We start from the raw sequence: 288,358 nt of genomic DNA, 5'->3' as shown, positions 1-288,358 counted from the left end.
CGGTCCCTACTTTAAATACTCCTCCACTCATCACCAGCTGCCTGCCCGTGTATCCATGTAACCGCTGTAAAACTGCCATGAGCCTATTGTTTGTTATTTTAGGCCTTTGAAGCCTTTCTGCGCTCCCTCCTTCCACTAGTCCTCCACTGACCAGACCACTGCTGCCCGTGTACCCCTGGAACCAATTTTAAAGTGCCTACAGCCAGCCCATTTTATTGTGTTAGGCCTTCGAAGCCTGTCTGCGGTCCATACTTCCACTAGGCCTCCACTGACCAGACCACTGCTGCCCGTGTACCCCTGGAACCAATTTTAAAGTGCCTACAGCCAGCCCATTTTATTGTGTTAGGCCTTCGAAGCCTGTCTGCGGTCCATACTTCCACTAGGCCTCCACTGACCAGACCACTGCTGCCCGTGTACCCCTGGAACCAATTTTAAAGTGCCTACAGCCAGCCCATTTTATTGTGTTAGGCCTTCGAAGCCTGTCTGCGGTCCCTCCTTCCACTAGGCCTCCACTGACCAGACCACTGCTGCCCGTGTACCCCTGGAACCAATTTTAAAGTGCCTACAGCCAGCCCATTTTATTGTGTTAGGCCTTCGAAGCCTGTCTGCGGTCCATACTTTAAATACTCCTCCACTCACCACCAAGCTGCCTGCCCGTGTATCCATGTAACCGCTGTAAAACTGCCATGAGCCTATTGTTTGTTATGTTAGGCCTTTGATAGCCTGTCTGCGGTCCCTACTTTAAATACTCCTCCACTCACCACCACCAAGCTGCCTGCCCGTGTATCCATGTAACCGCTGTAAAACTGCCATGAGCCTATTGTTTGTTATGTTAGGCCTTTGATAGCCTGTCTGCGGTCCTTACTTTAAATACTCCTCCACTCACCACCTAGCTGCCTGTGTATCCATGTAACCGATGTAAAACTGCCATGACTGCCTACTGTTTGTTATTTTAGGCCTTTGATAGCCTGTCTGCGGCCCCTACTTGCAATACTCCTCCACTGACCACAATGCTGCCTGGAGTGCCTGCCTGTGTATCCATGTAACCGATGTAAAACTGCCATGACTGCCTACTGTTTGTTATTTTAGGCCTTTGATAGCCTGTCTGCGGCCCCTACTTGCAATACTCCTCCACTGAGCACAATGCTGCCTGGAGTGCCTGCCTGTGTATCCATGTAACCGATGTAAAACTGCCATGACTGCCTACTGTTTGTTATTTTAGGCCTTTGATAGCCTGTCTGCAGCCCCTACTTGCAATACTCCTCCACTGACCACACCAATGCTGCCCGTGTACCCCTGGAACCTATTTAAAAGTTCATAGAGCCTAGTTATATATTTTATTTACTATTAATAAGGCCATGATGGACTACGCTGTACCACGCTACAAGCTAACCAGTCGACACTTCTTTTGCGAGAAAAGCCATCCCAACCCTCCACCAGCATGTAGAAGACCGCATTGTCCATGCACTCTGGCAATCTGTGAGTACAAAGGTGCACCTGACAACAGACGCATGGACCTGTAGGCATGGCCACGGAAGATTACGTGTCCATTACGGCGCAATGGGTTAATGTGGTGGATGCATGGTCCACAGGGGACAGCCTACTAAGTCTGTCTGCAGTCCCTAATTCAAATTGTCCTCCACTGTCTAAATCGGAACTTCCACCTTCTGGCTTTCGGCCTATAGTATCAGAAATTAAACTGCATTTGGCCTTCAACTTTGGTTAGGGCCTACTAACGGCTTCTGCCCCTCCCTGGTGTTGTCCTCAACTAAATAAAGCTGAGCTTCAACCTTCCGGCTCTCATTAAGTGGTTTTAAAAAAAAAAAAAATGGTGGTTAGGGCCTACTAACGGCTTCTGCCCCTCCCTGGTGTTGTCCTCAACTAAATAAAGCTGAGCTTCAACCTTCCGGCTCTCATTATGTGGTTTAAAAAAAAAAAATGGTGGTTAGGGCCTACTAACGGCTTCTGCCCCTCCCTGGTGTTGTCCTCAACTAAATAAAGCTGAGCTTCAACCTTCCGGCTCTCATTAAGTGGTTTTAAAAAAAAAATGGTGGTTAGGGCCTACTAACGGCTTCTGCCCCTCCCTGGTGTTGTCCTCAACTAAATAAAGCTGAGCTTCAACCTTCCGGCTCTCATTAAGTGGTTTTAAAAAAAAAAAAAATGGTGGTTAGGGCCTACTAACGGCTTCTGCCCCTCCCTGGTGTTGTCCTCAACTAAATAAAGCTGAGCTTCAACCTTCCGGCTCTCATTAAGTGGTTTTAAAAAAAAAAAAAATGGTGGTTAGGGCCTACTAACGGCTTCTGCCCCTCCCTGGTGTTGTCCTCAACTAAATAAAGCTGAGCTTCAACCTTCCGGCTCTCATTATGTGGTTTAAAAAAAAAAAATGGTGGTTAGGGCCTACTAACGGCTTCTGCCCCTCCCTGGTGTTGTCCTCAACTAAATAAAGCTGAGCTTCAACCTTCCGGCTCTCATTAAGTGGTTTTAAAAAAAAAATGGTGGTTAGGGCCTACTAACGGCTTCTGCCCCTCCCTGGTGTTGTCCTCAACTAAATAAAGCTGAGCTTCAACCTTCCGGCTCTCATTAAGTGGTTTTAAAAAAAAAAAAAATGGTGGTTAGGGCCTACTAACGGCTTCTGCCCCTCCCTGGTGTTGCCCTCAACTAAATAAAGCTGAGCTTCAACCTTCTGCTCCAAATTACCATTTTAAAAAATGCAATAGGCTTTTCCGGCCTACTAAAGGTGTCTGCCCCTCCCTGGTGTTGTCCTCAACTGAACAAAGCTGAGCTTCCACATTCTGGCTTTCGCCCTATACTATCAGATATTAAACTGCATTTGGCCTACTAGTGTGGTTAGGCCCTTGAAACAGTGTCTGCTGCTCTTGGGTTTGCTACTCCACTGAACAAAGCAATGCCGCCTGTTTAGTCCTGTTACCAATTTTGAACTGCATGTAGCCTACTTTATTCTTTGGCCCTATATCTGTTTCCTCCTCATCCTGCCCATTGCCCAGCCACTGCTAAATGAGTCTGCTGGTACATTGACCTAGACCACTACATTCCCCTTGTACTCTACACAGCCAGAATCTGTCCCTGCTGAAAGTAAGGTTCCCCTTCCCGCATGTTATACCACCTTACACAGGGACAAAGAGGAAGGTGCAGATGAAAGTGCAGGTTCCTTCATCAGGTGGGGGGGCATACTCGTTGGCGACGTCACTGGCACAGGGCCCCTCAGAGTACGCAAAAGTGTCGCTGCTGGTGGGAGGCGCCCCCGCCATGCAAACACACCGCCGTACTTTGAGGGGCCCTGTGCCAGTGGCAATGCGAACGAGTGGGCCCCCCCTGCTTGCTCAGGATCACAGCACTTGCAACTTTTAAATACTTACCTTTCCCTGCAACACCGCCGTGACGTAGTCCGCATTTCCTGGGCCCACGAAAAACTTGAGCCAGCCCTACTCCCCCCACAACTTTCCCCCAATTCCCTATGCCCAACTATTATTATACAGTTAATTAAGATTGGCAAGCTTCAGAAACAAGAATGGATGTTTTTGGCATTAAAATGGGCACTGTAGGTGTTTTCCTGGCCTCCACTCACTGCCGACTATGCTTCCCCATTGACTTGCATTGGGTTTCGTGTTTCGGTCGATCCCCGATTTTTAGCGATAATCGGCCGACTGCACTCGACTCGACTCTGGACAAAATCGGGTTTCCCAAAACCCTACTCGATCTTAAAAAAATGAAAGTCGCTCAACCCTAGTGGCCAGGTCTTTTTGGTGGCCTTCCTTGTCTAGGGATGTGCGTACCTTTGTGCAGTCTTGTGAAGTGTGTGCTCGAGCTAAGCCTTGCTGTTCTCGGGCCAGTGGGTTGTTGTTATCCTTGCCCATCCCGAAGAGGCCTTGGACGCACATTTCCATGGATTTTATTTCTGATCTCCCGGTTTCACAGAAAATGTCCGTTATCTGGGTTGTGTGTGACCGCTTTTCTAAGATGGTTCATTTGGTGCCCTTGCCTAAGTTGCCCTCCTCCTCTGAGTTGGTCCCTTTATTTTTTCAGAACGTGGTTCGTTTGCATGGGATTCCGGAAAATATCGTTTCTGACAGGGGATCCCAGTTTGTGTCTAGATTTTGGCGGACGTTTTGTGCCAAGATGGGCATTGATTTGTCTTTCTCGTCTGCATTCCATCCTCAGACGAATGGCCAGACGGAGCGAACTAATCAGACCTTGGAAACTTATTTGAGGTGTTTTGTTTCTGCTGATCAAGATGACTGGGTTGCTTTTTTGCCACTGGCCGAATTTGCTCTTAATAATCGGGCTAGTTCTGCCACGTTGGTCTCTCCTTTTTTTTGTAATTCGGGGTTTCATCCTCGTTTTTCCTCTGGTCAGGTGGAGTCTTCGGATTGTCCTGGAGTGGACGTGGTGGTGGACAGGCTACATCAGATTTGGAATCAGGTGGTGGACAATTTGAAGTTATCTCAGGAGAAGACTCAGCAGTTTGCTAATCGCCGTCGCCGCGTGGGTCCCCGACTTCTTGTTGGGGATTTGGTGTGGTTGTCTTCTCGTTTTGTCCCTATGAAGGTCTCTTCTCCTAAGTTCAAGCCTCGGTTCATCGGTCCTTATAGGATCTCGGAGATTCTTAACCCTGCATCTTTTCGTTTGGATCTCCCAGCATCGTTTGCTATTCATAATGTGTTCCATCGGTCGTTTTTGCGGAGGTATGAGGTGCCCGTTGTTCCTTCGGTTGAGCCTCCTGCTCCGGTGCTGGTGGAGGTAGAATTGGAGTATGTTGTTGAGAAGATCTTGGATTCTCGTGTTTCCAGACGCAAACTCCAGTATTTGGTTAAGTGGAAGGGTTATGGTCAGGAGGATAATTCCTGGGTGGTCGCCTCCGATGTTCATGCGACTGATTTGGTCCGCGCCTTCCATAGAGCTCACCCTGATCGCCCTGGGGGTTCTCGTGAGGGTTCGGTGACCCCTCCTCAAGGGGGGGGTACTGTTGTGGATTCTGTTTGTGGGCTCCCTCTGGTGGTTACTGCTGGTACTGGGTGACTTTGGTGGGTTGCGGCCTTTGGTTTCCACCTGTCCATCAGAGGCTGGGTGTTTCCTATTTTACCTGGCCTTTCTGTCATTCCCTTGCCGGCTATCAATGTATTCAGATGTGCTCTGTTTGGTTCCTGCCTACCTGCTCCCAGATCTTTCAGGATAAGCTAAGTGCTGATTTTCAGTTGTTTGGTTTTTTGTCCAGCTTGCTTATTATGTCTCTATGCTAGCTGGTAGCTCTAGTGGACTGAGGTTCTCCCCATGTGCCATGAGTTGGCACATGGGTTCTTGTAATCTCAGGATGGTTTTTTGATTAGGGTTTTTTGCTGACCGCTCAGTCCCCTTTTGTATCTTTCTGCTTTCTAGTTTACAGCGGGCCTCAATTTGCTAAAGCTATATATATCATCTCTATGTGTGTGCCTTCCTCTCATTTCACCGTCAATACATGTGAGGGGGCAACTATATCTTTTGGGGTTCATTCCTCTGGAGGCAAGTGAGGTCTTATTTTCTCTGCAGTACTAGTTAGCTCTTAGGCTGGTGCGTGGCGTCTAGAACCAACGTAGGCACGCTCCCTGGCTATCTCTAGTTGCGTTTGTCAGGCGTAGGGCAGCGGTCAGCCCAGGTTCCATCACCCTAGAGCTCGTCCGTTATTTATTTGTACTTTGCTTGTCCTGTGCTATCCCTAGCCATTGGGGATTCATGACATTAACTAAATTGAAAACTTGTGGAAGGAGCTCAAGATTAAAGTCCACATGAGACACCCAAAGAACCTAGATAACTTGGAGAAGATCTGCATGAAGGAGTGGGCCAAGATAACTCCAGAGACCTGTGCCGGCCTGATCAGGTCTTATAAAAGACGATTATTAGCTGTAATTGCAAACAAAGGTTATTCCAGAAAATATTAAACCTAGGGGTTGAATAATAATTGACTCACACTTTTATGTTTAAAATTTATAAAAATTTAACTGAGCAACAAAACTTTTTGGTTTGTAAGATTTATGCATCTGTTAATAAATCCTGCTCTTGTCTGAAGTTTGAAGGCTCTAACTTATTTGCATCTTATTAAACCTGCTAAATCTGCAGGGGGTTGAATACTACTTGTAGGCACTGTATATATATACAGAAAGTATTCAGACCCCTTTAAATTGTTCACTCTTTGTTTCAATTCAGCCATTTGGTAAATTAAAAAAAGTAAACACAAAATGTTTGTTTTTAAATAAAGGTCCCTATTATTAAGGGAAAAGAAATCCATGTTTATAGGGCTCTGTGTGAAAAAGTGATTGTGGCCACTCATCTTAAATCATAAATTAACTGTGGTTTATCACATCTTTCGGAAGCTGAGTTCAAATACCCAAGCCACACGCAGGTCTGATCACTGTCACAACTGTTCTCAATCAAGAAATCACTTAAATAGAACCTGCTTGACAAAGTGAAGACCAAAGTTCCTCAAAAGCTAGACATCATGCTGCGATCCAAAGAAATTCTGGAACAAATGAGAAAGAAAGAAATTAAGACCTTTCAGTCTAGAAAAGGTTATACAGCTATTTCTGAAGCTTTGAGACTCCAGAGGACCACCATGAGAGCCATTATCCACAAATGAAAAAAACAAGGAGCAGGGGTAAACTTTCCAGTATTTTTCAGCCAACCAAAAATACCCCAGTGCAGCGATGAGTCAATCAAGAGGTCACAAAAGACCCCACAACAACATCCAAAGAACTGCAGGCCTCACTTGCCTCAGTTAAAGTCAGTGTCCATAACTTGACCATAAGAAAAAAACTGGACAAATCATTTAAAAACTGCATTTTGTGTTACCTTTGTCTAATGTTTATATTTACAAATATATTTACAAATATATGGGACAAACGTGCAAAAGAATAGGAAATCACGATGGGAGCAAACACTTATTCACACCACTGTATATAAACAGCACAGCAGCTTCAACAACAGCAGCAGCAGCGACAGCAGCAGGAGGCGCTAAAACGGCAAATGAAGCTCTACGCAGAGGCAGTTCATGTAAGTTCGGCAGTGTCCTCCCCATCTCCAGGTGATGATGTTTATGTCAGGAAAACGGTAAAATGAGCCATGCAGAAAAATGATCCTGAGGATGATGTGGAAGCCTTTTTGACTGTTTTCGAGTGGGTGGCTGAACAGATGAAACTTCTGCCGGAGCAGTGGGAGGAGGTACTGGCGCCACACAGTTGTGCTCAAAAGTTCAAATACCCTGGCAGAATTTTTGCATTCTTGGCCTTTTTTCAGAGAAAATGAATGATAACCCCAAACATTTTCTCCACTTATGGTTAGTGGTTGGGTGAAGTCATTTATTGTCAAACTACTGTGTTTTCTCTTTTTAAATCATAATAACAACCCAAAACATCCAAATGACCCTGATCAGACTTCCAGAGTCCAAAAGTCCCATAACCGTTATCCCTTTGATGGACATGGCACATGACTGCGGTCCCTCACTGGTTTGACAGTCCACACTGCAGGCCAGATAGTCATTTTAGCAGCAGCGCCTGCCTAGGATGCAGTCCATGGGCTCAGGTGACATTTGACGCCAGGTGGCAATGCGTCCAGGATTGTGACACCACCAACAGACCACATCCTTCATAACAGCCTTAGGGGACCCCTCAGAAGGATTAGGATGCCCCTCATTTGTGTGTTTAGCCACCCTTCGTGATGAGCCCAAACTCTTTGGGTATCTCAGAACAAGGATGTAGTGACATCTGGTTTCCCAAGGGATTTCTCAACAACCTGGTATCTCTCAACCAGGCGCACCAGGTAATCTGGAAGTCTGGTGACCCTAATCAGTGCCAGCCCCACCAGTTAATCCCTAACAAGTTTGTGGGCGTCTGCTGCATAGACGAAGACACCAAGGACTACTCCGTAGCCAGAGTAATCATGGGAACAGACTGTGGTAATAATGAGGTTGGGGGTAGTAAAAGACTTAATTCATCCTGTCATACTGGGATGGGATTTTTCTCTGTTTTGGAAATTGTGGCAAAAGGGGGTTGTACAGAGTGTCCCGGTCAAAAGCCAGGCCCCTCTGAAGGCTTCACTGGAGAGGATGACTAGATGGTCACAGAGGATCCTAGATTTCCTGCCTTAGAGGTGCCCAAAGAAAATTTTGGGGTGGCTCAACTTGGAGACCTTACATTAAAGGGAGCATTTGAAAAGTGACTGTATGTAATGGGGTTGCTCAAGAGCAGAGGGCTGACACCAGGGTCCTTCACTTTGCAGTCAATGGTTAGTAGTTGTATTGGGTGACCAAACTGAAGGAAGGAGAGTTAATAAAGCAGCTGTTAATTCCAGGACTCTACTGGCGGATGGTTTTAGACATAGCCCATTTGCATGTTTGAGTGGACATCTAGGGGTAGAGAAAATTCAGGAGAGTGTGTTACAGAGGTTCTATTGGCTAGGGTGTTACCAAAAGATCCTAAATTATTGCAGATCTTGCCTCATCTGTCAGATAACTGCTCCTACTTCTCACTCCTGAAGCCTCTTAGTCCCATTGCCTGTGATAGAATCCCCTTTGAGAGGATTGCTATGGACCTGGTAGGTCCCCTTGGTAAATCTGCAGGCTGCCTGGTACCCAGAAGTGGTGCCACTGAGGAACTTTTCAACTAAGAGTGTCGCCTGGGAGCTTGTTCATATCTTTGCCAGGACCGGTTTGCTGAAGGAGATCTTGATGTACCAGGGTACCCCGTTTATGAGCAAAGTGATGTAGGAGCTGTGTAGAGTCCTCCAGATCGCCCAGCTGCAAACCTCCATTTATCACCCACAGACTGATGGCCTAGTGGAGCGCTATCTGCTCCAGTACCTGCTCTTTTCTGTCAGAGAAGTCCCAAAGGCCTCCACTGGCTTCTCACCAAGAAAACCTGGCAAGCTGAGGCCACGCCGCACAGTAGTGTGATTAATAGTGTTGAGCGATACCGTCCGATACTTGAAAGTATCGTTATCGGAAAGTATCGGCCGATACCGGCAAAGTATCGGATCCAATCCGATACCGATACCCGATACCAATACAAGTCAATGGGACTCAAGTATCGGACGGTATTCCTGATGGTTCCCAGGGTCTGAAGGAGAGGAAACTCTCCTTCAGGCCCTGGGATCCATATAAATGTGTAAAAGAAAGAATTAAAATAAAAAATATCACTATACTCACCTCTCCGACGCAGCCTGGACCTCAGCGAGGGAACCGGCAGCGTTGTTTGTTTAAAATTCGCGCTTTTACTTGGTTACGTGAAGTCCCGGCTTGTGATTGGTCAGGGCGGCCATGTTGCCGGGACGCGGACCAATCACAGCAAGCCGTGACGAAATTACGTCACGGCTTGCTGTGATTGGTCCGCGTCCCGGCAACATGGCCGCCATTAACCAATCACAAGCCGTGACGTCACGGGAGGCTGGACACGCGCGCTTTTTAAAAAGCGCGCGTGTCCAGCCTCCAGTGATGTCCCGGCTTATGATTGGTCACGGCGCCATGTTGCCGGGACGCGGACCAATCACAGCAAGCCGTGACGAAATTACGTCACGGCTTGCTGTGATTGGTCCGCGTCCCGGCAACATGGCCGCCATTAACCAATCACAAGCCGTGACGTCACGGGAGGCTGGACACGCGCGCTTTTTAAAATGGGCGCGTGTCCAGCCTCCCGTGACGTCCCGGCTTGTGATTGGTTGCGCCGCGGTCAACCAATCACAAGCCGGGAGGCTTGTATAATACATCAGCTGAGAGGTGATACATGGGAATGTGAGACACATCCTGCAAATTCGACCAAACTTATTATGCAACAATTGATGTTTTGACAACATTGGCAGTTTCCCCTTGTTTGGTTTAGTTCATCCTCACTCATTTTGTGCGCCGCGGTCAACCAATCACAAGCCGAGAGGCTGGACACGCGCGCATTTTAAAATTTTAAAATGGGCGCGTGTCCAGCCTCCCGTGACGTCCCGGCTTGTGATTGGTTGCGCCGCGGTCAACCAATCACAAGCCGGGAGGCTGGACACGCGCGCATTTTAAAATTTTAAAATGCGCGCGTGTCCAGCCCCCCGGCTTGTGATTGGTTGATCGCGGCGCAACCAATCACAAGCCGGGACATCACGGGAGGCTGGACACGCGCCCATTTTAAAATGCGCGCGTGTCCAGCCTCCCGTGACGTCACGGCTTGTGATTGGTTGCGTCTCCCATGTGACTGCGACGCAACCAATCACAAAGCCGGGACGTAATTTTAAAATCCTTAAGGACCTGAAATTACGTCACGGCTTGCTGTGATTGGTTGCGTCGCCCATGTGACTGCGACGCAACCAATCACAACGCCGGAACGTAATTTTAAAATCCTGAAGGACCTGAAATTACGTCACGGCTTGCTGTGATTGGTTGCGTCCCGGTCACATGGGCGGCACGCAACCAATCACAAGCCGGGACTCACGTAAAGGAAAGAAAAGCGCAAATTTTAAACAAAGAACGCTGCCGCTTCCCTCGGTAAGGTGCAGGCTGCGTCGGAGAGGTGAGTATAGCAATATTTTTTATTTTAATTCTCTCTTTTACACATTTTTACATTAATGTTGTTTCGATACCGATACCCGATATCACAAAAATATCGGATCTCGGTATCGGAATTCCGATACAGCAAGTATCGGCCGATACCCGATACTTGCAGTATCGGAATGCTCAACACTAGTGATTAAGCATGTCACCCAATTGCAGGAGAGGATGGCACAAGTAATGCCTATCTTAAAATAACATCTTCTAAAGGCACAAGAGGCCCAGGCAAGAGTATAATACCAATCAGCGAGGCTAAGGCAATTCTAGCCCGAAGACCGCATGCTAGTACTCCTTTCCTCAGTGGGGAGCAAGTTCTTGGCCAAGTGGCAAGGCCCGTATGAGGTCGTGGAAAAACTCAGGGATGTGAATTCTGTATCTGGATAAGTTGGAAACTTGGGCCGAGAGGTGGTAGATGCAGTTTAACTGTAATAAATGTAAGGTTATACACATGGGAAGAAGGAATCAATATCACCATTACACACTGAACGGGAAACCACTGGGTAAAACTGACATAGAGAAGGACTTGGGGATCCTAGTTAATGATAAACTTACTTGGAGCAGCCACTGCCAGGCAGTGGCTGCCAAGGCAAACATGATCATGGGGTGCATTAAAAGAGGTCTGGGTACACATGATGAGAGCATTATACTGCCTCTGTACAAATCCCTAGTTAGACCGCACATGGAGTATTGTGTACAGATTTGGGCATCGGTGCTCAGGAATGATATAATGGAACTAGAGCGAGTACACTAGTAGCGAGGGCAAAAAAATTAATAAAGGGGATGGGGGAACTACGATACCCAGAGAGATTAGCAAAATTAGGATTATTTAATCTAGAAAAAAGGCGACTGAGGGGTGATCTAATAACCATGTATAAGTATATAAGTGGAAAATACAAATATCTCTCCGAGGATCTGTTTATACCAAGGAAGGTGATGGTCACAAGGGGACATTCCCTGCGTCTGGAGGAGAGAAGGTTTTTCCATCAACATAGAAGAGGATTCCTTACTGTTAGGGCATTGAGAATCTGGAATTCCTTGCCTGAGGAGGTGGTGATGTCGAACTCAGTCTAGAGGTTCAAGAGAGATCTGGATGTCTTCACGGAGCATAACAATATTGTACTGTATCTTACAGTTATTAGGTTGTTTAGAAGGATGTAGATCTGGGGATTTATTCTGACGGAATATTGGCTGGACTGGATGGACAAATGTCTTTTTTCGGCCTTGCTAACATTGTTACTATGCTACTATGTTACTGAATTACAAGGTACACCATCCCGGTTGTGAACTTGATCAAACCATGGCAGGACCGTGAACCACTGGAAGCTCCTTGTCTGAGGTCCTGTCCTGTAGCCAAGGTGGAGGAGGTCATGATTGCTGAGATGCTAATGCTGACCAAGAAGCAACAATGTCGAGAACTGCTGCAGCTGAACCACGACCTGTTATTGGAGTTGCCAGGGCGCACAATGGTCATTGAACATGACGTGCTAATACATCCACATGTAAGGGTAAACCTGAAGCGCTACAGAATCCCAAAAGGATGTGGGGAGATAATCTCAAATGAGGTGAAGAGAATGCTGGTCCTCTGGGTGATAGAGGAAGAAGACGGCCTTCTCAATGCCAGGTGGGTGTTTTCAGTACACCAGAATGCCATTCAGACTGCAGGGGGCCCCAGCTACCTTCCAGAGGGCGATCGATCGAATCTTGGCTCCACATAAGAAGTATGCACCAGCCTACTTGAATGACATTGTCATCTTCAGCCCTTACTGGAGTTCTTACCTGCCAAAGGTACAGGCGATCCTCAATGCATTGAGGAAAGTGGTATTCACTAGAGTTGAGCGACTTTTACTTTTTTAGGATCGAGTCGGGTTTCGTGAAACCCGACTTTCTCAAAAGTCGGGTCAGGTGAAATCGGCCGATTATTGCGAAAAGTCGGGGGCCGACTGAAACACGAAACCCAATGCAAGTCATTGGCGAATCAAAGTCGGCAGTGAGTGGAGGACAGGATAACACCTACAGTTCCCATTTTAATGCCAAAAACATCAATTCTTATTACTTAAGCTTGTCAATCTTAATTTACTTTATAATAATAGTTATGCATTGAAAACAGGGGGTCATTTGGCTAAAGTTGTGGGGGGGGGTAGGGCTGGCTCAAGATTTTCTTGGGCCCAGGAAATGCGGAATACGTCACGGCGGTGGAGCAGGGAGAGGTAAGTATTTCAACTTTGCAAGTGCTGTGATCCTGAGCAAGCAAGGGGGGCCCACTAGTTGGCACTGGCACAGGGCCCCTCATAGTACGGCGGTGTGTTTGACGGCAGGTGGCACCTCCCACTGCTAGAGACACTTTTGCATACTATGAGGGGCCCTGTGCCAGTGCCAACGAGTATGCCCCCCCACCTGATGAAGAAACCTGCACTTTTATCTGCACCTTCCTCTTTGTCCCCGTGTAAGGTGGTATAGTACGCGGGAAGGGGAACCTGACTTTCAGCAGGGTCAGATTCTGGCTGTGTAGAGTGCAAGGGGAATGTAGTGGTCTGGGTCAATGTACCAGCAGACTCATCTAGCAGTGTCTGGGCAATGGGCAGGATGAGGAGGAAACACAGATATAGGCCCAAAATAAGAAAGTAGGCTAAAAGCAGTTAAAAATTGGTAACAGGAGTACACAGGTGGCATAACTTTGTTCAGCGGAGGACAACTGTAAGGACTGGCTGACACAGTTACTAGGTCCAAATAAGTAAGTAGGCTAAGTGCAGTTAAAAATTGGTAACAGGAGTACACAGGCGGCATAGCTTTGTTCAGTGGAGGACAACTGTAAGGAGTGGCGCAGACAGACACAGGTAGTAGGCCTAAAATAAAAAGGTAGGCTAAATGCAGTTCAAAACTGGTAACAGGAGTACACAGGCAGCATAGCTTTGTTCAGTGGAGGACAAAAGTAAGGACTGGCTGACACAGTTACTAGGCCCAAATAAGTAAGTAGGCTAAAAAAGATCATAAATAAACAGGTGGCATAGCTAGGTACAGGGGTGGGCTCCTCTGCTGAGTAGCAGACAGTGGTAGTTGGCGCAAAGTATTAACTGGTCTAAATGGAGGCCAGGGCCCCTGTATACTTTTACTATCATGTATCATTTCAACAAATTTGTATTGGCAGTGCCATTGAAGGATTTAACTGCACAGACTGCACAGTGGTGGAGCAGGGAGAGGTAAGTTTTGCAAGTGATAGAGCACTGTTCGAGCTGGGGGGGAACACTCTCTCGTGGGCGGCGGTACTGGCACAGGGCCCCTCATATTACGACGGTGTGTCTGACGTTGGTTGTGCACCACCACCGTCAGAGACACGTCATTGTACTATGAGGGACCCTGTGCCAGTGCCATTGCCCAAGAGTGGGGACACCCAACTGTCCAGGCAAAGATGGTGGGGACCGAGACCTATGTCATCACGCTGCCCACACTTTGCGTCCTCCTTCATTGGCTGAGAAATGGCGTTGAATGCATCATACAAAACGCGACTTTGGCGCAAAGATCGCCGACCGCATGGCCGATCCCACACTAGGATTGGTTCGGGTTTCATGAAACCCGACTTTGCCAAAAGTCGGTGATTTTTGAATTTGTCTGATCCGTTTCGCTCAACCCTAGTATTCACCATAAATCCAAAGAAGTGTGCCATAGGTAAAGAAGAGGCCAGGTATTTAGGCTACATCCTTGGGAGAGGTGAAATCAAGCCTCAGTTAAATAATATAGAGGCAATTCAGAAGTGACCTCAATCGCTCTCCAAGAATCAAGTGAGGGCGTTTCTTGGCATTGTGGGGTATTACAGGCGATTTATTTGCCAAAATTGCTGCACCATTAATGGATCTCCTTATGGGCACCGAGTCGATGATGGTGAAGTGGACTCCTGACACAGATGGCGTTTCAAGAACTTAAGCTTGCTCTGTGCGAGCATCTGGTTCAAGTTGCACCAGACTTTTAAAGCAAAGATTTTGTGGTCCAGACCGATGCTTCAAAAATTGCGTTGGGATCTGTGCTGTCATAGGAAATAAATGGACAAGAGCATACCATCCTGTATCTGAGCCAGAAACTCTCTTCTTGCAAGAAGAACTATGCAATTGTTGAGAAGGAATGCTTAGCCATAAAGTTTGCCATAGACACACTGAAGTATTACATTCTAGGCTGCAGGTTTAAGCTAGTGTCAGACAATGCGCCTCCGAGATGGTTGATTAAGAAGAAAGGTAAGAACGCCATGGTGACTAGGTATTTCTTAGCCCTTCAAGAGTTTTCATGTAGAGCATAGGCCATGGAAGTTATATAGTAATGTGGATGCTTTCTCCCGAATTCCCTGTTTAATGTCTGAAGGTGCCAAAACCCCCTGGCTTTAGGCATGGGGGGGAATTTGTGACAGAGTCACTGGTACAGTGTATGAAGGGAGATATGGGTCACTGCGCTTACTACAATCAGTGATGCAAAACCAGAATATTTTTCCTCCAGCACGCTACGTGCTGAAAGGGTTAATTTAAAGTGGTATACATGGCCTGGTTTTACGTGGGCATCCATAGAGTGGGAGGGTGCTCCCCATGTCTCCACTTGCAGAAATGACACCAGCATGTGTATGGACAGGACCTGCGATGATGTGACGGTCATTTGATCATCACATGGTTTTATGGTTTTAGTTAAATACCTGGACATGGGTGTCAGTCTGGGTTTTGACTTGGGAGATGAAGGACTGCAACCCTCAGCTGTTAGCTTCAGCAAGGTTGGTTATCAAGAAAAGAGGAGTCCCCATGCTATTTTTTTTTATTATTTCAATAAACAATTTAAAAAAACAGCATGGGGTCCTCCCATTTTTGACAACCAGCCTTGCTAAAGCTGACAGGGGGCTGGTATTCTCAGGCTGCTAAGGGGCCATGGATATAGGCAACCCCAGCCTAAAATAGCAGTCCGCAGCTTCCTAGAAAATGCGCATCTATTGGATGCGCCAATTCTGTCACTGCACCCGGCTCTTCTCAGTTGCATTGTAGCGGTGGCAAGTGAGGTTCATATTTGTGGGGTTGATGTCACCTTTGTATTGTCAGTAGTGTTGAGCATTCCGATACCGCAAGTATCGGGTATCGGCCGATATTTGCAGTATCGGAATTCCTATACCGAGTTCCGATATTTTCCATATATCGGATACCGGAATCGGAAGTTCCCAGAATTCAAAGTGTCCGAATTCAGCCAATGAGGAATGATTAGAAGTGTGGGCACATCCTGTTCTGCATAGTGGGCATGTAACTACTGGCATGGCAGTGATTGGCTGCTGAAATGATGTCATGATGCACTATAAAAGTCGCTGACGCCATTTTGGGCTCACTCTGCTGTGAATTCAGTTAGGGACAGGACGCTATGTTCTGACTGAGGGCCAGTTTAGAGATAGCGATTTGCTTCATTGTGCTTTACCCAGGCTAATTTAGCAACCGCTGTGTGAGAACCTTGCTTTTGCCTTGCAGCGCTGTTAACAGCTGTCTGCAAGGTCTCTGTGTGTGTGAGTGCAGCTCACTCTGTAGTCTGTCCGCAGCCACAGCCGGTTGTAGTCAGCTCAGGGGAGCATCACTGCCTCATACTGTTCTATCCATTGTCCTTTTTTGCAATTAGTGCAGCCTGCTGCACATTTTTTCAAATATTTCCTATTAGTGGCTTTCCATCCGTATCCAGCTAAATTGTGGAAAAACACTACATAGGATAACATAGAGGAGTTTTTTTGGCCTTGCAGCACCATTTATGGCTGTCTGCACGGTCTCTGTGTGAGTGCACATCGCTCTGTAGTCTGTCCGCAGCCACAGCCGGTTGTAGTCAGCTCAGGGTGCGTCACTGCCTCATACCATTAAATCCATTGTCCTTTTTTGCAATTAGTGCAGCCTGCTGCACAATTTTTCAAATATTTCCTATTAGTGGCTTTCCATCCGTATCCAGCTAAATTTTGGAAAAACACTACATAGGATTACATAGAGGAGCTTGTTTTGGCCTTGCAGTGCCGTTCACGGCTGTCTGCACGGTCTGTGTGTGAGTGGAGCTCACTCGTAGTCAGTTCTGCAAAAAAAATAAATAAATAATAAAGTTCACCAAACACACCACTTTACAGTTGTGTAGGCCACATTAGCTCATATTAAAGTCTAGTCCACACTTTAGAAAATTAGTTGTTTCTTATACCTGTTAGGAGCTTTTCCGGAATAAGCATACTAAGCCCTTAGTACTTTTCTGCTTATCTTTATCAGTCAACCAAGTTGAAGAAGGCAGGGAGTAAGGCACGTGGGCATGGGCGTGGAGCAGGGAGAGGACGTGGGGATTCTGTGCCTGCTGCGGGCACCGGTGACTCATCATCACCCAGTTTCAGCAGGGAACTGTCCTTCATGCACAGCTTTGTAGGAGATTGCCGTACAGCGCTGCTGCGTGAAGAACAAATTGAAGCCGTTGTCGGATGGATGGCAGCTAACACATCAACTTCAATTAGTGCCACATCCTCTCAGGCACAGAGCACTAGAGAGCACCCATCTATCTCTTCACCATCTGCCAAATTACCCAGGCAGTCAGAGAGCCCAGGACAGGAGCCATCTCTACTTCTGTTCTCTGAATCTCTTGGCTAGGAAACAGGGGGCCAGCCAAGCAGCATTGGAGAAATGGATGAAGAGGCAGTATGCAGTTATGCCCAACAGCTTTGTCTCTCTGACTCTGAAGAGACAGGTGGGCCAGTGCCTCAGGTCAGCACACCTCAGTATGCATCTGATGATGAGACTCAGGTGCCACTTTCAGATGCGTACTGTGCTGCCGAGACTACTCAGGAGAAGCAGTTGGAGGAAGAGGGGAGTGTAGATGATGAGGTCCTTCACCTATCTGTCATGATTCCCAATGGCAGGGAAACATCAGAACACAAAAATAACGGACGAGCTCTGGGTGATGGAATCTCGGGCTGACCGTGAGCTAAATCTACCACACAACTAATAGTAGCCAGGGAGCATACCTACGACTTCCTAAATGCCACGCGCCAGCCGGAGGACTAACTACGCCTGGTAGAGGAAGGAACAGACCTGGCTTACCTCTAGGGAAATACCCCAAAAGATGAAAGCAGCCCCCCACATGTAATAACGGTGAGTCAAGAGGAAAAGACATACACAGTATGAACGTAGATTTAGCAAAGAGAGGTCCACTTACTAGATAGCAGAAGGATACAAAAGAGGACTTCACGGTCAACTGAAAACCCTTTCAAAAAACCATCCTGAAATTACTTTAAGACTCCTGTGTCAACTCATGACACAGGAGTGGCAATTTCAGCCCGCAAGAGCTTCCAGCTACAGAGAATAAAAAAAACTGCAAACTGGACAAAAGATACAAAACAAAAGGACAAAGTCCACTTAGCTGATCAGCAGACTAGTAGCAGGAACATGCAACCGAAGGCTCTGGTTACAAAGATGACCGGCAAGGAAATGACTGGAGAGCAAGGCTAAATAGGAAACTCCCAAACACTGATGGGAGCAGGTGAACTGAGACAGCAAAGCACACACAAGTCACCAGTACCACCAGCAACCACCAGGGGAGCCCAAAAAGCGGATTCACAACACCTATCATGGCGTGAGGTACAGGAAGGTGGTGGGAGCAGCTCTGAGGAAGTGATTCCCCGAACGGCCCAAAGAGGGAGAGGGAAGGGGAAGACTGCAAAGCCTGTAGCCTCCACTTTGGCACCCGTTAGGAGCATGCATCTTCCAAAAGCCAAAACGGGCGCTCCCAAGACTCGCAGTGCCTGGTCTTTTTTTGACACAGTTGCAGATGACATTTACTTTGTCAAATGCAAGGTGTGTCATCAGAAAGTCAAAAGAGGGAGAAATGTCAGCAACCTCAATACCACAAATATGTGGAAACATGTGCGGACCAGGCACGCGGTGGAGTTACAAAAACACACTGAAGACCTAGGCCAACCTACATCGGCACATACCACCTCTTCAGCTTGTGTTGTTGCCTCTTCCTCCAGCTCCCACACAGCTGGTTTGGCTTCCTCACAGGATCGCCATGGAAGAACCTCTGGCACTGTTGTCCACAGACCCAGTGTAATTCCATCCACAGCACCACGTTCCCAGTCATCCTCACACTCCCTGCCCAGTCTACAGCCATCGGTAGCACAGGCATGGGAGAAAAGGCGGCCATTCTTGGCAAACCACCCCCGAACACAGGCTCTGAAGGCAGGCATTGCAAAACTACTGTCCCTTGAAATGCTGTCATTCAGGCAGGTCGAGACTGACAGCTTCCGTAACTTGATGGCATTGGCAGTCCCACAATACAATGTGCCCAGCCGCTTTTATTTCAGCAGGCAAGCCGTCCCTGCCCTGCACAAGCATGTGGAGGGACACATAAAACACGCGCTACTGAACGCCGTCAGTAGCAAGGTCCACCTCACCACCGATGCGTGGACCAGTTACCATGGACAGCGGAGATACCTTTCCCTCACTGGCCATTGGGTTAATGTTGTTGAGCAGGGTACAGATCGTGCGAGTGGCGCAGGACGTGTTCTGCCAACTCCAAGGATTGCAGGAATCCAGTCTGTACGCATTGACTCCTCCTCATACACAAGTTCCTCAGAATCATCGCTGCAGGAGCCGTCACAGTCCACCTCCACATGGACCCGTGAACGTTTACCTGTTACGACCGATATGAGCACAGCCGTGGCCAAACGTCAACAGGCCGTCTTGAAATTAATTTCTTTGGGGAATCGAAGCCACACAGCGCAGGAGCTCTGGAATGCCATCAAGCAGGAGAGCGACGTGTGGTTTGTGCCAGCGAATCTCCAGCCAGGCATGGTAGTGTGTGACAATGGCCGAAATCTGGTGGCAGCTCTGGGCCCAGGCAACCTCACTCACATCCCATGTCTGGCACATGTGCTCAACTTGGTCGTGCAGAGTTTTTGAGGGACTTTCCGGATCTTGATGCACTGCTGCACAAGTTCTGCCTAGAGTGTGCTTACTTGCGGCGTTCCAGCATGGCAAGATCGTGCATTGCAGCTCTGCAGCACCGATTCCGCCTTCTGGAACATCGCATCATATGTGACCTACTCACCAGGTGGAATTCCACGTTACATATGTTGGAGCGGTTGTGTAAGCAGCAGCAAGCAGTAATGGAGTACCAGCTGCATCAGGCACAAAGGAGTCACACTGCGCGCCGTTCAGACTTCACAACCACAGAGTGGGCCACTATGAAGGATGTCTGCCAGGTTTTGCATTCTTTCGATGATTCCACGCGGATGGCGAGTTCAGATTATGCACTAGTCAGCATGACTGTCCCCCTTATCTGCCTGCTTCAACAAACACTGCAAGCGCTAAGGGATGATGTTGTGGAAGAGGTGGAGGATGAGGAGTCACCAATTCCATCAGCTTCTGGACAGTCAGCACTACGTGGTTCCTCACAAAGGCCTAAGCAGGGGACACTTTGTGAGGAGGATGAGGAGGATTCAATGGAGGAGGAAGACATCGGTCCAGAGGAGGCAGTTACACAATTCTCCAATAGTCAATGTGTAGAGTGTTGTGGATTCTGTTTGTGGGCTCCCTCTGGTGGTTACTGCTGGTACTGGGTGACTTTGGTGGGTTGCGGCCTTTGGTTTCCACCTGTCCATCAGAGGCTGGGTGTTTCCTATTTTACCTGGCCTTTCTGTCATTCCCTTGCCGGCTATCAATGTATTCAGATGTGCTCTGTTTGGTTCCTGCCTACCTGCTCCCAGATCTTTCAGGATAAGCTAAGTGCTGATTTTCAGTTGTTTGTTTTTTTGTCCAGCTTGCTTATTATGTCTCTATGCTAGCTGGTAGCTCTAGTGGACTGAGGTTCTCCCCATGTGCCATGAGTTGGCACATGGGTTCTTGTAATCTCAGGATGGTTTTTTTGATTAGGGTTTTTTGCTGACCGCTCAGTCCCCTTTTGTATCGCTCTGCTTTCTAGTTTACAGCGGGCCTCAATTTGCTAAAACTATATATATCATCTCTATGTGTGTGCCTTCCTCTCATTTCACCGTCAATACATGTGAGGGGGCAACTATATCTTTTGGGGTTCATTCCTCTGGAGGCAAGTAAGGTCTTTATTTTCTCTGCAGTACTAGTTAGCTCTTAGGCTGGTGCGTGGCGTCTAGAACCAACGTAGGCACGCTCCCTGGCTATCTCTAGTTGCGTTTGTCAGGCGTAGGGCAGCGGTCAGCCCAGGTTCCATCACCCTAGAGCTCGTCCGTTATTTATTTGTACTCTGCTTGTCCTGTGCTATCCCTAGCCATTGGGGATTCATGACAGTATAGCCGGCCCACAAAGTGTTAATTGTTTGGGCTGAAGCAGGAGAAAAAGAAGTGTTTAAGGGAAATTTTTTTTTTTTTTCCCTTCAGAGTTTTGCTGCCTAGCCCTTAATTGCTGTCTAGCTGCTTCTTACCTCCTCTTAACCCTTGAATGGCTCTGATCTTAGCTGTTTAACATGGATGTCCAGAGTTTGGCTTCCAGCCTGAGTAATCTCGCGGCAAAAGTTCAAAACATACAGGATTTTGTTGTTCACACTCCCATGTCTGAACCTAGAATTCCTATTCCAGAGTTCTTTTCTGGAGATAGATCTACCTTCCTGAATTTCAGGAACAATTGTAAATTGTTTCTTTCTTTAAAATCTCGCTCCTCTGGAGACCCTGCTCAACAGGTCAAGATTGTAATATCTTTCCTGCGGGGCGACCCTCAGAATTGGGCATTTGCATTGGCACCAGGGGATCCTGCATTGCTCAGTGTGGATGCGTTTTTTCTGGCATTGGGATTGCTCTATGAGGAACCTAACCTGGAGATTCAGGCTGAAAAGGCGTTATTAGCCCTCTCTCAGGGGCATGATGAAGCAGAAATATATTGTCAAAAATTTCGGAAATGGTCGGTGCTTACTCAGTGGAATGAGTGCCCCCTGGCTGCAAACTTCAGAAATGGTCTTTCTGAGGCCATTAAGGATATTATGGTGGGGTTCCCTACGCCTACAGGTCTGAATGAGTCTATGGCTATGGCCATTCAGATTGATCGGCGTTTACGGGAGCGCAAACCCGTGCACCAGTTGGCGGTGTCTTCTGAACAGGCACCTGAGACTATGCAATGTGATAGAATTCAGTCCAGAAGTGAACGGCAAAATTATAGGCGGAAAAATGGATTGTGTTTTTATTGTGGTGATTCAGCTCATGTTATATCAGCATGCTCTAAACACACAAAAAGGGTTGATAAATCTTTTGCCATTGGTACTCTGCAGCCTAAGTTCATTTTGTCTGTGACTCTGATTTTTTCACTGTCTTCCATTTCCGTCGATGCCTATGTGGATTCGGGCGCTGCCCTGAGTCTTATGGATTGGTCATTTGCTAAACGCTGCGGTTTTAGTCTGGAGCCTCTGGAAGTTCCTATTCCTCTGAAGGGAATTGACTCTACACCATTGGCTATGAATAAACCGCAGTACTGGACACAAGTGACCATGCGCATGACTCCCGTTCATCAGGAGGTGATTCGCTTCCTTGTACTGTATAATTTACATGATGTACTAGTGCTTGGTCTGCCATGGTTACAAACTCATAATCCTGTCCTGGACTGGAAAACAATGTCTGTGTTAAGCTGGGGATGTCAGGGGGTTCATGATGATGCACCTCCGATTTCAATTGCTTCATCTACTCCTTCTGAGATCCCTGCGTTTTTGTCTGACTATAGGGATGTTTTTGAGGAGCCTAAGCTCAATTCGCTCCCTCCTCATAGAGAGTGTGACTGTGCTATAGAATTGATTCCTGGCAGTAAGTTCCCTAAGGGTCGTTTATTTAATCTGTCACTGCCAGAGCATACTGCTATGCGGAATTATATTAAGGAGTCCTTGGAAAAGGGACATATTCGTCCATCTTCGTCCCCTCTGGGAGCAGGTTTTTTTTTCGTGGCAAAAAAAGATGGTTCCCTGAGGCCTTGTATAGACTATCGCCTTCTGAATAAGATTACAGTCAAATATCAGTATCCATTGCCATTATTAACTGATTTGTTTGCTCGCATTAAGGGGGCTAGGTGGTTCACTAAAATAGATCTTCGCGGTGCGTATAATCTGGTGCGGATAAAACAGGGTGATGGGTGGAAAACCGCATTTAATACGCCTGAGGGCCATTTTGAGTATTTGGTAATGCCTTTTGGACTCTCCAATGCTCCGTCAGTCTTTCAGTCCTTTATGCACAATATTTTCCGTGAATATCTGGATAAGTTTATGATTGTGTATTTGGATGATATTTTGGTGTTTTCTGATGACTGGGAGTCTCATGTTCTACAGGTCAGGAAGGTGTTTCAGGTTCTGCGGGCCAATTCTCTGTTTGTGAAGGGCTCAAAGTGTCTCTTCGGAGTCCAGAAGATTTCTTTTTTGGGGTACATTTTTTCTCCTTCTACTATTGAGATGGATCCCATCAAGGTTCAGGCTATTTGTGACTGGACACAACCTACATCTGTTAAGAGCCTTCAGAAGTTCTTGGGGTTTGCTAATTTTTATCGTCGGTTCATTGCTAATTTTTCCAGTATTGTTAAACCTTTGACTGATTTGACTAAAAAGGGTGCTGATGTTGCTGATTGGTCTCCTGCGGCCGTGGAGGCCTTTCAGGAACTTAAGCGCCGGTTTTCTTCTGCTCCTGTGTTGTGTCAACCAGATGTTTCACTTCCTTTTCAGGTTGAGGTTGATGCTTCCGAGATTGGAGTGGGGGCGGTTTTGTCACAGAGAAGTTCTAATGGCTCGGTGATGAAGCCATGTGCATTCTTCTCTAGAAAATTCTCGCCCGCCGAGCGCAATTATGATGTGGGTAATCGGGAGCTTTTGGCCATGAAGTGGGCATTTGAGGAGTGGCGTCATTGGCTTGAGGGTGCTAAACATCGTGTGGTGGTCTTGACTGATCACAAGAATCTCATTTACCTTGAGTCTGCCAGGCGTTTGAATCCTAGACAGGCTCGTTGGTCGTTGTTTTTTTCTCGTTTCAATTTTGTGGTTTCATACCTGCCAGGTTCAAAGAATATGAAGGCAGATGCTCTTTCCAGGAGTTTTGTGCCTGACTCTCCTGGAGACTCTGGGCCTACTGGTATCCTTAGGGATGGGGTAATATTGTCCGCCGTATCCCCAGACTTGCGACGTGCATTGCAGGAGTTTCAGGTGGATAAACCGGATCGTTGTCCACCAGAAAGACTGTTTGTCCCGGATGATTGGACCAGTAGAGTCATCTCCGAGGTCCATTCTTCTGTGTTGGCTGGTCATCCTGGAATATTTGGTACTAGAGACTTGGTGGCCAGGTTTTTTTGGTGGCATTCCTTGTCTAGGGATGTGCGTACCTTTGTGCAGTCTTGTGAAGTGTGTGCTCGAGCTAAGCCTTGCTGTTCTCGGGCCAGTGGGTTGTTGTTATCCTTGCCCATCCCGAAGAGGCCTTGGACGCACATTTCCATGGATTTTATTTCTGATCTCCCGGTTTCACAGAAAATGTCCGTTATCTGGGTTGTGTGTGACCGCTTTTCTAAGATGGTTCATTTGGTGCCCTTGCCTAAGTTGCCCTCCTCCTCTGAGTTGGTCCCTTTATTTTTTCAGAACGTGGTTCGTTTGCATGGGATTCCGGAAAATATCGTTTCTGACAGGGGATCCCAGTTTGTGTCTAGATTTTGGCGGACGTTTTGTGCCAAGATGGGCATTGATTTGTCTTTCTCGTCTGCATTCCATCCTCAGACGAATGGCCAGACGGAGCGAACTAATCAGACCTTGGAAACTTATTTGAGGTGTTTTGTTTCTGCTGATCAAGATGACTGGGTTGCTTTTTTGCCACTGGCCGAATTTGCTCTTAATAATCGGGCTAGTTCTGCCACGTTGGTCTCTCCTTTTTTTTGTAATTCGGGGTTTCATCCTCGTTTTTCCTCTGGTCAGGTGGAGTCTTCGGATTGTCCTGGAGTGGACGTGGTGGTGGACAGGCTACATCAGATTTGGAATCAGGTGGTGGACAATTTGAAGTTATCTCAGGAGAAGACTCAGCAGTTTGCTAATCGCCGTCGCCGCGTGGGTCCCCGACTTCTTGTTGAGGATTTGGTGTGGTTGTCTTCTCGTTTTGTCCCTATGAAGGTCTCTTCTCCTAAGTTCAAGCCTCGGTTCATCGGTCCTTATAGGATCTCGGAGATTCTTAACCCTGTATCTTTTCGTTTGGATCTCCCAGCATCGTTTGCTATTCATAATGTGTTCCATCGGTCGTTGTTGCGGAGGTATGAGGTGCCCGTTGTTCCTTCGGTTGAGCCTCCTGCTCCGGTGCTGGTGGAGGGAGAATTGGAGTATGTTGTTGAGAAGATCTTGGATTCTCGTGTTTCCAGACGCAAACTCCAGTATTTGGTTAAGTGGAAGGGTTATGGTCAGGAGGATAATTCCTGGGTGGTCGCCTCCGATGTTCATGCGACTGATTTGGTCCGCGCCTTCCATAGAGCTCACCCTGATCACCCTGGGGGTTCTCGTGAGGGTTCGGTGACCCCTCCTCAAGGGGGGGGGTACTGTTGTGGATTCTGTTTGTGGGCTCCCTCTGGTGGTTACTGCTGGTACTGGGTGACTTTGGTGGGTTGCGGCCTTTGGTTTCCACCTGTCCATCAGAGGCTGGGTGTTTCCTATTTTACCTGGCCTTTCTGTCATTCCCTTGCCGGCTATCAATGTATTCAGATGTGCTCTGTTTGGTTCCTGCCTACCTGCTCCCAGATCTTTCAGGATAAGCTAAGTGCTGATTTTCAGTTGTTTGGTTTTTTGTCCAGCTTGCTTATTATGTCTCTATGCTAGCTGGTAGCTCTAGTGGACTGAGGTTCTCCCCATGTGCCATGAGTTGGCACATGGGTTCTTGTAATCTCAGGATGGTTTTTTTGATTAGGGTTTTTTGCTGACCGCTCAGTCCCCTTTTGTATTGCTCTGCTTTCTAGTTTACAGCGGGCCTCAATTTGCTAAAACTATATATATCATCTCTATGTGTGTGCCTTCCTCTCATTTCACCGTCAATACATGTGAGGGGGCAACTATATCTTTTGGGGTTCATTCCTCTGGAGGCAAGTGAGGTCTTTATTTTCTCTGCAGTACTAGTTAGCTCTTAGGCTGGTGCGTGGCGTCTAGAACCAACGTAGGCACGCTCCCTGGCTATCTCTAGTTGCGTTTGTCAGGCGTAGGGCAGCGGTCAGCCCAGGTTCCATCACCCTAGAGCTCGTCCGTTATTTATTTGTACTCTGCTTGTCCTGTGCTATCCCTAGCCATTGGGGATTCATGACAGTAGAGCGAGGGTGGGGTGATGCAGAGCAGGCATAGATCACGCCTCAAGCAGGGGACAGCGTTTCTTGGCCAGTTGGCAGTCTGCAGCACATGGTTGATTACATGTTGCAGTGCCTGAGAAACGACCGCCGCATCGCCCACATTCTCAACACGGCTGATTATTGGGTGTACACCCTCCTAGATCCTCGCTACCGGGACAACTTGCAAAGCCTCATAACCCCATTGAACCGAGAGCGTAAAATGCGGGAGTACCAAGACACACTGGTGAATTCCATCATCTTCTCCAGTCCAACTGAGAGCAGTGCTGCTAGTGCTTTACAAAGCAGCTCAGTGCGTTGAGGCAGTGGAGGAGGCTCTGCACAAAGAGGGAGCAGAAGCAGTGCCTCAGCACAAGGCAAGACCAGTATGGCCCAACTGTGGCAAAGTTTTGTGTGCCTGCCACAAATGTCTACACCATCACAGGCGGCTCCAGTCAGCAGGAGGCAACGTTTCCGTCAGATGGTGACAGACTACATGTCTTGCCCTCTTACTGTACTCCCAGACGGCTCTTCCCCCTTCAGGTTTTGGGTCTCTAAGCTGGATACATGGCCAGAGCTAAGCCAGTATGCATTGGAGGTGCTGGCTTACCCTACTGCTAGTGTATTATTGGAACGTGTCTTTAGTGCTGCAGGTGGTGTACTAACAGACCGTCGCATGCGACTATCCTCCGATAATGTTGACCGGCTTACTTTTCTGAAAATGAACCAGGCCTGGATCTCGCAGGAATTTGCCACTCCTCTTCCAGATTAAATAATTGGTTGTCTACAGTATCCAGGTCTCCTGTTGCGTTCATGTTTCTACCACCTGAACTGTAATCCCTGGGCTCCAACACCGCCAGTTGATGCTCAGAAGTGCCTTCTGCACAGTCAAAACACATGACCCAGTGTTATTGGGTTTCAGTAACGTCAGATGATCCCCAGCTGTGTATCCGGCAATGTGTCCTGCGACCGCCACGCTGACACAACTGAAATTTAAGGGAACCTGTCCCCCCCAGGCGTTTGTTACTGAAAGAGCCACCTTGTGCAGCAGTAATGCTGCACAAGGAAAAGGTAGCTCTTTTAGTTTTGCTCCTTGAACATGCTGAACTTAACACTTATAAAATGTGTCCCCTGGTCCCGTAAACCGTCCCAGAGGTGGGACTTTCCTTCATAATGGAACGCAGCACAGCCGTCATCCCTACCCCCTTGGCACCATGCGCCGCCTCCTTATGGTTGTTTGAATCTGTCCCGTAGCCTGCACTGTTATGTTCAACCTTGGCCATGCGCTGTTTGAGCTGCCCGTCTTCTGACATCATTTGGTGTCAGGCGGACTGGGCCTGTGCGGCCGCGCTGCCCGAGATCTCGCCTCGCAGTCTCTTCTGATTTAATCATACTGCGGGCCTGGGATCCATGGGCATGCGCAGTGCATATCTTCACCTCAGGCTCTCACTCATCTCCCTCTGCCTTCTTCAGACTGGGTGCCGTCAGCTGATCCCTAATAGCATGCCACGGCCGTGACGCCATGAAGAAGCCGAAAGGAGGTGAGTGAGAGGCAAAGATATGCACTACGCATGCCCATGGATCCCAGGCCCGCAGTGTGATTACATTAGATGACACTGCGAGGTGGGATCTCGGGCAGCGCAGCCGCACTGGCACAGCCCGCCTGACACCAAATGATGTCAGAAGACGGTCAGCACTAACTGCGCAAGGCCAAGGTTGAACATAGCAGTGCAGGCTCGGTTGCAGATTCAAACAATGCTGAGGAGGCGGCGCACGCCGCCAAGGGGATAGGAATAACGGCTGTGCTGCGTCCCATCACGAAGGAAAGTTCCACCTCCGGGACGATTTCACGGTATCAGGGGACACATTTTTAGTGTTTAGTTCTGCGTTTGCAAGGAGCATAATTAAAAGAGCCACCTTTTCCTTTTGCAGCATTAGTGCTGCACAAGTTAGCTCTTTCAGCTACTAATGCCTGCGTGGGGGGTTAAAGGTTCCATTTCAACTTGCTCCAATTAGGCCTCAGCCTACACTCTGCTCCTCCTGCTTTCCCTGGACTTCAACACCGCCAGCTGCTGCCCGGAAGTGCTGTCTGCCCAGTTAACAGTTGCTCCTCTGTTTTTGGGGTTCAGTAACGCCAGCTTCTCCCCTGCTGTGTTGCGGCAATAACTCTAGCCTGCTCCTCCTGCTATCCCTGGGCTTCAACACTGCCAGTTGTTGCCTGGAGTGCTGTCTGCACAGTTAACAGTTGCTCCTCTGTTTTTGGGGTTCAGTAATGCCAGCTGGTCCCCTGCTGTGTAGCCGGCAATGTGTCCAACGACCACCACATGGACACTCCATCAGATATAAAACTGCCTCGAGTGAAGGCTTCGGCCTACACTCTGCTCCTCCTGCTGACCCTGGGTTCCAACACCGCCAGTTGGTGCTCGGAAGTGCTGTTTGCACAGAGAAAAACACTTGTTCCTGTGTTAGTGGGGTTCAGTAACATCAGCTGCTCCCCCGCTGTGTATCCGGCAATGTGTCCAGCGACCGCCACGCGGACACTCCATCAGTTATAAACTGCCTTGAGTGCAGGCTTCGGCCTACACTCTACTCCTCCTGCTGACCCTGGGTTCCAACACCGCCAGTTGGTGCTCGGAAGTGCTGTTTGCACATAGAAAAACACTTGCTCCTGTGTTAGTGGAGTTCAGTAATGTCAGCTGCTCCCCTGCTGTGTATCCGGCAATGTGTCCAGCGACCGCCACGCGGACACTCCATCAGATATAAAACTGCCTCGAGTGCAGACTTCGGCCTACACTCTGCTCCTCCTGCTGACCCTGGGTTCCAACACCGCCAGTTGGTGCTCGGAAGTGCTGTTTGCACAGAGAAAAACACTTGTTCCTGTGTTATTGGGGTTCAGTAACGTCAGCTGATCCCCTGCTTTGTATCCGGCAATGTGTCCTGCGACCGCCACGCTGACACCACAACACAAATTAGAGGGAACCTGCCCCCCTAGGCATTTGTAACTAGAAGAGCCACCTTGTACAGCAGTAATGCTGCATTTTTACAAGGTGGCTCATATAGTTATTCTCCTTGCACATGTCGAACTAAACACATATAAAATGTGTCCCCTGATACCGTTAAACCGTCCTTGAGGTTTGACTTTCCTTTGTAATGACATGCAGCAACCCCCTTTGCGCCATGCACCGCCTCCTCAGCGTAGTTTGAATCTGCCCCGGAGCCTGCGCTGTTATGTTCAACCTTGGCCATAAGCAGTTAGCGCTGCCCGTCTTCTGACATTCTGACATTCTGATTCATGGCCATGCGCAGTGCATATCTTCGCCTCTCACTCATCTCCCTCCGCCATCTTCAAACTGTGTGGCTTCACGGCCGTGGCATGCGATAAGGGATCAGCTGACGCCGCACAGTCTGAAGCAGGTGTAAGGAGATGAGTGAGAGGCAAACATATTTACTGTGCAAGGCCATGAATCCCAGCCCCGCAGTGTGAATAAATCAGAAGACACTGCGGGGCTGGGATTCATGGGCAGCGTGACTGCACCGGCTGACATCAAATGATCTCAGAAGATGGGCAGCGCTAACAGCCCATGCCCAAGGGATAACACAACAGCGCAGACTCCGGTACACCAAAAAACAACGCTCAGGAGGCTGCGCCCAGCACCAAGGGGGTATTTTTGACAGCTGTGCTGCGGCTCATTAAGAATGAAAGTCCCGCCTCTGAGACGGTTTGACGGTATAAGGGGCAAGATTTTATAAGCGTTTCATTCAGCGTGTGCAAGGAACATAATTAATACAGCCACCTTTTCCTTGTGCAGCATTACTGCTGCACAAGGTGGCTCTTCGAGTTAGTAACGCCTGGGGGGGTTTAAAGGTTCCCTTTCAATTTGCTCCTATTAGGCTTCGGCCTACACTCTGCTCCCCCTGCTGACCCTGGGCTCCAACACCGCCAGTTGGTGCTCGGAAGTGCTGGCTGCGCAGAGAAAAACACTCACCACTGTGTCAGTGGGGTTCAGTAATGCCAGCTGTTCCCCTGCTGTGTAGCCGGCAATGTGTCCTGCGACCACCACACAGACACAACAACAGATATTAAACTGCCTCGAGTGCAGGCTTCAGCCTACACTCTGCTCCTCCTGCTGACCCTGGACTCCAACATAGCTAGTTGCTGCTCGGAAGTGCTGTTTGCACAGTCAACACTTGCTACCGTGTTATTGTGTTTCAGTAACTTCAGCTGATCCCCTGCTGTGTATCAGGCAATGTGTCCTGCGACCGCCACGATGACACTCCAACAGATGTTTAACTGTCACGAGTGCAGGCTTCGGCCTACACTCTGCTCCCCCTGCTGACCCTGGGCTCCAACACCGCTAGTTGGGGCTGTAGGAAGACAATCTTGATTCGGTCCCCCTGGTTCCAGTACCGTCAGCTGGTTCCATGCAGAGCCTTTGGCTTAGGTGCCTCCTTCTGGGTATCCGAGTTCCACCAACGTCAGGTGGTCCTTGGTAGTGCTTTCTGGCATGGGTACCTCCTGCTTAGTAACCGGGTTCCAGTAACATCAGCTGGTCCTCGACAGTTCCATTGGCTCTTGTACCTTCGGCTACCTGTTGTGAATTCCGCTCTTGGGCTCCCTCCGATGGTTATAAGTAGTATTTTTGTGAGTTCTGCTCTTGGGCTCCCTCCTGTGGTTTTGAGTGGTATGGCTGCTTCTTGGATTTAGAATCAGCAGCTGTTTTCACTGATCGTCTTTCTGGCTCTGCTATATTAGTCTGGCCTTTTCCCTAATTCAATGCCAGTTGTCAATTGTTGAGCTTGGAGTCATGGCTCTCTGAGGATTTCCCTGTCACTCTGACCATTTCAGCAAAGCTAAGTCCTTGCTTGTCTTTTTGCAGTTCACTTGTTGTGGACTTTGTTGTTTAGCACTTTCTATGTTTTGCTCATTTGTACAGCTTATCAGTATGTATCTAGTCAGCTAAGCTGGAAGCTCTGGGCAGCAGAGTTTGCCCTCCACACCTTTAGTCAGGTGTGGAGATTTTTGCATTTCTCTGCGGTGGACTTTTTGTAGTTTTTATTACTAACTGCACAGTGTTCTGTCCTGTACTAATTCTTTCTAGCTAGTAGTGGCCTCCTTTGCTAAATCTTGTTTCATACTACGTATGTCATTTCCTTCTCCTCTCACAGTCATTATTTGTGGGGGGCTGTCCTATCCTTTGGGGATTTTCTCTGAGGCAAGATAGCTTTCCTGCTTCTACCTTTAGGGGTAGCTAGATCTCTGGCTGTGACGAGGTTTCCAGGGAGTGACAGGAACATCCCACGGCTACTGCTAGTGTCTGTGTTAAGATCAGGAACTGCGGTCGGTATAGTTACCACCTGCCCAGAGCTAGTCGCATGTCGCTCCTTAATCACCAGACCATAACAGTACAACTGGCCAAAAATGAGCTGAATGCATCTCAAAAGAAGGAAAAGAAAAAGAGTTCTGAGCCATTTTTTTTTCTTTAGTCTGTTTTGTCTTTTTCCTGCGGGCATGGATGTTCAGGGGTTGTTTTCTCGTGTGGATCAGCTTGCTGCAAGAGTACAGAGTATTCAAGATTATGTTGTTCAGACTCCGGCCTTAGAGCCTTGAATTCCTACTCCAGATTTGTTTTACGGGGATAGATCTAAGTTTTTGAACTTTAAAAATAACTGCAAATAGTTTTTTGCTCTGAAACCCAGTTCCTCTGGTGACCCCATTCAGCAAATAAAAATAGTTATTTCTCTGCTGCGTGGTGACCCTCAGGACTGGGCATTCTCCCTTGAGTCAGGGGATCCGGCATTGCTTAATGTAGATGCATTTTTTCAATCGCTTGGATTATTGTATGACGAACCTAACTCTGTAGAGCATGCTGAGAAAACACTGTTGGCCCTGTGTCAGGGTCAGGAAGCGGCAGAATTATACTGCCAGAAATTTAGAAAATGGTCTGTGCTCACTAAATGGAATGAGGACGCTCTGGCAGCAATTTTCAGAAAGGGTCAATCTGAAGCCCTTAAAGATGTTATGATGGGGCTTCCCACGCCTGTTGGTTTGAGCGAATCTATGTCTCTGGCCATTCAGATTGATCGGCGCCTGCGCGAACGCAAAGTGGTGCACCATATGGCAGCGTCCTCAGAGCAGAGTCCTGAGCCCATGCAATGTGATAGGATTTTGACTAGAGCGGAACAAAGGGGATACAGACGTCAGAATGGGCTGTGTTTTTACTGTGGGGATTCTGCTCATGCTATTTCTGATTGCCCTAAGCGTATTAAGAGGGTCGCTAGATCTGTTACCAATAGTACTGTGCAACCTAAGTTTCTCCTGTCTGTGACCCTGATTTGCTCATTGTCATCTTTTTCTGTCATGGCATTTGTGGATTTGGGTGCTGCTCTGAACTTAATGGACTTAGAATTCACTAGGCGCTGTGGTTTTTCTTTGCAGCCTTTGCAGAGTCCCATACCCTTAAGGGGTATTGATGCTACACCGTTGGCCAAGAATAAACCTCAGTATTGAACTCAGCTGACTATGTGCATGGCTCCAGCACATCAGGAAGATTGCCGTTTTCTGGTGTTGCATAATTTACATGATGTTGTTGTACTGGGTTTTCCATGGTTACAAGTACACAATCCAGTGCTGGATTGGAAATCAATGTCTGTGACTAGTTGGGGTTGTCAAGGGGTACATAGTGACGTTCCTTTAATGTCAATTTCCTCTTCCCCCTCTTCTGATGTTCCTGAATTTTTGTCAGATTTCCAGGATGTATTTGATGAGCCCAAGTCCAGTTCCCTTCCTCCACATAGGGACTGAGATTGTGCTATTGACTTGATTCCTGGCTGTAAGTTCCCTAAGGGCCGACTTTTCAACCTGTCTGTGCCTGAACATACCGCCATGCGGAGCTATGTAAAGGAGTCTTTAGAGAAGGGGCATATTCGGCCGTCTTCGTCACCATTGGGAGCGGGATTCTTTTTTGTTGCCAAGAAGGATGGCTCCTTGAGACCCTGTATTGATTATCGCCTTATTAATAAGATTACGGTCAAATTCCAATACCCTTTACCTTTGCTCTCTGATTTGTTTGCTCGGATTAAGGGGGCTAGTTGGTTTACCAAGATTGACCTTCGAGGGGCATATAATCTTGTTCGTATTAAACAGGGTGACGAATGGAAAACTGCATTTAATACGCCCGAAGGCCATTTTGAATACCTGGTGATGCCTTTCGGGCTTTCTAATGCTCCTTCTGTATTTCAGTCCTTTATGCATGATATTTTCCGCAATTATCTTGACAAATTCTTGATTGTGTATTTGATGATATTTTGATTTTTTCCAATGATTGGGAGTCTCATGTGAAGCAGGTCAGGATGGTATTCCAGATCCTTCGTGATAATGCTCTATTTGTGAAGGGGTCTAAGTGCCTATTTGGAGTTCAGAAGGTCTCTTTTTTGGGGTTTATTTTTTCTCCTTCGTCTATAGAAATGGATCCTGTTAAGGTCCAAGCCATTCATGACTGGATTCAACCCACATCTGTGAAGAGCCTTCTGAAATTTTTGGGCTTTGCTTATTTTTATCGCCGTTTCATTGCCAACTTCTCTAGTGTGGTTAAACCCCTGACCGATTTGAACAAGAAAGGCGCTGATGTGACTAATTGGTCCTCTGAGGCTGTTGAGGCCTTTCAGGAGCTTAAACGCCGATTTACTTCTGCCCCTGTCTTGCGTCAGCCGGATGTTTCTCTTCCTTTTCAGGTGGAGGTTGACGCTTCTGAGATTGGGGCAGGGGCCGTTTTGTCACAGAGGAATTCTGATGGTTCCTTGATGAAGCCATGTGCCTTCTTTTCCCGAAAGTTTTCGCCTGCGGAACGCAATTATGATGTCGGCAATCGTGAGTTGTTGGCTATGAAGTGGGCATTTGAGGAGTGGCGACATTGGCTTGAGGGAGCCAAGCACCGCATTGTGGTCTTAACCGATCATAAGAATCTGATTTACCTCGAGTCGGCCAAGCGGCTGAACCCTAGACAGGCTCGGTGGTCCCTGTTTTTCTCCCGTTTTGATTTTGTGGTCTCATATGTTCCAGGATCTAAGAATGTTAAAGCGGATGCCCTCTTTAGGAGTTTTTTGCCTGATTCTCCTGGAGTCCTTGAGCCGGTTGGCATTCTTAGGGAAGGGGTGATTCTGTCTGCCATCTCCCCTGATTTGCGGCGGGCGCTTCAGGAATTTCAGGCTGATAAACCTGACCGCTGTCCTGTGGGGAAGCTGTTTGTTCCTGATAGATGGACAAGTAAGGTAATTTCTGAGGTCCATTGTTCTGTGTTGGCCGGTCATCCTGGGATTTTTGGTACCAGAGATTTGGTTGCTAGGTCCTTTTGGTGGCCTTCCTTGTCGCGGGATGAGCGTTCTTTTGTGCAGTCCTTTGGGACTTGTGCCCGGGCTAAGCCTTGCTGTTCCCACGCTAGTGGGTTGCTTTTGCCTTTGCCTGTCCCGGAGAGGCCTTGGACGCATATTTCCATGGATTTTATTTCGGATCTACCTGTGTCCCAGAGGATGTCTGTTATCTGGGTGGTTTGTGACCGGTTCTCTAAAATGGTCCATTTGGTACCTTTGCCTAAATTGCCTTCCTCCTCTGATTTGGTTCCATTATTTTTTCAGCATGTGGTTCGTTTGCATGGCATTCCAGAGAATATTGTGTCTGACAGAGGTTCCCAGTTTGTTTCCAGGTTTTGGCGGGCCTTTTGTGCTAAGATGGGCATTAATTTGTCTTTTTCTTCGGCGTTCCATCCTCAGACAAATGGCCAAACTGAGCGAACTAACCAAACCTTGGAAACCTATTTGAGATGCTTTGTGTCTGCTGATCAGGATGATTGGGTGGCTTTCTTGCCTTTGGCCGAGTTTGCCCTTAATAATCGGGCCAGTTCGGCTACTTTGGTTTCGCCTTTCTTTTGTAATTTTGGTTTCCATCCTCGTTTTTCTTCAGGGCAGGTTGAGCCTTCTGATTGTCCTGGTGTGGATTCTGTGATGGACAGGTTGCAGCAGATTTGGACTCATGTGGTAGACAATTTGACGTTGTCTCAGGAAAAGGCTCAGCGTTTTGCTAACCGCCGTTGGTGTGTTGGTCCTCGGCTTCGTGTGGGGGATTTGGTCTGGTTATCCTCTCGTCATGTTCCTATGAAGGTTTCTTCCCCTAAGTTCAAGCCTCGGTTTATTGGTCCTTATAAGATTTCTGAGATTATCAATCCAGTGTCTTTTCGTTTGGCCCTTCCAGCCTCTTTTGCCATCCACAATGTTTTCCATAGATCTTTGTTGCAGAGATATGTGGTACCCATTGTTCCATCTGTTGATCCTCCTGCCCCGGTGTTGGTTGAGGGGGAGTAGGAATATGTGGTTGAGAAAATTTTGGATTCTCGTTTTTCGAGGCGGAGGCTTCAGTATCTTGTCAAGTGGAAGGGTTATGGCCAGGAGGATAATTCTTGGGTGGTTGCCTCCGATCTCCATGCCGCCGATTTGGTTTGTGCTTTTCATTTGGCTCTTCCTGATCGCCCTGGGGGCTCTGGTGAGGGTTCGGTGACCCCTCCTCAAGGGGGGGGTACTGTTGTGAATTCCGCTCTTGGGCTCCCTCCGGTGGTTATAAGTAGTATTTTTGTGAGTTCTGCTCTTGGGCTCCCTCCTGTGGTTTTGAGTGGTATGGCTACTTCTTGGATTTAGAATCAGCAGCTGTTTTCACTGATCGTCTTTCTGGCTCTGCTATATTAGTCTGGCCTTTTCCCTAATTCAATACCAGTTGTCAATTGTTGAGCTTGGAGTCATGGCTCTCTGAGGGTTTCCCTGTCACTCTGACCATTTCAGCAAACCTAAGTCCTTGCTTGTCTTTTTGCAGTTCACTTGTTGTGGACTTTGTTGTTTAGCACTTTCTATGTTTTGCTCATTTGTACAGCTTATCAGTATGTATCTAGTCAGCTAAGCTGGAAGCTCTGGGCAGCAGAGTTTGCCCTCCACACCTTTAGTCAGGTGTGGAGATTTTTGCATTTCTCTGCGGTGGACTTTTTCTAGTTTTTATTACTGACCGCACAGTGTTCTGTCCTGTACTAATTCTTTCTAGCTAATAGTGGCCTCCTTTGCTAAATCTTGTTTCATACTACGTATGTCATTTCCTTCTCCTCTCACAGTCATTATTTGTGGGGGGCTGTCCTATCCTTTGGGGATTTTCTCTGAGGCAAGATAGCTTTCCTGCTTCTACCTTTAGGGGTAGCTAGATCTCTGGCTGTGACGAGGTGTCCAGGGAGTGACAGGAACATCCCACGGCTACTGCTAGTGTCTGTGTTAAGATCAGGAACTGTGGTCGGTATAGTTACCACCTGCCCAGAGCTAGTCGCATGTCGCTCCTTAATGACCAGACCATAACAGCTACCCATCCGGGTTCCAGTACCGTCAGCTGGTTCTCGGCAGTGTCTTTTGCTCTTCTACCTTCTGCTCCCCATCCTGGTTCCAGTACCGTCAGCTGGTTCCGGGCAGAGCCTTTGGCTTAGGTGCCTCCTTCTGGGTATCCGAGTTCCACCAATGACAGGTGGTCCTTGTTAGTGCTTTCTGGCACGGGTACCTGCTGCTTAGTAACTGGGTTCCAGTAACGTCAGCTGGTCCTAGGTAGTTCCATTGGCTCTTGGACCTTCGGGTAGCCATCTGGATTCCAGTTCCATCAGCTGGTTCTCAGCATACCTTCTGCTACATTTTCAAGTTCAAGACCCTAAAGACGACGACCCTGAAGACCACCCCTAAGATGACGACGACACCAGAGACGACAACCCCTGAGATGACGACCCTGGAGACAACGACCCTGAAGACCACCCCGATGACAACGATGACCCTGAAGACCACCCCGATGATGACGATGACCCCGGAGACGACGACCCTGGAGACGACGACCCGGAAGACCGAGAAGCAGAAGAACTAGAAGCTGCAGAACAAAGAGCAGAAGAACATTAAGCATAAGACTAAACATCAGAGCAAAAGATATTATCTAAATTATAAGCAGAAGAAGACTAAGCAGTGTATGGGGGTGAGTCTGTTCCTCCTCGTGGTGCCCCTGGATAAAGCCTGCTGCTGCAGGCCTAACTGAACGCGGACAAATCCTGTTGTAACTCTTTTGTGATAGGCAGAACGGAAGGTGTAATCTTCAAACTTTTATAGCTAACAACTACAGGAATGCCTGTCACAAATAAGAATATGATGAAGAAGTAGAATATGAAGAAGAATAATAGTTGACTAAAAAGAATATGAAGAATGTAGCAAAAAAGAATAATGGGAAGAAGGTGAAGAAGAAAATGAATAAGGTGAAGAAGAAGTTGATGTAAAAGATGCTGCTGCTGAGGATGATGAAGAAGAAAGTGTCGGAGAAGTAAAAAAGAAGGTGAAGGGCATGCAATTAGTGAAACATCAATATCTGACAAAATATAAAAAATCTTAACATAGTCAATGTCTTTGTAACTCTGAATGTCTTAAAAAAAAAAATAATTCCTGCTATTCCATTTGATTGGGCTAAACCTCTATGCCTTTAATGTCTCCTCCACGTCCCCAAATACATCCTACATTATTCTTAGCTGTTTTCCTTCATGTAGAATGAACCTACAAGGAAAGAAAGGGTTTATTTTAATTCCGATATTTTTAGTCCCATTGACTTGCATTGGTATCGGGTATCGGTATCAGCGATATCCGATATTTTTCGAATATCGGCCTATCCAATCCGATGCCGATATTTTCAAATATCGGAAGGTATCGCTCAACACTAATTGTCAGGTGACGTCAAGCCCATGGCTTAGTAATGGAGAAGCGTCTATGAGACACCTACCCATTACTAATCCTATAGTTACATGGTAAATAAAGACACAGCCAGAATAAAGTCTTTTATTAGAAATAAAACAAAACACACTTCATTTTTTATTTAAAAATAACAAACACAGTTATACTCACCTAACACCTATTCCATCGAAGCCCTCGATCTCCTGTAATAAAACAGAAACAAAAAAACAATAATATATCATACCTGTCAGTCGTTCTGTCCCAAACCGTAATCCATGTCTGGGGGATAATTAGTTTTCAACCTGGACAGTGCCAAGATGCGACTGTCCAGGTTGAGACCCATGGGTGAATGAGATGCTGTGAGCAGCCTCAGTGACTTATCTAAACTAATGTTTCTAACTGTATGTATAAAGTTTATGTTTTATTTTAACTCTCATATTATCCTGGACACCCTATACTATATTAAAAAGAACTGCCCAAAAAAACCTACAACCACCATAGACTTATTGTACTGCAAAAGAGAATGATCTGTCTTTGGGTTATTAAAAATGTTGAAACCACAAAATTCCAACAAAGTACATTAAAGGCAATGGGGCTTCTCAGTGTCAGTTTGGATCTATTCAGAAACGGATCTTCAAAATGTCACAGCCTTACAAATTAATCTAAAGTTCATAAAATGAGAATTTTAAGACTAAGTAAAAAAAAAAGTTTTTAAAACACAAAAAAGAATTGTCTATTTTTAGTTGAAGAAAAATGAGATTTGCTAATGTTTTGAAAAATTAGAATTCACTTTCATATATTTTAGTAATCCCATGATTAAGTCACAAGATTTGGTGGGCATTTCAAATAAACCAGGAGAGTGTGTAATGCATGTTTGTAGATCATACACATGAGTCATTTATTTGGACAGCTATAGCAACGTGATATAACAGCCATAGTTTCAATAACTTTGGCATGTTGGTTTTCAATCCAAATAAAAGTTCAAGTATTTTTGGCTTATCATATTTTTTTTTAATTATTTGATTATTTCCATAGTTATAGTTAAGATTTTAAAATTGCATGTGCCAATTTAAAGCCTACCTAAATATCTTTGCTATTTTATATTTTGGCAAACACTTGTTGAACTGCATTACCCATTTAGAAGGGAGATGAGATGTTCACTATGAGACCATTTTACTAGCTCATAACTCGTTAATGTAATTATAGCTATATACGTAACACAGATACACGGATGCAGTGACACAGACACACAGAGTAATGATTAACCCCTTCTTCCCAAAGCCTGTTTTCAACTTCCTGACCAGGCCATTTTTTTTAATTCTGACCACTGTCATTTTATGAAGTCATAAATCTGAAACACTTCAACGAATCCTGGTGATTCTTGGATTGTTTTCTCTGGACATATTGTACTTTGTGATACTGGTAACATTTCTTCAAAATGACATACATTTATTTGTGAAAAAAAATGGAAATTTGGCGAAAATTTTGAAAATTTGGCAATTTTTCAACATTGAATTTTTATGCCCTTACATCAGAGAGATACTGTATGTCACAAAAAATTAGTTCATAAATAACATTTCCCACAAGTGTACAATACAACAGCACAATTTTGGAACCAAAATATTTTTTTATCAGGAAGTCATAAGGGTTAAAATTTGTCCAGCGATTTTTCATTTTTTCAATAAAATTTCCAAAACCATTTTTTGGGACCCCTTTGAGGGGTCTATATGACAGAAAATACCCAAAAGTGACAGCATTCCAAAAACTGCACCACTAAAGGTACTGAAAACCACATTGAAGAAGCTTATTAACCCTTAAGGTGCTTCACAGGAGCTGAAGCAATGTGGAAGGAAAAAATAAACATTTAACTTTTTAGTCACAAAAATGATCTTTCGCCAACAATTTGTTTATTTTCACAAGGGTAAAAAGAGAAAATTATTGAAAAAAGTTGTTGGGAAATTTCTCCTGAGCATGCAGATACCCTAAATGTGGGGAAAAACCACTGTTTGGGCGCACGGCAGGGCTCGGAAGGGAAGGACCAACTTTTTAACGCAAAATTGGCTGGAATTGAGAATGAACGCCGTGTCGCATTTGAAGAGCCCCGATGTGCCTAAACATTGGAAAACCCCCACAAGAGACCCAATTTTGGAAACTAGACCCTTTAACGAACTTATTTAGCTGTGTGGTGAGCAGTTTGAACCCCCAGGCTCTCAACAGAAGTTTATAGCGTAGAGCTGTGAACAAAAATCACATTTTTTCCACAAAAATGACCTTTTGGCAATGATTTTTTAATTTTACAAGTGAAAAAGGAGAAAGCAGTCCATGAAAATTGTTGACCAATTTCTCCTGAGTATGTCGATTCCCCATATGTGGGGAAAAACCACTGTTTGGGCGCACGGCAGGGCTCGGAAGGAAAGGAGCACCTTTTGACTTTTTGAATGCAAAATTGGCTGAAATTGAGAGAGGACGCCATGTCGTATTTGAAGAGCCCCTGATGTGCCTTAACATTGGAAACCCCCCCAAGTGACTCCATTTTGGAAACTAGACCCTTTAACAAATTTATTTAGCTGTGTGGTGTGTAGTTTGAACCCTCAGGCTCTTCACAGAATTTTATAGCGTAGAGCTGTGAAAAAAAAAATCTAATTTTTTCCACAAGAATGACCTTTTGGCAATGATTTTTTCATTTTCACAAGTGTTAAAGGAGAAAACGGTCCATGAAAATTGTTGACCAATTTCTCCTGAGTATGCCAATACCCCATATGTGGGGGAAAACCACTGTTTGGGCGCATGGCAGGACTCGGAAGGGAAGGAGCGCCTTTTGACTTTTTGAATGCAAAATTGAATGGAATTGAGAGCGGACGCCAAGTCACATTTGAAGAGCCCCTGATATGCCTTAACATTGGAAAACCCCCACAAGTGACTCCATTTTGGAAACTAGACCCTTTAATAAACTTAATTAGATGTGTGGTGAGCAGTTTGAACCCCCAGGCTCTTCACAGAAGTTTATTTCTTAGAGCCGTGAAAAAAAAATCTTTTTTCCACAAAAATGATATTTTGGCAACAATTTTTTCATTTTCACAAGTGTAAAAGGAGAAAACTGTCCTTTAAAATTCTTATGCAATTTCTTCTGAGTAAGCCGATACCCCATATGTGGGAGAAAACCACTGATTGGGTGCACGGCAGGGCTCGGAAGGGAGGAGCGCCTTTTGACTTTTTGAACGCCAAATTGGCTGGAATTGAGAGCGGACGCCATGTCGCGTTTGAAGAGCCCCTGATGTGTCTAAACATTGGACGACCCCCACACGTGACCCAATTTTGGAAACTAGACCCTTTAATAAACTTATTAAGCTTTGTGGTGAGCAGTTTGACCCCCCAGTCTCTTCACAGAAGTTTTAAGCGTAGAGCCATGAAAAAAAAAGCACATTTTTTCCACAAAAATTATGTTTTGGCAATAATTTTTTCATTTTCACAATCATAAAAGGAGAAAAATGTCCATGAGAATTGTTGAGCAATTTCTCCTGAGTACTCCAATACTCTATATGTGGGGGAAAACCACTGTTTGGGCGCACGGCAGGGCTTGGAATGTAAGGAGCATCTTTTGACTTTTTGAACGCAAAATTGGCTGGAATTGAGTGCGGACGCCATGTCACATTTGAAGAGCCCCTTATGTGCCCAAACATTGGTAAACCCCAACAAGTGACTCCATTTTGGACACTAGACCCTTTAACAAACTTATTTAGCTGTGTGGTGAGCAGTTTGAACCCCCAGGCTCTTCACAGAAGTTTATAGCGTAGAGCTGTGAAAAAAAATCACATTTTTTCCACAAAAATGATCTTTTGGCAACAATTTTTTTATTTTTACAAGTGTAAAAGGAAAAAACGGTCCATGAAAATTGATGAGCAATTTCTCCTGAGTACTCTGATACCCCATATGTGGGGAAAAACCACTGTTTGGGCGCACGGCAGTGCTCAGAATGGAAGGAGTAACATTTTGGATTGCAGACTTTGATGGAATCTTGTGCGTGCGTCATGTTGCAATTGCAGAGCCCTTGATGTGCCTAAACAGTGGAAATCTCCCACAAGTGACCCTCCCAAGGAATTTATTTAGAAATGTGGTGAGCACCGTAAACCTCCAAGTGCCTCACAGAAAATTATAACGTCGAGTAGTGAAATAAAAAAAATCTAATTTTTTCCACAAAAATGATCTTTTAGCCCCAATATTTTTATTTTCGCAAAGGTAACAGGAGAAAATTGACCACTAAAGTTGTTGCACATTTTCTCCTGAGTACGCCCATACCCTCATATGTGGGGGAAAACCACTGTTTGTGTGTACGGAAGGGCTCAGAATGGAAAGAGTGACATTTTGGATTGCAGACTTTGATTTGCATTTGCAGAGCCCCTGATGTGCCTTAACAGTCGAAATCCTCCACAACTGACCCCATTTTGGAAACTATACCTCTGAAGCAATTTATATAGAGACATAGTTTTATAGTAATAATTACAATGCTTTAGGTTTTTCTGGTGTGTGAATTTATAATGTGGTGTTATGTGTAAGATGTGCGGGGTACATCAAATTATAAAAGTGTGTTGTGTCAACAGGGTATAAACTAATTTTAGTAATTTGTAGACAAGTGGTATGCTTTGAAACAATCCTTAATGCAAAGGCAGGTTTCTCAGGGCAGGTTTCACAATGGTAAGTTGTGTCCTTTCGGATTCACATCTTGGAGCATACTCTGCATCGTTTTTGTGATTGGCCTGTCCTCGCTGTTTGGGGAACCTGTCCTGGGAAATTTTGACCTGGGACAATACGGGCACTATCAGATTCAGAAGTACTGGGGCCCTCACCTTCCCGATTAACAAACATTAGGGCCTTGATGACTTCCTCCTGGAACTGGAGGAAGGTCCCCGTATTGCATGCAGATCGGAACAGCACAAAAGCATTGTACAGTGCCATCTGTACAATGTGCATGGCCAATTTTTTGTACCATACTTTGACTTTTTGCATGGCACTGTATAGTTGGAGGACCTGATCTGAAAGATCCATACACCCCATGTACCGATTGTAATCCAAGATACAATCTGGCTTTCGGACTTGTGCTGTGGTCCCACGAACAGTGACAAGGGTGCTGTTTTCACGGTGTATGGTGGTCAAACAAGGACATCACTTTTATCCTTATACTTGACCACCAGCATGTTGTTGCTGCATTGAGCTCTGCTTTCCCCTTTTCTCAGCGTTTGCCCAATTAGCGGCTTAGGGAGGCCTCGCTGATTTTTTCGCATGGTGCCACATGCAGCTGTACCTCTGGCAGAGAGGGCCTTGAAGAGTGGGACGCTGGTGTAAAAGTTATCAATGTAGTGGGTGCCGCAATACCCACACAATTTTCCCACTCACCCCCAGGACGGGGGGCATTCAGGGGGGTTAATTTGGGTGTCCTTCCCCTTGTAGACCCTAAATCTTTGGGTGTACCCTGAGGTACTCTCGCACAGTTTGTACAGCTTTATTCCATACCTGGACCTCTTACTGGGCAGGTATTGTCAGAATTGTTAGCCTCCCTTTGAAGTGAACAAGAGATTCATCAATAGCGATGTCCCTCTGGTGTGTGTACACCTCAGCAAATTTTCTGTTGAAGTGGACAACCACTGGCCGAATTTTATAATTTTATATAGACGATCAAAGTTTGGATCGTCTCGGGAAGGACACTGTGCATTATCACTACAATGCAAAAAGCTTTGGATCCCTTCAAATCATGTCCTTGTCATGGCCATGCAGAATACCGGTGTACTGTAGAGAATATCAGTACTGCAGCATTGCCGAAGCTCTGGTTTTTTTTATTATGCCCATATGCAGCACAATTCCCCAAAATGTCATCATCTCTGCTGCATTTACGGGGGTCCATCTGGAGTGACATGGGATTTTGGGTGAAAAATTGTTGGGCATACATGTTTGTCTGGGCCACCATAAGATTTATTATTTCATCACTGAAAAAGAATTTGAAGAAGACAATTTCAGTGAGGCCACTGGTGTCAAACTGGATTCCTGAGCTGCTGCTGAAATCCGGAATGATGACGGGCTGATAATTTTCGGGGGGGTGCAATCCGTATGGGATCGATTGCTGCAGGAGTTGCCTGGGTCCTTGTTGGGGGTCCTACCTCACCAGATGAGGAGGAGGAAGATTATGAGGAATAGAGGAATGTGAGATCTTCCTCATTGGCAGAATCCGTGTCAGACGCAATGATGGCATAAGCCTCCTCTAGTGAATAGTGCCTTTTTGACGAATGTGCCATTTTTTTTTCCAAACCTCGGGGATGTGTATGTAAGTGGTGCTTTTATTCGTGTAATGTGTGGGGCTTGTGTAATAGGGTTCTCTTTATTATAACAAAACAGAGAGAAAAAAATGTAGAGAGATAAAATGTAGAGGAAAAAATGGAAAGAAAAATCAGATGTAATAAAAAAGTTTGTAAAAAAAACAGACGTTCACTACACTAATGCCCTCCCTATAAATTTACCTGACGCAAATTCTTTTTTACAAAAGAAAAATGGACGTCACCAACTATGTGATGTACGCTCCCCTAATGCACTTTTTATGGAAGAAAAGAAAAGCTTCCTCCCTACCTATGAAACTACGCTGTACAATTTTTTTTTCTTTAAAAGAAGACTGGTCGCCACTAACGATGCAACGCCAGCTCCGCTACCTTGCTACTAGGGTTGAGCGACTTTTATTTTTATAGGATCGGGTCGGGTTTCACGAAACCCGACTTTCTCAAAAGTCGGGTCGAGTGAAATCGTCCGATCCTATAAAAAAGTCGGGGTCATCCGAAACACGAAACCCAATGCAGTGCAATGGGATACTATGGTTCCCAGGGTCTGAAGGAGAGGAAACTCTCCTTCAGGCCTTGGGATCCATATTAATGTGTAAAATAAAGAATTAAAATAAAAAATATTGATATACTCACCTCTCCGACGCAGCCTGGACCTTACCGCTGGTAACCGGCAGCCTTCTTTGCTTAAAATGAGCGCGTTCAGGGCCTTCCATGACGTCACGGCTTCTGATTGGTCGCGGCCGCCCATGTGACCGCCACGCGACCAATCACAAGCCGTGACGTAATTCTCAGGTCCTAAATTCCTAATACTAAAAATGGCACGACTTCCTCCGACATGAGAGAAGGAAATTTCTCCATCTATGATGGGTCAAGAAAGGTGTACAGCCAGTACATGTTAGACAAAATGTGTTTCACGCAAGAGTCTTGGAAAAGGCATCTGGACACAAACTGTGCCATGTGTGGAAGACAACAAAGAGCCAAATGTTCAGTGTCCTCACCAGGAAGAACACTAACCATCCTTTCCTCCTCACGATGCATAGCCTCCTCCTTCTCCTCTTCAGGCCATCCATGCTGGAAAGGCATGAAGCTGGGATTGGGAGTCCCCTTTGGCAGTCCAAAAACTCCTGTTCCGCCTCATCCTCAAGTTCCCTTAAGGCAATATAACATTTCCAGGGATACTAATCTGGCTATGCGGGTGTTTAGAATTTTGGCATGTGGGTGATTGGCTGAATATTTCTGCTTTCTGTTAAACGACTGGGGCAGGAATAAGTTAACGCTGTGCTGGGACAATGAACTGGAGATGGTTGCTGACTGTTGTGTGTGTGCAACTGCAGGTTTTGGGCAGAAGGCATCAGCGCCTGCTTCATGGACAGAAGATTGGGAAGGCCGTAACACAGGGGAAGTGGCAGTGGGTTCACCATCAGACAAATATTTTGTACCCAGGCCTACCGTCCAGCTACTGGGGTGCTTGGCTTGCCATGTGCTTTTGCATGCTGGTGGAGCTCAGGTTGGCAGGGTTCTTGCCTCTTCTTAGCTTGGTTTGGCAGATGATGCAACTTACAGTTTTGTCTGAAGGAATCTCAGAAAAAAACTGCCATACAGGGGAACAACACACCCATGATATCTAGCCAAGTGCGGGGGGCTCTGTTGGACAGTCGACTGAGTTCTCAATCTGGTCAAGCCACTACCTCTTCTTGCCTGTATTTGTTCTATGGACCAATCCCTCTCTGTGCTCGCTAGGTGTGACACCATGCCAGATTGGAAAAGTGGCCTCATCATTGACCACGTCATCTTCCAATTCCTCAATTTGATCCTCCTTCTGAATTGCGATCTAAGGCTGACCTGATGGCAACTGTGCATCATGATTATCCTCCACCTCTTCAAACATGAATTGACCTTCCGCAACATGGCTTTCTCCTGGCCTTGGGTGCTCAAATATTTGGGCATCACTGCACTTCACTTCATGACCCTCTTTATTGGTGCATATAGATGGAAGACTTCATGGTGCTGCTTGTCAATGCATTGGAGCCTTTCTCTGCCATCCAACCCCACATCACCCTGGCAATTGCCTGGGTTAGTTAGTGGTGTACCACGCTGACCAAATTTTGACAGGATGCTAGAATGAGATCCAGTCACCTTGTGATCTGTAACAAGGCCTTGGCCGGGACCACCACATCCCTTAACATAACCCTTACTCATATTGAATGCTTTATGCTTATGAGAAAAAAAAATTCCTGGCTTTATTTTGACAAGTACCCAATCAGATGAGATATGTACAAATTCAGGATATATTTAGCAATGTGTGACAATTTTTTTTAAGTTATCAGCTTTATTACAGCTTTATTACACAAGGCAACAGCAGACTTATGGAAATTAGAGATAAATAGTAATGTTTGTGTATCTCTGCAGGTTTTGTACCAGTCACACAACTGCTAGATAAAGATGAAATATTTATTAAACCAAAAGAAAATGCGTAGGCTTGTGCAGATCGGTCAATGGCACACCTGTCTCTTTCCTTGAGGAGGCTGCTTCCAAGTAAAATAAGGATTGTATATGTTCCTGACATGGGTTTCAGGCCTGACAGACTGACCATAATACAGGCCCTCGCTTGCATGTACTGTATTCAGAATTTAATTCTAATGCTTTTGGTGTCTGGTAGAATCCAATTTACTGACATTGATCATACAGCCACCCCAACTCCTGTATTATATTCACCTTACAGTGGCTTCACTCGCTATGATAGTTGTTCTGTTGGGATCCGGTGGTAAAAATGAACTGTGGAGCTTACAGAACGCAGGTTTCACAGCACCTGCTGGCACTCCGCTGATCGTCAGCAAGGGCCGCATATTGGGCATGCTTGAACTGACATTGTAAAGGGATGGGGAATATGTATTCCACTATCTGGCCAACTATTTGGTATGAGGGAGGGACCCTCCGAAAGTAGGAGTGACAGCCATCCCAAATGTATGATACAGGGTCATCTGAGGGCCCTTACCAAAATCAGGTTTCATGGCACCTGCTGACACTCTTCTAATTGTCAGCGAGAGCTGCATAATTACATGGCGGTGGACATGATGGTGGTGTTGGGCAATGCACAAAATTCAAATTGGCATATTTGAAATGGCATTGTAAAGGGATGGGGGATATGTATTCCACTATCTTGCTATTTGGCATGAGGAAGGGTCTTCCCAAATGTAGGAGTGAGAGCCCTCACAAATGTTAAAGTAAAAAATAAAGCCAAATGCTCCGTGTGAACATTTGCTAAAGGGGAGGTATAATTTTATTTATTATTTTTAAATTTTGTGTTATATACATATATTTATGAAAGAAATAATGTTTCTTAGCATTTTTCTCTTGAAAAAAAAGTTGGTTTGATAGGTCTTTTTAAAAATTTGTAAAACTGGCACAATAGTCTGAAAACAAAAGGCATGCAGGCATCTTCTTCATGCTGTTCCCATTTAGTTTTAGCTCTTTCCCATCCCTTTCAGCTTTTTTCTCATGCCCTCAGACCTGTTTGTTGGGTCCAGCAGAAAAATATTTGGCTTTCTCATTGACTTGCATTGGATTTGTTATTCGGTACAACTACATGGATATTAGAAATTATTCGTTCTGATTTTCCCGAATCTGAATATTTCAGTATTCGATCATCACTACTGATAACATTAACCTTTGTTAAAATCAGTTAAAGTGAACAAGCCTTTTAACTCCCTCCTGAGTATCAAAAGATGGCTACTGGGTCACCCAGGTACAGTAGCCTGCAAGTTCCTGCTCAGAGCAGTAGCTGACATGCCTACTGTAATGGAAAAGCATTGCAGAGTATTAGATCAGTGATCAGAGCAGGGGAAGTTGCTTATATATTCTAAGACAAGGTAAAATAGTAAAAAAAAAAGTTTTTAAAAATTGTAAAAAAATAAAAATAAAAAAAAATCACAAAAAAAGTAAAAATGTATACCAATAAATACACATAGTAATGTAAAGACAAAAAAATATATAAGTAAACATTTTTGGTATCACTGTATCTAGAACGGCCCAATCTATAAAATTGTCCCAGTATTCTCCTTCAGTGAACACTGTAATAAAATAAATAAAATAAGTGTCAAAAGCGATGCTTTTTCATCATAATGCCAAACAAAAAGTGGAATAAAAGGCGATCAAAAAGGCAAATGTAAATAAAAATGGCATAGCTGAAAATTAGCGGAAAATTAAAAAAGTTATAGCTCTCACAATATAGTGATGCAAAAACAATTCTTCTTTCTTACAAATATGTTTTTTTTGTCTAAAAGCGGCAAAACATGAAAAAGTACACATATTTGATATTGCTCTGTGGAGAATAACTCAATCTATAAAACGGTCACACTAGTCAACCCTTAAAGTTAACTCCGTAAAAAAGAACGTGGCATAAAACAATGCTTTTTAATCATAATTGCTGAATAAAAAGTGGAATAAAACAATCAAAGAGTAGAATGTAAATAAAAATGGTATTTTTGTGGGGCATGGCCTGAGATTAAAGGAGAATGGTTGTACTCTGCTAAAACTCTGCTGTTACCAAGCCTGGAATGGCTTCTTATAGCGACAAAAGAAGACCCGGATCTGCCACTTTGTATCTAAGACCTTCAAGATCCTCCCAGGATCCTATTAGGAAAATCTAAAATCATTTGGAAATTCCTGGACATAAATATGCTGATCAACAGGAAGAAGGAAAACAAGCCTGCTTCATTGCCAATCCATCCTACCAGCTGAAATCAATCACCTCAGTGAGTATCTCCTCTCCACCCAAGATACTGACATCCAAAAGATGTACTACGGACCTTCAACCTACTCCTGGACCCATCGCTGGATCCCCCCATAAAGATCCAATGGGACGACCACCTCTACCTGCAGTGGAGCACTGCACACTTCACTAATGACTTGGAGTGCCGTACCATCAATAGAGCGGGCAGCTCCGATGCCATTCAAATGCCGGACTACTTTCCAGCTGAGCAAAAGTCCCTGGACTTGGGGAATCCCCTCTTGACATACACTAGCAATCACACTGTTTAATAGCCGAGGCTTTAAATACTGAGCATACAGTGCAGCTCCAAGGGAAAATTATGACAGGCCAAAATAAGGATCTGTCTGATAATATTGTTACATATAGGCTGGGGGTGTGAAGCAAGAAACTCGTGCGAGTCTCTCTGATCAATAACCGGCACTGCCGCCAGCATTCGGAACCATAGTGTGCAGCTGCATGTATTTCTATGCAACCGCACGCTCCGGTCCCGAGTGCCGGCGGCAGTGCCGGGTATTGATGCGAGAGACTTGGGAGAGTTTCTTGCATCACACTCGCAAGTGTGACCCCGGCCATACTTCCTGTATTACCCCTATTCATATGGGCACCTTGCTCACTTTAAGTGGATTTCAAACAAGGAATAAAAGAAAGAAGCTGGCAAATGGCATAAAGGGAAACATAGCTAACACAAAGGACTTGCACTCATCTGAATCAGATGATGCTTGAGAGGACCTAATCATCCAACTTCACCCCCTCTAACCAAAGACTTATAGGAGCTTACGGCTTCTCCTTATACGTCTCCTATTTTGATACACATAGTGAAAACTCTGACATCATTTTAATAAAATAGAAACCTGTTAATCTTTCTCCATCAGAAAAATACTTGCTAAACCTCCTCTTGCGTCCCCCATTCACTAACTGAACATAAATATGATCAATGGATTTCAAAGTCTAAATACAACACTGAAAGATTTTCATCAGAAAATCGACAACACAAATAAAAAAGTAAAATTCATATCTGACAAGCATTCACCTTTGGAGAAGGATATTTTATGCTTAAGACATTAAAACACTAAAATTAAAACTTAGAAGATGGCGATCGCTGATAAATGCTACTGATCAGGTGCCAGCAGCTCCATCTTGCTATAGTAAAAAAAAAATTGTCTCCACAGCGCAGTAGCATCTATAAGTGATCTGATACTGAAATTAACAGTTGGGTGAGGGACCGGTGTAGGCATGCTGTGCTGGGAGCCCTGACAAATTCAGGCACCACACATGAAGGAGAGGAACCTTGGAGCAAAAACATTTCCAAAAAATAGGGAAGACACCAGAAATAGTGGCATCAATTGACCCACTGTAGAAATCTTATAACGGTGCAGCAGTCAGGCACGGGCCGTGCAGGAGACAGAGTCTGTGTAAGGAGGAGGAGAACCAGGCTGCAAGTACATGTATTAAGCCGGGTCTGGAACTGTTGAGGCTGCATCATCTGTTGCCTGGGAGAAGCTGGAGTGAGGGAGAACTTCCTCCTGACTGAGCGGGGTGGAGATATAAAAGGGAAAAGCGTGCACAGCAGAGCAGTATGGCGACAACCCAGGGCAGCACACACGAAGGTGAGCGGCATGCTCCGCTTCCCCTCCCCACCACAGAGTACTGGCGCTGTGGCAGGGCCCAACCATCTGAAGAGGACTGCTGAGGGAAGCAGTGTACCCAGAAGTAATAAAGAGTGAGAGATCACTGCAGAAAGTGCAGAGCCAAGTGTGCGCAGCAGCAGCCAGGGAGAGAAGTGCTCCATCCTGGGAGCACCAGCCACGCGTAGGTCAGTGTCCGTTGTCTCCCACCACCAGCCGTAGGTACCAGTGAGTGCAGCAGTCTTGGAGCATCCATACAGCGCAGGCCCGTGCCAAAGTATCACCACTGCCACTGCTGACAGAGACTGTGTGGAGAGACGTGCAGGGTGCCCGTTGATCACCACGGAGCAAGGTGCTGAACTTTCCGGGCTAGTGAGTACTCTGTGCATGCTGCCAGATTGAGATCGGGTGCAGTACCTTGCCAGAAAAGCAGTGCGCCAGTGGTTATCGGCGCTTCAGTCTTGGCAGGAGCAGGCAGCACGCAGCATACAGAGAAGAGTGCAGCGCGCCTGGTAGCTGACAGAGATCGAGGTGCCATGTGCTTCATGACACTGAGTACAGCGCACGTACCGCAAAGAGATAACCGAGCACTGTATAGACTTGTGTAACATACCTTACCAGCTCATACTTTCCCGCTCACAGGAGACCCTAATTTTGCCAGTTTATATTTGCTGAGCCACGATGGGCTTGTACCGTACTGTGGCTGTACCCTTATCAGTCACTGTAGCATATGGACTAGGCCCAGCAGAAGGTACTGGACACCGATCGCTGCCACCAGTAGACGGGGCACTGTTGCCCATAGGACCCCAAAGGAAAAGATACCGCGTCAGCCGTTGCTGGCGCCATTGACTTCCCAGCAGGAGTCACAGTTTGAGGAACTTCTGGTATAAGGGTACCGTCACACAGTGCAATTTTGATCGCTACAACGGCACGATTCGTGACGTTCCAGCGATGCATTTACGATATCGCTGTGTCTGACACGCTACTGCGATCCGGATCCCCGCTGAGAATCGTACGTCGTAGCAGATCGTTTGAAACTTTCTTTCGTCGTCTAGTGTCCCGCTGTGGCGGCATGATTGCATTGTGTGACACAGGTTGTATACGATGTGCGCACAGTAACCAACGGCTTCTACATCGCAAATACGTCATGAAATTATCGCTCCAGCGCCGTGTATTGCAACGTGTGACCGCAGTATACGACGCTGGAGCGATACTTATACGACGCTGCAACGTCACGAATCGTGCCGTCGTACCGATGAAAATGGCACTGTGTGACGGTACCCTTAGTGTTTCACAATAACTGATCCTTTATTTCTGAACTCTGCATCTCCTTTGCAAACTGAACCATTCATTCCCCTGCTTAACCCATTGTCACACTAAGTGGAGTATTCCCCTGTTATTAAACTTATTAACCTTTGCTCTGCCTCCGGTCCTTTACTGCATCCCGCAACCTGCTTACATCTGGGCCAGCATTTACAGCTTTGAATTTAAGATAAAAGTAAGAGGTGGGTGAGGGACTGGTGTAAGCCTGCTGTGCTGGAAACCCTGATTCCTCATGCAACAGCTCAAACTGCTTTTCTGCTCAGCCACAGTGGTGGCACAAATATCAGCTTCATAGACTACTCTTGTTGGAAACATTTAAAAACATTCAAGGATAGTTTAGGGTTTTTTCTCAATCGGCTGCACAGGATGCACTTTCATAAAAATGTCCAGTCAGGTATAGTAACTCCATAAACTTGCTTAAGTCTAAGCAAAACAAAAGATAGCCTTCTCTGGCAAAAAGTAAAAACAAACAGAAAATAACCAGTACATATACAGTAGTCCTGCAGGTAAGCCCATTCTGGTCTGTATCTTTAGGAAAACCACGGGAGGCCTCCTCACCTCCAGTCACAGACACTGAATGAGTCAGTTGGTCTCCATTTTATCTGCCAAATCACACCCCTGGGGTGGCGGCATTCCCACCCATCGCTTATTATTGCCCGTAAAATCCAGTCTTGGAATGCCCTAATAACTCTCTGAGCCCTATATGTGCTGGAGCATGCTTTCCGAGCTCACATCACTAAAGCTACCAACCTCGATGATACACATCTCCCCTCAAGGACCTGTTTGGTGGCCATATTACAATAGTAACCAGGGCCGCCATCAGGGCATTACTGCCCTGACTGGCGTATGGGGCCCAGTGGGCAGAGGGGGCCCGCATCAGGCCCCATCTCATCTGCTCACCGGCCCCTACCGGCGCTGCGGCAGTGTAACGCTATTGACGTGTGGGCACATCAATAGTTAACAGCCGCCAGCCAATCGGAGGCTGGCAGCTGACGTCAGCCACAGTGCTCACGTCGCCGGCGTCTGACGTCATTGTCAGTCGCTGGTGAGTGCATGCTTCAGCTGCGTGGAGGGAGCTTCGCCGCTGGAGCGCCGCCAGGTAAGAAGAACTGGGTTGGTTTTTTTTAGAGCGGCGATCTGGGGGGCCCGAGGCAGAATGCTGGACACAGTGGGGCAGAATCCTGGACACAGTGGGGGTAGAATGCTGGACACAGTGGGGGTAGAATGCTGGACACAGTGGGGGCAGAATGCTGGACACAGTGGGGGCAGAATTCTGGACACACTGGGGGCAGAATTCTGGACACACTGGGGCAGAATGCTGGACACACTGGGGCAGAATGATGGACACAGTGGGGGCAGATTGCTGGTCACAGTGGGGGCAGAATTCCGGACACAGTGGGGGCAGAATGCTGGAGACAGTAGGGGCAGAATGTTGGAGACAGTGGGGGCAGAATGATGGAGACAGTGGGGCAGAATGCTGGAGACAGTAGGGCAGAATGATGGAGACAGTGGGGGCAAAATGCTTGAGACAGTGGGGCAGAATGCTGGAGACAGAGGAGGCAGAATGCTGGACACACTGGGGGCAGAATGCTGGACACATTGGGGGCAAAATGTTGGGCACACTGGCGGCAGGATGCTGGAGACACTGGGGCAGAATGCTGGAGACACTGGGGGCAGAATGTTGAAGACACTGAAGGCAGAATGCTGAAGACAGTAGGGGCAGAATGTTGAAGACACTGGGGGCATAATCCTGGAGACACTGGGGGCAGAATGTTAGATACACTGGGGGCAGAATGCTGGAGACACTGGGGACATAATGCTGGAGACACTTGGGGCAGAATGTTGGAGATACTGGGGGCAGAATGCTGGACATACTGGGGGCAGAATGCTGGACACACTGGGGGCAGAATGGAGATACGGGCATGATTGGAGACACGGGGCAGAATGAAAGACATGGGGGCCTGTTTTGAGATACTGGGGGCAGGATTGGAGACAGACCGTGCTGGATCATGGGGCAGGTGAATAAGATGGAGACAGGTGGGGCATGATGGGGAGATCATATGGGGCAGAATGGATACTCATGAGAGCAGGATGCGAGAACATATGGCTGAAGCCAGGAATGAGATACATGGGGCCAGGATGGGGAATATTATTACTAGTGTTGAGCGATACCGTCCGATATCGGTATCGGAAAGTATCGGCCGATACCGGCAAAGTATCGGATCTAATCCGATACCGATACCCGATACCAATACAAGTCAATGGGACTCAAGTATCGGACGGTATTCCTGATGGTTCCCAGATACTCTCCTTCAGGCCCTGGGATCCATATTAATGTGTAAAATAAAGAATTTAAATAAAAAATATTGCTATACTCACCTCTCCGACGCAGCCTGGACCTTATCGAGGGAACCGGGAGCCTTCTTTGCTTAAAATGCGCGCTTTTACTTCCTTCCTTCACGGCTTGTGATTGGTCGCGTGCCGCCCATGTGGCCGCGACGCGACCAATCACAGCAAGCCGTGACGTAATTTTCAGGTCCTCAATGCCTAATTCTAGGCATTCAGGATTTTAAAATTACGTTCCGGCTTGTGATTGGTCGCGTCACGGTCACATGGGCGACGCGACCAATCACAAGCCGTGACGTCACGGGAGGCAGGAAACGCGCGCATTTTTAAAATTACGTCACGGCTTGTGATTGGTTGCGTGCCGCCCATGTGACCGCGACGCGACCAATCACAGCAAGCCGTGACGTAATTTCAGGTCCTGAATGCAGAAACAGGCATCAGGACCTGAAATTACGTCACGGCTTGCTGTGATTGGTCGCGTCGCGGCCACATGGGCGGCACGCGACCAATCACAAGCCGTGACGTCACGGAAGGAAGTAAAAGCGCGCATTTTAAGCAAAGAAGGCTCCCGGTCCCTCGGTAAGGTCCAGGCTGCGTCGGAGAGGTGAGTATAGCAATATTTTTTATTTTATTTCTTTGTTTTACACATTAATGTGGTTTCGATAACGATACCCGATACCACAAAAGTATCGGATCTCGGTATCGGATTTCCGATACCTGCAAGTATCGGCCGATACCCGATACTTGCGGTATCGGAATGCTCAACACTAATTATTACCATTGGGGCTAATTAAGGCATAGTATTACTGCAGTAATGTATTTATTTTATTTTTTGAGTATACTGTTTTAAATGGGGGGGTGTTGTTACTGTGCAGAGCGACACTATGTCGCTTTTTTTCTTCATGTGGTGTAGTGTAGAAATTGTATAACTGTGTTATTTCCTGCAGAGACGAGCCCTGGCTGTATGAAGTGATGGCGGTCTGTGCTGGATGAAAGATGAAAAACAAAGATGAAGGACTTCACCTAGAGACGTCACTGGTGAGTCAGTATGTTACCTATACACTGACACTATACACTGTATACTATATAGAGAGGTCCTGTGTATAATGTCACCAGTGATCAATGTATTACCTGTACACAGACACTGCATACTAAGTACAGATCTCCTGTGTATAATGGCACTTATGGTGATAGTTTTGTGTTTTTTTAAATTACTGATCAGTATTGTAGTATTCAGTCACTATGTGGTGTAATATGTTGTCTGGACATGGTGAAGCGGTATTTGTTCCTTGAATGTGATATTGTAGATATTATTGGTCATTTTAAAAATTGAAAAATAAATAAAAATATGCCTAAATTGTATTGCATATTTTAACAAATGTATTTAATAGGTTACAGCAGAGTGGGGCCCGGCCAGAAGTGTCTACCATATTATGGTGGCAGCTTAAAAAATCTTTTGGCCCAAAAAAAAGCTGCCGGCTATATGTGTGATCTGGTGATGGGAACTGTTAATGTGTGATAGGTGAGAAGTGGAGTTTTTCCAAGAGAGAACGGAGGGACTGTGGACAGTTCGAGGGGTGGAGCGTGGAGGCGGGGCTGGGGTGGAGCCTGGGGGGAGTCTCAAGGGGGCCCTGAAAATTTTGCCAGTATGGGGCCCCAAAATTTATAGTGGCAGCCCTGATAGTAACACAGGTGGTTGACTGAAAGTAAGTGCAGGCCTTCTGGTCTGGGAGCCCTACTGCTACAGGCAGCACACATAAAGGAGACTCAACTTGGAGTCAAAACCTTTCCAAAAATTAGGGGCAGACACCAGTAAAAGCGGCATCAATTGACCCAGAGTAGACATTTTTTAATGGTGAATCATGGATGGATGGGACAAGGCCTGGCCCAGTGTTTCTAGCTTATACATTGATCAGTAAGAGGTGAATGAATGACAGGTGTAGGCCTGGTGCTCTGAGATTCCTTCCACTACAGGCAACCCACCAGATGGAGACCCAACTTGGAGTCTCCACATTTAAAAAAATTATTGGCACACACCACTAAACTGGCATCAATTTCAACAGAGTAGAAATAGTATAATGGTGTTCTGAGACCCCTTCCACTACAAGCAACACACCAGATGCCAACCTAACTTGGAATCGCCACATTTTAAAAAATTATCTATAAGGCATACTACTGTGCGGCTGCCAAAGAGAGGGAGTCGAGGAGCCCATCCAGTAACAGAAGTTGTCAGTTTTCTTTGGATAGGATGAGCCAGTGTTTGTTCGGTAAAGCTTTCAGTAACATTACCACCTACCCCTTTGTACATCTCGAACACTCAGCCTATTCCCCCTTCCACCATGACCTCCCTTTTTCAAAATCATGTTGGATGTACCCTTCCCCTCTTTTAACTTGCTGTTTCACAACCTTAGGCCCAGACACATGTCGCACACCAGTCACCTGTCACTTAATTAACAATCAGTGTTTATTTGCTGAAATAATGTGGCTGGGCCACAGAATTACCAGCAAAAATGTGGACTGGTGGCTGAACCACATAATTAGCACAAAGGATTTATATGATGAAATGTGGACAGGTGGCTGGACCACACAATTAGCACAAAGTATTTAGATGTTGAAATGTGGACTGGTGGCTGGACCACACAATTAGCACAAAGGATTAGAGATACTGAAATGTGGATTGGTAGCAGAACCACACAAATAGCACAAAAGATTTAGATGCTGAAATGTGTACCAGTAGATGGACAGCACAACCAGCACAAAAGATTTGGATGCTGAAGTGGCGACTGGTAGCTGTAGAACAGAATCAGCAGCACTATGGAATTTATATGTTGAAGTGGTGACTTGTGGCTGCATACAGAATTAACACTCCAGATTTATATGCTGGAAGGTCAATTTGCCACAGGATCTTAAATATCTGAAATAGCTGAGAATAAACCACCGAGCTAACCATCTGACTACTAGCAGCAGCAGCAGCCTCACTACGCTGTTATACTTGGAGCGCCCTACCAGGGCAGTGGGGTACTCGGCACCGGGTCCAGTCTCTCTTAAAGGGGATGTAACGGCGGCTGCGACCCAGTCCATGGCCCTGGGACTCCAATAAAAGGGGAAAGGTCTTTTAAGGGGAATTGTGGTAAAGACTGCCATGACGCCACCTGAAGTGTTCGGTCAGTAGGGGGACCGACGCTGCATTAACCCCTTAAGCCCCGAGGGTGGTTTGCACGTTAATGACGGGCCAATTTTTACAATTCTGACCACTGTCCCTTTATGAGGTTATAACTCTGGAACGCTTCAACAGATCTTGGCAATTCTGACACTGTTTTCTCATGACATATTGTACTTCATGATAGTGGTACAATTTATTCGATATAACTTGCGTTTATTTGTGAAAAAAATGAAAATTTGGCAAAAATGTTGAAAATTTTGCAATTTTCCAACTTTGAATTTTTATGCCCTTAAATCACAGAGATATGTCATGCAACATACTTAATAAGTAACATTTCCCACATGTCTACTTTACATGAGCACAATTTTAGAACCAAAAATTTTTTTGTTAGGGAGTTATAAAGGTTAAAAGTTGACCAGCAATTTCTCATTTTTACAACACCATTTTTAGGGACCACATCTCATTTGAAGTCATTTTGAGGGGTCTATATGATAGAAAATACCCAAGTGTGACACTATTCTAAAAACTGCACCCCTCAAGGTGCTCAAAACCACATTCAAGAAGTTTATTAACCCTTCAGGTGTTTCACAGGAATTTTTGGAATGTTTAAATAAAAAATGAACATTTAACTTTTTTTCACACAAAATTTATTTCAGCTCCAATTTGTTTTATTTTACCAAGAGTAACAGGAGAAAATGGACCCCAAAAGTTCTTGTACAATTTGTCCTGAGTACGCTGATACCCCATATGTGGGGGTAAACCACTGTTTGGGCACATGGCAGAGCTCGGAAGGAAAGGAGCGCCATTTTACTTTTCAATGCAAAATTGACTGGAATTGAGGTGGGACGCCATGTTGCGATTGGAGAGCCCCTGATGTGCCTAAACATTGAAACCCCCCGCAAGTGACACCATTTTGGAAAGTATACCCCCTAAGGAACTAATCTAGATGTGTGCTGAGCACTTTGACCCCACAAGTGCTTCACAGAAGTTTATAAAGCAGAGCCGTAAAAATAAAAAATCATATTTTTTCACAAAAATGATCTTTGCACCCCCAATTTTTTATTTTCCCAAGGGTAAGAGAAGAAATTAGACCACAAAACTTGTTGTGCAATTTGTCCTGAGTACGACGATACCCCATATGTGGGGGTAAACCACTGTTTGGGCGCATAGCAGAGCTCAGAAGGGAAGGAGCGCCATTTTACTTTTCAATGCAAAATTGACTGGAATTAAGATGGGATGCCATGTTGCGTTTGGAGAGCCCCTGATGTGCTTAAACAGTGGAAACTCCCCAATTCTACCTGAAACCCTAATCCAAACACACCCCTAACCCTAATCCCAATGGTAACCCTAACCACACCCTTAACCCTGACACACCCCTAACTCTAATCCCAACCCTAATCCCAACTGTAAATGTAATCCAAACCCTAACCCTAACTTTAGCCCCAACGCTAATCCTAACTTTAGCCCCAACCCTAACCCTAACTTTAGCCCCAACTAGTGTTGAGCGATACCGTCCGATACTTGAAAGTATCGGTATCGGATAGTATCGGCCGATACCCGAAAAGTATCGGATATCGCCGATACCGATACCAATACAAGTCAATGGGACACCAAGTATCGGAAGGTATCCTGATGGTTCCTAGGGTCTGAAGGAGAGGAAACTCTCCTTCAGGCCCTGGGATCCATATTACTGTGTAAAATAAAGAATTAAAATAAAAAATATTGATATACTCACCTCTCCGGAGGCCCCTGGACATCACCGCTGGTAACCGGCAGCCTTCTTTGCTTAAAATGAGCGCGTTTAGGGCCTTCCATGACGTCACGGCTTCTGATTGGTTGCGTGCCGCTCATGTGACCGCCACGTGACCAATCACAAGCCGTGACGTCATTCTCAGGTCCTAAATTCTGAATTCTAGGAAATTAGGACCTGAGAATTACGTCACGGCTTGTGATTGGTCGCGTGGCGGTCACATGAGCGGCACGCGACCAATCAGAAGCCGTGACGTCATGGAAGGTGCTGAACGCACTCATTTTAAGCAAAGCAGGCTGCCGGTTACCAGCGGTGATGTCCAGTGGCCTCCGGAGAGGTGAGTATATCAATATTTTTTATTTTAATTCTTTATTTTTTACATGGATATGGATCCCAGGGCCTGAAGGAGAGTTTCCTCTCCTTCAGACCCTGGGAACCATACACTGGGAACTTCCGATTCCGATTCCCGATACCACAAAAGTATCGGATCTCGGTATCGGAATTCCGATACCGCAAGTATCGGCCGATACCCGATACTTGCGGTATCGGAATGCTCAACACTAGCCCCAACCCTAACCCTAACTTTAGCTCCAACCCTAGCCCCAACCCTAACCCTAGCCCTAACCCTAGCCCTAACCCTAACCCTAGCCCCAGCCCTAACCCTAGCCCTAACCCTAGCCCTAACCCTAGCCCTAACCCTAGCCCTAACCCTAACCCTAGCCTTAACCCTAGCCCTAACCCTAGCACTAACCCTAGCCCTAACCCTAGCCCTAACCCTAGCCCTAACCCTAGCCCTAGCCCTAATCCTAATGGGAAAATGGAAATAAATACATTTTTTTAATTTTATTATTTTTCCCTAACTAAGGGGGTGATGAAGGGGGGTTTGATTTACTTTTATAGCGTTTTTTATATGGGAATTTTATGATTGGCAGCTGTCAGACACTAAAAGACGCTTTTTCATAGCAAAAAAGTTTTTGCGTCTCCACATTTTGAGAGCTATAATTTTTCCATATTTTAGTCCACAGAGTCATGTGAGGTCTTGTTTTTTGCGGGACGAGTTGACGTTTTTATTGGCAACATTTTTGGACATAGTATGACTCTGGAGAAAAAAGAGCAACCCGGTTTTTTATAAAAATATACAAAGAATTTTATTAATAAATTTGTAACACCATAGCAAACAATTATTAATATATAGTAAGTAGCAGGGGAAGACCCCAAGAGAGGAAACACAGGACTCCCAAACAGTCATGCCCGGTTACTAGACGCTAAGCACATCAAAATTTCACAGCATGGCATAAAGTGCACAGTGCTAAGTCAGAGCTGCATCCAGGCAGCATGTCAATATATAACCTCATACGTCGCCGCGCAATGCTGTAGTAATAGATGACCCCTTAGGGTAAAATGCTTACCGGGCAGTCCAAGTTAGGAAGTCCTGGGTCAGGTGTGCGAACCCCGATGCGCGTTTCGTGGGTGACAAGCCCCGCTTTCTCAAGGGAATATCAAGTTTAGCCCAGGCAGGACCTTATATTAACCTTTGAACCGGCATGTGACATCAGCCGGCCAATCACAGGTGGGATTATTGGCGCATGCGCACCGCGATTACAACACCCCCGGCCAGAAAAGCAGGGCGTCATCGTCATCACATGGAAGAGGGGAGGAGGAGCAATCCCCCGTCCCATGGATGAGGATGAAGACGCGCCGCTGCACAGCCGAGGGTCAGCACCGCGGCACGCACGCGCACACCCACTGTGTCACCAATGGTAAATTTCATGAAATAAACAAACATAAGATAAGTGACATTTACAAAAATAAGAGCTCATAGAAAAAGATATACACATTGGACATAAAAATAGCAGTAATATAAGGGATATACAGTCCAAATCGATATATAACGCTGCATGGTGGTCCCATCTTTGTAGCTTGTAATCAGACGTTTTGAGGACCGTGGTATTGAAATTGCTGGCAGAACAATGGTGGATGGACAGAATCCAATAAGGATATCATGCCTGGGATAGCAAGAAAGGTAATGAAGGATAAAAGGAGAAGTTAAAAACAACGAATTAAAAACAAAAACACACACCCAAACCCCAGGGGGAGGACAGGAAATTGGAAAGCATATTTTTTCTTTTTTCAAAGAAAATATAATAGCAAATATCAATGTCTGCGATATACATTTAGAGAAATGAGGAAAAAGAAAGTGACTCATTTAATCCTCTTGGGGTCATGGTATCTAAAACCACAATCCACTTGGCCTCTACCTGTGCGAGTGTTCTTTTATAATTCCCCCCTCTAATCCCCAAGTGGACTACATCAATGCCCCGCACCATAAATGATGTGGGGTCACAGCCATGAAATTGCTTAAAATGGCGCGGGATGGTTTTGAGGAGAGAAAGATCAGTCACTGTCCTGGCCGCGTCAATGTCCCGCACATGCTCACGCACACGTTTTCTAAGTTCTCTTGAAGTCAAACCGACGTAAATTTTGGAGCAGCCACAAGTGGCATAATAAATAATATTAGTACTCCCGCACGAGATACGGTGCCTTATACTAAACTCCCTTTTACCGTCGGATGATTTAAATGTGGTGCATCGCAGGACATTCGCGCAGGCCAGGCAGTGACCGCAAGGTATAGATCCAACAGTAGGCCCCCTCGACCCAAATGGGTTAACTCGAGATGGGACATAATGGCTTTTCGCCAGAAGGTCTTTTAAATTTTTAGATCTCCTGGCAGTCATGAGAGGGCCTACCCCTACCGAGGCATGTAAGGAGGGTTCAGCCCCCAGAATAAACCAGTGCTTTTTAAAAATGTTACGCATCTCCTCCCATTCATGATTGTATGTTGAAATATACCTAATAGGGCCATTGTCACGGGTCACATTTCTCGTCCTTGAGGGCTGTAGTAGGTCATTGCGTGAGGTGGCTCTAGCCCGTTGGTATCCACGCTTGATGCATCTATTCGAGTAGCCACGTGCGGAGAAACGTTTTTTAAGGTCCGCACTCTGGTTCTCAAATTTTGCATCAGACGAGCAGATCCGCCTCATCCTCAGGAACTGACCGACCGGGACGGCCCTGATCGTGGATGGATTATGGGCTGAGGATGCATGGATAAGTGCATTAACCGATGTTGGTTTGCGATAAACATCCGTCTGGATGCGGCCACTATTGTCCACCTCAAAAGTGACATCCAAGAAATTAACTCTCTTGGTGTCATAGGTATAAGTTAGAAGGATGTTTAAAGCATTTTGGTTAAGTGTCCCCATAAATTCCCCGAGCTGTTGCACCGTCCCGTCCCACAAAAAGAATACATCGTCTATATAACGATGCCAGCACAGCACATGGGAGGCGGCCCGTGGGCCCTCGTCGCCAAACAGGGATCTCTCCCAGGAGCCCAGGAAGAGATTTGCGTACGAGGGCGCACAGGCCGCGCCCATGGCTGTGCCGCGTGTCTGAAGGTAAAAACAATCTTTAAAGACGAAAAAATTGTGGGTAAGGACAAAGTGCAACAGCTCGAGGATGAACTCACAAAAAGGGCTGGCCCGGTCAGATGCCCCGAGGAAGAGGCGGACAGCCTCAATACCATGATGATGGTTAATACACGTATATAGGCTTTCTATGTCTGCTGTCACTAGAAGCGTGTCATGATCCACAAGAATGCCATCGACCCTTGCCAGGGCGTCTGTCGTATCACGAACATACGATGGAAGTGTTTCCACCAACGGTTTTAAATAAAAATCTATGAATTGGCATATTGGATCGCATAGGCTGCCAATTCCTGACACTATAGGACGCCCAGGGGGGTCGAGGGCATTCTTGTGGATCTTAGGCAATAAGTAAAAGGTAGAAATTTTAGGAAACCTAACCGTCAATCCCTCAAGGATTTGTTTGGAAATAAGGCCATCATCCAGAGCCCTAATTAGGATTTTTTGGAGATCCAATGAGAACGAGGATACAGGGTTAAAGGACAATCTACAGTAGGTGTCTCGGTCCCTGAGTTGGCGAAATGCTTCGCGTTCATATTTATCCTGAGGCCAGATGACTATATTACCCCCCTTGTCAGCAGCCTTGAAAACAATGTTGGATAGTTTTTGAAGATCAGAAATGGCCGTCCTTTCATTTTTAGTAAGGTTATCAAAGTGCCGTCTGGTGGACAGCTGTTTGAATTCCTCTGTTACCAATCTGGTAAAGATGTCGATGGCAGGACTAAGTGACAAGGGGGGAAACTTAGTCGATCTGGCCGCAGCAGAGGGTGGGAACCTACTTGTACTGGGGCCCTCCTGCTCCTCCAGGAGGTCCTCCAAGTCATGAAGGGTCTCTCTCTCGATCTCAGACATCAGCTCACATGATTCTTTCTTGTGATGTAGCTTTCTGAGAAGTAGTTTCCGAGAGAATAAATTGAGGTCCTTCATGGCTGTAAAAAAATTAAACGAATTAGTTGGGGCAAAAGAAAATCCCTTACTCAGTACCCTCAACTGAGTCTCAGTCAGTGTATACTGGGAAAGATTCACTACCTGTAATCCACCCTGCTGGTTAGAGTTCACTCCATTTTGTTTTGTTTTAGTTGCCTGTCTTGTGGTGCGTCTCATGGTGGATATATTTGCTGCCGAGGGACCTTGTGAGGGACCCCTCACCACTGGTTCATCTTCACCCGACATATTGGATCTCCTAGAATTTGATCGAGATCTAGAATAGGAGGAGTTTCTCGACTGCGGTCTTGACCGGCTATACGCAGTTCGCCACCTGTAGACGCGTTGGAGTTTCTTGTCCTCCACGTCTCTTTGAAATTTCTTAGTTTTAAACGACTGTACCTCTTGTACCCATTTTTGAGAAAGGATGTCAATTTCCTCATAAAATTTTTTTAGAGCATCATTACTCAGTCCGCGATGCAGTCACCTGAATATCCTCGATTTCTTTTTCGAGGGAGGTTAAAGTTGCAGAGTTCATATCTCTGAGGAGTTCAAGAAATCCTCTAGAACAAATGTTTGCGTGGTTCTCCCACTTATTCTTAAAATCCTCGTCCTGAATGGGAAACGACGGGAAAACCTGCACTCTGAGCCCTCTCGGTATTAAATCTTTTTGAATATACTTCTCTAGGAACGCATGGTTCCACCAGACACAAATTCTTTTTCTATATAAATCTTTAAATTTATTAATGTCATCCTGCACGTTCCTGTCAATTCCCCCAGCATACCCCTCGGGGTCGTCCTGCATCACATCATTAATTATAGTGCGCCACGCATGGTCGCGTGCGTGGAAGTCCATCTCGGATTTAAGGTTAACTGTGAGGAACACAGAAAAAATTAGTAGATAACACAACCTAAATGGCATAATATCAATGCCAAACATGTCATTAAAAAATATGACAAAGCAACAGAGAAAAAAGGAAACCACTCAATATAATATAGTATGACTCTGGAGAAAAAAGAGCAACCCGGTTTTTTATAAAAATATACAAAGAATTTTATTAATAAATTTGTAACACCATAGCAAACAATTATTAATATATAGTAAGTAGCAGGGGAAGACCCCAAGAGAGGAAACACAGGACTCCCAAACAGTCATGCCCGGTTACTAGACGCTAAGCACATCAAAATTTCACAGCATGGCATAAAGTGCACAGTGCTAAGTCAGAGCCGCATCCAGGCAGCATGTCAATATATAACCTCATACGTCGCCGCGCAATGCTGTAGTAATAGATGACCCCTTAGGGTAAAATGCTTACCGGGCAGTCCAAGTTAGGAAGTCCTGGGTCAGGTGTGCGAACCCCGACGCGCGTTTCGCGGGTGACAAGCCCCGCTTTCTCAAGGGAATATCAAGTTTAGCCCAGGCAGGACCTTATATTAACCTTTGAACCGGCATGTGACATCAGCCGGCCAATCACAGGTGGGATTGGCCGGCTTTATGCCATGCTGTGAAATTTTGATGTGCTTAGCGTCTAGTAACCAGGCATGACTGTTTGGGAGTCCTGTGTTTCCTCTCTTGGGGTCTTCCCCTGCTACTTACTATATATTAATAATTGTTTGCTATGGTGTTAAAAATTTATTAATAAAATTCTTTGTATATTTTTATAAAAAACCGGGTTGCTCTTTTTTCTCCAGAGTCATACTATATTATATTGAGTGGTTTCCTTTTTTATCTGTTGCTTTGTCATATTTTTTAATGACATGTTTGGCATTGATATTATGCCATTTAGGTTGTGTTATCTACCAACATTTTTTGGACATGTGACAGTTTTCGATCACTTTTTATTCCGATTTTTGTGAGGCAGAATGACCAAAAACCAGCTATTCATGAATTTCTTTTGGGGGAGGCATTTATACTGTTCCACGTTTGGTAAAATGGATAAAGCAGTTTTATTCGTCGGGTCAGTACGATTACAGCGATATCTCATTTATATCTTTTTTTATGTTTTTGCGCTTTTATACGATAAAAGCTGTTTTATAGAAAAAATAATTATTTTGGCATCGCTTTATTCTGAGGACTATAACTTTTTATTTTTTTGATTATGATGCTGTTTGGCAGCTTGTTTTTGCGGGACAAGATGACGTTTTCAGCGGTACCATGGTTATTTATATCCGTCTTTTTGATTGCATGTTATTCCACTTTTTGTTCGGCGGTATGATAATAAAGCGTTGTTTTTTGGCTGTTTTTTTTTTTCTTACGATGTTCACTCAAGGGGTTAACTAGTGGGACATTTTTATATGTTGGGTCGATATAGACGCGGTGATACTAAATATGTGTACTGTTATTGTTTTTTTATTATTATTTAGGTAAAGAAATTTATTTATGGGAATAATATTTTTTTTTCTTTTTTTAGGAATTATTATTTTTTTTACACATGTGGATTTTTTTTATTTAACATTTTTACTTTGTCCCAGGGGGGGAATCACAGATCGCTGATCTGACAGTTTGCACAGCACTCTGTCAGATCGGTGATCTGACTTAGAGCGCTGCAGGCTTACCAGAGCCTGGTCAGCACACGGAAGTAATCCCTGCAGGACCCGGATGCAGCCCCGTGGCCATTTTGGATCCGGGGCCTGCAGGGATAGGAGGTAAGAGACCCTCGCAGCAATGCGATCACATCGCATTGCTCCGGGGGTCTCAGGGAAGCTTGCAGGGAGCCCCCTCCCTGCGCGATGCTTCCTTATACCGCCGGAACACTGCGATCATGTTTGATCGCAGTGTGCCGGGGGTTAATGTGCCGGGGGCGGTCCGTGACCAGTCCTGGCACATAGTGCCGGATGTCAGCTGTGATAATAAGCTGACACCCGGCCGCGATCGGCCGCGCTCCCCCCGTGAGCGCTGCCGATCGCGCTGGATGTACTATCCCGTCACTGGGAATTAAGTCCCAGGTCACCTTGACTGGATAGTACGTCCAATGGGATTAAGGAGTTAGCGGGGTCCTCTGGGGATGTTGTTGCAGCAATGATGGTAACACTCCCCACAGGTGAGGAGAGGTCCCCAGTAGGGTTGAGCGACTTTCATTTTTTTAAGATCGAGTAGGGTTTTGGGAAACCCGATTTTGTCCAGAGTCGAGTCGAGTGCAGTCGGCCGATTATCGCTAAAAATCGGGGATCGACCGAAACACGAAACCCAATGCAAGTCAATGGGGAAGCATAGTCGGCAGTGAGTGGAGGCCAGGAAAACACCTACAGTGCCCATTTTAATGCCAAAAACATCCATTCTTGTTTCTGAAGCTTGCCAATCTTAATTAACTGTATAATAATAGTTGGGCATAGGGAATTGGGGGAAAGTTGTGGGGGGAGTAGGGCTGGCTCAAGTTTTTCGTGGGCCCAGGAAATGCGGACTACGTCACGGCGGTGTTGCAGGGAAAGGTAAGTATTTAAAAGTTGCAAGTGCTGTGATCCTGAGCAAGCAGGGGGGGCCCACTCGTTCGCATTGCCACTGGCACAGGGCCCCTCAAAGTACGGCGGTGTGTTTGCATGGCGGGGGCGCCTCCCACCAGCAGCGACACTTTTGCGTACTCTGAGGGGCCCTGTGCCAGTGACGTCGCCAACGAGTATGCCCCCCCACCTGATGAAGGAACCTGCACTTTCATCTGCACCTTCCTCTTTGTCCCTGTGTAAGGTGGTATAACATGCGGGAAGGGGAACCTTACTTTCAGCAGGGACAGATTCTGGCTGTGTAGAGTACAAGGGGAATGTAGTGGTCTAGGTCAATGTACCAGCAGACTCATTTAGCAGTGGCTGGGCAATGGGCAGGATGAGGAGGAAACAGATATAGGGCCAAAGAATAAAGTAGGCTACATGCAGTTCAAAATTGGTAACAGGACTAAACAGGCGGCATTGCTTTGTTCAGTGGAGTAGCAAACCCAAGAGCAGCAGACACTGTTTCAAGGGCCTAACCACACTAGTAGGCCAAATGCAGTTTAATATCTGATAGTATAGGGCGAAAGCCAGAATGTGGAAGCTCAGCTTTGTTCAGTTGAGGACAACACCAGGGAGGGGCAGACACCTTTAGTAGGCCGGAAAAGCCTATTGCATTTTTTAAAATGGTAATTTGGAGCAGAAGGTTGAAGCTCAGCTTTATTTAGTTGAGGGCAACACCAGGGAGGGGCAGAAGCCGTTAGTAGGCCCTAACCACCATTTTTTTTTTTTTAAAACCACTTAATGAGAGCCGGAAGGTTGAAGCTCAGCTTTATTTAGTTGAGGACAACACCAGGGAGGGGCAGAAGCCGTTAGTAGGCCCTAACCACCATTTTTTTTTTAAAACCACTTAATGAGAGCCGGAAGGTTGAAGCTCAGCTTTATTTAGTTGAGGACAACACCAGGGAGGGGCAGAAGCCGTTAGTAGGCCCTAACCACCATTTTTTTTTTTTAAACCACATAATGAGAGCCGGAAGGTTGAAGCTCAGCTTTATTTAGTTGAGGACAACACCAGGGAGGGGCAGAAGCCGTTAGTAGGCCCTAACCACCATTTTTTTTTTTTTTAAAACCACTTAATGAGAGCCGGAAGGTTGAAGCTCAGCTTTATTTAGTTGAGGACAACACCAGGGAGGGGCAGAAGCCGTTAGTAGGCCCTAACCACCATTTTTTTTTTTTTTAAAACCACTTAATGAGAGCCGGAAGGTTGAAGCTCAGCTTTATTTAGTTGAGGACAACACCAGGGAGGGGCAGAAGCCGTTAGTAGGCCCTAACCACCATTTTTTTTTTAAAACCACTTAATGAGAGCCGGAAGGTTGAAGCTCAGCTTTATTTAGTTGAGGACAACACCAGGGAGGGGCAGAAGCCGTTAGTAGGCCCTAACCACCATTTTTTTTTTTTAAACCACATAATGAGAGCCGGAAGGTTGAAGCTCAGCTTTATTTAGTTGAGGACAACACCAGGGAGGGGCAGAAGCCGTTAGTAGGCCCTAACCACCATTTTTTTTTTTTTTAAAACCACTTAATGAGAGCCGGAAGGTTGAAGCTCAGCTTTATTTAGTTGAGGACAACACCAGGGAGGGGCAGAAGCCGTTAGTAGGCCCTAACCAAAGTTGAAGGCCAAATGCAGTTTAATTTCTGATACTATAGGCCGAAAGCCAGAAGGTGGAAGTTCCGATTTAGACAGTGGAGGACAATTTGAATTAGGGACTGCAGACAGACTTAGTAGGCTGTCCCCTGTGGACCATGCATCCACCACATTAACCCATTGCGCCGTAATGGACACGTAATCTTCCGTGGCCATGCCTACAGGTCCATGCGTCTGTTGTCAGGTGCACCTTTGTACTCACAGATTGCCAGAGTGCATGGACAATGCGGTCTTCTACATGCTGGTGGAGGGTTGGGATGGCTTTTCTCGCAAAAGAAGTGTCGACTGGTTAGCTTGTAGCGTGGTACAGCGTAGTCCATCATGGCCTTATTAATAGTAAATAAAATATATAACTAGGCTCTATGAACTTTTAAATAGGTTCCAGGGGTACACGGGCAGCATTGGTGTGGTCAGTGGAGGAGTATTGCAAGTAGGGGCTGCAGACAGGCTATCAAAGGCCTAAAATAACAAACAGTAGGCAGTCATGGCAGTTTTACATCGGTTACATGGATACACAGGCAGGCACTCCAGGCAGCATTGTGCTCAGTGGAGGAGTATTGCAAGTAGGGGCCGCAGACAGGCTATCAAAGGCCTAAAATAACAAACAGTAGGCAGTCATGGCAGTTTTACATCGGTTACATGGATACACAGGCAGGCACTCCAGGCAGCATTGTGGTCAGTGGAGGAGTATTGCAAGTAGGGGCCGCAGACAGGCTATCAAAGGCCTAAAATAACAAACAGTAGGCAGTCATGGCAGTTTTACATCGGTTACATGGATACACAGGCAGCTAGGTGGTGAGTGGAGGAGTATTTAAAGTAAGGACCGCAGACAGGCTATCAAAGGCCTAACATAACAAACAATAGGCTCATGGCAGTTTTACAGCGGTTACATGGATACACGGGCAGGCAGCTTGGTGGTGGTGAGTGGAGGAGTATTTAAAGTAGGGACCGCAGACAGGCTATCAAAGGCCTAACATAACAAACAATAGGCTCATGGCAGTTTTACAGCGGTTACATGGATACACGGGCAGGCAGCTTGGTGGTGAGTGGAGGAGTATTTAAAGTATGGACCGCAAACAGGCTTCGAAGGCCTAACACAATAAAATGGGCTGGCTGTAGGCACTTTAAAATTGGTTCCAGGGGTACACGGGCAGCAGTGGTCTGGTCAGTGGAGGCCTAGTGGAAGGAGGGACCGCAGACAGGCTTCGAAGGCCTAACACAATAAAATGGGCTGGCTGTAGGCACTTTAAAATTGGTTCCAGGGGTACACGGGCAGCAGTGGTCTGGTCAGTGGAGGCCTAGTGGAAGTATGGACCGCAGACAGGCTTCGAAGGCCTAACACAATAAAATGGGCTGGCTGTAGGCACTTTAAAATTGGTTCCAGGGGTACACGGGCAGCAGTGGTCTGGTCAGTGGAGGCCTAGTGGAAGTATGGACCGCAGACAGGCTTCGAAGGCCTAACACAATAAAATGGGCTGGCTGTAGGCACTTTAAAATTGGTTCCAGGGGTACACGGGCAGCAGTGGTCTGGTCAGTGGAGGACTAGTGGAAGGAGGGAGCGCAGAAAGGCTTCAAAGGCCTAAAATAACAAACAATAGGCTCATGGCAGTTTTACAGCGGTTACATGGATACACGGGCAGGCAGCTGGTGATGAGTGGAGGAGTATTTAAAGTAGGGACCGCAGACAGGCTATCAAAGGCCTAAAATAACAAACAATAGGCTCATGGCAGTTTTACAGCGGTTACATGGATACACAGGCAGCTTGGTGGTGAGTGGAGGAGTATTTAAAGTAGGGACCGCAGACAGGCTATCAAAGGCCTAAAATAACAAACAATAGGCTCATGGCAGTTTTACAGCGGTTACATGGATACACAGGCAGCTTGGTGGTGAGTGGAGGAGTATTTAAAGTAGGGACCGCAGACAGGCTATCAAAGGCCTAAAATAACAAACAATAGGCTCATGGCAGTTTTACAGCGGTTACATGGATACACAGGCAGCTTGGTGGTGAGTGGAGGAGTATTTAAAGTAGGGACCACAGACAGGCTATCAAAGGCCTAAAATAACAAACAATAGGCTCATGGCAGTTTTACAGCGGTTACATGGATACACGGGCAGGCAGCTGGTGATGAGTGGAGGAGTATTTAAAGTAGGGACCGCAGACAGGCTATCAAAGGCCTAAAATAACAAACAGTAGGCTCATGGCAGTTTTACAGCGGTTACATGGATACACAGGCAGCTTGGTGGTGAGTGGAGGAGTATTTAAAGTAGGGACCGCAGACAGGCTATCAAAGGCCTAAAATAACAAACAATAGGCTCATGGCAGTTTTACAGCGGTTACATGGATACACGGGCAGGCAGCTTGGTGGTGGTGAGTGGAGGAGTATTTAAAGTAGGGACCGCAGACAGGCTATCAAAGGCCTAACATAAAAAAACAATAGGCTCATGGCAGTTTCACAGCGGTTACATGGATACACGGGCAGGCAGCTTGGTGGTGGTGAGTGGAGGAGTATTTAAAGTAGGGACCGCAGACAGGCTATCAAAGGCCTAACATAACAAACAATAGGCTCATGGCAGTTTTACAGCGGTTACATGGATACACGGGCAGGCAGCTGGTGATGAGTGGAGGAGTATTTAAAGTAGGGACCGCAGACAGGCTATCAAAGGCCTAAAATAACAAACAATAGGCTCATGGCAGTTTTACAGCGGTTACATGGATACACAGGCAGCTTGGTGGTGAGTGGAGGAGTATTTAAAGTAGGGACCGCAGACAGGCTATCAAAGGCCTAAAATAACAAACAATAGGCTCATGGCAGTTTTACAGCGGTTACATGGATACACAGGCAGCTTGGTGGTGAGTGGAGGAGTATTTAAAGTAGGGACCGCAGACAGGCTATCAAAGGCCTAAAATAACAAACAATAGGCTCATGGCAGTTTTACAGCGGTTACATGGATACACAGGCAGCTTGGTGGTGAGTGGAGGAGTATTTAAAGTAGGGACCACAGACAGGCTATCAAAGGCCTAAAATAACAAACAATAGGCTCATGGCAGTTTTACAGCGGTTACATGGATACACGGGCAGGCAGCTGGTGATGAGTGGAGGAGTATTTAAAGTAGGGACCGCAGACAGGCTATCAAAGGCCTAAAATAACAAACAGTAGGCTCATGGCAGTTTTACAGCGGTTACATGGATACACAGGCAGCTTGGTGGTGAGTGGAGGAGTATTTAAAGTAGGGACCGCAGACAGGCTATCAAAGGCCTAAAATAACAAACAATAGGCTCATGGCAGTTTTACAGCGGTTACATGGATACACGGGCAGGCAGCTTGGTGGTGGTGAGTGGAGGAGTATTTAAAGTAGGGACCGCAGACAGGCTATCAAAGGCCTAACATAAAAAAACAATAGGCTCATGGCAGTTTCACAGCGGTTACATGGATACACGGGCAGGCAGCTTGGTGGTGGTGAGTGGAGGAGTATTTAAAGTAGGGACCGCAGACAGGCTATCAAAGGCCTAACATAACAAACAATAGGCTCATGGCAGTTTTACAGCGGTTACATGGATACACGGGCAGGCAGCTTGGTGGTGAGTGGAGGAGTATTTAAAGTATGGACCGCAGACAGGCTTCGAAGGCCTAACACAATAAAATGGGCTGGCTGTAGGCACTTTAAAATTGGTTCCAGGGGTACACGGGCAGCAGTGGTCTGGTCAGTGGAGGACTAGTGGAAGTATGGACCGCAGACAGGCTTCGAAGGCCTAACACAATAAAATGGGCTGGCTGTAGGCACTTTAAAATTGGTTCCAGGGGTACACGGGCAGCAGTGGTCTGGTCAGTGGAGGACTAGTGGAAGGAGGGAGCGCAGAAAGGCTTCAAAGGCCTAAAATAACAAACAATAGGCTCATGGCAGTTTTACAGCGGTTACATGGATACACGGGCAGGCAGCTTGGTGGTCAGTGGAGGAGTAGGGACCGCAGACAGGCTATCAAAGGCCTAAAATAACAAACAATAGGCTCATGGCAGTTTTACAGCGGTTACATGGATACACGGGCAGGCAGCTTGGTGCTGAGTGGAGGAGTAGTGCAAGGAGTGTCTGTCCCAGTACTCCCAAAATATAAATAGATGTTAATGTCTCGCAAAACAACCAAAACAAAAAAAAAGATGGCATACTTAGGTACAGGGGTGGGCTCATCTGCTGTGTTTCTGACATAGTAATTTGGCAGTAACTATTTAATGGTGCCAATATAGGACACAGACACAGACTACTTTAAGTTGCATCATAGATGTCTACAAATTTGTATTGTCAGTGCCAGACATTGAATGATGTCAGCGAATAGACTAAAGATTGGTGGAGCTGTGCGACATAATTTTGCACGTAGTAGAGCCCAGTTTGAGCTGGGGTAGGGGGGAACTCTCTTGAGGCCGGCGGGACCGCCCCAGGGCCACTCATGTTACAACGGTGTGTCTGACGTTGGGTGCGCACCACCACCGCCAGAGACACTACATTGTACTATGAGGGACCCAGTAGCAATGCCGTCAACCAAAAGCGAGCACACCCACCTCTTCAGACAAACAGCAGTCTCACGGGTGCTTGCGCCAAGTCGCGATACCACGGCCCCGTGTGGGGAGTTTGGCCATTTAGGGAGGTGTAAACATGTCGTATGCTGTACAATCTGCAGCAGCAAATTAGACATTAGAAAAGTAATTCACAGGCAAGAGCTTTTCATAGGAAAGCTAGGTGTCGGCCGGGCAAGGTGGGGCAAAAGATTTTGAAATCCAGTTGTGGTTCATTTTAATGAATGTTAGATCGTCAACATTTTGGGTAGCCAGACGAGTCCTTTTTTCGGTTAATATTGACCCTGCAGCACTGAATACTCTTTCTGATAGGACACTTGCTGCCGGGCAAGCAAGCTCCTGCAATGCATATTCTGCCAATTCTGGCCAGGTGTCTAATTTGGAGGCCCAGTAATCAAATGGGAATGACGGTTGAGGGAGAACATCGATAAGGGATGAAAAATAGTTAGTAACCATACTGGACAAATGTTGTCTCCTGTCACTTTCAATTGATGCAGCAGTACCTGTCCTGTCTGCGGTCATAGCAAAATCACTCCACAACCTGGTCAGAAAACCCCTCTGTCCAACGCCACTTCTGATGTGTGCACCCCTAACACTCCTAGTCTGCTGCCCCCTGGAGCTCGTGTGAGAACGATCACGTGCGCTGTGTGCTGGGAATGCCTGAAGCAAACGGTCAACAAGAGTTGATTGTTTGGTTGCTAATATTAGTTCCAAGTTCTCATGTGGCATAATATTTTGCAATTTGCCTTTATAGCGTGGATCAAGGAGGCAGGCCAACCAGTAATCGTCATCGTTCATCATTTTCGTAATGCGTGTGTCCCTTTTTAGGATACGTAAGGCATAATCCGCCATGTGGGCCAAAGTTCCAGTTGTCAAATCTCCGGTTGTGATTGGTTGAGGGGCAGTTGCAGGCAAATCTACGTCACTTGTGTCCCTCAAAAAACCAGAACCCGGCCGTGACACGCAACCAATTTCCTGTGCCCCCGTGAAAGTTTCCGCATTAAAAATATACTCATCCCCATCATCCTCCTCGTCCTCCACCTCCTCTTCGCCCGCTACCTCGTCCTGTACACTGCCCTGACCAGACAATGGCTGACTGTCATCAAGGCTTCCCTCTTCCTCTGGTGCAGACGCCTGCTCCTTTATGTGCGTCAAACTTTGCATCAGCAGACGCATTAGGGGGATGCTCATGCTTATTACGGCGTTGTCTGCACTAACCAGCCGTGTGCATTCCTCAAAACACTGAAGGACTTGACACATGTCTTGTATCTTCGACCACTGCACACCTGACAACTCCATGTCTGCCATCCTACTGCCTGCCCGTGTATCCTCCCACAAATAAATAACAGCACGCCTCTGTTCGCACAGTCTCTGAAGCATGTGCAGTGTTGAGTTCCACCTTGTTGCAACGTCTATGATTAGGCGATGCTGGGGAAGGTTCAAAGACCGCTGATAGGTTTGCATACGGCTGGCGTGTACAGGCGAACGTCGGATATGTGAGCAAAGTGCACGCACTTTGAGGAGCAGGTCGGAGAACCCAGGATAAGTTTTCAATAAGCACTGCACCACCAGGTTTAAGGTGTGAGCCAGGCAAGGAATGTGTTTCAGTTGGGAAAGGGAGATGGCAGCCATGAAATTCCTTCCGTTATCACTCACTACCTTGCCTGCCTCAAGATCTACTGTGCCCAGCCACGACTGCGTTTCTTGTTGCAAGAACTCGGACAGAACTTCCGCGGTGTGTCTGTTGTCGCCCAAACACTTCATAGCCAATACAGCCTGCTGACGCTTGGCAGTAGCTGGCCCATAATGGGACAACTGGTGTGCAACAGTGTCATCTGCCGATGGAGTGGTTGGCCGACTGCGTTCTGTGGAAGAGCTGTAGCTTCTGCAGGAGGACGAGGAGGAGGAGGAGGGGGTGCGAACGCCTACAGCCAACTGTTTCCTAGACCGTGGGCTAGGCACAACTGTCCCTAAATTGATGTCGCCTGTGGACCCTGCATCCACCACATTCACCCAGTGTGCCGTGATGGACACATAACGTCCCTGGCCATGCCTACTGGTCCATGCATCTGTAGTCAGGTGCACCTTTGTACTCACAGATTGCCTGAGTGCATGGACGATGCGCTGTTTAACATGCTGGTGCAGGGCTGGGATGGCTTTTCTGGAAAAAAAGTGTCGACTGGGTAGCTCGTATCGTGGTTCAGCGTACTCCATCAGGGCTTTGAAAGCTTCGCTTTCAACTAACCGGTAGGGCATCATCTCTAACGAGATTAGTCTAGCTATGTGGGCGTTAAAACCCTGTGTACGCGGATGCGAGGATAAGTACTTCCTTTTTCTAACCAGAGTCTCATGTAGGGTGAGCTGGACTGGAGAGCTGTAGATCGTGGAACTTTCGGGTGTGCCGGTGGACATGGCAGACTGAGAGACGGTTGGAGACGGTATTGTTTCCGCCGGTGCCCTACATGCAATATTTCCTCCTACAAAACTGGTGATTCCCTGACCCTGACTGCTTTTGGCTGGCAAAGAAACCTGCACAGATACTGCCGGTGGTGCGGAAAATGGTGGCCTTACAGTGACGGAAGGGATGTTGCGTTGCTGACTAGCTTCATTGGCCGAGGGTGCTACAACCTTGAGGGACGTTTGGTAGTTAGTCCAGGCTTGAGAATGCATGGTGGTTAAGTGTCTATGCATGCAACTAGTATTTAGACTTTTCAGATTCTGACCTCTGCTTAAGCTAGTTGAACATTTTTGACAGATGACTTTGCGCTGATCAGTTGGATGTTGTTTAAAAAAATGCCAGACTGCACTCTTCCTAGACTCTGATCCCTTTTCAGGGATTGCAGACTGAGCTTTAACCGGATGGCAACGCTGTGCTCCAACAGGTTTTGGCTTTGACACGCGTTTTGGTCCAGATACGGGCCCGGCAGATGGAACCTGTTGCGATGTTGATGCCTGCTGCGGCCCCTCCTCCACCTCCGCTTCTGAACTACTGCCGCCTGCACCCTGTTCCCCCAATGGCTGCCAATCGGGGTCAATAACTGGGTCATCTATTACCTCCTCTTCGAGCTCGTGTGCAACTTCGTCTGTGTCACTGTGTCGGTCGGTGGTATAGCGTTCGTGGCGGGGCAACATAGTCTCATCAGGGTCTGATTGTGGATCTGTACCCTGAGAGGGCAATGTGGTGGTCTGAGTCAAAGGAGCAGCATAGTACTCTGGCTGTGGCTGTGCATCAGTGCACTCCATGTCAGAATATACTTGTAATGGGCATGGCCTGTTAAATGTTTCACTTTCTAAGCCAGGGACGGTATGTGTAAAGAGCTCCATGGAGTGACCCGTTGTGTCGCCTGCTGCATCCTTCTCTCTTGTTGTAGTTTTTGCTGAGGAGGACAAGGAAGCGACTTGTCCCTGACCGTGAACATCCACAAGCGACGCGCTGCTTTTACATTTACCAGTTTCGGAAGAGGAGGCAAAAGAGCTAGAGGCTGAGTCTGCAATGTAAGCCAAAACTTGCTGTTGCTGCTCCGCCTTTAAAAGCGGTTTTCCTACTCCCAGAAAAGAGAGCGTTCGAGGCCTTGTGTAGCCTGACGACGAAACTGGCTCCACAGCTCCAGACTTAGGTGGAATATTTTTATCCCCACGACCACCTGATGCTCCACTACCACTACCATCATTACCAGCTGACAATGAACGCCCACGACGACCTCTTGCACCAGACTTCCTCATTGTTTTAAAATCTTAACCAAAGTAACTTTATTTGTTGCTATCAAACAACTTACACGGTGAGCTATAACTTCAGTATGATTTCAATATCCCTTAACAGGTTGGTGAGACCACAAGGAAAATCAGGCACAATGTTACACACTCTGTTTTCTGTGGCACAAAATCACAGAGATGACACACACGCAGGACTGTCACTCAAGCACTAATGTCAATATTAATCTCCCACCTAATTTATTTATTTTTTTTTCTCAGGGAGACTTTAGAAACCAAATAATATTAAAAAAAAAAAAAAAAAAGGCTTTCTATGGCCCACAATTAGAGAGAGAGAGGTGGCACAACCAGGAGTCAAGACTGGCGCACAAGCTGAAAGGGCAATATTACTCTCCCACTGTTTTTTATGTTTTTTTTGTTTTTTTCAGGGAGACTTTAGAAACCAAATAATATTAAAAAAACCAAAAAAAAAAAAGGCTTTCTATGGCCCACTGAATGAGAGGGAGAGAGGTGGCACACCCAGGAGTCAAGACTGGCACACAAGCTGAAAGGGCAATATTACTCTCCCACTGTTTTTTTAGGTTTTTTTTTTTTTTTCAGGGAGAATTAGAAACCAAATAATATTAAAAAAAAAAAAAATAGGCTTTCTATGGCCCACTGAATGAAAGGGAGAGAGGTGGCACACCCAGGAGTCAAGACTGGCACACAAGCTGAAAGGGCAATATTACTCTCCCACTGTTTTTTTATGTTTTTTTTGTTTTTTTCAGGGAGACTTTAGAAACCAAATAATATTAAAAAAACCAAAAAAAAAAAAGGCTTTCTATGGCCCACTGAATGAGAGGGAGAGAGGTGGCACACCCAGGAGTCAAGACTGGCACACAAGCTGAAAGGGCAATATTACTCTCCCACTGTTTTTTTAGGTTTTTTTTTTTTTTTCAGGGAGAATTAGAAACCAAATAATATTAAAAAAAAAAAAAATAGGCTTTCTATGGCCCACTGAATGAAAGGGAGAGAGGTGGCACACCCAGGAGTCAAGACTGGCACACAAGCTGAAAGGGCAATATTACTCTCCCACTGTTTTTTTATGTATTTTTTGTTTTTTCAGGGAGACTTTAGAAACCCAATAATATTTAAAAAAAAAAATAAATAGGCTTTCTATGGCCCACTGAATGAGAGGGAGAGAGGTGGCACACCCAGGAGTCAAGACTGGCACACAAGCTGAAAGGGCAATATTACTCTCCCACTGTTTTTTTAGGTTTTTTTTTTTTTTTCAGGGAGAATTAGAAACCAAATAATATTAAAAAAAAAAAAAATAGGCTTTCTATGGCCCACTGAATGAAAGGGAGAGAGGTGGCACACCCAGGAGTCAAGACTGGCACACAAGCTGAAAGGGCAATATTACTCTCCCACTGTTTTTTTATGTATTTTTTGTTTTTTCAGGGAGACTTTAGAAACCCAATAATATTTAAAAAAAAAAATAAATAGGCTTTCTATGGCCCACTGAATGAGAGGGAGAGAGGTGGCACACCCAGGAGTCAAGACTGGCACACAAGCTGAAAGGGCAATATTACTCTCCCACTGTTTTTTTAGGTTTTTTTTTTTTTTCAGGGAGACTTTAGAAACCAAATAATATTAAAAAAAAAAAAAAAAAAAAAAAAATAGGCTTGCTATAGCCCACTGAATGAGAGATAGCACACACAGCAGTGGCACACAAGCCCTGACTGAGGCCAATATTTTTCTCCCACTGATTGATGTAGTGTTTTTGTGTTGAGGTAGAATTTAGAACACAAATCACGGAAAAAATAAATAGGCTTTCTATGGCCCACTGAATGAAAGGGAGAGAGGTGGCACACCCAGGAGTCAAGACTGGCACACAAGCTGAAAGGGCAATATTACTCTCCCACTGTTTTTTTATGTATTTTTTGTTTTTTTCAGGGAGACTTTAGAAACCCAATAATATTTAAAAAAAAAAATAAATAGGCTTTCTATGGCCCACTGAATGAGAGGGAGAGAGGTGGCACACCCAGGAGTCAAGACTGGCACACAAGCTGAAAGGGCAATATTACTCTCCCACTGTTTTTTTAGGTTTTTTTTTTTTTTCAGGGAGACTTTAGAAACCAAATAATATTAAAAAAAAAAAAAAATAGGCTTGCTATAGCCCACTGAATGAGAGATAGCACACACAGCAGTGGCACACAAGCCCTGACTGAGGCCAATATTTTTCTCCCACTGATTGATGTAGTGTTTTTGTGTTGAGGTAGAATTTAGAACACAAATCACGGAAAAAATAAATAGGCTTTCTATGGCCCACTGAATGAAAGGGAGAGAGGTGGCACACCCAGGAGTCAAGACTGGCACACAAGCTGAAAGGGCAATATTACTCTCCCACTGTTTTTTTATGTATTTTTTGTTTTTTTCAGGGAGACTTTAGAAACCCAATAATATTTAAAAAAAAAAATAAATAGGCTTTCTATGGCCCACTGAATGAGAGGGAGAGAGGTGGCACACCCAGGAGTCAAGACTGGCACACAAGCTGAAAGGGCAATATTACTCTCCCACTGTTTTTTTAGGTTTTTTTTTTTTTTCAGGGAGACTTTTGAAACCAAATAATATTAAAAAAAAAAAAAAAAAAAAAATATAGGCTTGCTATAGCCCACTGAATGAGAGATAGCGCACACACAGCAGTGGCACACAAGCCCTGACTGAGGCCAATATTTTTCTCCCACTGATTGATGTAGTGTTTCTGTGTTGAGGTAGATTTTAGAACACAAATCACGGAAAAAATAAATAGGCTTTCTATGGCCCACTCAGTGAGAGATGGCACACACAGGGATGGCACTGTAGCAGAAATGCCAATCTTAATCTCCCACAAAAAAAAAAAAAAAAAAAAAAAAAAACTGTCCTACAATTACTATCTCCCTGCAGTAATGTAAGCCAGGTATGGCAGGCAGCAATAGGAGTGGACTGATGCACAAATTAAATAAAAAGTGTGGACAAACAAAAAAGATAGCTGTGCAGAAAGGAAGGAACAAGAGGATATGTGCTTTGAAAAAAGCAGTTGGTTTCCACAGTGGCGTACACACAGCAATACAGCTATCACGGAGCCTTCTAGGGCAGCCCAATGAGCTACAGCGCTGAGGGGAAAAAAAAAAAAAAATAGCTTCCACTGTTCCTGCACACCGAAGGTGGTGTTGGACAGTGGAAATCGCTGCAGCACAAGCGGTTTGGTGGTTAGTGGACCCTGCCTAACGCTCTCCCTGCTTCTGATGAAGCGGCAGCAACCTGTCCCTAAGCTCAGATCAGCAGCAGTAAGATGGCGGTCGGCGGGAACGCCCCTTTATAGCCCCTGTGACGCCGCAGACAGCAAGCCAATCACTGCAATGCCCTTCTCTAAGATGGTGGGGACCAGGATCTATGTCATCACGCTGCCCACACTCTGCGTTCACCTTCATTGGCTGAGAAATGGCGCTTTTCGCGTCATTGAAACGCGACTTTGGCGCGAAAGTCGCGTACCGCATGGCCGACAAGCACAGGGGTCGGATCGGGTTTCATGAGACGCCGACTTAGCCAAAAGTCGGCGACTTTTGAAAATGATCGACCCGTTTCGCTCAACCCTAGTCCCCAGAGGTCCTGAAGTGTATGGCAATGATGGTGTAGGCCGGTAAAATGAGTAAAGGTCACAAGTTGTATGTCTTTACCTGGTTTACTGTAGTTGGCAGGCAACAGTCCAGGGTACCAGGCACGGGTGATGGTATGGCTCGGCCGGCTCGGAGGCAATGGAAGATTCCCTTTTTCCAGTCGAGGTCTGTGAGCCTTTCCAACTAGCGCCTGCTGTGTATGAAGTCCCTGCTGCCTGAAGCTTTCTGCAAAGTCCTCTATTCCCCCTGACCTGAGACAGGTACCTGCATGACGGGCAGTTTGAGCCTTTTTATAGGGACTCTATCATGCCCTGGGCTCCTCAGGTGCATCTGCGTCTCAGGTGTGGTGTGGGCCAATCCCATAAAGTTCTCCACCCTCCGGTTCTGCCAAGTGTCCTACAGTTTCACTAAGACCTCGGGCTCCCAGTACCCGGTTTCTGCTCTTCGGCTCTGAGGGTGCCCGGTCACAGTTCCCCTCTGAGCCCTGTTCCTCTCCTTTGCTCCTTTCCTCTGAAGCTCCACCACATACAACCCCTCAGGTTATCTGTCCTTTCAGAGGCTGCAGCTCCCTCATGGCTGCCAGGCCTCTCTGTCTGCTCTCTCAGACCTCCATCTCCTTCAATGTCTCTATCAGACTAACTAGCGCCTCCTCCAGTTCAGGATACCTAAAGCCTAGGGGTTGCTTCCCTGATTCTGAGTCCTGAGCTCCCCCTCCTGGACTGGATTTGGAATATGTTGCATGTGGGTGCCTTACCTGGTGAAGAGAACTCCATTGCCTCTGAGCATGATATCAACCTCCCCGAAAGGAAGGCAACATCACTGTAGCAACCGGTTACCTGGGGTGCTACATACTCATAAAATGGCACCGAAGCCACATGTCCACTTTTTATATGGAGAGCGACATGTGAGTTTTGGCAGCCAATGACACAAGCCCTTACGTCTGGACGTTGTGAATGTTTTTTGTGCCCTGATTGGCTGCTGGTACCTCCACACTTTAAGTTAATAAAGAAAAAAATAATAGCAGTCAGCTGCTCTTCAGACCTCTCTCCACCCCCTCCCCTTATCAACAAATGCCCTGCTCATCATACAGTGCCAATATCCTTAAAAACGCATTAGTGAAAACTCGATCACTTACCAAACTTTGGCCAAATTTTGCCAATTTTGAGAAAATGCTCTGGAAGGTTCGTGCCGAATTTGAGATTGGTGAACATTTTCCAAATACGTTTGCTCGTCTTTAGTAGGGATAGGATGCAGTTGGATTGAGGGACCCATTCTGATTGCGCACTGTGCAAAAAAAATGCTGTGTGTACTCTGCAACCCATGTCTGTGCTTCTACTGTGATAAAAGCCGCTGAGTGTACTCTGCAAAGCAGTTTGTGAGAATACTGTCATAAAAGCTGCTGAGTGTACTTTGCACCCCACTGCCTGTGGGAGTACTGTCCTTTATGCTACTGAGAGTACTTTGTACCCCACCTACCTGTGGGAGTACTTTCATTGAAGCCACTGCATGTACTCTGCATGCTCCTCCCCGGACTGTGGTTGTACTGTCCTTTTTGCCACTGTGTGTACTCTGCACCCCCTGCCTGTGGGAGCACTATTCTTTAAGCTGCTTTGTCTTTTATAGCAGTCTGAGAAATAATTGACTTCAGCCGTCTCATTGCCATTAGTAGGATAAAGATTGAATTTTTAAGTACCGCTGTGTGTTTTGTAGTAGTTTTTGCAAAGAAATACATTCACTGGCCACTTTATTAGGTACACCTGTCCAACTTCTTGTTAACACTTAATTTCTAATCAGCCAATCACATGGCGGCAACTCAGTGCATTTAGGCATGTAGACATGGTCAAGACAATCTCCTGCAGTTCAAACCGAGCATCAGTATGGGGAAGAAAGGTGATTTGAGTGCCTTTGAACGTGGCATGGTTGTTGGTGCCAGAAGGGCTGGTCTGAGTATTTCAGAAACTGCTGATCTACTGGGATTTTCACGCACAACCATCTCTAGGGTTTACAGAGAATGGTCCGAAAAAGAAAAAAAATCCAGTGAGCGGCAGTTCTGTGGGCGGAAATGCCTTGTTGATGCCAGAGGTCAGAGGAGAATGGGCAGACTGGTTCGAGCTGATAGAAAGGCAACAGTGACTCAAATCCCACCCGTTACAACCAAGGTAGGCCTAAGAGCATCTCTGAACGCACAGTGCATCGAACTTTGAGGCAGATGGGCTACAGCAGCAGAAGACCACACCGGGTACCACTCCTTTCAGCTAAGAACAGGAAACTGAGGCTACAATTTGTACAAGCTCATCGAAATTGGACAGTAGAAGATTGGAAAAACGTTGCTTGGTCTGATGAGTCTCGATTTCTGCTGCGACATTCGGATGGTAGGGTCAGAATTTGGCGTAAACAACATGAAAGCATGGATCCATCCTGCCTTGTATGGAGCATCTTTGGGATGTGCAGCCGACAAATCTGCGGCAACTGTGTGATGCCATCATGTCAATATGGACCAAAATCTCTGAGGAATGCTTCCAGCACCTTGTTGAATCTATGCCACGAAGAATTGAGGCAGTTCTGAAGGCAAAAGGGGGTCCAACCCGTTACTAGCATGGTGTACCTAATAAAGTGGCCGGTGAGTGTATATCGCATGAGCTGTCTTGTTGCTATTTCTAGGCCCAAAAAATAATTTTACTGGATAGGTGTGAGTTTTTTAGCGGTCTGTGAAATAAATAATTGGCATCATCTGTCTAGTTGCCATTTTTAGGCACCAAAAATATTTTTTATGGATTGGTGTGTTTTTTAGTAGTCAGTTAAATAATAATTGGCATCAGCTGTATAGTTGCCATTTCTAGGGCCAAAAAATATTTTTTCTGGTCCTGCGTGTGTTTTTTAGTGGTCTAGGAAAAAATAATTGCCATCAGTTATCTCTTTGCCATTTCTAGGTCAAAATTTTTTTTTACTGTACCGCTGTGTCTATGCGAGTAGAGTATGTAAAAAATAAGTGTACTCTGTATCAGTTTTTTGCAAGTAGTATGTCTAAAAAATCAGAGTACTCTGCAGCATTTTTTTGCAAGTAGTGTGTGTAAAAATTATTGTACTCTGCATTTTTTTGCATGTGTATCTAAAAATGAGTGTACACTGCATGGGTTTTTTGTGAGTAATGTGTCTAAAAATAAGTGTACTCTGTAGCATTTTTTGCAAGTAGTGCGTGTACAAAATTATTGCACTCTACGTCATTTTTATGCAAGTAGTGTGTCAAAAAATTAAGTGCACTCTGCATCTTTTTTTGTGTGTAGTTGGTCTAAAAAATCAGTCTATCCTGCAGCATTTTTTTTTGCAAGTACCGTGTCTGTAAAATAAGTGTAATCTACCGCGGGTTTTTGCATGGTGTGTGTCTAAAAAATCAATGTACTCGGCAGCGTTTTTTTGGGATTAGTGTGCATAAAAAAAATTGTATATTTTGCATCATTTTTTTTTAGAGTAGTGTGTCTAAAAAACCAGTGTGCTCTGCAGCGATTTCTTGCAAGTAATGTGTCTAAAAATTGTTGTCCCTGTTAATGACCATCAAATTGGCTGAATTGTTATCACTGCTGTTTACAGGTTGGTGTGATGCAGTGACCCGTTATAGGTTGGGGGAGCTGCATGGTCTCCCCAGAATACGCATGGAGATATATTGAGGCCATAGGAATGCATTGCAATAGCAGGCGTAACTGTGGTGATGAGACAAAGTCTGGCATTATTGTGAATGGCCGGTATGTGTGTCGCAGACGAAGATACTCTGCGCTGTCAGCCTGATGTTAGGCTGCTCTGAGACCTGTAGTCCCACAAGTAACTGTGTTGTTTTAGAGAGAGGCTGGCAGGGCTAGTTTGAGAGCTGGGCGAGTCGAACTAGCCACACACATGCCACCCATTTATGGGAGTGTTTACAGGTATATAATGTGGCCAGGGTGTGGGTCACATGGTTCCTGTGTATGGACCTGAATGATTCTTGGCAGGAAGGTCCTGTGAGAGGAAAGACCTGAGTGTTGGGAGGTCCAGAGTGTGGACCGGATCCCTGAAGAGCTCCTGGTGAGGCCGTGATCCTGGGTGGCCTCTGTGTTGGGAGGTCCTGCTTGTGGACCGGATCCCTGAAGAGCACAAGGTGAGGCCAGGGATCTGCAGAGCCGGTGACGACTACTGTGTGGGGGAAGCTACCATCCGTCAATGGGTCTGGAACTGACATGTGTGCCTGCCAGGCAAGTTGGTGATCCCCGTAGGCAGCTTCTCCGGAGGAGAGGACCCGTGTGATGCCAGCCAGTGAAAACCTGCAATGCTGACAAGCAGGTAATCCAGACTGTGTGTGTTTGGCTCCAGAGCGAGCCTGAATATTGGACTCTACCAAGAGTGTATGGTCACAGTCTTGATGGAGCAGAGCCATACTAAGAACACTGTTACTTTGTTTTGCCATGCTATGAAGGCAGTTACTTTGTGTTTTGTGCAACTGGAGTTTATGGAGCAATAAAAACTCAGTTGAACTATTGAAGAAAATACAGTCTTGCTGTGTGTTATATTGCTGCCAAGCGAGTATTCCCCAACCCGTTGGCGAGTGCTATCTCATGTATGGTGGAGAATGTGGGCAACGGTCCAGGAAGCACGTGTGGAGGTAATTGCTGTGGATCAGCAGGGCCTCGAAGATTGCAAGCGTCTGGCTGTAACTCGGCAGGGTTATGAAGTTTGCTGTGGATTGGCGGGTCCACGAAGCTTGCAAGCATCTCGCTGTAAGTCGATGTGGTTATGACGTTTGCTGTGGATCGGCGGGCCATAAAATCTTCAGTGGGGAGCCATGCAGAGCCTTGTGGAGTGTAGCTGCAGTTGCAGCAAGACGTTCTTAAGCAGCTGGAGCTGCAGTGGCAGCAGCAGCGGCTTGTGATAGGCAGCCAGAGGTGAGCTGGTGAGGTGCAGTAAGGACATTGGTGGTCCAGGTCGTACAAACTCTTAAAGGGTCAGTGCAAGCCCAGAGACTTAGTGGTGTACTGTGCGAACTGATGCCTTGGAGTACTGTGGGGAGTCCACGGGGTGTACCCCAGGGAAGGGTTGGTGTCCCTAAAAGGGTGGTGTTCCTAAAAGGGGTGGTGTCCCTAAAAGTGGGTGGTGACCCAAACAGGGATGGTTGCCCAAAAAACGGTGGAGTCCTAAAAGGGCGCAGTAACTCAAACAGGGATAGTTGACAATAAAGGGGTGGAGTCCCAAAGGGGTGCCGCAGACAAACTGTTGCCCAGGGCAAATTAATTACGTGTGTCCAGTCTGCTATGCAAGCTATCCCCCGGCGAGAGTTTACGGGAGTGTGCCCTGCTTATGCATGAGAAAGAAATGTGCGGACTGGTCGATTCTGGGAGCCCGGGGACGCTAATGAGGGTTGCACCCAAGGCATTTGAAATACCCAATAGGACGGTCAGTTACCTGCATCCATGTGCACACTAAGGAATATGCAGTGGCCATGGTGGTTCTTGAGGTGACAAGGGACAGTGCAATCCATGATGTCGTCATAGTCTCAAACTTACCCTGTGATAATTATTCGGGACTCTGGGCTGTTGACAGACTTGTAGGAGAGGGGAGCTTATCTACAGCAAGAGAGTGGAGGGCTCTCGGCTGATGAGGATGGATGCCTTAAGGTGGTAATACCTCCCAAAATTGATGGGTCAGACGTAAGGTTGTCTGGAGGAAAGGCTGTGCCTGCCCAAATTACTCACCTGACGTCTCCTGAGGTTACCACAATGTGACCAATAAGGATGTGGTTGTTAAACAGAGTGGAGCTGACACCCAGATAGAGTGTGACTTGGGGGTTCACCATACTGTGGGGTGTGACACAGACTCCAGGGGTGACTCTGAGGAAGTAAGGGAGTACAGTAAAAAATGAGCCCCACAAGAAGGGCAAGTCCTCCAGTCGCCGGAGACATAAAAGAAGCAAAGGGATTGAAAAAATTGCACCCTCTGAGAGAGATGATGAAGAACAGTCAGGGTCAGGTACAGATCAGGTTACTGTCCTTGATAAGGAGGTCACTTTATCTATGACAATTCCCAGCACAGAGGTAGGGCTGGAATTAAAACAGAACTGTAGTAGACCCACATCTGCAGTGCCCAGAAAGGGTGAAATGGCTCAGTATAATAAAGGCTCCAGAGTACCTGATGCTGAAGAGATGGAGTTCTCTGAAGTTTCCGGGAGTCAAGAGACAGTTGAACCTGCGGATGGAGGAACAGGCGGGTAGGAACAGGCGGAACTCTGAAGAGGCAAACTGTGGGTAGGCAAGAGAGCCCATCTGAAAATCTAATTAAAGAACTGGTGGTGCAACATGTGCTGGCCAAAAGAGAGCAGGACCATGAGATAGAGCTGCTTAAAGACAGTGAAAGAGCATGTTAAGCAAAAAAGGGTCCTGAGACAAGCAATTGAGCATAGAGTGGATGAGCTGGAGAAGGAAGTCTCTGAGCTCAGACGTCACTAGTGTTGAGCATTCCGATACCGCAAGTATCGGGTATCGGCCGATACTTGCGGTATCGGAATTCCGATACCGAGATCCGATACTTTTGTGGTATCGGGAATCGGAATCGGAAGTTCCCAGTGTATGGTACCCAGGGTCTGAAGGAGAGGAAACTCTCCTTCAGGCCCTGGGATCCATATCCATGTAAAAAATAAAGAACTAAAATAAAAAATAGGGATATACTCACCCTCTGACGCGCCTTGGCAGTAACCGGCAGCCTACTTTGCTTAAAATGAGCGCGTTCAGCACCTTCCATGACGTCACGGCTTCTGATTGGTCGTGTGCCGCTCATGTGACCGCCACGCGACCAATCACAAGCCGCGACGTCATCCCTCAGGTCCTAAATTCCCTTCTAGGAATTTAGGACCTGAGGGATGACGTCACGGCTTCTGATTGGTCGTGTGGCGGTCACATGAGCGGCACGCGACCAATCAGAAGCCGTGACGTCATGGAAGGTACTGAACGCGCTCATTTTAAGCAAAGAAGGCTGCCGGTTCACAGCGGTAAGGTCCAGGCTGCGTCGGAGAGGTGAGTATATCAATATTTTTTATTTTAATTCTTTATTTTACACATTCATATGGATCCCAGGGCCTGAAGGAGAGTTTCCTCTCCTTCAGACCCTGGGAACCATCAGGGATACCTTCCAATACTTGAGTCCCATTGACTTGTATTGGTATCGGGTATCGGTATCGGCGAGATCCGATACTTTGCCGGTATCGGCCGATACTTTCCGATACCGATACTTTCAAGTATCGGACGGTATCGCTCAACACTAGACGTCACCTATCAGCGTGTCAAATAATGAACAAGCCCATGTTTAAAGATACGGAGGTGCTCAGAGAGGCCCAAGAGAAGCATCATCAGGAGCTTCTCCGGAGAGAGGATGAGCGTTGCTGCCTGGCAGAAGAGCGGGAGAAAGTTCTCCGAGAGCTCAAGATTGAGAAGGAGGTTAATGCCCAGCTCCAGAAACACATGGATGACCAGGAAATTGAACTGTCACATTCTCCCGATCTGATCACAATGAAGGAGAGTGAGCTGGAAAGGCTGACTAAAGAAGGGGCCTCCACGAAGGAAGAAATCCAGCAGGGGAGGTGCCACGCAGAATGCCAGGCAAGGGTGGTCGACGTGAAAAACTGTGCTGACGCTCAGGACGTGGCGGTCCAACAGTATGTCCAAGAGGGTTAGACTTCAGTAGTCAAGAGCATAATAGAGGTACCCAAAGACATGCGAGAAGCGTGTGCCAGTGAGGATGTGCATGAGGACTTTAGAAAGGCAATAGAGGCGTGTAGAGTGTACTGGGCACCTGAGAGTCAGTAATTGGATATACTGTCGACTAGGGAAGTCACAGTGAAGCAAGTGGCTATCCTGAGGAATATGCATCTACAATGCCTCCACAGGAAACAAATGATCATGTGGAGGAATAAGGAAGCCGCTCGACATCTGGAGCTTGTGAGAGAAGCTCAAAATCGGCTGGGCTTTGTGGAAGACATCGTCCTGGTACCTGGAAAGTTGGTGGGGAAAGTCATCAGAAGACTTGGGAGAGTGATGCAGGAGATGGTGAATAATCCCTGTGAGAGGAAAGACCTTAGTGTTGGGAGGTCCAGAGTGTGGACCGGATCCCTGAAGAGCTCCTGGTGAGGCCGTGATCCTGGGTGGCCTCTGTGTGGGGAGGTCCTGTGTGTGGACCGGATCCCTGAAAAGCACAAGGCGAGGCCAGAGATCTGCAGAGCCGGTGACGACTACTGTGTGGGGGAAGCTACCATCCTTCAGTGGGTCTGGAACTGACTAATGTGTGCCTGCCAGGCAAGTTGGTGATCCCCGTAGGCAGCTTCTCCGGAGGACAGGACCCATGTGATGCCAGCCAGTGAAAACCTGCAACGCTGACAAGCAGGTAATCCAGACTGAATATTGGACTCTACCAAGAGTGTATGGTCACAGTCCTGATGGAGCAGAGCCATGCTATGAACACTGTTACTTTGTTTTGCCATGCTATGAAGGCTGTTACTTTGTGTTTTGTGCTACTGGGGTTTATGGAGTAATAAAAACCCAGTTGAACTTTAGAAGAAAATATGGTCTTGCTGTGTGTTATATTGCTGCCAAGCGAATATTCCCCAACCCATTAGTGAGTGCTATCTCACAGTGGCCACTCTGCTGGATCCCCTCTACAAGAACAATGTAACATCATTAATTCTGTCACTGAAGTGGGATTGCAAAATGCATGAATACAAGTGGAAGAACAAGGCAGAGGAGGAAGTTTCCAACACAACTGAGACACCGTCAGCAACTTGTAAGGAAGGGTTAGCATGGTCGAAATGTAGCAAAATTTTATGAGCATGCCACAACATCCGACCCCACCTTGTCATACAGTCCCCATTATCAAAAGGCAGTGTTACAACAACATGGCTGATGAGTACCTGTCCCCATGTCTCCACTTACTAAATCATGGATCTGCCCGATTTAACTGCTGGGTCTCCAAATTGAACACATTGCCTAAGCTTGAACTTTATGCCTTGAAGATTCTGTCCTTCCCAGCGGCAAGTGTACTGTCAGAACATGTAATTAGAACATGCAATGTGGGGAAGCTAACATTCCTTATTAAACTAGGCATGGATCTCACACGGTTTGCTCATTTATTTTTTATATGGGATGGACCCCACTCTATCTTAAAACCACCATAACTACTGTAAACCTAGGCACTAAAATAAATGCACAAAACACATTATTTTGGTTGTCAAAATGGCCACAGCTTTTAATTAAATCACAGGATTAAATAATCACAGTAGGAGTCAGGTGAAGTGCTAGTACATTGGGATTCACAAGTACTGTGATACGCTCAGCTGTCTGACATACAGCACCAGGATAGACAGCCATAAAGGGGCAGCTCGGACTGGCATGCCATTCAAGCAGAGCCAGTAAACTTTCAGGGCACCATTATCCCTTTTATCCTCACTCCTGTGCTTAACCACTGTGCCCACCCCTGATTGACGTTACCATTACAATGTCCTTGAGGCTGGTCACCAAAGCCAAGCAAAGAAAGAGGGAGAGAGCCAGAGTTACCTCCACTATATAAGCCCCACCCTCCTCACAGTAATACACCAGGCACAAACAAACTAAGCTCCTTCATCTTAAAGACACATCACTAGTGTTGAGCATTCCGATACCGCAAGTATCGGGTATCGGCCGATATTTGCTGTATCGGAATTCCGATACCGAGATCCGATACTTTTGTGGTATCGGGTATCGGTATCGAAACAACATTAATGTAAAAATGTGTAAAAGAGAGAATTAAAATAAAAAATATTGCTATACTCACCTCTCCGACGCAGCCTGCACCTTACCGAGGGAAGCGGCAGCGTTCTTTGTTTAAAATTCGCGCTTTTCTTTCCTTACGTGAAGTCCCGGCTTTGTGATTGGTTGCGTCGCATTCACATGGGCGACGCAACCAATCACAGCAAGCCGTGACGTAATTTCAGGTCCTTAAGGATTTTAAAATTACGTCCCGGCTTTGTGATTGGTTGCGTCGCAGTCACATGGGCGACGCAACCAATCACAAGCCGTGACGTCACGGGAGGCTGGACACGCGCGCATTTTAAAATGCGCGCTTGTCCAGCCTCCCGTGACGTCCCGGCTTGTGATTGGTTGCGTCGCGATCAACCAATCACAAGCCGGGAGGCTGGACAAGCGTCCATTGTCAAGTATCGGACGGTATCGCTCAACACTACACATCACTCTTGTTTAAAATCTACACCGTAATACAAATAAAGCTGCAGGAGTTAAAGGTCTACCCATCCCCAAGTCATGTCCACCTCCATCTAGTCTTCGGTGGTTTCTTACCTTTGGATAACTAGACAACTATACCAGCCACATTCAGCCAGTATTCAACTCTATTTGGCATTCATTTAATTTGGATTCCTACTCAGAAAATCTTAAAACCCCCAAAACTGTTCTTCCATTTTGACCTATTCCTCCTGGTTCAAGATTATTTTTTTTTTTGTTTCTACTCTGTATAGTGTAAGGACAAGACACAGCTGTAGTGTAGGACAGCATTAGATTTTTTGTGTGCAATTTTCCAAATGCACTCTTTTCCTGTACTCTCCATCTGTGTCTGTGATAGTACTGCGCATACCCAAAAGATGTTCTAAGCTGCAACCATGTCAGTGAGAGTCATGTGGGTCCAAGCACATTTTCTATTAACCCCTTCACCCCCAAGGGTGGTTTGCACGTTAATGACCGGGCCAATTTTTACAATTCTGACCACTGTCCCTTTATGAGGCTATAACTCTGGAACGCTTTGACGGATCTTGGCGATTCTGACATTGTTTTCTCGTGACATATTGTACTTCATGTTAGTGGTAAAATTTATTCGATATAACTTGCGTTTATTTGTGAAAAAAATGGAAATTTGGCGAAAATTTTGAAAATTTTGCAATTTTCCAACTTTGAATTTTTATGCCCTTAAATCACAGACATATGTCACGCAAAATACTTAATAAGTAACATTTCCCACATGTCTACTTTACATCAGTACAATTTTGGAACCAAAATTTTTTTTTGTGACGGAGTTATAAGGGTTAAAAGTTGACCAGCAATTTCTCATTTTTACAACACCATTTTTTTTTAGGGACCACATCTCATTTGAAGTCATTTTGAGGGGTCTATATGATAGAAAATACCCAAGTGTGACACCATTCTAAAAACGGCACCCCTCAAGGTGCTCAAAACCACATTCAAGAAGTTTATTAACCCTTCAGGTGTTTCACAGGAATTTTTGGAATGTTTAAATAAAAATGAACATTTAACTTTTTTTCACACAAAATTTATTTCAGCTCCAATTTGTTTTATTTTACCAAGGGTAACAGGAGAAAATGGACCACCAAAGTTGTTGTACAATTTGTCCTGAGTACGCTGATACCCCATATGTGGGGGTAAACCACTGTTTGGGCGTATGGCAGAGCTCGGAAGGAAAGGAGCGCCATTTGACTTTTCAATGCAAAATTGACTGGAATTGAGATGGGACGCCATGTTGCGTTTGGAGAGCCCCTGATGTGCCTAAACACTGAAACCCCCTACAAGTGACACCATTTTGGAAAGTAGACCCCCTAAGGAACTTATCTTGATGTGTGGTGAGCACTTTGACCCACCAAGTGCTACACAGAAGTTTATAATGCAGAGCCGTAAAAATAAAAAATCATATTGTTTCACAAAAATGATCTTTTCGCCCCCAATTTTTTATTTTCCCAAGGGTAAGAGAAGAAATTGGACCCCAAAAAATGTTGTGCAATTTGTCCTGAGTACGATGATACCCCATATGTGGGTGTAAACCATTGTTTGGGCGCATGGCAGAGCTTGGAAGGGAAGGAGCGCCATTTGACTTTTCAATGCAAAATTGACTGGAATTGAGATGGGACGCCATGTTGCGTTTGGAGAGCCCCTGATGTGCCTAAACATTGAAACTCCCTACAAGTGACACCATTTTGGAAAGTAGACCCCCTAAGGAACTTATCTAGATGTGTGGTGAGCACTTTGACTCACCAAGTGCTTCACAGAAGTTTATAATGCAGAGCCGTAAAAATAAAAAATCATATTTTTTCACAAAAATGATTTTTCGCCCCCAATTTTTTATTTTCCCAAGGGTAAGAGAAGAAATTGGACCCCAAAAAATGTTGGCCAATTTGTCCTGAGTACGATGATACCCCATATGTGGGTGTAAACCATTGTTTGGGCGCATGGCAGAGCTTGGAAGGGAAGGAGCGCCATTTGACTTTTCAATGCAAAATTGACTGGAATTGAGATGGGACGCCATGTTGCGTTTGGAGAGCCCCTGATGTGCCTAAACATTGAAACTCCCTACAAGTGACACCATTTTGGAAAGTAGACCCCCTAAGGAACTTATCTAGATGTGTGGTGAGCACTTTGACCCACCAAGTGCTTCACAGAAGTTTATAATGCAGAGCCGTAAAAATAAAAAATCATATTTTTTCACAAAAATGATATTTTCGCCCCCAATTTTTTATTTTCCCAAGGGTAAGAGAAGAAATTGGACCGCAAAAAATGTTGGCCAATTTGTCCTGAGTACGCTGATACCCCATATGTGGGTGTAAACCATTGTTTGGGCGCATGGCAGAGCTTGGAAGGGAAGGAGCGCCATTTGACTTTTCAATGCAAAATTGACTGGAATTGAGATGGGACGCCATGTTGCGTTTGGAGAGCCCCTGATGTGCCTAAACATTGAAACTCCCTACAAGTGACACCATTTTGGAAAGTAGACCCCCTAAGGAACTTATCTAGATGTGTGGTGAGCACTTTGACCCACCAAGTGCTTCACAGAAGTTTATAATGCAGAGCCGTAAAAATAAAAAATCATATTTTTTCACAAAAATGATCTTTTCGCCCCCAATTTTTTATTTTCCCAAGGGTAAGAGAAGAAATTGGACCCCAAAAAATGTTGGCCAATTTGTCCTGAGTACGCTGATACCCCATATGTGGGTGTAAACCATTGTTTGGGCGCATGGCAGAGCTTGGAAGGGAAGGAGCGCCATTTGACTTTTCAATGCAAAATTGACTGGAATTGAGATGGGACGCCATGTTGCGTTTGGAGAGCCCCTGATGTGCCTAAACATTGAAACTCCCTACAAGTGACACCATTTTGGAAAGTAGACCCCCTAAGGATCTTATCTAGATGTGTTTTGAGAGCTTTGAACCCCCAAGTGTTTCACTACAGATTATAACGCAGAGCCGTGAAAATAATTTTTATTTTTTTTCTCAAAAATGATTTTTTAGCACCCAGCTTTGTATTTTTACAAGGGTAACAGAATAAATTGGACCCCAAAATTTGTTTTCCAATTTGTCCTGAGTACGCTGATACCCCATATGTGGGGGGGAACCACTGTTTGGGCGCATGACAGAGCTCGGAAGGGAAGGAGCGCCATTTGGAATGCAGACTTAAATGGATTGGTCAGCAGCCGTCACGTTGCATTTGCAGAGCCCCTGATGTACCCAAACAGTACAAACCCCCCACAAGTGACCCCATATTGGAAACTAGACCTCCCAAGGAACTTATCTAGATGTGTTTTGAGAACTTTGAACCCCCAAGTGTTTCACTAAAGTTTATAGCGCAAAGCCGTGAAAATAAAAATTCTTTTTTTTTTTCACAAAAATGATTTTTTAGCCCCCAGTTTTGTATTTTTACAAGGGTAACAGGATAAATTAGACCCCAAAAGTTGTTGTCCAATTTGTCCTGAGTACGCTGATACCCCATATGTGGGGGGGAACCACTGTTTGGGTGCATGACAGAGCTCGGAAGGGAAGGAGCGCCATTTGGAATGCAGCCTTAAATGGATTGGTCTGCAGGCGTCACGTTGCATTTGCAGAGCCCCTGATGTACCCAAACAGTACAAACCCCCCACAAGTGACCCCATATTGGAAACTAGACCTCCCAAGGAACTTATCTAGATGTGTTGTGAGAACTTTGAACCCCCAAGTGTTTCACTACAGTTTATAACGCAGAGCCGTGAAAATAAAACATCTTTTTTTTCCCACAAAAATGATTTTTAGCCCCCCAAATTTTTATTTTCCTAAGGATAACAAGAGAACTTGGACCCCAGAAGTTGTTGTTCAATTTGTCCCGAGTACGCTGATAACACATATGTTGGGGTAAACCCCTTTTTGGGCGCACGGGAGAGCTCGGAAGGGAAGGAGCACTGTTTTACTTTTTCAACGCAGAATTGGCTGGAATTGAGATTGGACGCCATGTCGCGCTTGGAGAGCCCCTGATGTGCCTGGACAGTGGAAACTCCCCAATTCTACCTGAAACCCTAACCCAAACACACCCCTAACCCTAATCCCAACGGTAACCCTAACCACACCCCTAGCCCTGACACACCCATAATTCTAATCCCAACCCTAATCCAAACGTAAATGTAATCCAAACCCTAACCCTAACTTTACCTCCAACCCTAGCCCTAACCCTAACCCTACCCCTCACCCTAACCCTAAACGTGACTGAAATACGTGTCACTAAAATACGTGTCACTAAAATACGTGGCACTGAAATACGTGGCACTGAAATACGTGGCACTGAAATACGTGGCACTGAAATACGTGGCACTGAAATACGTGATACGTGGCACTTAAATACGTGGCACTGAAACACGTGGCACTGAAATACGTGATACGTGGCACTGAAATACGTGGCACTGAAATACGTGGCACTGAAATACGTGGCACTTAAATACGTGGCACTTAAATACGTGGCACTGAAACACGTGGCACTGAAACACGTGGCACTGAAACACGTGGCACTGAAATACGTGGCACTGAAATACGTGGCCCTAAAATACGTGGCACTGAAATACGTGGCACTGAAATATGTGGCACTGAAATACGTGGCACTGAAATACGTGGCACTGAAACACGTGGCACTGAAATACGTGATACGTGGCACTGAAATATGTGGCACTGAAATACGTGGCACTTAAATACGTGGCACTGAAATATGTGATACGTGGCACTGAAATACGTGGCACTGAAATACGTGGCACTGAAATACGTGGCACTTAAATACGTGGCACTGAAATACGTGGCACTGAAATATGTGGCACTGAAATATGTGATACGTGGCACTTAAATACGTGGCACTGAAACACGTGGCACTGAAACACGTGGCACTGAAATACGTGGCACTGAAATACGTGGCACTGAAATACGTGGCACTATGACTGTCAGAAAATGTTCATTAAACGGTTAGGGGTGAGGTTAGGGGTAGAGTTAGGGTTAGGGTTTGGATCCCTTTATCACCTTGATGGTGGTGGGTGGCTTTTCAGTGTGTTTTCTGTTTTTTTTCGATAAAAATGCATGCGTTTTTAACGCAAACAAACGCATGTGCTTAAAAACGCAAGAAAATACTGCAGGTTGTATTTCTGAAAATGAACGCATGCAGAAAAAAACCGCATGCGTTTGAAAACGCGACCAAACGCGTACAAAAAAACCGCATGCGTTTTCAATGTCAAATATAGGGAAAAAACGCATGCGTTTTTTTGTGCAAAAAACGCTGCAGACAAAAACGCAAGTGTGAAACCAGCGACGCTTTTTATAGCAAAAAAGTTTTTGCGTCTCCACATTTTGAGACCTATAATTTTTCCACATTTTGCTCCACAGAGTCATGTGAGGTCTTGTTTTTTGCGGGACGAGTTGACGTTTTTATTGGTAACATTTTCGGACACGTGACCATTTTTGATCGCTTTTTATTCTGATTTTTGTGAGGCAGAATGACCAAAAACCTGCTATTCATGAATTTCTTTTGGGAGAGGCGTTTATACCGTTCCGCGTTTGGTAAAATTGATAAAGCAGTTTTATTCGTCGGGTCAGTACGATTACAGCGATATCTCATTTATATCATTTTTTTATGTTTTGGCGCTTTTATACGATAAAAACTAAAATATAGAAAAAATAATTATTTTGGTATCGCTTTATTCTCAGGACTATAACTTTTTTATTTTTTTGCTGATGATGCTGTATGGCGGCTTTTTTTTTGCGGGACAAGATGACGTTTTCAGCGGTACCATGGATATTTATATCAGTCTTTTTGATCGTGTGTTATTCCACTTTTTGTTCGGCGGTATGGTAATAAAGCGTTGTTTTTTGCCTCGTTTTTTTTTTTTTTTTTCTTACGGTGTTTACTGAAGGGGTTAACTAGTGGGGCAGTTTTATAGGTTGGGTCGTTACGGACGCGGCGATACTAAATATGTGTACTTTTATTGTTTTGTTTTTTTTATTTAGATAAAGAAATGTATTTATGGGAATAATATATTTTTTTTATTATTATTTATTTAGGAATTTTTTTTTTATTTTTTTTTACACATGTGGAAAAATTTTTTTTTTACTTTTTTACTTTGTCCCAGGGGGGGACATTACAGATCATTGATCTGGCAGTGTGCACAGCACTCTGCCAGATCGACGATCTGCTGTGCAGGGCTGCAGGCTTTCCAAGTGTCTGCTCTGAGCAGACACTCGGTAAGCCACCTCCCTCCCTGCAGGACCCGGATGCCGCGGCCATCTTGGATCCGGGACCTGCGGCGAGGAGGGAGGTAGGAGACCCTCAGAGCAACGCGATCACATCGCGTTGCTCCGGGGGTCTCAGGGAAGCCCGCAGGGAGCCCCCTCCCTGCGCGATGCTTCCCTATACCGCCGGTACACTGCGATCATGTTTGATCGCGGTGTGCCGGGGGTTAATGTGCCGGGGGCGGTCCGTGACCGCTCCTGGCACATAGTGCCGGATGTCAGCTGCGATATGCAGCTGACACCCGGCCGCGATCGGCCGCGCTCCCCCCGTGAGCGCCGCTGATCGATGATGACGTACTATCCCGTCGGCGGTCATACGGGCCCACCCCACCTCGACGGGATAGTACGTCAAATGTCGGGAAGGGGTTAATATGCACCCATGTCTGTGATAGCACTGTGTGTACAAACAATTTTTTCTACTCTTATGCACCTACGTCTGATAGTATTGTGTGCCGAAATAAATTTTTCTAATCTTATGCGTGTCTGTGATAATACTGTGTCAAAAATCCCCTTTAACCCTTTAACGAGCCTTGTCACATGACTTAAGATAATAGCCAAACCAGAATCTCAATTTGCAGACACTATGTTTTGGGGTACTGCCCCTCGTCAGTGCAAAGCGGAGATCTGGTTTGGCTGTGTGAGAGGCGTCAGACAGTTATCCAAGACTTGACTTGTAGAATTGCTACCTTCCAAGAGGTGGCACTAGAGTTCTAGCTCTCTTCCTCTCTGAAGAGACAATTTGCTTAATTAGCATATTACCTAGAGGAGCATTGTGGCTTTAAGTCTCCTCATCTCGGCCTGCTTAGCATGTCAATATCCGCAAGGAGAAACAATACTTCCTGGATATCAGTGATGCCTATGACATCATATCTCTCTTCCTGTGTTAGCTACTCCAATTCTCCTTGTTTGTATCCCATGCTCTGTGCATTGGTACAGACACATTTTAGTTTGTAGTCGGTTTCTCTTGCTACATATTTATATCTATCTATTCTATGTGTCTATATCTATTCTATTTTGTCGGGTCACGCTGTAATTTTATTGTTTGCTACAGATGAATTGGTGTCTTTTTTAAGTACATGGTGTGAAAATATCGGACTGCACTCGCATGGTTCGAGTGCTGTGCGACTTTTGTCTCCCACCCATTGACTTCTATTGGCGAATGCGATCCTATTTCCGATTACAATCACAGCATGCTGCAATTTTTTTCCCAGTCCGATCTTGATCCGATGTGAGTTGGAAAAAAAATCGCACATAAACACGCAATGATAGAATAACATTGTTCCGGATGCAATCTGTTTTTTATTGGATTGCATTTGTTCAATTTCATTGCAAGTGGGAATGAGCCATAACTATTCTCATATTTTTCTAACATTAGTGGTCTCTCAAACTGATAATTGTACCACCTGAGTGTTTATGAGCAAAAAAGCAGTTTCAGCTGTTGCATGAGGTATCAGGACTCCCAGTGTCGGGGTCGTAACGACAAATACCCTTCCTTCACCAGTCATTCCAAATTAAAGTATGAGCCGAGCATCTGGTACCGGGTAAGAATGACTCAGACAAGGTGCTGATTCAATCTCAATTGAATGCCCGTGCATCTACTCATGTCTACAACGGTCACAACAACTGACTTTATTCTAAAATACACAATACTAAAAGGGAATGCAATAGGCGGGGTTTCAGCAGCATACGTCCAGTGCTCAATCTCCTCCTGATTCGCTGGACGTCTTCTGGTGGATTCCTCCTCTTCTTTACTTCTCTAAGTTTCGATATCCAAAGAAATGAATCTTAACCCTTCGGTCACTAAACTGAAACGAAACTGAACACTGGCAGCCATCTTTAAATACAATTACATTTGCATTAGCAAGGGAAAACTTATTGTTTTACAGTATAAGATATAAAAGTACAAAAAGTATATAAAGAAATATATTTTCACCTTGACACCAGCACAGCAGGTTTACACTTGTTCCTCACCCACCTCATCTTAATTTAAACTTAAATTCAAAGCTCTAAATGCTGGCCCAGATCCTGACATCTCATGCATCAATGGCTGACTGCTGTGCCATTATCAAATTTCTACTGTGGTTCAATTGGTCAGTCAACTGCCTGTGTTACTGTCCTTAAATTTTTCAACCAATAATAGCCTACGAAACTAATGTTTGTGTCAATTTGCTAATTTTTATTGTGAGTCAGCTATTGCCACTTTTCCTGGTATCTGCCCCTAATTTTTGGAAATGCTTGGACTCCAAGATGGGTCTCCTTCATGTGTGTTGCCTCAATTTGGCTGGGCTCTCCGCACACCAGGCCTACACTTGTCACTCATCCACCTGTTACTGATCAATGTTTAAGCTAGAATGCTGGTCCAAGTCCTGTCCCACATCCTGTCCCATGCATACATGCTGTGCAATTATATTATTTGTACTCTGAGTCAGTTTATGCCACATTTCCTTATGTCTGCCCCTAATTTGAGCTGTTTTGGCTGCTTTTTGGCTCCACTGAAGGTGTTTCTCATGCGTTTGGTTTTGCATCCTATTGAATTTAATGGGGTTCAGATATGTTTGACTAACTGTTCGGCGAACATCAGGACGTTCGCCAATCTAAACCTTGAAAGGTTTGTTCATCTCTAATTACCACAACACATTATACAAGATACACATTACTTATTCACATTACATGTAAAGCTGCATGACACTTTACACATAGCACGATTGTTGTCTTCAGGGGCAGGAACAGGGTAAGAAAGTCCACATCCCTACAATGACACCAACAGAAATCTATCAGAAATTAGAAATCAATCCTGTCACTTAGTGAAAAATATTATCACCTGATTCAACTGATGGCCTATAAAAAGATGACTCATTACCAAGGTGTCACACAAGAAAAATCTCATGATAGATAAAACCGGCGAGCTGTATCAAGACCTTCTCAACCTTATTGTTACAATTTCTAAACTACTAAAGGTTCCAGTGAGCACTTTTGGGGCCATAATCTTGAAGTGGAAATAAACAAATTCCCCTTAAACTGGCCATGATAAGGTCCTTCACACAAGATTTCAGAAAAAGCAATGAAAATAATTATTAGCAGAGCTGTGCAGGAATCAATGACCTCCTGTGGAGAGCTACATAAAGACTTGGAATCAGCAGGTACAATAGTTTCAAAGAAAACTAATCATGCCAAGATGAACACGTCGCTCCCCACAAGGAGAAACAATACTTCTTGGATCCAGGTCAGACTCCAGTCACACAGCCAAATCATATCTCACACTTTGCACTGACATGTGACAAGGCTCGTTAAAAAGTCGACATTGACTATTATGATAGCTACTTCCAACAGTTTGTACTAGAGTTCCAGTCCTCTTCCTCTCTGAAGAGACTAATGTAATTCACTAAACCTCCATGGTCTGTGCACTCGCTCACCATGCAAGGTTTCATTGCTGAATAAGAGCATATTCAAGCATGGTTAAATTTTGATCAGCAATATTCAGAAAAGCCAGTGAAATACTGTGAGAATATAGTATGGTCAGATGAGTCAAAAATTGAACACTTTGGATGCCATATTTCACACAATGCTTCAATCTTGAAGCTTTCCTCACCAACAAAGGCTTTTGTATGAAGTATTAATTAAATTTCAGTAAGCCTGTTCAATACTTTTTCCTTTTGTCATCTATGGTTTGATTTATTTATTTTAAATTAGTGATGTGTTCAACACTTATTTTACCCGCTGTGTGACATGTGAGCTCTATTTTGGTACATATATAAATGTAACATTTTGATTATTCAATTCTGAAAGCAACATCTTGTATAATGATACTGTAAAGAGATGACTAATGTGAGTAAATCTTTCCTGTGTCTATTATTCCGCAAGTAAGATTAAACTGTTCTGTTATTAGAAGTCACATAGTCTTTGTCACTGATGAAATAATTGGCTATTTATTTATCAATTGTTTTCTTTAAAGAGCAGAGGACCTTTATATTTTGTAGCTGCCTCTAAGGTATTTTAGAGCCCCAGAAGTTCATGTTTTTTCCGGTATTCTAAATTCTGCTTATGGCTTTTCCTGTATATGACACTTAACACCACCTCTGTGGTCTTGAAGGCCATTCTCTTCTTTACTTTCTTTAGTCACAAATCATTCTGAGGCATCCCTTAAGTGCATTTGTATTGTTAAGTGCACTGGCTTGATTTGGTGTTAATTCAATTGGAGTGCCCTTAATAACTTGTGGGACTGATGCAATGCATTCAGCCTTCACCTTGTTAAAGCAGGTTTCTGGTCTGCAGGAGAGCAAAGCACCTTTCCCACAGCAATTTACAAAAGTTGCTGATAAAATTTTCATAAGAGAACCTTTTTAGATTTGACCCTATTGTGTTACCTTCCCATTAAAAACATAGCTTCTGAGGCTGGCTTATGGTGACACAAGTACCGTACACAAACACCTTTCTGATTTCTTCCTTTAAATGTTGTACAATATAACATGAGGTCAATGTCGCTACAATTTTTGTAAATAATTCAATGAGTGTTATGTACAATATTTGATAAATAACAGTTACAAATATTAATATATGAATGGAAATACTTTATCCTAGGCGTTTCAATTAAGTCCAATAAAAACTGATGATATATAACATCACTAGATGGTAGCCCGATTCTAACGTATCGGGTATTCTAGAATATGTATGTAGTTTATTTATGAAGATTTTAGAATAATACATTGAATACACAGGATTCGGCCAACCGCGACCAATTAGCGAAGCGTGGTTCAAATCCCGCGCCAATTCACGGCTGGACTGCGCCTGTCGCTGATTGTTCGCGGCCGGCCACGTAGTATATAGCACAGCCACGTAGTATATAACAGCCCACATAGTAAATAGCACAGCCACGTAGTACATAGCACAGCCACGTAGTATATAGCACAGCCACGTAGTATATAACAGCCCACGTAGTAAATAGCACAGCCACGTAGTACATAGCACAGCCACACAGTATATTGCAAAGCCTCGTAGTATATAGCACAGCCCACGGAGTATATAGCACAGCCACGTAGTATATAACACAGCCCACGGAGTATATAGCACAGCCCATGGAGTGTATAACAGCCCACATAGCATATAACACAGCCACATAGTTTATAACAGCCCACGTAGCATATAGCACAGCTCACACAGTATATAACAGCCCACGCACGCAGTATATAACACAGCCCATGTAGTGTACAGCACAGCCCACGTAGTGTATAACACAGCCCACGTAGTGTATAGCACAGCCCATGTAGTATATTGCACAGCTCATGTAGTATATTGCACAGCCCACGTAGTATATAGCACAGCCCACGTAGTATATAGCAATGTGGGCATCATATCTCTGTTAAAAAAAATAATTAAAATAAAAAATAGTTATATACTCACCTTCCATTGGCCCCCGGATCCAGGCGAAGCCTTTACTGATGCTCCTCGTGATGCTCCGTTCCCAGTAATGCCTTGCGGCAATAACCCTTGATGATGTAGCGGTCTTGCGAGACCGCCATGTCATCTGGGGTCATTGCCGCAATACATTCTTGGGACTGGTGCGTCGCAAGGAGTGGGAAAGATCTGCGCTAGATCTCTCCTCCAATTACCACCTCTTTGATCTATGTGTACCCTGTCAATCCCTATAACTTTCAGAAGCCCGCCATCACAGTTGTGGAACTGTCTAAAGTGCCTGGGTATAGGTTTCAGGGTAGTTATATCTTCAATATCTTTAGCATTAATAATATCCCTGTAGTGTTCCCTTACTCGATTTTTTAAAAATCTAGAGGTCAAACCTACATAGATCTTTTTGCAGGGGCAGATTGCATAATAAACTACCCCTATACTGCTACAGGTGATGTGTTGGGTGATAGTAAATGTTTTAGTCCCCATGCTTGACTCAAAAGTAAATGCTTTCATCATGTTAGGGCATGCTATACATCCTTTACATGGGAAGAATCCCCATTTTTGCCACTTGGAACCAAACGCTTTCTCTGGGGTTGGTCCCTTGTAGTAGCTGTGGACCAATTGATCCCTGAGATTGCTAGATCGCTTGTAAGTTATTGAGGGCCGATCGCTGATATGTTTGCCCAAAGTTCTATCGGTCAATAATAAAGGCCAATATTTTTCCAGAGCAGCCCTTACCTCAGACCACTTCTCATTATATGTTGAGATAAATCTCACTTTTGCTTCAGTTTGTTCCTTGTTCTGCAAAAAGATCTATGTAGGTTTGACCTCTAGATTTTTAAAAAATCGAGTAAGGGAACACTACAGGGATATTATTAATGCTAAAGATATTGAAGATATAACTACCCTGAAACCTATACCCAGGAACTTTAGACAGTTCCACAACTGTGATGGCGGGCTTCTGAAAGTTATAGGGATTGACAGGGTACACATAGATCAAAGAGGTGGTAATTGGAGGAGAGATCTAGCGCAATTGGAGGCGAGATGGATCGCCAAAATTGACTGTATCCAGCCTAAGGGACTAAATGAAGTCTTAAGTTTTGCCCCCTTCTTGTGAATATAGGTTCCTTTCACTTTGCTGTGTTTTTCCATTGTGTTTTTAATTTCATGTATATTATGTATTTTATCCTTGTTTTTATTTCTCTTTTAGTTACATTACCTTCGTGCCTTTTCCCCTTTAAGTGGCTTATATGCCTTCTTACACGCTGATGACTCTGGAAACCGGCTGGGTAACAAGATGTTATGTCTTCATGTTGGATCAGATGATCTCAGGATGGAGGATAGTCCAGATCCAGTTATGAAATTGACTTACCAGATGGAATTCTGGGTGGATCATGCTATTTGAATTCATGTTTATGTATTTTCTATATGCTATATCTATAGGCTATTTCTATAGGCTATTAAAATCTTATATATCTGATTATCTATTAAAATAGTATAGGTAGTTGGTAATTTTTCAGTTAGAATTTATGTTTGCATCTTTCACTTAACATTGCTGGTTGGTGGTTTATGGGAGATCAGTTTAAATTGAATCTGGTCCCCCACTTTGGTGATATTATATACATATTTACACAATAGGAACTTTTGGTTAAAGTTATTTTTGTTTGGGTTTATTTACTTTTCTTCACTTCCTTTTCTCCCATTGGAGTGAGATTAATATGGTATTATTGCCATTCACATACTTACACTGTCAGCTGTAGATACGCTGCACGGGTTATAGAAGATATTATACACTGTTGCACACATATCTTTTACATTTATACACATATACACCTTATCAAAACACTTTGAGATGGGTTATGAAGGGACTCGTTTAGCATTAATCCACTTGGACCGATTTTAGTATAGGCATACATTAAGTGATACATCGATCCAGCGTTCGGCAGTGGTGAGCGCTTCTGCAGACTTCCGGGTATGCGCGGTCCTGGAGACGCATCTGCACTGCGGTGGGCACCGCCCCTCCATCCTGACGCGTTGGATGGGGGTGTGTGTGCCGGCGGCACGTGACGCCGACAGGGGCTGACGTCATGCCCGGCATGTAGGCGGAAGCGCCGTTACAAACCACTGCCACCATTGATTTAGGGGTGGATAAAGGCACGCTGGTTGAGCTCACACACACTACGAATCCCCCAGGAAGAAGCGGAATGCGAAACGCGTGTCGGGGACCCACGCTGCCTAATTAGGTTGTATGCCCTCTTACATTCACACTTATGTTTATTTAGACTGTTCTCCCATTATTGCTGGTGCCGGTAACACTGCCATATTATATGCATATGTTTTTATTGTCTGATATACACTCACCGGCCACTTTATTAGGTACACCTGTCCAACTTCTTGTTAACACTTAATTTCTAGTCAGCCAATCACATGGCGGCAACTCAGTGCATTTAGGCATGTAGACATGGTCAAGACAATCTCCTGCAGTTCAAACCGAGCATCAGTATGGGGAAGAAAGGTGATTTGAGTGCCTTTGAACGTGGCATGGTTGTTGGTGCCAGAAGGGCTGGTCTGAGTATTTCAGAAACTGCTGATCTACTGGGATTTTCACGCACAACCATCTCTAGGGTTTACAGAGAATGGTCCGAAAAAGAAAAAAAATCCAGTGAGCGGCAGTTCTGTGGGCGGAAATGCCTTGTTGATGCCAGAGGTCAGAGGAGAATGGGCAGACTGGTTCGAGCTGATAGAAAGGCAACAGTGACTCAAATCGCCACCCGTTACAACCAAGGTAGGCCTAAGAGCATCTCTGAACGCACAGTGCGTCGAACTTTGAGGCAGATGGGCTACAGCAGCAGAAGACCACACCGGGTACCACTCCTTTCAGCTAAGAACAGGAAACTGAGGCTACAATTTGTACAAGCTCATCGAAATTGGACAGTAGAAGATTGGAAAAACGTTGCTTGGTCTGATGAGTCTCGATTTCTGCTGCGACATTCGGATGGTAGGGTCAGAATTTCGCGTAAACAACATGAAAGCATGGATCCATCCTGCCTTGTATGGAGCATCTTTGGGATGTGCAGCCGACAAATCTGCGGCAACTGTGTGATGCCATCATGTCAATATGGACCAAAATCTCTGAGGAATGCTTCCAGCACCTTGTTGAATCTATGCCACGAAGAATTGAGGCAGTTCTGAAGGCAAAAGGGGGTCCAACCCGTTACTAGCATGGTGTACCTAAAAAAGTGGCCGGTGAGTGTATGCTATATTCCATTTAGCACGGTGCACTTTTTCCTTTGCTGTTATAATTGCATCATATATGGGACGTAACAACGTCTACTACCTTATTAATATATTGAGGCATCTCTGCCCTGTTAATATTATATTTGTATTATATGTGAGGGATTGCTAATCTAGCACTATGCACTTTATTATATGCCATCAGTCTTGGTAAACAGTTTACTTTATGTATATATTATGGCAATTGCATATTCTGACAGTTTTTTCAGGCCTGAGAGATTGTTAATTAGCACTATGCACCTTAATATGTGCCACCTGGTTTGGTAAATAGCCTATTCTCTATATATATGCTACGGCAATTACTTTGACAGTTTTTTTTAGGCTTATTAACCTCATATCCCTTATATCCCTACGATATTGGCCTCACCGGGGCAGTAGACCAGGATCAGCTACATTAGGTAAAGGGAAATTAGTGGGGCATGATTTGCATCTATAGGAGCTTTCTTTACCCTTATGATATGTAGCTATATGGATGGCAATCTCTTGGTGGGAGAGTCAAGATATGCGGGGGTGTACTACCTAGTAGGGCAGTTACATTGTGCACTTGTATCTTCATTTTTAAATGTATGTGTTAAAAAACTTTTTAAACTTGTTTTGAATAAAGCATTTATCTTTTTACATAGTGGCATTTGCTTCCGTTTTGTTCAGGTTGGATTGAATATATATATATAATTTATGCTAGTGCATAGCCAAAAAAAGTCGAATACAAAATAGACCAATGGCCGCACTCATCTGTGCTAAAAATAAGGAAATGTGAAATATGTGGAATGTGAATAGCATAATGGCTTATGAACTTTATGAAAAAACACATGAGATTTTTAGCACAAGATTTGCAAACGTTGTGAGCCCATTCACCAAAACGTCAAGGTAATCTCAGATCGAATGGGTAACTACACTGACTGCCTGGTGTGAACACTTACCTATGGTATCTGAGCTGACTGCCTAATGTGAACACTTACCTATGGCTAATAACAGGATAAAGCCTACTTATATAGGAGGCTCAGAACCAACTGTGTTGAGATGTAATTAAAATCACAGCATGGAGAAGGGCGGGACGTTCAAGTCAGAAAATAGTATATAATAAAATAGATCAACTGACCGAACAATATATATATATAATTTATACTAGTGCATAGCCAAAAAAAGTCAAATACAAAATAGATTATGGCCGCACTCATCTGTGCTAAAAATAAGGAAATGTGAAATATGTGGAATGTGAATAGCATAATGGCTTATGAACTTTATGAAAAAACACATGAGATTTTTAGCACAAGATTTGCAAACGTTGTGAGCCCATTCACCAAAACGTCAAGGTAATCTCAGATCGAATGGGTAACTACACTGACTGCCTGGTGTGAACACTTACCTATGGTATCTGAGCTGACTGCCTAATGTGAACACTTACCTATGGCTAATAACAGGATAAAGCCTACTTATATAGGAGGCTCAGAACCAACTGTGTTGAGATGTAATTGTCACAACCACATGCCTGATCATGTGATGGGTTCTGGGTGTGGTTAGACCTATAAAAGAAAGCCTAATACTTAACACAGTGGATATGTGTGGAGCTGCTAGCTTCCAGAGTGTGTTAAAGTTCCAGGTCTGAGCCTGGTGGACTGGACACTTTGTTTTTCCTTTTCCTGAACTAATGGCTATTTGTTTGCTGTTATTTTGCCACATGGTTTATGATGTAATAAACCTATGAACTCTTTAAAGGAACGTGCCTCCTGAAGTGTCAGCCATCGCACCTGAGTGAGTGAAATCCCTACAATATTTTTACTATTGATGCTGCAGAGGCAGCATCAATAGTAAAAAGTTGGTCACACAGGTTTAATAGCAGCGCTAACGGAGTGCGTTACACCGCGGCATAATGCGGTCCGCTAACGCTGCCATTAATCCTGTGTGCGCGATGACTGGTGGGGATTATGGAGCGGGTACTGACTGCGGGGAGTAAGGAGCGGCCATTTTGCCACTGGACGGTGCCCGTCACTGATTGGTCGTGGCTGTTTTGCCGCGACCAATCAGCGACTTGGGATTTCCATTACAGACAGACAGAAAGACAGACAGACAGACAGAAAGGCGGAAGTGACCCTTAGACAATTATATAGTAGATTTTTAGGGATGAGCGAATATACTCTTTACTCGAGATTTATTGAGCATGCTCGGGGGACCTCCGAGTATTTTTTTAGTGCTCGGAGATTTAGTTTTTCTTACCGCAGCTGAGTGATTTACATCTGTTAGCCAGCTTAAGTACATGTGGGGATTCCTTAGCAACCAGGCAACCCCCACATGTACTTATGCTGGCTATCAGATGTAAATCATTCAGCTGCGGCAACAAAAAAACTAAATCTCCGAGCACTAAAAAACCTACTCGGAGAAATCTCAACTAACGAGTATATTCGCTCATCAGTAATCATTCTATTTACACCTGGGCAACGCTGTTGCTTTTTGTAGGGCTACTGATTGATTTGAACTATTTAGCTACAGTTGCATCCAAAGCAATACACTGAGTAGTATGCAACTGGGTGGACTGTAGCAGCCACTTAAGGGTATATTCACGTTGCATTTTGCCTCATTTTTTACGCTTTATTATTTCTGTGCTTTTGGCATGAAAAAAATTAGAAATTTGTTCCGCAAAATCAATGAGATTTCTGAAATCTCATGCACATGTTGGTTAGTTTTTATTTGTAAATTTGAAGTAGTTTCAAATTTGCAGCATTTTTAGGCTATGTGCACACGTTGCGGATTTTGCTGCGGATCTGCAGCTGTGGGAAAAAAACGAGTGGAAACGTTGCGGATTACATTCCGCAGCATGTCAATTCTTTGTGCGGATTCCGCAGCGGTTTACACCTGCTCCATAATAGGAATCTGCAGGTGTAAAACCGCAGGTGGAATCTGCACAAAATCCGAATAAAATCTGCAGTAATTCCGCAGTAAATCTGCAGCTAAAACGCAGTGCCTTTTACCTGCAGATTTATCAAATCCGCAGAGCTAAAAAATACATGTGCACATACCCTAATTGTTTCAGCATTTTTAAAATCATAATGGATTGGAAAAAAAAACATAAAACAAGCATCAAAAACACCCACAAAAAAGTGGAAAAAACATGTATATCTTAGGCCGGTTTCACACGTCCAGATAATTCCGGTACCGGAGAAATCGGTACCGGAGTTATCCGTGTCCATGTGCTCACGTGGCACATCAGTGTGGCACACGTGTGGCAGCCGTGTGCTGCCTGAGGACTACACGGACCGTGCAGGAGAGACAACGCTACAGTAAGCGCTGTCCCCCTGCGTGTGGTGCTGAAGGCGGCATTCATCTCTTCTCCCTTGCAGGAGAGAAGAGATGAAAGATCAAGTTTTTGTTCTTTTTTTGTTAAAAATAAAGTTTGCTGGTGACCTCCTGCCTCCCATCCCCAGTGCACCGCCCGGCGCTTGCAGAGAAATACTCACCCAGCTCCTGCGATGTCTCCACTCTCCTCTTAGCGCTGGCAGCTTGTCCTGTGTGAGCGGTCACGTGGGACCGCTCATTACAGTGATGAATATGCGCATATTCATCACTGTAGTGAGCGGTCCCACGTGACCGCTCACACAGGACAAGCTGCTAGAGCTGAGAGGAGAGTGGAGACATCGCGGGAGCTGGGTGAGTATTTCTCTGCAAGTGGCCAGGTGGCGCACTGGGGATGGGAGGCGGGAGGTCACCAGCAAACTTTATTTTTAACAAAAAAAGAACAAAAACTTGATCTTTCATCTCTTCTCTCCTGCAGGGGAGAAGAGATGAATGCTGTCTTCAGCAGCACATGTGGGGGGACTGTAGTGCTGTCTCTCCTGCAGGCGGTACGTGCACACGGAGGAGAGTGCACACTTTTCTCCGTGTGCACATGTGCAGGACATATTGCTGTACGGGCTGCCGGAGAAAAATGGACATGTGTCCATGTTTTCAACATGGACACACGGTCCGTGAAAACACGGAGACATGTGCATAGACCCATTCATTTGAATAGGTCTACGTGTGTTAGTGTCTCCGGTATGTGAGAAAACTGTCAGTACACGTACCGGAGACACTGACGTGTGAAAGAGGCCTTAACCAGTATTTTCCTGCCAATGTTCAGACGAGCGTATTTTTGGTCCAAATGCAATCAGGCAAAACAACAAATCATACTCAGACCAATTTTAATCTACGGGGCCATGCATGTTAGATTTTTTCCTCAGACCAAGGTAGTCAGAGGAAAAAAAAATCACTGCATGTTCAAGTTTGGTCTAATATTTGGATCGTACTTGGCCATGCAATTCATTGAGTGCATGGAAATCATTGGTCTGCACTCGAATGACATCCGACTGCAGTCCGATTTCTACACACTGACCCAATGGAGAAGATGGAGACATTTTTTCCTGATCTTCTTTGCTTCCTTGAGAATCCGATCACGCAATGATCACACGCTGACCGAACTCTGACCAGAGTTTGATCAGTGTGATTTGCATGATCAACCCTTTTTAGGATTAGGGTTTAGAACTCGTCTGCACCTGCCCTAAGGGACACATTTTTGTTGCAGAAATGACTGATACTTACTGTGTGCACATACCCTAATAGTAAAAATCAATCAGTGGTGATATAAAAATTAGCAAAGTGGCCCAGGTCTTCTACATATTCATGAAGCAAACATAATAATTCAGTAATAATGTGAAGTAAAAAAAATACCATAATGCTCAGAAACATAATACATTTTTAGAATAGTCAAACTGACACAGTAATAATTTGAATTCATTGTTATCTAGTTGTCCATAATTATTATATAGTATGTGACTTTGAACATGTAAAATAACTTCATTTAATGATATAATGTACTGTATATAAACAGTAAAGAACCATTTTAAAGGGCAAACTATGTCCTTTAAATGACTACCAAGTTGAAACAAGCTAATTGTTCTGGTCACACAGAACACTGGCAGACACAGACAAGGAGAGAGCCTTGGTGCGAAAACAATATACTGTATGCGCCCTTTGCAGTTCAATAGCTCATCATGATGCACAATTTTACTTACTTTGGAGCTATAAATGGGCCCACTTACCTCTTGGACCCCTGTTGCATCAATGGTAAGTCCACCCTGTATGACGCAGAATACAATTGTGATCAGCAGCACGTCTCATGTTTACACAGGACAATGTGCTGCTAAGAGAGATCATTTTAATGCTGGAATAAATGATCCAACCATTTGACAAACAAGCAGTTTGGGTCTTTGATGAATAAGCGTTAAAAGTGACCAGTATATCTAACTGTTAGAACATCACTGTTCCTTAGAGTGTGATCAGGCTAAGTGGGATAATTAGCTGAAGGTACTGTATGTTATTGCTTTCACATCTTACATATATTATAAATCTTTACAAGGAATGAGAGCCAAGTATATAAGAGCCGGTTATTGGTAAACTCACAGTAAGTGTATGGTATGCACATCCTATATCAACTCATGGAATATATTTATATATATATATATATATATATATATATATATATATATATATATATATATATATACACATACACCCTGGTACAGTTAAAACTAACTCCACAGCAACAAAAAAACTACTAGTTACCACCACCGATCTTTTATACAGGCCTATTGGACACCCATTACAAGTAGCATATTACTTCAGGGGTGCGGTTTACAGAGCAAGAGGAACAGAGCTATTACATTTTATATACTTAATCTGGAAATATAGGCTACGCCCTCCCCTTGGTGAGTTCATATGGGGGCTGGTTGTGGGTTGTGTTATGTCTGTTAAAATTTTATGAGATTTCTAACTTTTAGGACATCCCAAATGTTATCATGTTTCTTATTGTGGTTTTATCTGTTTATAGAGCTGAAACATAGCATGGATAACACCATGGCCCGATGTTAAGTTGGAGGAATTAGAATGGCCTTACGGTGATGTGTGTGAAGGCATGTGCATCCCTTGGCTATGACTTGAAAATATATCTCTCATAAATATCATATCAATGCAAACTCCAATATTCATCATTGATCATTGTCTCCAAAGAATCTCAGACAGTACTGTCCCATCTCTGTGTAGATAAATTTCAGCCTTGGTGTCCATTTCCCAGAACAAATCTCCAGTGGTCATTAGCCATTCACTGCAGGAGGACTCTATTACAATGGAGACTGAAGTGTCAGCTCTCTCTCACTTACCTAGTTATAATTATTTTTCTCTTCTCCCCAGCTATAATTATTCCATTATATTCAATGTAGAGTCCTACTTTAATGGAGGTTGAAGTATTGGGTCTTTCTCTCTTTTACCCAGCTATAAGTAATCCATTATGTTCAATGTGAGGGTGCTATGTCCCCTCTCCCGAGATGTATTATGGATTTAATTTTTTTCCATGACAGTTAACCCTTTCTTGACCTTGGTTGTACCCAGTAAGTCATGATTGGTAAATACTTACAGACCTTGGACGTACTGGGTACATCATGTCTTGTTATGGGAGACTTTAACTACCCGGTAACTACCCGGATATTAACTGGGAAACAGAGACCTACAAAAACCATAAAGGCAACAGGTTTATGCTAATAACCAAGAAAAATTATCTTTCACAATTGGTGCAGAATCCAACCAGGGAAGCAGCACTTTTAGACTTAACACTAATAGACCTGACAGGTCGTCGGGCATCTATGAAATAGCGACCACAATATTGTACAGTTTCACTTGTCTTTCGCTAGGGGGACTTGTCAGGGAGTCACAAAAACACTGAACTTTAGGAAGGAAAAGTTTGACTGGTTGACTGGGACAATGTCCTCAGAAAAAAGGAAAACTGATAAGAAATATGAAATGTTTAAGAACATCCTAAATAGGCACTGTAAGATGTTTATACCTTATGGGAATAAAAGGAAAAGAAATAGGAAAAACCTAATGTGGCTAAACAAAGAAGTAAGAGGGGCAATTAACAGTAAAATGAAAGCATTTAAACTACTAAAGCAGGATGGCACCGTTGAAGCTCTAAAAAACTATAGGGAGAAAAATACTTTATCTAAAAAACTAATTAAAGCAGCCAAAAAGGAAACAGAGAAGCACATTGCTAAGGAGAATAAAACTAATCCCAAACTGTTCTTCAACTATATCAATAGTAAACGAATCATAAGTGAAAATGTAGGCCCTTTAAAAATTGTGAGGAAAGAATGGTTGAAGATGACGAGGAAAAAGCTAATATATTAAACACCTTCTTCTCCACGGTACTCACAGTGGAAAATGAAATGTTAGGTAAAATGATGAGAGAAAAAGAAAACCCTATATTAAGGGTCACCAACCTAACCCAAGAAGAGGTGCGAAACCGGCTAAATAAGATTAAAATAGATAAATCTCTGGGTCTGGATGGCAAACATCCACGAGTACTAAGAGAACTAAGTAATATAATAAACAAGCCATTATTTCTTATATTTAGGGAGTCTATAGCGATGGAGTCTGCTCCACAAGATTGGCGCACAGCTAATGTGGTACCAATATTCAAAAAGGGCTTTAAAAGTTAACCTGGAAATTATAGGTCAGTAAGTCTAACCCCTATTGTTGGTAAAATATTTGAAGGGTTTCTGGGGGATGCTATTCTGGATTAGCTCAATGAGAATAACTGTTTAACTCCATATCAGCATGGGTTTATGAGGAATCGCTCCTGTCAAACCAATCTAATCAGTTTTTATGAAGAGGCAAGCTATAGACTAGACCAAGGTGAGTCATTGGATGTGGTATATCTTGATTTTTCCAAAGTGTTTGATACTGTGCCACACAATAGGTTGGTACACAAAATGAGAATGCTGGGTCTGGGGGGAAATGCGTGTAAATGGGTAAGTAACTAGCTTAGTGATAGAAAGTAGAGGGTGGTTATAAATGGTATATTCTCTAACTGGGTCACTGTGACCAGTGGGGTACCGCAGAGGTCCGTGTTGGGACCTGTTCTCTTCACCATAATTATTAACGATCTGATAGAAGGTTTACACAGTAAAATATGGATATTTGCAGAAGATACTAAATTATGTAAAGCAGTTAATACAAGAGAAGATAGTATTCTACTACAGATGGATCTGGATAAGTTGGAAACTTGGGCCAAAAGGTGGCAGATGCGGTTTAACAATGATAAATGTAAGGTTATACACATGGGAAGAAGGAATCAATATCACCATTACATACTGAACGGGAAACCACTGGGTAAATCTGACATGGGGAAGGACTTGGGGCTCCTAGTTAATGATAAACTTACCTGGAGCAGCCAGTGACAGGCAGCGGCTGCCAAAGCAAACAGGATCATGGGGTGCATTAAAAGAGGTCTGGATACACATGATGAGAACATTATACTTACTCTGTACAAATCCCTGGTTAGAACGCACATGGAGCACTGTGTACAGTTTTGGGCACCAGGGCTCAGGAAGCATATAATGGAACTAGAGCGAGTTCAAAGGAGGGCAACAAAATTAATAAAGAGGATGGGGGAACTACAATACCCAGAGAGATTAGCAAAATTAGGATTATTTAGTTTAGAAAAAAGACGACTTAGGGGTGATCTAATAACTATGTATAAGTATATAAGGGGACAATACAAATATCTCTCTGAGGATCTGTTTATACCAAGGAATGTGACGATCACAAGGGGGTATTCTCTGCGTCTGGAGGACAGAAAGTTTTTCCACCAACATAGAAGAGGATTCTTAACTGTTAGGGCAGTGAGAATCTGGAATTCCTTGCCCAAGGAGGTGGTGGTGGCGAACTCAGTCGAGGGGTTCAAGAGAGTTCTGGATGTCTTCCTGGAGTGTAACAATATTGTATCTTATGGTTATTAGGTTATTTAGAAGGACGTAGATCTGGGTATTTATTCTGACAGAATATAGACTGAACTGGATGGACAAATGTCTTTTTTGGGCCTTGCTAACTATATTACTATATATATATTACTATACTAGCTGAAGAGCCCGGCGTTGCCTGGGCATAGTAAATATCTGTGGTTAGTTATAGCACCTCACTTCTCTTATTTTCCCATCACGCCTCTCATTTTCCCCCTCACATCTCTCATTTTCTCCCTTACTCCTCTCGTTTCCCCCTCACTCCTCTTATTTTCCCACTCACTCCTCTCATTCCCCCCTCACTCCTCTCATTCTCCCCTAACACTTGTCAATTTGACCTCACATCTGTCATTTTCCGATCACTCCACTATTTTCCCTCACTCCTCTCATTTTGCACTCACACCTTTTCATTTTCACCTCACACCCCCATTTTCACCTCACACCTCTCATTTTCCCCTCAGTATATACATGTTTGTCATCTCCCTTATATATAGTATACACCTGTATGTCATCTCCTGTATATAGTTTATACCTGTATGTCATCTCCCCTGTAAATAGTATATACCTGCTGTATGTCATCTTCTCCTGTATATTGTATATACCTATGTGTCATCTCCTCCTGTATATAGTATATACCTGTATGTCATCTCTTCTGTATATACTGTATACCTGTATGTCATCTCCTCCTATATATAGTATATACCTGTATGTCATCTCCTGTATATAGTATATACCTGTATGTCATCTCCCCTGTATATAGTATATACCTGCTGTATGTCATCTCCTCCTCTATATAATATACCTATGTGTCATCTCCTCTCTTATATAGTATATACCTGTATGTCATCTCCTCCTGTATATAGTATATACGTGTGTCATCTCCTCCTGTATATAGTATATACCTATAAGTCATCTCCTCCTGTATATAGTGTATACCTGTGTGTCATCTGATCCTGTATATTGTATATACCTGTGTGTCATCTCCTCCTGTATATAGTAGGTACCTGTATGTCATCTCCTCCTATATGTAGTATATACCTGTGTGTCATCTCCTCTTGTATATATGGCGGCCTCGACCAATCAGAGATGCGGGATTTCCATTATGACATCATCGTCGCCATGCTGTGTCCGTCGCTGATTGGTCGAGGCCGCCAGGCCTCGACCAATCAGAGACGTGGGATTTCCAGGACAGACAGACAGACAGACAGACAGACGGAAAAACCCTTAGACAATCTATATATATAATTGTCTAAGGGTTTTTCCGTCTGTCTGTCTGTCTGTCTGTCTTTCTGTCTGTCTGTCTGTCTGCCCTGGAAATCCCGCGTCTCTGATTGGTCGAGGCCTGGCGGCCTCGACCAATCAGCGACGGGCACAGTATCGACGTAGATGTCATAATGGTTGCCATGGCGACGATGATGTCATAAAGGTTGCCTCGACCAATCAGCGACGGGCACAGTCTGCCGCGAATTCTGGAATCATCATTGTCCATATACTACGGGGACATGCATATTCTAGAATAATCTAGTTATATATATAGATACCTGTGTGTCATCTCCCCTGTATATAGTATGTACCTGTATGTCATCTCCCCTGTATATAGTATATGCCAGTGTGTCATCTCCTCCTGTATATAGTATACTAGATTGTGGCCCGATTCTAACGCATCGGGTATTCTAGAATATGCATGTCCGCAGTGAAAAAACTAAGCCCAATTTAATTTAGCGGGTCTCGCAGACTTGGAATGCCCATACACTAAGTGCATGGGCTGACAAAAAAATTGTTTAAGGGCAGCATAAAAACACCTTGCAAAACTGGAAAGTGGTTTCCTAATCAGTTGCTGCTGTGAAGGTGCTGGTTTTTAGTAAAAATATGGTGGACAAATCCTTGGATGAAGTGATCAGGAAAGGGGTCATGGTGATGACAGGAATCTTAACGTACATGACTAATAACGGCGGTGGCTATGGGAGGTATGAGAGCCAGGATACAGGCTACAATGATTAGTCGTTTACCCACCACCAATTACCAGAATGTGTTTCATGCCCGTCAGAAGATCGGTGTAATAGATGCGCGTGTGAGACTCGACCTAAAAAATGCCCATCAAAAATATGCTGCTAAAGACACACGTGTCTATCTAAAGGGCAAAGTGCATCATGTTCGTGAGATGCTGAATTAGAGAAAGCAGATCATTTTTGGAGAAAAACCAAGCAAACTGATGGATCCTTGTAAAAAACTAAGTTTAAAGAGGAGTGCACCATCTGTAACAAGGGTTGAGCGAAACGGATCGGACAAATTCAAATATCGCCGACTTTCGGCAAAGTCGGGTTTCATGAAACCCGATCCTAGTGTAGGATCGGCCATGAGGTTGCCGATCTGCACACAAAAGTCGCGTTTCACATGACGCTTTCAGCGCCATTTTTCAGCCAATGAAGAAGGACGCAGAATGTGGGCAGCGTGATGACATAGGTCTCGGTCCCCACCATCTTAGAGAAGGGCATGACAGTGATTGGCTTGCTTTCTGCGGCATCACAGGGACATGCACGCCGACCGCCATCTTACTTCTGCCGATCTTAGCATAGGGAGAGGTTGCTGCAGCTTCATCAGAAGAAGGGATATAGTTAGGGAGGGAAGATTAACCCCCAAACTGCTTGTGCTGTAGCGGTTTCCACTGTCCAACACCACCATTTTTTTGCAGGGACAGTGGAGGCTATATTTTTGTGCATCAACTCTGCAGCTTATTAGGCTGCCTTATAAGCTCCCTGATAGCTGCATTGCTGGTTGCACGCTGCTGTGCAAACCAACTGCTTTTTTAAAAGCAAAAATCCTGTTGCTCCTTTCTGCACAGTTATCTTGTTTATTTGTCCACACTTTTGTGTGCAGCAGTCCTTTTTATTGCTGCCATACTTGTCCTGAGATCATTGTAGGGAGATTGAAATTATACTACAGTCCTTGTATTTTTTCATATATCTTCCAGCCACTTTCTGCCACTTACATTGTGTTGTTTTATACCCTGGGCCTGAGTTTGGGTTCAGTCTCCCCAAAAAAAAGTGAGATTCAAATTCTCACAAAGTGGATATACTTCAGTCCTGTTAGTTTGTCGTATGTCAGCCAGCCACTTTCTGCCACTTAGATTGCGTTGTTATATACACTGCGCCGGAGTTTTGGTTCAGTCTCCCCACAAAAAAGTGAGATTCAAATTCTCACAAAGTGGGTATACTTCAGTCCTGTTAGTTTGTCGTTTATAAGCCAGCCACTTTCTGCCACTTACATTGTGTTGTTTTATGCACAGGGCCAGAGTTTTGGTTTAGTCTCTCCCCAAAAAAGGGAGATTTAAATTCTCAACAAGTTTATATACACCTTTTACCTTGTTTTACAGTACCATATAACGGTTGTTATTTTGGTTAGATTTTCCAAAAAATTAGGAAGTCTGGTGGAAGAGCCTGTGGGCGGTGGATGCCAGCTGGTACTGATGGTCGTGGTGGTGCATCTGGTGGTAGTGGCAAAAGCACAATAAAACCTAAGGCTGGAGGTGTTGAGCCAGCGTCATCGTCTGGCTACACAAGGCCTCGAAGGCTCCCTTATCTGGGAGTAGGAAAACAGCTTTTAAAGCCGGAGCAGCAGGAAAAAGTTTTGGCTTTCCTTGCTGACTCAGCCTCTAGCTCTTTCGCCTCCTTTTCAGAAAGTTCCAAATATAAAAGCAGCAAGTCGTCAGTGGATGCTCCTGGTCAGGAACAAGACGTTTCCTTGTGTCCTTCACCCAAACCAAAAGAGAAGCATGCATCAGGCGACACTACAGGTTACTCCATGGAGCTCTTTACACGTACCGTGCCTGGGTTAGAAAGAGAAATTGTTAACTGCCCATTACAAGATGAATCGGACATGGAGTGCACTGACGCACAGCTGATGCACAGCTAGATTATTATGCTGTTCCATTGACTCAGATCACTACATTGCCCTCGCAGTGTACTGAGCCAGAATCTAACCCTGATGAGACTATGGTGCCCCGTCCTGAACGCTATAGCACCTTACATGGTGACACAGAGGAAGGTACACATGACATTGAAGAGGAGGTGATAGATGACCCAGCTGTTGACCCAGATTGGCAGCCATTGGGGGAAGAGGGTGCCGCTGCCAGTAGCTCAGAAGCAGAGGAGGATGATCCGCAGCAGCCATCTACATCGCAACAGCTGTCATCTGGCAGGCCTGTATCAGGCCAAAAACGTTTGTCAAAAACAAAAACAGTTTTAGGACAGCATGGCCATCCGGTGAAAGTAGCACACCGTGCAATGCCTGAAAAGGTATTCCATAGTAGGAAGAGTGTAGTGTGGCAATTTTTTAACCAAGATCCAAATGATCAGTCAAAAGTTATCTGTAAGAAATGCTCAAAGACCTTTAGCAGAGGGAAGAATCTTCAAAATTTAAATACAACGTGCATGCTTAGACATTTAACCAGCATGCACTTGCAGGCCTGGACTAACTACCAAACGTCCCGTACTGTTGGTGCACCTGCTCAGAATGAAGGTAGTCAGCAACGCTACATTGCTTCCCTCACTGCAAGCCCACCGGTTAGGACACCACCAGCAGCAAATGTGGAGGTATCGTCGCAAGGCGAAAGCAGTCAGGGAATCACAAGGTTATTGGTAGGAAACACTGTATGTATTCCAACATCAAGAATACCATCACCAACCCTCTCTCAATCCGCCATGTCCACCACCACCCTCGCTAGTTCCACCATATGCAGCTCTCCAGTCCAGCTCACTCTACAAAGACTCTCGTTAGGAAAAGAAAGTACTCATCCGCTCATCCACGTACAAAGGGTTTGAACGCCCATATTGCTATACTAGTCTCGTTAGAGATGATGCCCTACCGGTTGGTTGAAAGCGAAGCTTTTAAAGACCTGATGACCTACGCAGTACCATGCTATGACCTACCCAGTCAGCACTTCTTTGTGAGAAAAGCCATCCCAGCCCTCCACCAGCATGTCAAAAACCACATTGTCCATGGACTGAGGCAATCAGTCAGTGGAAAGGTGCACCTCACAATAGATGCATGGACCAGTAGGCAAGGCCAGGGATGTTACGTGTCCATTACGGCGCACTGGGTTAATGTGGTGGATGCAGGGTCCAGAGGGGACAGCCATAGTGGGACAGTTCTGCCTAGCCCACGGTCTAGGAAACAGTTGGCTGTAGGCGTTCACCACCCCTCCTCCTCCTCCAGAAGCGAAAGCTCGTCCACAGAGCACAGTCGCAGGACCACTCCATCCGCAGCTGCCAGTGTTGCACACAAGGTGTCCCATTATCGAAGAACTAGTAGTAAGCGTCAGCAGGCTGTGTTACAAATGAAGTGTTTGGGCGACAACAGACACACTGCGGAAGTACTGGCCGAGTACTTGCAGCAACAAACTCAGTCATGGCTGGGCAGTGTACATCTTCAGGCAGGCAAGGTAGTCAGTGATAACGGAAGGAATTTTATGGCTGCCATAGCCCTTTCAGAACTGAAACACATACCTTGCCTGGCTCACACCTTGAACTCGGTGGTGCAGTGCTTCCTCAAAAATTATCCGGAGTTACCAGCCCTGCTCCTGAAGGTGTGAAGACTTTGCTCGCACATCCGCCGGTCGCCCATACACTCCAGCCGAATGCTGAAACATCAGCGATCGCTGAATCTTCCCCAGCACCGCCTAATAATCGACGTTTCAACAAGGTGGAACTCCACACTGCACATGGTTCAGAGGCTGTGTGAACAGAGGCATGCTGTAATTAATTTTTTGGAGGATACACATACACGGGCAGGCAGTTGGATGGCAGACATGGAGTTGTCTGGTGTGCAGTGTTCGAAGCTACAAGACCTATGTCAAGTCCTTCAGTGTTTTGAGGAATGCACATGGCAGGTAAGTGCGTACGACGCCATCATAAGCATGACCATCCCACTAATGCGTCTACTGATGCAAAGTTTGACGCACATTAAGGAGCAGGCGTCTGCAGCTGAGGATGAGGGAAGCCTTGATGACAGTCAGCCATTGTCTGCTCAGGGAACTCTCCTGGATGAGGTGGCGGACGAAGAGGAGGAGGAGGATGATGGGGATGAATATTTATGGGAGGAGGATGCTTCTCAGGAGGCAATAGAAACTGGTGGCGTTGCAAGGTCAGGTACAGGGTTTTTGCGGAATACAAGTGATGTTGATTCGCAATAAAGTGCTCCTCAACCCAGCACAAGCAGTGAATTGACAACTGGAACATTGGCCCACATGGCTGAGTATGCCTTGCGTATCCAAAAAAGGGACCCCCACATTATCAAAATGATGACCGATGATGATTACTGGTTGGCCTGCCTCCTGGATCCACGATATAAAGGAAAATTACAAAATATCATGCCACATGAGAACCTTGAGCAAATATTGGCTACCAAACAAGCAACTCTTGTAGACTGTTTGGGTCAGGCATTCCCAGCACACAGTGGCGGTGATGGTTCTCACACGAGCCGTAGGGGGCAACATGGCAGAGGTGTTAGATGTGCACAAATCCGAAGTGGCGTTGGACCGAGGGGTTTTATGACCAGGTTGTGGAGTGATTTCGCAATGACCGCTGACACGACAGGTACTGCTGCATCGATTCAAAGTGACAGGAGACAGCATTTGTCCAGTATGGTTACAAACTACTTTTCCTCCCTTATCGATGTTCTCCCTCACAAGTCATTCCCCTTTGATTACTGGGCATCTAACATAGACACCTGGCCTGAATTGGCAGAATATGCATTACAGGAGCTCGCTTGCCCTGCTGCTAGTGTACTATCAGAAAGAGTCTTCAGTGCTGCTGGTTCAGTATTGACCGAAAAAAGGACACGTCTGGCTACCCAAAATGTTGATGATCTAACCTTCATTAAAATGAACCAATCATAGACTTCAAATTATTTTGCCCCACCTTCCCCTGCTGACACGTAGTTTGCCTGAAAAATGTTTTGCTTTTGGCCTCCTCTTACTGACTTCTCCAATTCCTCCATTTGCAGCTGCTGAATTTCCACCATAGGCCATTTTTATACCTCCCTAAATGGGCTGACTCCCCCCACAGGGCCGTGGTCACCACCTGGTGCAAGCACCCGTGCGAGTGCCGTTAGCCTGGACAGGTGGGTGGGCCCACTCTTGGGCGACGGCACTGGCACAGGGTCCCTCATAGTACAATGAAGTGTCTCTGACCGGTGGTGGTGCACAACCAACGTCAGACACACCGTCGTAATATGAGGGGCCCTGTGCCAGTACCGCCGCCCACGAGAGAGTGTTCCCCCCAGCTCGTACAGTGCTCTACCGCCTTGCAATACTTACCTCTCCCTGCTCCACCACTGTGTAGTCTGTGCTGTTAAATCCTTTAATGGCACTGCCAATACAAATTTGTTGAAGTGATAGATGATAGTTAAAATATACAGGGGCCCTGGCCTTCATTTAGACCAGTTAATACTTTGCGCCTACTACCACTGTCTGCTACTCAGCAGAGGAGGCCACCCCTGTACCTAGCTATGCCACCTGTTTATTTATGAACAATTTTTTGGCAGACATTTAGCCCACTTTATTATTTGGGCCTAATAACTGTGTCTGCCACTCATTACAGTTTTAATCCACTGAACAAAGCAATGCCGCCTGTTTAGTCCTGTTACCACATTTGAACTGCATTTAGCCTACTTTATTATTTGGGACTATTAACTGTGTCTGCCACTCATTACAGTTTTCCTCCACTGAACAAAGCAATGCCGCCTGTTTAGTCCTGTTACCACATTTGAACTGCATTTAGCCTACTTTATTATTTGGGCCTACTAACTGTGTCTGCCACTCATTATAGTTTTCCTCCACTGATCAAAGCAATGCCGCCTGTTTAGTCCTGTTACCAATTTTGAACTGCATTTAGCCTACTTTATTATTTGGGCCTATATCTGTGTTTCCTCCTCATCCTGCCCATTGCCCAGCCACTGCTAGATGAGTCTGCCGGTACATTGACCCAGACCACTACATTCCCCTTGCATGCTACACAACCAGAATCTGACCCTGCTGAAAGTCAGGTTCCCCTTTTCGCATACTATACCAACTTACACGGGGACAAAGAGGAAGGTGCAGATGAAAGTGCAGGTTTCTTCATCAGGTGGGGGGCATACTCATTGGCGACTGTTATGGTTCTCAATGGCAAGAGAACATAGCCCAGCAAACATAAGTACTAGCTCTTGGAAGGATGGAAACTAAACTGACCATGAACTAAACCTGCCGCACAACTAACAGTAGCCGGGTAGCGTTGCCTACGTTTTTTATCCCTAGACGCCCAGCGCCGGCCGGAGGACTAACTAATCCTGGCAGAGGAAAATATAGTCCTGGCTCACCTCTAGAGAAATTTCCCCGATAGGCAGACAGAGGCCCCCACATATATTGGCGGTGATTTTAGATGAAATGACAAACGTAGTATGAAAATAGGTTTAGCAAAATTGAGGTCCGCTTACTAGATAGCAGGAAGACAGAAAGGGCACTTTCATGGTCAGCTGAAAAACCCTATCAAAATACCATCCTGAAATTACTTTAAGACTCTAGTATTAACTCATAACATCAGAGTGGCAATTTCAGATCACAAGAGCTTTCCAGACACAGAAACGAAACTACAGCTGTGAACTGGAACAAAATGCAAAAACAAACGAGGACTAAAGTCCAACTTATCTGGGAGTTGTCTAGCAGCAGGAACATGCACAGAAGGACTTCTGATTACAATGTTGACCGGCAAGGAAGTGACAGAGGAGCAAGGTTAAATAGCGACTCCCACATCCTGATGGAAGCAGGTGAACAGAGGGGATGATGCACACCAGTTCAATTCCACCAGTGGCCACCGGGGGAGCCCAAAATCCAATTTCACAACAGTACCCCCCCCTCAAGGAGGGGGCACCGAACCCTCACCAGGACCACCAGGGCGATCAGGATGAGCCCTATGAAAGGCACGGACCAGATCGGAGGCATGAACATCAGAGGCAGTTACCCAAGAATTATCCTCCTGACCGTATCCCTTCCATTTGACCAGATACTGGAGTTTCCGTCTGGAAACACGGGAGTCCAAGATTTTTTCCACCACGTACTCCAACTCGCCCTCAACCAACACCGGAGCAGGAGGCTCAACGGAAGGCACAACCGGTACCTCGTACCTGCGCAACAATGACCGATGAAAAACATTATGAATAGAAAAAGATGCAGGGAGGTCCAAACGGAAGGACACAGGGTTAAGAATCTCCAATATCCTGTACGGGCCGATGAACCGAGGCTTAAACTTAGGAGAAGAAACCCTCATAGGGACAAAACGAGAAGACAACCACACCAAGTCCCCAACACAAAGCCGGGGACCAACCCGACGCCGGCGGTTGGCAAAAAGCTGAGTCTTCTCCTGGGACAACTTCAAATTGTCCACTACCTGCCCCCAAATCTGATGCAACCTCTCCACCACAGCATCCACTCCAGGACAATCCGAAGATTCCACCTGACCAGAAGAAAATCGAGGATGAAACCCCGAATTACAGAAAAAAGGAGACACCAAGGTGGCAGAGCTGGCCCGATTATTGAGGGCAAACTCCGCTAAAGGCAAAAAAGCAACCCAATCATCCTGATCTGCAGACACAAAACACCTCAAATATGTCTCCAAGGTCTGATTCGTCCGCTCGGTCTGGCCATTAGTCTGAGGATGGAAAGCAGACGAGAAAGACAAATCTATGCCCATCCTAGCACAGAATGCTCGCCAAAATCTAGACACGAATTGGGTTCCTCTGTCAGAAACGATATTCTCCGGAATACCATGCAAACGGACCACATTTTGAAAAAACAGAGGAACCAACTCAGAAGAAGAAGGCAACTTAGGCAGGGGAACCAAATGGACCATCTTAGAGAAACGGTCACACACCACCCAGATGACAGACATCTTCTGAGAAACAGGAAGATCCGAAATAAAATCCATCGAGATGTGCGTCCAGGGCCTCTTCGGGATGGGCAAGGGCAACAACAATCCACTAGCCCGAGAACAACAAGGCTTGGCCCGAGCACAAACGTCACAAGACTGCACAAAGCCTCGCACATCTCGAGACAGGGAAGGCCACCAGAAGGACCTTGCCACCAAATCCCTGGTACCAAAGATTCCAGGATGACCTGTCAACGCAGAAGAATGAACCTCAGAAATGACTCTACTGGTCCAATCATCAGGAACAAACAGTCTACCAGGTGGGCAACGATCAGGTCTATCCGCCTGAAACTCCTGCAAGGCCCGCCGCAGGTCTGGAGAAACGGCAGACAATATCACTCCATCCTTAAGGATACCTGTAGGTTCAGAGTTACCAGGGGAGTCAGGCTCAAAACTCCTAGAAAGGGCATCCGCCTTAACATTCTTAGAACCCGGCAGGTAGGACACCACAAAATTAAACCGAGAGAAAAACAACGACCAGCGCGCCTGTCTAGGATTCAGGCGTCTGGCGGACTCAAGATAAATTAGATTTTTGTGGTCAGTCAATACCACCACCTGATGTCTAGCCCCCTCAAGCCAATGACGCCACTCCTCAAAAGCCCACTTCATGGCCAAAAGCTCCCGATTCCCAACATCATAATTCCGCTCGGCGGGCGAAAATTTACGCGAGAAAAAGGCACAAGGTCTCATCACGGAACAATCGGAACTTCTCTGCGACAAAACTGCCCCAGCTCCGATTTCAGAAGCGTCGACCTCAACCTGAAAAGGAAGAGCAACATCAGGCTGACGCAACACAGGGGCGGAAGAAAAGCGGCGCTTAAGCTCCCGAAAGGCCTCCACAGCAGCAGGGGACCAATCAGCAACATCAGCACCCTTCTTAGTCAAATCAGTCAATGGTTTAACAACATCAGAAAAACCAGCAATAAATCGACGATAAAAGTTAGCAAAGCCCAAAAATTTCTGAAGACTCTTAAGAGAAGAGGGTTGCGTCCAATCACAAATAGCCTGAACCTTGACAGGATCCATCTCGATGGAAGAGGGGGAAAAAATATATCCCAAAAAGGAAATCTTTTGAACCCCAAAAATGCACTTAGAAACCTTCACACACAAGGAATTAGACCGCAAAACCTGAAAAACCCTCCTGACCTGCTGGACATGAGAGTCCCAGTCATCCGAAAAAATCAAAATATCATCCAGATACACAATCATAAATTTATCCAAATAATCACGAAAAATGTCATGCATAAAGGACTGAAAGACTGAAGGGGCATTTGAAAGACCAAAAGGCATCACCAAATACTCAAAGTGGCCCTCGGGCGTATTAAATGCGGTCTTCCACTCATCCCCCTGCTTAATTCGCACCAAATTATACGCCCCACGGAGATCTATCTTAGAGAACCACTTGGCCCCCTTTATGCGAGCAAACAAATCAGTCAGCAGTGGCAACGGATATTGATATTTAACCGTGATTTTATTCAAAAGCCGATAATCAATACACGGTCTCAAAGAGCCATCTTTCTTAGCCACAAAGAAAAAACCGGCTCCTAAGGGAGATGACGAAGGACGAATATGTCCCTTTTCCAAGGACTCCTTTACATATTCTCGCATAGCAGCATGTTCAGGCACAGACAGATTAAATAAACGACCCTTAGGGTATTTACTACCCGGAATCAAATCTATGGCACAATCGCACTCCCGGTGCGGAGGTAATGAACCAAGCTTAGGTTCTTCAAAAACGTCACGATATTCAGTCAAGAATTCAGGAATCTCAGAGGGAATAGATGATGAAATGGAAACCACAGGTACGTCCCCATGCGTCCCCTTACATCCCCAGCTTAACACAGACATAGCTTTCCAGTCAAGGACTGGGTTATGAGATTGCAGCCATGGCAATCCAAGCACCAACACATCATGTAGGTTATACAGCACAAGAAAGCGAATAATCTCCTGATGATCCGGATTAATCCGCATAGTTACTTGTGTCCAGTATTGTGGTTTATTACTAGCCAATGGGGTGGAGTCAATCCCCTTCAGGGGTATAGGAGTTTCAAGAGGCTCCAAATCATACCCACAGCGTTTGGCAAAGGACCAATCCATAAGACTCAAAGCGGCGCCAGAGTCGACATAGGCATCCGCGGTAATAGATGACAAAGAACAAATCAGGGTCACAGATAGAATAAACTTAGACTGTAAAGTGCCAATTGAAACAGACTTATCAAGCTTCTTAGTACGCTTAGAGCATGCTGATATAACATGAGTTGAATCACCGCAATAGAAGCACAACCCATTTTTTCGTCTTAAATTCTGCCGTTCACTTCTGGACAGAATTCTATCACATTGCATATTTTCTGGCGTCTTCTCAGTAGACACCGCCAAATGGTGCACAGGTTTGCGCTCCCGCAGACGCCTGTCGATCTGGATAGCCATTGTCATGGACTCATTCAGACCCGCAGGCACAGGGAACCCCACCATAACATCCTTAATGGCATCAGAGAGACCCTCTCTGAAATTCGCCGCCAGGGCGCACTCATTCCACTGAGTAAGCACAGCCCATTTACGGAATTTCTGGCAGTATATTTCAGCTTCGTCTTGCCCCTGAGATAGGGACATCAAGGCCTTTTCCGCCTGAAGCTCTAACTGAGGTTCCTCATAAAGCAACCCCAAGGCCAGAAAAAACGCATCCACATTGAGCAACGCAGGATCCCCTGGAGCCAATGCAAAAGCCCAATCCTGAGGGTCGCCCCGGAGCAAGGAAATCACAATCCTGACCTGCTGAGCAGGATCTCCAGCAGAGCGAGATTTCAGGGACAAAAACAACTTGCAATTATTTTTGAAATTTTGAAAGCAAGATCTATTCCCCGAGAAAAATTCAGGCAAAGGAATTCTAGGTTCAGATATAGGAACATGAACAACAAAATCTTGTAAATTTTGAACTTTCGTGGTGAGATTATTCAAACCTGCAGCTAAACTCTGAATATCCATTTTAAACAGGTGAACACAGAGCCATTCCAGGATTAGAAGGAGAGAGAGAGAGAGAAAGGCTGCAATATAGGCAGACTTGCAAGAGATTCAATTACAAGCACACTCAGAACTGAAGGGAAAAAAAAAAAAAAAAATCTTCAGCAGACTTCTCTTTTCTCTCCTTTCTCTGTCAATTAATTTAACCCTTTTTGGGCCGGTCAAACTGTTATGGTTCTCAATGGCAAGAGAACATAGCCCAGCAAACATAAGTACTAGCTCTTGGAAGGATGGAAACTAAACTGACCATGAACTAAACCTGCCGCACAACTAACAGTAGCCGGGTAGCGTTGCCTACGTTTTTTATCCCTAGACGCCCAGCGCCGGCCGGAGGACTAACTAATCCTGGCAGAGGAAAATATAGTCCTGGCTCACCTCTAGAGAAATTTCCCCGATAGGCAGACAGAGGCCCCCACATATATTGGCGGTGATTTTAGATGAAATGACAAACGTAGTATGAAAATAGGTTTAGCAAAATTGAGGTCCGCTTACTAGATAGCAGGAAGACAGAAAGGGCACTTTCATGGTCAGCTGAAAAACCCTATCAAAATACCATCCTGAAATTACTTTAAGACTCTAGTATTAACTCATAACATCAGAGTGGCAATTTCAGATCACAAGAGCTTTCCAGAAACAGAAACGAAACTACAGCTGTGAACTGGAACAAAATGCAAAAACAAACGAGGACTAAAGTCCAACTTATCTGGGAGTTGTCTAGCAGCAGGAACATGCACAGAAGGACTTCTGATTACAATGTTGACCGGCAAGGAAGTGACAGAGAAGCAAGGTTAAATAGCGACTCCCACATCCTGATGGAAGCAGGTGAACAGAGGGGATGATGCACACCAGTTCAATTCCACCAGTGGCCACCGGGGGAGCCCAAAATCCAATTTCACAACAGGCGACGTCACTGGCACAGGGCCCCTCATAGTACGCAAAAGTGTCTCTGCCAGTGGGAGGCGCCACCCGCCATCAAACACACCGCCATACTATGAGGGGCCCTGTGCCATTGCCAACGAGTTGGCCCCCCCTGCTTGCTCAGGATCACAGCACTTGCAAAGTTGAAATACTTACCTCTCCCTGCTCCACCGCCATGACGTATTCCGCATTTCCTGGGCCCACGAAAATCTTGACACAGCCCTACCCCCCCACAACTTTAGCCAAATGACCCCCAGTTTTCAATGCCTAACTATTATTATAAAGTAAATTAAGATTGACAAGCTTAAGTAATAAGAATTGATGTTTTTGGCATTAAAATGGGCACTGTAGGTGTTTTCCTGTCCTCCACTCACTGCCGACTTTGATTCCCCATTGACTTGCATTGGGTTTCGTGTTTCAGTCGGCCCCTGACTTTTCGCAATAATGGGCCGATTTCGTGATTTCGCAACCTGGGACAATGTTATCAAGTAAAAAAAAAATAGAATGTATAAAAATATTTTTTTTTTTAAATCCCCAAATAAAGAAAAAATAAATCTATATATATAATTGTCTAAGTTCCACTTCCGTTTGTCTGTCACGGAAATCCCGGGTCGCTGATTGGTTGCGGCTGGCTGGGCGTGACTAATCAGCGACAGGCACAGTCCGGCGGCGAATTGGCCCCTCCCTACTCCCCTCCCATCAGTGCCCCTCCATAGCGTTTTAGCAGTCCGTTAAATGGACTGTGTTACACCGCGGCATAACGCGGTGTAACGCAGTCCGTTAACTCTGCCATTAACCCTGTAAGTCTGACCAACTTTTTACTATTGACTATGCAGCATAAATAGTAAAAACATATAATGTTAAAAATAATTTAAAAAAAATTCATTATATTCTCTCCTTCCGGCGTCCACGGCAGCCTTTCCCACTCCTTGCAACGCTCCAGTCCCAAGAATGTATTGCGGCAATGACCCCAGATGACATGGCGGTCTCGCAAGACCGCTACATCATCAAGGGTTATTGCCGCAAGGCATTACTGGGAACGGAGCATCACGAGGAGCATCGCTAAAGGTCTGGGCTGGATCCGGGGGCCACGGAAATGTGTATATAACTATTTTTTATTTTAATTCTTTTTTAACAGGGATATGGTGCCCACATTGCTATACACTATGTGGGCTGTGTTATATACTACATGGGCTGTGTTTTATACTGAATGGGCTGTGCTATATACTATGTGGCTGTGCTATATACTATGTGGCTTTGTTATATACTACGTGGGCTGTGTTATATACTGCGTCAGCTGTGTTATATACTGCATGGGCTGTGTTATATACTACGTGGGATGTGTTATATACTGCATGGGCTGTGTTAGATACTGCGTGGGCTGTGTTATATACTGCGTGGGCTGTGTTATATACTATGTCGCTTTTGCTATATACTACGTGGCTGTGTTATATACTACATGGGCTGTGCTATATACTACGTGGGCTGTGCTATATACTACGTGGGCTGTGTTATATACTGCGCGGGCTGTGCTATATACTATGTGGCTGTGCTATATACTACGTGGCTGTGCAATATACTACGTGGCTGTGCAATATACTACGTGGCTGTGAGACTCTTTCGCCCGGGGCCCTCAAAAACCTGGAGCTGGCCGTGGCTTCACTGATTGATCGTGGCCAGCCGGGCGCGACCAATCAGTGACAGTCGCAATCCGGCCACAAATTGGCATGGGATTTGAACCACGCTTCACTAATTGGTCATGCCCGGCCGGCCAAATCCTGTGTATTCATTGCATTATTCTGAAATCTTCATAAATAAACTACATACATATTCTAGAATACCTGATGCGTTAGAATCGGCAACCATCTAGTATAAATATATTTTTCCAATAAATTCATTTATTTATGTAAATAAAAAAAAATAAAAGTACACATATTTGGTATCATCACTTCCATAATGACCCGCTCTATTAAATTATCCCACTAGTTAACACCTTCAGTGAACAGGGGTAAAAAAAAAATGAGGCAAAAAACAGTCCTTTATCATCATACCGCCAAACAAAAAGTGCAAAAAAATGTGATAAAAAAGACGGATATAAAAAAGGTACAGTTGAAAACGTCATCTTGTCCCGCAAAAAACAAGCTGCCATATAGTTCCATCAGCAAAAAAATAAAAAAGTTATAGCTCTCAGAATAAAGTGATACAAACACAATTATTTTTTATAAAAAATAATTTTTATTGTGTAAAAGCACCAAAACATAAACAAATTATATAAATGAGGTATTGCTGTAATCATACTGACTCAAAGAATAAAACTGTCTTATCATTTTTACCACACACGGAACGGTATAAATGCCCCCCCAAATAAAATGCAGGAATTGCTGGTTTTTGTTCACTGGGCCTCCCAAAAATTGGAATAAAAAGGGATCAAAAAATGTAATGTGCCCGAAAATGGTACCACTAAAAACGTCAACTCGTCCTGCAAAAAACAAGACCTCACGTGACTCTATGGGCCAAAATATGGATAAATTATAGCTCTCAAAATGTGGCAATGCAAAAACTACTGTATTTTTTGCAAAAAAAGTGTCTTTTAGTGTGTAACAGCAGCCAAGCATAAAAATCAGCTATAAAAACCCACTATAAATAGTAAATCAAACCACCCTTTATCACCCCCTTAGTTAGGGAAAATTAATAAAATTAAAAAACGTATTTATTTCCATTTTCCCATTAGTGTTAGGGTTAGGGTTGGGGCTAAAGTTAGGGTTAGGGTTTAGATTATATTTACGGTTGGTGGTTAGGGTTGGAATTAGGGTAAAGGGTGTGTCAGGGTTAGGGGTGTGGTTAGGGTTACGGTTAGAGTTGGGATTAGGGTTACGGGTGTGTTGGGGTGGGAGTTTGTTGGGGCTAGGGGTGTGATGGGGTTAGGGTTGGAGTTAGAATTGAGGGGTTTCCACTGTTTGGGCACATCAGGGGCCCTCCAAACGCGACATGGTGTCCGATCTCAATTCCAGCAAATTTTGCATTGAAAAGTCAAACAGCGCTCTTTCCCTTCCGAGCTCTGCCATGTGCCCAAACAGTGGTTTACCTCTACATATTGGGTATCGGCATACTCAGGACAAATTGTACAACAAATTTTTAGGTCTAATTTCTCCTTTTACCCTTGGTTAAAAAAACAAATTGGATCTGATTTAAACATTTTATGAAAAAAAGTTAAATGTTCATTTTTTTAAACATTCCAAAAATTCCTGTAAAGCACCTGAAGGGTTAATAAACTTCTTGAAAGAGATTTTGAGTACCTTCAGGGGTGCAGTTTTTAGAATAGTGTCACATTTGGGCATTTTCTGTCATATAGGCCCCTCAAATTCACTTTAAGTGTGAGATGGTCCCTAAAAAAATGGTTTTGCAAATTTTGTTGTAAAAATGAGAAATCGCTGGTAAACTTTTAACCCTAATAACTTCCTAACAAAATTAAACTCTGTTTCCAAAAATTGTGCTCATGTAAAGCAGCTATGTGGGAAATGTTGTTTATTAATTATTTTGTGTGACAACTCTCTGATTTAAAACATAAAAATTAAAAGTTTGAAAATATCAACATTTTCCAATTTTTGCCATTTTTTTTTCCACAAATTAACTGAAGTCATATCAAACAGATTTCACCACTATCATGAAGTACAATATGTCACAAAAAAACAGTCTCAGAATCATTGTAATTCTTTGAAGCTTTCCAGAGTTATTACCACATAAAATGACATTGGTCAGAATTGCAAAATGAGCAAATTACTAGCTTTGGCAAATTATGAGACTTTCTGATACCGTTTTTCTGCATAAAGTGATGATAAACGTCTCATCAATTATTCTAAATACAATTTTCATAAGTGTAACTAAGGGTAAATTGAAGTGAAACACCTCTTTAAGATAAAAGAGAAGTAAATGTATGTTTATGATGAGGTTAAAACACTAAAAGTTAAGAAAAATATAATGCGACAAACAGTTTTTAGGACAAAGTTTAATTATCTAACAGCAGCTTTCATCTGAAATCTTCCTATAGACAAAAGACGGAGAATGTTGTTTTCTGACAGCCTTTAAAATCTGCTTGAGAATATGGCAAGATAATCAATTAAATAATCAATTTAAAGCTATATTGATTCTTTGAGGGAGAAAGTCAGTCTACTAGCTAAAAATGAGAATTTAAATGAGTAATTTTTTGTAAAGTAAATTAGTTGTATGCAATGAGCTATGAAGTCGTAAGCAATCAGCCATGGAAATCACTAAATTATTGTCACAATGAAAGTAAGGGAAATTGGAAAAAAAAGAAAATAGTTCTTGTCATGGCGTCTGTTATTAACAATACTCTTCAGCACACTAAACTGAGACCTGCTTCTAGACCTATGTGTATATTTTTTTCCACACTGTATTCTGTACTCTTCATTGGAAATAAATGATTTTCAGTAATTAATATATAACACATTTCATAATTCAATTCTACATATTTCACATAGAAAAGTATGCAACCATTTGCACTTATGCAGTGGGGGAAATAAGTATTTGATCCCTTGCTGATTTTGTAAGTTTTGCCCACTGACAAAGACATGTCAGAGATAGAATATCAAAAATAGAATCCAGAAAATCACATTGTATAAATTATATAAATTTATTTGCACTTTGCAGTGAGAAATAAGTATTTGATCCCCTTCCAACCATCTGGCTCCTACAGACCAGTTAGGCGTTCCTAATCAACTCATTACCTGCATATAGATACAGGAAAGATATATATCTTGGTACCATGTTAGCCAGTGGATTGAAAAATATTTAGAATTGAGAGTCCTCAGTGGTTGATACCTTTTAATGGCTAACTGAAAAGATGGTAACAAATTGCAAGCTTTCGAGACTACTCAGGTCTCCTCATCAGGCATAGACTAATAGAAATTCTGAAGAATCACATATTTATGCACAACACATCACAGAAAAATGCCATGGATAAGACTGGTGATGTGAAGCAGAATTACCATTATGTGAGTGATAAACAGTTATGTCCATAAATATTGGAACAGTTCAAAGATAAGGAATGTGAATGTTTTATTGTCCTCTGATTGGGGTCTGGTTCTATGTTATGTGACCCCACATGGTCTTAGGAGAAAATTCCTTAGTTCATGTAAAAATACATAAATCCATGCGACACATTCATTCCCGCACTGAGAGTGTCAAAGGTCATCATCAGCTTATATTCTCAGATCCTTCTGTCTCGCTGAGATTTGAAGTTACCTTTTAATACATGTAATTTCATGTCCATAATGCTATGATCGGGGAGACAAAAATGTATTGCCATAGGTAGATCAATTTTTTTTTCTCTTATTGTATGGCAATGAGAGTTCATCCTTGTTCTCAATTTCTGCCCTGTCTCCCCTACATACAGACCACCAGTTGGACATTTAGTACAAATAATTAAGTACTCCACATTAGAAGTGACGCAGCTGAAATTTCCTGGTATCTTTTAGTCCTGATGTGAATTGGGGAACTTTATCTTGTCCGTGGTCATTATAAATGGACAGGTTTTACATTTTTTCTGGTTGCAAGGAAAGGTTCCTGCAGCTGTTGGAGAGGACAGTGAGCTTCTGACAATGATGCTTCTTAGATTTGGGGGCTGCCTGAAACACAGTAGTGGGGGGTCTGGAAAAATGAATTGTAAGAGGGCATCTTTTTGTAGTAAAGATTGTAGTTTCTGTGCAGCTCCCCTTAGCACATCCACATTTGGATTGTAGGTGTCTACTAGAGGCACCTAACTATTTTCTTCTTTAGCTTTGTAATGTAGCAGGTGATTCCTTGATATTCTAGTTGCTCTTGTAATTTGGTTTTGAATTCTTCTTGGATGGTAGCCCTGATTCAAAAAGGTCTTTCTGAGGTGACCAAGGTGTTCATCCCTATCCATGGGGTTGGAACATATACGATTGTATCTGATGGCTTGGCTGTAGACAATAGAAATTTTTATGTGTTTTGGATGCAAACTGTAGTGGTAGTAGGCCAGAGGCCTGATGGGACGTGAGGACAAAAAGTCGCTTTCAAGCTTGGCCATGAAAAGATTTGCATACTGTGAGGCCAATTTACTTCCCATTGCTGTGCCAGTCTACCGTAGATGTATCTTGTTGTCAAATTCAAAGTAAATTGGGGTGTGGATGAATTTTATAAGTTTCACCACAGACCCAGCATCAGTCCCTGTGTTTTCCAGGAAGAATTTGCAAGCATTTAATCCATCCTGGTGTGGGATATTAGAGTACAAAGATTCCACTTCCATGGTGGCCAGGATGGTACCTCCTGGTAGAGGACCTATTGCTGATAGTTTAATCAATAGGTCAGGTGTGTCGTCTTGAATGCAGCTGGTTGTATCCTTTACCAGTGATTTAAGAATACCCTCTACCCATCCAGATACCTGCTCAGTAAGGGTGCCCACACATTAAATAATTGGTCTTCCTGGATTTCCAGATTTGTGGATTTTGGGAAGCATGTAGAATGTCCCTGTTCTTGGACTTTCTGGTATCAGGTCATCGGCTCTTATGGATTCGTCGGGCAGACACAATACCAACTTGTTTAGTTCCTTGTAATAGTCCTGTGTATGATTCGACTCCAATTTTTTGTAGCAGCATGTGTCCATAAGTTGTCTGTTTGCTTCCTTCATATAGTCTGATGTGTTCATCATGACTATTGCACCACCAATGTTAGCAGGTTTAATGATGATTTTTTTTGTTGGTTTTCAAAGATTGTATTGCCTTTCTCTCCTGGGCACTGATGTTGGATGCTTGTCTCCTGTTAGTATCTTTGATGGTGCATTTTATCAAATGTCTGAAGGAGTCTATATGTTTACCCAAATGAGTGTTGTGTCCAGGTTGAGGTGTCCAGTCTGACCTCTCCTTGGTTGTTAGGATCCCTTTTACTTCATTCCGAGTGTTTTCTGAATCTTCTGTATCATTGAAATATCCCCGCCCCGCAGTGTCTTCCTATTTATTCACATTGCGGGGCTGGGATTCACAGGCAGGGCGGCCGCACAGGCGCAGTCAGCCGGACTGCATATGAGGACAGATGGGCAGTGCTCACTGCACTTGCCCAAGGCAGGAGAAAAGAGCGCAGGCACCGGATCATTACAAAACAGCGGTGAGGAGCCCGGCGCCAAGAAGACTTGAGTGATGGCTGTGTGGCGTCTGCAGCAGGGGGGAGATGTTAAGCCTGGTGATCTAGTGGTGGAGAATGAGGAGACATAGAGATAAATCATACTAAAATCAAAAAAAGAAAAGGATGTGAATCCACCCATGAAAGTAAATAGCAAAAGGGAGGGATGAACACAGGTTCATATACAGTGGGGCAAAAAAGTATTTAGTCAGTCAGCAATAGTGCAAGTTCCACCACTTAAAAAGATGAGAGGCGTCTGTAATTTACATCATAGGTAGACCTCAACTATGGGAGACAAACTGAGAAAAAAAAATCCAGAAAATCACATTGTCTGTTTTTTTATCATTTTATTTGCATATTATGGTGGAAAATAAGTATTTGGTCAGAAACAAACAATCAAGATTTCTGGCTCTCACAGACCTGTAACTTCTTCTTTAAGAGTCTCCTCTTTCCTCCACTCATTACCTGTAGTAATGGCACCTGTTTAAACTTGTTATCAGTATAAAAAGACACCTGTGCACACCCTCAAACAGTCTGACTCCAAACTCCACTATGGTGAAGACCAAAGAGCTGTCAAAGGACACCAGAAACAAAATTGTAGCCCTGCACCAGGCTGGGAAGACTGAATCTGCAATAGCCAACCAGCTTGGAGTGAAGAAATCAACAGTGGGAGCAATAATTAGAAAATGGAAGACATACAAGACCACTGATAATCTCCCTCGATCTGGGGCTCCACGCAAAATCCCACCCCGTGGGGTCAGAATGATCACAAGAACGGTGAGCAAAAATCCCAGAACCACGCGGGGGGACCTAGTGAATGAACTGCAGAGAGCTGGGACCAATGTAACAAGGCCTACCATAAGTAACACACTACGCCACCATGGACTCAGATCCTGCAGTGCCAGACGTGTCCCACTGCTTAAGCCAGTACATGTCCGGGCCCGTCTGAAGTTTGCTAGAGAGCATTTGGATGATCCAGAGGAGTTTGGGGAGAATGTCCTATGGTCTGATGAAACAAAACTGGAACTGTTTGGTAGAAACACAACTTGTCGTGTTTGGAGGAAAAAGAATACTGAGTTGCATCCATCAAACACCATACCTACTGTGAAGCATGGTGGTGGAAACATCATGCTTTGGGGCTGTTTCTCTGCAAAGGGGCCAGGATGACTGATCCGGGTACATGAAAGAATGAATGGGGCCATGTATCGTGAGATTTTGAGTGCAAACCTCCTTCCATCAGCAAGGGCATTGAAGATGAAACGTGGCTGGGTCTTTCAACATGACAATGATCCAAAGCACACCGCCAGGGCAACGAAGGAGTGGCTTCGTAAGAAGCATTTCAAGGTCCTGGAGTGGCCTAACCAGTCTCCAGATCTCAACCCTATAGAAAACCTTTGGAGGGAGTTGAAAGTCCGTGTTGCCAAGCGAAAAGCCAAAAACATCACTGCTCTAGAGGAGATCTGCATGGAGGAATGGGCCAACATACCAACAACAGTGTGTGGCAACCTTGTGAAGACTTACAGAAAACGTTTGACCTCTGTCATTGCCAACAAAGGATATATTACAAAGTATTGAGATGAAATTTTGTTTCTGACCAAATACTTATTTTCCACCATAACATGCAAATAAAATGATAAAAAAACAGACAATGTGATTTTCTGGGTTTTTTTTTCTCAGTTTGTCTCCCATAGTTGAGGTCTACCTATGATGTAAATTACAGACGCCTCTCATCTTTTTAAGTGGTGGAACTTGCACTATTGCTGACTGACTAAATACTTTTTTGCCCCACTGTATATGATGTCAGATTGTGTCTAACGAGATATGTTTGTCCATAGCAACAGCTCAGAGACACGGACATACAAAAAATATATAGTAATATTTCAATATTTTCATATTGCAGAGGTATACACTGGGTCATAAAAGGATGGTACAGAGATATTAAAACTGGAATATATAAGGAAATAGGAAAAATATGCGTACATCTCATTTTTATGAAGTTCCCCCTGCAGGAAGTTTATTTTTGTTTCTAATTAGTAACGGGCATCAGAAAACACCCTTGCACAAAAATTGAGTGAGTATGTTCACCCTGGTGTTGTACTGGTTGTGGATGATGAGGATGAGGATAAGGAGGAGGACAACACCAAACAGACAAAATCAGTAAGTGAATAGCCATGTGTGGTTGGAGAGAGGTGCATGACAATACACCTCCACAAAAAAGGACAATACAGTATATTAGAGGTTAGGTTTCACTGTTTTCACTTGGCGATGTACATACATCTTGTCCAATCCAGCCCTTGTTCATTTTTATAAGAGTCAGCCAGTCAGCATTTTCAGTTGACAGGTGGATGCGCTTATCTGTTATAATTCCACCAGCGGCACTAAAAACCTGCTCTGTCAGAAAGCTAGCAGCAGGGCAGGCCAGGACCTCAAAGGCGTAGAGAGCCAGTTCATTCCACATGTCCACCTTGGATACCCAATAATTAAAAGCCACAGAGGAATCACGGAGTATGTTTGTACGATCTGCAAGGTACTCCCTCAACATCTTTCCAAACATTGCACTTCTTGTGACAGCACCCCTTGCCTCTGTGCCGGCACGGTGGAAGGGTCTGAGAAAACTGTTGCAGAACTTTGCCATTGCTCCCCTGCCTGAGCTGGATTGTACTTCTGTCTCTCTCGTTTGGACTCCTTGGTTGTACAACAAACTCTGATATCTGCGGCCAGCATTCTAACATGAGAATTTTTTAAGTAATTCCCCTTCAAGGGCCCTCTGGAACTGCAACATTTTAGTACACTTCTCTGCCTCTGGCAGAAGAGACTGAAAGTTCTCCCTGTAGTGTGGGTGTAGAAGTGTCACCAACCAGTAATGAGTGTCACCAAAAATTGTTATAATGTGAGGGTCACGTGAAACTCAGGGCAACATTAAGTCAGCTATGTGTACCAGAATGCTAACAGGCAAGACTTCCATGTCCTCAACAACGGACATATGCAGCCTAGAGTTCCAATGTGTGGGGACATCACACACCAGTCGGTGAGACGGACGCTGGAAACACTGATGAAGCACGGCAAGGGCGGCTGTAGCTGACTTTCTAAAATGGACAGACAGATGGTGTACTTTCACTAGCAGATTCAGCAGCTCCAGGTAGCTTTTCAGAAAACGTTGAACCAGGAGGTTAAGCACATGGGCCAGGCAAGGTACGTGTGTGAGCTCACCTTGCCTCAGAGCTGCCATTAGGTCCCGGCCATTGTCACACACGACCATGCCTGGCTGTAGGTCTAGCAGTGTCATCCAAATATCTGACTGCTCTTTCAGCGCTGTCCACAACTCTTCTGCATTGTGCGTTTTTTTCACCTATGCAGATTAGCTTCAGCACAGCCTGTTGCCGCTTGGCTGAGGCAGTGATGCAGTGCTTCCAGCTTCTGACTGATGTGTTGATTTCAGAGATGGAGGCTGAAGAGGAGAAGGTGCAGGAGCTGTAGACTGTGGGGACAACCATGATTGACGTAGGGTGTGCAATCCTCGGCATGGGGAGGATGTGTTCCATTTCAAGGTTCGACTGGGTCCCAGCTTCCAAGATGTTAACCCAGTGTGCCATCAGTGAGATGTACCTTCCCTGCACACAAGCACTTGTCCACATGTCCATGGTTAGGTGGACTTTCCCAGTAACAGCATTGTTGAGGGCATGGGTAATGTTGTGGGACACATGCTGTTGTTATACCGATACGGCACACCGGGAGAAATAGTGGCGACTGGGAACCGAGTACATTGGGATGGCCGCCACCATCAGGTTGCAGAAAGCTTCCATCTCAATGAGCCTAAAAGGCAATATTTCGAGCGCAGAAGAGAAATGTTAGAATTTAGTACTGTGGCCTTTGGGATGTTGGCTGGGTATTTCCACTTGCGTTCCAATGACTGGGATATAGACAACTGAAGGCTGTGCTGGGACAAGGATGTGGATGGGCCTGATGATGGTGCTGCTTAATTGTGGGCAACAACAGGTGCACGGCTGCAGGCATCTTCATATGCATGGTGTACTGGAGATTGGCTTCTATGCAAAACAGTGGAAGAAGCAGGGGTGTCACCTGCAGACAGTGTTCCTGGAGCCTGGGGTTCGGCCCACCATGTGGGGTGCTTTTCTGCCATGTGCCTGATCATGCTGGTGGTGGTCAGGCTTGTAGTTTTGCTACCGCTGCTGCTGCGGGCATGGCAGTTGCTGCAAATGGCCTGTTTGGGGTTATCGGCAGAGTCTTTAAAAAATAACCAGACTTGGGAAGATCTAACAGTTGGAATGGCAACTTCCCTCATGTTGGTGTTACAGGGAACGTATGCATGCCATCTGTCCGTAGCCACCACACTGCTTCTTCATGCCTGTTGGGGTGATATGCCTCCTTCCCCATGTGTGCTGCTGTCCTCGCTCTGCATGTCCTCCTGCCAGGTTGGGTCAGTCACTATGCCATCCACCACCTCATCTTCCACATCCGCACCCTGCTCCTCCTCCTGACTTTCTGGCAATTGTGTCTCATCATCGTGCTCCTCTTGTGACACTTTCCCACCATTGCCTTATTGTGACCGTGGCTGGTCAAAGCTTTGAGCAACGCTACATGCTCATCTCATCTGGCCCCACTTCAAGTTGACCAGCCGAGAGTCCGGAATCTTGAAAGGGAAAACTGAACAGCTCTTTGGAGTGTCCAAGTATGGGATCAGTTGTCTCAGGGCACTCGGCATGGCTGGAGGAAGGAGGATCAGGGTGAAGAATATCCTGTTCACACTCACGGCTACTCAGACTTGACCGTGTGGAAGACATGGTGGTGGTGGTGGCTAAGTGACTGGAAGCAATATCTGCTGTCCAACCAACAATCATTTCACACTGTTCTGGCTTCAATAGTGGTGTGCTGCAATCCCCTATAAACTGGGACAGGAAGGTCGAGAGAAGATGTGGGTCTATGTTGTTGCCCACTTTCACCTTGGCCGTGGCCTCGTCCTCTGCATGCACCATCATCATCACGTCCACTTCCCCGTCCCTTGCCCCTTACCTTGCCCATTTTAAATGGACTACTGCACTATTTCAAATGCTCAACACAAATATATTTATTTAGAGCAAAATTATATCTGATCAGTATGCCTTCAAAGCTACAATTTTTCCACCACAGATATAACTGGCTGCAGCCACAGATAACAGACTGTATAATTATTTTTTCTGTTGTATGTGAAATTTGGAAAAAAAAGAGTAGAACAAGGCTAGCACACAGAACTATGCTATGCATGCCTGCGAGACTACGATTTTTCCACCACAGATACACCAGGCCTCAGCCTGACATAACAGACTATTTAATTTTTTTTTTGGGTGACTATTTCAAGAAAAAAAAAAGAGCAGAACAAGACTAGCACAAAGAACTATGCCACGTATGCCTGCAAGACTACGATTTTTCCACAATGGATACACCAGGCCTCAGCCTGACATAACAGACTGTATAACATTTTTTTTTTGCTTTTGGTGAATTTTTGAAAAAAAAAAGTATGGAACAAGGCCAGCACACAGAACTATGCTACCTATGCCTGAAAAACTACAATTTTTCCACCACAGATACACCAGGCCACAGCCACAGATAACAGACTGTATAAAATATTTTTTTGTTTTTTGATGATTTTTTAATAAAAAAAAATGAGTGGAACTAGGCTAGCAGGCAGAACTATGCAACTTATGCCTGCAAAGCTACGATTTTTTCCACCACAGATACAACAGGCCTCAGCCTGACATAACAGACTGTATAAAATATATTTTTTTACTGAATATTTGGATAGCAGACAGAACTATGAAACTTAACAACAAGTTGGCTATGACACACACACACAAAAAAAGATTTTTTGGCGCACTCACATCTGGTGCCTGGGACAAAAAAAATTGTTGATTTTCACATTCTTCGATTACAATAACCTGGCTGTAGTAGGCAGCGTGACCAAGCAAATAAATGTTGAAATAAGAGGGCTATTGATGGTTTTAGAATAAAAGGAGCAGGTATAAGGTGAAGAAACAAAAAAGCCACAGAATACTGCAGCTAGGTATATATTACATAAGCAGCGGCAGACAGTAATGGAACCTATATATGTATGCAGTGAGAGCTATGTACTTACATACAGTGCCTGCAGGCCTTGCACTGATGTGGATATGTGCACATAGACTTCCCTGCTTACCTAGCACTGCAATCTCTGGGCCTCCGAATTAGCCCTAAAAAGGACTGGTGGTTTCTCAGAAGTTGTGGACTGACCAGTTGCAGACCTACACTAACTATTAAAAGGATGATTCTGACCCTATCTCAGCAGCAGCTCTCCCTACACTCGCTAAGTCCGGAGCTGAATGCGGTGAGCAGGACAGCACCAGGTCTTTTAGGCTGCCGTCACACTAGCAGTATTTGGTCAGTATTTTACATCAGTATTTGTAAGCCAAAACCAGGAGTGGGTGATAAAAACAGAAGTGGTGCATATGTTTCTATTATACTTTTTCCTCTATTTGTTCCACTCCTGGTTTTGGCTGACAAATACTGATATAAAATACTGACCAAATACTGCTAGTGTGACGGAAACCTTATAGACCTGATGACGCTGTGTGGCCAGCCAATCACTGTAATACCACAACAAAGATGGCTGCGGCATTACAGTGCATGGGTGACAATCCCTGCACTGTCATTGGCGCTCTAAAGAGCGCCAGAATTGCAGGGCGGAGACCCAAGCTCCCGCCGAATAATCCTGGAAATACCCGGTGATCCCCGAGTATACCGGGCATAGTGATACTTGGGCGAGTAACGAGTAGTGGCAAGCACGTTCGCTCATCACTAGTATCAACCACTGAGGACTCTCAATTCTAAATATCTTTCTACCTTCATATAGACAGCTTTCTTACATAGTCACCATTTTAAAAGACTCCTGTCCACAGACTCAATTAATTAGTCAGACTCTAACCTCTACAACATGGGCAAGACCAAAGAGCTTTATAAGGATGTCAGGGACAAGATCATAGATCTGCACAAAGCTGGAATGGGCTAAAAAACTATACGTAAGACACTGGGTGAGAAGGAGACAACTGTTGGTGCAATAGTAAGAAAATGGAAGAAATTCAAAACGACTGTCAATCGACATCAATCTGGGGCACCATACAAAATTTCACCTCGTGGGGTATCCTTAATCATGAGGAAGGTGAGAGATCAGCCTAAAACTACAAGGAGGAGCTTGATAATGATCCCAAGGCAGCTGGGACCACAGTCACCAAGAAAACCATTGCTGACACATTACACCATACGTAAAGGTTTAAAATCTTGCAGTGCCTGCAAGGTCCCCCTGCTCAAGAAGGCACATGTGCAGGTCCATCTGAAGTTTGCCAATGAACACCTGGATGATTCTTTGAGTGATTGAGGATAAGGTGCTGTGGTTAGATGAGACAAAAATTGAGGTCTTTGGCATTAACTCAACTCACTGTGTTTGAAGGAAGAGAAATGCTGCCTATGACCCAAAGAACACCGTCCCCACTGTCAAGCATGGAGGTGGAAACATTATGTTTTGGGGGTGTTTCTCTGCTAAGGGCACAGGACTACTTCATTGCATCAATGGGAGAATGGAAGGAGCCATGTACTGTAAAATCCTGAGTGACAACCTCCTTCCCTCAGAAATGACATTAAAAATGGGTCCAGCAAGACAATGACTGTTGTGAACTCCGTTTTCAGGCTCCCTCTTGTGGTCACAGATGGTATTGTATGACTTTGGTTTTTTTGCTCCCCCTGGTGGCTTGGTTTATTATCCTGCGGGTCTGCTGGATCAGCTGCCTCGTTATTCACCAGGGAGGCTCCTATTTAGCTCTGCTTCACTTCCACTTGTTGCCGGCTGTCAATGTATTCAGTGCTATTCTGATTACTCCTGATTATCTCGCTTTCTGCCTCTTCAGGATAAGCTAAGTTCTGTTTGAATATTTTTTGCTCATCTGCCTGCAATATGATTTCTGTGTATGATGAGTCTAGTCCAGCTTGCTAACATGTGATTTCTTTTTGCTGGTTAGCTCTGGGGTACGGAGTTGCTTCCCCCGCACCGTTAGTTGGTGCGGGGGCTCGAGCAATCTCTGCGCGGACAGTTTCCTTCCTATTTTCTGCTATCTAGTATTAGCGGGCCTCATTTGCTAAATCTGATTTCATCTCTGCGTCTGTGCTTTCCCCTTAACTCACCGTTAATATTTGTGGGGGGCTATTCTATATCTTTGGGGTCTTCCACTGAGGCAAGTGAGGACTTACTTTCCCTCCAGGAATAGTCAGTTTCTCAGGCCGTGACGAGACGTCTAGGATTTTTAGGTAACGTTCCACGGCTGCCTATAGTTGTTTGCGGATAGGATCAGGTTGCGGTCAATCTAGTTACCACTTCCCCAGAGCTAGTAGTCTGTTCAGTTACTTAGCTAGTCCGACCTGCGATCCTTGCCACTAGGATCATAACAGTACAGCCGGCCTATAAAGTGTTAATTGCATGGCAGAAGCAGGAGAAAAGAAGCTTGGAGATATTTTTTATTTTTTTTTGCTGCCGTGTGTCTAGCTGCTGTGTGTCTGGCTTCTCTCCTCCTCTTAATCTTGGTGTGGCTCTGAGTTCAGCTGCTGATATGGATATCCAGAGTTTAGCCTCCAGTGTAGATCATCTTGCTGCAAGGGTACAAAGTATTCAGGATTTTGTTGTGCACAGTCCTTTGTCAGAGCCTAGAATACCTATTCCGGAGTTGTTTTCTGGAGATAGATCTAGGTTCCTGAATTTTAAGAACAATTGCAAGTTGTTTCTTTCTTTGAAACCTCGTTCCTCTGGGGATTCTGTTCAGCAAGTTAGGATTATTATTTCTTTCTTGCGTGGTGATCCTCAAGATTGGGCTTTCGTATTGGCTCCAGGGGATCCTGCATTGCTCAGTGTGGATGCGTTTTTTCTGGCCCTTGGATTGCTCTATGAGGAACCTAATCTTGAGAACCAGGCTGAAAAAGCGTTGTTGGCCCACTCTCAGGGGCAAGATGATGCAGAGGTGTACTGCCAGAAATTTCGGAAATGGTCGGTGCTTACTCAATGGAATGAGTGTGCCCTGGCTGCAAATTTCAGAAAAGGTCTTTCTGAAGCCATTAAGAATGTCATGGTGGGGTTCCTACACCTGCAGGTCTGAATGAGTCAATGACTCTGGCCATTCAGATTGATCGGCGTTTGCGGGTGCGCAAACCTGCGCACCATTTGGCGGTGTCTTCTGAACAGACACCTGAGTCTATGCAATGTGATAGAATTCTGACCAGAAGTGAACGGCAAAATTATAGACGGCAAAATGGGTTGTGCTTTTACTGTGGTGACTCAGCTCATGTTATCTCAGCATGCTCTAAGCGCACAAAAAAGATTGATAAATCTGTCACCATCGGTACTTTACAGCCTAAGTTTATTTTGTTTGTTACCCTGATTTGTTCCCTGTCATCTTACCCGGTTATGGCTTTTGTGGATTCAGGTGCTGCCCTGAGTCTGATGGATTTGTCATTTGCCAGGCGCTGTGGTTTTGTTTTGGAGCCTTTAAAATTCCCTATTCCACTAAGGGGAATTGATGCTACACCATTGGCTACGAATAAACCTCAGTACTGGACACAAGTGACCATGTGTATGACTCCTGTTCATCAGGAGGTGATTCGCTTTCTTGTGTTGCATAATTTGCATGATGTTGTCGTGTTGGGCCTGCCATGGTTGCAGACTCATAATCCAGTCCTGGATTGGAAAGCAATGTCTGTGTCAAGTTGGGGTTGTCAGGGAATTCATGGCGACGCTCCTGTGGTGTCAAATGCTTCATCCACTCCTTCTGAGGTCCCTGCGTTTTTGTCAGATTACCAGGATGTATTTGATGAGCCCAAACTCAGTTCTCTACCTCCTCATAGGGATTGTGATTGTTCTATAAATTTGATTCCTGGTAGTAAGTTTCCTAAGGGACGACTTTTCAATTTGTCAGTGCCGGAGCATGCTGCTATGCGGAGTTATATAAAGGAGTCTTTGGAGAAAGGACTTATTCGCCCCTCCTCCTCCCCTCTTGGTGCGGGGTTCTTTTTTGTGGCTAAGAAGGATGGTTCCTTGAGACCTTGTATTGATTATCGCCTTCTAAACAAAATCACGGTCAAATTTCAGTATCCTTTGCCATTGTTATCTGATATGTTTGCTTGCATTAGGGGGTCTAGTTGGTTCACCAAGATAGATCTTCGTGGTGCGTATAACCTTGTGCGTATTAAGCAGGGTGATGAATGGAAAACTGCATTTAATACGCCCGAAGGCCATTTTGAGTACTTGGTGATGCCTTTTGGACTTTCTAACGCTCCTTCTGTCTTTCAGTCCTTTATGCACGACATCTTCCGCGAATATCTGGATAAATTTATGATTGTGTATCTGGATGATATTCTGTTTTTTTCGGATGATTGGGAGTCCCATGTTAAGCAGGTCAGGATGGTGTTTCAGGTCCTGCGTGCCAATGCTTTATTTGTGAAGGGCTCAAAATGTCTTTTTGGAGTCCAGAAGGTCTCTTTTTTGGGTTTCATTTTTTCTCATTCTGCTATTGAGATGGACCCAGTCAAGGTTCAGGCTATTCATGACTGGACTCAGCCTACATCTGTTAAGAGTCTTCAGAAGTTCTTGGGTTTTGCTAATTTTTACCGTCGCTTCATCGCTAATTTTTCTGGTGTTGTTAAGCCAATGACGGATTTGACCAAGAAGGGTTCTGATGTTACTAATTGGTCTCCTGCGGCTGTGGAGGCCTTTCGGGAGCTGAAGCGCCGGTTTTCTTCGGCTCCGGTCTTATGTCAGCCAGACGTCTCCCTTCCTTTCCAGGTCGAGGTTGATGCTTCTGAGATTGGAGCGGGGGCTGTTTTGTCGCAAAGAAGCTCTGATGGCTCTGTGATGAAGCCATGTGCTTTCTTTTCAAGAAAGTTTTCGCCTGCCGAGCGGAATTATGATGTTGGTAATCGGGAGTTGTTGGCTATGAAGTGGGCATTTGAGGAGTGGCGACATTGGCTCGAGGGAGCTAAGCATCATGTGGTGGTCTTGACTGATCACAAGAATTTGATTTATCTCGAGTCGGCCAATCGGCTGAATCCTAGACAGGCTCGTTGGTCATTGTTTTTCTCTCGTTTTGATTTCGTGGTCTCATACCTGCCTGGTTCGAAGAATGTGAAGGCTGATGCTCTTTCTAGGAGTTTTGTGCCTGACTCTTCTGGTGATTCAGAGCCAGCTGGTATCCTCAGAGAAGGGGTGATTTTGTCTGCCATCTCCCCAGATTTGCGACGAGTGCTGCAGGAGTTTCAGGCGGATAGACCTGACCGTTGTCCACTGGAGAGACTGTTTGTCCCGGAGAATGTCGGTCATTTGGGTGGTGTGTGATCGTTTTTCTAAAATGGTCCATTTGGTGCCCTTGCCTTCCTCCTCCGAGTTGGTTCCTCTGTTTTTTCAAAATGTGGTTCGTTTGCATGGGATCCCTGAAAATATTGTTTCCGACAGAGGATCCCAGTTTGTGTCTAGATTTTGGCGGACCTTTTGTGCTAAGATGGGCATTGATTTGTCTTTTTCGTCGGCCTTCCATCCTCAGACGAATGGCCAAACCGAGCGCACTAATCAGACTTTGGAAACCTATTTAAGATGTTTTGTTTCTGCTGATCAGGACGAGTGGGTGACTTTTTTGCCATTGGCCGAGTTTGCCCTTAATAATCGGGCTAGTTCATCAATCTGGGGCACCATGCTAGTTGCATGGTGCCCCAGATTGATGTCGATTGACAGTCGTTTTGAATTTCTTCCATTTTCTTACTATTGCACCAACAGTTGTCTCCTTCTCACCCAGTGTCTTACGTATAGTTTTTTAGCCCATTCCAGCTTTGTGCAGGTCTATGATCTTGTCCCTGACATCCTTATAAAGCTCTTTGGTCTTGCCCATGTTGTAGAGGTTAGAGTCTGACTAATTAATTGAGTCTGTAGACAGGAGTCTTTTAAAATGGTGACTATGTAAGAAAGCTGTCTATATGAAGGTAGAAAGATATTTAGAATTGAGAGTCCTCAGTGGTTGATACTAGTGATGAGCGAACGTGCTTGCCACTACTCGTTACTCGCCCAAGTATCACTATGCCCGGTATACTCGGGGATCACCGGGAATTTCCAGGATTATTCGGCGGGAGCTTGGGTCTCCGCCCTGCAATTCTGGCGCTCTTTAGAGCGCCAATGACAGTGCAGGGATTGTCACCCATGCACTGTAATGCCGCAGCCATCTTTGTTGTGGTATTACAGTGATTGGCTGGCCACACAGCGTCATCAGGTCTATAAGGTTTCCGTCACACTAGCAGTATTTGGTCAGTATTTTATATCAGTATTTGTCAGCCAAAACCAGGAGTGGAACAAATAGAGGAAAAAGTATAATAGAAACATATGCACCACTTCTGTATTTATCACCCACTCCTGGTTTTGGCTTACAAATACTGATGTAAAATACTGACCAAATACTGCTAGTGTGACGGCAGCCTAATAGACCTGGTACTGTCCTGCTCACCGCATTCAGCTCCGGACTTAGCGAGTGTAGGGAGAGCTGCTGCTGAGATAGGGTCAGAATCATCCTTTTAATAGTAAGTGTAGGTCTGCAACTGGTCAGTCCACAACTTCTGAGAAACTAATAACTGCTGTGCTGTTGTATCCATAACAATACAGAGGACCCTGTAGGTTTGGATTCCTTTTCCCTTAATAATAAAGACCTTCATTTAAAAGCTACATTTTGTGTTAACTTGTGTTATCTTTTTCTAATATTTTAAATTTTTTGGTGATCTGAAACATTTAAGTGTGACAAACATGCAAAAGAATAGGAAATCAGGAAGGGGCAAACACTTTTTCACACAACTGTGTATATGTATATATATTGTGGTATGTCGGCTCACTCAGAGGTTCACTGAGGTAGACACGGAAATTATATATGCTGCATAAACCATAATGAAGTAAAAATAAACACATCCCTCTGGGCCAAAACAGGAAGACAAAACAAAGTGGTAACACAAAGCACAGTCCTTGTGGTAGCAGGGATTAGCAAAACACACAGTTCAGGTTAGCACAAACACAAACACTTCTCTGGAGTTAGCCTCTCCAGATACACTGACAATTGAATGCCTCTGGAGGCTGACTATTTAAATCCCAGACCACATCCTGGGGTGATGATAAGGTGGACAACCTCCCACCCGCTCTATGGTTATCCACAAAAACCCAGTCCTTAAAATGTCCGAATAACCCCTATCAACACATAGTGTGCTGGAGCAAAGCTTCAAATCACTGAAGCTAATAATCTCCATTCCAGCACTTTGCCAGTGACTTTGTCAGAATATATATATATATATATATATATATATATATATATATATATATATATATATATATATATATATATATATATACATATACACTCACTGGCCACTTTATTAGGTACACCTGTCCAACTTCTTGTTAACACTTAATTTCTAATCAGCCAATCACATGGCGGCAACTCAGTGCATTTAGGCATGTAGACATGGTCAAGACAATCTCCTGCAGTTCAAACCGAGCATCAGTATGGGGAAGAAAGGTGATTTGAGTGCCTTTGAACGTGGCATGGTTGTTGGTGCCAGAAGGGCTGGTCTGAGTATTTCAGAAACTGCTGATCTACTGGGATTTTCACGCACAACCATCTCTAGGGTTTACAGAGAATGGTCCGAAAAAGAAAAAAAATCCAGTGAGCGGCAGTTCTGTGGGCGGAAATGCCTTGTTGATGCCAGAGGTCAGAGGAGAATGGGCAGACTGGTTCGAGCTGATAGAAAGGCAACAGTGACTCAAATCGCCACCCGTTACAACCAAGGTAGGCCTAAGAGCATCTCTGAACGCACAGTGCGTCGAACTTTGAGGCAGATGGGCTACAGCAGCAGAAGACCACACCGGGTACCACTCCTTTCAGCTAAGAACAGGAAACTGAGGCTACAATTTATACAAGCTCATCGAAATTGGACAGTAGAAGATTGGAAAAACGTTGCTTGGTCTGATGAGTCTCGATTTCTGCTGCGACATTCGGATGGTAGGGTCAGAATTTGGCGTAAACAACATGAAAGCATGGATCCATCCTGCCTTGTATGGAGCATCTTTGGGATGTGCAGCCGACAAATCTGCGGCAACTGTGTGATGCCATCATGTCAATATGGACCAAAATCTCTGAGGAATGCTTCCAGCACCTTGTTGAATCTATGCCACGAAGAATTGAGGCAGTTCTGAAGGCAAAAGGGGGTCCAACCCGTTACTAGCATGGTGTACCTAATAAAGTGGCCGGTGAGTGTATATATATACAGTGGGGAAAGAAGTATTTGATCCCTTGCTGATTTTCTAAGTTTGCCCACAGACATAAACAGTCTATAATTTTAAGGGTAGGTTATTTTTAACATTGAGAGAAAGAATATCAAAAATAAAATCCAGAAAATCACATTTAGCAAATGAGGCCCGCTAATACTAGATTTGGTTCGTGCCTTCCATGTGGCTCACCCTGATCGCCCTGGGGGGTTTTGATGAGGGTTCGGTGACCCCTCCTCAAGGGGGGGGTACTGTTGTGAACTCCGTTTTCAGGCTCCCTCTTGTGGTCACAGATGGTATTGTGTGACTTTGGTTTTTTGGCTCCCCCTGGTGGTTTGGTTTATTATCCTGCGGGTCTGCTGGATCAGCTGCCTCGTTATTCACCAGGGAGGCTCCTATTTAGCTCTGCTTCACTTCCACTTGTTGCCGGCTGTCAATGTATTCAGTCCTATTCTGATTACTCCTGATTATCTCGCTTTCTGCCTCTTCAGGATAAGCTAAGTTCTGTTTGAATATTTTTTGCTCATCTGCCTGCAATATGATTTCTGTGTATGATGAGTCTAGTCCAGCTTGCTAACATGTGATTTCTTTTTGCTGGTTAGCTCTGGGGTACGGAGTTGCTTCCCCCGCACCGTTAGTTGGTGCGGGGGCTCGAGCAATCTCTGCGCGGATATTTTGAATAGGGTTTTTTTTTTTATTGACCGCACAGTTTCCTTCCTATTTTCTGCTATCTAGTATTAGCGGGCCTCATTTGCTAAATCTGATTTCATCTCTGCGTCTGTGCTTTCCCCTTAACTCACCGTTAATATTTGTGGGGGGCTATTCTATATCTTTGGGGTCTTCCACTGAGGCAAGTGAGGACTTACTTTCCCTCCAGGAATAGTCAGTTTCTCAGGCCGTGACAAGACGTCTAGGATTTTTAGGTAACGTTCCACGGCTGCCTATAGTTGTTTGCGGATAGGATCAGGTTGCGGTCAATCTAGTTACCACTTCCCCAGAGCTAGTAGTCTGTTCAGTTACTTAGCTAGTCCGACCTGCGATCCTTGCCACTAGGATCATAACAAATGACCCAAAACATACAGCCAAGGCAACAAAGGAGTGGCTCAAAAGAAGCACATTAAGGTCATGGAGTGGCCTAGCCAGTCTCCAGACCTTAATCCCATAGAAAACTTAAGGAGGAACTCGAAGCTCTGAGTTGCCAAGCGACAGCCTCAAAATCTTAATGATTTAGAGATGATCTGCAAAGAGGTGTAGACCAAAATTCCTCCTGACATGTGTGCAAACCTCATCATCAACTACAAAAGACATCTGACTGCTGTGCTTGCCAACAAGGGTTTTGCCACCAAGTACTAAGTCTTGTTTGCCAGAGGAATGAAATACTTATTTCTCATTGCAAAATGCAAATAAATTTATATAATTTAGAAAATGTGATTTTCTGGATTTTATTTTTGATATTCTTTCTCTCAATGTTAAAAATAACCTACCCTTAAAATTATAGACTGTTTACGTCTTTGTCTGTGGGCAAACTTAGAAAATCAGCAAGGGATCAAATACTTCTTTCCCCACTGTATATATATATATATATATATATATATTGTGACAAAGTCACTGGCAAAGTGCTGGAATGGAGATTATTAGCTTCAGTGATTTGAAGCTTTGCTCCAGCACACTATGTGTTGATGGGGGTTATTCGGACATTTTAAGGACTGGGTTTTTGTGGATAACCATAGAGCGGGTGGGAGGTTGTCCACCTTATCATCACCCCAGGATGTGGTCTGGGATTTAAATAGTCAGCCTCCAGAGGCATTCAATTGTCAGTGTATCTGGAGAGGCTAACTCCAGAGAAGTGTTTGTGTTTGTGCTAACCTGAACTGTGTGTTTTGCTAATCCCTGCTACCACAAGGACTGTGCTTTGTGTTACCACTTTGTTTTGTCTTCCTGTTTTGGCCCAGAGGGATGTGTTTATTTTTACTTCATTATGGTTTATGCAGCATATATAATTTCCGTGTCTACCTCAGTGAACCTCTGAGTGAGCCGACATACCACAATATATATACATATACACAGTTGTGTGAAAAAGTGTTTGCCCCTTCCTGATTTCCTATTCTTTTGCATGTTTGTCACACTTAAATGTTTCAGATCACCAAAAAATTTAAAATATTAGAAAAAGATAACACAAGTTAACACAAAATGTAGTTTTTAAATGAAGGTCTTTATTATTAAGGGAAAAGGAATCCAAACCTACAGGGTCCTGTGTATTGTTATGGATACAACAGCACGACCCTCCCTTTTACTAACCCAAACTTCTCTAAGTTCAGTTCAGTTCAACAATGCGGTGCAGGGACCTGGTAAATGATTTGGACATTAAAATGTTGCCCACTACATCTTTCTTAAATAGAACCCGTTAGCAGTATTTAGCAATATAAAGTAAAGGCATGATCTTAATGGTGCTGTTATACTGATTAAACGTATAAATTGATTTTATGAAGGAATTTGATCTGTGGTTTTTGTCTAATCAGGGTTTGAAGTTCTCTAATTATGTTTCAGTGCACAGGAGTGAGACTATGCGGTAGGATCTTCTCCTGTTTCAGTCTCTCTGCTTACCTCTTGTCTTTCTGTGACAAGTCACTGATTTTTCAATGACTTGCTTACTGTTTGAAATTTCAAACCACTGCCACCACCTTCAGCATTGGTGTAGCGTGTGCAGTTTGATTTCATGGACTGCCTGCAATACAATGGCGCCTGAGATGACGAATGCGCGGAGCGAGATTTCAGCTCACTGATGTATTTATTGAACTGAGATTTCGATCTGCAAAAGCGCCACCTCTGGTACCATTTTATTGAAGACCAGAAGACTGGCCATGAAATCAAATTGTACATGCACCTGAGCAAATGATGGTGGTGGCACAAAATTTCAAGCAGTAGGCAGGTCACTGATAAATCAGTGACTTGCTTTTGAAACACCCGAAAGCAGGAGGAGAGGCAGGAGTTGGAAGAGAAGACTTAATACCAATCCCATCCCTGTACACTGAAATATAATTTGAAAGCCTGATTAAACAACAACCACAGATAGCATTCCTTCACTAAAGGTATCATTTTAACCAGTATAACAGCACCATAATGTACATGCTTTTACTTTATATTGCTAAATCCTGCTGACAAGTTCTCTTTAACCAAGGTATAGTATTATGTAGTTAATACATAAATAATTAAATAAAAATTAAACCTGTACAGCATGGGAGAAATGGGAATAAGGCTTAGAAAGAAAACTTTGCAACAAGTTAGATTATATTTTGTAGCATTTTGTAAATAAAAATAAACCCTTAAGAGTTTAATATGCATTTACTTTTACTTTTACAGAGTCAAAAAAGAAAAAACTTTTCTAAAATAATATAAATATAGCCCCTGCTTCTTTTATGGTGAATGGAATAAAAAGCCATAAGGGAAAGATCACCTCATCCTTTGCCTTGCAAATACTCTTCAAGATCAAGGGCTGTTGGGTTCATCTATTATATATTCCGCTGAAACAGTGTTCTTTTGACCAGAGCCTAAACCTCTCTCTTGCCTTAAGCTCTAACCAATATTTCATTGGGCAATTGAAGTCAAAGATACGTATAGCTTCATATTCTCTTTTTTCTCTTTTACAAACTATTTGGTATGGCCCTGTGCTTAGACTTTAAATATATGCAACGTAGGTAGGTGAAAAGTAGCTGCATACAGCACATAAAATTGTTCAATCAACGCCAGACTTTCAGAAAAGAAAGATCCAAAACCTAGGATTTATCTATATATTTGCATTTTCAGAGCATTTTCAGCAAAATCACATATGCCTGTGCTCTATTAACTATAAAATTAACAGCCATAAAATTAAATCCAATGTAGGTGAATAGAATAACATTTACTATGTTGTTTCAATGACAAAGTTACTGTTTTGGAAGCAGGAAAAATGAAGTCTTGTAAGAGTTTGAGCAATTTTAACAAAGGGCTATAACTATCTCGTAACATTTACAAAACAGCAGGTCTTATGTTATGTTTAAAGATGGCTGTGGGTAGCATCTATGAAAAATTTTCCATGAAATGAGAACCATTGAACTAATGACAGAATCATGGGTGCTCAATGATCAATAGTATGATTAGGGAGTGAAGCTTTGCTTAGGACAGAGATGTTAAAACTTTCTTACTTTAAGTGCCACATTCTGCTCGGGTAGCTGGTCAAGAACCACATTTAGCGCACCATGACAAGTTACATCCAGCCCCCTCCAACCCTCCCCCACCGAAGATATACCCATAGCCCCATGCTATCAGTATAGTGACAGCCAAAGCTTCACCATAGAAAGTAGACTAAAACCTTGTACAGCCCTCAATAATAAGTAGTATGCATCTAGTGTTGCTCTTCCCTTATTATCCCATCTTCAAGCACCCCTATCTCCAGTTTATCATGTATCTTTCCATCATCAGTATTTTCACATCCAGATCTGTTCTTCTGTGTGAGTAAACTTGGTGCCAATGCTTCTAGCTGCCACACAACCGCGAGTCATAGATTGGGGACCCCTGGTCCAGTTGGTCCAATATGACAGGAGAGCTAATATTGCAGAAACTAAGGAAAAAGTTAATGCTTGCTATTATAGAAATGATTAATAATGTACAGTGCACCCAAGATTGCTGCGTATGATACTGTGTAGCTGTAGATTAGTCAAGGTGCCCATGCCACTGTGTATACCTGTCCACTGCGAAAGAAGCAAAAAACGCACTAGACTTTTGAAAATTAGAACTGGACCAAGAAGCAATATAAGAAAGTGAATTCTGGGACTGGTCTTTTAAACATGTGTCATTTACTGTACCTAGGGAAGAGGCAAAACCTGGATGTACCAAGGAAAGAAAGTGAACTAGCAGAGGCAGTGTAAAAATCTTGATAACATTTTGCTGGGAACCCTAAAGCCCTGGTATTTACAATGACTAGCAAAAGGGTAACAATTTTTTTAACTTTCAGGCTCCATATCTCACCATACATTACCGATTCGAACGCGAGGCTACCATCATTTTATAGACAATCATCTTGGCTATCTCATACATACATTTGGCATGCAACTATTTAGCATATGATTAGTTATGCAGATTCTTGTGATGTCACTACATTGCCTCTGTTTTGCTCTGAACAGTCAATATTTTAATTATCAGTGTTAGTATTTTGCAAATCCACCTTGGCTTTCAACACTGTCTGAATCCTTTTGGGCTTCTTGCTCTCTATCAGATTCAAGCATGTCTCGACCAAAAGCTGATCCCAGGTCTCTTCTATGCATTCTCAAACTTGGTGCAAACTGGTTACTGAATTTTCTTCAACTATACCCACAAGTGTTGGATTGGGTTGATGTCTGGGGACTGTGGTGCCAATCCAGCACCTTTACTTCATTTAACCATTTCTTAGCCAATCTCGATGTATACTTCGGGATCATTGTTCTGCTCAGACCCTATGTCGTCCTAGTAATAGAGTGTATGAATGTACTAATCTTGTGGGATAAGCACATATAGCTCAGCATTGAGACAAGCAGCGATCCTGGTCAAGTATCTAACGCCTTTGGCTGTGGAACAACCCCATATCTTCAGGCTTTCTCCATCAAACATGACAGTTCATTCAATTTCTCGATCTGTTAGCCTCTTTTTCCCTTATTTTTTCCAGACCCATTTGCACACATCAGAGCCTTGACTATTGACTTTTGTCTTATCTCTCCTAACCACCCTTTTCCAGTCTTCTACTGTCCACTTTTTGCACTTGTTTGAAAACTTGAGCTGACGCTTATTATGACAACATAGAAGTTGAAGTTTCTTCACCTTTTTCAAGCCACTTTTCCAGATTTTTGTAATGTGCATCATACAGTGCTTGCATGGTCAGCTGTGATCTTACTATTATGAAGCATACGAGCCATATCCACTGCCGTGTTTGTAGTGCCCGAACTGATATATCTTGTGATAAGCCAACTTCTTGTCTCCAATACTTTGCCTGGACATCCACCTCTTGGGTTCTGAATGGATGAAAGGACTTCACTTCGTATTATTCTAACTGTCATGGAACTCACATGATGCAGTTTGGCAATTTTCTTGGCTGAGAGACCGCTATAGATGAGGAGGATGATGCTGCTTCTCTTTTCTTGGGAAATCTTCATGGGTGCTCCTCAAATTGAAGCAGTGACCTTTCGCTTGAGAATCAACCAAAAAACACACTAAGCTTTTAGGGAATGTGAGAACAGGTTGTAATTTGTAGTATACAGGAAGAAAAAGATTTTTCCATCACCAGGTGAAAAACAGTAACAATGTAATGACATGACAAGAATCTGCAGAACTAATCATAAGCTAAATAGTTGCAAGTAAAATTTATGTATGAGACAGCTAAGATGATTGCCTATAATATGGTGGCAGTCTCATGTTTGAAGCAGTAGTGAATGGTGAGATATGGAGCCTGAAAGTCAAAAGTTCAAAACATTTTTATCCTTTTGCTTGTTAGTATATGTGGATGTTTCTTTGATACGTATGACTTAATTTATCGTTATTCTAGACCAAACTACGATCCTTCAATGGTATTCTGGCTGTGGCTTCTTTCAGCAAGATAATGTGTGCAAAAAATGTTCAAGAATCATTTAGGAAAAGGACAAAGAGTTTCAAAAACCGGAAAAAACTATTTTAAGTAAGGTAAAAAAAAACAGCAAAAACAACCTTATATCCTGATATAGAAGGGTTAATAGGTTGCCTTTAAGTGCCTCTTGCCTTTAATTGCTAGAATTACTAGAATCTGTTAACGCAGTAGTCTGATGGTCTCCCCTTCAAGGAGACTACACTTCTTATCATGTATGTTCTCAATAGTCAGTCACAACATGTTTTTGGTACGTTGTGATGAATAAAAGTCAGTATGACCCTGGGTGATGGTGGGGGCTACATGAATTACATTGTGTGTTACATTTGTTGTAAATGGTATAAAATACTGCATCTTGCTGCATTACATAAGATAAAAGTGACTTGCTCACAGGATATGTGTGAGGTGTCTTTTTGTCTCCAAGCGCGCTTGTAAAATGACGGGCGTAACCTCTTGATTTGGCCTCACTGGTGATCTGGCGTACTGACATTGGCTCAGAATGAAAACAGCTACGACAGTTTTGGCGCCCAACGTGGGGCCATGGTAACCAGCCTATTCGGAATCCGTATGTGGGAGCTTCCTGGGAGTTTGGACATGCAAAACACCAGCTGCAGCAAGGTGAGAAATTTTGTTCTTACAATCTGTTTTGCACTTGCAATCTCTCTTCTGGATCTCTCCATACCTCTGGGTAAAGGCTGCCAACACGGTTCAAAGAATCCACATCACCAGTGAGTTTTGTGTTTTGTCTGTTTATGTCCGTATGTGTTGTGAACTGTGTTTCTGGGCTCCCTCTGGTGGTCACTAACGGTATTGTGTTAGGCATGTCTTGTTGCAGGCCTGAGCTCCAGCTGTGTCGTTAAGCAGCGGGTGTTCCCTATTTAAGTCTCCTCTGGACTCAGTCTCTTGCCTGGCATCGTTGTATCCAGACCTACACTCACCGGCCACTTTATTAGGTACACCATGCTAGTAACGGGTTGGACCCCCTTTTGCCTTCAGAACTGCCTCAATTCTTCGTGGCATAGATTCAACAAGGTGCTGGAAGCTTTCCTCAGAGATTTTGGTCCATATTGACATGATGGCATCACACAGTTGCCGCAGATTTGTCGGCTGCACATCCCAAAGATGCTCCATACAAGGCAGGATGGATCCATGCTTTCATGTTGTTTACGCCAAATTCTGACCCTACCATCCGAATGTCGCAGCAGAAATCGAGACTCATCAGACCAAGCAACGTTTTTCCAATCTTCTACTGTCCAATTTCGATGAGCTTGTACAAATTGTAGCCTCAGTTTCCTGTTCTTAGCTGAAAGGAGTGGTACCCGGTGTGGTCTTCTGCTGCTGTAGCCCATCTGCCTCAAAGTTCGATGCACTGTGTGTTCAGAGATGCTCTTAGGCCTACCTTGGTTGTAACGGGTGGCGATTTGAGTCACTGTTGCCTTTCTATCAGCTCGAACCAGTCTGCCCATTCTCCTCTGACCTCTGGCATCAACAAGGCATTTCCGCCCACAGAACTGCCGCTCACTGGATTTTTTTTCTTTTTCGGACCATTCTCTGTAAACCCTAGAGATGGTTGTGCATGAAAATCCCAGTAGATCAGCAGCTTCTGAAATACTCAGACCAGCCCTTCTGGCACCAACAACCATGCCACGTTCAAAGGCACTCAAATCACCTTTCTTCCCCATACTGATGCTCGGATTGAACTGCAGGAGATTGTCGTGACCATGTCTACATGCCTAAATGCACTGAGTTGCCGCCATGTGATTGGCTGATTAGAAATTAAGTGTTAACAAGAAGTTGGACAGGTGTACCTAATAAAGTGGCTGGTGAGTGTATATGGTCTCCTCCGGATTCCTTTCAGTCTGCCTCATGCAAGAAAAGCTAAGTCTGTTTTGTACAATTTGGATCGTTTGCATTATGCAGTGTTTTTGTCCAGCTTGCTTTACATTTGATTTTCGTACTCGCTGGAAGCTCTAGGGGGCTGATATTCTCCCTCCACACCGTCAGTCGGTGTGGGGGTTCTTGAATGTTCAGCGTGGATGTTTTTGTAGGGTTTTCTGCTAACTGCATAGTCCACTATCTATTTTCTGCTATTTAGACTATTGGGCCTCACTTTGCTGAATCTAGTTCATCTCTACATTTGTGCTTTCCTCTTGCCTCACCGTTATTATTTGTTGGGGACTTTCTATATCTTTGGGGTTCAATTTCTCTAGAGGCAAGTGAGGTCTTATTTTTTCTCTCTAGGGGTAGTCAGTTCTCCGGCTGGCTCGAGACGTCTAGAACCAACGTAGGCACGTTCACCGGCTACTTTTAGTTGTTTGTGTTAGGATCAGGTATGCGGTTAGCCCAGTTTCCACCTCCCTAGAGCAGTATTTATATTTTTGCTATCTTGCCGGAATATCAGAGATCCTCTGCCATTGGGATCATAACAGAATGCCAGGCCAAAAGAAAATGTTTAATGCATCGCAGAAGTGGGATTAAAAAGAAGTTCTGAGTTTGTTTTTTTTTGCTGCAGTTTGCCTAGCTTCTTCCATCCCCTTTTTCTCTGAGTGGCTGAAACTCTGCTGCAGATATGAATGTCCAGACTCTGACTTCTAGTGTGGATCAGCTTGCTGCTGGGGTGCAAAGCATTCAGGATTTTGTTATCCATAGCCCTATGTCTGAACCAAAAATACCTATTCCTGAGCCGTTTTTTGGAGATAGATCTAAATTCCTGAATTTTAGGAATAATTGTAAATTGTTTCTATCTCTGAAACCTCGTTCCTCTGGTGATTCCGCTCAGCAAGTTAAGATTGTTATTTCCTTCTTGCGCGGCGACCCTCAGGATTGGGCCTTCTCTCTAGCGCCAGGAGATCCTGCATTGGTGAATGTTGATGCGTTTTTCCTGGCGCTTGGTTTGCTTTATGAGGAGCCTAATCTTGAAAATCAGGCTGAAAAAATGTTGCTGGCTATCTCTCAGGGTCAGGACGAAGCTGAGGTATATTGCCAAAAATTTCGGAAATGGTCCGTGCTTACTCAATGGAATGAGTGTGCACTGGCCGCAAATTTCAGAAATGGTCTTTCTGAAGCCATTAAAGATGTGATGGTGGGGTTTCCTATCCCTACAGGTCTGAATGATTCAATGGCTCTGGCCATTCAAATTGATCGACGTTTGCGGGAGCGCAAATCTGTTAATCCTTTGGCGGTGCTGTCTGAACGGTCACCTGATTCTATGCAATGTGACAGAATTTTGACCAGAGCCGAGCGACAAAATCATAGACGTCAAAATGGGTTGTGTTTCTACTGTGGTGATTCAACACATGTTATCTCAGCATGCTCTAAACATTTAAAAAAAGAAGTTAATCCTGTCGCCATTGGTACTTTTCAGCCTAAGTTTATTTTGTCGGTGACTTTAATTTGTTCATTATCTTCTTACTCAGTTATGGCTTTTGTGGATTCTGGTGCTGCTTTAAGTCTGATGGATTTGTCGTTTGCCAAGTGCTGCGGTTTTGTCCTGGAGCCTTTGGAAAATCCTATTCCTCTTAGAGGAATTGATTCTACACCATTGGCAGAGAATAAACCTCAGTATTGGACGCAAGTGACCATGTGCATGATTCCTGTACATCAGGAGGTGATTCGTTTTCTGGTACTGCATAAAATGCATGATGTTGTCGTTTTGGGTCTGCCATGGTTACAGGCCCATAATCCAGTTTTAGATTGGAAAGCTATGACTGTGTCTAGTTGGGGGTGTCAGGGGATTCATGGCGATTCTCCATTGGTGTCTATTGCTTCTTCTACTCCTTCTGAGATCCCTGAGTTTTTGTCAGACTTTCAGGATGCATTTAATGAGGCCAGGTCCCGTGCCCTTCCTCCTCATAGGGACTGTGATTGTGCTATAGATTTGATTCCTGGTAGTAAGTTTCCTAAGGGACGACTCTTTAATTTATCTGTGCCAGAGCATGCCGCGATGCGGAGTTATATAAAGGAGTCTTTGGAGAAGGGACATATTCGCCCATCCTCGTCCCCTCTTGGTGCAGGATTCTTTTTTGTGGGCAAGAAAGACGGGTCTCTGAGACCTTGTATTGATTATCGTCTTCTGAATAAGATCACGGTTAAATTTCAGTATCCTTTGCCATTGTTGTCTGATTTGTTTGCTCGGATTAAGGGATCCAGTTGGTTCACCAAGATAGATCTTCGTGGTGCGTATAACCTTGTGCGCATAAAGCAGGGAGATGAATGGAAAACGGCATTTAATACGCCCGAGGGTCATTTTGAGTACCTGGTGATGCCTTTCGGATTATCTAATGCTCCTTCTGTGTTTCAGTCCTTCATGCATGACATTTTCCGGAAATATCTGGATAAATTTATGATTATTTATCTGGATGATATTTTGTTTTTTTCTGATGATTGGGAGTCCCATGTGAACCAGGTCAGGATGGTGTTTCAGGTTCTGCGGGAGAATGCTCTATTTGTGAAGGGCTCAAAATGTATCTTTGGGGTACAGAAGGTTTCTTTTTTGGGTTTTATTTTTTCCCCTTCTACTGTGGAGATGGACCCAGTCAAGGTCCGTGCCATTCATGACTGGACTCAGCCCACGTCTGTTAAGAGCCTGCAGAAGTTCTTGGGCTTTGCTAATTTTTACCGTCGTTTTATCGCTAATTTCTCCAGCGTGGTTAAACCTTTGACGGATATGACTAAGAAGGGTTCTGATGTTGCGAACTGGTCTCCTGCGGCCGTGGAGGCCTTTCGGGAGCTGAAGCGTCGGTTTACTTCAGCGCCAGTCTTGTGCCAGCCGGATGTCTCTCTTCCCTTCCAGGTTGAAGTTGATGCTTCTGAGATTGGTGCAGGGGCTGTTTTGTCGCAAAAAAGTTCTGATGGCTCCGTGATGAAGCCATGCGCCTTCTTTTCAAGGAAATTTTCGCCTGCTGAGCGGAACTACGATGTTGGTAATCGGGAGTTGTTGGCTATGAAGTGGGCATTTGAGGAGTGGCGACATTGGCTCGAGGGAGCTAGACATCGTGTGGTGGTCTTGACTGATCATAAAAATCTGATTTACCTCGAGTCTGCCAAACGCCGGAATCCTAGACAGGCTCATTGGTCGTTGTTTTTCTCCCGTTTTGACTTTGTGGTCTCGTACCTGCCTGGTTCGAAGAACGTGAAGGCTGATGCACTTTCTAGGAGTTTTGTGCCTGACTCTCCGGGAGTCTCTGAGCCGGCTGGTATTCTCAGAGAGGGAGTGATTTTGTCTGCCATTTCCCCAGATTTGCGACGAGGGCTGCAAAAATTTCAGGCTCATAGGCCTGATCGATGTCCACCGGAGAGATTGTTTGTCCCTGATGGATGGACCAGCAGAGTTATTTCTGAGGTTCATTCTTCGGTGTTGACGGGACATCCTGGGATTTTCTGTACCAGAGATTTGGTGGCTAGGTCCTTTTGGTGGCCTTCCTTGTCAAGGGATGTGCGTTCTTTTGTGCAGTCCTGTGGGATTTGTGCTCGGGCTAAGCCTTGCTGTTCTCGTGCCAGCGGGTTGCTTTTACCCTTGCCTATCCCAAAGAGGCCTTGGACGCACATTTCCATGGATTTCATTTCAGATCTTCCGGTATCTCGGAAGATGTCTGTCATCTGGGTGGTGTGCAATCGTTTTTCTAAAATGGTCCATTTGGTGCCCTTGCCTAAGTTGCCTTCCTCCTCTGATTTGGTCCCTTTGTTCTTTCAGAATGTGGTTCGTTTGCATGGCATCCCTGAGAATATTGTATCTGACAGAGGATCCCAGTTTGTGTCCAGATTCTGGCGATCTTTTTGTGCTAAGATGGGTATTGATTTGTCTTTTTCGTCGGCTTTTCATCCTCAGAATAATGGCCAGACCGAGCGAACTAATCAGACGTTGGAGACTTATTTGAGATGTTTTGTTTCTGCTGATCAGGACGACTGGGTTACCTTTTTGCCACTGGCCGAGTTTGCCCTTAATAATCGGGCTAGTTCTGCAACCTTGGTTTCACCCTTTTTCTGCAACTCTGGTTTTCATCCTCGTTTCTCCCCGGGCCAGGTTGAACCTTCTGACTGTCCTGGGGTTGATTCTGTGGTGGATAGGTTGCAGCGGATTTGGAACCATGTGGTGGACAATTTGAAATTGTCACAAGACAAGGCCCAGCGTTTTGCCAACCGCCGCCGCGGTGTGGGTCCCCGACTTCGTGTTGGGGATTTGGTTTGGTTGTCTTCTCGGCATGTTCCTTTGAAAGTCTCCTCTCCTAAGTTCAAGCCTCGCTTTATCGGTCCTTATAAGATTTTGGAAATCCTTAACCCGGTGTCTTTTCGCTTGGCCCTTCCAGCGTAATTTGCTATTCATAATGTGTTCCATAGGTCCTTGTTGCGGCGGTACGTGGTGCCTATGGTTCCTGCTGTTGAGCCTCATGCCCCGGTTTTGGTTGAGGGCGAGTTGGAGTACGTGGTGGAGAAGATTCTGGATTCTCGTATCTCTAGACGGAAACTCCAGTATTTAGTTAAATGGAAAGGCTATGGTCAGGAGGATAATTCCTGGGTTGTCGCCTCTGATGTTCATGCGGCTGATTTGGTTCATGCCTTTCACGCTGCTCATCCTGATCGCCCTGGGGGTCTTGGTGAGGGTTCGGTGACCCCTCCTCAAGGGGGGGGGTACTGTTGTGAACTGTGTTTCTGGGCTCCCTCTGGTGGTCACTAACGGTATTGTGTTAGGCATGTCTTGTTGCAGGCCTGAGCTCCAGCTGTGTCGTTAAGCAGCGGGTGTTCCCTATTTAAGTCTCCTCTGGACTCAGTCTCTTGCCTGGCATCGTTGTATCCAGACCTATATGGTCTCCTCCGGATTCCTTTCAGTCTGCCTCATGCAAGAAAAGCTAAGTCTGTTTTGTACAATTTGGATCGTTTGCATTATTCAGTGTTTTTGTCCAGCTTGCTTTACATTTGATTTTCGTACTCGCTGGAAGCTCTAGGTGGCTGATATTCTCCCTCCACACCGTCAGTCGGTGTGGGGGTTCTTGAATGTTCAGCGTGGATGTTTTTGTAGGGTTTTCTGCTAACCGCATAGTCCACTATCTATTTTCTGCTATTTAGACTATTGGGCCTCACTTTGCTGAATCTAGTTCATCTCTACGTTTGTGCTTTCCTCTTGCCTCACCGTTATTATTTGTTGGGGGCTTTCTATATCTTTGGGGTTCAATTTCTCTAGAGGCAAGTGAGGTCTTATTTTTTCTCTCTAGGGGTAGTCAGTTCTCCGGCTGGCTCGAGACGTCTAGAACCAACATAGGCACGTTCACCGGCTACTTTTAGTTGTTTGTGTTAGGATCAGGTATGCGGTTAGCCCAGTTTCCACGTCCCTAGAGCAGTATTTATATTTTTGCTATCTTGCCGGAATATCAGAGATCCTCTGCCATTGGGATCATAACAGTATGAGAGTTGAATAATAGAGTTATAAGATGATAATTGTGATAATTGTTATCTGTATTATTTGTCAATATCCTAATTGGTTGTGTATTTGTTTAGTGGGTGTGTGTGAAATAGCTGGGATAGACTCTGTGCAGTGTCAGTGTTGTTATTTTGGTCATTTTGGATTGGCAGTACATTATATGAAGCTGTATTTTGTATAAGGCCGTGGTTTTTGTTGTTTGGCCTTAAAGTGCTTTCAGAGTGTCAGTGGACACTGCTGCAGTTTTATCTATATAGAGTTGTGTTAATTCCAAAGTGCAAAATAGGCAGAACCTTGTATGTATGTATGTCTATGAGAACCTCTGAATGAGATAAGAGGTGAGTAAATGAGTATAAGGGATAAGTAAATAAATCCATCCCTGATTGATGAGGGGTTCCGTTAGGTGTGGTCCTCTCTATGTGACAGATGACATTATTCAACTCAATATGAGCTGAATTAGGTGGAGTGATAGAGATAAGGGATTTTCCTCTTGTAAAAATCAACTGAAAAGTGAAAGGAAAAGAAAAAACAATCCCTGAATGAGCATGTATGAATGAGTGATCACATAAGTATCATTACTTATCTAACTGTTGTTGAAGGTCCAGGATGAATGAGTTGTGGATATTTTTAATGTACATTTAATTTATATCTGAGATTCAGTGAAACCTGTGTTATATATGGTTTGTCATTGGATAGGTTTCTATATGTGTTTTGGCCGGACGCGGTCAGAATCAGCTTATTCAAGTTGTGCAGTGATCTGCCTGTATAGAGAAACTGTTTTCAATTCCGAGAGGATGAATGTTTTGTAGAGATTAAGTCTGAAAACTGCTGCATTCTGTTTCTGTGTGTGTAAGACACCAAGCTCTTATCTGTGCAGAATACCTGATGGGAGGAGGGAAGCAAACCCCTGCGCGACTTGCTTGTGATTTCTCCTCTCTGTTCTTATCTGTGCTGAGTGCCAGAGGAAGGGGGGCATAGAGCTGCGCTCAAACATTCTGTCCTTGGTTTAGTACATGCTGAGAGAGTTGTGTTTAAGGCAATAATACTGTATGTATTGAAGTAGAAAGAAATATTGTTAAGTTGAAGTTGGAAGTTGAAAGTGAAAAGAACTGTGCCTAGTCTTAGAAGGAAACTTGTAAGTGATTGAAAAGATTGGTAAAAGATTCATCTGCTTCAAGTTGAGTGATTGATATAGCAAATTGAGGATCAACAGAGGAGGTAACCAACTGCACGGCTGATGTAGTAGGTGGTGTAACCTTGCTACAGTCAGCCTACGGCACATAGGTGGTGTAATCTTGCCGTTCCATGGAGCTGTGCTAGCCAGCTGATCTACCGAGTGGTAGGTGGTGTAACCTGCTCGCTAAATCCTTTAAGTCTACCGAGTGGTAGGTGGTGTAACCTGCTCGGTTGTTGTTTGAGCGGATAAGTTGAAGCCATGGGCAACTTATTCTGTGTGCAATCAGGGCCCCCAATGGGATCCAAAACTGCTGTGCAGATTGAAAAAGGAAGCAGTGAAAGATGTGAGACCGAGATTGAAAAAGGCAAAAATGCCAGTGTGTGGATGTTTGGATGTTCAAAAAGGCACAGACAAAGGAGGAAAATAGCAAGTGAATAAATGGCATCTGAGAGAGTGCAGCAGGACGGAAGTAAGGTGTATTATGAATGTTTTGATGAAGTTCGACTATGACTGACACATTACTGCTACGGTCATACCTTTGTATAACCAGAGACCCAGACAAGACAGATGGATTTCTCAACACTGTGGTCCGACAAACCCAGACTGGAGAAATACTTGTATGATCCGTGCTGCAACCCGACCTAAGAGAATTGCACTGAATCCTGTCCAGACAAGATCACATGTAGTGACATAAGAAGCTGACACAGGATTGTGGTTGGTGGATAGTGGGGACATTAACTTTTGGGAGTAGGCTGACAGTAATCCTTTTGGGAAGGAGCTGTAGACCAGCATGTCATGTCACCCCCAACCGGTCATCCAGTAGCCCCCCACCACCAGAGAACCAACCACATCAGGTAGGGTAAAACAGATACAGGATTATTATCCCTGGAGGCCCTCTGACTAGCTAGCTACGCTAAAACAATTGGCTGACCCTGAGAACCAACCTTTCCCATTTTTCAGATAAAGACAATATGATGGACATATAAGTACACCTGGGCAGACCTAGAGAGTTAGTGAGCACAAAAGCAGGTGATGTACTAGGATGCAAATTAAGACTTTTACACATGTGACAAAAGGAGAGAGTGTAGAGATGTACTTTGGACGGTTACAGCTGAAATGGGCAGACATGGGGTACAGTCCCATAAACCCACTCGATGTTAAAGTATTGATAAATACATTCATTGACGGTATGACCAAAGGCTTACGAGACGCAGTACAGAGAGCCAGACCTGAATGGAGAAATGTAGATCCAAAAGACCTGAAGGTTCCTAAAGGAGTTGAACAAACTAGGACAATAAGACGACGTGTCATGTATGCTGGAGTACAAGGAAAACAGTAGAGACGTAGTAAGGGACCTAAGGACTTAGAAACAGTAAAGTGCTGGAATTGTGGAGAAAATGGACACTCAGACCAATCTTCCACCTTCTTCACCTCCAGACTAGGAAACTGACAACCCAGTGACAAATGTGTGCCCTGTTCTTGTCCCCTCCGGACCTGGTCCTGCCTTGATGACCACCATACCAATGCCGGGAGGCAAAGAGACAGAATTCTTGATTGACACTGGGGCAGCCAGAACTGTGGTACACAAAGACTTGATAACGCCAGACATGATTACTGACGAGACTGTGGAATGCGTGAGTGTAGAGGGACAAGCGACTGAAGCCCCTATGACTAAACAAATAAGACTAGAATCACGAGACAGCCAAGAGGTGCTTACAAACTTATTGTTAGTGACAATTCCCCTATGAATTTGCTGGGAGCAGAGTTGAGTGCTGGCTAGGCCATCATACAGTACTCTCCTGAGGGTATTACAGTCACAAGTCCCCTTTCATATAAACACTTGGGGCAGAGGGACGCCAGGGTCTTCCACGTGCACAATATACCACAGGTAAATCATGCCCTATTATAGTTACACTTAATTCCATTCATTTGCCAGTTTAGTAGTTTCCTTACACAAGATGGTATAGTTACCGTGTATTTCTAGGTTGTCTTCATATGATATATAGTTTTTTAGCCATTCATTATATTGTCTCAAACCATAGTCACTGTTTATTTGTCTTTTCCACTTCCTATACCTTATTGCAAGCAACTGGTATTGATATTTGGTATTTTTCAAATCCCTTCTTTTTATATTTGGAACTGTTAGTTATGGATTTATATAAGGCTGCTACTTTCTTAGAATAAGCTTGTGCTTTGCTCTGGCCTATGGCATTGTGCTCCCCCATTTTATGACTCAGTATCTTTCGTAATTATATATTTTTATATATATAATTTTCTTTTGGTAACATATTCTGTGAATCAAATTTAGTTCTTAAGGGGTACTCTACCCAATCAAATACGGGTATAAATAATATTTGGACATTAATGTGTGACTTATATAAACACTTGTGTAATATTGCAGAACGGGTGTATATGGCAAGAGTAGTGAAAGTAAAACCTGACACCAGAATGTCTGAGAACAGGGAAAAGAGTCAGGTACCAGACACCGTTTGGGCAAGGGGAAAATCTGATGTGGGTCAGCTGCCCATTCCCCCTGTCATGATTAAATTAAAAGAAGGAACCACTCCCTTTTGGTTAAGGCAATACCCCTTAAGTCTAGTTAAATCAATGGCCCTGAGCAGGGATATTAAAGAGTACGTTAAGGCAGGGGTTCTGGTGCAAATATCTTCCCCCTGCAACACCCCTTTGTATCCCATTAAGAAGAAAAAGGACCCAAGGGTTCTCCTGACACAGAATAGTTCATGACTTACAGGCTATTAATGATGTTACAGTGAGTGTGATCTCAATTGTCCCTAATAGGGTTGAGCGACTTTCATTTTTTTAAGATCGAGTAGGGTTTTGGGAAACCCGATTTTGTCCAGAGTCGAGTCGAGTGCAGTCGGCCGATTATCGCTAAAAGTCGGGGATCGACCGAAACACGAAACCCAATGCAAGTCAATGGGGAAGCATAGTCGGCAGTGAGTGGAGGCCAGGAAAACACCTACAGTGCCCATTTTAATGCCAAAAACATCCATTCTTGTTTCTGAAGCTTGCCAATCGTAATTAACTTTATAATAATAGTTGGGCATAGGGAATTGGGGGTCATTTGGCAAAAGTTGTGGGGGGAGTAGGGCTGGCTCAATTTTTTCGTGGGCCCAGGAAATGCGGACTACATCACGGCGGTGTTGCAGGGAAAGGTAAGTATTTAAACGTTGCAAGTGCTGTGATCCTGAGCAAGCAGGGGGGGGCCCACTCGTTCGCATTGGCACTGGCACAGGGCCCCTCAAAGTACGGCGGTGTGTTTGCATGGCGGGGGCGCCTCCCACCAGCAGCGACACTTTTGCGTACTCTGAGGGGCCCTGTGCCAGTGACGTCGCCAACGAGTATGCCCCCCCCACCTGATGAAGGAACCTGCACTTTCATCTGCACCTTCCTCTTTGTCCCTGTGTAAGGTGGTATAACATGCGAGAAGGGGAACCTTACTTTCAGCAGGGTCAGATTCTGGCTGTGTAGAGTACAAGGGGAATGTAGTGGTCTAGGTCAATGTACCAGCAGACTCATTTAGCAGTGGCTGGGCAATGGGCAGGATGAGGAGGAAACAGATATAGGGCCAAAGAATAAAGTAGGCTAAATGCAGTTCAAAATTGGTAACAGGACTAAACAGGCGGCATTGCTTTGTTCAGTGGAGTAGCAAACCCAAGAGCAGCAGACACTGTTTCAAGGGCCTAACCACACTAGTAGGCCAAATGCAGTTTAATATCTGATAGTATAGGGCGAAAGGCAGAATGTGGAAGCTCAGCTTTGTTCAGTTGAGGACAACACCAGGGAGGGGCAGAAGCCGTTAGTAGGCCCTAACCACCATTTTGTTTTTTCAAAACCACTTAATGAGAGCCGGAAGGTTGAAGCTCAGCTTTATTTAGTTGTGGGCAACACCAGGGAGGGGCAGAAGCCGTTAGTAGGCCCTATCCACCATTTTGTTTTTTCAAAACCACTTAATGAGAGCCGGAAGGTTGAAGCTCAGCTTTATTTAGTTGAGGGCAACACCAGGGAGGGGCAGAAGCCGTTAGTAGGCCCTATCCACCATTTTGTTTTTTCAAAACCACTTAATGAGAGCCGGAAGGTTGAAGCTCAGCTTTATTTAGTTGAGGGCAACACCAGGGAGGGGCAGAAGCCGTTAGTAGGCCCTATCCACCATTTTGTTTTTTCAAAACCACTTAATGAGAGCCGGAAGGTTGAAGCTCAGCTTTATTTAGTTGTGGGCAACACCAGGGAGGGGCAGAAGCCGTTAGTAGGCCCTATCCACCATTTTGTTTTTTCAAAACCACTTAATGAGAGCCGGAAGGTTGAAGCTCAGCTTTATTTAGTTGAGGGCAACACCAGGGAGGGGCAGAAGCCGTTAGTAGGCCCTATCCACCATTTTGTTTTTTCAAAACCACTTAATGAGAGCCGGAAGGTTGAAGCTCAGCTTTATTTAGTTGAGGGCAACACCAGGGAGGGGCAGAAGTCGTTAGTAGGCCCTATCCACCATTTTGTTTTTTCAAAACCACTTAATGAGAGCCGGAAGGTTGAAGCTCAGCTTTATTTAGTTGAGGGCAACACCAGGGAGGGGCAGAAGCCGTTAGTAGGCCCTATCCACCATTTTGTTTTTTCAAAACCACTTAATGAGAGCCGGAAGGTTGAAGCTCAGCTTTATTTAGTTGAGGGCAACACCAGGGAGGGGCAGAAGCCGTTAGTAGGCCCTATCCACCATTTTGTTTTTTCAAAACCACTTAATGAGAGCCGGAAGGTTGAAGCTCAGCTTTATTTAGTTGTGGGCAACACCAGGGAGGGGCAGAAGCCGTTAGTAGGCCCTATCCACCATTTTGTTTTTTCAAAACCACTTAATGAGAGCCGGAAGGTTGAAGCTCAGCTTTATTTAGTTGTGGGCAACACCAGGGAGGGGCAGAAGCCGTTAGTAGGCCCTATCCACCATTTTGTTTTTTCAAAACCACTTAATGAGAGCCGGAAGGTTGAAGCTCAGCTTTATTTAGTTGAGGGCAACACCAGGGAGGGGCAGAAGTCGTTAGTAGGCCCTATTCACCATTTTGTTTTTTCAAAACCACTTAATGAGAGCCGGAAGGTTGAAGCTCAGCTTTATTTAGTTGAGGGCAACACCAGGGAGGGGCAGAAGCCGTTAGTAGGCCCTATCCACCATTTTGTTTTTTCAAAACCACTTAATGAGAGCCGGAAGGTTGAAGCTCAGCTTTATTTAGTTGAGGGCAACACCAGGGAGGGGAAGAAGCCGTTAGTAGGCCCTATCCACCATTTTGTTTTTTCAAAACCACTTAATGATAGCCGGAAGGTTGAAGCTCAGCTTTATTTAGTTGAGGGCAACACCAGGGAGGGGAAGAAGCCGTTAGTAGGCCCTATCCACCATTTTGTTTTTTCAAAACCACTTAATGAGAGCCGGAAGGTTGAAGCTCAGCTTTATTTAGTTGAGGGCAACACCAGGGAGGGGCAGAAGCCGTTAGTAGGCCCTATCCACCATTTTGTTTTTTCAAAACCACTTAATGAGAGCCGGAAGGTTGAAGCTCAGCTTTATTTAGTTGTGGGCAACACCAGGGAGGGGCAGAAGCCGTTAGTAGGCCCTATCCACCATTTTGTTTTTTCAAAACCACTTAATGAGAGCCGGAAGGTTGAAGCTCAGCTTTATTTAGTTGAGGGCAACACCAGGGAGGGGCAGAAGTCGTTAGTAGGCCCTATCCACCATTTTGTTTTTTCAAAACCACTTAATGAGAGCCGGAAGGTTGAAGCTCAGCTTTATTTAGTTGAGGGCAACACCAGGGAGGGGCAGAAGCCGTTAGTAGGCCCTATCCACCATTTTGTTTTTTCAAAACCACTTAATGAGAGCCGGAAGGTTGAAGCTCAGCTTTATTTAGTTGAGGGCAACACCAGGGAGGGGAAGAAGCCGTTAGTAGGCCCTATCCACCATTTTGTTTTTTCAAAACCACTTAATGATAGCCGGAAGGTTGAAGCTCAGCTTTATTTAGTTGAGGGCAACACCAGGGAGGGGAAGAAGCCGTTAGTAGGCCCTATCCACCATTTTGTTTTTTCAAAACCACTTAATGAGAGCCGGAAGGTTGAAGCTCAGCTTTATTTAGTTGAGGGCAACACCAGGGAGGGGCAGAAGCCGTTAGTAGGCCCTATCCACCATTTTGTTTTTTCAAAACCACTTAATGAGAGCCGGAAGGTTGAAGCTCAGCTTTATTTAGTTGTGGGCAACACCAGGGAGGGGCAGAAGCCGTTAGTAGGCCCTATCCACCATTTTGTTTTTTCAAAACCACTTAATGAGAGCCGGAAGGTTGAAGCTCAGCTTTATTTAGTTGAGGGCAACACCAGGGAGGGGCAGAAGTCGTTAGTAGGCCCTATCCACCATTTTGTTTTTTCAAAACCACTTAATGAGAGCCGGAAGGTTGAAGCTCAGCTTTATTTAGTTGAGGGCAACACCAGGGAGGGGCAGAAGCCGTTAGTAGGCCCTATCCACCATTTTGTTTTTTCAAAACCACTTAATGAGAGCCGGAAGGTTGAAGCTCAGCTTTATTTAGTTGAGGGCAACACCAGGGAGGGGCAGAAGTCGTTAGTAGGCCCTATCCACCATTTTGTTTTTTCAAAACCACTTAATGAGAGCCGGAAGGTTGAAGCTCAGCTTTATTTAGTTGAGGGCAACACCAGGGAGGGGCAGAAGCCGTTAGTAGGCCCTATCCACCATTTTGTTTTTTCAAAACCACTTAATGAGAGCCGGAAGGTTGAAGCTCAGCTTTATTTAGTTGAGGGCAACACCAGGGAGGGGCAGAAGCCGTTAGTAGGCCCTATCCACCATTTTGTTTTTTCAAAACCACTTAATGAGAGCCGGAAGGTTGAAGCTCAGCTTTATTTAGTTGTGGGCAACACCAGGGAGGGGCAGAAGCCGTTAGTAGGCCGTAACCAAAGTTGAAGGCCAAATGCAGTTTAATTTCTGATACTATAGGCCGAAAGCCAGAAGGTGGAAGCTCCGATTTAGACAGTGGAGGACAATTTGAATTATGGACTGCAGACATACTTAGTAGGCTGTCCTCTGTGGACCATGCATCCAACACATTAACCCATTGTGCCGTAATGGACACGTAATCTTCCGTGGCCATGCCTACAGGTCCATGCGTCTGTTGTCAGGTGCACCTTTGTACTCACAGATTGCCAGAGTGCATGGACAATGCGGTCTTCTACAAGCTGGTGGAGGGTTGGGATGGCTTTTCTCGCAAAAGAAGTGTCGACTGGTTAGCTTGTAGCGTGGTACAGCGTAGTCCATCATGGCCTTATTAATAGTAAATAAAATATATAACTAGGCTCTATGAACTTTTAAATAGGTTCCAGGGGTACACGGGCAGCATTGGTGTGGTCAGTGGAGGAGTATTGCAAGTAGGGGCCGCAGACAGGCTCACAAAGGCCTAAAATAACAAACAGTAGGCAGTCATGGCAGTTTGAAATCGGTTACATGGATACACAGGCAGGCACTCCAGGCAGCATTGTGGTCAGTGGAGGAGTATTGCAAGTAGGGGCCGCAGACAGGCTCACAAAGGCCTAAAATAACAAACAGTAGGCAGTCATGGCAGTTTGAAATCGGTTACATGGATACACAGGCAGGCACTCCAGGCAGCATTGTGGTCAGTGGAGGAGTATTGCAAGTAGGGGCCGCAGACAGGCTCACAAAGGCCTAAAATAACAAACAGTAGGCAGTCATGGCAGTTTGAAATCGGTTACATGGATACACGGGCAGGCAGCTTGGTGGTGAGTGGAGGAGTATTTAAAGTAGGGACCGCAGACAGGCTTCAAAGGCCTAACATAATAAAATGGGCTGGCTGTAGGCACTTTATAATTGGTTCCAGGGGTACACGGGCAGCAGTGGTCTGGTCAGTGGAGGACTAGTGGAAGGAGGGAGCGCAGAAAGGCTTCAAAGGCCTAAAATAACAAACAATAGGCTCATGGCAGTTTTACAGCGGTTACATGGATACACGGGCAGGCAGCTTGGTGGTGAGTGGAGGAGTATTTAAAGTATGGACCGCAGACAGGCTTCGAAGGCCTAACACAATAAAATGGGCTGGCTGTAGGCACTTTAAAATTGGTTCCAGGGGTACACGGGCAGCAGTGGTCTGGTCAGTGGAGGACTAGTGGAAGGAGGGAGCGCAGAAAGGCTTCAAAGGCCTAAAATAACAAACAATAGGCTCATGGCAGTTTTACAGCGGTTACATGGATACACGGGCAGGCAGCTTGGTGCTGAGTGGAGGAGTAGGGACCGCAGACAGGCTATCAAAGGCCTAAAATAACAAACAATAGGCTCATGGCAGTTTTACAGCGGTTACATGGATACACGGGCAGGCAGCTTGGTGGTGAGTGGAGGAGTATTTAAAGTATGGACCGCAGACAGGCTTCGAAGGCCTAACACAATAAAATGGGCTGGCTGTAGGCACTTTAAAATTGGTTCCAGGGGTACACGGGCAGCAGTGGTCTGGTCAGTGGAGGCCTAGTGGAAGGAGGGACCGCAGACAGGCTTCGAAGGCCTAACACAATAAAATGGGCTGGCTGTAGGCACTTTAAAATTGGTTCCAGGGGTACACGGGCAGCAGTGGTCTGGTCAGTGGAGGCCTAGTGGAAGGAGGGACCGCAGACAGGCTTCGAAGGCCTAACACAATAAAATGGGCTGGCTGTAGGCACTTTAAAATTGGTTCCAGGGGTACACGGGCAGCAGTGGTCTGGTCAGTGGAGGCCTAGTGGAAGGAGGGACCGCAGACAGGCTTCGAAGGCCTAACACAATAAAATGGGCTGGCTGTAGGCACTTTAAAATTGGTTCCAGGGGTACACGGGCAGCAGTGGTCTGGTCAGTGGAGGACTAGTGGAAGGAGGGAGCGCAGAAAGGCTTCAAAGGCCTAAAATAACAAACAATAGGCTCATGGCAGTTTTACAGCGGTTACATGGATACACGGGCAGGCAGCTTGGTGGTGAGTGGAGGAGTATTTAAAGTATGGACCGCAGACAGGCTTCGAAGGCCTAACACAATAAAATGGGCTGGCTGTAGGCACTTTAAAATTGGTTCCAGGGGTACACGGGCAGCAGTGGTCTGGTCAGTGGAGGCCTAGTGGAAGGAGGGACCGCAGACAGGCTTCGAAGGCCTAACACAATAAAATGGGCTGGCTGTAGGCACTTTAAAATTGGTTCCAGGGGTACACGGGCAGCAGTGGTCTGGTCAGTGGAGGCCTAGTGGAAGGAGGGACCGCAGACAGGCTTCGAAGGCCTAACACAATAAAATGGGCTGGCTGTAGGCACTTTAAAATTGGTTCCAGGGGTACACGGGCAGCAGTGGTCTGGTCAGTGGAGGACTAGTGGAAGGAGGGAGCGCAGAAAGGCTTCAAAGGCCTAAAATAACAAACAATAGGCTCATGGCAGTTTTACAGCGGTTACATGGATACACGGGCAGGCAGCTTGGTGCTGAGTGGAGGAGTAGTGCAAGGAGTGTCTGTCCCAGTACTCCCAAAATATAAATAGATGTTAATGTCTCGCAAAACAACCAAAACAAAAAAAAAGGTGGCATACTTAGGTACAGGGGTGGGCTCATCTGCTGTGTTTCTGACATAGTAATTTGGCAGTAACTATTTAATGGTGCCAATATAGGACACAGACACAGACTACTTTAAGTTGCATCATAGATGTCTACAAATTTGTATTGTCAGTGCCAGACATTGAATGATGTCAGCGAATAGACTAAAGATTGGTGGAGCTGTGCGACATAATTTTGCACGTGGTAGAGCCCAGTTTGAGCTGGGGTAGGGGGGAACTCTCTTGAGGCCGGCGGGACCGCCCCAGGGCCACTCATGTTACAACGGTGTGTCTGACGTTGGGTGCGCACCACCACCGCCAGAGACACTACATTGTACTATGAGGGACCCAGTAGCAATGCCGTCAACCAAAAGCGAGCACACCCACCTCTTCAGACAAACAGCAGTCTCACGGGTGCTTGCGCCAAGTCGCGATACCACGGCCCCGTGTGGGGAGTTTGGCCATTTAGGGAGGTGTAAACATGTCGTATGCTGTACAATCTGCAGCAGCAAATTAGACATTAGAAAAGTAATTCACAGGCAAGAGCTTTTCATAGGAAAGCTAGGTGTCGGCCGGGCAAGGTGGGGCAAAAGATTTTGAAATCCAGTTGTGGTTCATTTTAATGAATGTTAGATCGTCAACATTTTGGGTAGCCAGACGAGTCTTTTTTTCGGTTAATATTGACCCTGCAGCACTGAATACTCTTTCTGATAGGACACTTGCTGCCGGGCAAGCAAGCTCCTGCAATGCATATTCTGCCAATTCTGGCCAGGTGTCTAATTTGGAGGCCCAGTAATCAAATGGGAATGACGGTTGAGGGAGAACATCGATAAGGGATGAAAAATAGTTAGTAACCATACTGGACAAATGTTGTCTCCTGTCACTTTCAATTGATGCAGCAGTACCTGTCCTGTCTGCGGTCATAGCAAAATCACTCCACAACCTGGTCAGAAAACCCCTCTGTCCAACGCCACTTCTGATGTGTGCACCCCTAACACTCCTAGTCTGCTGCCCCCTGGAGCTCGTGTGAGAACGATCACGTGCGCTGTGTGCTGGGAATGCCTGAAGCAAACGGTCAACAAGAGTTGATTGTTTGGTTGCTAATATTAGTTCCAAGTTCTCATGTGGCATAATATTTTGCAATTTGCCTTTATAGCGTGGATCAAGGAGGCAGGCCAACCAGTAATCGTCATCGTTCATCATTTTCGTAATGCGTGTGTCCCTTTTTAGGATACGTAAGGCATAATCCGCCATGTGGGCCAAAGTTCCAGTTGTCAAATCTCCGGTTGTGATTGGTTGAGGGGCAGTTGCAGGCAAATCTACGTCACTTGTGTCCCTCAAAAAACCAGAACCCGGCCGTGACACGCAACCAATTTCCTGTGCCCCCGTGAAAGTTTCCGCATTAAAAATATACTCATCCCCATCATCCTCCTCGTCCTCCACCTCCTCTTCGCCCGCTACCTCGTCCTGTACACTGCCCTGACCAGACAATGGCTGACTGTCATCAAGGCTTCCCTCTTCCTCTGGTGCAGACGCCTGCTCCTTTATGTGCGTCAAACTTTGCATCAGCAGACGCATTAGGGGGATGCTCATGCTTATTACGGCGTTGTCTGCACTAACCAGCCGTGTGCATTCCTCAAAACACTGAAGGACTTGACACATGTCTTGTATCTTCGACCACTGCACACCTGACAACTCCATGTCTGCCATCCTACTGCCTGCCCGTGTATCCTCCCACAAATAAATAACAGCACGCCTCTGTTCGCACAGTCTCTGAAGCATGTGCAGTGTTGAGTTCCACCTTGTTGCAACGTCTATGATTAGGCGATGCTGGGGAAGGTTCAAAGACCGCTGATAGGTCTGCATACGGCTGGCGTGTACAGGCGAACGTCGGATATGTGAGCAAAGTGCACGCACTTTGAGGAGCAGGTCGGAGAACCCAGGATAAGTTTTCAATAAGCACTGCACCACCAGGTTTAAGGTGTGAGCCAGGCAAGGAATGTGTTTCAGTTGGGAAAGGGAGATGGCAGCCATGAAATTCCTTCCGTTATCACTCACTACCTTGCCTGCCTCAAGATCTACTGTGCCCAGCCACGACTGCGTTTCTTGTTGCAAGAACTCGGACAGAACTTCCGCGGTGTGTCTGTTGTCGCCCAAACACTTCATAGCCAATACAGCCTGCTGACGCTTGGCAGTAGCTGGCCCATAATGGGACAACTGGTGTGCAACAGTGTCATCTGCCGATGGAGTGGTTGGCCGACTGCGTTCTGTGGAAGAGCTGTAGCTTCTGCAGGAGGACGAGGAGGAGGAGGAGGGGGTGCGAACGCCTACAGCCAACTGTTTCCTAGACCGTGGGCTAGGCACAACTGTCCCTAAATTGATGTCGCCTGTGGACCCTGCATCCACCACATTCACCCAGTGTGCCGTGATGGACACATAACGTCCCTGGCCATGCCTACTGGTCCATGCATCTGTAGTCAGGTGCACCTTTGTACTCACAGATTGCCTAAGTGCATGGACGATGCGCTGTTTAACATGCTGGTGCAGGGCTGGGATGGCTTTTCTGGAAAAAAAGTGTCGACTAGGTAGCTCGTATCGTGGTTCAGCGTACTCCATCAGGGCTTTAAAAGCTTCGCTTTCAACTAAACGGTAGGGCATCATCTCTAACGAGATTAGTCTAGCTATGTGGGCGTTAAAACCCTGTGTACGCGGATGCGAGGATAAGTACTTCCTTTTTCTAACCAGAGTCTCATGTAGGGTGAGCTGGACTGGAGAGCAGGAGATCGTGGAACTTTCGGGTGTGCCGGTGTACATGGCAGACTGAGAGACGGTTGGAGACGGTATTGTTTCCGCCGGTGCCCTAGATGCAATATTTCCTCCTACTAAACTGGTGATTCCCTGACCCTGACTGCTTTTGGCTGGCAAAGAAACCTGCACAGATACTGCCGGTGGTGCGGAAAATGGTGGCCTTACAGTGACGGAAGGGATGTTGCGTTGCTGACTAGCTTCATTGGCCGAGGGTGCTACAACCTTAAGGGACGTTTGGTAGTTAGTCCAGGCTTGAAAATGCATGGTGGTTAAGTGTCTATGCATGCAACTAGTATTTAGACTTTTCAGATTCTGACCTCTGCTTAAGCTAGTTGAACATTTTTGACAGATGACTTTGCGCTGATCAGTTGGATGTTGTTTAAAAAAATGCCAGACTGCACTCTTCCTAGACTCGGATCCCTTTTCAGGGATTGCAGACTGAGCTTTAACCGGATGGCCACGCTGTCCTCCAACAGGTTTTGGCTTTGACACGCGTTTTGGGCCAGATACGGGCCCGGCAGATGGAACCTGTTGCGATGTTGATGCCTGCTGCGGCCCCTCCTCCACCTCCGCTTCTGAACTACTGCCGCCTGCACCCTGTTCCCCCAATGGCTGCCAATCGGGGTCAATAACTGGGTCATCTATTACCTCCTCTTCGAGCTCGTGTGCAACTTCGTCTGTGTCACTGTGTCGGTCGGTGGTATAGCGTTCGTGGCGGGGCAACATAGTCTCATCAGGGTCTGATTGTGGATCTGTACCCTGAGAGGGCAATGTGGTGGTCTGAGTCAAAGGAGCAGCATAGTACTCTGGCTGTGGCTGTGCATCAGTGCACTCCATGTCAGAATCTACTTGTAATGGGCATGGCCTGTTAAATGTTTCACTTTCTAAGCCAGGGACGGTATGTGTAAAGAGCTCCATGGAGTGACCCGTTGTGTCGCCTGCTGCATCCTTCTCTCTTGTTGTAGTTTTTGCTGAGGAGGACAAGGAAGCGACTTGTCCCTGACCGTGAACATCCACAAGCGACGCGCTGCTTTTACATTTACCAGTTTCGGAAGAGGAGGCAAAAGAGCTAGAGGCTGAGTCTGCAATGTAAGCCAAAACTTGCTGTTGCTGCTCCGCCTTTAAAAGCGGTTTTCCTACTCCCAGAAAAGAGAGCGTTCGAGGCCTTGTGTAGCCTGACGACGAAACTGGCTCCACAACTCCAGACTTAGGTGGAATATTTTTATCCCCACGACCACCTGATGCTCCACTACCACTACCATCATTACCAGCTGACAATGAACGCCCACGACGACCTCTTGCACCAGACTTCCTCATTGTTTAAAAATCGTAACCAAACTAACTTTATTTGTTGCTGTCAAACAACTTACACGGTGAGCTATAACTTCAGTATGATTTCAATATCCCTTAACAGGTTGGTGAGACCACAAGGAAAATCAGGCACAATGTTACACACTCTGTTTTCTGTGACACCAAATCACAGAGATGACACACACGCAGGACTGTCACTCAAGCACTAATGTCAATATTAATCTCCCACCTAATTTATTTTTTTTTTTTTCTCTGTGAGACTTTAGAAACCAAATAATATTAAAAAAAAAAAAAAACAACAAGGCTTTCTATGGCCCACTGAATGAGAGGGACAGAGGTGGCACACCCAGGAGTCAAGACTGGCACACAAGCTGAAATGGCAATATTACTCTCCCACTGTTTTTTTATGTATTTTTTTTTTATTTTCAGGGAGACTTTAGAAACCAAATAATATTAAAAAAAAAAAAAAAAAACAAGGCTTTCTATGGCCCACTGAATGAGAGGGACAGAGGTGGCACACCCAGGAGTCAAGACTGGCACACAAGCTGAAAGGGCAATATTACTCTCCCACTGTTTTTTTATGTTTTTTTTTTTTTTATTTTCAGGGAGACTTTAGAAACCAAATAATATTAAAAAAAAAAAAAAAACAAGGCTTTCTATGGCCCACTGAATGAGAGGGACAGAGGTGGCACACCCAGGAGTCAAGACTGGCACACAAGCTGAAATGGCAATATTACTCTCCCACTGTTTTTTTATGTATTTTTTTTTTTATTTTCAGGGAGACTTTAGAAACCAAATAATATTAAAAAAAAAACAAAAAAACAAGGCTTTCTATGGCCCACTGAATGAGAGGGACAGAGGTGGCACACCCAGGAGTCAAGACTGGCACACAAGCTGAAAGGGCAATATTACTCTCCCACTGTTTTTTTATGTTTTTTTTTTTTTTATTTTCAGGGAGACTTTAGAAACCAAATAATATTAAAAAAAAAAACAAAACAAGGCTTTCTATGGCCCACTGAATGAGAGGGACAGAGGTGGCACACCCAGGAGTCAAGACTGGCACACAAGCTGAAATGGCAATATTACTCTCCCACTGTTTTTTTATGTATTTTTTTTTTTATTTTCAGGGAGACTTTAGAAACCAAATAATATTAAAAAAAAAAAAAACAAGGCTTTCTATGGCCCACTGAATGAGAGGGACAGAGGTGGCACACCCAGGAGTGAAGACTGGCACACAAGCTGAAAGGGCAATATTACTCTCCCACTGTTTTTTTAGGTATTTTTTTTTTTATTTTCAGGGAGACTTTAGAAACCAAATAATATTAAAAAAAAAAAAAAAAAACAAGGCTTTCTATGGCCCACTGAATGAGAGATGGCACGCACAGGAGTGGCACACAAGCCCTGACTGAGGCCAATATTTTTCTCCCACTGATTGATGTAGTGTTTTTGTGTTGAGGTTGATTTTAAAACACAAATGAAGGAAAAAAATAAAAAGGCTTTCTATGGCCCACAATTAGAGAGAGAGGTGGCACACCCAGGAGTCAAGACTGGCACACAAGCTGAAATGGCAATATTACTCTCCCACTGTTTTTTTATGTATTTTTTTTTTATTTTCAGGGAGACTTTAGAAACCAAATAATATTAAAAAAAAAACAAAAAAACAAGGCTTTCTATGGCCCACTGAATGAGAGGGACAGAGGTGGCACACCCAGGAGTCAAGACTGGCACACAAGCTGAAATGGCAATATTACTCTCCCACTGTTTTTTTATGTATTTTTTTTTTTATTTTCAGGGAGACTTTAGAAACCAAATAATATTAAAAAAAAAACAAAAAAACAAGGCTTTCTATGGCCCACTGAATGAGAGGGACAGAGGTGGCACACCCAGGAGTCAAGACTGGCACACAAGCTGAAAGGGCAATATTACTCTCCCACTGTTTTTTTATGTATTTTTTTTTATTTTCAGGGAGACTTTAGAAACCAAATAATATTAAAAAAAAAACAAAAAAACAAGGCTTTCTATGGCCCACTGAATGAGAGGGACAGAGGTGGCACACCCAGGAGTCAAGACTGGCACACAAGCTGAAATGGCAATATTACTCTCCCACTGTTTTTTTATGTATTTTTTTTTTTATTTTCAGGGAGACTTTAGAAACCAAATAATATTTAAAAAAAAACAAAAAAACAAGGCTTTCTATGGCCCACTGAATGAGAGGGACAGAGGTGGCACACCCAGGAGTCAAGACTGGCACACAAGCTGAAATGGCAATATTACTCTCCCACTGTTTTTTTATGTATTTTTTTTTTATTTTCAGGGAGACTTTAGAAACCAAATAATATTAAAAAAAAAACAAAAAAACAAGGCTTTCTATGGCCCACTGAATGAGAGGGACAGAGGTGGCACACCCAGGAGTCAAGACTGGCACACAAGCTGAAAGGGCAATATTACTCTCCCACTGTTTTTTTATGTATTTTTTTTTTTATTTTCAGGGAGACTTTAGAAACCAAATAATATTAAAAAAAAAAAAAAAAAAAAAAGGCTTTCTATGGCCCACTGAATGAGAGGGACAGAGGTGGCACACCCAGGAGTCAAGACTGGCACACAAGCTGAAAGGGCAATATTACTCTCCCACTGTTTTTTTAGGTATTTTTTTTGTTTCAGGGAGACTTTAGAAACCAAATAATATTTAAAAAAAATAAAAAAATAAATAGGCTTTCTATAGCCCACTGAATGAGAGATAGCACACACAGCAGTGGCACACAAGCCCTGACTGAGGCCAATATTTTTCTCCCACTGATTGATGTAGTGTTTTTGTGTTGAGGTAGATTTTAGAACACAAATGAAGGAAAAAATAAATAGGCTTTCTATGGCCCACTCAGTGAGAGATGGCACACACAGGGATGGCACTGTAGCAGAAATGCCAATCTTAATCTCCCACAAAAAAAAAAAAAAAAAAAAAAACAGGGACTGTCCTACAATTACTATCTCCCCTGCAGTAATCTCAGCCAGGTATGGCAGGCAGCAATAGGAGTGGACTGATGCACAAATTAAATAAAAAGTGTGGACAAACAAAAAAGATAGCTGTGCAGAAAGGAAGGAACAAGAGGATATGTGCTTTGATAAAAGCAGTTGGTTTCCACAGTGGCGTACACACAGGAATACAGCTATCAGGGAGCCTTCTAGGGCAGCCCAATGAGCTACAGCGCTGAGGGGAAAAAAAAAAAAAAATAGCTTCCACTGTCCCTGCACACCGAAGGTGGTGTTGGACAGTGGAAATCGCTGCAGCACAAGCGGTTTGGTGGTTAGTGGACCCTGCCTAACGCTCTCCCTGATTCTGACGAAGCGGCAGCAACCTCTCCCTAAGCTCAGATCAGCAGCAGTAAGATGGCGGTCGGCGGGAACGCCCCTTTATAGCCCCTGTGATGCCGCAGACAGCAAGCCAATCACTGCAATGCCCTTCTCTAAGATGGTGGGGACCAGGACCTATGTCATCACGCTGCCCACACTCTGCGTTCACCTTCATTGGCTGAGAAATGGCGCTTTTCGCGTCATTGAAACGCGACTTTGGCGCGAAAGTCGCGTACCGCATGGCCGACAAGCACAGGGGTCGGATCGGGTTTCATGAGACGCCGACTTAGCCAAAAGTCGGCGACTTTTGAAAATGATCGACCCGTTTCGCTCAACCCTAGTCCCTAATACACACACCATACGGTCACAAAATGTTTCACAGTCATTAATTTGGCAAATGCATTCTTCTCTGTACCCCTGCACTCTGACTGTCAGTATCTTTTCTCTTTTACTCACGAAGGTAAACAATACTATTGGATGGTCCTCCCACAAGGGGGAAAGAACTCCCCAACCATCTATTCAACAGCGATGGCAGGGATTCTTGAGCAGTGGCAACCACCTCATCCACAGACTGTACTATTGCAGTACGTGGATGACCTCTTGCTCTGCTGCCCGGACCAGACGTCCTGCAAGGAAGCCACAGTTTCCTTGCTGTGTTTTTTGGCAGAGAAGGGTTGCAAGGTCTCACGTGACAAATTACAGTATTTCAAACAAAAGGTAACATTTTTAGGACATTGTATTGCTGAGGGGACAAGACACCTGACTGAAGACAGAAAACAGGCAATACAATATCTCCCTTTACCCAGGTCACACCAGCATCTACGCATTTTCCTAGGTTTGGTGACCTACTGTAGGCCTTGGATAAGGTCTGCTTCACAAATGATGCAACCACTCTATGACAGGTTGTCATCAGACCCCTACAATCTCACTCAAGAAGCAATTGATTCCTTCTATTCTCTGAAGCTGCTCATTGTGTCAGCCCCGGCCTTAGGCATTCCAAACTATGATCAGCCATTTTTCTTATTTTGCACAGAGCAGGGAGGAGATGCTACTGCAGTACTGACGCAACAACATGGAGAGAAACAGAGACCAATAGCTTACTACTCAGCACAATTAGACCCAGTGATTAGAGGGTCTCCTACGTGTGTCCGTGTTGTAAGAGCTGCTGTATTACTGCTAGGCATGTGAGCTCACACTGACTTTTTCTTTTGACAATTTGTTCCCCACATGACATTAATGCCATTCTCATACAAGTTCAACCAAAACACCTGTCTATGGCTAGACAGATCAGACTTGAAAGTGCTCTAATACTAATTTAATGAATACGTCACCCTCAAAAGATACAATGTTCTGAATCCAGCCACTCATCTGCCTGTGGATTCAGAAAAAGGGGAATTGGTGACAGCATTAGAAAAAAAAATAATAATAAAAAAAGGGACTCTGGTACGTTGACATGACGCACAAACATGACTGCATAGGAACTGATGAGTCAGGAGACAGTATGATTTACATATGTTCATGAAAAACAGGTTCCTAATGCATATTTTGAGGTTTTTATTTTTATAGATGGCTCCAGATACCCCCAGGATGGGCGATTCTACACTGGACATGCAGTAGTATCCTCACATGAGGTAATCTGAGCTGAACCACTCCCTCCTCACATGTCGGTGCAGGAGGCAGAGTTGAAGGCACTCACTGAGGCGTGTAGAACTGCTGCAGGTAAAGTCGCTAATATTTACACAGATTCGAATTGTGCATAGGAAATATCCCATGATTATTGCCCTATCTGGAGAAGCAGAACGTTTCTTGCATCAGCCGGTAAGCCCATTAAAAAAAAATGCAGAGTTGGTGAAACAATTAGTGGAGGCATTGACGTTACCAGTCCAGGTTGGCATCGTCAAGGTAAATGCACACACGGACGGTGACTCTGTGGAGGTAGAGGGCAACAGAAGGGCGGATGAGGCTGCTAAAGTAGCAGCAAGGCGGCCTAGGGAGCAGTGGACGGTGGCGGGGAGTCAGCGTGTTCCAGCCACACTGAGCCTAGATGTCCTGAAATCCCTCCAGCTGCCCAAACAGAGAAGGAACACGGGGGAGAATGGGAGCTGAGCTGAACTCAAAAGGAGTTTTGGAAGAATAAGGATAAATTGTATATACCAAGGTCCCTGTTCCTAATTATGGCGCAAGCAACACCTGGCCCCAATCACACCTCAAAATGTCACATGTGTCCATGGTAGATGCCTTCTGGATCGTTCCTGGTTTCAGTTACGCAGCAGCAAAGCTCGTACAGTCATGCCTCATCTGTGCACAGCACAACCCTGGTAAAACAGTAAAAATCCCTAAGAAAGCGACACCCAGGCCTCTCTACCCATTTCAGAGACTGCAGACTGGCTACATACAGCTACCCAAGGTAGGAGTGTGTGGAAAAGAAAAAAAATGTCCTAGTATGTGTGGATCTCTTCTCTGGTTGGCTGGAAGCCTATCTGGTAAAATATGCAAATGCTAAAGCTACTGCAGACAAACTGATGAAAGAACTGATCTGCAGGTATGGTGTCCCAGAAACCATAGAAAGCGATAGAGGTACACACTCCACGGGAGAAATAATGAGGGAAGTCATGCAGGCCCAGGGAGTACAGCAAGCATATCATGCACCATATAGACAACAAAGTAGTGGGAAAGTGGAAAGACTAAATGGGACACTTAAACTGAAAATTCAAAGGCCATGGCAGACACAGGAAAGAGCGGGGTAGAGTGCTTGTCTCTTGCACTCTTGTCAGTCAGACACACTCAAAATAGAAAGACAGGCTCATCTCCTTTTGAAGTCCTGTTTAGTAGTTTGCCAGAGACTGGTCTGTATTTCCCACAGGTGCTACAAATGCAACACGGTGATATGACAGCCCATGTCCAGGCCCTGCAGAAAAGACTTAATGTGGTGCATAAACATGTGTTTTCATCCATTCCAGATCTTAATGCCAGTGCAGACGTACATCTGCTGAATCCAGGTGATTGGGTGGTCATACACAGACACGTAAGAAGGAGCCTATATCCACGGTTTGAAGGCCCGTTGTAAAGTCCAGCTGACCACATTCATCTAAGGGAACGCCCATCTGGATCCATGCCAGTCACTGCAAAAAGATCTTTTCACTAGCAGAAAGACTGTTGTTCTAATCACCTTGCTGGCAGTGGTAGGATGTTTGCACCTTACAGAGACACTGGATAAACTTTTAAATGTTGACAAGGACAACAAACTTATTACATAGACTTGGACTCAGATTTTCTTGGTTCCTTAAGGTTCTTAATAAGACTAATACAATATAGAGACTTCTTTTTAAATCCAGCCAATTGGCTTAGCGGCCTAGCGGGATGGATTATTTTTGGTATTTTTCAGACTTGTATGCAAATCTTGTTGCTTTGCTTATTGTTTTATGTAGCCGTAAAAGCGCTAATATATGTATTACCTAAGACCCATGAGACAGTAGCTCCTTTGTGGACATCAGCTGACCCTGTAGCAAAGGTTAAAACATTTACAAAAGGGGGAAATTGATATAGAAGGGTTAATAGGTTGCCTTTAAGTGCCTCTTGCCTTTAATTGCTAGAATTACTAGAATCTGTTAACGCAGTAGTCTGATGGTCTCCCCTTCAAGGAGACTATACTTCTTATCATGTATGTTGTCAATAGTCAGTCACAACATGTTTTTGGTACGTTGTGAGGAATAAAGGTCAGTATGACCCTGGGTGATGGTGGGGGCTACATGAATTACATTGTGTGTTACATTTGTTGTAAATGGTATAAAATACTGCATCTTGTTGCATTACATCAGATAAAAGTGACTTGCTCACAGGATATGTGTGAGGTGTCTTTTTGTCTCCAAGCGTGCTTGTAAAATGACGGGCGTAACCTCTTGATTTGGCGTCACTGGTGATCTGGCATACTGACATTGGCTCAGAATGAAAACAGCTATGACAATCCCAATGATATTACAGATAAAATGTATCTTTTTTTTAGTCACTTTAAAACCATGAAATAAACACAATCAACATGCAGACAACTGTGCTGACAAAATAATCCTAACACTTTAGCCTGATTGAAACTGCCTATCAGCGGAGGTTGGCACCCTGACAAATAAAACGAGATTGGCGCCCCCGCTCCTCAGCGGCTTCCCCTACATCTCTTAAATGCACCCTGAACTGGTGTCTCAGATAGACCACCATTTAAACACCACAGTAAAATGAAGAAAGACAGGAATTGCCAAGGGAAAAATTATGAGTGGCAGGTGGCAATGCTACATAAGTGTGCAAGGGTGAATGACACAATAACAAAGTGCAAAAGTGCATAAACACATGTAGTACCTCACTAAACTGTTCCCTACTGATGTAAGACACTGCCTAGCTGCGGGGGTTGGAACCCTAATGTTCAGCAGATATGGCGCCCCTGCTCATCGGCGGCTCACCCTAAGAGTCCCTAAAGATTACCTAATACCTTCACAGACTAGCCATGTAATAGACCCAAAGGGTGGCCATGCTAACCAACTTAGGGCAGAATGGAAACAAAATAACACACAGCGTAGATTGAGAACTGGTGTTATATGCTATATCATAATGATAACAGTAAGCAAAAAAAGGTACTCATCATATATTATGTCCAAACATGCCTCAGCACGTTTCACCAATTAGGATCATAAGGAGTCTCAGATACATGGATGCTGCATGGTGATCAACTATGTTATTATTATTATTAATTTATATAGCACCATTAATTCCATGGTGCTGTACATGAGACGGGGTTACATCAAAATACAAATATCACTTACAGTAAACAAAACTAACGATGACAGACTGATACAGGGGGAGATGACTCTACCCTTGCGGGCTTATATTCTGCAGGATTGTGGGGGGGTTGTGGTAGCTCTGATGGTGTTGAGGTGGTCGTGTTGTCATTACAGGTTGTAAGGTTTTTGTGAAGAGATGGGTTTTCATGTTCTTTTTGAAGGATCCTAAGGTGGTGGATAACCAGACGTGTTGGGGCACAGAATTCCAGAGGATGAGGGATATTCGGGAGAAGTCTTGGAGGCAATTGAGTGAGGAGCGAATAAGCATGGAGGAGAGAAGGAGGTCTTGGGAGGACCGGAGATTGCATGAGGGAAGATATTGAGAGATTAGTTCGGAAATATACGGAGGAGAAAGATTATGGATGGCTTTGTAGGTCAGTGTTAGTAGTTTAAACTGGATACGCTGGGAAATAAGGAGCCAGTGAAGGGATTTTGCAAACAGGGGAAGCAGGGGTGTAGCGAGGAGAGAGATTAATTAATCGTGCAGCAGAGTTAAGGACGGACTGGAGGGGTGCAAGAGTGTTAGAGGGTAGGCCACAATGGAGGATGTTGCAGTAGTCGAGGCGGGAGATGATTAGGGCATGCACAAGCATTTTGGTAGAGTGAGGGGTGAGGAAAGGACGGATTCTGGAAATAATTTTGAGCTGGAGGCAACAGGAAGTGGCGAGAGCTTGGATCTGCGGTTTAAAGGACAGGGCAGAGTCAAGGGTTACTCCGAGGCAGCGGATTACTGGGATTGGGGAAAGTGTGAATTCATTTATTGTGATAGTTAGATCAGGTAGGGAAGATGTGTGAGATGGAGGAAAGATAATTAGTTCGGTTTTGTCCACATTGAGTTTGAGGAAGTGAGAGGAGAAGAAGGAGGATATGGCTGATAGAAGCTCTGGGATTCTATGTCTCCCCTAAATATATAGATGAGCCCTTAGCCAAAAGGGGAGGTACTTCCTGGAAATGACAGAGGTAGAATTTAATAACCATTAAAATGGGGCCGGAGCAATCACTCAATAATAAGTACTCAACCACGAGGTAGGGCAACACTGCGCATGTCAATGTCTGATACAATGCAACCTGCCTGTGTAGGAGCGGAAACAGATCATCAGCTGTTGGTGAGATGTGTTCCAGCTTGGAACACATACAGATGTCGTCATAATAAAGTTTCACCAACCCGCTAAACCAATGAGAGTAAAGGATACACCACTATTGCCAGCAAAAATAATATAATATAAAATTGTGCACACAAATTACTTAAGGAGAGACATAGATGTTAAGATAAATACAGTATAAAGTATAAATGAGAATGTATTATTAATATTATTAATGCTCACAACAATCTTGTGAACTCCACAACAAAGAACAGGGAATACAGCTAAATTTGGAAAGTATTAGAACCCCCAAAGGAAACCTTAAAGGCTGGAAAATCAGCAATGTCCGAATGCCCAGGATACCCATTTATATCAGTATAGAAAGTAGGTGAGCACATGGTTATTGTTGACAACCCTATTTTAAAGAAAACATGCATATGACAGATTTTCATTGAGACCCATCGGTGTTATACAGTTCAACTGATGAATCCTGGCACATTCTTTTTGGAGCAACAGTCTATCAAAGTTGCAACCTCTCAGATTTGATGTGAACACTTCAATAACACTGAATGAGATTTCACTGATATTGCCCTGATGCATCTCATTTATGTGTCTAGCTATAGGGGTGTCACATTTGTGCCTAATGTCACCAATGTGCTCACCCACCCTCCTCCTGAACTCCCTCCTTGTTTTACCAACATAGTCCTTAGGACAACTACACGTAGCTATGTAGACCCAGCCATTGGTCTTAAAATTCAAGAAATCATGACGAAAAAACTTTTTGCTGGTGGAGGAGCTGATGATGAACCTAAAGGGTTTCATAAACTTACAATTGACACAACTACCACATCTGAAAAAACCACAAGTTTTACGATCCAACCAAGTACCCTCAGAAATTGACCATTTAAAGTGACTATGTACTAGATTGTCTTTAAGTGACAGACCCTTTCTGTAAGTCACTACCGTCCGTGGTCCTATGATCTTAGTTAGATCTGGGTCGGCTGTTAAAATGTACCAGTGTTTTGAAAGGACCTTAATTACCCTGTTGCTTTGACAATCATAGGTACCAATAATTCTAGTCGCAGCCATATTTTCCGTGGGACGTCTGGTATGAGTTTGTAGTAAGGTGCTCCTATCTTATGAGAGGGCATGATTGTGCGCTGCCTCAATGATACCTCTTGGATACCCTTTCTCTGTGAACCTTTTCTTCATGTCCAATGATTGTTGTACAAATACATCCTGTCAAAGATTAAAAAAAAAATTTTAAGTGTGAATTGTAGGAGGTCAAGTACAAGTTGACTGTGGGTCTCACATTGAATTGCTATTGATCTCAGGAAATTCTTAACTGCTTTTAGGCCCAAATTGTGCAGTATATTGCTATACAAGGCCTCCACATCCGTCTTGGCCTCCACATCAATATTGTTGTGAGCATTAATAATATCAATAGTACATTCTCATTTATACTTTATATTTATCATAACATCTATGTCTCCCCTTAAGTAATTTGTGCGCACAATTTAATTTAATATTATTTTTGCTGGCAATAGTGGTGTGTCCTTTACTCTCATTGGTTTATCAGGTTGGTGACACTTTATTATGACAATATCTGTTTGTGTTCCAAGCTGGAAAGCATCTCACCAACAGCTGATGATCTGTTTCTGCTCCTACACAGGCAGGTTGGGTTGTATCAGACACTGACATGCGCAGTTTTGCATTACCTCATGGTTGAGATGATATGCTTCCGGACATGCATAGTTGTGTTAGGAAGTATATCTGCGGTCCAGGTGACACGCACGCTGACTTGACTTTTGGCTCAGCAGTTCATGTAGGTATGTCTACCAATGAGCAATCGCTATATTTGAAAGGCACCATTAGAAGACAAATCTAGGGGTTTAAAATGGACAGAGTACCTATTATTGAGTGATTGCTCTGGTCCCATTTTAATGGTTATTAAATTCTACCACTGTCATTTCAAGGAAGTACCTCCCCTTTTGGCTTAGGGCTCATCTATATATTTAGGAGAGACATATTGGTCACCATGCGGCATCCATGTATCTGAGCCCCCTGATGATTCTAATTGGTGAAACGCGTTGAGGAGTGTTTGGATATCATATGTGATGAGTACCTTTTTTCACTTACTGTTATCATTATGATATAGTATATAACACCAGTTCTCAATCTACGCTGTGTGTTATTTTGTTTTTATTCTGCCTTAAGTCGGTTAACATGGCCACCCTTTAGGTCTATCACATGGCTATTCTGTGAAGGTATTAGTTAATCTTTAGGGATTCTTAGGGTGAGCCGCCGTTGAGCGGGGGCGCCATATCCACTGAACATTAGGGTGCCAACCCCCCATCTAGGCAGTATCTTACATCAGTAGGGAAGAGTTTAGTGAGGTACTACATGTGTTTATGCACTTTGTTATTGTGTCATTCACCCTTCCACACTTATCTAGCATTGCCTTGTGCCACTCATTTTTCCCTTGGCAATCCCTGTCTTTCTCCATTTTCCTGTGGTGTTTAAATGGCGACATCAGATCAGCGTGCATTTAGGAGATTTAGGGACAACCGTTGAGGAGCGGGGGTGCCAATCTCGTATTGTTTGTCATGCCAACCTCCGCTGACAGGCAGTTTTAATCAGGCTAAAGTGTTAGGGTTATTTAGTCAGCACGGTTGTCTGCATGTTGATTGTGTTTATTTCATGGTTTGAAAATGACAAAGAGTTCAAAGTATTGACTTGACCTTCAAAGCTATCAGAACTCTATCAAATATAGCATCTACTGTATGAGGTGCTGGGAATACAAATTAATCCATGGAGTCACCTTCTTACCCCTCAGGACTTAAAAGACCTGCAGCTATTTTGGCGCCATGTGCCATACGACACATTCAAAGGTCTTTTGGAGCTTACACCTCAATGGGTCAAGGTTTTTGGCAGAGGACTGAATCAAAATTTGTCAATATTTGATTTTAATGTTATTGCTAATTGATGTATATAAATTCATGACTTGTATTAAAGATCATTCTGTATTCTGTTTCAATCATTTTTTAAGCCATTGCCTTGGTTTAAGGAAAGGTCAAAACTTTTAAAATAATATTTATTGAGACATATTTATTAGAATTTGCTTTTGTATTTTTAAAGTGCTGAAACTCTGAAAAAACAGAGAGCATTTCTATCATCAGTAGAGCTGACAAGTTTTATGGATGCCAAAATAAAAGGATTATGAGATGGTAAAATTTCCTGATATTTTATGTAAACATTAACTGCAGATTTTAACAGTAAAAAAATTAAAAAAATCTTAAAAACATTTACATTATTTTTCAGCTCAGATGATTTCTTATTACTATTAAGGTGCACCAAATAGTAGATTTTATGATAGATCGAGCATAGATATGGAACACAAAGTATTTTATGTATAAATCATAGAGATGAGCTAGCACTAAAATGCTCAGATGCTTGTTACTCGAAGCAAGCAATTCCTAATGCTCGGATGCTTGTTTCGAGTAAGGAGTGTAGTGGGAGTCAATGGGAGGTTCGAGCATTTTTCCAACAGACCTTACAGGAAGGTCTAGGGGGCAGTGAAAATGTTGAAATGGATGGAAAAAGGCGTTATTGGTAGGATAACAGCATGAGAAAGACTCCTGGAAGCATGTATGACTCCCATATCACTGCTGAGAACAATGGTGTCACATTTTTACTTGACTTTAAGGGCTGACAATAAAACATTTAAAATTGACATGAAATTGGAGTTTACAGGAAAAAATGACAAGAAACATTCTTTCCTTTATATTGACTTGTACATAAGGCAAGATTTAAAAAGGATTAAAAAAAAAGGATTAAAGAAATTGGCCCAGGCCTTTGACAGTGTACCACTGACTCTACTGTACCTGGTGTGTGTCTCCCTCACATCTCCTCCTTGATTGGGCAAAGAAGCTTGCCCCCTGCTGAATTGTCTGATGGGAATTTTTTCAACATATTTTCCACAATGGTCTGCTATAGCACCATTATAGAAGACCTCTTTGCCTGAGGAAGGAAAGATGCAAGGTTCTCCGTGTAGCGTGGGTCTATCAGGGTGAACAACTCATACTCTTTTTTGGTCAAGATGAATGCAATGAGAGGGTCAAGGAAAAGGCAGTGGTATATAAAGTCTGCCATATGTGCCAAAGTCTCTACATCCAACACTTCCTTGTATCCAGCATGATGACTACTGTCCTCCTCTTCCTCCTCCTCCTCCATCTGTTCCTCCTAATTCCCATCCTCAGCCCATCCACATAAGATGGACGGGACAAGCTTGTGTGGGTACTAGCCTCCTGTTCCACTTCCTCCTCAGCCTCCACCTCCTCATTGTTACACAATGCATGCAGAGCAGATGAGAGGAGGTTGGGCTGGGTAGTATCTCCCTGTCTTATGTCTTCCTCCATCTCAACCTGGTTTGCATGCAAAGTTTCATGGTAAATTGTCATCTGTGAATGTTTAAGTAGGCACAGAAGAGGTATCGTTGGTCTGATTATGGTGTCATCACCATTTATCATTTTTGTGGAGTCCTCAATGTCTCGGAGAACAACACAAATGTCAGACATCCATTTCCACTCTTCAGTTATTTTGTGTGGAGGCTGTATGGGACCCCCCCATAAAATGATGTATGGTCTCCTTATAATTAATAACCAGCAAATGCTAGGAAGTCAGCTGCGGGCTGATATTAATAGCCCAGGAAGGATATTTCCCCCCAATCTTAAAACATCAGGTCTCAGCCATCCCAGAAAAGGTGCATCTTTAAGATGTGCTAGAGATTGTGCTTAACCTCATTTTTCCCACTTGCCCTGTAGCAATGGCAAGTGGGGTAATAGTTGGGGGTTGATGTCACCTTTTTATTGTCAGGTGACATCAGGCCCAGAGGTTAGTATTGGAGAGGCGTATATCAGAGGCCCCCCGTTACTAAACCCATAGTTATATTGTGTAAAAACAGACACACACCCAGAATAAAGTCCTTCAATTGAAATAATGACACAGACTCCTTTATTGAATCTAAATTAAACCATACTCACCAAACTCTGAATCCACTGAAGCCAACGTCTCCTAGCAAAAATAAAATTATAAACCACAATATTCTTCACCTTTCTGTTGAGAAATGATAATCCATAATGTCCCACGATGATCTTGATGATTTTGAGAGCAATCACTGATGTGATTGCTCTCAACGACAGCTGGCTACATACTGACATAGGAGGTAATCACTCCTGCAGTGTATAACACTGAGCTGTGGTGAGAAAGTTCACTGGAGTTCATCAACCGATGAACTCGTGTGACCTCTCTCACAGCAGGTCAGCGCTATACACTGTGGGAACGATGATGCTCCTGTCAGCTTATCACCAGAGGCCAGTTAGAGCAACACATTAGATCAATTATGTGGACTACGGCGGACAGGTGAGTATATATTTTTTTCTTTAACATTTTTATAGGAGACATCGGCATTGGGAATTTGGTTTTTGGTGAGCATAATGTGTTTATTTTTATTTGAAAATGTAATTATTTAACTTTTTTTTTTACTTTGACTACAGGTGCCCGCTGACAAGAGACTACTCCCATCAGCGGCTCTTGCAACCGCGGTTATCTGTGACAGCAGAAGTAGCCCGATGGGAGTAGTATTCTCTAATCAGCAGGTGCCTGCTGACCTGCGGTAAGCTTTTTACTGCGCATCAGTGCTGCGGATCACAGTATCTTGGTGGGGTCACGCCGACATCTGACAGCATGACCCCGCAGCACTCTGACGGCGGTAACGATCTACCAGCGGTGACGTTACCACCGATCAGAACCGCCGCCCCGGTGTTTCCCACGCTGTCATAATAAATTATATTGCAATCAGTATACTGCTGATCCTGATGGTCCTCTAAAAAATGTGATGGTCGCCTAATGGCCCTGAAAAAAAATTACTTTCAGAGTCCCTCCTTCATAAATAAAACAGGATTTCTCTGATCCTGTCTCACACACCACATGGAAAGATAAAGTATTCAAATGCTAAAATTATATTTCCTGTAGAATGTTTTTTTACCATTGAAAGTAATGCAAACATGCAAAAAAATGCATCCATGGCTGTGCCAGAGAGTTGTTTAGAGTAGGTCTGGTCAAAAAGAAAATAATTGTTCTTGAGTACAAATCATAAAAGTTCCAAAAGAAACAGATTGTGTGCCCTATTGGAATCACCTGTTTGATCTAGAAAGAATTTTGTTGCTTGTAAGCCCAACTCATGCGGTATTCTGATATAAAGGGACTCCACATCCAGTGTCACTAGTACAGTTCCAGGCAGGAAAGTGATATTTTCTTGAGGCTTCAAATAAATGCACCGCATCTCTTATATGCAAGTCCAGCATGATCACCATTGGTTGCAGATAGTAGTCCACATATTCACAGATTTGTTCACTGAGGCCACCAATTCCATCCATGATGTGACTGCCAGGGGAATTGGATGTCACTCCCAGTGTAGGAAAGACTAAGGGTACCGTCACACAGTGCAATTTTGATCGCTACGACGGTACGATTTGTGACGTTCTAGCGATATCGTTACGATATCACAGTGTCTGACACGCAGCAGCGATCAGGGATCCTGCTGAGAATCGTACGTCGTAGCAGATCGTTTGGAACTTTCTTTCATCGCTTGATCACCCGCTGACATCACTGGATCGTTGTGTGTGACAGCGATCCAGCGATGCGTTCGCTGGTAACCAGGGTAAACATCGGGTAACTAAGCGCAGGGCCGCGCTTAGTAACCCGATGTTTACCGTGGTTACCAGCGTAAAAGTAAAAAAAACCAAACCGTACATGCTCACCATCTGATGTCCGTCCGGTCCCTTGCCGTCCGCTTCCCGCTCTGACTGTCTGCCGGCCGGAAAGTGAGAGCAGATCACAGCGGTGACGTCACCGCTGCACTCTGCTCTCACTGTACGGCCGGATCTGTCAGAGCAGGAAGCGGACGGCAAGGGACCGGACGGACATCAGATGGTGAGCATGTACGGTTTGTTTTTTTTTACTTTTACGCTGGTAACCACGGTAAACATCGGGTTACTAAGCGCGGCCCTGCGCTTAGTTACCCGATGTTTACCCTGGTTACCCGGGGACTTCGGCATCGCTCCAGCGCCGTGATTGCACAGTGTGACCGCAGTCTACGACGCTGGAGCGATAATCATATGATCGCTGCGACGTCACGGATCGTGCCGTCGTAGCGATCAAAATTGCACTGTGTGACGGTACCCTAAGTGTAGCATGAAGGGATAAGGAGAAGGGAACCCCACTCTAGGTAAGGGGAGAGTGGAGACACCTAGGCAGACATAATGTCACCCTGTCTGCCCTAAGTGTCCCTATATAGGTTCTGCATATGTCACTGAGCAGGATACCTAACCCCTGCCTGACCCTGGTGATTAGCCCTGCATAGGGAAGGACAAGATGAGCACTAGTCAATACCCACTACCATTAAAAACAGAAGGGATACACAAACAAGGGGAACACTTAGACTCAGAGAGAAACCCAGACGTCCTGCAAACACCAAGGAGGAAGATAGCCAACTGTTATAACTCCAAGCCTCAACAGGGAAATGGAAATATCACCAGCAACTTCCAGCAGCAGCTGGGAGTTATAAACACCTGGTTCCAGGTGCCTATTAGAGTAGAAGGAAGGTTGCCACTGGGTCCTAGAGTCAGAAGGATCAGGATGAAGTCTGCAAAGCAAACTGCTGAGACCTTCTGCAGTCAGATGCAGTGCGACTGTCTGCAGCCTCTGACACACCCATGACACTGGATAGAGACTTAAGGACCTTCGGCAAAAGGTAAAAGGTCGAAGTGACAGGTTTAGAACTAATTAAGAAGTCCCGCTCAACTATTTTGATGGTCCCTCTAAGGCATGCAGAGTTCAACAATAAATCAATTTTTTGTAATAAATGCCTGTGGGATCTGAGGGAAGGGTAACATAATTTTGAGTCACTAAGTTGTCTCTGTCAGATACACCTCAGCCGGCCACAGCAACACATTCCCTCCTTTAACTGCCTTCTTGATGACAAAAAACTTATTCTGACAAAGGGAGGTGAAGACCTTTCTTTGGTCCAAAGTTAAGTTTTTCTAGACTTGTTTATTCAAGGCAAGTTCTTTAATATCATGTACCATCACCGTTATTTTTGTTCATCAGCCGGTATGTTATTTAGAAGTGTTGGTTGTTGATGAAGATCTTTGAAAGTTAAATTTTTGCAAAAAAAGATATAAATCCTTGATAAATGCAAATTTATTGATTGGCCCCATAGGGGAGAAAGTCAACCTCTTCTCCAGGACTGACCTTTCTTGTGAAGAGAGTACATAATCCTAGAGATTGATCTAATATATAAAGCTGAATGTGTGTATGCGTGTATGTGTGTATGTCCGGGATTGGCATCTGAACCGTTGCAGCTACAGCCACAAAATTTTGCACAGTCACACGTCTGGACCCCGAGAGCGTCATAGGCTATGTTGTGAGGTGAAATTTTAACCCCGCGCTTTCCAATTCACCAAACAATTTTGCCCCTATCTACATAATGGGGAAAAAGTGAAAGGAAAAGTGTTGGAGGCGTCACAGCTACAGGCACAAAATTTTGCACAGTCACACGTCTGGACCCCGAGAGCGTCAAAGCTATGTTGTGAGGTGAAATTTTAACCCCGCGCTTTCCAATTCACCAAACAATTTTGCCCCAATCTACATAATGGGGAAAAAATGAAAGGAAAAGTGTTGGAGGCAAATTAACAGCTGCCAGATGTGAACAAGGGGGACTTAAAGAATGAGAGCGATGGCGCCAAAGAGTATATACTGTACAGTTGCTAAGGTGGGGCCCCGACATGGGATAATCACCACACCACCACGGGGATATGAACACACACACAAAATGCGCCACACACTACCACGTGCTCGAACAGATATACCACCCTCAGCGCACATTTCACCACACATACACCAACCTCGCCACATAAAAGTCGAAACACAAAAGTCGCCGCTCAAAACTCGCCACGTGCAAAACTCTCCACATGCAAAACTCGCCACACGTGCAAAACTCACCTCATGGAAAACTCGCCACACGCAAAACTTGCACACGCGGAAAAATTGCCACATGCACAAAAGTTGCAACACATGCAAAAGTTGCCTCACACAAAACTTGCACATACTCAAAAGGCACCACACATAAAACTCGCCACGCGAAAAACTCGCCATGCTCAAAACTTGCTGCACACAACTTGCTACACTAACCTGTCACATGCAACCCGACACACAAAAAGTTGCTACACGCATGTCGCCACACAAAACTCATCTCACAAAAGTCGCTACATGCATGTCGCCACACGCAACTCAACACACACAACTTGACACACGAAACTCGCCCTAAAACACACACAAGTCTGGTATTATCCTTCAAAAATAAAAATCTGATTAATAAGCAGACAAACTACAAGAGCAACAAATGTACCATATAGGAATCCGGCAGCTGTCAGTCACATGACCAGTCTATTATGTGTATGTGTGAGCTAATATATACTGCCAGGGGGTGGGCTTACTGTTGGCTGGGGATTTATCAGGCTGCCAATTTAGCTTACAAATACTGAAGCAAAAATACTGACCAAATAATGTGTGAACGAGGTCTAATACTGGAGGAGATGACATACAGATATATACTATATACAGGAGGAGATGACACACAGGTATATACTATATACAGGAGGAGATGACACACAGATATATACTATATACAGGAGAGATGACACACAGGTATATACTATATAGAGGAGGAGATGACATACAGGTACATACTACATACAGGAGGAGATGACATACAGGTATATACTATATACAGGAGGAGATGACACACAGGTATATACTATATACAGGAGGAGATGACACACAGATATATACTATATATAGGTGAGATGACACACAGGTATATACTATATACAGGAGGAGATTACATACAGGTGTATACTATATATAGGAGGAGATGACATACAGGTATATACTATATACAGGGGAGATGACACACAGCAGGAATATACTATATACAGGGGAGATGACATACAGGTATATACTATATACAGGAGATGACATACAGGTGTATACTATATATAAGGGAGATGACAAACATGTATATACTGAGGTGAAAATGAGAGGTGTGAGGTGAAAATGAAAAGGTGTGAGTGCAAAATGAGAGGAGTGAGGGAAAATAGTGGAGTGATCGGAAAATGACAGATGTGAGGTCGAAATGACAAGTGTTAGGGGGGAATGAGAGGAGTGAGGGGGAAAATGAGAGGTGTGAGGGAGAAAATGAGAGATGTGAGGGGGAAAATGAAAGATGTGATGGGGAAAATGAGAGGCGTGATGGGAAAATAAGAGAAGTGAGGTGCTATAACTAACCACAGATATTTACTATGCCCAGGAAACGCCGGGCTCTTCAGCTAGTAATCTATAAATGGACAGTGGTATCCCTTAGCATGTTCGTTTGTTCCTGCCCCTGTATCAGTTGTAGGAGAGAGTCTGTTCTGTTTCTGAGAATTCTTTTGTTTCCTCCATTTGCAGCCACTGCGCCTGGTATGCTTGTATCTGTTGATAAAAAATCACTAGATGTAGCGCCACCCTCCTTTGGGTCTTTTTTGATCTTTGCCTTAACCCTAGAACGCATGACGTTAAAAATATACATATTAACGTATTGGGGGCCTTTTAGGCCCCCATGCACATAATGCAGAAAAACACACTTAAATAACTTTCACAAGTTTATTTCCAAATTGCTCAATAAAATATGTATAGTGGACAAAATTTTAATTATAATTTTTCACAGAAAACACCAAAAAATATTTTTTTTTCCCAAATTTCACACAAAGACATGAAAGCACACAAAAACTCATAGAAATCTATAGCAAACTAGCTGCAGCTAGTAGCTACATTTTTATTCTAACTTTCTTTTCTATTATAATAGTCTTCCAAACAATTCTGACATGTTATTTTTTCAGAAGTGTGTTCTTTGCAAACAGTTTCCTTACAAGTGGAACAATATCGCTCAGTTTTCCTCTCTATGTTTCTTGGACACATGAAACAACGCTTTCGTCTTCTTTCTCCTGGCTCTGGAATAATCTGAAACTGTACGCCACACCGTTTCATTGCTTCTTTAGTTTGCTTTGGCAAGCATTTCAAGTCGCTTCGCTCTATCATGTGAGGCATTACAAGTTCATGACAAAGGTCCTTCAAGAATATGCGTCTCCTGTCCTTCCTCTGTGCATGAAATTCCGGATGAGTTTCTTTATAAATAATGAATGAATTTAGGGCTGCTACATCAAGCATATTTGAAAATAGTACTACAGGCCATCATTTTGTTTGCCTCTTACACAAATATTCTCCCACCATCTCATCCATTTTATCTACACCTCCTTTTGTTGTATTGTAATGCAGGATGATTTCTGGTTTCAATTTTTTGTCATTGCTGTCAACACTGCAATCGTGATACATGGTACTGAGTAAAATTACAGATTTCTCCTTCTTCGCCTTGTAAGATACCAAAGTCGCTTTGTTATTGAATCCAAAGACACTCTCATAAAGTGCTCGCTGATGATTGTGTTTGAGTGCTGCTGGAATTTCTCGTCTGTTTTGCTTTATAGTACCAACAAGTGTAATAGCTTTTGCATGCAGAAAATTGCCTAGTTCAACATTGGTGAAATAATTGTCCATGGTAATATTTCTACCTGAATTGAATATTGGAACAGCAAGAGTTTTGACTATTTCAGACCCCAGATCCCAGATCCCACTATTTCAGACCCCAGACAGCTCATTACTGTGTTCTGAAGGACCTGAGGTTATCATGGCCTTATCACTCCCTCCAAAAATCACATGACATCCTCACATGTTATTATCCACACCCTGGCCCCTCCACCAGCATTACTGAGTACAAATAAAGTAACTTGAGACACAAACAAGCATTGTTACACCATAATACCTATGAAAAAAATTATATGAACAACTGGATATTATCAACAACGACATACTTGAGGAATACCTGGAGTTTCAAAATTCTAACTAAAGTAATTTTGCAGATAATAGCAAAAATGTAAGCATGGCCTAAAAGGCCCCCAATATGCGTTCTAGGGTAAAGGAGACCTATTCTCCTATTGCCCGAGTGAGTCCATTTAAATGCACTGGAGCTTTCAAAATCTGTTTTGTCTCTATGAATTTTTTTTCCTTTTCCAAGCTACAATATCTTGTTTGCAACATTCAATAATGTCCTTAAGTTTTATTTGGAATGGTTTAACTTAAGTGGTTGAATCAAAGGTACTCAGTTTGAGGTCACATACTTTGATCTGTTGCTTGATCTGGGTTAAAAGAATTCTATGTTGTTCAATCAACACCGTAATTATAATCTGTGAGTATTGTATTAGGCCCCTTTTCCAAACTGAAGAAAAAAAGTTGGGGGAGAAACCTCCAGCAATGAAATTCAGTGAAAAAAATCAATAAAAAAGTGGAAACTTATTAGGATACATACCATGACCAAGGTTCCTAGCTCAAACGCGTTGGTTGTCATCTCCAGGATTTGTGGTGACCAGTATTCATGTCTTTTTAATGTACCTAATAAATGTTGACTTTTTAATTGATTTTTTTTCACTGAATTTCTTCGCTGGGGATTTTCCTCTACCTTTTTTTCTTCTTCTCATTGCTGATGTCCAAGACTGAGATGGCTCAGTGCGATGCTACTCCATCCAGCAAAGAAAGGGTGAGAGAGGGCATATATGCCTCAGGACGCGGTGTCCACCGCTTGTCAAGGAGGCATATACACCATCTCACACCATTTCTGATCCTCCATATGAGGTAATCGTTGTGCCACCACCATACCTGTTCTATTGTCTACCATTACATTTGTGCTTACTGCACATATCAAGGCTAAACTATTTGCACACTGATGAAGGTTTTGACAGACCGAAAAGTTTGTGAAGTGACTACTGTATGTATTGCACATTAAGACTGGGGTAAGGTTTAGAATGAAGTGGAATGTTATTGGGTCAAGTTCACAGATGGTGAGGCAAAGTCTTCAGCTGATGAGAGGAGATGAGAGGAGAGGGAGGAGGAGCTGGTGGATGGAAGAGAGAATTGAAAGTACCGAATAGCTGTTTATGGTTGTGAGACAGGTGTGATATGAGGGATACAAAGTGTGTTTGCTTTGCTGCAGTGAGCAATTACAAAGCATTTTTACAACTTCTGTTACTGGAAAGTCTGCTACACTCCCTTTCTTTGGCAGCTGGACAGTGGTACACTTTTTAGATGAGAGCCAAATAGAACATGTGCTCCTGTATATAGTAACCCCTGCATGAAGCAGCTTCTACTCCTTTTCCTTCACCTTAACATCACACACAGTACAGTCCTCAGAGGTGGCACACCAAATACCCTTGTTTACCCCCAAGTCACAACTCTCCAAATGAACAACTGGCATTAGGGAACCACAAATGGCCAAGTCTGCAGATCAGTTCACACATTATATGCCATGGGCATCGGAAGTGTACTCCAAAGATTCACGGAGTCAAGAAGAAGAAATCATCTGCACTGATGCCCACATTTTCTTTAGTTTGATCCAGGGCCAGATGAAGTAGGGTCCTAGCAGAAACAAAACCCTCATCAACAGACGTTAACCCCAAGGGTAAAGGTGATCCTGATGAGACTTAGATACTTGAGGCTCACGCAAACTGTATTGTGCTGTCAGGGCAGGAAGTTGAGGAGGGTGACACTCAGTGTGAGGCGTGGGAGAACAGAGAGGATGATGGTGAGGTGATAGATTCCACTTGGTGTAAACTCAGAGGCATGCAGCTGAGTAGATTAGCAGATGAGGAGGAGGAGAAAGATGAGGGGGTCACATTGCGGCTTCCCGCATACACAGAGTTATGCACCAATGACAAACAATGCACACTCAGCCCCACCTCAGTCATTGGCCAGCAGTGTTCATGGGCCTGCAGTTGTTTAAGAGACTGAACTTCACCATCTTCAATCTACTAATAATAATAATAACCTTTATTTATATATTGCAAACATATTCCGCAGAGCTTTACAAGTCAGCAGTTCATATAAAAGAGTTAAAAGTTACAAAGTTTATGATATTCACACAATTAAAGTAAAAATATTTATGACCCTGCTCTTCAGAGCTTACAATCTACAATAAGATTGGGTTGACACAAAGTAAAGATGATTATTTACAATGATGGTCCAACCATCTTGAGGAAATAGGGGGTAGTTAAAGGCTGAGTGTGGCTTTTGAATACAGTTGAGTTTGATGGTGAATTATGTTCAGAGAAGTAGAGAATAGGCTATATATAAAAAGGACTTTGATTAAAAAAAGTGATAGGCCACCCTAAAGAGATGTGTTTTATGGAGCACCTACAAATGTCTAAGTTGTGGTTATACTTCTAATTTCATGGGGGAGAAAGGATAAGAAGTGAGTTATCTAGGTAGGAAATTGAACTGAGCTGGACAAAGACCAGATCAGTGGTGTTACCATCTTTCTGTGTCTCAGAGGTTGAAAGTTGTGAGAGGCCATGAGAAGTGCCCAGACATAGAAGCTGGGATGGGGTTGGGGAGGTGGGCTGTTGAAATCTCCCAGGATAAGTGTTGGCAATTCTGAGGACATGAAGCGTGGAAGCAAAACAGAAAAGTGGTCAAGGAAGTTAGTGGGTGAGCCTGAGGGACAGTATATGACTGCTACTCAGAGGGTATGGAAGACCCTGATGGTGTAAACCTCAAAAGAAGAATGGAGTCCAATGGATCTATGTTTATAACTTTTTTAAAAACAGGATTGTTAGTGGCAGCAAGGAGTGCAGAGTTATCAGGAAGTTAGCAATGATCGAAAGGTGGGATATACACATATTACATGCATTCTAATCCGGAGGAGGATATGTCGAACGCTCACTATTATTTTTCCGAGAACAAATTATTGTTAACAGCCTGCGGCCTCGTCAGTTGATCGTCACCCAATCGTGTGATTGTCTGGACGATAGGGGCTAGCTGAGAGCTCTTTAATACAAAATCACAGAGGTTGTTTCAGCGTGACTCACGGCCTGTGATCTCTGTGATGATTTCATGGCCATTCCAATCTGTTGGCCACGGAAATGCAGCCTTTCCACCTTGTGGATACAGATGGTTTCTGAAAGCTGATGGCAGTCACAGTCCCCAGTACCAGTTGCCCAGTCACCATTACTTCTCTAAGAAAGATATGCCTACGGTACACCAGCATGTCACATACAACATCACCCATTCCCTGAAAAATTCTATGTTTGCCAGGGTGCATTTCAACACTGATACCTGGATGAGCAAGCATGGACAGGGGCGATATGCCTTGCTGACTGGGTACTGGGTGTTTCTGGTGGCTGTGGTGGCTGCTCCAAAAGTCTTGTAATCCCCAAGGCTTTTATGGGGCTTGGAGATGGAGAACAAAACCAATGCACACCATAAGATGGATAACTAAACTATTAGGCAACAGGGGTTGGAGAACTAAAGTACTAAACAGCTAGGAGTTGTAGAACTAAACCACTGCACACTATAATATGGATAACTAAACTACTAGACAACAGGGGTTGGAGAACTAAACTACTTAACAGCTGGGGTTGGAGAACAAAACAAATACACACCAGAACAATGAGAACTACATTAATAGACAACAGGGGTTGGAGAAGTAAACTAGTACACACCAGGGGAAGGAAAAGTAAAGCATTAGACACCAAGGTGTCACAAGTCTTGGAATCCCCAGGGCTTGCTGAAGAAACCTCTGTATCTAACACTTCCTCAAGTGCTTCTGCCTCCTCCACCTCCTCTTGGGACTCCACCTGCGCCCTAAACCTCTGCCTTCCACATTCCAACACTGCAGAGAGAATCGCACCCACCTCCACACTGCGCAGCCAGTGCTCTCCGCAATCACAGTGTTTAAAATAATATGCCTTTCAGATTTCAGTCATCCATATCAATAGTTTGAGCAATGGCTGTCCAAACTCAACCTGAAGCCAGGGAAGGCCATGTGCAATAACGGTGAAAACCTGGTGGCAGACCTACACCACACTACACCTACACCTACTCACACACGTGCCTTGCATGGTTTGCATCCTCAGCCAGATGATACAGCAATTCCTATGCTATTGTCCCAACCTGAATGCACTGCTGCAGAAACCGATGATGTTGTGTGCCCATTTCCACCATTACACTTAAGTTGGTATAGAGATCTTTCGGACTACAGCTTGACCGATTGATATGTGATGTGACCACACTGTGGAATTCAACTCTGCACATGTTGCAATGACTGTGGCAGCAGCGCTGAGACACAGATGAAGGACCTCTGTACACTTTTGTACATTTTCAAAATGGCTAAGATGGTTAGCGCTGATGATGCTGTCATCAGCATCACTGTTAATGTCATCTACATACTGGAGCACACTTTAAATAGTCTGGATGAGGAGGTGGTGGTTGTCCTGAGGGAAAAGAGGAAGCAGAGGAGGATGCCTTTAAGGTTAACAATATCTATAAATTCAGGTCTGTTGTCTCACAGGTGGTTACCATGGGAGGAACAAATGGCAAAGGATGAGGAAAAGGATGAGAAGGAAGAGATGAAGGAAACACGACACACAACAGTTAGGAGATGAAGAGGATAATGATTCTCTCTTTGTAGTCCGTGGTTGCTGGGACGGGATGGAGGAAGAAAGCTTAAGTGCTATCGTGCCACCAACACACTGTGGACTTGGACCTCATGAAAGAGACCGACCCATGAGTGCCTTATTGCAGCACTATCTGCAACATGATTGCTATCCATATAGCTATGATTCAAAATAGTACTGACTACAGGGTTGCCAGTCTGTTCGATCCACGATACAAAACTAAATTTTACCAGTTGCTTTTGTAACACCCCAGGTAACTGGTTGTTACAGTGATGTTGCCTTCCCTTCGGGGAGGGAAATGTCATGCTTGGAGGCAAGGAGGATTTACTTTACCAGGTAAAGCACCTACACGCAACGCATTCTGAATCCAGGCCAGAAGGGGGAGCTCTGAACCCAGATTCAGGGACGCTTCCCCCAGATATATGAAGTCTGGTCTGGAGGAGAAGTTAGTCAGTTGTTTGCAGAACTGGAAGAGAGAGGAGTGAGAGCAGAGAGTGGGGCCGTGCAGCCACGTGTGACAGAAGATAACCTGAAGGGTTGGAATGTAGTGAATATCTGAGGAAAGGAGAAAAAGGAGAAGGAAAGGGCTTAGAGGGGAACTGTGACCGGGCACCCTCTGAGTCGAAGCACAGAAACCGGGCACAGGAAGCCCGAGGCTGTGTTGTACTCCAAGTCGCACAGCAGAACCGGAGGACAAAGGACTTTTTGCCCGTACCCACACCTGAAGGTGCAGCAGTACACGAAAAGCCCGGGTCATGATAGAGGCTCACACTGCCCACCATATGAGTAACTGTCCCAGGACAGGAGAGAGAGGACTTTGTCAGGGAGCCACAGGCAGCAAGGACCACGCATACCAGCGTGAGCAGGAAGGATTACGGACCTCACCTGGGAGAGGGATCCACCTTTGATTCCAGGCCGGCCGGACCACATCACCACCTGTTGCTGGTACCCAGGACTGTGGCCTGATTCAACCAGTAAACTAGGTAAAGACGTTACAACCCCGTGTCCTTTGTTTATTCTGGCACCACACCACTCTTAAAAGGGAATGTTGAATTATTGGTGCTATATTAGTGATAAAATATATATATATATATATATATATATAGAAATGTAAGCTTAGACATGCTCAGGTAGCACAAATATCTGTTTACTACTATTGTCAGAAAAATATAAGGATAGTAACATGGGTAGTTGACTCAAATAGGGTGGAGGACTGCTGAAATTGTAGGCCTACTCCTACAGGAGACACACATGAAGGAAACCCAACCAGGAGTGTTCACATTTTCAAAAATTAGTGGCAAACGCCACCAAAGTGGCATCAATTTAACCACAGTATAAATAGTATAATAGGGACTGAAAGGTCTTCCACTACACTCAACCCAGCAGACAGACAGTTGGACACCCAAACCGGGAGCATTCACATTCCAAAAAATTAGCGGGAGACACCAACAAAGTGGCATCAATTTCATCACAATAAAAATAGCATAATAGGGACTGAAAGGTCTTCCACTACAACCAAACCAGCAGATGGATAGTTAGACACCCAACCAGGAATGTTCACATTTCCAAAAATTTGTGGCAGACCTCAACAAAGTGGCATCAATTTAACCACAGTAGAAATAGTATAATAGGGACCGAAAGGTCTTCCACTACACACAATCCAGCAGATGGACAGTTGGACACTCAACCAGGAGTGTTCAAATTTCCAAAAATTTGTGGCAGACACCAGCAAAATGTCATCAATTTAACCACAGTAGAAATAGTATAATAGAGACCAACAGATCTTCCACTACAGACAACCAAGCAGATGGACAGCCAAGCAGGACTGTTCAAATTTCCACAAAATAAAGTTAACACATCAATCAGGTTTATCATCAGAAAAAATATAAATATTTTTTAATGAGAGTGAGGTCTGCACATAGCTCTATATCACTGCCACAAAATGACAACATGGGATACGGCGAGCTATATTAAGTTTTGAAGCAGAAACCCTTTTTTTTTCTTTTATCAGCATGAGCTCTGCAGACAGGTTTATTTCACCACCACAAAATTACAAAGTGGGATATGGTGGTCTGTATCCTGTTAAGCAATATAATTTTTTTTAACCTCTTTGTGACAAAGCCTGTTTTCACCTTAATGACCAGTCCAATTTTTTCAATTCTGACCACTGTCATTTTATGAGGTCATAACTCTGGAATGCTTCAAAGGATCCCAGTGATTCTGAGAATTTTTCTTGTGACATATTGTACTTTATGATTGCGGTAAAATTTCTTCGATATAACTTGCGTTTATTTGTGAAAAAAAATTAAAATTTGGCAAAAATTTTGAAAATATCGCAATTTTTAAAATGTTTATTTTTATGCGCTTAAATCAGAGAGTCATATCGCACACAATAGTTAATATATAACATTTCTCACATGTCTACTTTATATCAGCACAATTTTGGAACCACAATTTGTTTTTGTTAGGAAGTTATAAGGGTTAAAAGTTGACCAGCAATTTTCATGTTATCAACAAGTTTTAGAAAACCATTTTTTTTAGGGACCATATCACATTTGAAGTCACTTTGAGGTGTCTATATGAAAGAAAATATCCAAAAATTATACCATTCTTAAATCTGCACCCCTCAAGGTACTCAAAACCACATTCATGAAGTTATTTACCCTTCAGGTGCTTCACAGGAATTTTTGGAATGTGGAATGAAAAAATAAATATTTACTTTTCTTTCACAAAAAAATTCTTTTAGACCTATTTTTTTTTTTCGCAGGGGTAACAGGAGAAAATGGACTATACATTTTGTTGTGCAATTTCTCTTGAGCATGCGTATACCCCATATGTGGGGGGAATCTACTGTTTGGGCACATGTCAGGGCTCGGAAGAGTAGTAGCATAATTTGCCTTTTTGGATGTAAAATATGCTGGAATAACTATCAGTTGCCATGTCACGTTTGGAGAGCCCCTGCTGTGTCTAAACAGTGGAAACCCCCAATAATTGACACCATTTTAGAAATTAGACCCCTTAGAGATATTATCTAGATGTGTATTGAGCACCTTGAACCCACATGTTCTTCACAGAAGTTTATAACGTAGAGACGTGGAAATAGAAAATTCAAATTTTTTCCAAATAAATCTTTTTAGCTCCAAATTTTGCATTTACATAAAGGGAAAATAAGAAGTTGTGCCATACAGTTTGTTGCACAATTTCTCCTGAGTACGCTGATACCTAATATGAGGGGGAATAGTGCTGTTTGGGTGCACGGCAGGGCCCGGAAGGGAAGGAGCACCATTTGACTTTTGGAATGCAAAATTTGATGGAATAATTAGTGGAAGCCATGTCGCGTTAGAAGAGCCCCTTATGTGCCTAAACAGTGGAAATCCCCCACAAATGACATCATTTTGGAAACTAGACCTGTTTGGGACCTTATCTAGATGTGTATTGAGCACCTTGAACCCACGGGTATTTCATAGAAGTTTATAACGTTAAGCCATGAAAATAAAGAAAATCACATTTTTCCCACAAAAATCTTTTTTTAACTACGAATTTTTATTTTCAAAAGGAGAAAATTGACCTCAAATTTTGTTGTGCAATTTCTCCTGAGTTCACCAATACCCCATATGTGGTCAAAAACTACTTTGAAGGCACAGTGCAAAGCTCAGAAGGGAAGTAGCTCCATATTACAGTGCAGATTTTGCTGCACTTGTTTGAGAGTGGCATGTTACATTGATAGAGCCCCTGAGGTGCCAGAACAGCAAAATCTCCCCCTAAGTGACCCCATTTTGGAAATTATAATCCTTTGGGAATTTATCTGCAGATGTAGTGACGATTTTGACTCCATGGGTGTTTTCCAGAAACAGGCAGCAGTGGATGTAGCTGTGTGAAAATTGCAAACTGCCTTTGCAGTCACCAGTACATTATGCCCAGCCCATGCTTCTGGAGACACACACCTGAAAATTTGGTTGGCTCTCATCACTACAGAAATGCCAAGCACGTGGGAGCTATATGTGGTTTAGGCACACTTGGGCTCAGAAGGGAGAAGGGAGGGGGGCATTTGGATTTGGGAGCGGACAATTTGCTGAATTTCTTTTGGTGGGTGAGGAGCCATTTTATTTTTCTAGAGCCTTTGTGCTACCAGTAACGTGGAAGCCCCCTATATTTCCAATAAAAGATGACAGATCTGAATGGGGTCTTGCTTTTTTGTGGATTGAGTGTAAGCTTTTATTGGGAACATTTTACATAACGTTTGGGATCACATTTATCCAGCGCTCTACGCTGACCAGTTGCTTTGGGGTTTCCATCTAAATCTCTGAGTGATGTGATTCAGATAAAACCCTAGATGTATCCATTCACTATAATAAGGCAGCAGAGTTTCTTTGGACTCCGTCTGGCCTCTGATCCGCGGTGTCCTTTTTTTCACAAGTGCACAAAACTGTGGCCGACGACACTTTTATGCAATCCTAAAAAGACTGACACCACCGAATCATAGGTCAGACGGCATCCACATTGCCTTCCTCTACTTGGACACCCAGATGTAAGTGTTCAGTGCAGAGCGCAGGATAAATGTGCACCGAGCCTTATTGCGATCTTTGGGAGGCAGAATGAAAAAATCAACAGCATGTGAAGAATTGGTTTTATTTATTTTTTATGCTGATCTTCATGTGGTATAAGTGATTAGGTGACTATTCTTCTGGTCAGTGCGATTACAGCGATACCAGATTTATATTGGGTTTTTATGTTTTGCTGTTGTCACACACTAAAAGACACTTTTCATTGTGAAAACTAGTTTTTGCGTCACAGACTCACAATATTTTGAGAGCTATAATTTTTTCATATTTCAGCCTACAGAGTCATGTGAGGGCTTGTTTTTTGCTGGACGAGCAGATGTTTCTATTGGTACCATTTTCAGGCACATGACTTTTTTATTGCTTTCTATTCTGCTTTTTGGGTGACAGAATAAGCAAAAACTAACAATTCAGGAATTGCTTTTCTTTTAACCGTTCAGTGTGTGGTAAAATTGGTAAGGCAATTTTATTCTTTGGGTCAGTTCGATAACAGCGATACCTCATTTCTGTCTATTTTTATGCTTTGGCACTTTTACACAATAAAAACTATATTATAGAAAAGAAAATATTTTTGCATCTTTTTAGTGTGAGAGCTATAACTTTTTTATTTTTCTGCTGATGAAGCATATTTTTTTAAGGTATTAACTGAAGGGGTTAACTAGTGGGATAGTTTTATAGAGCGGGTCGTTATGGACGCGGTGATACCAAATTTGCGTACTTTTATTGTTTTTTTTAATTTTCATAAATATATGTATTTATTGGAAAAATGTTTATTTTTTTTTCTTTATTTAGGGACTTTAAAAAATAGATTTTTACACTTTCTAATATTTTTTTTTATTTTTATTACATTATCCGAGTATGGGAAATTACTATATTACAGCAGATCGCTGATCTGACACTTTGCACAGCAGAGTGCCAGATCAGGGTAAGACAGGCAGGGAAGGAGGTATGCCAGTGTCTGCTCTCAGCAGGCACTCACAAGCCACATCCCTGCAGGACCCGGAAGGACCCCGCAGTCATCTTGTTTGCTGGGGGATTCCATAAAGACCATCAGAACAACGCAATCTCATAGCATTGTTCTGAGGGAAGTGCGCAGGGAGCCACTACTGACAGCGGCATCAGGGGGGTTAAATGCCCACAATCGGTGCTAGCACAATTATGGGCATTTCTGTGGTGTGTCAGCTATCACATACAGCTGACACCCGCATGTAATCGTTTCAGTGCTCAGCGTGAGACCGCGGCGATTGCGGCGCCGTACTTGTACTGCTCTGGGCACAAATACACCTCCCACAGAGCAGGACTAGTATGGCGAAGGTCGCGAAGGGGTTAATGTGCATTAGGTCTGCAGACAGCTTCATATCACCACCATAAAATTACAACGTGGGATACAGCATGCTGTACGATGTTTTGCAACACAAAAACATACAGGTTTATTTCACTGCCACTTTTGCCCTGATTAACTAGCCGCAATGTGCACACATAAAGTTAGAAGAAAAAAAAAGATAACAAGCACGTCACTCCTCTGAGCACTCCCAAGCCCTACCCTCATCAAACACATGCCCCACGCTCATCATACACCACAATTATGGTAGCAAATGTGCTCAAAATACTTCAGTGGCAATGCAAAGTATTTTCCTGCATTTTTTACCAAATGCCTCCAATTTTATTAAATTTTGCTTGTGTTTCCGATCACAAATCTGAATGTGCCGATTTTGTGTTTGGCGGTCAATTTCAAACAAATTTGCTTATCACTAATGAATAATTGAATCCCCAAAAATTTTTCAACATATTTTTGCTGTGTAATATACCATCTAAATGTAAAATATAATATGAAGCATGTAATTGTTAGGGGTCGAGTTCCCGTCTCTGCACAGGGGGAATCTAGGGCCATCTCCGCTGCGGTCTCCCGTTCTTCTCCTGCCGCAGTGGAGCCTGCTCAGTGGAGACGTCGGTCCCAGCTTCTCGCTCAGTCTGACTCTGTACAGAGAGTTACTGCTGCTTTTCCTGCTTCTGCCATTGAAGTCAGTGCAGGGCAGCAGCGAGCAGATGCTTCTGGGACTAAGTCCTGCTTTTCTCGCTCTGAGCATGCCCAGAGTAAGATCTCTCAGTGGAGATCGAGGGTCACATGATCAGACACTGCAGCTAAGGTCCTGTAGGTGCTCACGCTCTGTGGCAGCCTCTCATTGGTCCTTCTTGGAAGGTCCTGTATGTGCTGCAACTATTTAAGGCTCGCATGGCCGCAGTATACATTTGAAAACGTGTGTGTGTTGATGAGTGCAAGTCATTCTTTAAACATCCCCTCCCTTGTGTATGACTGCTCGCGAAAGGTGGATGTCTGCTATCAGCACAAAGCCACACGTAAACAGCATCTAACTGCTGTGACCGCCAGTGCAGCGCCGTGTGCTATTAGAGCACTTGCCTTACCCAAGTCAGAGTGGTTAGTGGCGTCCGCCAGTGTGGCACAGCACGCACCTCTGTGCATATTAGTTACTTGCGGTACCGCGACCCTGTGACGTAACAGGGTTTGCTTTCTTCATACAGGGTGAAGTTAACCCATGTGTGTATCCTCATTGTACCACCATATAGTCCGCCATTGCTTAGCAGCAGGTACCATCTCTGCACGGTGGACCCCGGGCTGCGAACGCACCTTATTCTATCTATTTAATTATTTGGTGCGCTCCGCTAGCCCTAACATTATACTAGCGCCAGGGTCTGGCTAGCAAATGGCGGACATACAGCAATCTTTGCGGTATATCCAGCAGCTGGAGGGTAGGTTGGCGGCTCTCGAGAGCTCAAACTCAGCTGTGGATATTTCCGCAGTTGCTGTACAGGCTGCTAGCGTGGCTGCAGCAACCTTGTCCACTGCCACCCCTGTTCCGACATTTTCGCACCTCCCGCTCCCAGAAAAATTTTCTGGAGAAAGCAGATCTTGCAGGGGATTCGTGAGTCAGTGCTCAATTCACCTTGAGCTTCTGGCTGCACATTTTCCAACAGAGCGGGCTAAGGTGGGATTTATTGTGTCCCTCTTGTCGGACAGGGCGTTGCAATGGGCTACGCCGCTGTGGGAGCGTGGCGATCATGTGGTGCAGAGTGCTCCGTTGTTTCTGAGCACTCTGAAACATGTCTTCCTAGGACCTGAAGTCACCCATGATACGGCGCTCCAACTGCTGGCATTAACTCAGGGTGAGTCCTTGGTCAGCCAATTTGCCATCCATTTCCGAACTTTAGCTTCAGAGCTGGAGTGGTCGGATAAAGCCCTTATCCCAATATTTTGGAGGGGGCTGGCTGATCACGTTAAGGACGCTCTGGCCACTAGGGAGATTCCATCCACACTGGAGGAGTTAATAACTGTCTCTACCCGTATTGACCTCCGTTTTTTCGAGCGGAGGTTAGAGCGAGCCCAGTGTAGGCAGAGGTTTTGGCTGGCTCCCACCTTCGCCAGACCTCTGGAATCTCCGGTCCTGGTTCCTGAGTCACATGAGGCCAGGGAGGTGTCACGAGCGGATTCTAAGTCGCGGACCGCTTGGGCATCCAGGGTCTGTCATGTTTGTCAGCAGTCTGGACATCTTGCCACCAGATGTTCCCAGCGGTCGAGGAGACGTCAGCCTCAAGTGGTAGTCGGTGGAGGTACTCTAGATATGGCGACGTTTGCCTCATAATTGTCCTTTAAGGGGACAATTATTATTGGCTCATCTTCCCACTCAGTAGAGCTCTGCGTGGATTCTGGGGCTGAGGGCAATTTCATATCTTCCGCCTTTGCCCAACGTCACGCAATACCTCTGGTTATGCTAGCGCAACCAGTTACGTTACGAGTGGTGAATGGGTCGACACTGCCTTCACAGATAACTCACCAGACCATTCCTTTTACTCTGTCCATGTTGCCAACCCATCAGGAGATTATATCTCTGCTCATCATACCTGAGGGTATTGATGAGGTCCTGTTGGGGATACCTTGGTTACGGTACCACTCTCCACATATCGAGTGGTCTTCAGGCAGAATTTTGGAATGGGGTGAGTCTTGTGAGGGTAGGTGTCAAAGGGAGTGCATTCAGGTTGCTACTACAGAGGTACCCACAGATCTATCCTCTCTCCCCAAGCAATACTGGTCTCATGCGGATGTGTTCTCCAAAAAGGCGGCGGAGACCCTTCTGCCTCACCGCCCCTATGACTGTCCTATTGATCTCTTGCCTGGTGCTGAGCCTCCCCGGGGTCGAGTTTATCCGTTATCTCTCCCGGAGATGGAGGCTATGTCTCAGTACATCCAAGAAAATCTGGCAAGAGGGTTCATCAGGAAGTCAGTGTCGCCTGCTGGGGCAGGGTTCTTCTTTGTTCAGAAGAAGAATGGGGAACTGCGTCCATGTATAGACTACAGGGGACTTAACGCCATCACCGTTAAGAACAAATACCCATTACCCCTGATATCTGAGCTTTTTGATAGGCTACGGGGAGCAAGGGTATTTACAAAGTTAGATCTGCGGGGTGCTTACAACCTGATTCGCATCCGTGAGGGGGACGAATGGAAGACGGCTTTTAACACCAGGGATGGGCACTATGAGTATCTGGTGATGCCCTTCGGGCTCTGTAATGCCCCAGCCATTTTCCAAGACTTTGTGAACGACATCTTCTGGGATATGCTCACCACCTCGGTCGTAGTCTATCTGGATGATATTCTCATCTACTCTCCAGATATCGACTCCCATCGGAGAGATGTTCGCAAAGTCTTTGACCTCTTACGGGCAAACTCCCTCTATGCCAAGTTGGAGAAGTGTGTGTTTGAGCAGGAGTCCTTGCCATTTCTTGGTTATATCATCTCTTCCCAGGGTTTGGCTATGGATCCTGCCAAGCTACAGGCTGTGATGGACTGGCAGGAACCCCATTCTCTTAAAGCGGTGCAGCGCTTTATGGGGTTCATTAACTACTATCGACAGTTCATTCCACACTTCTCAACGTTGGTAGCTCCCTTGGTTGCCCTTACCAAGAAGGGAGCAAATCCCAAATTGTGGTCTGAGGAGGTCTCCAAGGCCTTTAATTCCATAAAGTCTCACTTCGCTAGCACTCCCATCCTACATCACCCCGATGTAGACAAATCATTTATCATGGAGGTGGATGCCTCATCTGTTGGTGCTGGAGCAGTCCTCTTCCAAAAAGATGCTCAAGGTCGGAAGCATCCTTGCTTCTTCTTTTCAAAGACCTTCTCACCAGCAGAGAGGAATTATTCCATCGGGACAGGGAGTTGCTGGCCATGAAGTTGGCCTTCATGGAGTGGAGACATCTCTTGGAGGGAGCTCGTTTTCCTTTCCAAGTCTTCACGGACCATAAAAATTTGGTGTACCTACAGACAGCCCAGCGGTTAAATTCTCGCCAGGCTAGATGGTCCTTGTTCCTCTCCCGGTTCCATTTCACCCTCCATTTTCTTTCTGGGGAGAAGAACATTCGTGCCGACACTCTCTCTCGCTCCGTTGTGTCATCTGTGGAGGAGGAAGAGGAGCCTCGGCTTATTGTCCCCACTCAGAGCCTGAGAACCATGGCTCCGGTTTCGCTAGAGTCTGTGCCTCCGGGCAAGACTTTTGTACCATCCAATTTGTGACCGGAGGTTCTCTCGTGGGCTCATTCGTCCAGGGTGGGTGGACATTTTGGGACAAAAAGGACATCTGAGCTGTTGGCGAGGATGTATTGGTGGCCACATATGGTCCGTGATGTCAGGGATTATATCTGGCGTGTGTCTCCTGCGCCAAAAATAAGTCTCCTCGACAAAGGCCAGCTGAGTTACTCTATCCATTGCCGGTGGCAGACAGGCCCTGGGAGATGGTCGGGATGGACTTTGTGGTGGGTTTGCCCAAGTCTCGGGGCTGTACCATCATTTGGGTTATCACCGATCACTTCTCCAAAATGGTGCATTTGGTGCCGCTTCCGCGGTTAACTTCGGCACGGGCCTTGGCAGCGTTGTTCATAAAGCACATCTTTCGCCTACACGGTATGCCAGACAAGATTGTCAGTGACCGGGGTCCCCAGTTTGCGTCTCGGTTCTGGAGAGAGCTTTGTCGTCTTCTCAGCATTGAGTTAAATCTCTCTTCCACATATCATCCCGAGACGAATGGATTGGTAGAGAGGGCCAATCAGACCTTGGTCACATACCTGCGACATTTTGTCTCAGCCAGGCAGGATGACTGGGCATCCTTGCTATCGTGGGCTGAGTTTGCGCTGAACAATGCAGTTGCCGACTCCACTGGACAAATCCCATTCCTCCTCAACTATGGTCAGCATCCGCGGGTTCCTGTGCCTATGCCCGTGTCTTCTGCCGACTCCAGGGTGGTAGACTGGGCTGTGGAAGCACAGGATATTTGGGACCGCACTCAGGATGCCATTCAGGCCTCCAAGGAGAGAATGAGGTCCTCCGCCGATGTACATCGGCGCCCCGCTCCGACTTTTGCTCCCGGCGACTTAGTGTGGTTTTCTGCCCGTAACATCAGGCTGCGAGTTGAGTCCACTAAGTTTGCACCTCGCTACTTGGGCCCTTTCAAGGTCCTTGAACAGGTTAACCCTGTGGTCTATCATTTAGCCCTTCCGCCACGCCTGGGTATCACCGACACCTTTCATGTGTCCCTCTTGAAACCGGTATACATGTCCCGGTTTTCCGAGTCATCTGCCGGGAAATCGGGTTCCTCTTCGGACGATTACGAGGTGAACGCTATTTTGGGGTGCAAGGTGGTACGTGGCAAAAAATTTTATTTGGTGGACTGGAAGGGTTAAGGTGCTGAGAGCCTGCTGAACACATTCAAGCTCCAGAGCTCATTGCTGCCTTCGAGCGTAGCAAGGTCCAAGGAGGGGGGGTAATGTTAGGGGTTGAGTTCGTGCCTCTGCACAGGGGGAATCTCGGGCCATCTCCGCTGCGGTCTCCCATTCTTCTTCTGCCGCAGTGGAGTCTGCTCAGCGGAGACGTCGGTCCCAGCGTCTCACTCAGTCTGACTCTGTACAGAGAGTTACTGCTGCTTTTCCTGCTTCTGCCATTGAAGTCAGTGCTGGGCAGCAGCGAGCAGACGCTTCTGGGACTAAGTCCTGCTTTTCTCGTTCTGAGCATGCCCAGAGTAAGATCTCTCAGTGGAGATCGAGGGTCACATGATCAGACACTGCAGCTAAGGTCCTGTAGGTGCTCACGCTCTGTGGCAGCCTCTCATTGGTCCTTCTTGGAAGGTCCTGTACGTGCTGCAACTATTTAAGGCTCGCATGGCCGCATGGCCATGCGCTAGTATACATTGGAAAATGTGTGTGTTGATGAGTGCAAGTCGTTCTTTAAACATCCCCTACCTTGTGTATGACTGCTCACGAAAGGTGGATGACTGCTATCAGCACAAAGCCACACGTAAACAGCATCTAACTGCTGTGATCATCAGTGCAGTGTTGTGTGCTATTAGAGCACTTGCCTTACACAAGTCAGGGTGGTTAGTGGCGTCCGCCAGTGTGGCACAGCACGCACCTCTGTGCATATTAGTTACTTGCGGTACCGCGACCCTGTGACGTAACAGGGTTTGCTTTCTTCATACAGGGTGAAGTTAACCCATGTGTGTATCCTCATTGTACCACCATATAGTCCGCCATTGCTTAGCAGCAGGTACCATCTCTGCACGGTGGACCCCGGGCTGCGAACGCACCTTATTCTATCTATTTAATTATTTGGTGCGCTCCGCTAGCCCTAACAATAATACTCTGTGGATGAGTAATTGAATCCAAAAATATTTTTCAACTCTTTTTGGAATATTATGTTTTTGTAGTGTTGTATACCATCGAACAGAAAAGCGTGTAACACTCTATTGATGACTAACTTAATCGAGAACATGTTTTTAATGCTTTTTTATAGTGTTATACACCATCAAAAATGTAACAGAAACCACTTAGTACTCCATGGATGGCTAATTGAATCAAGAAAACATTTTTAGTGCTTTCATGTAGTACTGTAGTACTATATACTGTACCACCCAAATGTAACAGAAAGCATGCAATATTAACCCCTTTCTGCCATCTGACTGAATAGTAAGTCAGCTGGCAGATCTCCTGCTTTGAGGTGGGCTCCGGCGGTGACCCACCTCAAAGCCGCGACATGTCAGCTGTTTTGTACAGCTGACATGTGCGCGCAATGAGCGCGAGTGGAATCGCGATCCGCCTGTGCCCATTAACTAGTTAAATGCCGCCGTCAAGCGCTGACAGCGGCATTTAGCTAGCGCTCCGGGCCGCACGGTCTGAAGTGCTCGTACCGCTGACCCCCGTCACATGATCGGGGGTCAGCGGTGCATTGCCATAACAACCAGATGTCTCCTTGAGACCTCTATGGTTGGTGATGGCCGATTGCTACTTCACCTCTATGTAGCAGAGCCGATTGAGTTGTGCATGCTTCTAGCCTCCTATGGAGGCTATTGAAGCATGCCAAAATTTAAAAAAAAGTGTTTAAAAATATAAAAAAAATAAAAAATATATAAAAGTTTAAATCACCCCCCTTTCGCCTCAATCAAAATAAAACAATAAAAAAATCAAACATACACATATTTGGTATCGCCGTGTTTAGAATTGCCCGATCTATCAATAAAAACAGAGGATTAAACTGACCGCTAAATGGCGTAGCGAGAAAAAAAAATCAAAACGCCAAAATTACGTTTTTTTGGTCGCCACGACATTGCATTAAAATGCAATAACGGGCGATCAAAAGAACATATCTACACCAAAATGGTATTAAAAACGCCAGCTTGGCTCGAAAAAATAAGCCCTCACCTGACCCCAGATCACGAAAATTGGAGACGCTACGGGTATCGGAAAATTGCACAATTTTTTTTTTGCAAACTTTGGAATTTTTTTCCACCACTTAGATAAAAAATAACCTAGACATATTAGGTGTCTATGAACTTGTAATGACCTGGAGAATCACAATGGCAGGTTAGTTTTAGCATTTGGTGAACCTAGCAAAAAAGCCAAACAAAAAACAAGTGTGAGATTGCACTATTTTTGCAATTTCATCACACTTGGAATTTTTTTCCCGTTTTCTGTTACATGGCATGGTAAAACCAGTGGTATCGTTCAAAAGTACATCTCGTCCCGCAAAAAATAAGCCCTCACATGGCCATATTGACAGAAAATTAAAAAAGTTATGGCTCTGGGAAGGAAGGGAGCGAAAAACGAAAACTGAAAAACGGAGAAAGCTTCGAGGGTGAAGGGGTTAATACTCGATGGATAACTATTTCAATCCAGAAAAAAATATGAATGCTTTTTGGGACTGTTATATACCACCGAAATGTGACAGAAAGCATGTAATAATCTTTGGATGATTAATTAAATCCAGAAAGCATGTAATACTCTATGGATGAGTAGTTGAATCTAGAAAAAAGTTTCAACTCTTTTTGGAGTGTTGTATAGCACTGAAATGCATCACAAAGTACATAATACTCTATGGATGACTAATTGAATCCATAAATATTTGTCAAGGCCTTTTTGGAGTGTTATATACCTTTTAAATGAAACAGAAAGCATGCAATACTCTATGGATGATTAATTCAATCCAGAAATTTTTTAAATGCTTTTTGGAGTGTCATTTATCACCAAAACGTAACAAAAAGTACGTAATACTCTATGTATGAGCAATTGAATCTAGGAACGATTTTGAACTCTTTTGGGGTGTTATATAGCATTGAAATGTACAGCAAAGCACATAATACTCTATGTGTGTAATTGAATCCATAAAACATTTTCAACACTTTTTTGGAGTGTTATATATAGAGTTGAGTGAATTTGATCGGGTTCCTGATTATTCGGCTAGCTATAGTGCTTACCGAAGGACTCAACTCTAGTTATTTACCATCAAAATGTAACAGAAAGCACCTAATACTCTATGGATGAGTAAATTAATCCAGAAATCTGAGTGTTAAAAACACCAAAATTTACCAAAGGGCACGCATTACTTTATAGATGAGTAATTGAGTCAAGAAATAGGTTTGAACGCTATTATGGAGTGTTATATACCATCGAAATGTAACAGAAAGCACATAATACTCTATGGATGAGTAATTGAATCCTAATTATTTTTCAATGCTTTTTCAGAGTGTGATATAACACTGAAATGTACTGCAAAGCACTTAATACTCTATGGAGGAGTAATTGAATGCTGAAAAAAAATTAAACGCTTTTTGGGAGCCTTATAGAACACCAAAATGTACCACAAAGCTTGTAATACTGTATGGATTACAATATAGTCAATTTTTTCACCCTCAAAAAAAGAATGCGGTCAACTGCTTCTTCTACTGTATACATTTTGCAATTGACTGCAAAGCCCTGAGCCCTGTCTAGAGACTGCATTCAGCCACTCTGCCTACACCTGCAACTGTTCCTCTCTAGGCTAAATGCAGAATGTAGCTGATAAAAACAGCAAAGCACAAGATTAGCCCTTAGAAGGACTGTTAGTATGATGGTTTAGCATCAGCACCACTATCAACACTAAAGGACTCTGATTCATTATCTGTGCACACACAGACCTGGACAAGCACACTCTCCGTCCGTTAAGAACGGTCCCTGAGCTGTGCAATGGTGTCAGTGAGCCTAGTGCGTGGGGCTGGTCCTTTTATAACCTTTGATGAGGTAATAAGGCCAACCAATCGCTGCAATTCCAATGCCAAGAAAGCTACAGCATTAGAATGACTCACAGGCAGTCTCCGTATGCTGGGTGCTCACTGAGTGCCGAGCACATCTGAGAACCCAGATACTTAAGTGATATCCGAGAATCACCGTGCACGTTTACTCATCCCTCATAAATAAAAGATTATGCACAAATTCACCAATTGTTTAAATTCTCTGTTTTTAGCATTCACTCCTATAAAACACGCTGAACGGTTATTTAGCATTTGTTGAAATAACCCTGTTGTTTGTCTATACAACAATGCAGAAAAGATTAAAGGGGTTGTTCCACGAACAAAGTACATTTCACTTAATAGATCTTGGGATCTTAGAGATATAATAAGTTCTACAATTTGATATGCTAAAAAAATGTTCCCGTGCTGAGATAATCTTATAAATGTGCCTCTGCTGTGTACTGTGTAATTGCTGTGTTCAACAATGCAAAGTTGCCCCAGTTCATGGCAAAGCTTCTGGCAAGATGGGAAGCATAATTCTTATATGATAACTAAGTAAAAGGTTGAAACAGTACGGGTTTGCAGCTGCGAATTTCTGAGGTAATATTTCCTTACCTGTTTTATCACAGGAATGCTTCTGACACATCTCCAGCCCCATCATAAGTAAAGTCAGTGATAATGATGAAGTGAAGCATTATGGTCTGACGCAGCCATTAAACAGTACATTGAAGGGGCACATTTATAAGATTATTTCCGAACAGAGAATTTTTTTAAACACATCAAATTACAGAAATTGTTATTATTCCTAGTTCTGTTGAATAAAATGAATTTTGATTTTGGGACAACCTCTTTAAGACACTTCCCCCATTCAAATGAATAGATCATTTAGGTTCCTCAAGTTCTCCAGCCACTTTGTTAAAGAGGTTGGCCACTTCATCTTTATTTGGAACACAATTTTGTAACACTAAAATCTAAGTATTCAAGGTTTTCTTAATGCAATTGTTAGTAAGTGTTCATCACACACTGCACAGCTATCCTATTTTCAAGGGAATGTTTCTTATTAAATGGAACAGACTTCTAAAGTTTCTGAAGATTTGGAAACCTTGGGCTGTGTTCATGACTTAAACCCCCACATAACAGGTACCTTGAACCTTAACATTGCATCCCTTAGTTAGGGATCAACTGTTAAAAGTACCTGTAAATGAATACACCAGTGTCATGTTCCACTTAACCTCCTCACTAATTTTTTGACTTGTACTCCAATGCATTGCTCATATAATTCCAATCATTTCTGTATTATCTACTTTTTCTATCAAAAGTGATTATAAAAATACATATATTTACCAGCATCTAAAAACATAACTATGCCTAAAAATCTTTGTTGCTTTTACATTTCCATTACTTTAAGGTATAAAACCCATGTGGTCAAAATCATCAATTGAGGCTGATGTAAGATGAATGACAATTTAATGTTGGCCATAAATGTGTGGTAAATTACAGCAAAATATGTAATTAAGATGAAAACATTGCTGACAAAACTCAACGAACACATTTTTATGCTGTTAACATCAAATAAGAAATGGCAAAGCTTACAAATTGGAGGAGTAGGCCAAGGAGTTGAATTTCCTTTTTGAACAATAGTTTTATAAAGTTGAGAAACCAGATACTGCTGTAAGAAGGTTGTTGGACTCAAGTTTTAAAGTCTAATTGTTCATGGTCAGTGCAAATTCCTTTTCTTTTGGTTGTATTGTGGTTTTTCACTCTTTGCTTGGAAATTACAGAGCACATCTGAACCTGAACGTGTGTATGACACAAATGCAAGTCGAAAAGTAAGAGTAGCCTATGTCCAAATGCGATCCCTCATGTTTCAAAGTTTTCTGACAAAATCTATTTAACTTCAATCTCAAAATTGCATCCATTGTTTTCTAATATGTTTTGGTCACAATTACTATGTGAAGTCATCTAGAAAAATATTCCAGAGAGCCAATACAAAGAAGCAAAAGTGTCCTTGGTATTTTACGTGTAGCAATACCTTACCCGTTCAGCCAAAATAATCCAACAATTAAATATGTATCAGCCCAGAATTTTATGATGCTTTCATAGACTGTTGAGTTACATGGCTTTTCAAGCATTTTTACTGTGGTATTGTCAGACAGACCATGAAAACGCTGAGGTCTCACCAGACAAATAAGATGTCTGGTCCTCCTCGCTGGTAGTAGAAATCCAAACAAAAATTGAAACTATTTCTTTTTTCTCGTAAAGCCAATATAATATTACAATATCCATGATTTTCTCATCAATCTTCTTAAAGGGAAGTAGTAGAGTTAGATGCTCCTTGGTAATAAAGAAGGCCATGCCTTTTCATGAATCAGGAATGTCTAATAAGTAATGCACAATGCCATGGATGATGCCATAAATCTTACTCCAGTCTCTGACTAGAGTAAGATTTCGTGGACAGGGAACATCACAGTTTGACATGAAATGATGAAATTGTGGTACCACGCCCCGTTTACGCCCTGTCTCAAGCAAGCTCCAACCATTTATTTTGGAATAGCATGGAGAAACTGGCATGAAAACAACAATATTTTTCAACTTTTAAAATCAAATCAATTACCGCAGATTTCTGACAAAAATTGCTTTGATAAATAGGGGCTATTAAGTACAAACTAAATTAAGTTGTTAAAGGGAATCTGTCACCCCATTTTTGGCCTATAAGCTGCAGCCACAGCCATCAAGGGATTATCTACAGCATTCTGTAATGCTGTAGATAAGTGTTGTGTATCCGCTTTTTGGGCTCCCCTGGTGGTTGCTGGTGGTATTGGTGACTTGTTTGCACTTTGCTGCTTCTGTTCACCTGCTTCCATCAGCGTTTGGGAGTTTCCTATTTAGCCTTGCTCTCCAGTCATTTCCTTGCCGGTCATCATTGTAACCAGAGCCTTCGGTTGCATGTTCCTGCTACTAGTCTGCTGATCAGCTAAGTGGACTTTGTCCTTTTGTTTTGTATCTTTTGTCCAGTTTGCAGTTTTTGTAATTCTCTGTAGCTGGAAGCTCTTGCGGGCTGAAATTGCCACTCCTGTGTCATGAGTTGACACAGGAGTCTTAAAGTAATTTCAGGATGGTTTTTGAAAGGGTTTTCAGTTGACCGTGAGGTCCTCTTTTGTATCTTTCTGCTATCTGGTAAGTGGACCTCTCTTTGCTAGATCTACTTTCATGCTGTGTGTGTCTTTTCCTCTTAATTCACCGTTGTTACATGTGGGGGGCTGCTATCATCTTTTGGGGTATTTCCCTAGAGGTAAGCCAGGTCTGTTTCTTCCTCTACCAGGCTTAGTTAGTCCTCCGGCTGGCGCGTGGCATATAGGAAGCCGTGGGTATGCTCCCTGGCTACTATTAGTTGTGTGGTAGATTTAGCTCATGGTCAACTCGAGTTTCCATCACCCGAGAGCTCGTTCGTTATTTATATGTTTCTTACGTTCCCTTGCCATTGGGAACCATGACAGTATGACCGGCCCGAGTTAAAACTTATTGGCAGAAGAAAGGAGAGAAAAAAGAAGTCTGTAAAAATTTTTTATTTTTTTTTCTTCTTTTTCCCTATGCTTGCTCCATAGTTGGATCAGTTGTATTTCAGCTCTAATTACTGCCTTTGCCTTTCTCTCCTTATAATCCTTGAATGGCTCTGAGCTCACCTGTTTAAAGATGGATCCTCAGAGTTTGGCTGCAGGTTTAAATAATCTTGCTACGAAGGTTCAAAATTTACAAGATTTTGTTATACATACTCCTATTTCTGAACCTAAAATCCCTACACCAGAGGTGTTTTCCGGAGATAGATCTCGGTTTCTGAATTTCAAATATAATTGTAAATTGTTCCTTTCTCTCAGACCTCACTCCTCAGGAGATCCTGTCCAGCAGGTTAAGATTGTAATTTCTTTGCTGCGAGGTGACCCTCAAAATTGGGCATTTTCATTGGCACCAGGGGATCCTGCGTTGCTCAATGTGGATGCGTTTTTCCTGGCTTTAGGGTTGCTTTATGAGGAACCTAATTTGGAGATTCAAGCTGAAAAAGCTTTGATAGCCCTATCTCAAGGGCAAGATGAAGCTGAGATATACTGCCAAAAATTTCGTAAATGGTCTGTGCTTACTCAGTGGAATGAGTGCGCCTTAGCGGCAAATTTCAGAGAGGGCCTTTCTGATGCCGTTAAAGATGTTATGGTCGGGTTCCCTGCGCCTACAGGTCTGAATGAGTCCATGACATTGGCAATTCAGATTGATCGGCGTTTGCGGGAGCGCAAACCCGTGCACCATTTGGCGGTATCTTCTGAAGAGACGCCAGAGAAAATGCAATGTGACAGAATTATGTCCAGAAGCGAGCGGCAGAATTATAGGCGTAAAAATGGGTTATGCTTCTATTGTGGTGATTCTGCTCATGTTATATCGGCATGCTCTAAACGTACTAGGAAGGTTGACAAGTCTATTTCAATTGGCACTTTACAGTCCAAATTTATTTTGTCTGTAACCTTGATTTGTTCATTATCAGTTATTACCGTGGATGCCTATGTGGACTCTGGCGCCGCTCTGAGTCTTATGGACTGGTCCTTTGCCAGGCGCTGTGGGTTTGATTTAGAGCCTCAGGAAGTCCCTATACCTCTGAAGGGTATTGATTCTACACCTTTGGCTTGTAATAAACCACAGTTCTGGACGCAAGTGACTATGCGTATGACTCCAGACCATCAGGAGGTGATTCGCTTCCTTGTGTTGTACAATTTACATGATGTTTTGGTGCTTGGATTACCATGGTTACAGTCTCATAACCCAGTCCTTGACTGGAAAGCTATGTCTGTGTTAAGCTGGGGATGTCGGGGGGCTCATGGGGACACTCCTTTGGTGTCCATTTCGTCATCTATTCCATCTGAGATTCCGGCATTTTTGTCTGATTATCGTGATATTTTTGAAGAGCCTAAAATTGGTTCACTCCCTCCTCACAGGGATTGTGATTGCGCCATAGATCTGATTCCTGGCAGTAAATTTCCAAAGGGTCGTTTGTTTAACCTATCTGTACCTGAACATGCTGCTATGCGCGAGTATATTAAGGAATCCCTGGAAAAGGGACATATTCGTCCTTCTTCATCACCTTTAGGAGCCGGTTTTTTCTTTGTCTCTAAAAAGGATGGCTCTCTGAGGCCTTGTATTGATTATCGACTCCTGAATAAAATTACAGTCAAATATCAGTATCCGTTGCCTTTGTTGACTGATTTGTTTGCTCGCATAAGGGGGGCTAAGTGGTTCTCTAAGATTGATCTTCGTGGGGCGTATAATTTGGTGCGAATTAAGCAGGGGGATGAGTGGAAAACCGCATTTAATACGCCTGAGGGCCATTTTGAGTATTTGGTAATGCCTTTCGGCCTTTCTAATGCACCTTCTGTCTTTCAGTCCTTAATGCATGATATTTTCCGTGAATATTTGGATAAATTTATGATAGTGTACTTGGATGATATTTTGATTTTTTCTGATGACTGGGAGTCTCATGTTCAGCAGGTCAGGAGGGTTTTTCAGGTTTTGCGGGAGAATTCTTTGTGTGTAAAGGGTTCAAAGTGTGTTTTTGGGGTTCAAAAAATTTCATTTTTGGGGTACATTTTTTCCCCTTCTTCTATTGAGATGGACCCTGTCAAGGTTCGGGCTATTTACGACTGGACGCAGCCTACTTCTCTGAAGAGTCTCCAGAAATTCTTGGGCTTTGCTAATTTTTATCGTCGATTTATAGCTGGTTTTTCTGGCGTTGCTAAACCTCTGACGGATTTGACTAAAAAGGGTGCTGATGTTGCCAATTGGTCCCCTGCTGCCGTGGAGGCCTTTCGGGAGCTTAAGCGCCGCTTTTTGTCTGCACCTGTGTTGCGCCAGCCTGATGTTTCTCTTCCCTTTCAGGTTGAGGTCGATGCTTCCGAGATCGGAGCGGGGGCGGTTTTGTCGCAGAAAAGTTCCGACTGCTCAGTGATGAGACCTTGTGCGTTCTTTTCGCGAAAATTTTCGGCCGCCGAGCGAAACTATGATGTTGGTAATCAGGAGCTTTTGGCCATGAAGTGGGCATTTGAGGAGTGGCGTCATTGGCTTGAGGGTGCCAAACATCAGGTGGTAGTTTTGACTGATCACAAGAATTTAATTTATTTGGAGTCTGCCAGGCGCCTGAATCCTAGACAGGCACGTTGGTCGTTGTTCTTTTCCCGGTTTAATTTTGTGGTCTCGTACTTACCGGGTTCTAGGAATGTGAAGGCAGATGCTCTTTCTAGGAGTTTTGAGCCTGACTCTCCTGGGAATTCTGAACCTGCTGGTGTCCTTAAGGATGGAGTGGTTTTGTCTGCTGTCTCTCCAGATTTGCGACGTGCTTTGCAAGAATTTCAGGCGGATAGACCTGATCGTTGTCCGTCTGGTAGACTGTTTGTTCCTGACGAGTGGACCACTAGAGTCATCTCGGAAGTTCATTCTTCTACTCTGGCAGGTCATCCGGGAATTTTTGGCACCAGAGATTTGGTGGCTAGATCCTTCTGGTGGCCTTCCCTGTCTCGAGATGTGAGTGTTTTTGTGCAGTCTTGCGATGTGTGTGCTCGGGCCAAGCCTTGTTGTTCTAGGGCTAGTGGGTTGTTGTTGCCCTTGCCTATTCCGAAGAGGCCTTGGACGCACATCTCTATGGACTTTATCTCGGACCTCCCTGTTTCTCAGAAGATGTCTGTCATCTGGGTGGTGTGTGACCGTTTTTCTAAAATGGTTCATTTGGTGCCATTGCCTAAGTTGCCTTCCTCATCTGAGTTGGTCCCTCTGTTTTTTCAAAATGTGGTTCGCTTGCATGGTATTCCGGAAAACATCGTTTCTGACAGGGGTACCCAGTTCGTGTCTAGATTTTGGCGGGCAGTCTGTGCCAGGTTGGCCATTGATTTGTCTTTTTCGTCTGCATTCCATCCTCAAACCAATGGCCAGACGGAACGAACTAATCAAACTTTGGAGACTTATTTGAGGTGTTTTGTGTCTGCGGATCAGGATGATTGGGTTGCCTTTCTGCCGTTGGCGGAGTTTGCTCTTAATAATCGGGCTAGTTCTGCCACTTTGGTTTCTCCTTTCTTTTGCAATTCAGGGTTTCATCCGCGTTTTTCATCTGGTCAGGTTGAATCTTCGGATTGTCCTGGAGTGGATGTGGTAGTGGATCGGTTGCATCAGATTTGGGGACAAGTGGTGGATAATTTGGAATTGTCCCAGGAGAGGACTCAGCAGTTTGCTAACCGCCGTCGTCGTGTTGGCCCCCACCTTCGTGTTGGGGACTTGGTGTGGTTGTCTTCCCGTTTTGTCCCTATGAGGGTTTCTTCTCCTAAATTTAAGCCTCGGTTCATCGGTCCTTATAGGATTTTGGAGATTCTTAACCCTGTCTCCTTTCGTTTGGACCTCCCGGCATCTTTCGCTATCCATAATGTGTTCCATCGGTCGCTGTTGCGGAGATATGAGGTACCGGTGGTTCCTTCTACTGAACCTCCTGCTCCTGTGCTGGTGGAGGGTGAATTGGAGTACGTGGTAGAAAAGATCTTGGACTCCCGTATTTCCAGACGGAGACTTCAATATCTGGTTAAATGGAAGGGCTATGGTCAGGAAGATAATTCTTGGGTAACTGCCTCTGATGTTCATGCCTCGGATTTGGTTCGTGCCTTTCATAGGGCTCATCCAGATCGCCCTGGCGGTTCTTGTGAGGGTTCGGTGCCCCCTCCTTAAGGGGAGGGTACTGTTGTGTATCCGCTTTTTGGGCTCCCCTGGTGGTTGCTGGTGGTATTGGTGACTTGTTTGCACTTTGCTGCTTCTGTTCACCTGCTTCCATCAGCGTTTGGGAGTTTCCTATTTAGCCTTGCTCTCCAGTCATTTCCTTGCCGGTCATCATTGTAACCAGAGCCTTCGGTTGCATGTTCCTGCTACTAGTCTGCTGATCAGCTAAGTGGACTTTGTCCTTTTGTTTTGTATCTTTTGTCCAGTTTGCAGTTTTTGTAATTCTCTGTAGCTGGAAGCTCTTGCGGGCTGAAATTGCCACTCCTGTGTCATGAGTTGACACAGGAGTCTTAAAGTAATTTCAGGATGGTTTTTGAAAGGGTTTTCAGTTGACCGTGAGGTCCTCTTTTGTATCTTTCTGCTATCTGGTAAGTGGACCTCTCTTTGCTAGATCTACTTTCATGCTGTGTGTGTCTTTTCCTCTTAATTCACCGTTGTTACATGTGGGGGGCTGCTATCATCTTTTGGGGTATTTCCCTAGAGGTAAGTCAGGTCTGTTTCTTCCTCTACCAGGCGTGGTTAGTCCTCCGGCTGGCGCATGGCATTTAGGAAGCCGTGGGTATGCTCCCTGGCTACTATTAGTTGTGTGGTAGATTTAGCTCACGGTCAACTCGAGTTTCCATCACCCGAGAGCTCGTTCGTTATTTATATGTTTCTTACGTTCCCTTGCCATTGGGAACCATGACAGATAAGCCCCTGATGTAACCTGAAGGATAAGAAAAACAAGTTATTATACTCACCCAGGGGCGGTCCGGTGCGGTCCAGTCCGATGGGCATTGCGGTCCGGGTTCGGCGCCTCCCATCTTCATAAGATGACTCCTCTTCTTTGCTTCCTGCTGCTGCTCCTGCTCAGGCATACTTTGTCTGCCCTGTGGAGGGCAGAGCAAAGTACTGCAGTGCGCAGGCACCAGGAAACATCAGAGAGGCCCAGCGCCTGCCCACTGCAGCTTATAGGCCAAAAATGAGGTGACAGATTCCCTTTAAACAAAATATTGTTTGAGCTAATGTATGATAATATCTATTAAAACTGCCTCCTATGCTGTGTCTCAACAACAACTAGTTAGCATGTCAATGGTGAGGCTACCCTTACAACTTGAAAAGCACTGACCTGCAAAATGCTCACATTGTGCAAAATAGTGCCTAGAGTATTCTACAGTACTATCCCAAATTCTCTCATAGTGTCCATAAAGTGTCTTGTCCAACAATGTCCAAAAAGTCCTAAGGGACTTCATTTCTATTCTGATAATAATCAGATGTACCACGGTGTCATATGAAACCCTAAATGGAGCCTACTTAAAGACAACCTGTCACCAGGTTTGGCCGATATAAGATACGCCTTCAGAGCTTATCTACAGTATTCTATAATGCTGTAGATGAGCCCTAAGCACACAGCTAAAATAACAAAGAAGTGTCTTCAGAATAACTCTGTGACCATTCTTGACTGGCCCAGCCAGAGCCCTGACCTAAACCAATTGAGCATCTCTGGACAGACCTGAAAATGGCTGTCCACCAATGTTCACCATCCAACCTGATAGAACTGGAGAGGATCTGCAAGGAAGAATGGCAGAGGATCCCCAAATCCAGGTGTCGAAAACTTGTTGCACCATTCCTAAGAAGACTCATGACTGTACTCGCTCCAAAGGGTGCTTCTACTCAATACTCAGAAAAGGGTCTGAATACTTATGACCATGTGATATTTCAGGGTTTTTTTTAATTAAATTTGCAAAAATGTCTTCATTTCTGTTTTTTTCAGTCAAAATGGGGCGTAGAGTGTACATTAATGAGAAAAAAATTAGTTTTTTGAATTTACCAAATGGCTGCAATGAAACAAAGAGTGAAAAATTTAAAGGGGTCTGAATACATTCCATACCCACTGTACATGAACCCCACCTTAGGGCACAAGAATCTCATTAACACAAAACTGAAAATAAAGATTAAGAAACAGCAACAAGATGGATTTCATTAACCAAGGTATCATTTTATTCAGTATAGCGGCGCCGACCATACATTGTGTGTAGATTTCTGTGCACAATCCTGTTGACAGGTTCCTTTTATTGCCTTCATTTGGGCTCACTGAGAGCCAGAAAGAAGAATGCATAAGATGAGTTCAATCTTCAGAATTTATAAAAATCTTTCCTGACATCTTTTTATATTATATGGCAAGCTGTTACAAATGTACCAAAGGAAAAAAATAAATAAACAAACGTCAATTACATGCTTTATGTTGTTAATATAGCAAATGCATGCACATATGTTATATGCTACAATTACATTTATAATCAGATATTATTTATCCAACAGCATCCAATTGTTTCCTTTGGCTAGCCTGGGATCTCAAATAATTTGTCTACATTTCTAAGGATTTGCCTGTGGCAAACAGCCAAGACATTTGGCGGTCACTTAGGCTTATGCTTTTCACACTTGATGGTGCCAAAACTAATAGCGCTGGGTGCATGGCATTTCAAAACTTTATGCCACAGGAATCTGAATTACATTACTGCAATTAAAGAAGGAGAGAAAAGTTTAACAGATTGCCATCCATTATTGAAAATCATGAACTCCTGTCAATTGCTGTATCTGATTAAGGGTGCTTTTACATTGCATTCTGTGTCCCGTCAAGGCAAACGTCCAACTCCTGCCAGGAAAACGGCATTTGGGCGCATGCGCTGACATGGCTAATATATTGTAAAGGTGCCAGCAGAGTGAACATGAGCTCTGCAGTGTACTTTTTTCAGAAGTGTACACCTACAGGAGGAGGACACTCAGACGAAGGTATACACTCCCCAAAATGGGGCACGTCAGAGCTCACGTTCACTCTGCTGTTACCATTACAGTCTATTGGCCCTATCAGTGCATGCGCCCAGTGCCGTTTTGTGGAAGTTTTCAGGCATATGCCACGATGGGTGCACAAAACGCAATGTGATAGCACCTTACATGTTCTTATGATTATCTCATACAGATCTAGCAAAGGGTAAGTCCACCATACACTTTAGACTAATGTTGGCTGAACCTGCTGATATCAACTAATTTGGGCAGCATTTTATTATATATTGGGGCCCTTGGGCAATCTGGTCACGCAACAGAGCCAAGGAAAGGTATTCCCCCTGAGGCCATAGGCGCAGATGTTCAATGGGCCATTGGAGACACAAGGGGACAAGACAAAGCGCACATGCGCACAACTGCAGCCATGTTTTAGGAGTCCAGGGTGGGAGACAGATAAAAAATATAGGGAAATATTTCTACTATAACTAAAGTGCCCCCCCAAAATTGTGCAACAGTATATAAATTACAAGAATGTGTCCAATAGGGTGTAGGAAACATGAAAACCATCAAGAATGTGAATAGCAAATATTAATAGTAATAATATATCATATACATAAGATATATACACATACAAATAAATATATATATATATATATATATATATATATATATATATATATATATATATATGTGTCTTACATATTGAATGCACCTACTGTATATAAGAATTATACAGTACTAATATTGTACAAAGGTGAGAGATGATTAAGAAAAGTTCCAGATTGTTTATTCCTCCATAGGTTCCTCCCAAGTGTCCAGGACTGGATAGGTGTAGAGACATGACAATTCTCAATTATCCGTTCTGGATTTATAAGATAGAATTCTGAAGGATACATTGAAAAAGGGTCACAAAGGGTTAAAAAATAATATAAAAAAAATAAACAACTGAATATATTTAAATGAAACAGGCAAAAATAATTTTATTATATATACTATACTGGATCTTTTTGTGGCTTACTGTTGAAGGTACCTGGTCGGAGGCCAGGGCTCCCCCTGCTTGCTGACTCTCCTCTCTCCTCTCTCCGCTCTGCCATCTCCATCTTGGCCAGCTCCACTTTGGTCCGCTCTGCCATCTCCATCTTGGCTAGCTCTATCCTGGTCCGCTCGGCCATCTTTTCCTTCAGATCAGTATGCACATCAGCCATCACCTCTCGTATGAGCTCTACGGCAGGGTTTGGGCCATAGAACGCCAGTCTGTTCTTTACCTCCCTCTGGAATTCAGTCTCCTCCACATTCACATTGGAGGGCGCTGCACTGTCGTGTTCCATGATGGCTGCTATCAAATCCGCTTTTGTTTTGTTGCTGGCGATTAACCCTCGGGCTTCCACCAGATCTTTTAATGTAGTCCTCTTTAACTTCTGGTAGTTGTTTTCCATTCATTCCTTTCCTCCTGTAGACGGGGTATCACATCCCGCTGTCTGCCACCAGTGTAACGGGGTCTTCTGTACTGGAGTACCTCTTTAGTACCACCCCGTGTTTCAGGAGGTCCACTCTGCTTTAGCTGGAGTCTGAATCAAGGAATTCCAGCCATCGTCCTTCATTCAGACTCGAGCTAAAGCAGAGTGGACCTCCTGAAACACGGGGTGGTACTAAAGAGGTACTCCAGTACAGAAGACCCCGTTACAGAGGGTGGGACAAAAGCTTCCAGGTGTCCGCTGAGGGAGAAAGAGGAAGTTACTGACCCAGACACCTGGATTTAAGCCCTGTAGGTGTGGCCGTAGGAGCCTTTCCCTTGAAGAACCATTGGCCGACAACGGCATTCCAATTAGTGCATCACCAAGGGGAGTGGTGCGAAGGGAGAATTGGGCACTGATGGTATTTTATTGGCTTTAGTCGTATGGGCTCCACAGTCAGAGGCAAGTTCCTTATGCAGTACCGTGCTTGCCAGTCCTGTGTCAAAACCCTCGGTCCAACCCACACCAGAAGAAGGTCATCCAAATAATGGCCATGCCACCTCATGTGGGAGGAGTAAGGATTAGTAAATGCATTCTGCTTCCCAATCTGACATAAAATTTTGGCTTCCGGGGAGAAGCTAGCCCCCATTTTCTGGAGAAAGAAATTGATGACTGAAAGAAAAATAGTTATGTTTTAACAAACAGACTGCAGAGACCCGTGTGTCTTAAATAGTGCCTTCCCCCCTCCCACCAATCCCGCAATGCAAACATGGCCAGAGAATTTATCCTATGTGGGTGTGGCCGGATGCCCCTTACACTTTGCCCCCATTGGTCAGTTGGGCATCCCAATTACTGCATCACCTGTGGGAGTAGCGGGAGGGGGGAGTTAGGCACCGCACTGTATTTCCTCTAGCTTTAGTTATAGGAGCTCCTCAGTCAGAGGCACGTTCCTTAGTCAGTACCGTGCCTGCCATTCCTTGGCCACAACAATAAATTCCTGAATAGATTTTGACTGAATTTGGCCAAATGATTTGATAGCGTTACAATAGGCTGATCATGTGGAATGGACTGGTATAAACTTACGAAGTCGCCATCTATGTATAATGTATGTATAAAAACTAATTTGGGTAAAAAAAACCCACCTCTTTACCATATTTAAATTATGTTACAACTAGGGTTGAGCGACCTTTACTTTTATAAGATCGGGTCGGGTTTCACGAAACCCGACTTTTTCAAAAGTCGGGTCGAGTGAAATCGGCCGATCCTATAAAAAAGTCGGAGTCGGGGTCGGCCGAAACTCGAAACCCAATGCAGTGCATTGGGTTTCCAATGGTTCCCAGGGTCTGAAGGAGCGGAAACTCTCCTTCAGGCCCTGGGATCCATATTTAAGTGTAAAATAAAGAATTAAAATAAAAAATATCGCCATACTTACCATCTGACGGGCCCTGGTACTAACCGGGAACCTTCCTTCCTTAGAATCAGCCTTCCAGGACCTTGCGGTGACGTCGCGGTGACGTCGCGGCTTGTGATTGGTCGCGCGGCCGCCCATGTGACCGCTGCGCGACCAATCACAAGCCGCGACGTCACCGTGACGTCACCGAAGGTCCTGGAAGGGCTGATTCTTAGGAAGGAAGGCTGCCGGAAAGAAGCAGGGCGTGTCCGAGGGTGAGTATATACCTAATAGGAATATACTCACCCTCGGCTTCGTTCCGGCAGCCTTCCTTCCTAAGAATCAGCCCTTCCAGGACCTACGGTGACGTCACGGTGACGTCGCGGCTTGTGATTGGTCGCGCGAGCGGTCACATGGGCGGCCGCGCGACCAATCACAAGCCGCGACGTCACCGCGACGTCACCAAAGGTCCTGGAAGGGCTGATTCTTAGGAAGGAAGGCTGCCGGAAAGAAGCAGGGCGTGTCCGAGGGTGAGTATATACCTAATAGGAATATACTCACCCTCGGCTTCGTTCCGGCAGCCTTCCTTCCTAAGAATCAGCCCTTCCAGGACCTACGGTGACGTCACGGCTTGTGATTGGTCACGCAGTGGTCACATGGGCGGCCGCGCGACCAATCACAAGCCGCGACGTCACCGCGACGTCACCACAAGGTCCTGGAAGGCTGATTCTAAGGAAGGAAGGTTCCCGGTGAGTACCAGGGCCCGTCAGATGGTAAGTATAGCGATATTTTTTATTTTAATTCTTTATTTTACACTTAAATCTGAATTCCGATACCAATTCCCGATATCTTAAACATATCGGGAATCGGTATCGGAATTCCGATTCCAGATTCAGAAGATCGCCGACTTCATGGCCGCCCCCACACAGGGGTCGGGTCGGGTTTCATGAAACCCGACTTTGCCAAAAGTCGGCGACTTCTGAAAATTGCCGACCCGTTTCGCTCAACCCTAGTTACAACTCTTCTTAGCCAATATCCTTTTCTAGATACAATTTTAAAATTGCCAAACAGCAGCTGTAGTCCTTTAAAGGGTTTCCTAATGTTACAAAAGCGGTCCACAAATAATAGAACTTGTGTAAAATAACAAAATCCCCCTACAATATTCTATCACCAAATCTCTGCTGTGCCTCTCTCTGTGTTTTGGCTACAGCACATCAACAACTCACATTGTCACTGCAGCCAATCACTGAGGTTACTAAGCTGTGGCAATGTAGATAGCGTGAGTTGCTGAGTTCAATGACTGGCCGAAGTCAAAGTGCTGTTATGGCAGCAACAAAAACACTGAAACAGAAGAAGTGGCATAGAGCAAGTGGTGAACAAGGAGAGGGTGATTTTTATCTGTTTTTATTTTTATTTTTTTGCACAAGCTTTATTAATTGGGTACTACTTTTTAAGTGGAAAACCTTTATAAGAGTGCTCGAGCAACAAAGCAACAAAATGTTATCAGGTAATAAGGCCTAAAACTATCTAGGTATTCCAATTAATGGATCACAAAATTATATGATTCTACAGTGCGTCGTCAACTCAAGTATGGTTTCAATTACAACTCTTGACTGTACTTTCACAGCTTGTGACTTTGATCTTTGTTGTTGCTCGTGAACCTTCACCTGCATGTAGTTGGAGTTTACAAGTTCATGTTCTTGTAAATTAAAAAATATAATAAAATCTTGACCCTGGTATGGCCCCTGCTATTATTCTGCCTACACAGCCTGTTTTATTCTGTGTTTAGCCCTTGTGACCTTACACTTTCTTCTCTGTCTGTGTAGTTATTTCAGTATCTGTAACCCATAGCCTTCTGCTCTATGTGTTGGCTCATTAAGAAACTGTGTGACTTTCTTCCCTTTGTAATTGATTTTGTCTTCCATGTTTGATCACCGCTCAGTTTTTCTTTAAGATCCATGTACATCACCCATTTCAAAAGTAACCTTTCTTTTATTTCTGTCTAACTCTCAATGAACACCGTATTTCTTTTCTGCCATGCATGTTATGTCACATCGGCATCCCAGTTAGTGAGCTCATAAGTACTCTGTGCACATATATTATTTATTGTAGTTGATTTGGTGCTCTCTGTCATGTTTATTTTAAAATGGGCAAAATTGAATGATTAAAATTGTAGTCAAATAACTGGTGCAAAACTGTAACTGTTCTGCCCAACAGTGTCACAATTGGATTACTGGACCCACTGTGCCACAGGGTCGGGCGTGTCTTGAAAGGGGTGTAGCTAAGCGGCTAACTTATGTTCACTGGAGCACCTGATGGTGGACAAAGACTGAGCTGCAGGTAGCCACCAGATACCACTCCTAGGCAGATACTGGTACTGCAGCTGCTAACCCCAGGGGTCAGGTTTGCTGACATAGACTATGGCTACATTTAGACACACCGGTCAAGGATGCTGAATCAGGACTGGCTGCACATGGACCAAGGCACAATGTTCAGGCACTGGTCACACTGGGGCCATGGGACTTCTGGAACAAGACTGGCCGCTCCAGGACCAGTGAACTTTGGATTCAGGACTGGCCACACCAGACCAGGGCACAGCATTCAGGTACTAGCCATACCGGGCTCAGGGGATGGGTTTCAGGAAATGGCCACAGCGGGATAGGGAACAAGATTCAAAACACTGGCCGTAGTATCAGGAATTTGGGTTCAGGACACTGGCCACACCAGGACCAGCGATTTGGATTCAGGACACTGGCCACACCAGTACCAGCTCTACAGGCTGGGGGCATATCACTATTGGTGCGTGCTGCCTCTTTAAGAGCAGGGAGAGTGCTCGATTGTCCCCTTCAGCAGAGGACAGGGAGCACGCCGAGAACCTGCGTGGTGGAGGAAAGGGAGCCATATGGGGACGCCGGCAGCGGCATTACAGTAATACTATTTTTTGCCAATACTTTTTACTTTCTCCACAATGCTGATACTCTCAAAAAAAGTTTGAGTTTGATAAAAATCTTGTGTTCATCTGTTATCAACAAGAAATGTGTCCGCAGATGTATTTACAAGACAACACGGCATATAAAATCCAGATCGTGCCAACTGACAAATCAAATGGAGAGGCTGCCATAATTAAAGGGATTATCCAGGTTTTTAAACCAATGATTAACAGCTAACGATTATGTTATAAAAGAGGCTTTAATCAAGAAATAAAACTTCAAGTTTGAGGTGTATCACAAAAAGTGTAAAACAACTGACAGCTATGCAAATATTAAGGGCAAATTGAGAGCAAGCTTCTGACCATGGACTTACTGTCTTTTACCAACTTTTAGGACATTGAAGATCTCAATATCATGGACCAATGTTTTATGTCTTATTCGTTCATATACACCAACTTGTAAGCAGAGATCCTAGAGCTGCTGGCCAAGCAGAACAAATAGCAGTCTCATACTTTTTGCCAGATGCCAGAAATAAATGAGCATGCTGTAAGAAGAAAGTTAAAAAAATGTCACAGGAAGATGCTAGAACCTATTGTTTACTAGAAGATGCTACAGCCTATTGCGTACAAGTAGACTTATCCATAACATAATTGCATATACACAATAAATTATTGATGGTTAGTGTTGAGCTATACCTTCCGATATTCAAAAGTATCGGTATCGGATTGGATCGGCCGATATCCAAAAAATGTCGGATATCGCCGATACCGATACCTGATACCAATACAAGTCAATGGGACACAAATATCGGAAGCGATCCTGGATGGTTCCCAGGGTCTGAAGGAGAGGAAACTCTCCTTCAGGCCCTGGGATCCATATTCATGTAAAAAATAAAGAGTAAAAAAAAAAAATATGGATGTACTCACCCCTCCGACGGACCCTGGACCTCAGCGGTGCAAGCGTCTGCCTCCGTTCCTAAGAATGCAGTGAGTGAAGGACCTGCGATGACGTCGCGGTCACGCACCGGTCACTCGACCAATCACAAGACCACGACATCATCGCAGGTCCTACACTCACTGCATTCTTAGGAACGGAGGCTGCCGGTTGCACCGCTGAGAGCCAGGGGCCGTCGGAGGGGTGAGTATATCCATATTTTTTATTTTTATTCTTTATTTTTTACATGAATACGGATCCCAGGGCCTGAAGGAGAGTTTCCTCTCCTCCAGACCCTGGGAACCATACGCACCGCACAAGCCGAAGATGACTGGGAACTTATATGAACTTCCGATTCCGATTTCCGATATCACAAAAATATCGGAACTCGGTATCAGAATTGCGATACAGCGAATATCAGCCGATACCCGATATTTGCAGTATCAGAATGCTCAACACTATTGATGGTCCCAAACTAAGTTGTCTCATACTCAAATTGTTAGCTGTGGGCAGATCAATGATTTGGCTGATTGCTCCACCAGAAGCTATTTCTCCTGACTTCTCCATACACATGAGCACTTCCTGTGACAAGCCCTCATGTGTCCTCTGCAAGAAAGATGACAGACGCTGCCCTGGGAGCCTGGTGAGGAGAAGCAAAAGAGGATGGGCCCCGACTGGGTCCCAAACTCTGCCAGCATGTCTCAGACAGTCCGGGTCCCTCCTCCTTTGCTTCTGCTCTGAGCCCTTTACACCAGTAAGGGTAGTAATGCACTGATGGCAGCCCTGTGCAAGAGAGCTGCTGCTTGACTTCTCTGGCCACAGTTTCTGTCACCATAAACAAAAGGATAGGAAGTCTGAAATTGGACATATCGGATTCTAATCTTCCTGACATTACACCTCAGAAATTGTCAGAAGAACCCCACACACATATTAGATGGTCAGCCCAGCCCACCGATATCGGCAGGTTTTGCCCACCTTAGACAAATGTGTATGGGGGCCTTAAATGGAGAAAAGCTTTGCTGAATCGTCAATATAAAGGACTGTAAGTATTATTTGAGAAATGTTACAGATGGTATTTTTCATCTAAGATTACAGTCTATAGGAAGCTGTGCATCACATTGTTAATTTAGTGCCCTCAGCTGGGGTAATTGTAATCTCTCCCCCCCAGCCTTGCTAATGAACTTAGAGCTGCAATGCCCTGCCAAGAGGTTTTTGATAGTACAGCTTGTGGATGGGTTCCTTTTTTGTTCTAATGAGCATCTGCTGGATGAAAGAAGTAGCACTGTTAAAGTGGATTACCTATGATTTACGGTTGTTGATTATATTCATTTCTGGCTATTCATGGGATGGCTATTATTCATGTGATCTGGATCCCCTTTTGTAAATATAAATATTATCAATATCAAATTTTCAGCATCTTGTAATCTGCTTATTGTGTTGACTATTCTGTAACATCTTTTGATACAATGATATAGTCATGGTGGAGCGCCTGCTAGGGCCTAGGGGATACTCGGTACCGAGTCCGGTGGTCATTAAAGGGGTAGTCACAGTGGCAGTGACCCGGTCCGTGGTCCTGGGAGGCCAAGTTAAAGGGAAGATCTTTAAAGGGGTTGTTGTGAATAAAGAATGTTCGTGACGCCACCTGTGGTATTTGGTCAGGGATGACAGACTCTGCTTAAAGGGGTCCCCTGGGGATGATGTTATTGCAGCAGAGATGGTATGGCTTCCCACAGGTGAAACTGTATCCCCAGGGCTCCCGTTGTAGTAGACAAAGATGACAGACGGTGTAGGACCGGAAAGAATTGGAGGACACAAGGTTGCAGTCTCTTTACCTTTTACTGGTAGTATGCAGCCACAGTCCAGGGTACGGATCACAGGTGATTGGAAGCAATTCAGAATCCCCCTAGCCAGGTGGGGTTGGAAGCCTTCCTTACTTCACTGTGTTGTAGGCCCTTGCTGCCTAAGGCTACACACAAGGTCCTCACTTTCTCTCTGTTCTATTAGCAGGACAATAATCCACATGGCAGGTAACTCGAGCCTTTTTACAGGTGTCCCTGGTTGCGGCAACTCCGGGCTCTATATGCTGCTGTGCCTTCAGATGTTATGGTGGACAGGCGACTTGAAATCTCCTGCCCGCTGGTTTCTGGTGTTGGGCATACAGTTACCCCCACAACCTCGGAATTCCGGCCTCCGGTATTCTGCTCTTCAGCGTGGAGGGAGCTCAGTCGCAGCTCCCCTCCAGCTCGTCACTTCTCCTGTGCTCTTCTCCCCTCACAGTCCCTCACAGACTGCTTTGTCTCTCTCTTTTCCCCTTCCAGGAGCTGCAGAACCTCGTATCTGCGTGGCCCCAGCTTTCCACTCCTCACTCCTCTCTCACAGACTGAACTCCTAACTCCTACTGCAGCCAGAATACAGGGAAGTCACCCACAAACTGGATCACAACTCCCCCTTCTGGCCTGGAGACAGAACAGTGTTGTGTGTACGTGCTACCTGTTAAAGGAATCCTCGCCGCTTCCATGCATGGCATCACCCTCCCCGTGAGGAAGGCAATACCACTGTGACAACCGATCTCTTGTGAAAGTGTTGGCACCCTTGAAATTGTTGCAGAAAATGAAGTATTTCTCCCTGAAAATTATTGCAATTACTCATGTTTTGCTATACACGTTTATTTGCTTTGTGTGTATAGGAACAGCACAAAAAAATCTGAAAAAAAGGCAAATTGGATATAATTTCATACAAAATTTAATGGGCCAGACTAAATTGTTAGGAATAGTGACCACGGCACTCAAGGCTTCTTGGAGGTGCACAAGTTAGGTGTCCAACCCGTCAAGCATAAATAAGAAGTACTTGGCACTCTAGAGATGTTTTTTTGCAAGTTTTGGAAATTGATTTTATTCGGTGCATCCAGCCCAACATATAAACGTTTTCGGTCTATACAAAAAGACCTTCATCAGACACAGTTGTGAGTACTGGAGACCGTAGTATGTGTGTGAGGACCTACACACAAGGTCAGACGTCAGCTGAGGCACGGGAGCGCAAGGCGTCTTAATGCATGTGGCGATATGTGCATCAAGCGCTGTAGGAGAGCGAGAAACGGGAGTGTCTCCGTCCTCGCAGCACGGCGTTCGTGGCGTCGGTAGTCTTCAGCGCTCTTGCCCCTGCGAGTTTCTCGCTCTCCTAAAGTGCTTGATGCACATATCGCCACTAGTGTTGAGCGATACTTTCCGATATCGGAAAGTATCGGTATCGGAAAGTATCGGCCGATACCGTCAAAATATCGGATCTAATCCAATACCGATACCCGATCCCAATGCAAGTCAATGGGACGAAAATATCGGAATTAAAATAAACACTTTATAAACTTGTAGGTTCATTCTACATGAAGGAAAACAACTAAGAATAATGTAGGATGTATTGGGGGACGTGGCGGAGACATTAAAGGCACAGAGGTTTAGCCCAATGTAATAGAATAGCAGGTTTTGTTTTTTTTTATGACGTTCGGCGGTAGAAAGATTTTGACTATGTTAATTTTTTTTTATTTTGTCAGATATTGATGTTTCACTACTTCCACGCCCTTCACCTTCTTTTTTACTTCTCCCACACTTTCTTCTTCATTATCCTCATCATCAGCTTCTTTGACATCAACTTCTTCACCTTATTCATCTTCTTCTTCATCTTCTACCTATTATTTTTTTTCTTACATTGTTCATATTCTTTTTATTTTACTATTATCTTCATCATATTCTACTTCTTCATCATATTCTTATTTGTGACAGGCATTCCCGTAGTTGTTATCTATAAAAGTTTGAAGATTACACCTTCCGTTCTGCCTGTCACAAAAGAGTTACATTTGTCCGCGTTCAGTTTGGCCTGCAGCATCAGGCTTTATCCAGGGGCACCACGAGGAGGAACGGACTCACCCCCATACACTGCTTAGTAGTGTTGAGCGATACCGTCCGATACTTGAAAGTATCGGTATCGGAAAGTATCGGCCGATACCGGCAAAGTATCGGATCCAATCCGATACCGATACCCGATACCAATACAAGTCAATGGGACTCATGTATCGGACGGTATCCCTGATGGTTCCCAGGGTCTGAAGGAGAGGAAACTCTCCTTCAGGCCCTGGGAACCATATAAATGTGTAAAAGAAAGAATTAAAATAAAAAATATCGCTATACTCACCTCTCCGACGCAGCCGGGACTTCAGCGAGGGAACCGGCAGCGTTGTTTGTTTAAAATTCGCGCTTTTACTTGGTTACGTGAAGTCCCGGCTTGTGATTGGTCAGGTCGGCCATGTTGCCGGGACGCGGACCAATCACAGCAAGCCGTGACGAAATTACGTCACGGCTTGCTGTGATTGGTCCGCGTCCTGGCAACATGGCCGCCATTAACCAATCACAAGCCGTGACGTCACGGGAGGCTGGACTTTCGCGCTTTTTAAAATGCGCGCGTGTCCAGCCTCCAGTGACGTCCCGGCTTATGATTGGTCACGGCGCCATGTTGCCGGGACGCGGACCAATCACAGCAAGCCGTGACGAAATTACGTCACGGCTTGCTGTGATTGGTCCGCGTCCCGGCAACATGGCCGCCATTAACCAATCACAAGCCGTGACATCACTGGAGGCTGGACACGCGCGCTTTTTAAAAAGCGCGCAAGTCCAGCCTCCCGTGACGTCACGGCTTGTGATTGGTTAATGGCGGCCATGTTGCCGGGACGCGGACCAATGACAGCAAGCCGTGACGTAATTTCGTCACGGCTTGCTGTGATTGGTCCGCGTCCCGGCAACATGGCGCCGTGACCAATCATAAGCCGGGACGTCACTGGAGGCTGGACACGCGCGCTTTTTAAAAAGCGCGCAAGTCCAGCCTCCCGTGACGTCACGGCTTGTGATTGGTTAATGGCGGCCATGTTGCCGGGACGCGGACCAATCACAGCAAGCCGTGACGTAATTTCGTCACGGCTTGCTGTGATTGGTCCGCGTCCCGGCAACATGGCCGACCTGACCAATCACAAGCCGGGACTTCACGTAACCAAGTAAAAGCGCGAATTTTAAACAAACAACGCTGCCGGTTCCCTCGCTGAAGTCCCGGCTGCGTCGGAGAGGTGAGTATAGCGATATTTTTTATTTTAATTCTTTCTTTTACACATTTTTACACACATTTTTACATTAATGTTGTTTCGATACCGATACCCGATACCACAAAAATATCGGATCTCGGTATCGGAATTCCGATACAGCAAGTATCGGCCGATACCCGATACTTGCAGTATCGGAATGCTCAACACTACTGCTTAGTCTTCTTCTGCTTATAATTTAGATAATATTTTTTGCTCTGATATTTAGTGTTATGCTTAATGTTCTTCTGCTCTTTGTTCTGCAGCCTCTTGTTCTTCTGCTTCTCGGTCTTCCAGGTCGTCGTCGTCTCCAGGGTCGTCGTCATCGGGGTGGTCTTCAGGGTCGTCGTCTCCGGGGTCGTCATCATCGGGGTGGTCTTCGGGGTCATCGTCTCCAGGGTCGTCGTCATCACGGTGGTTGTCGTCTCTGGTGTCGTCGTCATCTTAGGGGTGGTCTTCCGGGTCATCGTGTTTAGTCTCTTGAACTTGGAAATGTAGCAGAAGGTACAAGAAGGCTGAGAAAATGCCGAGAACCAGCTGATGGAACTGGAACTCAGATGGCTACCCGAAGGTCCAAGAGCCAATGGAACTACCGAGGACCAGCTGACGTTACTGGAACCCGGTTACTAAGCAGGAGGTACCCGTGCCTGAAAGCACTACCAAGGACCACCTGACGTTGGTGGAACTCGGATACCCAGAGGGAGGCACCTAAGCCAAAGGCTCTGCCCGGAACCAGCTGACGGTACTGGAACCAGGATGGGGAGCAGAAGGTACAAGAGCAAAAGACACTGCCGAGAACCAGCTGACGGTGCTGGAACCCGGATGGGTAGCCGAAGGTCCAAGAGCCAATGGAACTACCGAAGACCAGCTGACGTTACTGGAACCCGGTTACTAAGCAGGAGGTACCCGTGCCTGAAAGCACTACCAAGGACCACCTGACGTTGGTGGAACTCGGATACCCAGAGGGAGGCACCTAAGCCAAAGGCTCTGCCCGGAACCAGCTGACGGTACTGGAACCAGGATGGGGAGCAGAAGGTACAAGAGCAAGTGTCTGCGTGGCTTTTGCAGGACACGATGCCGGCTGCACAGCAGGGGAACAGCTGGCGGTGCTGAACCCCACTGACACATTGGCTGGTGTTTTTCTCTGTGCAGCTAGCAGTACCGGGCCCCAACTGGCGGTGTTAGAGCCCGGGGTCAGCAGGAGGAGGAGATGGAGCAGAGTGTAGGCCGAAGCCTGCACTGGCGGCAGCTTTGGGTCTGTTGTGCCTGCGTGGCTGTTGCAGGACACGTTGCCGGCTGCACAGCAGGGGAACAGCTGGCGGTGCTGAACCCCACTGACACATTGGCTGGTGTTTGGCTCTGTGCAGCTAGCAGTACCGGGCCCCAACTGGCGGTGTTGGAGCCCGGGCTCTGCAGGGGGAGCAGAGTGTAGGCCGAAGCCTACTTGAACCAATTTCAAAGGTAACCTTTAACCCCCCCTCAGGGGTTACAAAGTAGAAGAGCCACAGCTTATGCAGCAGTAGTGCTGCACAAGTCAAAGGTTGCTCTTTTAATTTTGCTCCTTGCACACGCTGAATGAAACACGTATAACATTTAGCCCTTTATACAGTCAAACTGTGTTGGAGGCGCGAGTTCCCGTTGTAATGAGACACAGCACAGATGTCAAGAATCCCACCTTGGTGCTGGGTGCAGCCTCCTGAGCGTTGTTATTTGCTGTACAGGAGTCTGCGCTGTCGTGTTATCCCCTGGCCTAGCGCTGTTAGCGCTGCCCATCTTCTGACCTCATTTAATGTCGGCCGCTGCGGTTCGCGATGACCATGAATCCCAGCCCCGCGGTGTCTTAACATTGTTAAAACACTGCGGGGCTGTGATTCATGGCCTGGCGCAGCACATATGTTCGCCTCTCGCACTCGGGTCCTTACACCCGCTGCAGACTGTGCGGCGTCAGCTGATCCCTTATCGCATGCCACGGCCATGAAGCCGCACAGTCTGAAGAAGGCGGAAGGAGATGAGGGACAGGCGAACTGATGCACTGCTCATGCCCATCAATCACACCCTCGCAGTCCCAAGAAATAAGACACCGAGGGGCGTTGTGTGGGTCAGGGCGGCCGCAGAGGCGCAGGCAGCCAAACAATGATGCCAGAAGACGGGCAGCGCTACCAAGGGGGTTGCAGCGTGTCATTACAAAGGAAAGTCACACCCCCGGGACGGTTAAATGGTCACACAGAGGACACATTTCAGACGTGTTTTCAGTTCCACATGTGCGAGGAGAATACGTTTATGAGCCACCTTGCACACATGCAGCATTACCGCTGTACAAGGTGGCCTTAAAAACGTACAAACGCCTGGGGGAGGGGGGACAGGTTCCCTTCAATTTCAGTTCTTGTGTCTGCGTGGCATTTGCAGGACACGATGCCGGCTGCACAGCAGGGGAACAGCTGGCGGTGCTGAACCCCACTGACACATTGGCTGGTGTTTTTCTCTGTGCAGCTAGCAGTACCGGGCCCCAACTGGCGGTGTTAGAGCCCGGGGTCAGCAGGAGGAGGAGATGGAGCAGAGTGTAGGCCGAAGCCTGCACTGGCGGCAGCTTTGGGTCTGTTGTGCCTGCGTGGCTGTTGCAGGACACGTTGCCGGCTGCACAGCAGGGGAACAGCTGGCGGTGCTGAACCCCACTGACACATTGGCTGGTGTTTGGCTCTGTGCAGCTAGCAGTACCGGGCCCCAACTGGCGGTGTTGGAGCCCGGGCTCTGCAGGGGGAGCAGAGTGTAGGCCGAAGCCTACTTGAACCAATTTCAAAGGTAACCTTTAACCCCCCCTCAGGGGTTACAAAGTAGAAGAGCCACAGCTTATGCAGCAGTAGTGCTGCACAAGTCAAAGGTTGCTCTTTTAATTTTGCTCCTTGCACACGCTGAATGAAACACGTATAACATTTAGCCCTTTATACAGTCAAACTGTGTTGGAGGCGCGAGTTCCCGTTGTAATGAGACGCAGCACAGATGTCAAGAATCCCACCTTGGTGCTGGGTGCAGCCTCCTGAGCGTTGTTATTTGCTGTACAGGAGTCTGCGCTGTCGTGTTATCCCCTGGCCTAGCGCTGTTAGCGCTGCCCATCTTCTGACCTCATTTAATGTCGGCCGCTGCAGTTCGCGATGACCATGAATCCCAGCCCCGCGGTGTCTTAACATTGTTTAAACACTGCGGGGCTGTGATTCATGGCCTGGCGCAGCACATATGTTCGCCTCTCGCACTCGGGTCCTTACACCCGCTGCAGACTGTGCGGCGTCAGCTGATCCCTTATCGCATGCCACGGCCATGAAGCCGCACAGTCTGAAGAAGGCAGAAGGAGATGAGGGACAGGCGAACTGATGCACTGCTCATGCCCATCAATCACACCGTCGCAGTCCCAAGAAATAAGACACCGAGGGGCGTTGTGTGGGTCAGGGCGGCCGCAGAGGCGCAGGCAGCCAAACAATGATGCCAGAAGACGGGCAGCGCTACCAAGGGGGTTGCAGCGTGTCATTACAAAGGAAAGTCACACCCCCGGGACGGTTAAATGGTCACACAGAGGACACATTTCAGACGTGTTTTCAGTTCCACATGTGCGAGGAGAATACGTTTATGAGCCACCTTGCACACATGCAGCATTACCGCTGTACAAGGTGGCCTTAAAAACGTACAAACGCCTGGGGGAGGGGGGACAGGTTCCCTTCAATTTCAGTTCTTGTGTCTGCGTGGCTTTTGCAGGACACGATGCCGGCTGCACAGCAGGGGAACAGCTGGCGGTGCTGAACCCCACTGACACATTGGCTGGTGTTTTTCTCTGTGCAGCTAGCAGTACCGGGCCCCAACTGGCGGTGTTAGAGCCCGGGGTCAGCAGGAGGAGGAGATGGAGCAGAGTGTAGGCCGAAGCCTGCACTGGCGGCAGCTTTGGGTCTGTTGTGCCTGCGTGGCTGTTGCAGGACACGTTGCCGGCTGCACAGCAGGGGAACAGCTGGCGGTGCTGAACCCCACTGACACATTGGCTGGTGTTTGGCTCTGTGCAGCCAGCACATCTGGGCCCCAACTGGCGGTGTTGGAGCCCATGGTCAGCAAGAGGAGGAGAGGGAGCAGAGTGTAGGCCGAAGCCTGCACTGGAGCAAGTTGAAAGGGAAACTTTAACCCCCCCCCAGGCGTTTGTAGCTGAAAGAGCCATCGTGTACAGCACTAATGCTGGAAAAGGTAAACTTAGCTCTTTTAATTATGGTCCTTGCACATGCTGAACCTAACACTTATAAAAAGTGTCCCCTCCTACCGTGATACCGTCCGGTAGGTGGAACTTTCCTTTGTGATGTGACGCAGCACAGCCGTCATTCTTACCCCCTTGGCGCCGTGCGCCGCCTCCTCAGCGTTGTTTGAATCAGTCCCGGAGCCTGCGCTGTTAGGTTAGCCCTTGGCCATGCACACATTTTGCGCTGCCCGTCTTCTGACATCATTTGGTGTCAGGCTGGCTGCGCCTGTGCGGCCGCGCTGGACGAGAGCCCGCCTCGTACTGTCTTCTGATTTAATCCCACTGGGGGCCTGAGATCCATGGACATGCGCAGTGCATATCTGAACCTCCACCTCTCACTCATCTCCCTACGGCTTCTTCTGACTGTGCGGTGTCACGGCCGTGGCATGCTATTAGGGACCAGCTGACACCGCACAGTTTGAATAAGCCGTAGGGAGATGAGTGAGAGGTGGAGGTTCAGATATGCACTGCGCATGTCCATGGATCTCTGGCCCCCAGTGGGATTAAATCAGAAGACAGTACGAGGCGGGCTTTCGGCCAGCGCGGCCGCACAGGCGCAGCCAGCCTGACACCAAATGATGTCAGAAGACGGGCAGCGCAAAATGTGTGCATGGCCAAGGGCTAACCTAACAGCGCAGGCTCCGGGACTGATTCAAACAACGCTGAGGAGGCGGCGCACGGCGCCAAGGGGGTAAGAATGACGGCTGTGCTGTGTCACATCACAAAGGAAAGTTCCACCAACCGGACGGTATCACGGTAGGAGGGGACACTTTTCATAAGTGTTAGGATCAGCATGTGCAAGGAGCACCACGAAAAGAGGCACTTTTTCCCTTTGCATCATTACTGCTGCACAAGGTGGCTCCTTCAGTAACAAACGCCTGGGGGGGGGACAGGTTCCCTTAAATTTAACTTGTTGTGCCTGCGTGGCGGTCGCAGTACACGTTGCCGGCTGCACAGCAGGGGAACAGCTGGCGGTGCTGAACCCCACTAACACATTGGCGAGGTGTTTGGCTCTGTGCAGACAGCACTTCTGGACGGCAACTGGCGGTGTTGGAGCCCAGGGACAGGTGGAGGAGGAGGAGGTAGGAGGAGGTAGGAGGGATTGCCACACACACAGCAGGGGAACAGCTGACGTTACTGAACCCCAATAACAGAGGAGGGACTGTTGACTGTGCGTACAGCACTTCTGGACGGCAACTGGCGGTGTTGGAGCCCAGGGACAGGTGGAGGAGGAGGAGGTAGGAGGAGGTAGGAGGGATTGCCACAAACACAGCTGGGGAACAGCTGACGTTACTGAACCCCAATAACAGAGGAGGGACTGTTGACTGTGCGTACAGCACTTCTGGACGGCAACTGGCGGTGTTGGAGCCCAGGGACAGGTGGAGGAGGAGGAGGTAGGAGGAGGTAGGAGGGATTGCCACACACACAGCTGGGGAACAGCTGACGTTACTGAACCCCAATAACAGAGGAGGGACTGTTGACTGTGCGTACAGCACTTCTGGACGGCAACTGGCGGTGTTGGAGCCCAGGGACAGGTGGAGGAGGAGGAGGTAGGAGGGATTGCCACACACACAGCAGGGGAACAGCTGACGTTACTGAACCCCAATAACAGAGGAGGGACTGTTGACTGTGCGTACAGCACTTCTGGATGGCAACTGGCGGTGTTGGAGCCCAGGGACAGGTGGAGGAGGAGGAGGTAGGAGGAGGTAGGAGGGATTGCCACACACACAGCTGGGGAACAGCTGACGTTACTGAACCCCAATAACAGAGGAGGGACTGTTGACTGTGCGTACAGCACTTCTGGACGGCAACTGGCGGTGTTGGAGCCCAGGGACAGGTGGAGGAGGAGGAGGTAGGAGGAGGTAGGAGGGATTGCCACACACACAGCTGGGGAACAGCTGACGTTACTGAACCCCAATAACAGAGGAGGGACTGTTGACTGTGCGTACAGCACTTCTGGACGGCAACTGGCGGTGTTGGAGCCCAGGGACAGGTGGAGGAGGAGGAGGTAGGAGGGATTGCCACACACACAGCAGGGGAACAGCTGACGTTACTGAACCCCAATAACAGAGGAGGGACTGTTGACTGTGCGTACAGCACTTCTGGACGGCAACTGGCGGTGTTGGAGCCCAGGGACAGGTGGAGGAGGAGGAGGTAGGAGGAGGTAGGAGGGATTGCCACACACACAGCTGGGGAACAGCTGATGTTACTGAACCCCAATAACAGAGGAGGGACTGTTGACTGTGCGTACAGCACTTCTGGACGGCAACTGGCGGTGTTGGAGCCCAGAGACAGGTGGAGGAGGAGGAGGTAGGAGGAGGTAGGAGGGATTGCCACACACACAGCTGGGGAACAGCTGACGTTACTGAACCCCAATAACAGAGGAGCGACTGTTGGGACTGTGCGGACAGCACTTCTGGACGGCAACTGGCGGTGTTGGAGCCCAGGGACAGGTGGAAAAGCAGAGGAACACAATGTAGGCCGAAGCCTGAGAAAGTCGAAAGGGAACCTTTAACCCCCCCCCCCAAGGCGTTTGTAGCTGAAAGAGCCAGCTTGTGCAGCACAAAAGATGCAAAAGGAAAAGGTGGCTCTTTTCATCACGTCCCTTGCAAACACAGAACTAAACACTTAGAATATGTGTCCCCTGAAACCGTGAAACCGTCCCGGAGGTGGGACTTTCCTTCGTAATATGACGCAGCACAGCCATCATTCCTACCCCCCCGGCGCCGCGCCCCGGCTCCTCAGCGTTGTTTGATTCCGTCCCGGAGCCTGCGCTGTTAAGTTATCCCTTGGCCAGGCACACTTAGTGCTGCCCATCTTCTGACATCATTTGGTGTCAGGCTGGCTGCGCCTGTGCGGCCGCGCTGGACGAGAGCCCGCCTCGCAGTGTCTTCTGATTTTATCCCACTGGGGGCCTGGGATCCATGGCCATCAAACAACGCTGAGGAGCCGGGGCGCAGCGCCGGGGGGGTAGGAATGACGGCTGTGCTGCGTCATATTATGAAGGAAAGTCCCACCTCCGGGACGGTTTTACGGTATCAGTGGACACATTTTATAAGTGTTAAGTTCTGCGTGTGCAAGGAGCTAAACCAAAATAGCTACCTTTTCCTTGTGCAGCATTACTGCTGCACAAGGTGGCTCTTTCAGTAACAAACACCTTGGGGGGGGGGACAGATTCCCTTACATTTCAGTTGTTGTGTCAGCGTGGCGGTCGCATGACACATTGCCGGCTACACAGCTGGGGATCAGCTGACGTTACTGAAACCCAATAACACTGGGTCGTATGTTTTGACTGTGCAGACGGCACTTCTGAGCCTCAACTGGCGGTGTTGGAGCCCAGGAATTTAAGTTCAGGTGGTAGAAAGATGAACACAACAGGAGACCTGGATAACGTATACAGTGACCTAATTATTTAATCAGGAGGAGGAGTGGCAAATTCCTGCGAGATCCAGGCCTTGTTCATTTTCAGGAAAGTAAGCCGGTCAACGTTATCGGAGGATAGTCGCATGCGACGGTCAGTTAGTACACCACCTGCAGCACTAAAGACACGTTCCGATAATACACTGGCCGCAGGGCAAGACAGCACCTCCAATGCATACTGGCTTAGCTCTGGCCATGTATCCAGCTTTGAGACCCAAAACTTGAAAGGGGAAGAGCCGTCTGGGAGTACAGCAAGAGGGCAAGACATGTAGTCTGTCACCATCTGACGGAACCGTTGCCTCCTGCTGACTGGAGCCGTCTGTGATGGTGTAGACTTTTGTGGGGGGCACAGAAAACTGTGCCACAGTTGGGCCATACTGGTCTTGCCTTGGGCAGAGGCACTGCTTCTGCTCCCTCTTTGTGCAGAGCCTCCACCACTGCCTGGACGCACTGAGCTGCTTTGGAATGCACTAGCACTTCTCTCAGTTGGAATGGAGAAGATGATGGAATTGACCAGACGTCATTCATAGTGGCCCACTCTGTGGTTGTGAAGTCTGTACGGCGCTGACTGCGACTTCTTTTCGCCTGAAGCAGCTGGTACTCCATTACAGCTTGCTGCTGCTCACACAACCCGCTCCAACATATGTAACGTGGAATTCCACCTAGTAGGTAGGTCACATATGATGCGATGTTCCGGCAGGCGGTGTCGGCACTGCAGAGCCGCAATGCGCGCTTTTGCCGTGCTGGAACGCCGCAAGTGAGCACACTCTAGGCGGACCTTGTGCAGCAGTGCATCAAGATCCGGATAGTCCCTCAAAAAGCTCTGCACGACCAAATTGAGCACATGTGCCAGACATGGGATGTGAGTGAGGTTGCCGAGGCCCAGAGCTGCCACCAGATTTCGGCCATTATCACACACTACCATGCCTGGCTGGAGATTCGCTGGCACAAACCACACATCGCTCTCCTGCTTGATGGCATTCCAGAGCTCCTGCGCTGTGTGGCTACGATTCCCCAAAAAAATTAATTTCAACACGGCCTGTTGACGTTTGGCCACGGCTGTGCTCATGTCGGTCGTAACAGGTACACGTTCATCACGGGTCCATGTGGAGGTGGACTGTGACGGCTCCTGCAGCGATGATTCTGAGGAACTGGTGTAAGAGGAGGAGTCAATGCGTACAGAATGGATTCCTGCAATCCTTGGAGTGGGCAGGACACGTCCTGTGCCACTCGCACGGTCTGTACCCGGCTCAACGACATTAACCCAATGGGCAGTGAGGGAAAGGTATCGCCCCTGTCCATGTTGACTGGTCCACGCATCGGTGGTGAGGTGGACCTTGCTACTGACGGCGTTCAGTAGCGCGTGTTTTATGTGTCCCTCCACATGCTTGTGCAGGGCAGGGACGGCTTGCCTGCTGAAGTAAAAGCGGCTGGGCACATTGTACTGTGGGACTGCCAATGACATCAAGTCACGGAAGCTGTCAGTCTCCACCAGCCTGAATGACAGCATTTCCAGTGAAAGAAGTTTGGCAATGCCTGCAGTCAGAGCCTGTGCTCGTGGGTGGTTTGACGAGAAAGGCCGCCTTTTCTCCCATGCCTGTACTACCGATGGCTGTAGACTGGGCTGGGAGTGTGTGGATGACTGGGAAAGTGGTGCTGCGGGTGGAATTACAGCGGGTCTATGGACAACAGGGCCAGAGGTTCTTCCACGGCGATCCTGGGAGGAAGCCGAACCAGCTGCGTGTGAGCTAGAGGAAGAGGCAACACTGTTGGTTGGCCTAGCTCTTCAGTGTGTTTTTCTAACTCCGCCGGGTGCCTGTTGCTCACATGTTTCCACATGTTGGAGGTATTGAGGTTGCTGACATTTTTCCCTCTTTTGACTTTTTGATGACACACCTTGCATCTGACATAGCAAATGTCATCTGCAACTGTGTCAAAAAAGGACCAGGCACTGCAAGTCTTGGGAGCGCCCTTTTTGGCTTTTGGAAGAGACATGCTCCTAACGGGTGCCAAAGCGGAGGCTGCAGGATCCGCAGTCTTCCCCCTCCCTCTCCCTCTTTGGGCCGTACGGGGAATCTCTTCCTCAGAGCTGCTCCCACCACCTTCCTGTCCCTCACGCCAATATGGGTCAAGGACCTCATCATCCACACTACCCTCTGCCCCCAACTTCTCCTCCTGGGTAGTTTCAGCAGCAGAGCACGCACCAGTAAGTGGCACCTGAGTGTCATCATCAGCTGATGCGGCCTGCGATGTGGTGACCGGAGCCACTGGCCCACCCGCCTCTTCAGAGGAAGAGAGAAAAAGCTGTTGGGCATCACTGCACCCTGCCTCTTCTTCCATTTCTCCAATGCTGCTTGGCTGGCCCCCTGTTTCCAAGCCAAGAGATTCAGAGAACAGAAGTAGAGACGGCTCCTGTCCTGGGCTCTCTGTCTGCCTGGGCAATTTGGCAGGTGGTGAAGAGACAGATGGCTGCTCTCCAGTGCTCTGTGTCTGAGAGGATGTGGCACTAATTGAAGTTGATGCATTAGCTGCCATCCATCCGACAACGGCTTCAATTTGTTCTTCACGCAGCAGCGGTGTACGGCGCTCTGACACAAAGCTGCGCATGAACGACTGTTGCCTGGTGAATGTGGGTGCTGATGAGTCACCGGTGCCCGCAGCAGGCACAGAATCCCCACGTCCCCTCCCTGCTCCGCGCCCACGCCCACGTGCCTTACTCACTGCCTTCTTCATCTTGGTTGACTGATAAAGATAAGCAGAAAAGTACTAACGGCTTTGTGTGCTTATTCCTGAGCAACTCCTCCTAACAGGTATAAGAAACACTAATTTTCTAAAGTGTGGACTAGACTTTAATATGAGCTAATGTGGCCTACACAAATGTAAAGTGGTGTCACTGGTGTGTTTGGTGAACTTTATTATTTATTTATTTTTTGGGGGCTGAACTGACAACGGATAGAGCTGCAGTCACACGGAGACCGTGCAGACAGACGTAAACGGCGCTGCAAGGCCCAAAAACCCTCCTCTACGTTATCCTATGTAGTGTTTCTCCACAAGTTAGCTGGAGACGGGTGGAAAGACACTAATAGGAATTTTTTGAAAAAATGTGCAGCAGCCTGCACTACTTAAAACAAAATGAAAATTGATTTGGCGGTATGACGCAGTGAACAACCCTGAGCTGGAGACAACCAGGCTACGGCTGCTCACAGACTACAGGGCGAGCTGCAGTCACACGGAGACCGTGCAGACAGCCGTAAACGGCGCTGCAAGGCCCAAAAACCCTCCTCTACGTTATCCTATGTAGTGTTTTTCCACAAATTAGCTGGAGACGGGTGGAAAGACACTAATAGGAATTTTTTGAAAAAATGTGCAGCAGCCTGCACTACTTAAAACAAAATGAAAATTGATTTGGCGGTATGACGCAGTGAACAACCCTGAGCTGGAGACAACCAGGCTACGGCTGCTCACAGACTACAGGGCGAGCTGCAGTCACACGGAGACCGTGCAGACAGCCGTAAACGGCGCTGCAAGGCCCAAAAACCCTCCTCTACGTTATCCTATGTAGTGTTTTTCCACAAATTAGCTGGAGATGGGTGGAAAGACACTAATAGGATTTTTTTGAATAAATTAGCAGCAGACTACACTACTTGAAAAAAAAAAAAAAAAAAGAACAGTATGAGGCAATGAACCACCCTCCCTGAACTGAATACAACCAGCTATGGATGGCCTATGTGGCTGCACTCAGACTAGAGAGTGGGCTGCACTCACACACACACACACACACAGACCTTGCAGATCGCTGTGAAAACAGCGCTACAAGGCAAAAGCAAGGTGAATAGTAGGTGAACACAGCGGTTGCTAAATTAGCCTTTGGAAAGCACAAAGAAGCAAATCGCTATCTCTAAACTGTCCCTCAGTCAGCAAACAGCGTCCTGTCACTAACTGAATTCACAGCAGAGTGATCGCAAAATGGCGCCAGCGACTTTTAAACTGCATCATGACATCATTTCAGCAGCCAATCACAGCCTTGCCAGTAGTTTCATGCCCTCCATGCTAAACAGGATGTGCCCACACTTGGAATCATTTTCATTGGCTGAATTTCTGCATTTTGAATCTTGGAACTTCCGATTCCGGTATCCGATACGCGGCAAGTATCGGAATCCCGGTATCGGAATTCCGATACCGCAAGTATCGGCCGATACCCGATACTTGCGGTATCGGAATGCTCAACACTAATCGCCACATGCATTAAGACGCCTTGCGCTCCCGTGCCTCAGCTGACGTCTGACCTTGTGTGTAGGTCCTCACACACATACTACGGTCTCCAGTACTCACAACTGTGTCTGATGAAGGTCTTTTTGTATAGACCGAAAACGTTTATATGTTGGGCTGGATGCACCGAATAAAATCAATTTCCAAAATTTGCAAAAAAACAGACTAAATTGTTGTCACCTTCAACCTAATATTTGGTTGCGCAGCCTTTGAAATAAACCTGCAATCAATCACTTCCTATTACCAATTTCTTTGGAATTTGATTGGGGCTGCGTTTCCACCACCTGGACTATTCTGCTTTTGCAACCTTTCATCCATTTTTCTCTGATATCCACGTCCAGGGAGATTAGCGGAAAAAGAAACATCAATGTCTCTGGAGATGGACTTGTAACCTTGGAATTGTTGACATTTTTCCAACATTTTTGGTTCTCAAGTTCTCAAATAGTTTTCTTGTCCTCTTTCTGTTCTCCATGCTTGCTGTAGCATACACAGACAAACAATGTGAAGTTGGAATCAACTTTTCCCCTTTTTATGTGGTTTCAGGCGTGATTTTCATATTGCTCACACCTGTTACTTGTCACAGGTGAGTTTGAATGAAGACTACAGATTTGAAACAAAGTTGTTTATCCACAATTTTGGAAAGGTGCTAACAATTTTCTCTGGCCCATTTTTGGTGATTTGTGTGAAATTTTGTCCAATTTGCCTTTTTCCTCAGTTTTTTGTGTTGTTCCAATACACACAAAGAAAATAAACATGTCTATAACAAAACATGTGTCATTTCAATAATTTACTGGGAGACAAACTTAATTTTCTGCAGTAGTGATGAGCGAGCATACTCGCCACTACTTGGTGCTTGCCCGAGCATCGCAGTAATTGCAATGCTTGGAACTCGACAAGTATTTCTGGGTTTGCTCGGTGGGAGCTCGGGTCACTGCCATGCATGTTTGACGCTTTTTAGAGAGCCAGTGAACATGCAGGGATTGTCTGTAATGCCGCAGCCATGTTGATTGTGGCATTAAAGTGATTGGCTGGCCGCACAGCATCATCAGGTCTATATCAGACCTGGCGCTGCCATGCTCGTCACAGTCTGCTCCGGAATCAGGCAGTGTAAGGAGAGTCGCTGCTGAGCTAGGGAGAGATTTGTTTGCTTTGTACTTTGTGTGGGTATACCATAAATAATACACATATCCATCTCAACTAACAGTCCTTCTGAGGACTAATAAAGCTGCAGAGATATCAGTGCTAGGCAAGCAGTGTATGTGGCAGACTGCAGTGCATATAGCAAGAGGGTCCACTCCAGTTCTGTCTGCGGCTGCCTATTACAGATATATGTAGACATAGCGCCAGGTATTAAGGGCCAGGAATAATTTTTTTTGGATCTTAATCCTGATTATTTGCTTTAAAAGAAATCCAGAGAACACTATTTTTCTGCTCCATTTGCTTGTTGGCACTGCAGAATACAGCCAGATCCTTTCCATATGACAGCACTAAAAATCCAGCTATTTTAAACTGAGGTTTGTCCGTCACATGGATCACATATCAGTGTGCTCAAAATTGTGCTTTTTCAGGCCTACATTTAATTTTTTTTTCAGTGTGTTACCCAAGTTATTGACACCAGATTGCTGAAAGAAATAGTTACCTACAGGCCAGATATTTTAAACTGGTGTTTGTTAGTCACACGGATTACATATCAGTGCGCTCCAAATTGTGCCATTTCAGGCCTACATTAAATTTTTTTGCAATGTCTTACCTAAGTTATTGACACCAGTTTACTGAAAAAAAATAGATACCAACAGGTCAGATATTTCAAACTGTGGTTTGTCCGTCACACGGATCACATATCACTGCGCTCATAATTGTGCCTGTAATAATTATAGGGGATAACTCAGGAGACATCCACAGCTGAGGTTGTGCACTCGAGAACCGCCAACCTGCCCTCCAGCTGCTGGATGTACCGCTGCAGTCGCTGTTCGTCTGCCATTACTAGCCAGACCCTTGCACTAGTATAATGTTAGGGCTGGTGGAATGCACTGAATAAATATAAAGATTGTAATAAGGTGCATTTGCAGCCGGAGGTCAACCATGCAGAGATGGAACCTACTGCTAGGTAATGGCGGTACTACGCCAGAATAAACAAGGTGTAATAATTATAAAGGGATAACTCAGGAGACTCTTTGCGTGGAACAAGACAACTACAGGACACAGTTTTATAAGTGGTAAAGTCCATATTATCACACGGTGATTCAAACAGGTGCAGAGAGAAACTCAAGTCCACAACACTTGGAGTTAATATTAAATGCGGCTTAGCAGTCTATAGGAAACTTCAGAGGAAAAAGCAATCACGCAGAAAGTCTATGAAGCACAATTATTCTTGAGGATACTTGACACGAATAAGTCCTTGCTTAGTCCAAAACACAGATAGATATGCTTATAAGGCAGTTCAAATAATATCTTAGCTCAACCAGGGAGGCCTGGGTAATAGTCTCACATCTTGCAGAGCAGAAACAGCTGACATGTCCAGCAAATGCAGATGGAAGTAAACACGAGCAGCAGATGAAGGAGGATTACTGGAACTGGTGTATGCAACAGGAACTCAGAGCAGAGTAGCAGGATAACTCCACAGGTTCACAGGTGCAGGTATATAGCCAGGGAGTCACCGGAGGTAAGGAGCTGGATGCAAGGCAGAATACTCTAGCACAGACTGAAGGCAGGGGTGGAGTTTTATAGCAGGAAGACACAGTGCACATGAGACCAAAGATGCCATCTTGGAAAAGGGCAGTAATGCACAAAAGGTAATAAATATGTTTAGAGTCCTGACAGTGCCATTTCAGGCCTACATGCAATTTTCTTGCGGTGTGTTACACAAGTTATTGACACCAATTTGCTGAAAAAAATAGTTACCTACAGGCCAGATATTTTAAACTGGGGTTTGTCCATCACACGGATCATATATCAGTGTGCTCAAAATTGTGCCATTTCAGCAAAGTACAAGGTAGCCTAGATTTGTGGCACTTCCATATGTAAATATAGATCAAAAGAAAAGTAGGAAGCAATATGTAATAAAATTACAAAATTGTATTGAAACAAATAATTAAAATAATAGTTAAAAAAGTAATTATATAGGGACAACAAATGCAGGATAAGCCACTATAAGGGGATAATATGCCAAAGTGGTATGCCATAAATGGAATAAATAGGAATTCCGTATCAAAGTTGAACTGCAAATGGGCCATGGTGAAGGAAATGTATCTATATATGTAAGGAGTTAATAATAACTTCCAGGGAGAAATTATAAATATATGCCAAACAGTTCAGCTTTGTGAGAGGTAAGGGAAATTTAGAAAGATTCACAAAGCACTTTAAAAAAATATGACAAATTGCTGAAATTGTCCTCATGTCCATATTGAAAGGTGATAACATATGCTGGGATGAAATAGGCCACCGAGCATGTAGTACAAAACACACGTGTGTTCATAAGTGAAGGAGTTAAAGAGGACATGGATACAAAAGGTAAGGGCAAATGAAAAGAGTATGCTGGCACATTACCTTTAAGTGGCAGTGACACCCCGACGCGTGTTTCGCGTTTAGCTTTTTCTTAAGGGAGAGTGCATTTGTTGTCCCTATACAATTACTTTTTTGACCATTCTTTTAACTATTTCTTTCAATAAAATTTTGTAATTTTATGGTACACAGCTTCCTACTTTTCTTTTGATCTATGTTGTGCCATATTAGGCCTATATTTACTTTTTTTGCAAGTGTCTTACCCAAGATATTGACATCAGTTTCCTGAAAAAAATAGTTACCTACATCCAGAGATTTTAAACTGTGTTTTTTCTTCACACGGATCACATATAATTTTGCTCCAAATTCAGCCATTTGTAGTGAATGTGGAAAATATTGTCCTCCATTTAAAAGGGCAAGGCATGTGACAAGGGAAGGGGAACTGGATGTGATGGTGATGGTGCATGCAGAGGCCGAGGCAGTGGGCAAGCTGAAATTGTGCCACAACAAACACCCATATTTTCTCACCTGACCTTCCTGTCCCAATTACTAGGGGACTGCAGCAGCACACCACTATTGAACCCAGAGCAGTGTCAAAAGGTTGTTGGTTGGATAGCAGATAATTAGTGTTGAGCATTCCGATACCGCAAGTATCGGGTATCGGCCGATACTTGCGGGTGTCGGAATTCCGATACCGAGATCCGATACTTTTGTGGTATCGGGTATCGGTATCGAAACAACATTAATGTGTAAAAGAAAGAATTAAAATAAAAAATATTGATATACTCACCTCTCTGACGCAGCCTGCACCTTACCGAGGGAACCGGCAGCCTTCTTTGCTTAAAATGCGCGTGTTTACTGCCTTCCGTGACGTCACGGCTTCTGATTGGTCGCGTGCCGCCCATGTGGCCGCGACGCGACCAATCACAGCAAGCCGTGACGTAATTTTCAGGTCCTGAATGCCTAATTCTAGGCATTCAGGATTTGAAAATTACGTTACGGCTTGTGATTGGTCGCGTCGCGGTCACATGGGCGACGCGACCAATCACAAGCCGTGACGTCACGGGAGGCAGGAAACGCGCGCATTTTAAAATTATGTCACGGCTTGTGATTGGTTGCGTGCCGCCCATGTGACCGCGACGCGACCAATCACAGCAAGCCGTGACGTAATTTTCAGGTCCTGAATGCAGAATTAGGCATTCAGGACCTGAAATTACGTCACGGCTTGCTGTGATTGGTCGCGTCGCGGTCACATGGGCGGCACGCAACCAATCACAAGCCGTGACGTAATTTTAAAATGCGCGCGTTTCCTGCCTCCCGTGACGTCACGGCTTGTGATTGGTCGCGTCGCCCATGTGACCGCGACGCGACCAATCACAAGCCGCAACGTAATTTTCAAATCCTGAATGCCTAGAATTAGGCATTCAGGACCTGAAAATTACGTCACGGCTTGCTGTGATTGGTCGCGTCGCGGCCACATGGGCGGCACGCGACCAATCACAAGCCGTGACGTCACGGAAGGCAGTAAATGCGCGCATTTTAAGCAAAGAACGCTGCCGGTTCCCTCGGTAAGGTCCAGGCTGCGTCGGAGAGGTGAGTATAGCAATATTTTTTATTTTAATTCTTTCTTTTACACATTAATATGGATCCCAGGGCCTGAAGGAGAGTTTCCTCTCCTTCAGACCCTGGGAACCATCAGGGATACTGTCCGATACTTGAGTCCCATTGACTTGTATTGGTATCGGGTATCGGTATCGGATTAGATCCGATACTTTGCCGGTATCGTCCGATACTTTCCGATACCGATACTTTCAAGTATCAGACGGTATCACTCAACACTACAGATAATGCTTCCAGTCACTTTGCCACCACCACCGCCACCTTGTCTTTCACACGACAAAGTTTCAGTAGCCATGAGTCAGGACCACATATTCCTCACCCTGATCCTACTTCCTCCCATCATGCCGAGTGCCCAGTGACAACTGATCCCACTCTTAGACAATCAAAAGAGCTGTTCACATTTCAATTTATAGATTTGGGCCTCTCACCCGGTCCACTTGAAGCATGGCAAGACGAGATCGCATGTAGCAATGCCTAAATATTTGAGCAGCCACGGTCACACGAAGGCGACGGTGGGAAGGTGGGAAAGTGTAACAAGAGGTGGATGTCGTGATACACAATTGCCAGAAAGTCAGGAGGAGGACCAGGGTGTGGAAGTGGAAGAGGTGGGTGATATAGCAACTGACCCAACCTGGCAGGAGGACATGCAGAGTGAGGACAGCAGCACACAGGGGTAGGGAGGTGTGGCACCCCAACAGGCAGGAAGAAGCAGGGTGGTGGCCGCAGACAGAAGGTGTGCAACCATTACCTGTAACACCAACGCAATGGAAGTTGCCAGTCCAACTGTTAGGTCTTCCCGAGTCTGGTTGTCTTTTTAAAGACTCTGCTGATAACCCCAAAAAGGCTTTTTGCACCACCTGCCAGGCCAGCATCAGCAGGGGTAGCAAAACTACCAGCCTTACCACCACCAGCATTATCAGGCATAAGGCAGCAAAGCACCCGACTTTGTGGACCGAACCCCAGGGTCCAGGAACATTGTCTGTGGGTGACACCACTGCTTCTTACACTGTTGTGCGTGCAAGCTAATCTCTGTCTATGGTGCATGCGAATATGCTTCTAGCACCAACAGCAAGCACGTCCATGTTCTTGTCTCAGTGCAGGGTTCAGTTGTCAATATCCCAGTCATGGAACACATGTGCAAATAGGCAGCCAACGCCCCACAGGCCACACTACTAAATTCACACATTTCGCAACTGCTTGCGCTCGAAATGTTGCCTTTTAGGCTCGTGGAGATGGAAGCTTTCCACAACCTGATGGTGGTGGCCGTTCCTCAGTACTCGGTCCCCACCCACCACTATTTCTCCCAGTGTGCCGTCCCCGCATTAGACAAGCACATTAGCCGTGCCCTCAACAATGCAGTTTCTGGGAAAGTCCACATAACTAAAGACACGTGGACAGGTGCTTGTGGGCAGGGACAGTATATCTCACTGATGGCTCACTGGGTTAACATATTGGAAGCTGGAACTCAGTCAGACCTTGGGATGGAACAATCCTTAGGATTGTGAGCCCTAAGGCAATCAGGGTTGCTCCCACAGTCTACAGCTTCTGCACATCATCCTCCTCCTACACCTCTTCAGCCTCCATCTCTGAAATGACCACATCAGTCACAAGCTGTAAGCACTGCAGCACTGCCTCAGCCAAGCGGCAACAGGCTGTGCTGAAGCTAATATGCTTAAATGACAAACCGCACAATGCTGAAGACTTGTAGACAGCTCTAAAATAGCAGGCAGATCTGTGGCTGACACCGCTGAACCTACAGCCAGGCATGGTCATGTGTGACAATGGCTGGAACCTGGTGGTGGCTCTGAGGTGAGGCGAGCTCACACATGTACCATGCCTGGCCCATGTGCTTAGCCTCATGGTTCAGCGGATTTTCAAAAGCTACCCAAAGCTACATCTGCTTGTCAAAGTATGCCGCCTGTGTGCCCATTTTAGAAAGTCAGCTACAGCTTCCGCCACCCTTGCCGTACTTCAGCAGCATTTGCAGCTTTTGGCTCACCAATTGGTGTGTGATATCCCCATGCATTGGAACTCTACACTGCAGATGTTGGAAAGGATTTGTGAGCAGAAGAGGGCAGTTGTTAACTACCAGCATCAACAAGGCCATCGATATTCAGTTCAGACTCCACACAGAAGACCTCAGGAGTAGACATGGATGTCAGACATATGTAACATCATCCAAAACTTTGAGGACTACACCAAGATGGTGAGTGGCGATGACGCCATAATTAGCATCACCATCCCACTTGTTTGTGTTCTGAAATGCTCTCTGCTCATATTCAAAGAGGAGGCATTGCAGGCGAAGCACGGTGAGATGGAACAAGGAACTATACAGGGTGATTACACACAGCCCAGCCTCATCTCATCCCAATGTGAATTGGGTGACAATGAGGAAGAGGAGGAGGAAGAACAGGAGCTTATTTCATGCGCTATAGACAGTACTACCTGCACAACTGTCATACCGTTTGTTCAGCGTGGAGGGTCTAAGGACAGAGAGGAGGAAGAGGAGGAGAGCATGAATAGTCATCCTCTTAGTGAGGACACGAAAGTCTTGCCTGTCACTAGTCTGGCATGCATGGCTGAGTTTACCTTATGCTGCCTTTCCAGTGACCCTCGCATTCTCAAAATTTTGGGTGACAGTCATTACTGGTTGGTGACATTTCTACATCTACGCTAAAAGGAGAACTTTCTATCTCTTATTCCCGAGTTGGACAGGTCTACTAAAATGGGGCAGTACCAGAAGGCCTTTGTTGCGGAATTATTAAAAAAATTCCCATCTAATAACGCTGGCGGCAGAGGTCACAGTTCGTTGGACAACCAAGGAGTACAGGTGAGAGAGACACAACTCCAATCCAACAGAGGCAGGAGAACATTGTCAAAGTTCTGGGAGAGTTTTCTCAGACCCTTCCATTGTACAGGCCCTGAGGCACCAGGCACTCACAGGGAGTGCAAAGTTTGGGAAAATTCTGAGGGAGTACCTTGCTGACCGTATCAACATCCTCCATGATTCCTCTGTGCCTTTTAATTATTGGGTATCCAAGTTGGACACGTGGCATGAACTGGCTCTCTATGCCTTGGAGGTCCTGGCCTGCCCTGCCGCTAGCATTTTGTCAGAGCAAGTTTTAGTGCCGCTAGTGGAATTATAACTTGTAGGCGCATCCACCTGTCAACTGAAAATGTTGACAGGCTTATAAAAAATGAACAAGAGCTGGATTAGGCCAGACTTCTCAACACCACTGAATGATAGCAGCGTAACATAAACTCAAATCCAGTGTCTTTTTGGAAGGTATATTCCCATGCACCTCTTCACACCCACATGTGGGTATACACTTCCTGATTTTGGCTATTTGCTGTTGTCCTTCTCCTTATTGTCATCCTTCAAAACCATATCACCAAGGTGACCGTGGTCCGTGATGCAGCTCCCCTCAAAAATTTTTAAAGGGTGTTTATGATGCCCATAAAACATTTTTTTATACAGTATGTTCATGTATACCCCACAGGGGTAAATGTTTGTAAGCAAGTATAGGAGACCCGCTCCTTTCTAATGGGAACATTTTTTATGAGACCCTCCGCCACGTCTCTTCCAAGGAGCATTGGAGTGCCTCCAAATTTTTTCAGCCCTTGTATTCACTGCATAGGCAAACACTATGGGAGACCCTCTTCGTAGTAATGGGAACATTGTTTTCAGAAGGCCCTCCTGAATGTCTCTTCAAAGGGGTATTGGGGTGAGAACAAATATTGGGCAGCCCTGCCATTCGCTGCATACATAATAACATTATAGGAGACCCACTGTTTAATAATGGGAACAACAAAGCATAGCCGGCTGATGGCTCTCTAAGAATAGTGAGGGCCGACTGCTGGCCCTATAAAATAGGATTTGTGACTTTTATGATTACATTTCCTAGTGAATGCAATTGTCTTGGTTGAAAGTAATGCTAAAGTTCAAAACTGCACCAAAAACAATACCTGTAAACATAGCCCATGTTATGGAGGAGCATTTTTGGTTTTGGTTATTCATTTTGCCTTATATACAAGTCATTACCCTGGAAAGGATGTTCCTTAACATATTTCCCTGGAAAATCCATTTTGGTTTCGTTTTTGTATGTTTTATTGTGAGTCTGTAAAAGTGGCATAAGACTCTGACAACATTGTTCACAGCAGTGATCTGAGAGTCAGAAAAGCTTTCAGCGTTCTTCCCTATGCTGTTCCCATGTAATTTGAGCACTATTCCCATTGAGTTCCACAATTTCTAGTCCCTCTGCTGACCGCCGGGGGACCGCCGGAAAAATGCTTGAGTTTTCCATAGACTTACATTGGGCTCATTGCTCGAGTAGAGTACCCGAGCATTCCAATTTGCTGAACCCGAGCAACGAGCACCCGAGCATTTTAATGCTCGCCCATTACTACTTAGCACCGATCCATAGGTGATTGCTTAGGTCCAACCATTAGAAACTGCAGTAATCGGAATATTTAGGAAGTTTTATCCTTGATTGGACATTTTAAAATAGAGCTGCAGGTGGGATGTCTGACTGCAGCTCCATTCATTCTCTACTTTCTAATGTCGAATGTCCTCGACCCATTAAATGACTCAAAAGTAGAGGCCCGTAGGACATTCGCACAGGCCAAGCAGTGCCCACATGGAAAACATCCCAGGACAGGACCTCTGGTGCTAAATGGATTTGTGGCAGGAGAGGTGTAGTGGCTCCGAACAAGCAAATTACCCAGATTTGGAGACCTTCTGGCAGTCAAAGACGGGAAGTCACCCAGGTCGGGACCCAGGGTGGGCTCTGTCATGAGTACTGGCCAATGTTTGGCCAAAATGTCTCTGATGGTTAAATGTTGTAATAAATCTAATTTTGTCACACGAGGCCCCTCGTTTAGTCCTATTGTTAGCATATAAGAGATCTTTGCGTGCTGTCCTCCTGGCCCTGTCGAAGCCGTTCCTAATACTTCTAAGGCTGTACCCACGTGCCTCGAAGCGTGCTCTGAGATCAGCAGATTGGGTAAAAAACTTTTCCTCGGTAGAGCAGATCCGCCTGGCTCTCAGAAATTGCCCAATCGGGACGGCCCTCACCGTGGCTGGGTTGTGGGCAGAATCAGCACGAAGTAAGGCATTGACTGCCGTTGGCATTCTGAAAACATCAGTCTGGACTCGAGGGGTATGATCAATCTCCAGCCTGACGTCCAGAAAGTCAACATAAGAATAATCATATTGATATGTTAGCCGGATGTTAAAGGGGATATCGTTAAGCTGATTCATAAATATCTCGAGCTCCTGCGCCGTCCCTCCCCACATAAACAGAATGTCATCTATGTATCTTAACCAGCACAGCACATGGTCGGCGGCCTGTGCCCCCGCGTCGCCAAAGAGAGATCTCTCCCAGTAACCCAGAAAGAGATTAGCGTATGAGGGCGCACAGGCCGCTCCCATGGCTGTGCCGCGTTTCTGTAAATAGTATATATCCTTGAATACAAAGAAATTGTGGGTTAGGACAAAGCGCAGGAGCTCGAGAATAAAATCACATAGAGGGCCGCCCAGATCGGAAGCCCCCAAAAAGGAGCAAACCACTTCCAAGCCATGATCGTGGTTTATACACGTGTACAGAGTCTGAATATCTGCAGTCACCAAGAGGACACCCTGGTCCACAGAGACGCCGTCGACACGCGCAAGGACGTCTGTCGTGTCTTTCACATAAGAAGGTAAAGTTTCGACCAACGGCTTAAGGTAAAAATCAATGAACCTACATAGAGGATCACAAAGGCCGTCAATGCCAGACATGATCGGACGACCCGGCGGGTCGACGGCGTCCTTGTGGACCTTAGGCAAACGGTAAAAAGTGGGTAATTTGGGATATCGGACTGTTAATCCTTCCAACACCTTCTTATCAATAACATCATTCTCCAGAGCCCTACCTAAAATGAACTGCAGTTGAGACAAAAAGGAGGACACTGGATTACTATGTATTAGGCCACTCCTCACAATCTGGTAAAACTGGGGGTTGGATAGGAAGTTAGTGAGAAGCTGACTGGGAATCGAACAGGCAACACCCTGTGGCAGAGGGTGTTGCGGGGAGAGACTCAGGGGGGTCCCTGTCAGGGGTGGGATCCTGACAGAGGCCTAGCGAACAGAGAGAACGTTACGGGACCGCGCCTGCACGAGATAGTGGCGGTGCCCTAAGAAAGGACAAGAAGTGAGGTCTATTGTGCTGAGTGAGAAACGAGATCAACGCAACAAGGAGAAATACCAGTAGGAGTCGTGCTGTAAGACGAGGCAACATCCTACTGAGGCGCGTAGCCGGTGGAAGGAACACCGAGGAAGTACTAGGCTCCAAGCAATACTTCAAACCTACGGCAGGACAGTCAGCTATAGGCGGGCTGTCTCACACAAATCACCTACGAAGACACAGGGGGCAACAACAGGAGAAGGGCGACACTAGGGTCCAGGAAGAGCTCCGAGCCTACCCGTCATACGGGTGCGTCCTAGCCATATCATCTGGGGGACGAAGAAGAACATCAGAATCGAGTTGTGAGGGAACACGAGAAACAGACACAACAGTTGTGGGGACTATCCCGTAAGCACAGCAGGGGAGGACCACAACACACAAGCGCTAGAAGGTAGGCACAGATTTCCACCTGCAAAGGGAACTCTGGAGGTGCCATCGGACCGGCCGGACTTGCGCAGCCTGGTTAACCGTATTCCGGACTGAGGATCCTGAAGCTTTCAGTAAAGAGGTAAAGAGACTGCAACCTGGTGTCCTCGTTATTTCCTGCGACCTGCACCGCACCATAACATCGTCACCATACCTTCACCTTTATTGTACGCCCCTCAGCATGGTCACGGACCGGGTCTAGCCACCGTGACAACCCCAGAGCAGAGACTAAGAGGCCCGGTACCGGGTACCCCTCAGCCCTGCGGCAGTGGGGGCGCTACAACTTGGCGTCACGAACAGGATCTACTTAAGCCTGAAGAATCAGGTCATGTGTGCCTTGGAACTGTGATTTGTTGTGCTTGGACTGTGACTTATTGCAAAGACTGTGCAGTGCCACTTGCCGCCAAAAACCGCCGCCATTACAACGCTGAGGAGAGCGCAGGAGAGGAAGAGGGGCGTGGAGTAGGCGTGGACAAGCTGAAGAGCGCGAAAGACAATGGCCGCCCAGTCTAAATATTTCTGCACCGTGAGGACGTGTCCGTCAGCAGCCGAGATCCGCCTCCTGATTCTCAATGGTGGGCGGAGACAGAGAAAACGAAACCGCCCACGAAGGAGAGAGCGGGAAAAAGACCAGGAAGCGACCCATGCGGAGGACGCCATGACGAGTCGCTCAGACCAGGAATGCGGGGTTGAAGCCGAAGACTCCCCCAGCCACCCGGATGAGCCCAGCGGTCAGCTCTCCGCAATTGGGGGCGGCCTCCTGCAAATGGAGATGGAGGGCCTGAACTCCTCCAGCTGCGGACGGAGGCGCCAGCGGAGGACCTTCTAACGTCGGACCCTGCGTTGCTGCCGGAACCCCGGCCGACGCTCCCATTAACCATACCACCAGCGGAGCCGACCGAGGAGGAGGGGCACGCACCAACTGGTGAGTCCGCCGACCCTGTCCCGCTGGCTGAGGGTCTGTTGATAGGCCCCGTCGCGGCACCCCCTCTCCCTGGGACCCATAGACTCCAGCGCTTGTTACCGTGGGAGGAGACAACGGGTATGGAACACTTCTTGAAAGCCCCGATTCCACCAATTACCCCGCTGGGTGAGGTCCATGCGGAGCGTACAGTGTGCTGCTGGGTGAACCCAGGACCCGACCTCATGGGGTTCCCCGGGGTGAAGACACGGGAAGGGGAGATGGTGCAGGCCCTGAGCTGGGAGGAATACCAGGTCGAGCTGGAACAGCAGTGGGGGGAGACGGAAAGGGTGTACCAGGCCGGGCTAGAGGCCTACCACCAAAAGGACTTGGCGGTCAAGGACCGAGCCCGCAAGGACCCCATCGCTCACCAGGCCCCGCGCAGGCAGGGCACCGTTGTCGCCTTCAAGCTCCGCAGAGGCTGGGGCTTTATAAAAGATCCGGGCCTGTACGCCGAAGTCTTTGTCAACCGGCGGGATGTGGAGTCTCATCTCAGAGAGGGCCACCCAGACCGGGATCTCTACCCGGGGGACGAAGTTACTTATACCAGGCACTTTGGGGAAAAGGGGTGGTTCGCCCTGAATGTCCATAAGAAGCAAAACCTCGTGACACCCCCGATTAAGGTGCCAGTGAAGCTGACCCCCGTAGCAAAGGTGCCCCCTTGTGGTCAGCCCATGATCATCACCAAGACCACCGAGGTCACTCCGACGTACACCATCATCAAAACCACGACCTGCAACATTGTCACCTCAACCACTGTCATGGCCAAGGGGGCGTCTTCTCAGGTGGTCAGTGCACCAGCTGCCCAAGAACGGAAGACGGTGGATACGCAGACCCCCAGATGGGACAGCACTCCCCCTTACGCAGTACCAGGCGGCGGGCAATACCCAAAGGGGTTGCCTCCGCCGGTGCTGCCTCCTGAGTGGTTCAAGTAAATGTTCTAATCTTCCGAGCATGTAAATAGTTAACTGTTTGTCCTCTTGCTGCTATGACCTGATCAGGTTAACTCTTAAAGGGATCCCTTTGTTTACCCGGGATCCCTTCTTCTGCTTTTTGTTTTTGTTTTTTGTTTTATCATTGTTGGAAGAACTGCTGGATCATGAACACTGCATGATTACAAACTCCTTGTAAATAGTTTGCACCTTCTTAAAGGTGCCCTCTACTGGTTTTATAAAAGAAAGGACTCTTTGCGAAGAAACTGTTCCCGGAAGCAGTACTGGAGTCCTTGCTGCATACGGACTTTCAGCTTGAGAAGTTGCACTACCTCATAGAGACTTGGTCCCTTCTTAAAGGGGACGTTCACCCATAGCACTTAAAGTATAATGATGCCTTAAGAGAAATAGTGATAATGCTTACATGTAAAGTTATATGTAGTCAGACAAGTTGATAGTAAGAAATGTTTAATGATGTTGCTAGAAGAATGAGGACAGGAAGTGAACCCAGATGGGGTTAATCGGTGAGTCCTCCTAGGAGCCATACAGAGATGGCTCGGTGATCCTGAACTGAGAGGTGGAAGATAAGTCCTATACTGTGTATAGTAGCAGAAAGGCAGTAGGCCCGGGCGGAAAGGGGCAGTCCTGCAACAGAATGAGAGGCAGTAGGCCTGGGGCAGATAGACAGGCGGTCCTGCAGATGTAAGGATGGAAAATGAAGGAAAAGTTGATTAGCCTTATAGTGTTTTATAAGAAGGTCTTTAGTGGATTTAGTGTGTACATCCTTAAAGGCAATGTTAAATTATTGTTCAAAAATTTGCACTTAGTAGAATACCCGGTTGGGTAAGAAAAGTTATTTATAGTATGTTATTTAAAGTATCTAACCATGTTTGTAACGTTCAAGTGTCCTCACCTCCCATAAAGGGAAGCTCTGTTCAAATTTACTTATTGTTATTGCATTTCAAAATTTTATGTCTTTTTGCTGACATGTATTGTTGTTTTCTTCCCAGTCCATGAGTACTGGATTTAACCGGGGGGGAGTGCAGCGCCCCAGAGTCCTGGTCGTTGCAGTACTGATGCTCCGCCGCTAAGGGGGGCTATGGTACATCTGATGGCACTGAAGGAGTTCACCTGACCAGGTATAACAGACACCAATACACTTTACAGTCTGGCCACCAGGGGGAGCTAAGGGTACTATGTATTAGGCCACTCCTCACAATCTGGTAAAACTGGGGGTTGGATAGGAAGTTAGTGAGAAGCTGACTGGGAATCGAACAGGCAACACCCTGTGGCAGAGGGTGTTGCGGGGAGAGACTCAGGGGGGTCCCTGTCAGGGGTGGGATCCTGACAGAGGCCTAGCGAATAGAGAGAACGTTACGGGACCACGCCTGAATGAGATAGCGGCGGTGCCCTAAGAAAGGACAAGAAGCGAGGTCTATTGTGCTGAGTGAGAAACGAGATCAACGCAACAAGGAGAAATACCAGTAGGAGTCGTGCTGTAAGATGAGGCAACATCCTACTGAGGCGCGTAGCCGGTGGCCGGAACGCCGAGGAAGTACTAGGCTCCAAGCAATACTTCAAACCTATGGCAGGACAGTCAGCTATAGGCGGGCTGTCTCACACAAATCACCTACGAAGACTCAGGGGGCAACAACAGGAGAAGGGCGACACTGGGGTCCAGGAAGAGCTCCGAGCCTACCCGTCATACGGGTGCGTCCTAGCCATATCATCTGGGGAACGAAGAAGAACATCAGAATCGAGTTGTGAGGGAACACGAGAAACAGACACAACAGTTGTGGGGACTATCCCGTAAGCACAGCAGGGGAGGACCACAACACACAAGCGCTAGAAGGTAGGCACAGATTTCCACCTGCAAAGGGAACTCTGGAGGTGCCATCGGACCGGCTGGACTTGCGCAGCCTGGTTAACCGTATTCTGGACTGAGGATCCTGAAGCCTTCAGTAAAGAGGTAAAGAGACTGCAACCTGGTGTCCTCGTTATTTCCTGCGACCTGCACCGCACCATAACATCGTCACCATACCTTCACCTTTATTGTACGCCCCTCAGCAGGGTCACGGACCGGGTCTAGCCACCGTGACAACCCCAGAGCAGAGACTCAGAGGCCCGGTACCGGGTACCCCTCAGCCCTGCGGCAGCGGGGGCGCTACATAGTGACGTCCCTAAGCTGGTGAAACACTTCTTTTTCATATTTATCACATGGCCAGATCACGATATTTCCCCCCTTGTCAGCCGGCTTATATACAACATCCTTATAGGATTGTAATTCCTTAATAGCTGTTCGTTGTGCACACGTAAGATTGTCATGTCTACGTTTGCAAGAAAGTTTCTTGAGGTCTTCCGACACCAATTTAGTAAAGATGTCTATCGCCGGACATAGTGAAAAGGGGGGAAACCTTGTTGATCTGGGCATGATGGCAGGAGGGAACGTACCTTGGGGTGTAACAGATTGTTCGTCCAAAAGACCCTCCAGGATCTGCAGTGTCTCTCTTTCCGTCTCAGATAAAGATTCTTGCAGTTGGTAACTCTTGTGGTGTAATTTTCTCAAAACAAGCTTTCGAGAGAACAAATGAAGATCTTTTAGGGCTGTGAAAAAGTCAAAAGTGTTAGTCAGAGAAAACGTCAGGCCCCTACTTAATACATCAATTTGGACATTTGTGAGTGGTCTAGTTGACAAATTAAGTACCTGCAGCCTGCCCTGGTTGCCCATTCCCTGTCTTCCTCCCGTCTTATTTTTGTTGGTATTCCTAGATGTCTGCCGGGTAGTGATCTTGTTACTAGGTAATGAAGGTCCAGCCTGGTCCCCCGAGACTTGGGAATGTTGGGGGTGATTCTCCTCTCGTGAGGTGTTGGATATGACAGATCTAGATCTAGATCTGGAATTAGAAAAGTTCCTGTATCGAGGACGAGAGCGTTCCCCCAGGCCACGGCACCTATAGACATTTGAGGCCTGTTTGTCCCGTATATCACTTTTAAATTTTCTAGCTTTAGTGGTTTGTATGTCTTTTGCCCACTTCTGGAGTTCAGCATCAATGTTGTCATTAAGTTTTTTCAGAGCATCCACAGACATCTCCCTTTTGAGAACCACCTGGATAGATTCAATTTCTATTTCTATTTCACTAAGCGTACACGAGTCCATGCCCTTTAAAAGGGACATATACCCAGAAAAGCAGGTATTAGAAAGCTCCTCCCACTTATTTTTAAAATCTTCATCCAGGATAGAGAATGATGGAAAAACTTGGATTCTCAATCCCCGGGGGATGAGCCCCCCTTCCAGATATTTTTCCAAGTAGACATGGTTCCACCTCACTTTTGTCCTCTTTTTTAAGAGATCTTTGAAACGAATAATTGACTCCAGTAAATCCCCACCCGACCCGTCTACTCCCCCATCAAAACCATCCTTAAATGCATCATCAATCTGGGTGCGCCATGCAGAGTCTCGCGCCCTGAAGTCCATAGTAGGCCTGGAAAAAGCTGTGATAAACACAGAGATTAATATGAAGAAAAAAACAGACAACATCTTTAAAACATGGGAATTTAAACACTAGGTAGTGAAAAAAGACCCAAAGCCTCAAGCAGCAAAGGCAACCAACTCCATTATATACTTAGAAAAAAGGAGAACACAGGAGTAAATAGGTAAAAAAGTAATAACGTTTATTTCATCTGCAAAAACATTCAATATAAAGTGCATACAATTTCATACAGAAAGATTAAGGTGCATAAGGATAGTTGAGAAAAAGGGCGGACATCCCCCAGTGTATAAAGCCCAATAGGCAAATGCAAATAGTGGCAGTGAGCTGCTATCTATAATATCAATGACGGCAGAGTGCCTAATATATCCATCCTGGCCCCCCATATATTCCGCCGGACCCCTTGTCCTACTCCCCTAATATGCTTATCCTTATCACTTGTCCTGCTCCCCCCATATATCCATCCTGGCTTTTTGTGCTGCTCCCCCCCCAAATATCCATTATGGCCCCTTGTCTTGCACCCCCCATATATCTATCCTAGCCTCTTGTCCTGCTCCCTCCTCCACATTTCCATCCTGGCCCTTTGTCCTGTTCCCCTCATATATCCATCCAGGCCTGATGTCCTGCTCCCCCACCATATATTCAACCACGTCCCTTGCCCTGCTCTCTCAACCATAAATCCATCTAGGTCCCTTGCCCTGCTCCCTCCATATATCCATCCAGATCTCTTGTCCTGCTTATATCCATTGTGGTATCTTGTCTTGGCCGCATGCACAGAGAAAGAAAAAAAAAAGATTCCTCTTACCTTCTTGCGCTCTCGCCATACTCCTCCTACTTTGCAGATCCAGAGTGCTCATATTAAGATGGCCACAGACTGAGCAGAGGCCAACGGGTGACTTGTCTGTGTGTGTCTGTTCCATGCGGCGCATGACACTGACGTCATATGCTGCTTACGACAGGTGCACGCTAGTCAGTTTTGATCGGGAAGTGCACCATGGTAGTTCATGTAATGAACGCTGCGTGCGCGTACCCATGCCCCTGCACATACTCTGCATGTGCTTTTAAAGGGCCAGTGCCCCTAAAAACTGCATACTTTTTTTCTTATTTCTCCCTCACATCTCCTTCCCTTCCCTATAGAAACTACAAGGGCCCACAGGGGATATCTCTAATACCCCTCCAGGTCAATCCTACCCTGCTGCCATAGGATGGTGTGGAGATGCTCGGTGACACTGGTGGTGGTGACGTTGCTGTCACATCCTCGCTTTGAAAGGAGACAGGTGCCTCTCTTGATCCTGAGTAGAAGGAAGATGTCGAGAATGTAGCAGAAGAGGGAGAAGGAGAGGCACAGATCTGTCATGCCTTTTAAAATGTTTGTACTCCACTGCACCTCGATCTTGGAATTCAGATGCCTCATCATACAGGTAGTGCTCAGGTTCAGAACATTTATGCCTCACTTGAGGGTCTGATGGCACAGAGTGCAAACCACCTGTCACTTCTCATCAGCATCTTCCCTGATGAAATTTCACATGAGGGAACTCTTTTGAGCTGTCTTTGGTATGCTGATTTCCGCACCGCGTTGGACAGTAGTAGCCAACGTACTGGCAAAGGGCAGCCTACTGTGCCTTTGCACCCTGCTCCCTCTTGCTGTGCTGCTGTCACAGTGTGGCCACCTCCTCTTCTTCTAATCTGCACATGTCACTAGGATGGCCTCTGTTCCATATGGAGTCTGTAATGAATGGAAACGGAGGCACAGATGTAGAAGTTCACATTCGTATTTATTGAGGTTAAATGTGGAACCACTGGACCACGGTCCGAGGGGCTCCGAAGGGGGCGTTACTGCGTGAGCCCTAGACACCCGTAGTAAGTCCCCTCGAACAGGGACAGAATGGAATGCCTGGAGGACACGGGTGCAAACTTCAGTTAGACCCCATACTTGTGGCGGCTGTCCCAGCGGAACAGACGGACCAGCAGGGTTACCGGATGCTGCAGAGCTGACCGGAAGATACCGGGAGTTAGAGTAGAAACTGGTACCGGGAGTACTGGCATAGTCTGGAAGAGTGGCAGGCAGACTGGTGGGACTAGACAGGTCCAGCATAGATAGTGCGGCTGCAGTCCACAATAACTGGGTAACAGGTAGCAGAGGATCTGTGGAGACAGACAGTGTAAGCGGAGTACTTGGCAGCTACTTCAGAAACAGAAGGGCATGTAAACAGGAACCGGAGGTTAGCAACCATGGATACTTGTTGCTCCGGCGCCCTCCCTATGGTGGAGGGACTAGAAATAGTAGCCAACCACACGCTATTGGTTAGAGGCAACTTTTGGAAAATGCACACTGTCTCTTTAAGAGACCGGGAGTGAGTGCGTGTGCGACCTAAGAACCCTGCCTGGGAACCTGCTGGCCGCACGCCAGGAAGCAGGAGAGGAAGGAGGGGCAGAGGCTGCATCCAGACAGCGTGGAGCTGGCACAGAGCGGGAGTCCCAACGGAGGCACCTTGGAGGTACAGGAAACGGACTGGGTGTAACAGAATCTAGTGTTGTGAATTCTGCTCTTGGGCTCCCTCCGGTGGTTGTAAGTGGTAGCGCTGCTGTCTCTGAATCACAGCATTTATCAGGTGTTTTCACTTTTTGCAATTTGGACAGGGCTATTTAGTCTTGCTTCACCCTTTAGTCAGTGCCAGTTGCCCATTGTTCCTGGAGGATTCACATCCCTGCCTGGTCTCTTCTGCTTTGCAGTTCTTTTCAACAAAGATAAGTTCTGGCCTTGATTTTGCTGTCCACATGCTGTGGTCTTATTGTTCAGTTAGTTTCCATGTTTTGTCTTGTCCAGCTTGGTCTGTATAAGGATTTGTTTAGCCAAGCTGGTATCTCTGGAGATGCAGATATACCCTCCATGTGTTTACTTAGCTGTGGAGTTTTTGTATTTTCTGTGGTGGATATTTTCTAGTGTTTTAATACTGACCGCTTAGTACTCTGTCCTGTCCTTTCTATTTAGCAAGAAGTGGCCTCCTTTGCTAAATTCTCATTTCAGTCTGTGTATGTTTTTTCCCTCTCCTCTCACAGTCAATATTTGTGGGGGGCTGCCTGTTCTTTGGGGATTTTCTCTGAGGCAAGATAGTTTTCCCTTTTCTATCTCTAGGGGTAATTAGTCCTCCGGCTGTGTCGAGATGTCTAGGGAGCGCTAGGTACATTCCACGGCTACTTCTAGTTGCGGTGTTAGGTTCAGGGTCTGCGGTCAGTACAGGTACCACCTTCTCCAGAGTACGTCCCATGCTGCTCTTAGGCCACCAGATCATAACAGTACAACTGGCCAACAATGAGTTAACCGCATCTAAGAAGAAGGGAAGGAAAGTGCTGAGCCATTTTTTTTTCTGTAGTCTGTTGTGTTTTTTTTTTCTCTTCCCTCTTTGCCTCTAGGTGGCTCAGGAGTTCGGCGCTGGTATGGATGTTCAGGGATTGGCTTCTTGTGTGGATCAACTTGCTGCTAGAGTACAGGGTATTTCCAATTATATCGTTCAGACTCCAGTTTTAGAGCCTAGAATTCCAACTCCTGATTTGTTTTTTGGGGATAGGTCCAAATTTCTGAGCTTTAAAAATAACTGTAAACTGTTTTTTTCTCTGAAACCCCGTTCCTCTGGTGATCCCATCCAGCAGGTTAAAATTATTATATCTCTGCTGCGTGGTGACCCCCAGGATTGGGCATTTGCCCTGGAACCTGGGAATCCGGCGTTGCTTAATGTAGACACATTTTTTCAGGCGCTTGGGTTATTGTAGGACGAACCTAATTCAGTGGATCATGCTGAGAAGACCTTGTTGGCCCTGTCTCAGGGTCAAGAAGCGGCAGAATCATATTGCCAGAAGTTTAGAAAATGGTCTGTACTGACTAAATGGAATGAGGATGCCTTGGCGGCAATCTTCAGAAAGGGTCTTTCTGAATCCGTTAAAGATGTTATGGTGGGGTTCCCCACGCCTGCTGGTCTGAGTGATTCTATGTCTGTGGCCATTCAGATTGATCGGCGCTTGCGCGAGCGCAGAGTTGTGCACACTATGGCATTGTCTTCCGAGCACAGTCCTGAGCCTATGCAGTGTGATAGGATTGTGTCTAGAGCTGAACGACAAGGATTCAGACGTCAGAATAGGTTGTGTTTTTACTGCGGCGATTCTGCTCATGTTATTTCTGATTGCCCTAAGCGTACCAAGAGAATCGCTGGTTCTGGTACCAACAGTGCTGTACAACCTAAATTTCTGTTATCTGTGACCCTGATCTGCTCATTATCGTCATTTTCTGTCATGGCATTTGTGGATTCAGGCGCCGCTCTAAATTTAATGGACTTAGAATTTGCCAGATATTGTGGTTTCCCCTTGCAGCCTTTGCAGAGTCCTATTCCTTTGAGGGGCATTGATGCTACACCATTGGCTAAAAATAAACCTCAGTTTTGGACACAGCTGACCATGTGCATGGCGCCAGCCCATCAGGAAGATTGTCGTTTTCTGGTGTTGCATAATTTGCATGATTGTTGTGAATTTACCTTTTGGCTCCCTCTAGTGGCTACTAGTGATTTTACTCTGGGTATGTCTATCATCCCTTGTATGCTCACCTGGGTCGTTAGGTCAGGGGTGTTGCTATATAAGCTCCCTGGACCTTCAGTTCAATGCCTGGCAACGTTGATATCAGAGCTAATCTGTAGTGCTCTTGTCTACTGATCCTGGTTCCTGCTTGATTAAGCTAAGTCTGCTTTCTTGCTTTTTTGCTATTTGTTTTTGTTTGCATTTTTGTCCAGCTTGTACATAATCTGTATCCTATCCTTGCTGGAAGCTCTAGGGAGGCTGGAGTTCTCCCCCCGGGCCGTTAGACGGTTCGGGGGTTCTTGAATCTCCAGTGTGGATTTTTGTTAGGGTTTTTGTTGACCATATAAGTTATCTTACTACATTCTGCTATTAGTAAGTGGGCCTCTCTTTGCTAAACCTAGTTCATCTCTGTGTTTGTCATTTCCTCTTACCTCACCGTTATTATTTGTGGGGGGCTTGTATCCTACTTTTGGGGTCTATTCTCTGGAGGCAAGAGAGGTCTTTGTTTTCCACAATATAGAAAAACAGATGGGCGCACATGCAGCCTGATCTTCCTGATGCACCCCTCTTCAGATTTGAAGCGTATATCTGCCACTACGGATTGTGGTGCTCACTTAGAAAAAACAAAGTCCAACAATAATAAGAAAGAAGATGAAGGAGCACTCACCGTCCGTGCAAAATCCTTTATTCAAGTGGCATTACAATAAAATAGCGGAGCATTGCAGGGAGAAGTTGTGGAAGAGGACGACGGCCGTTTCGCGCTCCTGCGCTTCTACGGGTCCGATCTTTGTTTTCCTCTTCTAGGGGTAGTTAGTCCTCCGGCTGGCGCGAGACATCTAGCGACCAACGTAGGCATGTTCCCCGGCTACTTCTAGTGTTGGCGTTAGGAGTAGATATATGGTCAACCCAGTTACCACTGCCCTATGAGCTGGATTTTTGTACTTCGCAGACTTGCTGATATCTCTGAGACCCTCGCCATTGGGGTCATAACAGTTTGCCAGGCCAGTATTAAATGTTAAATGCATTGCAGAAGCGGGATTATAAGAAAGAAAGTTCTGAGTTTTTTTTTCTCTCTCTCATTTTTTTTTCTTTTCCCCTTTACCTCTGAGTGGCTTGTGTTTGCTGCAGACATGAATATCCAGACCTTGATTACAAGTGTGGACCAGCTTGCTGCTCGTGTGCAGGGCATACAAGATTATGTTATCAGAAATCCTATGTCAGAACCTAAGATACCGATTCCTGAACCGTTTTCCGGAGACCGATTTAAATTTAGAAATTTCAGGAATAATTGTAAATTGTTTTTGTCCCTGAGACCCTGTTCATCTGGAGACTCCGCTCAGCAAGTAAAGATTGTTATTTCTTTTTTACGGGGCGACCCTCAGGATTGGGCCTTCTCGCTGGCGCCAGGAGATCCGGCATTGGCTGACATTGATGCGTTTTTTCTGGCGCTCGGTTTGCTTTATGAGGAACCCAATCTTGAGATTCAGGCAGAAAAAGCCTTGCTGGCGATGTCTCAGGGCCAGGACGAGGCTGAAGTGTATTGCCAAAAATTTCGGAAATGGTCCGTGCTGACCCAGTGGAACGAGTGTGCATTGGCTGCAAATTTTAGAAATGGCCTTTCTGAAGCCATTAAGAATGTGATGGTGGGTTTTCCCATTCCCACAGGTCTGAATGATTCTATGGCCCTGGCTATTCAAATCGACCGGTGGTTGCGGGAGCGCAAAACCGCAAATTCCCTCTTGGTGTTGTCTGAACAGGCACCTGATTTAATGCAATGTGATAGAATCCTGACTAGAAATGAGCGGAAAATTCATAGACGCCAGAATGGCTTGTGTTACTACTGTGGTGATTCTACACATGTTATCTCAGCATGCTCTAAACGTCTTACTAAGGTTGTTAGTCCGGTCGCCATTGGTAATTTGCAACCTAAATTTATTCTATCTGTAACTTTGATTTGCTCACTGTCATCGTATCCTGTCATGGCGTTTGTGGACTCAGGTGCGGCCCTGAGCCTTATGGATCTGTCATTTGCCAAGCGCTGCGGATTTGTTCTTGAGCCATTGGAAAATCCTATCCCTCTTAGGGGTATTGATTCTACGCCATTGGCAAAAAATAAACCGCAGTTTTGGACACAGGTTACCATGTGCATGACTCCCGAACATCGGGAGGTAATACGTTTTCTTGTTCTGCATAAAATGCATGATTTGGTTGTTTTGGGTTTGCCATGGTTACAGACCCATAATCCAGTCTTGGACTGGAAGGCTATGTCAGTGTCAAGTTGGGGCTGCCATGGAATTCATGGAGATTCCCTGCCCTTGTCTATTGCTTCTTCTACGCCTTCAGAAGTTCCGGCGTATTTGTCTGATTATCAGGATGTCTTCAGCGAGTCTAAGTCCAGTGCACTGCCTCCTCATAGGGAATGTGACTGTGCAATAGATTTGATTCCTGGCAGTAAGTTTCCTAAGGGGAGACTGTTTAATCTGTCGGTACCTGAACATACCGCGATGCGTTCATATATCAAGGAGTCTCTTGAGAAGGGGCATATCCGTCCTTCTTCTTCCCCTCTTGGTGCGGGATTCTTTTTTGTGGCCAAAAAGGACGGATCTTTGAGGCCTTGTATTGACTATCGGCTTTTAAATAAGATCACTGTCAAATTTCAGTATCCTTTGCCGCTGTTGTCAGATTTGTTTGCCCGGATTAAAGGTGCCAAGTGGTTCACCAAGATAGACCTTCGTGGCGTGTACAACCTTGTGCGCATTAGGCAGGGCGATGAATGGAAAACCGCATTCAATACGCCCGAAGGTCATTTTGAGTACTTGGTGATGCCATTTGGGCTCTCTAATGCACCTTCAGTTTTTCAGTCCTTCATGCATGACATTTTCCGGAAGTATCTGGATAAATTTTTGATTGTTTATCTGGATGATATTCTGGTTTTTTCTGATGATTGGGACTCGCATGTGGAGCAGGTCAGGATGGTTTTTGAGATTCTGCGTGAAAATTCTTTGTTTGTAAAAGGCTCAAAGTGTCTCTTTGGTGTACAGAAGGTTCCCTTTTTGGGGTTCATTTTTTCCCCTTCTGCTGTGGAGATGGATCCAGTCAAGGTCCGAGCTATTCATGATTGGACTCAACCCTCGTCAGTTAAGAGTCTTCAGAAGTTCTTGCGTTTTGCTAACTTCTACCGTCGTTTTATCGCAAATTTCTCTAGCGTTGTTAAACCGCTGACGGATATGACCAAGAAAGGCTCTGATGTAGCTAACTGGGCTCCTGCTGCCGTGGAGGCTTTCCAGGAGTTGAAACGCCGGTTTACTTCGGCGCCTGTTTTGTGCCAGCCTGACGTCTCACTTCCCTTTCAGGTTGAGGTGGATGCTTCGGAGATTGGGGCAGGGGCCGTTTTGTCGCAGAGAGGCCCTGGTTGCTCTACTATGAGACCTTGTGCCTTTTTCTCTAGGAAGTTTTCGCCGGCAGAGCGAAATTATGATGTGGGCAATCAGGAGTTGTTGGCCATGAAGTGGGCATTTGAGGAGTGGCGTCATTGGCTCGAGGGTGCTAAGCATCGTGTGGTGGTCTTGACTGATCACAAAAATTTGATGTATCTCGAGTCTGCTAAACGCCTGAATCCTAGACAGGCCCGCTGGTCATTGTTTTTCTCCCGTTTTGACTTTGTGGTCTCGTATTTACCAGGTTCTAAGAATGTGAAGGCCGATGCTCTGTCTAGGAGCTTTGTGCCTGATGCTCCTGGAGTCGCTGAACCTGAGGGTATTCTTAAGGAAGGAGTTATCTTGTCAGCTATTTCTCCAGATCTGCGACGTGTGTTGCAGAGATTTCAGGCTGGTAGGCCTGACTCTTGTCCACCTGACAGATTGTTTGTGCCTGCTAAATGGACCAGCAGAGTCATTTCCGAGGTTCATTCCTCAGTGTTGGCAGGGCACCCGGGAATTTTTGGCACCAGAGATCTGGTGGCCAGGTCCTTTTGGTGGCCTTCCTTGTCAAGGGATGTGCGGTCATTTGTGCAGTCCTGTGGTACTTGTGCTCGAGCTAAGCCTTGCTGTTCTCGTGCCAGCGGGTTGCTCTTGCCCTTGCCTGTTCTGAAGAGACCTTGGACACACATCTCTATGGATTTCATTTCGGATCTTCCGGTGTCTAAGGGCATGTCTGTCATCTGGGTGATATGTGATCGTTTCTCCAAGATGGTCCATCTGGTTCCTTTGCCTAAGCTGCCTTCCTCTTCTGATCTGGTTCCTGTGTTCTTCCAGAACGTGGTTCGTTTGCACGGCATTCCTGAGAATATTGTGTCGGACAGAGGATCCCAGTTTGTTTCCAGGTTCTGGCGATCCTTTTGTGGTAGGATGGGCATTGATTTGTCGTTTTCGTCCGCTTTTCATCCACAGACTAACGGACAAACGGAACGAACTAATCAGACTCTGGAGGCGTATTTGAGGTGTTTTGTCTCTTCTGATCAGGATGATTGGGTGACCTTCTTGCCGTTGGCTGAATTTGCCCTTAATAATCGGGCTAGTTCTGCCACCTTGGTTTCGCCATTTTTCTGCAACTCCGGTTTCCATCCTCGTTTTTCCTCGGGACATGTGGAGCCTTCTGACTGTCCTGGAGTGGATTCTGTGGTGGATAGGTTGCAGCGGATCTGGAATCATGTGGTGGACAACTTGAAGTTGTCACAGGAGAAGGCTCAGCGTTTTGCCAACCGCCGCCGCGGTGTGGGTCCCCGACTTCGTGTTGGGGATTTGGTATGGCTGTCTTCTCGATTTGTTCCTATGAAGGTCTCCTCTCCTAAATTTAAGCCTCGATTCATTGGTCCTTACAAGATATTGGAGATCCTTAATCCTGTATCCTTTCGCCTGGATCTTCTGGTGTCGTTTGCCATTCACAACGTATTTCATAGGTCCTTGTTGCGGCGGTACGTTGTGCCTGTGGTTCCTTCTGCTGAGCCTCCTGCTCCGGTGTTGGTTGAGGGCGAGTTGGAGTACGTGGTGGAGAAGATCTTAGATTCTCGTCTCTCCAGGCGGAGGCTTCAGTACCTGGTCAAGTGGAAGGGCTATGGTCAGGAGGATAATTCCTGGGTGGTCGCCTCTGATGTGCATGCGGCCGATTTAGTTCGTGCCTTTCACGCCGCTCATCCTGATCGCCCTGGTGGTCTTGGTGAGGGTTCGGTGACCCCTCACTAAGGGGGGGGTACTGTTGTGAATTTACCTTTTGGCTCCCTCTAGTGGCTACTAGTGATTTTACTCTGGGTATGTCTATCATCCCTTGTATGCTCACCTGGGTCGTTAGGTCAGGGGTGTTGCTATATAAGCTGTTGTGAATTTGCTTTTTGCTCCCTCTAGTGGTTACTAGTTTTTTGACTCTGGTTTTTCTGTCATTCCTTTTATCCGCACCTGGGTCGTTAGTTAGGGGTGTTGCTATATAAGCTCCCTGGACCTTCAGTTCAATGCCTGGCAACGTAGTTATCAGAGCTAGTCTGCTGTGCTCTTGTCTACTGATCCTGGTTCCAGTTATATCAGCTAAGTCTGCCTTTTGCTTTTTGCTATTTGTTTTGGTTTTGTATTTTTGTCCAGCTTGTTCCTAATCTATATCCTGACCTTTGCTGGAAGCTCTAGGGGGCTGGTGTTCTCCCCCCGGACCGTTAGACGGTTCGGGGGTTCTTGAATTTCCAGTGTGGATTTTGATAGGGTTTTTGTTGACCATATAAGTTACCTTTCTTTATTCTGCTATCAGTAAGCGGGCCTCTCTGTGCTAAACCTGGTTCATTTCTGTGTTTGTCATTTCCTCTTACCTAACCGTCATTATTTGTGGGGGGCTTCTATCCAGCTTTGGGGTCCCCTTCTCTGGAGGCAAGAAAGGTCTTTGTTTTCCTCTACTAGGGGTAGCTAGATTCTCCGGCTGGCGCGTGTCATCTAGAATCAACGTAGGAATGATCCCCGGCTACTTCTAGTGTTGGCGTTAGGAGTAGATATATGGTCAACCCAGTTACCACTGCCCTATGAGCTGGATTTTTGTATTCTGCAGACTTCCACGTTCCTCTGAGACCCTCACCATTGGGGTCATAACAGTTTGCCAGGCCAGTATTAAATGATTAATGCATTGCAGAAGAGGGATTATAAGAAAGAAGATTCTGAGTTTTTTTTTTCTTCTTCCCCTTTACCTCAGAGTGGCTATGCTTGCTGCAGACATGAATGTCCAGACCTTGATTACAAGTGTGGACCAGCTGGCTACTCGTGTGCAGGGCATACAAGACTATGTTATCAGAAATCCTAGGTCAGAACCTAAAATACCGATTCCTGAACTGTTTTCCGGAGACAGGTTTAAGTTTAGGAATTTCGTGAATAATTGTAAATTGTTTTTGTCCCTGAGACCCTGTTCATCTGGAGATTCTGCTCAGCAAGTAAAGATTGTTATTTCGTTCTTACGGGGCGACCCTCAGGATTGGGCTTTTTCGCTGGCGCCAGGAGATCCGGCATTGGCTGATCTTGATGCGTTTTTTCTGGCGCTCGGTTTACTTTATGAGGAACCCAATCTTGAGATTCAGGCAGAAAAGGCCTTGCTGGCTATGTCTCAGGGGCAGGACGAGGCTGAAGTGTATTGCCAAAAATTTCGGAAATGGTCCGTGCTGACACATTGGAACGAGTGTGCACTGGCCGCTAATTTTAGAAATGGCCTTTCTGAAGCCATTAAGAATGTTATGGTGGGTTTTCCCATTCCCACAGGTCTGAATGATACTATGGCACTGGCTATTCAAATTGACCGGCGGTTGCGGGAGCGCAAAACCGCAAATTCCCTCATGGTGTTGTCTGAACAGACACCTAATTCGGTGCAATGTGATAGAAAAACCGCAAATTCCCTCATGGTGTTGTCTGAACAGACACCTGATTTAATGCAATGTGATAGAATCCTGACTAGAAATGAGCGGAAAATTCATAGACGCCGGAATGGCTTGTGCTACTACTGTGGTGATTCTACACATGTTATCCCAGCATGCTCTAAACGTATAGCTAAGGTTGTTAGTCCTGTCACCGTTGGTAATTTGCAACCTAAATTTATTCTGTCTGTAACTTTGATTTGCTCACTGTCATCTTGTCCTGTCATGGCGTTTGTAGATTCGGGTGCTGCCCTGAGTCTCATGGATCTCTCATTTGCTAAGCGCTGTGGTTTTACTCTTGAACCATTAGAAAATCCTATTCCTCTTAGGGGTGTTGATGCTACACCATTGGCTGCAAATAAACCGCAGTATTGGACACAGGTTACCATGTGCATGACTCCTGAACACCGCGAGGTGATACGTTTCCTGGTTTTACATAAAATGCATGATTTGGTTGTTTTAGGGCTGCCATGGTTACAGACCCATAATCCAGTCCTGGACTGGAAGGCTATGTCAGTCTCAAGTTGGGGCTGTCGTGGTATTCATGGGGATTCCCTGCCTGTGTCTATTGCTTCTTCTACGCCTTCGGAAGTTCCGGAGTATTTGTCTGATTATCGGGACGTCTTCAGTGAGTCTGAGTCCAGTGCACTGCCTCCTCATAGGGACTGTGACTGTGCTATAGATTTGATCCCAGGCAGTAAATTTCCTAAGGGAAGACTGTTTAATCTGTCGGTACCTGAACATACCGCTATGCGTTCATATATCAAGGAGTCTCTGGAGAAAGGACATATTCGTCCGTCTTCTTCCCCTCTTGGTGCGGGATTCTTTTTTGTGGCAAAAAAGGACGGATCTTTGAGACCTTGTATTGATTATCGGCTTTTAAATAAGATCACTGTCAAATTTCAGTATCCTTTACCGCTGTTGTCTGACTTGTTTGCCCGGATTAAGGGTGCCAAGTGGTTCACCAAGATAGACCTTCGTGGTGCGTACAACCTTGTGCGCATTAAGCAAGGTGATGAATGGAAATCCTTAATCCTGTATCTTTTCGTCTGGATCTTCCTGTGTCGTTTGCTATTCACAATGTATTTCATAGGTCCTTGTTGCGGCGGTACATTGTGCCTGTAGTTCCTTCTGCTGAGCCTCCTGCTCCGGTGTTGGTTGAGGGCGAGTTGGAGTACGTGGTGGAGAAGATCTTGGATTCTCGCCTCTCCAGGCGGAGGCTTCAGTACCTGGTCAAGTGGAAGGGCTATGGTCAGGAGGATAATTCCTGGGTGGTCGCCTCTGATGTTCATGCGGCCGATTTAGTTCGTGCCTTTCATGCCGCTCATCCTGATCGCCCTGGTGGTCGTGGTGAGGGTTCGGTGACCCCTCACTAAGGGGGGGGTACTGTTGTGAATTTGCTTTTTGCTCCCTCTAGTGGTTACTAGTTTTTTGACTCTGGTTTTTCTGTCATTCCTTTTATCCGCACCTGGGTCGTTAGTTAGGGGTGTTGCTATATAAGCTCCCTGGACCTTCAGTTCAATGCCTGGCAACGTAGTTATCAGAGCTAGTCTGCTGTGCTCTTGTCTACTGATCCTGGTTCCAGTTATATCAGCTAAGTCTGCCTTTTGCTTTTTGCTATTTGTTTTGGTTTTGTATTTTTGTCCAGCTTGTTCCTAATCTATATCCTGACCTTTGCTGGAAGCTCTAGGGGGCTGGTGTTCTCCCCCCGGACCGTTAGACGGTTCGGGGGTTCTTGAATTTCCAGTGTGGATTTTGATAGGGTTTTTGTTGACCATATAAGTTACCTTTCTTTATTCTGCTATCAGTAAGCGGGCCTCTCTGTGCTAAACCTGGTTCATTTCTGTGTTTGTCATTTCCTCTTACCTAACCGTCATTATTTGTGGGGGGCTTCTATCCAGCTTTGGGGTCCCCTTCTCTGGAGGCAAGAAAGGTCTTTGTTTTCCTCTACTAGGGGTAGCTAGATTCTCCGGCTGGCGCGTGTCATCTAGAATCAACGTAGGAATGATCCCCGGCTACTTCTAGTGTTGGCGTTAGGAGTAGATATATGGTCAACCCAGTTACCACTGCCCTATGAGCTGGATTTTTGTATTCTGCAGACTTCCACGTTCCTCTGAGACCCTCACCATTGGGGTCATAACAGTTTGCCAGGCCAGTATTAAATGTTTAATGCATTGCAGAAGAGGGATTATAAGAAAGAAGATTCTGAGTTTTTTTTTTCTTCTTCCCCTTTACCTCAGAGTGGCTATGCTTGCTGCAGACATGAATGTCCAGACCTTGATTACAAGTGTGGACCAGCTGGCTACTCGTGTGCAGGGCATACAAGACTATGTTATCAGAAATCCTAGGTCAGAACCTAAAATACCGATTCCTGAACTGTTTTCCGGAGACAGGTTTAAGTTTAGGAATTTCGTGAATAATTGTAAATTGTTTTTGTCCCTGAGACCCTGTTCATCTGGAGATTCTGCTCAGCAAGTAAAGATTGTTATTTCGTTCTTACGGGGCGACCCTCAGGATTGGGCTTTTTCGCTGGCGCCAGGAGATCCGGCATTGGCTGATCTTGATGCGTTTTTTCTGGCGCTCGGTTTACTTTATGAGGAACCCAATCTTGAGATTCAGGCAGAAAAGGCCTTGCTGGCTATGTCTCAGGGGCAGGACGAGGCTGAAGTGTATTGCCAAAAATTTCGGAAATGGTCCGTGCTGACACATTGGAACGAGTGTGCACTGGCCGCTAATTTTAGAAATGGCCTTTCTGAAGCCATTAAGAATGTTATGGTGGGTTTTCCCATTCCCACAGGTCTGAATGATACTATGGCACTGGCTATTCAAATTGACCGGCGGTTGCGGGAGCGCAAAACCGCAAATTCCCTCATGGTGTTGTCTGAACAGACACCTAATTCGGTGCAATGTGATAGAAAAACCGCAAATTCCCTCATGGTGTTGTCTGAACAGACACCTGATTTAATGCAATGTGATAGAATCCTGACTAGAAATGAGCGGAAAATTCATAGACGCCGGAATGGCTTGTGCTACTACTGTGGTGATTCTACACATGTTATCTCTGCATGCTCTAAACGTATAGCTAAGGTTGTTAGTCCTGTCACCGTTGGTAATTTGCAACCTAAATTTATTCTGTCTGTAACTTTGATTTGCTCACTGTCATCTTATCCTGTCATGGCGTTTGTAGATTCAGGTGCTGCCCTGAGTCTCATGGATCTCTCATTTGCTAAGCGCTGTGGTTTTACTCTTGAACCATTAGAAAATCCTATTCCTCTTAGGGGTATTGATGCTACACCATTGGCAGCAAATAAACCGCAGTATTGGACACAGGTTACCATGTGCATGACTCCTGAACACCGCGAGGTGATACGTTTTCTGGTTTTACATAAAATGCATGATTTTGTTGTTTTAGGGCTGCCATGGTTACAGACCCATAATCCAGTCCTGGACTGGAAGGCTATGTCAGTCTCAAGTTGGGGCTGTCGTGGTATTCATGGGGATTCCCTGCCTGTGTCTATTGCTTCTTCTACGCCTTTGGAAGTTCCGGAGTATTTGTCTGATTATCAGGATGTCTTCAGTGAGTCTGAGTCCAGTGCACTGCCTCCTCATAGGGACTGTGACTGTGCTATAGATTTGATCCCAGGCAGTAAATTTCCTAAGGGAAGACTGTTTAATCTGTCGGTACCTGAACATACCGCTATGCGTTCATATATCAAGGAGTCTCTGGAGAAAGGACATATTCGTCCGTCTTCTTCCCCTCTTGGTGCGGGATTCTTTTTTGTGGCAAAAAAGGACGGATCTTTGAGACCTTGTATTGATTATCGGCTTTTAAATAAGATCACTGTCAAATTTCAGTATCCTTTACCGCTGTTGTCTGACTTGTTTGCCCGGATTAAGGGTGCCAAGTGGTTCACCAAGATAGACCTTCGCGGTGCGTACAACCTTGTGCGCATTAAGCAAGGTGATGAATGGAAAACCGCATTCAATACGCCTGAAGGTCATTTTGAGTACTTGGTGATGCCTTTTGGGCTCTCCAATGCGCCTTCAGTTTTTCAGTCCTTTATGCATGACATTTTCCGGAAGTATCTGGATAAATTTTTGATTGTTTATCTGGATGATATTTTGGTTTTTTCTGATAATTGGGATTCGCATGTGGAGCAGGTCAGGTTGGTCTTTAAAATTTTGCGTGAAAATTCTTTGTTTGTCAAGGGCTCAAAGTGTCTCTTTGGTGTACAGAAGGTTCCCTTTTTGGGGTTCATTTTTTCCCCTTCTGCTGTGGAGATGGACCCAGTCAAGGTCCGAGCTATTCTTGATTGGACTCAGCCCTCGTCAGTTAAGAGTCTTCAGAAGTTCTTGGGCTTCGCTAACTTCTACCGTCGTTTTATCGCTAATTTTTCTAGCATTGTGAAACCTTTGACGGATATGACCAAGAAGGGCTCCGATGTAGCTAACTGGGCTCCTGCTGCCGTGGAGGCTTTCCAGGAGTTGAAACGCCGGTTTACTTCGGCGCCTGTCTTGTGCCAGCCTGACGTCTCACTTCCCTTTCAGGTTGAGGTGGATGCTTCGGAGATTGGGGCAGGGGCCGTTTTGTCGCAGAGAGGCCCTGGTTGCTCTGTTATGAAACCTTGTGCCTTTTTCTCTAGGAAGTTTTCGCCTGCCGAGCGAAATTATGATGTGGGCAATCGGGAGTTGTTGGCCATGAAATGGGCATTTGAGGAGTGGCGTCATTGGCTCGAGGGTGCTAAGCATCGTGTGGTGGTCTTGACTGATCACAAAAATCTGATGTATCTCGAGTCTGCTAAACGCCTTAATCCGAGACAGGCCCGCTGGTCATTGTTTTTCTCCCGCTTTGATTTTGTTGTCTCGTATTTACCAGGTTCAAAGAATGTGAAGGCCGATGCTCTTTCTAGGAGCTTTGTGCCTGATGCTCCTGGAGTCGCTGATCCTGTTGGTATTCTTAAAGATGGAGTTATCTTGTCAGCTATTTCTCCGGATCTGCGACGTGTGTTGCAGAGATTTCAGGCTGATAGGCCTGAGTCTTGTCCACCTGACAGACTGTTTGTCCCGGATAAGTGGACCAGCAGAGTCATTTCCGAGGTTCATTCCTCGGTGTTGGCAGGTCACCCGGGAATTTTTGGCACCAGAGATCTGGTGGCCAGGTCCTTTTGGTGGCCTTCCTTGTCAAGGGATGTGCGGTCATTTGTGCAGTCCTGTGGGACTTGTGCTCGAGCTAAGCCTTGCTGTTCTCGTGCCAGCGGTTTGCTCTTGCCCTTGCCTGTCCCAAAGAGACCTTGGACACATATCTCCATGGATTTCATTTCTGATCTTCCGCTATCTCAGGGCATGTCCGTTATCTGGGTGATATGTGATCGCTTCTCTAAGATGGTCCATTTGGTTCCTTTGCCTAAGCTGCCTTCCTCTTCCGAGCTGGTTCCTGTGTTTTTCCAGAACGTGGTTCGTTTGCACGGCATCCCTGAGAATATTGTGTCAGACAGAGGATCCCAGTTCGTTTCCAGGTTCTGGCGATCCTTTTGTAGTAGGATGGGCATTGATTTGTCGTTTTCGTCTGCTTTCCATCCT

The sequence above is a fragment of the Ranitomeya variabilis genome, chromosome 1 (genome assembly GCF_051348905.1).
Source record: "Ranitomeya variabilis isolate aRanVar5 chromosome 1, aRanVar5.hap1, whole genome shotgun sequence".
NCBI lineage: Eukaryota > Metazoa > Chordata > Amphibia > Anura > Dendrobatidae > Ranitomeya > Ranitomeya variabilis.
The sequence above is the reverse complement of the archived record's forward strand: the minus strand, read 5'-3'. Positions refer to the sequence as shown.